This window comes from Heterocephalus glaber, unplaced genomic scaffold (assembly GCF_053883595.1).
Source record: "Heterocephalus glaber isolate CG9 unplaced genomic scaffold, H.glaber_assembly_v1.0 deba00001547, whole genome shotgun sequence".
Lineage (NCBI taxonomy): Eukaryota > Metazoa > Chordata > Mammalia > Rodentia > Bathyergidae > Heterocephalus > Heterocephalus glaber.
The window spans coordinates 10086975-10375332 of NW_028258340.1; the positions used below are offsets into that span (position 1 = coordinate 10086975).

Sequence of the window (288358 nt, forward strand, 5' to 3'; positions counted from 1 at the left end):
ACACATCACTTTGTCCTTTAGTCTGTTGGCACATCCATAAATTACAGTGCAGCTTAGGCAGAGCTCTTATGGAAAACCATATTTTTATTTGAAAAATCTTTTCTAGTGTCTTTAATTTGGGGACCACAAATCAATTAGGTTATCAGTCATCATAACACTCAATGAGCTGAAAAACAAGAACCACCTCTATATTGTGGATGTGGAAGAAGATTTGAGAACAAGCAGTAGTGAATGTGGAAATGGACTCAGTGTTTGGCAAGTACCTTATTTCCCCAGTTTATTGTCATACATTCTGTGGGACAGAATAAGGGAAAATTGGGTTTGGGTTCTATTGAAATATTTGAAAATGAGGGTGGTCCTTTGATATATTGGTTTAAATGCTTTTGGATGCATGTGACTAAGCACCCTACCAAAAGAGCTTCAACATCAAGGATAGTTCTCATTTAATTTACCAAGAAATGGGTGGTGTCAGCTTAGCTAAGTGGCTCCACACTGGCACCAGGAACCCAAGCTCCCTCCATCTTCTTGCTCTGCCTTCCCCTGGATATTTCCTAGGGATTTTGGCTTATCCCTTCGTGATCACAAAATGGCCGCCATCATTCTAGACATTGAATACAAACATTCAATGTGCAACTGAAGAAGATAGATGTCTCTGTCCACGAGAGATTCCTTATCAGAGAAGAAGCATTCCTAGAATCCTCCCTTCTTAGCTCTCATTGTCCACAGTTGAGTCATATGTTCAGGCCTTGACTGCAAGCGAGGCTGAAAAGTGAGAAGCTGGTATTTTCATTCTCTGGGATTATTCTCTGCCATCAAGAAAGGAGGAGAAAATAGCCTTTGTCTTCATAACCAACAGTGTCAGCCACACTTAAATTTAACTTTTATTGAGTTCTTAGCACATGCCCAACACTCTGTTGAGTACCTTCACATGCATTACATCATTTATCTAATTAAATTGTAATAAAGTTAGAACAATCAATAAATTATCTTTTGGAGTCTTAGAAGCCATTCGGTCATCTGTTTGTCTTTATGGCCCCAAAGCTGTTGGTTTTGGCAAAGGCAAATATTATCCAATGACAATATGACCCCTTATCCAAAAGAGGTATGTTTCAAGACCCCCAGCAGATATTTGAAACTGCAGATAGTACCAAACCCTATATATACTATGTTTTTTCATACATATATATATATATATATATGTAAAATTTATAAAGTGGGCAGAGTGGGATTAACAACAATAATTATAAAATAGAAGAACAATAATGATATACTATAATAAAAGTTATGTGAATGTGGCCTCTCAATGTGGAATTTTTTATTTAATACTTTTTGGGTCTTGCTGATTTAAACCTTAAAAAGCAAAACTGAAGTTAAGGAGGGATTATGCTAACTCTAATGATCAAGTAAGCTGAAATTCAGCATTAAAAGGAAAGACTGAAAAATGCTATTAACATGAGTTCAAACAATCTGGATTCTTGCGACCTAATTTTTTTCCCTAGAAAAGGGTTAACCTAAGAGTAGGCCTGAAAGGGCTACACTTACTATTCAGAGTAAAAGCCACAAACTAGAAAATATTAATTTCTGTCTTCTCTAATAGGGTAGAAAGCAAAATTGGCCACAGATATAAATGTACCACAAAGATGGGCCAGAATAAGAAAGGACTCCAATACTACAGTGCTCCAGCATGTTAGCTTAGGTTGACTCCATTGGCTGGACCTATTCATTTGAGTACAGTGAGAATACATTATCCTTCACCTATGCTTTGCATTGGAGTTTCTGTCAACAAGTAATCAAGTCTTTCCAGATGTTTCATTTGCTTTAACAAAGCCACTGTCATAGACAATAATGCACAGATGTTCTCTTTGAAAAGCAGATTAAAAATGTTTTTGTTAATGTTTTCAAATCATCAAATGAATTGGGAAGGATATGGATGCAAAATTGGTTTCAGGACTATCTATTTGAAACTGGATTTTTAAAAAAATTAATTAACTATAACCTCTTTGGGTAAGATTAATCAAACTTCCACAAATAAAGTAGAAAAATAAACGTTGTGGCATTTGTTGTTAAGTAAGATTCAAGTGGTGAGAAATTATGAAATTTGCTTTTTGACAAAAGGATTTTGTTTCTGTTCATTTCGTTGTATTTTCTTACCCTTTATTTCTTTTACTATACTTTGAAATCTGGTCTATTCGCTCTTGTGTTACTTTGAGTCTTTGTTTCTGAAATGATTTTTCTTTATTTGTTAATTTCCTCTTAAGATCTATAAGCTCTTCTCAGTCTTCTTGTTGGTTAGCCAGAGTGTTTCAGAGCTTTGCCATTTCTGCTGCTCTTTCATAGCTGTATAGTTCACATAATTTCTTTTAACTTGGTTTTGTACTGGTACACAATAGGTTTCATTTAGTTTTTTGTTGTAATTTTCTCCTGTGTCTTTATTATCTGTCGATATGTTATTTCACTGATTCTCTCTGTTTTTTACTTATAATATCTTTGTAAGAGGTTTGACCACAAACTTTTTCTATTGTTCATGTTTAAATGAGATGTGTTTTCCTGTACTTTTAGGATAAAGATTTTGAATGGTGAGTGAGCAAACTAGAGCTGCTGTTATGGACAGAAGGTTTGTGTATCCTCAAAATTTATACCTAGAAATTGTAACCCCCATTGTGATAATATTTGGAAGTGGGGCCTTTGGAAGGTGATTAGGACCTAAGAGTGGAGCCCTCATTAATGGAATGAGCAGCCTTAAAAAAGAGGCCCCAAGGAGCCTCCTCACCCTCTTTATACCATGTAAGGATAGAATAAAAGGAGTCAGCAGTCTGCAACCCAAAAGGGGACCCTCCCTAGAACCCAACCATTCTGGCACCCTCATCTCAAACTTCCCAGTCTCCAGATTTGTAAGCAATATATTCCTGTGTTTTATATGCCACCTGATCCATAGGACATGCCATATCAGTCAAACCAGACTAAGACAGCTGCTTTCCTACCTTCCTGCTTGAGGAATCCCTCTCCATTTTGACTGAGAAGTAGAGCTGGCCCCATAGGCTTGGAAAGTCACACAGGGTCCTTCCCTCCCTGTGTTTCATGCTCTTGCTATTGTGGTCATGATACTTTTAATACTTTTTTTTAACAAGGGTTTCTACATTTTCATTTTTCATGGTGCTCTGTAAATTATGTAACTGGCCCCACTGAGGAATATTAAAAACTTTGGCCTCTCCATGTAGCTATCCACACAGTTCTGATGTCAGCCTCCTCTAGACCTCTCCTTGACAGTATGAACCTTCCCTCCCTCTTTCCAGTGTTTTTGGCTTTTTCAATTTGGATTCCATTCATCAAACGATTGTTTTAACTAGTGCGGATCTCAGTTCTACATGGCAGTTGTTATGAGGTATTTCCGTGGTTCTTGCATGCTTAATACATCTTAGTGCCCCATGACCTCCCTGCAGTCTCCTAGTGGGTCTTCTGGACTCTGCTGCAAATGCAAACGCTGAAGATATCACTCAGGTCTGCTCACTAAGCATTCCACTCAAAGTGAGATACCCTTCTTTTGGAGTCAGTGTTTGTTGGCAATTTCTGTGTCCTGGGTCTCTAAAGATGATCAGAGTATCCCCTTTACTTTCCCTCCATTAAGCTCACACAGCTGCTAAACTCATAGGGGTCCTGCTGCTGTCAAGGTTTAACCCAGCACCCATATTTGGGATTCGTGGGTGTGCTTGTCAGTTAGTTTTGTTGAAGATGTTATCTGTGGCTCTTTTGTTATCTCTGTTAGGAAAGGACTGGGAGATATTTGCCATCTTGATCTTGCTCTAACCAGAAAGTGTTTAAGAATTTTTAGATTTGATGCATGGATTACAGAATCATTAACCATTAACTAGGTACTATATCAAATTTTTGCTTTTTAATTAACATTATTTTTAATTGAGCAATCATAACTGCATACATTTATGGGGCACAATATGACGTTTTGAAATATGTAAACAATGTGGATAGATAAACCAGATTTTCAGACTGCTTTCTATAACAGTCTGTACCCAGATACGTATTGGTCAAGAGGCTAGAATATAAAATTGGAAGAGATGCAGTGCAATTCTAATTGGCAGGGCACATGTGGTCTCATTTAAGCACTGAATAATAAAATAATATTTTAATTACACAAAACTAAAGCAGACAAGAACTGCCCAACCAACACTTAGCAAAGGCACACCATTGTTTTTAAAATAAATCGTCTATTGATAAGACAATAATATGTAATTTCCCCTCAGTATATTCAGGATTATTTATTTTTGCAGAGCAGGGCTGTGGAAGCAGGACACATATCAAGAATGTTTAGAATCACAGTCCACGCTCTTCCAACAAAGTCCTTCTTTAACCAAAGGTCACTGTCATTTATTCATCTATTCACCAGATATATCTAAAACTGCCCATTTCCCAGTAATGTTTAAGCGAAGTGACAGAAGCCCTGCTTACTGGACACTAGACAGGCAGCTGATTTTTCTCAGAAAAATCGTGATGGCTTCTCAAGCAGGGACCAGAAGAGGGAAGGCTGAGTCAGTTTAGGAGGTCAGAGAGGTTCAGTCACATGTTCTGGTTTGTCCCTGCTGTCTGCTAAAGCCACATTGGCTTCCCAGCTGAGCTAAACCATGCTCTTCTTTAAACCTTCATAAGTCTACTTTTCAGTTATGCTTTACCTCACGAATGCCATTTTATCATGTTGTTTGCTTTCATCACATACCATTTCAACTTTATGTATTATTTTAGAATTATTTTACAGTTATTTTGTTTCTTCATTGTGTATTTGTATGTATATCCCTTTTCTCTGGCTACATTATGAGCTTCTCCATGATAGAAATCATATCTTCTATTGCTTTCAATCTTTTCTAATGTCTAATGTGATATTGGGCACATAAAAGATATTCAATCAATGCTTGTTAAAGAAGAGAACAAATGAATGAGTAAATGAAGTTGTAGAACTCAATTACTGCAAACTGAAGCAGATTTGTTTTTCTTGTCATGATTTGCTACATGAAATGTGATCGGACTGGTATCACAGTCCTATGGGAGAATGGAGCTGCTGCTTGAGACTTAAATTATGCAACTGTAGTGGTTTGCTCTACAAGGTAGGTAAGGATTCTAGTGCTGATTCAAAAATGTACCGTCATGCGAATTAAATAATTAGCTCAACAACCCACAATGAGCGTAATCACTATGTACTGCAAACATGAACTAATAAAAATTAAAATTAAAAAAGAATACAGCCGGTAGAGCATATAGTGACATAAATGTGGTGGGAAGAACATAAGGGACACCTCAAATCTACATATTACACTGCCACTCACCAGTTGACCCTGGAAATCAGTGAGTGTTGCTGAATCCGTCTTATGTCTAGCAAATGGGTACACTTATACTTAGTACAGTAGACTATCCTAGGGATGTGAGGAGGAGATAACTTCTGCAAAGGGATTAGTTCAATGGCAGCATAAAGTGGGCAATCCATAAACATTACCCTTTTTCTTCTGTTTCTTTCATACCATGCAAGGATCAACAATTTTCCAAGGTTGAGAATAAAATTATACAATGTACTCAATGTTGAAGACTACTGAACATGTCCTTTTTGATAATTTAGAAACTACTTACAGATTTTATAATTTATATTCATTATATAACCAAAATATTTCACTCACTATATCTTACAATATTATTATAACTAATATAATTAATTTTCTACATCTATTCATCTATCTACATACTTACCTAAATACCTATCTATATATATATCTAGATGATTTAATAGATGTTTCTGGAATTTTAAAAAATACCAGATTGGCTACCTTTTTATTCAAACTTTTCTGTTTTTTGAGACGAGACCTCACTATGTTGCTGAGGCTGGTCTCAAACTTGTGATCCTCCTGCTTCAGCCTTCAGAGTGCTGAGATTACAGGCATGTGCCACCACTCCTGGCTTAGTATTCTACACATGTCTTTTATGTACAATTGTAGGTATTAATTATTCATGATATTCTCTCAACTCACCCTGTAATAGGTTTATAAGTCCCGACATTGTGAATCAATTGCCACTATATGCTCTGCATTGATGTCTAAAATGGGGTTCATGCCTTCAAAGGCTCTGTAGTTATGAGACAGATTGGAGACTAAATTTTCAGTTTACCATCATATAAACAAGATCTTTCTTCCCAGTTTCCAGTGATCTACAGTTAGAATGCTGTTTGGAACATGTAAAAGCTGCAACTTTTCAAAAACAAAAAAAAGGAGACCTAATTCTTAAACTGGTTATATATGCAAGACAGTTATCATACACTTAAGAATCATAGAATTTTGTACTGAGCTTCATGTAAAAAAGAACAAAAACAAAAACATCTTTCTACCAAATCAGTGGGGCACCTCAGCTTGTGATAAAGAGGTCAAACTCAGCTTATTATTTGTTTGCCATCATTCAGCAATATCAGTTCTCTTACACTGTCAAGTTCACAGAAATAAGATCACAGAAATGTTTCATAAAACAATGACTTCCTATTTCAACTATATTCTTGTACAACTGTGTACCTAATAAGAATGTTTCAATGTGTTGACAAGAAAGAATAAAGAGATACTATTAAGAACTTTATTTTCTCTACTACCTTAAATTTCATTCTTGCCACAAAAACCTCACATAGATGTCAAACTGAAATGTTTCATTCATAGCTGTGTAGAATAAAAATGTTGTTGCCAATTAACTACCCTACTAACAGCTCAATGACACAATGAAATAGCAATACAAGCATGATGAAATCACAGGTGACAATATTCCAGTGAAGAGGTAAAATAACCTTTACTGATACTCAGGTCAAATCTACTTTCTTTTTAGAAAATCCCTACTCCATCTGTCCCCCAAGATATGTGTGTGTGGTGTGGGCACACATGCACACAAACACTGAGATAGACCAATGATAGATGTAGGGGAGCACAATTATTTCTATATAGTAATTTTGCCTCATAGTGAGATACTATTTGACATTTTGGAGACATCTTTACAATCAAGAACATAGCTTTTGCATATAGTCTTAGATGTTCTTGAGAAAAATAGCCATTCACAGGGTGTTGAACTCAGTTACAGTCATATAGGATTTGATGATGGTGGTACATTAAGAGATGTTTTCTTGGCCTATTTCATTATTGTGCAAATATCATAGAATATTGCTTACACAACCTAAAATGGCTGTGATGTAACTAGGTGATATAATGTTATGATATCACCATCATATATGCATTCCATCACTGTTAAAAATGTTATTAGCTTATCCTTTAAATAAAAGCTCATTGTGTTGTGTTGTTTGAATCATTTATATCATTAAATTTTCCCCTTCAGCTATATGTTTATGAAAGAGATGTGTTAAAATTCCCTACTAATTGTAGTTTTTATTTTCTATACAGTACTATTGATTTTTGCTCTATCTGCTTTGAAGATCTGTTCTTAGATGCATACCAGTTTGTGACTGTTATACATCTGTTATATTTCTTCTTTTCTTTTTTCTTTTTTGGTACCAGGGATTGAACTCAGAACTTTGTGCTTGCAAGGCAGGCACAGTTGCACTGAGATAAATCCCTGGCCCTATTTTTTCTTTTCTTTACTATGTCATGACGTACTTGATCTCAAATAATGCTTTTCAGCCTTGAAATATATTCATTTGACACAAATACTGCTATATCTGAATTCTTTATTTTTACTAAATTTTAAAAAATTCTGAAGTAAAATGGTTTTTATAATTGTGGGTTTAATTCATATATATTATTGTGATTACTAATATTTTTATTTACTTGTACTATCTTTATTTGATATTTTCTTTGTATCATGGCTTTTCTTAGTTTTGTATTTTCATTAGTTGATCTTATTTTTTATTGCTTCTTTCATCATCTTCTGATTTAGAAATTATTATTCAATTTCTATTCCTTAAAGGCCATTCTTAAGTGCTTAACATGTACTTGATATAGAAATCAATATCTTTACCCTTCTCTTACAGAAGATAAGATCCTGGAACAAAAACTCCAAACACAGTCCTTCCATCTCTCATGTTTTTATTGTCTAGTATTTAGTCATTCCTTATTTTAACTTCCCATTATTCATCATATTTGTTATTATATTATTATTGGGGGGAGACTCTGTAGTTCAGGCTGGCCTCAAACACAGCAGTCCTCCTGCCCCAGCCTCCTGATTGCTGGGGTTACAGGTGTGTGCCACCACACCCGGCTGTTACTGTTTTTATAGTGAGTGTTTGCTTAGATTTTATTTCCATGTTAAACAAAGACTTAGCTCAGGTTACCTCCTGCATCCCATATCTTCTTTCTGAATTAGGTTTTGTTCTTTTTTAATTATTATTTATTTATTTTAGTACTAGGGGTTGAACCCAGGGCTACCATTTCCAGCCTTTTTTTCCTTTCTTTTCTGAGACAAGGTCTTGCTAAACTGCTAAGTTGCCCAGGCTGGGCTTGAACTCACAATCCTCTTGCTTCAGCCTCCCAGAGTGCTGGGATTACAGGCCTGTGCTAACATGCCCAGCTAGCTTTCTACTTATCAAAATATATCTTTTAGAGTATTTTTGAAACAAAGGTTTATGAGTAGTCAAAGTTATTATTATTTTCCTTAAAAGTCTTTGTTGTGCTGCAATCTTGAACACAAATCTAGTATTTAATTGTATTCAGGTGTTATTGTTGTGGCTGCTGCTGCACCTGTTTTCAGTCTAATTTTTATTCCTCGATCTTTTTTGTGGTTAAATTTTGCAGTTTCACTTTGGTGATTCTATATTAGGATGTATTTTTTTTTAATTTTTTGACATAGTGTGAATTGAACCAAGGGGTTCACACATACAAGGCAAACTGAGCTACATACAAGCCCACTGAGCTACAACCCCAACCCAGGATTTATTCTTATTTATTATTTCTAGAACAATGATTAATGTCTTTCTTGAATTACGGACAATACTCATCAATTATTATCTAAAATATTGTTTCTACCGCATTCTCTAATCTCTCCTTCTGGAACTCTTATTGGATGTATGTTGGATCTTCTCACTTCCATGTTTCTTAATCTCTTTGTCATATTTTCCATTTATCTTTGCTGATTTATGGGTAATTTCCTCAGGTTTCTTTCTCAAGTGTATCTGACCTAGCCACTGAGTTTTTAATTCTAATGACTATTTTTCATTTTCTTTTTTCAAATTATGTTTTTTATTCATTCTTTGGGCCCTTTAAATGTTGTTTTAAACTGTTATATTTAAATACCTTAAAAATCAAAACAACATATTCCTCCCACCCTTAAATAAGAAACAGCATTTATTAGTTTTCTTCCCAGTACTTCTTTATGCAAATGTAAAATATATATATATATATATATTTGGATTTTCTCCCTTTCTTACCTTAAGATAACTTGACATATTATATAAATGGTATTATGTCTTTCTTTTTGTGCCATAAACTCATTACCTCATAGTATTTCATTGTGTAAATATACTGTGATTGATAGTTTAACCAGTACCCTATTGCTAGGGTATTGTTTTTTTCCCAAACTTTTCTTCTTACTGCAGTGAGTAACTTGTACATGTGTTCTATTATGTGTGCTCAGGTATGTCTCCAGGATAGTCATAGAGTGGGATTGCTGGATAAAGGGATATCTGTATATGTAATTTTGATTGATATAACCCAATTTTTCCCCATAGGGCTTAGAACATTCTGTATTTCCACCACATTGCATGAGTCTCCACAATTTCACTACAGTGTGTTGTCAAACTTATATAATCATTTGAACACATTCCTTGTATAATCATTTGCGGTTTGTTTCATTGTCTCTAATTCTCAGCATCTTCGTACATATCCATAGATGTCTCCTTCATGGAGAATCATTTCTTCTTGTGCTTATAATTCCTGTAAATGAGCCTCCCTGCAGCAGAAGTGTTTTTCCTTTCTCCTTATTCTAGTTGTCCATTGCTACAAACAAATTCCCCTACAATACAGCAGCTTTCAGTGGCTATTTTATGTTGTTTATGATTTTATGGGTCAGAAATTCAGGTAAGATTTGACTAGGAAGTTCTTGCTTGAGTTCTTTCATGCTGTAACAGTGAGATGTTGCTGAGACTACAGTTAAGTGACTTACTAGGTTAAATGTCTACTGAGATAGGGCTGAGGATTTAGCACAGTGGTGCCTCGCTTGCCTCACAAGGGCAAGGTCCTGAGTTCGATCCCTGGTACCCCCCCCAAAAAAAATGTCTACTGAGATACTGAGATGGTCTCACTCACAGAGCCGGTAGTTGCTCAGCTGACACTGTAGGTGGGAGCACTTCCACTGGGATTCTCCAACACAGTAATCTCTACATGGTGATCCATGTTTACATTGATGTTTAGGGCTCCAGCATGAATATTTCAACAGATAATGTAGTAGGTTCCAGCCCTCTTAAAACCTAGCCTCAGAAATAATGTAGCACCACTTCTGCTGTATTTTGTTGGTCAAAACAGTCACAAGCCCATCTGAATATAAGTGGGAGGAGGGCACAGACTCCACTGCCCAGTAAAATATGAGAAATTTTGGCCCTACTTTCTAAACCACCATGTTTCTGATAGCCTATGTATCTTGGATTGTAGAAGGGTCCCTACAGGATAGTTCTCCATTTCCTTCAGCCGGTTAGCTCAGAAATTTTGTAGATCTGAAAAGACTTTTCATATACGGGTAAAGAAAATTCATGCTTCACACCCACTGTGGCACAAACCTGTGAACTTCATTTTCTTACAGGAAACTTAAAAAAAAATTCCATGTACAATTGTGGGCAAAGAAAACCTTCCTTGTTAAATCCTTGGATGGATCAGTAGTTTTTTAGTCTAATTTCAATGAAGGGACAGACTTCTGGAGCCCTGTCTAAATTACAACTCAGTGTCATCCATAGACCCAAGGGGATGTTTTTTGCTCTTTTATAGTCATTAATTCCAAAAACTTGGCATGAAAACTCACATCTGAGTCTGATGTTCTACCCTATCTCCACTCTAAAACCATGGGACTTGATTTTTATCCTTCTTAGTTTTGTATTTGTAGAGATTTGATTTCCTTTATTTTGAGCTAAACTATATATTTCAGTTATTATTAGGCCTAGGGGTGAAGTTCAATGGTAGAGCACTTGCATAGCACTCAATTGCCAGCCCTGCAAAAAAAGTTATTGTTAGCCAGGCAGGATGACACACACCCTTAATCCCAGCACTCTGGAAGGTGGAAACAAGAGGGTCACAAGTTCAAGTCCAGCTTGGGCAATTTAGTGACTTGGTGAGAACCTGTCTCAAAATTTAAATTAAAAAGGGTTGTGAGTGTATTTCAGAGTGAACGTCCTGGGTTCAATCCCCAGTACTGCAAAAAAAAGTTATTGTTGTTGTATTTTATTGAGTATCCCATATGTTTGTAGTGAGAAGAACATCTATAGTAACCAGTCCATAATAGTCCTAGAAGTCCTGAGTTCTCAAACAACTTTTTAGTTTTTAGAAAAGGAAGAACTAGTGAATGACTGAGTTGAAGGTAAGTTTAAGAGGTCATCAATAGTATGCAAGCATGAATGCTTTCCCTCTGCTGGCATGCTTTTCAGTAAAGGCATCTCCTTCATATTTTCTGGCCTACATCAATGGGCAGATGCCATTTCCGCCAACCCCAAATGGCAACTGAAGTATGTGCAGTCACTGCCTTTTTGCCAACCAGCATAGCTATTCTTCTTGTCATAGATTTGGCAGAATAATCAATAGGACCCAAATGACAATCAATTCCATGTGATTGCTCTTGGTTTCCCATCGATTTTGATGCTGACTCTGGCAGAATAATGAGGAAAATCTGATGCCAATCATTGCCTGTGAATGCCACTGCACATCTTTCTAAGTGACTGAACAGCATCAAAAAGATAAAGAGAGAGAGAGAGAGAGACATGCTGGCAAAAAGACAGAGAGGACAGAGCAAGCTCCCATGCTGACAGCAAAAAAAAATATGTTAACAGAGTTGTGAAAAGGAAAGTTTGAATTATGACGTTCCTGTGATCCAGAACGCCATGGAATAACCTTCTCAGGTTGGTACAGTGGAGGATAAAATTGGCCTCGGGGCCACATAACTGGAACAAGATTCCAAGTTATATTTCTCCAACAATCACGATGTTTAATGGCTTAATCTTCATGAGGAAATGTCAGCTGTAAGTCTCCAGTAGGAGGTGATATGTCTAATTAATTTTTGGCCATCAAATGTCATTTTCTTGAAGCCAAAGACCACTTTTATATTCATTCAAAAATGCCCAAACATCTTGCACCATATGAATACTCAATGAATAATTGATGGATATATATGTTGTACCTTTTATCTATGTATATTATCTTTCCAATACATAGACAGGCCTAACAAGGTATATTAGAATTCTCCAGACTTTCCCTGTTAACAATGACATCTTTGTTTGATGTATGACAGAGCCATCATGCCAAATGAAGGATCACAATAGATCCTAACGTGAAAGTAATACACAGCATGTTTCTTCTAAAGTTACTTCACCCTTGTGCCATTTAACTTTGTCAAGATTTTTTTGTAGTATTTTAAAAACTTTTATTCATATTTTTTGAAAAAGAAATATATTCACATTAGCAAAAGTTAGTGATATGCAAAGATATATATTAAGGCATTTCTGCCACCCCTGTCTCTGTCCATCTCTTTATCTCCTACTACATTTAAGTAAAAGTCACACTAGTTGTGTTTCAGTATTTCCTTGGGCAAATACAAGCAAACATGTGGAGTTATTCTAAAGTTCCCCATTTCCTACAGGAAAGGAAGCATACTATATATGGTGATCCACCATATATTCATTTAGTATACCCTAGAGTATTTTTTCCATATTGGTACTTACAGTACAGTGTCCTCATTGTATTTTAGCAGCTGCAGACTATTCCATTGCATAGATGTGGCAAAGTTTATTAAAGCAATCCCGTTTTTGTGAACAAGTGGGTTGTGTCCAGTCTTTTGATCAGACAAACAGTGCCATAGTAATGATAAACATGCATCACCTCTTACATGTGCAGATGCATCTGTAATAGCTTCAAAAGTAAACACATTTTTAATTATGATACTGTCAATTTGTCCTCAATACAGGTTATGACATTTGCATTTCTTCCTGTAATGTATGAGAATACCTGCTGCTCACAACCTAATAGGATGTGTTGTTATACATTTAGAATGTGTCAATTTGAGAGGTGAAAAATAATATTTCATTGCTATTTTTATTTATGTAAGTATGATTGGGATTGGGTATATTTTACAAGTTTTCAGAAGTCATTTTTATTAGTTTTCTGTGAATCACCTGTTTTTGTTCTTTATATATTCACCCAGTTTATTAGTCCATTTTCTGTTGCTAATAACACAGAGTGAGTAATTTACAAAGAAAAGAGGTCTATTTGGGGGTCACAGTTTTGGTTCAGGGGTGAGGGGCTTCATCTGATGATGGCCTTCCTGGAAGAGCCTGGATATGGCACAGGAAATCACATGACAAGTGACAGGGAATGTTCATATGTACCTCTTTTGGTCTCACTCCCTCTTCCTATAAAGCCGCCAGGATTCAATATGGGGGACTCTATACTAATGACCTTACCTAATCCCAATCACCTCCCAAAGGGATCGCCTCCAACCATCATAGTGGCAGTAAAATTCCACCCTCTTAATACTCCATGATGGGGATTAAATATCAATGCAAGAGGCCTTGGGAGACACAAGCCATTTCCATACCATGATACTACCCATGTTTCTTGAAATGCTACTCTGGTTTCTTTTTTATTTTTATATTTAAATCTCCAATTGATTTAGAATCTGTCCTAGTGTACAATTGTACACTTTGGGGTATGAATCTAACTTTATATTATTTCAGATCATAACTCAGAAGTTTAAAGTCCTCTTGAGCCTACTATTAGAAATGCCATTTTATCGCATTGCAGCCATTTTTATCATGTAGGTACATCATGTACCTGGAACTTTCTATTCTCTTCCACTGGTCTCATTCTTTATTCAGGCATTTTTCCAACTGCAGACATATCATCGTATGTTTTAATTTTGGTAGAGTTAGTGTCCTCATATTATCTTGGTTTTTCAGAATTTTCCTGCTACTCAGACTGGGTTTTGTAATGAGTATTTCTTATAGCTCTCTTTGTGACTGTTTAACCTTGGATGTTAAGATTCAAAAGATGAAACAGACTTCTGCATATCTTACAAGAACTTCGTTCTACAGATTATTGTTTGCTCCTTGTTTAAAAAGTGAAACTGAGATGAAATGAACTTAATATATTTAGATGAAGAGTTTTCTTGTGATTCTAAAGCTAACTTGCATTGGTGAACAGAACTCTGCACAAGCTGCTTTGGTGGATTAACTTACCTCACCAAGTAAAATAAAATAGGTGAGCCCAAAGTAGTCAGAACTCCATTTTCCCAAATGCTAGTGTAAACCAAACCAACAAGAGCTAAGCTCCTGGCTTATAGTAGAACGGCCGTAAGGGGAAAGTTGCAGAAAACAGTTGTTTGGCTCTGATGGATGAAAACTGAGAAAGACTCCATGACATTTGTTAGTGAAACCTGTACCCAGACTAGGGTAGATGTTTCACACATCCCATGCCTTACCTTAAGTTACTTTATATTCCAAATGGAAAGCAGCAAACCAAACAGCTAGGCATGGCCCAGAGGAGCCATTCCCAGAACATCGACTGAACCACAGGTAAACATCCCAGGGAAAGTACATCTGGGTAGACCTGCCTGGGGAACAACTGGCGTGTGGAGAAGTCAGGAGCAACATCTGATCAGAGAGTACACTTGAACTAAATCTTATAGGATGAGAAGGAGCGTTCTGATGGGTGAATTTGGAAAGAGCATTCCAGAGAGAGGAAACAGCATGGAGGCCTAGAGTTCTGGGGTGCTGAGAGCATACTGGGGACAGTAAGTCCTGTGATGGAGTGTAATAAGGCCCACAGGCTGGTGCCTGTATGGGCAAACAGGTCCTGTGGGGTTCTTTATGCTAGTACCTGAGCCCCAATTCTAACCCTTTTCTCTAATCGGTGCAAAATCGCCAACCACTGAGACACAGGTATTCATTATGCAGCCTGTTTGGGATCATAAACTATCTTGCTTTTACAAAGTAAAAATTTAAATAACACACATATGTCTTTCTTGCCCCAACTTCCTCTCCTCCGCAAAGACAACTGTCACAGCTTCTTATGTGTCTTTTCAGAATTTTCCCTACACAAACATGCATGTATTGTGGGACTATGTACTTTTTAAAAGGAGACTGTGCTATCTTGTTCTATAACTTGCCAGGGTTTCCCCTCCCCCCACACTTAATTACTAATCTTTGCTATAATTGCTTTTGGAAAGTCACACCATTTTTTTGGATGACTCCTTTTTAAACATTGGTATAAAGACTTTTTCTCCGCAATGCATACTAAATAAATACACTATTACGAGGGTGGGGGGATTTCAACATTACAGTTTTAGGCAAAGATGCATTTGCCAATTTACTCAAATAACAGCTTTTAGCTAGAGATTATTGTACAGAACTAATTTGATCTGTGCACCATGTTTAGATGACACCAAAATGTTTTGCTTTGCATACACAGACTAAGTGAGAGTTTTGGAGTGGTAGCATCATCCATGTCTTCAATCTGGATAATGTGTCATTTCTGTGTGATCAAAACACTCCAGGTTTAGCCTTGACTTTACCCCCAAAATGTTTTCCTATGTCATACGTTTATAGAACAGTTTTGGGGCAACATAACAGTGAGACCTCCTTAAAGAAGAAGAAAATGCTGTGAAAGCAGAATTCACCTTCCAAAGAATGATGCTTCTACCCCCTCACCATTTACGACTAAAGCTCTGCTGCTTTGGGTGAAAACAGTGGGGCTTATTCTTGTATGCTAGCAAATTGGTATTTATTACTCACACGAACTTCTTTTCGCAGATCAATTGACTTATTTTTCTATCTGCAAATGATTTTTGGGTATTTGGGGTTGGGATAGAGCACAGCACGGTTTTCCTTAGTAAGGTTAGCATAGGCAGTTTTTCATGCAACAGCTTCTCACTTAGTGACAAGGTTTCCAGAAACAAATCTGGGTCTTTAGGTGGTGATGTGAGTCTGGGTGTGTTCAACCTGTGGTTTGTGTGCTGTTTACCAGCTTTTTAAAAAGTTATAATAAAAAAGTAAAGGAATTTTGTTACATATATATTAACTATAATATATATGTATATATATTTTTAATGTAGTCCAAGATAATCCCTCTTCACTCAATGAAAGTTTGGACATCCATGGGAGAGTCTCTAAGGATATAGATCATAGAAAAGGCCACATCAGTACACCTCAAACCTGTACCACCCTGTTCATGACTTTCCAGTGTCCAGTGTACATATGTGTGCATTTACCACTGTGACTCTATCTGCTCCCCTCTTACTGGATGAGCTAGAATGTTTTTTAAAGGAAAAGAGAAAATCTACAATACGAAGTCCATCAATAGATATAGCCTTTTACACACATCTTGAAGCATTTGTGCAAAACTGTCTGTAGGAGACATTTCTAGGAGCAGAATTACGGGTCAAGGAATGTGTACATTTACAATGTGAAAGCAAATGCTGAATTATCCTTCCCAGCAAACGCACCAATTTATGCTCCCATTAACGTGGAACAAGAGTTACTACCCTCTCATCAACAGATGATAATAACAAACCCTTTCAGATGTGAAAAGCAGTGATTTGTCATTTTAAATGCATTTCTTTAAATATTACTGAGGGATAAGAATGAAGAGAAGCATTTTTCATGTTTTTATGGCCACATGCAATTCTTTCTCTTTGAAACTCCTATGTATGCCCTTTGCCCATTTCTCCATTAACTCGCTAGCCCTTCTTTTATTGAATTGTAAGACTTAAGGATTTTAAATAAAAGTGGAATACAATCACATTTTAGAAAGTTCTTTTGCTTTATAGACTCACGTTGATATTATGGTTTATCATTCACTTGGCTAATGTGCTCATATTTTGGGGATTTCTGAGAAATCTGGGCATAAGTTTCTTAGAGAATCTGGGCATAAGTTTCTTAGAGGTTCTGTGAAGGAGAAAAGCTACTATAAAAATATAAAGTTTACAGAGTCTCACAGGCTACATCTCACCAAGCATTTTATTCCCTCTCTCTCTCTTTTTGAAATTTGAGGGTTAGGCAGAAAATAACAGTAACCTGGAAATTTGACAACAAAAAGATCATAGAGGTCCGGGGGTTTGGCTCAGTGGCTCTGCCACCTGCCTTGCAGGCTCAGGGTCCTGAGTTCGATCCCTGGTACCAAAAAAAAAAAATCATAGAAATCGTACATTCTAAAAACGAAATAGAAATGTAATGTCAGTGTCTTATGAAAGTAGGAAATAAATTATATACCATCATTGTGTTAATTTCTCTAAAACAGTGCTTTGATTTCTCTCTGAAGGTCAGGAGCATTTCTTTCTTCCTCCTCTTTGAAGAATACATACTTGGTCTCTGCTTGTTGATAACGATAATCTTTTTTTCTACACTGAACTTTCCACTCACCTTAGACAGGATCTGAACTCCTCGGGTGGGCATCCATGCCCATAAAACCTGGCTTTGAGCTACCTTTCCAGTTAGTTCTGTCTATATCCTCTCATGTGAAGTAGTTATGCCACCTGCAGTTGATCCTACATTTGTCTTCCTCTTGGCCTTTTTGTCATGTTCCTTTTCCTCCGTGAATCCTCTACCCATGGCCTGTTTGGTTCTCAAGGTCAGCCAAGTCCTGCATCTCTTTGAAATCTTCTTGGCTCCCTTCCTCCCACAGAGTACTCCAGACTGCACCCTCCCCCACTGTCTTGCTCTTCCTTAGGTTTTCATTTAACCTGTGCTATGAGTGTGCTTTGTTTCCTTACTATACTATAAGGCTCTTTAGGGTGATTTTTGTGTTAGATTTTTATTAGTGTCCCCTCTTTCCTCACAGGGACTCTCATATGCTAAGTACTCAAATATTTACTACTGAATGACACGAGTAGGGCCTTTGGGTATTTCTAACCTGTAATCAGAGGTCATTCTCTGACTTTTCTACCATAAGATGCTTGCTTCATTGCCTCGTCTTTGGGACCCACATTTTCCATTCATCTCTTCAACGTTGGGGTTCTCTGAGGGTTCAGTCTTTGTCTTTTTTCTCTATCCATCCTCTTGAAAAATCTTACCCCCTTCATATATTCTGCGGCCAGTGACCTGAGAGTTCAGCCTAAAATCTCTGGAGCTATTCTTTGGCTCACTGGCATGTCTGTCACACATGTGCACCTCGATATGCCTGAGGTAAACCAAACTTAACCTATGTGAAATTGGACTATCACTTCACTCAGGCTTGTATCATGTCTGGATAATTGTAGCCTCTTCCTAATTAGTCTCTCTGACCTTCACCTCATGCCCCTCAAAACCTTCCAGAATGATCAATATCTTCTGCTCGGTGAGATAGAACTCTTGAAGACATTGGTGTAGGAAAAGACTTTATGAACAAAACCTCAGTTGCCTGTGAACTAGCACAAACAATCAACAAGTGGGATCTCTTCTTACTAAAAAGCTTCTGAACAGCAAGAGAAACCACCAACAGTGTGAAGAGACAACCCACAATGTGGGAAAAAATCTTTACCTGCTTTTCCTCAGACAAAGGTGTACTATCTCGAATCTATAAAGAACTTAAAAAGATCAGACCTCCCAAATTTAAAGACCCAATCCAAAAATGGGCATCTGAAATGAACAGACATTTCTCAGATGAAGAAGTCGAAATAGCAAATGAAAAAATGTTTGACATCACTGGTCATTTGAGAGATACAAATGAAAACAACGCTGAGATTCCACCTCACCTCAGAAAGAATGGCTGCTATCATGAAATCAACCAATAACAAACGCTGGTGGGGCTGTGGGGAAGGAGGAACCCTTGTCCACTGCTGGTGGGAGTGTAGACTGGTGCAACCACTGTGGAAGTCAATATGGAGATATCTCAAAGAATTAGGACTGGAAGTCCCATTTGAGCCAGCTATTCCTGTGCTGGGTATCTTCCCAAAAGAATTAAAAGAATCATACCACAGAGATATATGTGCTCCCGTGTTCATAGCAGCACAATTTGTAATAGCTAAAACTTGGAAGCAACCCAATTGCCCATCAACTGGAGACTGGATAAAGAAGATGTGGCTTTTTTATAAAATGGAGTACTACTCAGCTATAAAAAATGAAATATTAGAGACATTTATAGCTCAATGGATGCACATTGAGGCGATACTCTTAAGTGAAATAAATAGAACACACATGTGTAAATACCGAATAGTTTCTCTGGTGTGAGAAACTGAAAGTGTAAATAAGGACTAAAAGGTATAATAGATAATGTGAAATAGGAAGAAAAGGGCCAAGGGGAAGGGGAAGTGGGAGGGGTAGGGGAAAGGAAAGAAGGGAATGGAATTAATATGAGAAAATGAAAAAATGGAAACAAAGTCTTTGTAAATAGGGAGGGGTGGAGGGGTTGAAGGGAGGGCAGGGGAAGCGTGAAAAATAAGAACCAAGAGGGCTGGGGATTTAGCTCAGTGGTTCCACCGCCTGCTTTGCAAGCACAAGGACCCGAGTTTGATCCCCAGTACCAAAAAAAAAAAAAAAAAAGAACCATGAGAGATTATGTAAAGGTGCAAATTTCCAATGATGAATGTCATTATATTTTATACCTAAAATGTAGCAATGATTAGAATGAATAATTGATAATGTGAATTAGGAAGAAAAGGTTCAAAGGGGTAGGGGTAGTGGGAGGGGCAGGGGAAAGGAAAGAAGGGAAAGGAAAAATGATGAGAAATGGAAACAAAGTCTTTGTAAATAGGGAAGGGTGGAGGGGGTGAAGGGAGGGCTAGGAATGGGGAAAAAACAAGAACCAAGATGCATCATGTAAAGGTACAGTTCCCAATGAGAAATGTAATTGTGTTGTATACCTACAATGTACCAATAAAATAATTTTTTAAAAAATCCTCTGCTCAAATCAGCTCCCCAGCTCTTTTTTTGTCTAAAAGATGAATCTTTTATCTTCAGCCTAGCACGTAAAGTCCATAAAGCTCTGCCCTTGCTTTCTCCTCCTGCTCTGTCTCTCATAAACCCCCACTGAATACAACAGCACCACACAACTTCTGTGGTAACCCCCATACCCATGATACTATTGCTTTGCTTCTTGGCTCTAATGCTCTTCTACTTTCTCTTCATCCAGCTACCTCTACTCATCCTTTAACTCTGGATTCAAGGTCCTCTTCCCAAGAAGCAAAGGCATTTTCTGATCTCTCATTGCTCCCAATTCCTTTTCTTATTCACAACTAAGCAATCCTCTGCCCAAATCAGTATGATTTACATAGAATGTAATATTCTACTTCTTCATGGTATTTCTCCTTTTCTGTGTCTAGCTTCTCACTCAACTGCAAGCTCCATGAAACAGGGCTCCTATTTCACACCTTTTTAGTCTGATACATATTAAATGCCCAGTTTGCTGAAGAAAAAAATCATCCATTTTTGGTTCTCAGTACATAGTCAACAATTGAAGTGATATATAGATGAGATTGAGAATCTCATAATTGAGTTTCTACTGCCTATGAAGAGGTACGTTTTTGTGGGTTTATGTGGGGTAAAGTTTTCAGAAATTGGTGTGGATATCATGACATGTTATATACGTTTAACACTGAGTTCAACCTTTTGTAACTTGTCCTGGCAAGACTAACACAGTGTCACAGAGTGAGAGACGTGAATTCTAGACCTGTTACAAAATGACTGTGGTATAGGTTATATGTGGCTGGCTATGGGCAAGTCGGATTTGGTTGTATATTGTTTCTGGAATCAGGCCAAGTCGCCCAATGGTGAGAGGAACCACAAGGGTAAGCCAGAAGGAGCCAAGTGACTGTCAGGATAGAGAAGACTGTAGAACTGGAGTTGGAGAGGAACAGATGCTAAAATAGCACTGTCTGTGACTTCATGTCACTGTTACCACAGACCCTGGGCCGGTATTTCTTACAACGGTTACTTAAGCATCAGAACAGATACAAAAGAGAAAATTGGGCAACTTTATCTTGTTTCTTGGCTTTAGTAAGGAAATAAGATAAATTCAGCCTGACAATTATCAGCAGTCTACCCTATCTCAAGTCAGTGAGAAAGGGTCCTCCTGGTAACTTGGTAGCCCGCCTCTGTCAGCTTTTGCCCCCTAGTGGTCATTTGGAGTTGCTGACACTTTTAACAGGCTGTTCTGAATCTTTTTTTTTTTTTCTTTTTCACTTTTTGTTCAGGAAAGGCAAGTCTATAGTCCCTAGAAACGGAGAAAAGAGTATCTTTGTGTGTAGGCCCTTGCATTGGAATTTATGGAGTATATTTAATTTCTTTTTATAACTACTCAGTAACTACCTATTCCCGAAAGCCTAGCTTAATCTACGAAGAAATATATCAACTTTTACTTTACACAAGCTTGGCTATGCTTTAAAAAAATATTGTGGCTTCTTGATTCTGGTAGAATGATTGACACATTGATTTTATTACCTTCATCCTGTCTAGAATTATTAATAGTTCGTTGTTCCGCTTGATCTTCCTTCTCTGTTAATCTTTGTGGGATTTGTGGTTTGTAATCGTTATGTAGCCAGCATTCTCAAATAATGTAGTTTTCGTTTTACATTAATCTGAAATGGAATGTTATTGGGTAAAATACCCCTTAGGGGTACAATGAAAAGGACCCATTAATTTTCAGGGCAAGAGGGCTGATTATTCCCCTCCCCCCTTAAATCTGTACTAATTGCTAATAACTTTTTATAGAATTCAGTACATGAAGCTAATTTTGATTTCCTCTTTCCAATATACAGCATATCTAAAATGCTTGTCCAGAATAAGAAAAGGAGCTTTAGAAGGTCGGGTGCTTAATAAATATGCTTTATAATATTGCAGTTTGTAAATGAGTCAAAATTGGGAGCTCTAGAAGGAATGCTCATGTTTTTAATTAAAGGGAACTGTAATTGGGTGGCCTGAACATTTTATGATGCATACATGGAGCAATGCCTCATAGGAAACATTTTGTAACATCATTACAGAAAATAAAGGTGAGGCAGTATAGCACGTTGGTTAAGAGTACAGCACTATTGCTACTAATTCTGTAAAATCCCAGCTCCTTTGGTGTGGCCTTCTGGAAAGTTGCTTAACCTTCTTATTCCTTTAATTCATAAAATGAGGATAATGAAAGCACTACTTAATCCATATCTTTGTTGTGAAAATTAAATGAAATAATGTATATAAAGCCTTTCACATTTCTGGACATTAAGGCCAGCAATGCTAGGTGTTGTCTGATCAGGAAGGTCTAGTTTAGTTCCCAGTTGTCTTAGATTAAAGAATCCTTAAAGAATTTGGGTGGTCATTGACTGACCAATCATTGAGCCATTATCAAAGTGGGTGTTTTGAGACAAGTCTCGCTATATAGTTCATGCAGGCCTTGAACTCACTATGTAGTACAGGTTGGCCTCAAATTCACGGTGATCCTCCTACCTCAGCCTCCCAGAGTGTTGGGATTACAGGCATGCACCACCATGCCCAGCTATCCCTTTCTTCTTAATGTTCTTGCTTATGATCAGTGTAAACATTGGGGACTCTTGATGAGTATGTTCTATCCCAAGAGTGAAAGAATGAGGCACTTCCTGATACTGATTCAGAATGGTCTAGAAAACTAGGCATAAGTGAAAATTGAATTTGGAATATTCTATGGTCATTTAATTTGGGAGCTAGAGGTTCACAAAATATGTTTTTCTTTTCACCCTTTCTCCCCCTCTCCAGCTTAATGAGGTATAACTGACAATAAAATCTGTATATATTTACGGTGTACAATGTGCTGTTTTGATATCTGTATGCATCGTGAAACAATTACCACAATCAAGCTAATTACCATGTCCATCACCTCACCTAGTTACAGAACACTAAGATCTACTCTCTTAGCAAATTTTAAGTACACATTAAGTATAATTACCATGCAGTATATTAGATCTTCAGAACTTATTAATCTTATAACTGAAAATTTGTACCCTTTAACCAAAATTCCCAGCCCCTGGCTTCCACCATTCTACTCTCTGTTTCCACAAGTTTGCCTTTTTTAAGATTCTACATATTAAATGAGATTTTGCAATCAGGATTTGTCTTTTGTTGCCTAGCTTTCACTTAACATATGGTCCTCTAGTTTATCACAAATGTCAGGAATTACTTCTTTTAAAGGCTTTAATACTATTCCATCTCATCCCCCCCCCCCCAATTTTCTATATCCATTCTTCTGTTGATGAATGCTTGGGCTGTTTCCATATCTTGGCTATTATGAATAATGGGCCAGTAAGTGGGAAAGCGTAGTTATGTTTGAGATGTTGATTTCATTTCCTCTGGATATATACCTAGAAGTGGGATTGCTGGATCATATGGTAGTTATATTTCCAATGTTTTGAGGAACCTCTGTAATTTTTTCCATAATGGCTGTACTAGTTTATATTCCCACCAACAGTATACATGGGTTTCCTTTTCTTGACATCCTTGACAACAATTACCACTTGAGTTTTTTTATATTATTACCTCATACCACTCAAGTTTTATTGAAATTTAAAATATATACAGTATAGCACACCAATCTAAAGTGTAATTAATTTACACTATTCATCCATCCATTTAACTATCACTCAGGTCAAGACAAAGAAGATTCCAGAAAGCCTCCTCATGTCCCTTTCCAGTCAATACCAGCCCCTCATAATCACTACTATGACTTCTACTGACTAATCTGTTCTTGAATTTCATATTAATAGAAAAATATACTCTTTTGCTTAACATTTTGTCTATGAAACTCATCCATGTTATTATATGAAACAATTGTTTTCTATTATTGTTGTGCATTTTATTTTATGAATATATCACAGTTCATTTATCCCTTGTTCCATGGATGGATACTTGAGTTGATTCTGGTGTAGAGCTATTGTAACTAAAGTTGCTATGAAATTTTTGTAAGAGCCTTTTGGTGAATATATACTTTCAATATTTTTAGGTATATATCTAGGAAGACCATATTATAAACCATATAAGAATGCTCTCAATACTTATATTTTAACATTGTTTTTGATTGATTCTACATATGCAATTGCTTTCTAATTCCCAAAGTATTACCCTAGTTACCACTAAGCAGAAGATGCCATTCCTAGGTTCCATTTCTTCCCCAAGGAGAGTCAATTGTCCTGCAAGGCAATCAGAAATTAGGAGAGAAATTAGAAAATTGAACATTAAGTAAAGGAGGGCTCTTATACAGGCCCAAAGCTTCCTTGGAGAGTTTGAAATGGAGCCCTGGTAATTTTTCTAATGAATGGGACTGATGATGGCAGGGGATCTTCAGAGTATGCTAGGGGACAAAGCAGATTTATTGTCCTCAGGGGGAAAAAGGAAAAAGAATATTTGATTTTCTTTAGCCAAACTAGTTATAGAGAAACATTAAATTGGGAAAAGTGCAAGAGGCCATCAAAATGATTGCCTTCTGTCTCTAGAGAGAGTGCCTTGTCAAGATAGTGAGGCCTGATGACCTTTGGTCTTTGGCTTTCCTATTTGAAGATATGAAACACCTAAGGATGGTTGTACAGCTTCTGGGTCCACTTCTCTGTAGGTCCAAGCTTTGGTCATCAAGAACCAGATAGAAGATAGTACTGAATTAGGATAAATTGCCCTTGGTGTAGCCAATTAATGCTTATAATAATTTTACCATCTTAGGAAAATGTCACAAGTTGTCGTCCCGAAGGGCAACAGATGTGACTGACTGGCTGATTCTTACCTTCTTGCCTATTTAGATTGATTTTAATATGTAGTTGTTTTGAACTTTATACACTTTTACCCCCAAACCTCATGAGGCTCTCTGTGCGGGTACATTTATCCTTATTGCCTGGGAAGTTATTAATGAATGCTTCTCTTTTTCTTGTGAAACTCTTTTGGGTTCAGTGTGCTAGGCTTCTGGCTGGAGGTAGTGGGTAGGCTATGAATGGGTTTGGAAGAAGTGTGGGCACCCTTGGTCTTTCCTGATGGGAATGTACTATTTTTTAGGACCCAATTTTTGGAGACTATAGCGATAAGCATGAGGGAGTGTTGACATTAGAGTGGAAATAACTTATTCCCAGGCTTTCTGCTGAACACTCAGACTTCATCACTGTTTCAGTTGTAATCTAGAATCCAGTCTATGGCTGACAGTCCAGAAATGGCCAGGTCCCTGGAATTTTCTTTGCAATGTGGTCCAATTGCAAAATTATATCCTCAAGGCTCCTAGTAAGGCATTTACTTATCTAAGGCTCATGAAGAAAAGCTACTGGTGGCTTAGAACCTGGTATCTGAGAAGATGCTGTGCAAAGGAAATATTTTTAAAATCCTATTTTTCTCATTGACCTACTATTTCAAAGACATTGTGACTTCATTTTTGGTAGATTTTCCATTGGTAATGTTACCTAAGACTTTGCCTTTGTATTTCCTTCTACCCTTACTGACTGCAACCCATCCAAGAGAATTGCTACAGTAAGAAATCCCTGGTCAAAAATTTCTTGCAATTTAAAGTTAAAATGTGAACACAACTATAGACAGACTAGCCTTGTACCTACCTTTGAGGTAAGGTCCCTTACCTCCGGAGCATCTGTCCTGTCCTCCATCAAACTCTTCCCAATTCTTACATTCAGAATTAAGAAGTGAGTATTTGGAAGATTAATAAGCAATGTTTATTTCTAAAGATCTATATAGTTAACCTAAAACTATTTGGGGGTGATATTGTGGTAAAGTCTATTGATCATCTGAAACTTTTAGTTGATATAAAAGCAGTGGTGTTGTTCTCTTCTTGTTCCCTTTCCTACACCACTATTTCCATTCTTATGGAAGCATACTTTCCTTTTAACAGTAAAGGCATACAGACATAAGAATCAAGAAGATAAAAAAAATTGGAAAATCTTTAAACCAGTTCACCATTTTCTATATAACAAGAATCTATTGGTATACAGATTTGTTTACAAGTAATTAAAGGAAAATAAAATTTGCCGGAAAAACTGACATGCTTTTTTTTTTTTTAGTTCTTTTATTGGTACATTTTAGGTATACAATTCGTTTACATTTATCATTGGGTGTTTGTACCTGTACATGATGTATCTTGGTTCTTACTTTTTTTCCTCACTACCTGTGTGCCCTTCACCGCCTCTGCCCTTCCCTATTTACATAGATTTCATTTCCATTTTTTTTCTTTTCTCATAGTTTTTCTTTAAAATGAATAATTGATAATTTGAAATAGGAAAAAAAGGTTCAAAGATGAAGGAGTGAAGGGAGGGGAAGGGGAAAGGAAAAGAGGGAAAACTGACATTCTTAATTCAAAACATTTTCATGGACTTTCTGGGGTAAAGAGGTGGTTTTGGACTTCCTGTCTCTTGCTTATAAGAAGGCTCATGTTATGATTTAATCTAAACTGTACCTCCCAAATTCTCATTTGTTCAGAGGTGGGGCTTTAGGAAGGTGACTCGATTATGGGGGCACTATACTCATCAGTGGATTAATCCATTGATGAGTTCATAGCTGAATGTGCTGTTAGGAGGTGAGGCCTGGTTGGAGGAGGTGGGTCATTAGGTGTGTGACCCAGTCTCCTTGGGAATGAGATGCTATTATTTCAAAGGAAGTGGGTGAGTATACAATCACTTGTAATAACTTACTTCTGAGTATATCAGCTACTCCACATTTATTCACTGAGCACATGTGCAAGCAGTGAGTACTTCCATGGTGAATTTGTGTGAAATGAGACTCATATCTGAATAGGAATTACAGCTCTGCAATGTAACCACATTTGGGCATTTTCATCTGCCATGGACATTGGGTTTGGAAGATCATGACTCTTGGAAGCCTCAGTACCAACATCTATGAAATTAAAACAACATCTACCCTCTAGGGTACCAGCTTTGACTTCTTGCTTGCTATTATGAGCATTCATGCATGAACTATAACTAAAAGCTCATTGCAGCCTGCCTTTTGAGCAAGAAGATAGAACTTTACGTATACTTTCTCCTAACTATGTCTCAGTTGAAGTGGCTGTGGGACAATGAAGAATTTAATGTATTGCAATTTTAAAGGTTCAGTTTCCATTTTTAAAAATTGGAAATGCCTAATGCACATTTAATTTTTCAAACCATATTTGTGGGAAGGAGTGAGGGATGGAAGTAAGGGGTGCCTACCCCCAAAGATGTCCTCTCCCAAACATTCTGTCACCTTCTCCCCTTCCCCAAACAATCCTCTGCTGTTTTCTTTATGACTTAATGAATGCATAAGGCCATTCTATTTTCTGTCATCAGTGGCTTGAGCTATCCACGTGGCTTCTTTCCCTGGGGGAATTTCACAGATAAATTATTGCATACAATTACATAAAATAAATTTAAACTGAATAGGGCGAGTAGCAGGCAGGCTAGTCTGAGTGTTTCTACGGAGTTAATCCCTAGTGAAGAGGGAAAATCACTGCATATAAATGAGAACTCGCTGCTGTCTAAACCAGCTGATAAATGATACCATCTGCTGGAAAGGAATTCTCAATGCCCTTGACACTTGTCCCACCCACTTAGCCAAGCAGCCATTCTCCATTCTGCAGTAGCTTTTCCATGCGAGGAGGAGGTTGGGTGAGGGGGTGTCACCTTTCGACTGTGCCCGAGGGTTCTAGCTGATGGACTTGCACTATAAACTTGGTTCTCTGGGTGACCAAACAGACCACATTTTTAGGACACCAATCACATTAGGGCTCAATCTGTGGCCTAAATCAGAGTTCTCAAATTTGGCTGCACAGCAGAATCCTCTGAGGAGCTTTTAAAATGTTGAATGCCTAGCCATCCCAATGCACAAGTCATTCAAAAGTATGGCTAAGTTTGGAAACCAGTGGCCTAAATCCTATATTGGCACTCTGCAAATTTTTGTGAATATGAATCCTTGTAAAAATGCAGGTTCTGATTCAGATTCTGCGATTCTAACATTTTATGTCCTGAATCCTCTCATTAGCATCATAATCTAACTCAGTGATTTGCAAACATTTTATTTCTAAAGCTATGAAATCCTTTCTGTAAGTCCAGTCTCACAGCAAAGTCCTATATATACAAGTAGGACTGTGGTGGTTCCAAGGCTGAAGGGTCAGACTAGTCCACAAAGCTAATCAACCATGATCTCAGTATGTACATTTCTTGTTAATGTGTACATCATAAACACTGTTATGCTCTACCTGAAGTCAATTCTTCTTTAAAAGGTGATATCTATAGTTAGTAATTGAATTTCTGGAAGTTTCTTCAGGATCCCAATTTGGAGATGTTGTTTGTCTTATTTATATAACCATAAATGGCTGGTTTCTACATATACAAACAGCATGTGTGCCCATATTGGCCATCCCAAACCCTTAAGCATGTACAAATCTGACTTCAGCTTACCTTTGAGTTAACTCAGAAGAGATAATGTCAGATTGGCTGCCCAGGTTCATGAACTAATTCAAAAACACAGTGAAAGTTTAGCATTACCAGCATTGCCCATTTTCATTTTCTTTCTAAAGCCCATTATCAATCTTATTCATTTATATATTTATTATCTGCCAACTTCTATGAAGAAATAAGTTCCACAAAGTTAAGGGCCTGCTGTCTTGTCACCATCATAATACTACACTCTGAACTATGCCTGACACATAGGAAGTGTTCAATAGATATCTGCAGAATGATTACATGAAAATAGATCACCAAAAATTCCTGTTTCTTTTAATCCGAACCATATGCTCAGCATCTTTCCTGGATTTGAGTCCAAGTTGATCTCTCCATTACCACCACTGTGGTTTCCAGTCTACTTTCAGCCTTATGACTGTGTTGGCAGCCAAACTGCCATCAATAACTCCAAAGAAAAACGTGAGCCGGATTTGTGAAGATGGAAGTCACTGCTATATATATGATAATTGAAGCAATAGAGATGGATAAAATTGGCAAGAGGAGAGCAGAGAGATAACAAAGGTTCAAGCCCTCATGAATTCAATAAAGGAAATGATTTCCTGTTTTACCGTACCTCCCCAATATTCCTGTCTACCCTATGCACATACCTGTACAACCTAACTTTCACAAATTCCTTCAACTACAACACGATCTCTAGATCCTTATTATTTGGGGGAGTAGTTTGGACACAATCATTTATTAGTTTATCAATGTTCTCTTAAAAATGTAATCTTTTGTTACCGAAGAATTTACAAATAAAACAATCCTATCACTCATTTAACTACATCAACCATCATTTAGAAGTACTAGTCATCATGAAGTAAAACCAATGGAAAAAAGGCTAAAATCAAATACCAAGTAATTTTTTAATGATTTCTGTTCAGGGCTATTTTACCATGAGATGTGTGCCAGTACAGAATTGCAATAATTATTAGATTTTTTTAAAAGAGAAGATAAATATCCAGCAATTAGAAAATCTTCAAAGACAGTGAAAAAAATAGTTTTGATATATCTGAAAGCTTGCCACATTGTATTTTGCTATCAGGACTTTTAACCCCTAATTTGAGGTGATAACAAAAAAGGCTTGGCTAGTAGTGCAAGAAATGTAAAACAGCAAGATCAGTGAGAGTGAAGTATTAAATTACTTAAGAAACTAAACTTAGTTTACTTGCCATTCTCTATTGACACTGTATCTAGTGTTTTTCAGTAAGTTCTAAAAGGAAGCAAATCAAGTATAATTGTGATAAGCTGCATCTAGGATGGTAGCCAGTGATCTCAGCCTCCTAGTAGCCACAGCCTTGTGTAGTCCTCTCCCCTAGTTCATGGGCTAGGCTTATTAACTGAATTTTTTTTATATAATATTTGTTGCATGTTTTTAAATTTTTCTTTTCCTGGTACTGGGGATCAAACTCAGGAACTTGCGCTTGGCAGGCAGGCGCGGTGCCACTGAGCTACATCCCCAGCCCTTATTTACTGACTTCTAACAAATAGAATATTACAAAAGTGATGGCCTGTCACTGTTATAAAATAGTGGTTTTCATTTCACTTTTTCTTTGTTTATTCATCCTGGATCAAGCCAACTGCTAAATCATGAGGCAGTCCTGTGGAGAGGACAAAAACTATGATATTAAATCTTTATTTTGCTAAATTTTGTTAAATTGCTAAGTGATGGGGGACTTTGTAATAAAGCAATAGATATGCACTTATAGTCATAGATGATGTAGCATTAGCTTATTCACAATCAACTGGGTAATCCTGAATTACTTTGGCAGAAAGACTATTAGTTTCCACAATCTGCCATATACATGGAAGTTAATCAACACTGTTTAAAGGTGAGTACTTTATTCTTCATATATCCACAGTCCAAATCCAGTTGATCTTCAAATAATCACTTTTTAATTAAATTATATCACTCCCTGGAAACACCATATAGTAAATCAAAACTTCCATGCACATATTATCCAATACTATTTGTTGCAGAGAGCCACTAGGGCTAGGAGCCCATTTATCTGTCCTTGAATCTTTTTGTGTTTATTAGCCTATTTTAAACATGTCTTAGGTTCTGTTAGGAAACACAGGCTGCAACTTCTCCACAAGTAACAAAATCTAGTGATTCTAAGTTTAGATAAATATCCAGATAGGATCATACCAGTCTTACTCCAGATGTGTAGTGTTTTTGAGGACCACATGAAAAACTATGACGAGGGTCGGGGATTTAGCTCAGTGGTTCTGTCGCCTGCCTCGCAGGCACAAGGTCCCGAGTTCAATCCTGGGTACCAAAAAAAAAAAAAAAAAATTTTGCCAGCTATTTAGCTCAGTGGTTTCACTGCCTGCTGTGCAAGAGCAAGGACCCGAGTTCGATCCCTGGTACCAAAAAATAAATAAATAAATAAAAAAGGACATTAGAAATATTAAAAAAAACAAAACTATGACGTACCTATGAGATAAAAATAGCTATGTATCAGTTGATAAAGAGGACATGATGCAAAAATGGAAAGCCACAGAATTCCAGAAATAAAAACACAAATAGCACTCAAGGAACAACTGAGATAAACTACGAAAATATATTCACATGAGACCAGTTAAGCTTTTGGCACTCAGTTTAAGGACTAAGGGTTCATTCATTCATTATTCATAAAGTAATTTGAGAACCAAAAAAGGCTCAGTTCTTTGCCTGTCGATGCAGGAATACAAAGGCATTATTGATGTTGTCCTTGTCCTCCACAACACTATTAAAAGATCTTAGTCAACTGTGAGTGACATTACTTGTGTATGAAATAATTGAAGAACTAGAAGGCAACATAGGATACACTGCAAATAATATAGGTCCTGGAAACATGGCAAACTGAAAAAAAGAAGGAACTACATGTATTAGGCAGAGCTTTGAACACTGGATAAAAAATATGTTTATGAATTAAATATACATTGTTAAATTATATTCATAGGAGAGCACTGATTTGGATTTAGCTCCTACAGTAGGCCCAACAGATGAAACCAAACCAGAATAGAGTCACTCATGTTAGGTGCCATGTAATCAAACTGAACTTTAAAATAAAGGCTAGGTTTCTAAAAATGAAGACTTTTCTGAAACAGATTGAGATAATTTACCACATTATAGACCCCTGAGCTGAAAAGAATTGAGATGAAACCAGCAAGGAGGGGAAAAACCAAACTGGTACGCATTTAGGGAAGTCTGAACCATTAAGTCACTAACAGGATTAATTTGGGGAGATGGTAGAAATAAAATGTCAGGCAACAAAAACATAAGTGAAAGATGATTGGAATTAAAACACTCCCAAGTCTTTGTGTCATTTTGAAGGAAAGTGGGATTCTCATTAAATTTCAAATGCTGTATGTGTATTAAGAAATTAAGGTTAATCAGTAATAAACTTATAATATGTAATTACTAAAAAGGAAAAAAAAAGATGTCAGAAAGCAAGAGAAGGCAGGGAAGAAAAAATTAGAAAAGAAGTAAGTAGTGGACAGAAAAAGTAATATAGAAGAAGTAAAACCAAATACATCAGTAATAATACATAAAAGCAGTAAGCTCTTCAGTTAATACTGCCTGAGACTGGACTGAAAAAGAAAACACAGTGCAGTTATAAGCTATTTAACAGACACAGCTAAAATATTACACAGAAAGACTGAAGCAGAGGTATATAAAACCAAACCTTTGGCATATATTAATCAAAAGAAAGCTATTATAGCAACCATAATTTCAAACAGAATGAACGTTAAAGGAAAAATCATAATTGATGGTACAAAGAAACAGTTCATTAATGAGACAATGAACTTGCAAGTCCCTAACAATATAGCTTAAAAAGAAGCAGCGACAGAATCCACAATCATAATGCAGGATTTTAATGCATCATCCTCAGAAACTGATGGATTAAACAGACAAAATAGTCCTAAGAACATAAGACTGCTTTAATATTTGTAAAATTTACTATTTGAATGTATTTGCAGGCTTGTCCTAACCTTGCACCTAACAACTACAGAAGATATATACTTTAAATCACACACAAAACAAACACTTTTCACACACAGGGCACAAAGCAAGCCTCAGCAAACAAAGATTCTTATCATACAAATCAAGTTTTTTTAATAATAAAAAGCCCACAAATCCACATTTTGTGAAACTTTAAGAATTAATTTACAACTTATGTTTCAATACATAAATCCTACTGAAAAATCAGCAAATGTCTCAAACTAAAAGAAAACAAAAACTGCAAATCAAACTCAAATGTAGCTAAAGGAACAGTTAGATGGGAATGTACAGTCCTTCCTCTATGAAAACATTAGAAAAGATGGTTTAAAATATTAATGGGCTTAAGAATCTGTAAGAGAAAATCTCAAGGAAAATAGAAGGGAGTGAAAAGCAGAAATGAATGAAATAAAAAACAATAGAGAGGACCAAACTGAAAGGCTAGTTCTTTGAAAAGACACAAAATAGACAAATCTTCAGCATGAATTTAAAGAGAGAAGGGCCTGGGATTTAGCTCAGTGGTTCTGCCGCCTGCCTCGAAAGCCCAAGGTCCCGAGTTCAATTCCGGGTACTGAGAGAGAGAGAGAGAGAGAGAGAGAGGAGAGAACACCTATTAGGAATGAAAAAGGGAACAAAAATGTCATTAAGATTTCCCAAATAAGACATTACCATGACAACTTTATAAATTTGAAAGCAGAAGAAATACACAATGTTCTGAAAAATTGTTCTACTGAAAAGTAGAGCACAGAGAACAATTGCTATGGTTGACTAAGACTAAAGTTATCAGGAATAATTTTACAAAAAAGAGGGCCTTTGAAGATAGGAGGCCTTGGGGATAGGCATATCCAAAAATGCAAATGAAAGTGGTATCTCAAGGAAATAGGATAGATACGTAGCGGAAGAGAAAAAGGTAATCTGAAGCCAGATTTAAGTACAGAGATTCCTCACCACCCCCTCAACTGTATATTAGAATCATCTGGGAAGCTTCAAAAAAAAAAGCCTCACTAGCCAGATCAAACTTAACAAATCAGTCTCTGGGCTGAGCTATGATTAAAATCTGAAGTATCTATTCATTCTAACTTTTATTCAAAGGCTTGTAACACTTGGCAATTAAATGTGTGTAATGATTAAGAATTAAGCTTTCGTGTATTTTTTGCTACTTTAATATTAAAGTTCCTTAGACTATCCTAACATTTTTAATGACATGCTTCAATTATTTCCTCCTCTCAAATCTTTGTATACTTAGGAAATGTAAAGTAACCGAAAAGAAAGCACACCAAAAAGAAAAAGCAGTGCTCCTTCTAAAATCAATCAATACTATGGAATCAAACATTGCTAGGAAGAAAGGCTTTTGATATTTTAGATTCTGTGTCATTGCTTTAACCTCTTCTCAGAAGTATGGTTAATCAAGAACTGACTATCCTTCAAAATGCAAGTCATAGGTGAGGAGAAAATACTTGCAATGCACAAATCCAAGAAAGATCTTGTATCTAGAATATATAAAGAATTTCTACAAATCAATAAAGACAGCTGAATTTTAGAAAACTTATCTTACAAGAGCTTATCAAAATGGCCAATGAAAAAATGAAAGTGTTCAATATCATTACATAGTTATAACCAGAAGTCAAATTAAAACAAGATATCATAAAACACCCATAGAATTGGTAAAAGAAAACAGACCAAGAATAGCAAGTGTTGGTGAGGATATGGAACAACTAGAACACTTTTACATTGCTATGGGAATATAAATTAGTATAAATACTTAGGAAAAATATTAAGCAGTGCCTTGTAAAGCTAAACATACCTTATTTCTGAGTAATTTCACATATGTGTTGATGTCCATCAAAAAAGCATATCCCATAATGCTCACTACAGCTGTATGCATAGTAGCCCAAACCTGAAAATAATACAAATGTCCAGCAGTAGAATGGGTAAATTGTGCTCTAGTCATAGAGTAGCATCTTATGACAATGAAGATGAGACTAGGCTTATGTTCACCATGTAACTCTTGCAAACAGAAGGTCCATGAAACAGTACATGTGTGTGAGTCTGTGTATATGAAGCTCAATCACAGATGAAATAAATCTATGGTAATACAATGAAGAGACATGGCAGTTCCCAAGGGGAGGGGTGCAGGGAGTGTCTAGTCTGTGGTTGCTGACCTAAATAAAGGGGGTATGATTAAAACTTCAGGGGTGCTGAAAATTTTCTGAATCATATCTAAACTGTTGCTATACTGGCTTCCACATAAAAAATTCACGCCGTACATTTAATATTTTGTGCATGTTGCCATGTGTAAATGTTGTACTTCAATAAGAAAAATAAAGTGTTTCAATTTGTATCTTTTTACCTTCATCTGAAGGAGGAATGTATACTATACACAAGTCACTCAGAGTTGAAACATGACTATATGTTAGTTTCCAAGTAAAATCAACCTTGTTTCAAATGTTAAAGGTATGTAATGCAGAGATCTGAATTTAATTTAGAAAGTGTATAGATTTCTTACCAAACTATACCAAGACATGCATAGTTTGCAGAAAGGTGAAGCATGGGTGGGCTTCTATTTAGGATTTTACAGAAAAACCTCACTTCAACATATAATGGAAATTTTAAAATGAAACGCAGAACAATTTTGAGCTACATATATTTCCATAGATCAGCTCCCCTTGATTCTCTCAAAATGCTGACCTTTTGAAGAGGGAACATCACAAGGTTTGGGCAGTGCTCTGTCAGAAGCCTTGTAGGGTTTGCCTCATGCAGCCAGAGTTTGGGCTAATAAATGCATATACTGTAGTTAGAAAGCCATCTCTACCCTAATTACAGGTTGTTCTGCAGAAAATAGGTGGCTTTTTAGAGCCACTCATTTTGGAATAGATCAGTCTATGCTTTTACTGGGTTTTTGATGACTCATCAAGAAGGAAAAACTTGCTCTAAATCAAGTGTACAAATTAGGGCACTGGGACAACTGAATTTTTCTTTAGATTGCATTTATTCAATCCAATGTAGAAAAGAAAAAAAAGAGAAGAATATACATTTACTAGAAATGATGAAAGATGGAATAGATGCTTATTTTCTTTTTAAATGAAATCCAGACTTTAAAAGAAACTCAGCTGAAATCTTTGTATTTATTTCATGGATTTCAGAGGTCTGAAATATATGGAGGTTCTATTTCTGTAGCCAACAATGTATCCTGCTCATAATAAATGATATTGGTTTCTGAAATGCCCACAACAAAATTCTAACCCTTCGGGTTTTAGGCTACCTGCACTATTTTGTGGGGTGACAACATGTGTGGAGTTGTGTCCTTGCATAAGTTGGGCCACCTCCATTTACCTGACAAGCAAGATGGCATAGAAATATGTTTCAGAACTGTCAACAACCAAGGAACAGAAGCACAACACACCCATTTGTAATTGCTCTATTTATTAATACATATATCACAAATGTTCACGATATCAATGCATTCTTGTTGGCATGCTAGACAGAGGCATTATTTTTAAAGATCTTTTAAAAATATTTTGACTTTTGTTTCCCCTTCACACTCAGTTTTAAATTGATCTGATGAGGTCCTGGAAGTCTGTAATGTCAATGCAAGAACAAAATACAGAAAGAAGTAAAACAATACCATAGCAATTAATTGGGGAAAACAAAGATAATATCATTCCTTTCACAGGAAGCAACAGCACAGCTTTGTAACAGGATTATACAGGTTTCAACCAAGAGCCAAAGGCGCACTAAACTGTCTCTACACACCCAGGTACAGAACATTAATGAGCAAAGAGGCCACCTAATGCTCAACAACAATTTCCATCATGCGTGACACATGCTTTTTTCTCCTCGTGAACAATTACTGATGTGTCTCTTTATATGTCCTAGGCAGCCCAAAGAAGATAGGAATGCACCTTAGTAAAGAGAAAACCAAACCAAACAAGATTAAGCCAAAAGAACAGATAACTATCATCTGCTTATCTATGTTATGGTGTATGGCATTTATCGACCACAGTGAGGGGATAAAAGGCCTCTCCCACATTACATGCAGGCCCCAGGGGGCCAGTGATGGTGTGATAACCAGTCACCTACAATGAGCTGCAGTTGAACCAAGTACACTGGAGGAGCTGGCACGCACAGGGCCTCAGGGTGGGGTTCACTAAGACTAGCTGCAGGGGGACCTGGTTACACTCTGTGGCACAACAGGGCTTCACAAGATAGACACTATACATGATTCGGTCTGAAAGGTGGAGAAGAGACTGGGTAGGGGGGGTCAGTTGCACGCAAGGTTGGGGAAGTGGGAACAGGGCAGGTGTATTATGTACTGTGCTCTAACATTGTTTGGAAGTCTTTCAGAGATTGCTGTAGTTCCTTTTAAACACAGGTCTCTTCTTCCAACGTTCTTGAAAGACAGAGAGAGATTAAAACAAGTGAGTGATTCACCATTTATAAGAGCTTTAAAAAAATAAAGGTAACAAGCTGAAAGGAACATTTCCATATTTTCCACAATAGCATCCATCAAAACTCCTCCCCAGCACCATGGGAATGAGAATTTTGTATGTGGACAGGTACCACCAAGATTAGATAGTTAAAGTGGCCAGGCAGTCCCCCTGACCACTAAAGTGTAGTATGGGTACCCTAGGGAAACCCTCAAAATTAAACATTCCCCATTGATACTCACCTTCTCCTTACACCATCTCATACTGATTGGCTGTGATGAACCGGGACAGACAGCAGGCCAGCAGCATGCCAATCAACTGTTGCCAAGGAGACAAATGAAACAAAAATCTCAAGTTGCTGAACTATACCCTTTTTTCACTCTAGATTTAAATCTTTATTTCAAATTGATAACATAATAATTGCACATATTTCTGGAACATGACCTGATACTTTGACAGGAGTATAAACCTAGAGGTAATTTTTAGCAACCAAGTTACCACATGTGACTGGGGAAAGATTGCTAGAGAGGAACCACCAGATTGCAATGAGGGATCTAAGTTAGAGGAGGTCTAACTGCTGGTACAGAACCAGTTGGAAGCTCTGTAACTGGACATAAGGTTCCAGTTGTAGCTCACTCTAGCCATTTAAGAACAAGTTTTGATACTAAGTACTATTAAAATTTGTTCATATTGTGAGAGTAATAAAAAATAAGGACCTGGAATTCGTGAGATATTAACTAACAGGCCAAAATTTAACTCAAAGCCCTAAGTACATGCATTTGGAAGACTTCTCAGTACAGCATGACTTTTTAGCTGACAGAAAATAGTTCTTTCCTTGAGACAAGAATATAGACACTATTCTTGATCAGATATATTTTCCAGTGAGAAAAGAAAATCCTGGCTTGATAGGAGGGGAAAGTGGGGACTTAAATTCTCTTTGTGTCTCAACTCTGTAACTGTCTTAGTCCCAAGTGTGCCCATCTCTACCCAGGGCCCACCTCCTAATTTTTCAGGAGCTGCAGAACAACCAGTCACAGAAAACCTCCACCGTCTCAGAAGACTCTGTTCTCCATTTGTCTTTGTGCCCTGACCTGACCTGTGCCACAGGCAAATCTGATAAAAATGGTCTGGACAGGACACTATCAAGATTGCCTTAAGCATATCTTGCTCTGCTCATTAGAAACCCAAATTCCCAGACTGGAATCTGGAGGATCAACATTCTTTGGATGGGAACTCAAAAGTGCACTTGATCCTAGATGCCACTTTCCCTTAGCCAGTGTAGTTCCTTATCTTTAAGCAACTCCACAGGTTTTAATGGATCAGAAGTGGGAATCACCTTTAGAGATAACCTGGTACAGTATCACTTCACATGTGGCCCCAGGACTCAAACCATTAGGATCCCCTAGGACCTTGTTAGAAATGTACATTCTCAGGCCCCACCCTGGATTTGCTAAATCAGAAACATGTTTTAAGGAAGGGGCTCCCTGGACATCCGCCTGGCCCCTCCCCTACCCCCTTCTCAGGATTCACAGCACCCGTGGCTGCTCTGGGTGGTGCTGGGTGGGCAGCGCTGGGCCCGCCCCGCCGCATCCCTGGCTCAACTTCCTCCTGCACCGGCAGCTGGCCCAGCTGGAGGAAGCGGTGGAGAGGCCACATGAGCGCGGACCACGCCGTGTGCCCCAGCTGGCTCCGCAAGTCGTCCCGCCCCCACCCCAGGAAGCTGCAGCGCTACACCTGGTGCAAGAGCTGGTTTGTCCTCGGCCGAGGCCACATGAGTGGCAACCCTGATGTTTTGGAGTACTACCGAAACAAGCACTCCAGCAAGCCCATTCGCGCGATAGACCTCAGCGAGTGTGCAGTGTGGAAGCATGCGGGCCCTGGCTTCGTTCGGAAGGAGTTCCAGAACAATTTTGTGTTTATTGTCAAGACCACTTCCCGTACATTCAACCTGGTGGCCAAGACAGAGGAAGAAATGCAGGTGTGGGTGCACAGCATCAGTCAGGTCTGCAACCTGGGCCACCTGGAGGATGGTACAGATTCCCTGGAGAGCCTCACTCATACACCCTCCTTCCTTCAGCCGTCCCCTGCCAACTCCCTTCATACCACGTGTGCTGCCAGCTCCTCCTTGGCAAGAGATGATCCACACACTAATATCATAGCTGCTGAAGAAACCAGGAGTGAGGGCCGGGGATTTAGCTCAGTGGTTTCGCCACCTGCTGCGCAAGTGAGGACCCGAGTTCGATCCCCGGTACCAAAAAAAAAAAAAGGAAAAGAAACCAGGAGTGAGTCAGAGTTTCTCTTCCTTCCTGATTATCTGGTTCTGTCCAACTGCAAGAGTCGAAGACTGCAGCATGCCAGATGTGATAGTTGGTCAAACTCAGACTGCTCATTGGAACAGTCTTCATTTGACAATGTTTTTGTGGATGGCCTGCAGCAACTATCCTCCAGTAACTTGGTCTACCCCTCACACCATGGGAATGGATCTCAGGAGATGCCTTACATAAGACCCCAGACTGTTCGGATCAGGAATCGAGAAATCAATGAACCATCCAGAGACCACTTGTCTTCTTCATCATTGCTGGAAACGTCCTTGAATTCCACTATTCAGGCAGATAAAACCCAAGTGTCCTTGCCCTGCGGGGCAAAAGAACTAGACATGGTGTGCAACACTCCGCCCTGCCACCCTCCTAAGCCAAGCCATCTCTCTGAACGGCGCCCAGAGAAACAGCTCTCATGGAGTGAGCACAGTGGCAGCAAGAGGCCAGAATGCACCCTGGTGCCCAGGAGAATTTCTCTATCTGGTTTAGACCACATTAGGGCCTGGAAAGCTGATGTAGAAAGCCAATCCTTAAGACACCGAGACAAGCGGCTTAGTTTAAATCTGCCTTGCAGGTGCTCCCTGATGTACCCCACAGCTGTAACCAGTGCTGAAGACAGCTACATACCCATGAGCCCCCGGGCCACGGCCTCTGGTCTTGCCCCCCACTGCAGCCAGGATGATTACATCCCAATGAGCTTGGGAGGCATCTCCAGCCCACTGCCTGAACTACCTGCAGACTTGGAACCTCCCCCGGTGAATCGAGATCTCAAGCCTCAATGGAAACCACGGCCCCCTCCCCTGGACCTGAGGAACCTCTCCATCATCCAGGAGCACACATCTCTAACCAGGACCTGCACTGTGCCTTGAGGAGGAAAGCTACATTCAAATGGAGGAGTACCGGACAGCCAACTCCCTGAGCAGTGGCGGTCTTTCCTGGACAAAGAAAATCAGCCTGGATTATTTGGCCCTAGACTTCAATTCACCGTCACCAGCCCCCATTCAGCAGAAACCTCTGCTTTCGAAAGACCAAAGAGTAGACTATGTCCAAGTGGATGAGCAAAAGGCCCAGGCTCTCCAGAGCACTAAGCAGGAGTGGACAGAGGCAATCCAAAGTGTGAGAGTGCAGGATGGAGGAGAAGGCTCTCAACCCTTCAAGTCAGGAAGGTCAACGACTCAGGAACACTGGGAGCTAAGCTTTCCTTGGACAGGGAGGAGCCCTCAAGCCCAGCACACAAGCCCCTCGTAGTCATTGTATGGGCCACTTTAACCTGGAGCACAGACCGGCTGCATCATTGCAACTAAGTCCAGGCCGAGGGCTTCTGTCAGGACTACCTTTCTCCTCTTAATGATTTCCTCAACCTCCATTTATATAATCTCTGTACTCACTGTCACACTGATTTTTCACATTCACTTTTCTTTCATTGTTTCATTTTTGGCATTAATAAAAGTCTTATAAGAAGGAAAAAAAAAGAAACATGTTTTAATAAAGTCTCCAGGGGAAGGAACTCTACCTAGTCACCCTTGTCTTACAGGTGAAACACCTGCAGTCATTCCAGTTCACACTGTTTGGCAGAGTAACCCCTGCACTCTTTCTCTTGGCTCTTAATACATCAGTGAGAGGTCAGTCCTGATTCTTATCTTTTTTAAAAAATTAAAACTGTGCCGTGAAATATGCAAAGTATAAACTCTGTCAGGGAAGGAAAACTCATCACCTCATGGCACTCACCCTATCACCCACCAAGGCTTTGGCCAATGTCATTTCATGCCACAAAATACATAATATCTAGTACTTTGTACCAAGTGGCCAAAGGTATCATAGCTGTAACCTTCAGAATATTCTGTCAAATGAAAAATTAAAACCTTCCCACGAACTGGAATTATATACTTGCTAGTGTCAAAAATTAGATTCCAGCCAAAAAACAAGTATTGGAGCTACTTAACACATTCAAACATAACAAATTGTTGACTACTGCAAACCTGTGCAATATGATAATCCCAATTTTATAAATAAGAGAATAGGTTTCTCCCCCAAACTACACCAGTCATCCACCCTTTCTATCTGAGAATAGGTCCAGTTTTGTCCTGCTACATAGAAAAAGTAAACAGGTACTCTTTTTTTTTGGACCGGGGATCGAACTTGGGTCCTTGAGTTTGCAGGGCAGGCGGCGGCACCACTGAGCTAAACCCCCGGCCAGTAAACAGGCATTCTTAAAAGAACCACTAGCACCTAATAAATTAGCCCAGCAGACTGGGGGCCTTGGGTCAGATAGGGGATGGATTGGTGGGAATAGGATCTGTATTTTTGATGAGATCATTTTCCTTGCTAATTAATGGACTTAATTTTTTTTTAAAGCATAAAATGAATTCCTTTCAGGTGCTATCTGAGGCAAGAGCAAAAGTGACTTTGGAGCTTAACATTTAAATCAGCAAACCAGGTGAGGAGGAGGAAGTCAGTACTGTAATCCTGGATATGCAATAGATGCCCAACCTCATGCAAGGCCCTCAACTCTTACCTGTTCTGGAAAACAGCTCTACAATCTCCACTGAAGACTGTAACCTAGTAGGTTGCAAGTCTAGCAAAGCCCTAGGTCTGTTTACCTTGGGTAGACAAGTACTTACTACAGAGAACACCCTCTACCCTCACATAGCCAAACCAAGGTGTGATGCAGTATCACAAATTGAGTAATACCATGTTCAGGTTCAAGCCCTTGGCTTCTAGGCCATTTAGGGGGCTGGGAGAGAGGTTGGGGGGGTGCTCTGTACATATCCCTCTCTCTCTCTCTCTCTCTCTCTCTCTCTCCCTCTCTCCCTCTTTCTCTCCCCGAAGCCCACTTAAGTGAAAGAGTAGCTGCCAAAGGCACAGGAAAGAACTATCCTACCCAAACACATTCAACCTCCTGCCATAAATTTCTAGGGCAGCAGGACCTGCCCATCCAGACAAATGGGCTTTTCCCTGAGGGAGCAAAGACAAGGGAGTTGTAAGGAGAGAAGCATTAAACATGAGACCAAACCCTGCTGTCCAAACAAGGCCTCTGAGCTAGCCAAGCTAGCCAACAGGGGACAAAGTTCTTGCACAATCTATTCAAAGGCTGCGCTCAGCTTCATTTTTCTTGCACGTTATATCACCTTTAATCTCGGAGACAATAGACAGACAAGGCCAGTTTCTTCCAACAGCTGATAACATGAAGTTCACAAGAGCAGGTGAGAAAAAGGGTCAGGAGAAAGTGGAGGGCTGATGAGAGAAAGTGAAAGGGAGATAGAAAGCTCTGTCCTTTCCTACCCACTTTTATATCTACTCAGTAGAGCCTGCTCATTACAGGAGAGCCAAGGCACAATAATTTCATCAACATTAGTAGACATTTGTGAGGTTTTCTGCGACATTGGCTCTACAATTTCTGAACAAATGTACCTGAAGCTTTGTTTCTGCATCATTGGCCAGAATCAGTAGGGTTGCTTCTTCTTGAACAGGAATCTCTGAAGTGGCTACCACTATCCCAAGGAGGCCATGGATCATCTACTGGCCTGGAAACCAACTTCAGAATCCCCAAGGCTGTTGGCACTTTAAACAGCTGCACTGGTCTAGTAAAAGCCAGCCACGATCATTCCTCTTCCTGCCCCAAGATGAGCACCACAGGTCTCTAGTTTCTGTTCTGCTGGACCTGCCTGGCCACGTGAGTGAGTAGGAGTAGCTGTATACTACTGGGCTTTATATTTTCTTTCTGATCCAACAAGAATGTGGTACATTGATGAGATCTAAACTTACTGCAGAATGTTTCTGTTTGGCGGTTCTTTGGGACCAAAGCTCCTTGCTCACTGTTTCTATGTGTCAGAAAGCACACTCAACAATCCCCACATCAGGAATTTCTTTAGGGCAGCACAAAAAGATTAATGCTCATCAGGGCAGCTAGCCATTTATCTATGCATGAATTCCTTCGTAGGAATGTGTGAGAGGAGTGGAGGAGAGGCATTATGCAGCTTCTTCATGACATGGAGGAGGATCCATCTGACTTGGTTCATCTAACTAATGAAAATAAGATCCTGCTCCCCACCACTTATACACTCATGGACAGCCAGAAATGTTCTTGGAAATAAGATGCCTCATCTATGAGATCCCAGGTTCACTGAAGCACTCTTCTCCTCTTGTCTAGTGTTGGTATCATATCCCTTTATTTTTCCAGGGTAGCCAAGAGAGGAGACTTTAGCAGTATTTTTTTCCTCCAAGGGAACAGTCCTCCTCAAATGTCAAATGTAAACACAAGGTGCACCCTTGTGGTGCTCACAACCTGAGACTATACATACAAGCATTAGCAAGAGTGTGTGTGCAAGGTGTCAAGTGCATCCTGGACATTTGCATCAGTTATAAGGCTCAGGAACCTCTAATGCGTCCTCGGGCATTACAGACATGTTACTAAGTGTTATTACTGAGATTTTAGAGCAGCTAGAAGAAAGTCCAGGAGTGGTAAGTACCTTTGAAAGGTCTCTAGAGACTGAATTAGCTGCACTGTTTGTGATCCCACTGTAGTTTGCCTTGTGCTGGCCATGTTGAAGGTTTAATTCATTTCATGTGCCTCAAAAACAATGAGGCATAGTAAAAGAGAATTTTGAAATTGCAACAAGAAACATTCATATTGACTACAGAAACATGCTCTTGTGGGATGAAATGCCACACAGATTTTCACAACTGTTTAGGAGGAAAAGTGTTTCTACTTCTCTAAAGCGGAGCTCTCTGCTTTGCAAAAACACACTATTAGGCTAAGGTTCTACTCCTTGATCTAAGTGAGGGCCCCACAGTTCTGTTCAGTCTGTGAGAACTTATTAAACTGTAAATTTACAATTTATGCACTTTTCTGTATATTCCATATTTCATTATAAACAACTCTTAGGAACAAACTCTTAGAATTAAAGTACATCTGCATTATTAGCAGAAGGGACAGAGGTACAGATGGTTAGGTAAATCTTGAGAGTTTGAGATAGCCTATAGAGAAAGTAGAGCTCTGGAAACATTACTGAGACAACATTAATTAGGATTTGTTTGAAAAATAATCTGTCTTGAGTTAGAGCTTTTATTTGGTTGCTTGGTATCCATATCAATCCTTTGCAATATTATAGCAAGGATGTACCAGTTAGCTGGGGGAGCAGAGGCATGTGGAACAGTACCCTGCCTGATAAAAGTAGGCTAAATTTTAGATATAGCTTAATCTTGTTCCATCTTTATGTGTGTGGCTTTTTAAATTTACATAATGATCTCTTCCATTGTTTTTTAGAGAGTAGGTGGGGATAAAGGGCTATAAAGTTTAATACATAAAAATTGGGTTTCCACTTAAGAAACAGAATAGTCAAATCCAGAGACTAAAATAATGATCATGAGATGAAGTTTGCTAAATATGGGTTTTTTTAAAAACGAGTGGTGTCATGAATAATCTATAGGAGCTAAGACCAAAAAAGGACAGGTCAACCAGAAAAAATGTTTCTCCCAAATCCACAACAGCCATTTGATGTTTTGAATTGTTTATGCTCCAATTAAGCTGGCAACTTGTTCAGTTAACCTCCATTTGACCTACAGAAGAAGCAAGTTGTTTTTCTGGAGCTAGTCATTAGTTGAACTGTAACTGATACTCCCTTGATGGCAAAACTTCATTTAAGTTGAAAAAGGAAAATCAATAAGCAGATGACCTGAAGACTAATGAGCAAGGAGCTCTGACCCCATCCATCATCCTTCCCCAAGGCACAGGAAGTCAGGCCAAGAAGCTGGAGGTGGGGGAAAGGCCAGACCAGGCTCTGCACAATGATGTAGGTTACCTGGGAGAAGGCAATTCCAAATGCCACTCCAGCGATGATCCCCATGTTTGTCTCCATGAAACTGGTCACCAGATCATAACAACCCTGGAAACAGAGAGACAAGATTCTGGAGTTATGCCTTAGCCAGGTCAGGCTTGCTATATTTGCTTGCAACTCTCACATATCCTCCAACCTTAATTCAGCAAATATAATTGCAACTCATCCTAGGAATGTACTAGCATTCTATTTAAACGAACAGACCAAAACTAACAAAAAATACAAACATACAAAAAAGCATAGAGAGTAGTACAATGAACCTACACATGATACTTCCTTTGACCCCGTAATTAATATATGGCCAATCTTGTTTCATTTAAACCTCCTCAAAACCCATTCCATTCCCTGGCTAACTACTTTAGATTGGATAAGACCTTCATAGTTATTTTATCCCTCATTGCATTTTATATATGTATTCAGAGATAGTATGTCTTAAAGCAAATCCCAGACTTAATTTTTCAACAAATGTCTCAGTAGTAGGATTAAATTTAGCACGAAATCTGAAAGATCTATGAAGCAAACATTGTAGAGATAAGAGAAGTAGACACGAACAGATGAAAAGACATAAACTTGAACAGGAAACCGCAGCATCATAAACATAGTTACTAGCATTTTCATGATGAGTGACATCTTGGAAAAACAGAAAAATCATCGGGTTTGAGGGAGATGTTTGAATACCTGCCAACATTATGGAGGTTTTAGGTTTACTACTAAGGTGACAATTACAATTTTTTTGAAATACTGAAACCCTGTGCTCTAGAGTTAATTTTTCCAAAAATTAACTATGTGACCTTGAATAAGTCACTGCCCCTTTCTAGATGTCAGTAACTTTATACATAAAATGTGGGTTTCCATAAAGGTGGATTTCCCATTAACACATTGCAAAATCTTTACAAGTCATGATTAAAACTAACAATTATCATCAATTTCAATTTTAGTTTAAAACTGATGAAGTGAATTACCTTTCTTTTTTTTTTTTTTTTTGTACCGGGGATCAAACTTGGGTCCTTGTGCTTGCGAGGCAGGTGGCGGAACCACTGAGCTAAATCCCCAGCCCCAAGGTTTTGGAAAAGTTCGATTTTTTTTTTTTCGGGTACCGGGGATCGAACTTGGGAGCTTGCACTTGCAAGACAGGCAACGGAACCACTGAGCTAAATCCCCAGCCCTTGAATTACCTTTCTTTAAGATGAATGATCTGGTTGGAGTTCAACAGTGTTGCTAAACAAGTTTATGTTCTGATTGCTATTCTGGATTACATTTTATCAACCTGATTCAGATAGAAAACATCAAATACTATGCATCACCCAGGAAGCAAAGGCAAAAGCTGACTCTTCCTGTTAAACTCCTTTTAGGTCAAATGGTAGAAGTAGGAATGTGTGATTGTGTGAGTGTGCATAAGTGTGTATAAGTGTATGTGTGTGCGCATGCGCTTTCTAGCATTTATTTGGAATCAGCCAAATCAACCTAGAGTCTTGGACTGACTTATTCAGCTAGAAGATATGGCCTTTTTCTAGTTTTCTGATAAAGGGATTTGACTTCAATATATAAAGTCTGTTCAAATGAACATATTAATTCAATAAACAAGATAAAATGTTTCTTATTTATCAAGAAAATTACACCAAGTTGTAATAACATCTGAAGAGTAGCAATAACAAACAGCCCACTATGGCTCTCATTTTTAAAATTCAAATCTTAACCATTTAGCATTTTTCATAGCTTGTGAAAATTTTACCAATGCCATATCTTCTAAATGATATTTTATAATCATAGTTTGCAGAGAAAAGGTGCATTAGCTTAGCAGCAGTGCTCTGACACACAGTTTCAGTGCAATTCACAAACTACTCCTTAGTTATCTGATGTAAATATAGAGGGGAAGAAGGCACATTACGGTTTGAGGAGAGTTGTGAAATTTGATTCTCTCTAGTAGGAGCTTGCTGACTTCACTTTTACTAGTGAAATGGATACATCAGCCTACTTTTCCAAAGGTAATAGGAGGGAAAGGAGTTTTTGTTAGGAAGAGGTTGAAGCAGGAAGAGAATTCCCAAACGATAGCAGCTAAAATAGCATTTTGCCAAGGTGTCCATCATTATTGTATCTTCTCCCACAGTGATGGTGGGATGGAGGAATGAGGTCTAGCCACTGTTACGTCAGCTCAAAATATGGAAACACAAACCTGATACCATCCATAATGAAGCAATATTGGCCGTTTTCTTACTATGCAAAACGTTTTGACATAGACCCTCCTACCCCTAGCTTATGTATTCGATTCTATACATAAGCTGAGTGTTTTTCTAAAGTATGATTTCTACTCCATTTTCAGATTTTTTGTTTGCTTTTGGTAGTGCTGGGGATGGAACACAGGGCCTTATGCATGCCAGGCAAGCACTCTACCACCAAGTTATGTTCCTAACCTTATTTTTGGAGATTTTTGGAGCCATTTTATTTTGGATAAGACCACTCTAACCAGTGGGAGGAATCAGAAAAATGAAATAACTACATGGCATTAGTACAACGGTGGCAAACTGTTCTCTGTAAACTGACCCCTCAATGTATGGTTCTTAAATAAACAGTACTGTATCACTGGGGGCTTGTAAGAGGCCAGACCTGTGGAATCAGCACCTGTCACATCCTGGGGTTATTCATATTTAACACATTTTTAATGAATTTAAACAAGATCTCCAGATGCTTTACACTGTCATTGAAGTTTGAAGAGAATCCGTCTATAAGAAAATTTCCTATTTTTTTTACTCCAAATAAGAAAGCAAATTTATGCATCAGTAATAGGATTAAACAAAATGAGAAGATGAAAGTGAAATCAAAGTGTTTTCCATCTCTGGATTTTTTTCTCTGTTATTCACTACATGGACCCAAGGCCCATTTTCCTTGGACCCAGAGCCCATTTTCCAAGTCTTAGCATTGTTCTGCATACTGCAAGGACTGCTTTGAAGCTACATCCACAGGCCACGTTCGCTTTCAACCTTAAGTTCTGCACTGAAGAGTGATCTTATCTGCCCATAACAATCTCTCTCAATTTCCTAATATGAAAGCCTTGTTGTCAGGCATGAGATAAATCTACAGAGACCTGCTAAGTCTCCTAGGAAACGCCCAGAAACAGAACAGTTAATTTGCTCACCCTTTCAGCATGTCTAAATCAACACAGTCATCCATGGAAACCATCTGCAGTGGCAGGCTTTAACTATTAGGAGGAGAAGGCTAGTTCGAATCAGCTTCTGCAAAAGGTCTCTCCATAGCTGCTAACCGAAATAATTCTTTCTTCCCCTTGCTCTTACAAACTGGGAAGGAATGCCTATGGGGTAGGGGTACAGCCAGTGCTATCGGTCAACTGGACATGCAGACATTTCATCATCCTGCTAGCAAAACCAAAATAAAGCCTTACACCAAACAACAAATAATTGTGCTCACATCTCCCTCCTGCTCCCCCGCCATAATCTATATAATATAGGTTTCCTTGGGCTGCCAGGTAAAAGCCAATAATTATCTTTCTGGGCTATCAAGAGTGCAGGATTCAAAGCCAAAAGATCTATAGGGATGATCCCTTTATTCTAAAGTACAGGATACTATACGACTAGAGTGTGGTGGTAGTTAGGCTGTCCTGGGGAAAGAAGTGAGTGGTAGGGGTGCTGACATTTATGAACACCTACTATTACTGTTTCCACTCTATCCTCATCTCCCACCGTTTATAGACAAGATATCCATGAAATTCGGGAGAAATCATTTGTCTCAAAGTTTCATGTGGGTATTAAATGAGAATGTCTAATGAAAATCAGTAGAAAATTTCATTTTCCATTCATTTGCACTCCTCTAAAGGAGCCAGATTGGAGAGTATAAGGGCAGAGAGAGAGAGAGAGAGAGAAGTTAAACACATTTTTCAAGTATTTGAGGGGCCCAGGGAAATACAAAATAGGATTGTATGGGGAAAATGGAGCATGAGGTCAATGTATAGGTTGTCAATGAAATGAAAAAAGCTTCCTATCTTCCTCTCTAGAAATAATTGTAAGAATTATAGACACATTATAGGATGTGGTCCCAGACTTTCTTTTAGATACTAACAAAAGATCTCTCCTACAAGAACCTGCTGCATCATTTCTCATAAAAGGGACAGTGTGATATAGTGGAAGAGAAATTTCCCCACCATCGTGCTCACATTACACTGCAGTTAACATTTATCATTACAGCTAATATTTATAGTATCATTAATCTGATTTACTAGGTAGTAGGTACCTAGGTTTTAGGTAGTTTATTTGATTCAATCCTCATATCAATTCTAAGGGGCATCAACAATTAATATTCCCATTTTACAGACGAGAAAAGCAAGACTGAGATGGGTCAAATAACTTAACCAACATCACAAAACCAGCAAGTGGGTGAACCAGAATTTAAACTGGAGTTTCACTGTAGACACTGTGCTCCTGACTTCTAGATCTTTAATTTTCACAAAAGAAAAAAGAAGCTTGGAGCTAATACAACTTTTGCAAAAGTTGCTGAGTGCCGCATTTACAGATGAGGCTCAGGAACCAATATCTCACTGCCAAAGATCACTTCTTGTCTTCCATAAACTGGAATGTCCACCAAGTGGCAGGTATGTGTGGCACTGCATAAAATGTCATCCTAATGACACATACAGGTGCTCAATGGGGATGTCCATGAAAAAGAAGTCATCTTATAACTAATGAGAGGTGAAGAAAGCTTCAACGTTTGGGTTCATAAGAAAATCCTAATAGGAACAGATGTTCTCTTAATAAAACAGGAAGCTGTCAGTACTGAAGCTTACTAAACCATACTAGTAGTGAAGTAATAAGCCCAGAATGACAAAATGAGCTTCCAGCATGGCGACAATGCCTTGCAGCACTCACATTACAAATACTAACATTAAATGGGGAAATAGAGAAATCATCTCTTAACATTCTAATCTTGAGAAAATAGCATCATCTCTCTATGAATTATTCAGTAGTTGGCCGAGATCACATAGAATTTTGAAGACATCAGAAGAACAGAATTTTATCTTTATAAGAAGAGAAAATTTTTCCTACAGTTGAATAACCACAGGTAAACTCAAGAATAGATTTTTCCCTTCCCTTTGCTTCAGCAAATCATATTTTGCATATGGCATTTCTTTAAATGTTTAAGAACAAAGATAGCTTTCACATACAGTTGTATCATGTCTTTATTACTCTCTGTAAGGTGGAATACAGAATTAATGTTCTCTGTCTCTAACTACTGAAACTTCATTCCCTCATTTGCACTGTGTATTTCCTTTAGTCATCTTTTTCCCCCCTTTTATTTCTTTGGGAGTCAGGATGTTGACAGTGAGTTGAGTTGGAGTTGTTGACTTCTTTTCTTTGAACAGTGAACTCCTTAAAATAAAGGCCACCTTCCTAGTAGAAGCAGATGCTGTCTATCAACTCTGCTCTCTTCTTCCTGCCAAAGACTGGCACCCAGCCACGAAAAATTTCATGTTTAGATGGTTTATTAAGCACAAGAAAGACACCCAGAAAGAAGAAAGCCAATGTTCTCTGTCTGACACAAGCATCAGGGTTAACAGGAACCACTTGCTAAACCTTCTTAACTGTGCCTGGTAGATGCTTGCTGTGGGAGAGCAGTGTGAGACTGATCTGAGTCGCAGCTTAATCTTTTAGAAGTGAGCAGCCTCAAGTGCCTCTCCCAGGCAATCAAGGACCACAAAGGAAGACACTTGACTCCCTCCCAGACTACCCTTTCTAACCTACATATCGTGATTTCACAGAAACAACAAAGCCCTCCCAAACATTCACCAGAGACCCATCAGAGCTGGAAGGAAGCAGGTACCTTCTGGTTAACTTTGGTGGCAGCCACAGTCAGATTGTGCAGATCCTGGGGATTACAATCAGTTTCGTTCATGCAGCAACTGGGGGGAATGCCATGCTCCAGGAAGTAGGGGCTGGTGCTCCAGTTGGTGTAGTTCTGCACGCCACAGCAGCTGAGCTATTATTAACAGCAAAAAAAGAAAGAATCAAAGAGTGACAGATCAAAAACATTGTGCTCTCCTCTCTCACTGCCCTGTAACTTTTAAGAGGAACAAGCTTAGGCCAAGCTCCTCAGACAACATGTGCAGCTTCAGCATGTAAAGGTGAGCTGCAGCCCCGCTACCACTTATCCTCACTGTGGTGCCCATTTGAATTCAGAGAAGGAAGTGAGTCAAGATCCTATTGCCCTTGTCTTTCTTACCACCTCTGCAGAGGAAGCAGTGCTTCTCTGCCCTGGCTAAGTGTGACATTCACCTGTGGGAGTCGGGTGCTGTTAAAGATATACATGTACACATTAATTACATCCAGATGCTTGACGGGAAAGCTGATGCAATAATGGTTTTTAAAAGCTCTCTGTTGGATCTACACTAATAAATAAGTAGATGGTTTAGAGAAAAAAGATGCACAGAGAAGAAAAGAGAGAGATCTGGTGCTGGTAAACCACAACCCACACCTGCTTCTTTTTGTAAATAAAGTATTGAGCCACAGCCATGCATATTGTCTATGGCTGCTTTTGTGCTATGGTGGCAGAGTTAAATGGTTGTGACAGAGACTGTGAGGCCCTCATAAGCTAAAATATTTAAACGCCCTTACTGAAAAGGTTTGGCCTATACAGAACACTGAAGCAAGTAGGATGAAGATATATTTAATTGGCGAATCTCAATAAATGGTATATGGTTCCCTGTAGTGATCTTTTAACTTTCTTATGAGTTTGAAATTTTTTCAAAGTCTACCAAAAAAATACCACTTCGGAAATAAATATTAAACAATATCAACAACCAAAAAAATCCCCTAAAAAACAAGAAAAACAAAGCCACCCCCCATCTCCACCCAGGATCTTGATGGGCAGTCAGGTTTCAGGGCTAACATACATCATCCTAAGCACCTACAGGCAAGAAACCTCTCTTTTACTTCTCTCTTGTTCTCTGTAAAGCACCAGGGCCAGTGACCACTTGTATACTTGGCACATCCTCAGTTTCTTGTGGTTCCACACTCCACCTATACTACCCTGCCCCCAGACAGTGAATGCAGAGTGCCCAAGCTCTACATCTATCCTGAAGAACTGATTCCAGAGAGCCAGACTTGGGAAGCCAACTCTAAGCTAGACTGTCAAATGCTTGCTGCCTAGCCCCTTTTCAAGGGTTCAGATTTTAAGGGCAGGTGAGCTGTTCTTGGAATGCTCACAAGCCTTCCTGATGCAAGGCATCCTCAAGGGAATGATCATCCTCAACATAAATTTGCTGGAGAACAGGATCCTGGACAAGTGCCAGGAGTCAACTCTTCAAAATGGAATTGGACCAGGGCCGGGGAATTAGCTCAGTGGTGCTACGCCTGCTTCACAAGCACAAGGCCCCGAGTGTTCGATCCCTGGTACAGAAAGAAAGAAAGAAAGAAAGAAAGAAAGAAAGAAAGAAAGAAAGAAAGAAAGAAAGAAAGAAAGAAAGAAAGAAAGAAAAAGAAAAGAAAGAAAGAGAGAGAGAGAAAGGAAGGAGGGAGAGAAAATGGAACTGGACTGAGAGTTGGAGAACAAGAACCAACTGCAAATGCTACTGGCTCAATTTATTGGCTGCCTAAAAGTCTAAGCCCAGTCCTTGCATCCTCATTGCCTGCCTTGAACTTACGCTGCGCTGCACATGGTCCACAGCCCGGCTCCTCTCATCATTGCCATTGTAGTTCTGCATGGCATCCGTGTAAGTCCTCAGGAAGGTGTCCTTAATCTATAGAAGATGGGGGAGGAGGGTTGGGTGGTTTCAGTCCACTGTAGTCCAAACTGACTCAGATTCATACCGACTTCTACCCTAGAATAGCCTCTTCTAAAAGCCTCTGGATAAGTGTAGGCCAGAGGGAATGCTCTGTATTCTGAGACAAAAGAACTCAAAAATTTAACAAGAGGAATTTAAAAAACTGCTCCCCTCACTCCTAATCCTGCCCTGTTAAATGACCCCCTGAAGCGGCTAGTCAGATTCTGAAAGGGCTGTGATGGTGGACTGCCAAATTTCAGGCATAAATTCCCCAGTTATTTTTTGAAGGGAATATACTCATCTATCTTTCTGTAACTTTCTTTGCCCTTATGGAGAAGACAGGATAAGGGACTAGCCATTGGGACGACAGGAACGTTGGTTATGTCCGAAGACTGACCCCTATTCTACCAGAAAGGAGTGGGGCAAAACCAAGTTTCACTTACTTGTCTTTACTGAGGCCAAAATAAAGGAAGCTAAGGCACAAAAACTTTTCTTGTTGTTAAAAGGTTAACAAACCCATTTCTTCTTCTCTATGAACATGTTTAACCTTGGGGTAACTTTCAAGCTCTGTTCCCCTGGACACCTGACGAAGATGGTGTGTTAATAGGCAAGCTGGCTTATTCTACAGTTGAGCCCTCATGGGTGAAATGCCTCTGGATTGGGAGGATAGCAAATGACAGTAATTACCTGGGGGGAAGCTTAGGGCTAAGTGTGGTGACCTTCTTAACTAGGCGTATTCCTTGCTGAAATACTGGAAGCTATACCCATGAGACAGTTATAAGAGATAAAGAGACACTCACTACAGGGAACTTCTAATCCAAGATGGCTCCTACACTCAGCTGTGTTGTCTCACTTCACTGCACTTGCATTGTCTCTCAGGTTGGGCAGCTAACAACAGAACAGACCTTGGACCACTCTGAGGACTCATCCTGAAGAAACAAGCCTGCTACTGCTCTACAGATGTGCGGGTCTTCCTTTACTACATCTCTCTGAATAAACAGCTCTAAGTGTGACCTATTGTCACTATGTGAGCTTGGCTGTTTAGCTAAACTGAAGACCATAACTGGCCATCCTTCCCATTGTACCCCTCGGTGTTTCACAGGCAGAGGTTAGGGAGATGCAGACTTCTTGAACCCTAGGGAGCAGTAACCATTTTTACCCCCAAGCTGGGCATGGTGGCTTCCACAACTCTGGGAGGCTGAGGCAAGAGAATCTCAAGTTGAGCCCAGACTAGGCAACTTAGAGAGACTCTGTCTCAAAATTTTAAAAAGGGGGTGGGTATGTAGCTCAGTACAAAGGCCTTAGGTTCAATCCCCAGAAATAAATAAAGAAGAAAACCTCAGTATCAGAACAGCACCCAAGATGGAAGTGGGCAAAGGTTCAAGTGAGAGTTAGATTGCTCCTAGTGTTCACACGTGCTCTTGGCATGACTGTTAGGGCTGTGGAGGCCATAACTTCATTTAGTTTCATATTACTTAAGAATAATAATGAGGGTGCTATAGTTTGGATTTGAATTGTCCCCAAAGGTCTATTGTGTTGAAAGCTTGCTTCCCAGCAGATGGTGCTATAGGAGGAGACAGAACTTTAGGAGGTGGGGATCACTGTATTTGGAAGAAGTCAAATGATTGGGACCATGTCTTTGAAGGGGCTATTGGGACACGTCACATTCCTCTTTCTTTGCTTTCTGGCTGACATGAAGCAAGCAGCTTCCTCTGCCATATGGTTGCACCAAGATGTACTGTGCCACCACAGGCCTAATGCAACAGGGCCAAGCAACCATGGACAGAAACCTCTGACACCATGAGCTAAAATAAACCCTTTCTTCCTTCAAGTTGTTTATCTTAGGTATTTGTCATAGCAATGGAGAGTTGACTAACACAGAAGTTCTAATTCTAGACACAGTACTCACATGAAATGGCTTCTGGAAGTCAGCTTTGGCATTTGGGATGCCACCTCCAATAAGGGGTAAAATCAGCACAAGAGAGAAAGGAGCAGAATGTACAGCAAGTAAGCTCCTGGGGAAGTTAACTCAACCAAGCACAACAGCGTGGCCTGGGAAGGGATGATGTCAGACTTTCAAGAGCCACAGTAACACTCTACCACACTGTGTTCTCAACCTATATCTTGTTATATTTTCCCCTTCTTATACATGCTTATCTGCTTCTGTCTTTACTGCCATGTGTGGTGCACAATAATGGATTCATGAGGCAGCAAGACAATTAGTTTGGTTTAGTCTCAGAAATCTTGTTACAAAGAAACATATGCCTTGATAAAGGAGTTTTTTAAAAAGAAGTATTTAATCTATATTGCAGGTCACTGCTTTAAAATACAGTGTAGAATCATGTCATGTAATAGCTACATAGAGACAGAGAGTGAGGTTCAACAATGAAGGTTTTGAGTTTGGTGGAATTCCTGCATTTAGAATTTCACTGGACTTTCAGGCCACGTTACATAACATTTGGAAAATAACACCACCACTGGGGAGACCGGCTAGCCTCCATGCACCCTGTACACAGTTCAAGCACTTTCAAAAATCCTCCTCCAAAGACCCTTTACCTGAGCTCTCTACCCTGGATATACTCACCTCGTGGCGGAACACAAACCCTGAGATGCCAGCTACAAGCTCAGCCAGGAACACCAGTGACAGGAACATGGCATACTGAAAAGCAAGCAGACAAAAGCCAAGTCAGATGTCAGAATTAAGAAGAGACCTTTTTATCAGGTGAGCTACTTCTTGCTGGAAGGAATTAGACAAGTCCTCATACTCCTTAGACAAAGTTTAGAAAAAGTTTTAAAAGGCTCTTCTCCAGATTTACCCAGATAAGCCTCAACAAGAGGACTGAGTCTGTTGAACTTGCATTAGTGTTTGGGGGTACACGTGTTGAGGAAAGGTCATCAGAGACTACCACTGTGCCTGTCAGCTCAGTTCAACCAAGAGAAACTTGGGAGGGTCATTTACAACTAAGGTGTCCATTATAACTAACATCACAGTCTTTGAGCTAGGAAAAACAAAAACTGATCTAGAGGTCACAGAACACAGTTCTATCTTATCAGAGAGTCTTTCTTTCCACCTTCTTCATGATGGGCCATCTACATCTGCGAGTCCAACCCCCATAGCTTGTTTTGCCTCATTTCCATGGGCCACAAGTCCGTCTGTTTCTAATTTCCACTTGCTAGTGTTGGTTCTGCCTCTAAGAGATATAAGAGCACAACCTCTCTAGTACACATGAGGCGTTCACATGTGTGCGCACAGTCAAGATGGTAACCTGCTGATTCTCTGCATCCAGGCAAACTCCCCCACTTTACTTGGCCACCTCTTATATGAAACAGCTACAAAACCACCTCACTTGGAAATGTACCTCCCTATCTGGACCCAAAGACCAGATTGTGCACAGGAAGCAGCAGCTCTTCAATATGCTGGTCGTCTGTGAATACAGTATCCTCAGCAACTTCTTATGGGGCTACTCACTTCTCTACTCTGGGCACTGCATGGAATTTGTAGCCTTTCAAAAACCAAATACTGTATATGCTACACTGCTAACAAAACTTGCAGGCATCTAAAACCCTTAGTGTTTCTCATCTAACGCTGCCTGTATTTCCCAAGGTGACTGCACATATGTATGTGCACGTGCAAGTTCAGGGATATTACATGGTACTGAGGAGATATTAAGGGTTTCCATTTCTGTGACTTTGAAAAGTACATAAAAGGAAGGAGAATTGATTCCTTACCAACAAGGCATATGTCTTACAATCTGCTTCTTCTCATCTCAAAATGAAATGCAACAGTTCTGAATACTTACAATGGCCTTAAATGATGCTATAGAATTTGGATGGACTGCACATGGCCACATTACTTACCTGTAAAGTATACATATGCGCACAGAATCATAAAGTATTTTTCTTAACTACTGGCATATATATGAAAAGAAGGAAATATCATCTTAAAATATCAATTTCTTTCTAAATATTAACAAAATTCTCTACAAACAGCACAGTCACTAAAATATGAAACATGTAGTCACGGTGTCCTGTGTATACAACTTCTCTCTCTTCCAACTTCGTACAAAATGTAATTAGAAAACATACATTACTCTGGGGAGAGTCTTACATCAGGTTTAGAATCCAACAGAAAGTTGGAAAGTGGGAAGGTCACTGTCAGGAGGCAGGTAGGAGAAAGGACATTTATCTCTGTGGTCAGAATACCTCCTATGACCAACTCTTTTTCAATTTTTTTTCAGTATCAGGAATCGAACTCAGGACCTTGCGCTTGCTGGCAAGCAGAGTGCCACTGAGCTACATCCTCGGCCCTTCCTAAGACTAACTCTTAAGCAAAAGGCAGCCTCTCAGGGCCTCCATAAAGCAGAAATACTTATTGTTTGTGGTTTTGCAATTCCTGAGGTTAAATGATGATCATAAGATTCTAGACTGACAGTTAATCAAGTGACTTCTGTCTCACCAACTAGATCAGCAGTTTTTTGTGTCTGGCAGGTCTTTTGCCTCCAGGAACTTCCAGAGAGTAGTTGCTTCATCTACAGAAGGCCATAGCCAAAAGTCAATGGGAAGAGCTTGTACTGCATACAGGTGATAAGGGCTTAGAGTTTCTTTTCCAAATGAAAATATTGGGGGTAGAAACAGTTATAGGTTTGGAAAGAGATATACATGGGTTCAAATCCCAGCCATCCACACATTAGCTGTGCACTTGGGCAGCTTATCTAACCTCCTTCTATTATGTAACATGAAAATACAACCTATACTTCATGGTGGTGATAAGGAATTAAAGTAATATGCACAAAAAGCATGTGGCACATACAGGAAATAAATGATATTTTCCAAGACCAAAATCCAAAAACCTTCTCTATTCCCCAAAAGGCTCACCTGCCAGTGAACTCTTAATTAAGGGTCAGAAGAAAATGGAAGCATACTATGAAACCTCCTCCAGAATAGGCCAGAGATAATTGTTCCATCATATTCATACATGCCATTTATGATATTATACTCAGCTATGGGGAAGTTCTGCCTCAAAAGCAAATGTAGTTGGAACATGAAAATGTCTCCTCCTTTGCCCCCTTTCAGTCATAGTATTTGGAATGGAAGAAACCTTGGTGATTTACTTCAATATTATTCTTTCATAATTGGGAACAAAGGTCTGGAAAGGCTACATTCTGGCCACTAAAGACTTAAGCCAGTTAGTACTAGAACAGTGAAGTCTGATCACCAGGTCTCCTCTCTTGTTTGGAAAGATGGTCTTACAGCAATCTTTCTTTTTATCCCTTTAAAGTTAAGTCTCTCCCTGCTATTTATTGTGCCAAACAAAATTCTTAACATTAAGCATAAATAGAATTGCCTGAAGAGCTTTTTAGAAAATGTGATGCCAGAGCCATAGCAGCAGAGATTCTAGTTCAGGTGGCTGGAAGAAGGACCTGGCAAGGATGTTTCCAAAACGCTGCCCAGGTGATTTAAACATCCACCCAGAGTTGAGGACCACTGTGCTAGATAGGCCAAAAGAAACTCTGGTGCTTATGAGAAACGCTAGAACATAGACCCAGGGTGCTAGGAAAAAATGTCAGGGGACATCAGCAGAACTGTCTCAATATGCTTCCTTAGGGTTTTCCACCAACCTGGAAGAACTGGTGGAGGCCAAGGCATTAGTTTCCTGCATGATCTGTAGGACAGAAGGCAGCCAAGTCACATACCACATTGATGCGGGTGCAAACAAAGACACTGCCTGACTAACACTGTGGGACTTTAGTTCCTTTGGAGTGAATTACTGTCACGTGCAAAAGTGTTGCCAGGTGGCATTAAATGTTACTACAACTTATGGCTCAACAAGGACAGGGAATAAAGCCCCACTGGAATCTATGCTTCTCCTTTTCTAAAATAACTCATTTTAAACAAAATTTTATTTTGAGAAGAGAGATCCTTGCTAACTTTTATCTATAAAATCCTTCAACATTAATCCTCAACAATGGAGAGCATAGTGAAAAGGAAATTAGGTAACTGGTCTACCAAGAAGTTAAAAATCTAATGGCCTTTCAATCATCTACCCTCATCTTTTGAGATATACCACTGCTTTGTTTGTCCTACTAGAGGACAGACATCTAACAATAGTCCTGGTAGCTGATACGTGGCAGTGTATCAGCCCTCTGAGTGAGACGCTCTGCCCTAGCTCAGCTCCCACAGCACTGAGACAGTGCATGTGGGTTTTGTGAAGAGCATGCAAATGTATCCATGCATGGGCAGGCTCAAGAGGCAGGAAGAATTTTTCCAAGGGAACCTGGAGATGAAAGGCTACTTATACTCTGGATGATGCCTTGCCTACTAAAGCTGCATGTCACATGTTCGAGCAGATCGCCAAGCTAGAGTTCAAAACTGGGTCAGGGCAACTTGCCAGGAGAACATCAATAGCCTATTAGAACCACTGGCCAGTGCTTTGCCACCATTTACCTCAAGAAACTGAGGCTGGGTTTATTGTGCCAGGCTATCATGGGGATTGTTTACCCTACTGGGTGGATTATTGCATGGGCTAGATAAGAATCTGGGCTAAAATTAGAATCAATGAATATTAAGGTCTTATTTGTAGCCTCAAGAAGGGCTATTTCATCATCTTGTGATTTAGTCTTTTATAAAAAATGACAGAGAAAGCAGTATTATGTGGTGACCTACTCACCAGTTTCAGCATCCATGGGCTCCCACGGCATGTAGCAAAGCATCCAAACAAGCCAAAAACAACAATAGTGGTGCCAGTTCCAATGAGCACATAGGGAGCATTTGTGGAATTCTCAGCAATGAGGGAGATATAGGTGCCCAGGGTAAGTTTTCCCCAGACTCCAACAGCCAACAGGATCACTCCAGTGATCTAAAAAGGGAAAGAGAAAAGTGTGAAACCAGTGATGAGAGGTAGGAACCAACACAGAGTAATGTGGCCAAACTGGAAGAATCAAATTTCCATGAGCAAGGTGGAACCTCCTAGAGGATTCCCTGAGCAGTGGAAAATGCCAGAGATCATTAACTAAAACCATCACACAATGAAGATACTTTGATTTTGTACAATTAGATCTGCCCCTTACATAATCCCATATGCAATTATTGTGTTTAACTGCAAGTCAAGCCAACAATAAGGAACATAAAAGCTGCTTTAAAAATACATCGTAAGACAGATATGAGAGCCTTGCCTCAGCTGCCTTCTGATACTAAGTTGGGTACAACTCCAGGAACGACGGTGGCCACCCTCTTTGAAGGCATGTGGTGTATATATTTTCGAAGGACTTCCTATAGGATGTTTTAAGAACAAGGTGATTCTCTTTCACCATTAGTACCAAAATCTCTATAAAAGTAAAGTATTCCAAATATTTTTGAATCCTTATTGATGTGCTATTTTATTTACAATACTCTATTCAATATAAAACAATGGAAGAATCTCAATAGATCCTGGAATTAGTTGTAATGCAATTAGTTCAAGCCCACTGATCAGTCCAAAGAAAATCCATACAGCATGTCTAAACTCTAGAACCTGGTATCAGTCAGGTCCTTACATCAGACTTGGGGCTTCATGCTATGCCTTAGTCTTCATTCCTTGTGGGCCATAGGATTCAGCAGCTTTGGCTGCTGATGTCACAGATTGCTCTGTGTCCTAACCATCTCTCCAGCTGAAGGATATCTCCTTCAGTTCACCAACTGGTTGGGAACATTCAAATTGACAGTTTTCTAAGGCATCACTGTATGGTGCTTAAAAGAAACATGTGTTAGAGGAAGCCCTTCCCCAGTTTTGCCCCACCCAATAGCCCAACATTTGATCTCAAAGGCCATAGATCCTACTTAGACCACCCAAGTGAATACGACCTTGCCAAAGTTTTCTCTGTCAATCAACACGCTGTTCCTTAATATCTGTAAGTAAACACCATCAAAAACGTGCTGCACTACGAACCAAATGGCTAGGCCAATTGAAGATGCCTTGGCCTCTCTCCTTTATACTCTGAAAATACTTTCTGTAGTTTGGAACCATCAAACTCCACTATTAGCTTATTTCTCTGTGGAGGAAGAATGGGCTGTGTACCTTTTCCCACCTCAGGTAAGGGTGAATTCTACCTACTTGGGTGCAAAAGTCAGCAAAAAACAACAAAAGCTTGGTGATACTTTCCTGTCCCCCCCAGTCTCCGGCTCATAGAAGTATCATCACTGTGAATAACAAAATTAAATTTTAAATTAGAAAAAGTTTGAGGAATTGTGCTTTTATTAGGCAAAAGTAAACAATTGTGATATAGTCTTCAGAAGAAAGTGACACTAATATTTGGGAGAAAATATCCCAGTAGAGGGTGGCTGCCAAAAGGGATAGCCTAGGGAATTAAAGAAAACCAGGAACAGATGTTACCAAGAATTTCAAATCCTCTGCTGACACCTGGTGGCTACTAAGAAAAAAGTACCTTCCTTGAACAGCCTCTTCTGCCATACTCGTCCAGATGGAAGCATAAGATGTTTTTACCCACTAGAATTAAAATGTAAGAATTAATTCTGAAATCAGTCAGGGTAAGAATATAATGAGGGCTATGTAGAAAAGGACAGAGTTAACTCTTATTACTGAGTGTGTACCACAGTTCAGTAAATGCTTACTATTTATGAACAAAAAATACATTTCTTATCCATGGGTATTAGTGCTTATATTTTATAAAACAGAGCCTATTAAATGCCAAATACTTATAAAATCTACATCAGATAATTACTGTGAGGTCATTTAAAATGGATGCAAAGAGAAACTTTACCTGTACTTTCCACTCTAGCATTTTAAGTATAGATCTGTGAATATCACAATGTGAATGTTTTGAAAAAAATTCACTTAAGTAAGTTTAGGGTGAATAAGGCCTCATCTAGAGATTTCTGACTTCATGGGATTGCTCCCAAAGATTCAGCAACACTTCAATATGTACAGAGTATACTATGTGCTACCATTTCCGTCACTATTAAAATAATTGCTTTCATGAAAATGCACAATACTGATCAATTACAAGAGTCTGATACTCTCTTACAATTCTGTGACTAGTGATTTCATGAAGTTCAGCTAATACCATGACAAATCTTATATGCCACAGGTCAAAGTTAACACAAATTTTGATTTTTAAGTTTAACAGTATTGCATACATTTTCTCCTTTCAAAAAATAATTTACCCCAATATAACCATTGCTCTTTATATGAAGTATATATAAAGCTGTTCTTCATGTAAAGCACAAAGGCTACAATACTAATTTTTAAAAAAATGTTCATATAATGTAAATCACAGAAATATTATATTCTTGGAAAAAGATTTTTTGTGGATTTCAGTGGTACCTTTTAATGTTTGCCAGTGTATGCAAACAAACACAACACTGTAGGCATCTTACTGCATAGGAGTAAAAGCTTAATATTCTGGTCTTGAGTAAGGGAGTCAGCCTCAAAAGAACTCGTTCTCTGAATAATGTGGGGACTGGGTTATATAGATAGCTCCTTTCAACACCAGTGTGGCTAGGAATCTAGGAATAAGCCTCATAGAAAAAGCCTCCTCTAATATTGCTACTGTCACATTCAAATACTCCTGAAAGAGAAGCTCTGTGTTTGGAAGCCCTAACTCCACATATATACACATATATACACCCGTGCCCCGTTTATACACATTACACCTAGCCTTTTCACAGCTGTGTCTCCCTTGCTGTCCTTTATGCATCCCATATAGTGCCAGGAAAATTGAGCTGTTCTCTGTGCAGTTTCCAACATTTGATCATCATGATTTAATCTGAATTCCTATTCTTCTCATCACTTCCTATCTACATCCTACTCTTTTAGTACACAGTGTATCTATGCCTCCCAGCCTTGAACTTATTCTGTACTATGCCACGGTCCTATTGTGACCCATGCCTCTCCCATGCACATCCAGGACCATGTCTCTGAAGGCAGAAACTGTGAACTTTGAGCAAAGTCCATGTCCAGTACACGTCTGGTGAACGAATAAAGAGCCAACGGTGGAGTTAAAGAAGGGAAAGAAGTTTCGTGTTAGGTTTCCATCTATTATATCCTCTGAATGTCTGTGAGGAGCTCTCAGAATTGGTAAGAATGCCAATCTATCTCATTTAGCGAGCCAGTAATTTGGAGAAATAACAGTGCTAAGGACAAAGATGGAAAGATTCAATAGACAAGGGAGAAAAGGATTGGGCTGCAGTGTGCCCTTAGGCAAGTGAAGCCATATTTGGTGGTGGTAATGGTGGTGGGCTTGGGGTGGGTGTTACATGAAATGCAATAAACTAAAGGCTAAAGATCCACAAAATATAATAAAAAGGCACTTTCTCACATTTTTCCTTGTATAAAAATGCTTCTTACTAAGGATAAGAAATATAAAAAGGCAAAAGTCATTGTCATCTGTATAATTTTTTCTTGGTTCCTATCAGTCTCAAATATACATGTCCCTTTGCAAATACTGATAGGAGAGCCATCTCTCAAACATTTGGGAGTTCAGGGTAAAAGGCAACAGACAAATTCCTTTGACATCTATCTTCTAAAGCAATTTTGTATCTGAGCTCCTCAGAGACCTCAAATTCCTAAATCAACCATCATCCTAGGTTTACTTTTTTCTCCTGGCAGTTTTGTTTCTTTCCCAGAAGGATGGATTACCAAGCAGCCAAGGCTGTGGTTTAAGGAAGAGTCAGATCAGAGGTCAGCAATAAACCACAGAAGTAGTCTGGTAAAGGACCACCACTACCTCACATGCTCCCAAGTCACCACAAACCAGGAGAGCAGGGCCAGCACTCCAGCTGCAGTCACTAGGCTGAGGCTCTCCATCTCTTCCTTATTCCCATATCTCATTTCCTGTGTGTTTACACCACAACTCAAAATGTATAGCTAGCAGAGTACCACTAGCTACTACTAATTTAGGCTTGGTGATGAGGACGCGTAAAACTATAATTGTAGCATTAGAAAAGTTAGAACTAGAAAAGCTATTGTGTGATAGTACATATGACAAAATTATACTGAAAGAAAACCATGAAGAGGTTTGGCCATATGCCAAGGGGTTTCCAAAAGGCTCTGGAAGAGACTTACCAGCGTTCATTTTAATCCTAATGTGAGTACTTGAAGACCAGACAGCAGACAGAAATGATTCCCTTTATTCCTACTAGGTCATCTTGGCTAATGCTGCCAACCTTACAGTATCTTGATCCTCAAAGTAGAGCCTAGAGGGCTAAACCAGTCAAAGACATGTGACTTTCTCTCGCCCTTTTTTTGCACACAGAGCACAGATGCTCTCATTAAACTACTGCAGCTGCATTCCTGCTGACCAAGGTTGGATCTGATGGGGAAAAGTCCATACTTCCTTTCTCAAAATCCATAATACCTGATTAGTGAGCTCTGTGTTCTAAATGAACATGTGTGTCATTTTAATGATGACATGAGTTCCTATTTAGTGTGTCATACAAAAAAAGAAAAATTTAACAGGCAATAGAAAATTAAATTATAGAGGTACCTGGAAGAGACGCCCTCCTAAGAAGCTGTCTGGGATAGAAATCACTGCATCTAAAAACAACAATAGAAACACAGAAGAGATGGTGGGCAGAAATCTTAGCTAAATTGCATTTGGGATGAAATTCACAATTCAATCATCCCAGAGGTTCACAGGTCAATTCATTCTCTGAGACTACACACAGAGGTATTGTGAAATATCCTTCTCCTACTCCAGATGAGTCCATAACTCAGAGAAAAATGCATGACACAGAAACTTCATACAAATCATCAATCAATAGAATATAGATTCCTCAGATACAAGATTTTAAGAAGAAAAGTAGTCAGCGAACTATTCTTTTAGCTAATTCTTAGGTGACTATGTATGCCACGGGGACCATAAGGAAGGGCTGAGTCTTTGCACTGCACTGGGAAGGTGATTTTGTAGAGGCAGAGAAAGCAACCAGAAAGGCAAAGAAACCAGCAGCTTCCATTATGTTCTTCTGTTTAAGAAGTAACAGTGTGGATCCATTATATTCACAAATTAAATTTTTATAATGAGCTGTGCATATATTTAGTGTTTTTAAATGGACTACCAGAACTTATCAGGGTTTTTCACTAGGCTTAAGATCCTACTCCAGATGGATAACAGAAAGGGACTCAATATATAAAAGGCAGGGGAATGTTAGTTCTTTGGGCTGGGATTTAGGAGACCAGGGTTTACAGCTCTTTCACGAGCTGTGTGACTTTGAGCACACCACCTAAACTCTGTGAGCTTCATTCACAAGATGTGGAAGTGGAAAAACCTGATTTTCAGTGCCTCATCCCAGCTCTAACATTCTGATAGAACAAATCTGAATCTCAAATTGACACACTTATTCACTCTGTGATCAATTTGTAGATGTGCCTTTATGTAAAAAGCAAAAGAAAGCTTATAGGGCTCTCCTTGCGAATGGTAAACCATCAAGAGTGGGGGTGGGAAAGTCAGCTCATTTCTATACTTGAAGTTCATTCTTTTGCCAGCTTTCTGAGGTGACGTCAGGCTTCTAGTAAGAGAAGGAAGAATACCCAGAGTCATGCAGTGTTACATAGACATACAAAAATTCAGAAGCTTAATGACGTAATCAAAGCTTGCCTTTTTACATAAAGATGACTAATTATCTAAACAGTAATAAAATATGTAACTTTGAGAAGTTTCTCCCTAGGCAAGCAATTGGCCAACTCAGCCCTTTTGCTCTATCATTTTTGTGTCTGTGTGCACACATGGCTGCATGTGTGTTTAAGAAAGTTCATGTCACATGGCTGAGAGGTTAGTGGCATCCTTATAAAGGGAGAGGGAAGCTGAGAAAAGGAAGACATATGAGATCTTTTAAAATGCTAATTTGGTCAAACTGAGTTTGAAAACCAACAGGAGATCCAGAGACCATCTGGTCCAGGACCTGTTTTTTGTGGGGTTAGAAGTGACCAAAGGCCACACAGGCAGTATGTGCTGAAAGTAGTTGTAGGAATGGGGCTGGAGTTCAGGAGGGAGTCAGAGCCACTGAAGCCAGAAGTGGAAGCTGAGGGAACAATGTGTCTCAGGAAACTGAAACAGGATGATGATAAGGTTGAGAGCTAAGGCTTGAGGAAGACCATCACTAGAACACAAAAGGGTAATGCTGGAAGACAGGAAATAGTGAGGATGCACAGATCACAGTAGACAAGTCTATGAGGGTGGTCGCTGATAGAGTAAGAAGGAGACATGGGAGAAAGGGACTTTTTTCTCCTTTAAAGCCTTATGGGAAACCGAGTACCAGAACAGTTCATTAACTCTGGGGATACTCATATATGGATGCTTTTTATTTACACACCCAGGAAGGCTCACTAAGATTAAATTTGGCATTTAAATAAGTAATTCCTCAACTTATGAGCAAGTTTCATTCTGGGAAAATTGTTCATAAATTGGATTTGTTTGTAAACCAATGGTGAGTCTTATACCATACACCTGTGAAAGTTCATAACTTGAATGTCTGTAAGTTGAGGACTTACTGTATTATTACATCTTATAGCCATTTCACGGACTTCAACTTTTAGGAGCTAGGTCATGAGCCTAGAGTAATTTGTTACAAATTCTAGCTTCTCCTTAGACTTCATCAGTGACCATACGCAGGGTCTGAAATGTAGCTAGAAGCATGAGGCAGGGAGTTAAGGGTAGCTTATTCAGAGCCCTGTGGCATTGCTTTTTGATTATGAGTACTGTTGAATTCTCTCTGAAAATATTTAAGACAGGCCTTAGATTTCTAATAGAAAGTGTCTTTCTCCAACTTCAACTGTCTAAGAGCAAGTGAAACAAAGAAAGAATAATGAAACCAGATTGTAAAACTGTCTGGATATAGCCCACACCTCTAGTTTCATGGTAACCCAGATATATAAATAGGCATCATACAGGAGAATGCCTATTAAGAATTGAGGCCAGCAAAGCTACTTACCAGGAGGTTTATGTACTTAGAAATCAGGACCAGCTATAGTGGCTGAAGTGACAGAAGCTTAACATTTGGGGGATTCCCTCTATGCCACACCTCCTTCATGAACCCTTTAAATTGACCTCACTTGCATTTAAAATCTGGTGGTGCAGTTTAACATACACAGAGGCCATGTGAGTGTCAGGAGTACTAACAGTCTCAGCACCTTTGGCAAATAGCCAGCTACCACTGAAGGAACAGTTGTGGGGAGAAACTGCTTCCAGTTTCCATTCCACAGGTGATCAACACAGAAAAGATGGGTCAAATCCCACATGATAAGGAAAGATACTTCTTAAAAAGATCAGGTCAAAATAAGCTTACACATAAGAGGTACAACCATAGTAATGCATGTTGAAAGTTCATGCTGACCACATGTTTATCCTGTCCTCTATTGTTAATTGTGGATACAGCAAGACTTTTAAGAGACATGTGAAAAAGAATAAAGTTCTTTATCTTCTTTGTATCTAACAAAGCCTCAGCCACGTTCTGTGACTGATTTTTCTAAGGCATGCTCTTCAAACATTCTGTCCTAATATCTACTTCACTGAAATTACTGCTTTAAATTCGAACACCAGTCACTGTGCTGATAGTAAGTATAACATCCCTCTAGAGCCCATGGTGGAAGCTTGATAAATACAGAATGAATCTTAGCAATGAGCTATTCTTCAAATTCCACTCCCTTACACTGGCTGTGTCCTCAAGTTTTACTGGATGGGAACAAACCTAGATAAAATAAGCCTAACAATTACTCCATAAATGTGAATATAAATGCCCATCTGTGACAGAGCAGCACACGTCTCTCATAATTGTCATTGAACAGGTGTTCCAATGTTTTCAAAGGGAGAATTTAATTTGTATAGTTTCCCTATAGGATTATCATCTTTTAAATGCCAAAAATAAAACCATCATCCTAATATATACATTATATGTATACACATCAACAAGAAGATGCTGGAAAGCAAATAGTAAAGGGGTCACTGGATTCCCAGTTTTCTGACTATGTGTTAGTGATAGGGGAGGTGGTTTGGGGAATTCATGCCTCCTTATAGGTGAAACTGGAGCTGATAACATATGACTTCAAAACAGGACCTACAATTAAATGAGGAAAACCAGAAAAAGAAAGCACATACGCAATATTCTAGTACAAGATTCTTATATAAAGAGTGTAGTCAGGCTCTGCTTTTTGGTGGTACTAACTTTCTTCAGAGGCAATTTAAGGAAAAAGCCAATTTTAAAAGAACATTTCTCTCAGTGATTTAGCTGAATTTCCCTTCAACACTCATATACCCACTCTGCACACGTATGTGATACTGCCACCAAATAAGATGTGTAGTCATGCACTGCATATTGTTTTAGTCAACAATAGATCCCATATATGAAGATGGGAAATTCTAGTGAAATTCTAGCCTTCATAGTTTGCATAAGTACACTCTATGGCAGTGGTGGCGAACCTACAGCACTCGAGCTGCAGTGGGCTGCTCATTTTACTGAAAGCCCTAAAAGGTTCACCATCACTGCTCTATGGCATTCACATGATGAAAGTGCCTAATGACACTTTTCTCCAGATATATCATTGTTGTTGAATGATGGGAGACTATACAGGGAAAATTGACACATCTAATATTGATAGGACATTTTGAAAAATATCAACTTTAAGGTAACATGTTCTTGGCAAAAACAAAAAATTTAAAAAACCCAGTCATTTCTGGAAAACATAGGGGACATTCACCATCTTTACCACTACTACTCAGGGTGGGCCAACCCCCATTACTCTCATCTCTCTCTGCTTCCACTCTTGCTTTCTTGCAGTATTCTCAACACAGCAGTCAGATTGATCCTGTTGAGACCTACATCCAATAATATCACTCCTTTGCTCAAAATTCTTCCCCAACATTCTACCTCCTAGAGAAAAGGCCAACACTTTGGCCTGCAAGGCCCTAGGTGACGTCCAACCTTTGCTGGCTCTTCTAATGTGGCCTCCAGTGGCTCGCCCTTGCTTTCTCTGCTCCAGGCCTCTTACGGTCACTGCTCCTCAAACACTCCTGGCCTGCTTCAGCCTCCAGCATTCTGCACTTGCTCTTCCCTATGCAGGGCTTCCCAGATCTCTCATTTCTTTAACATTCTCTCCTCAAAAAGCCCCTCCCTGGTGGCCCTATTAAAAACTAGGACCTTGCCTTCCAGCAGAAATCCTGCTTTATTTTCTCCATTGTATACCTTCAAACACCATTTGATTTACTTGCTTTGCTTATCTCCCAAAATGAAGGCAAGCTCCATGAGAGCAGGATTTTGCCTTATTCACTGGTATATCCCTAAGGCCATGACAAACAGCTGTTCATAACAGGAATACAAGATGTCAAGCAGGTGAGCAACTTTCAGGTTCAGAGGCCATGAATTCTGTGTTCACTAGCACTGCACTGAGGAAGCCAAATACTGGGTCTGATAGTTGTGCTCATATAAATAAATGTTCTTTGGTCAGTTCACTTGTAATCTAGCACCTTCTTCCATACATTTCTGTTCTGGGTCACAAGAAGGAATGAATGGAAAGTATGGGAATGGTTCTTTCTAATCCATCATCACTAATGGAAAAGTAATTTGAAGTTCTAAGATTATATATAACTCCATGGGAGTCTCTCATTGATGGTTAGGAGCTATGAGAATGAACAGTCTTTATATCGGTAAGATTTCTCTTATTTTAAAAAACCTGTGCAACCAGAGGTCTTACTCTGCACAAGACACTACACTCCAAAACAAGTTCTCAAAGCCCTGTCACACACTGTCTTCCCATAATGTCCTCTTTACCTGTCTACAGAGGGTTCTTTCTCCCCAACTTTCTACTTCCAACTCTACGGTATAAAGAGCTCAGAAGTCAGTGTCATCTATCCTTGCATTGATTTGTGCTTGGAAAAACCCTTGAGAATTTGGCTGCTGTGATTAAAAAATAAAATCTGCAGGCATGGTTACTGTGATAAGTTAACTGTTGTGTCAACTTGAGTAAGAGACATGCTTCTGGTTGGATCAGCATAGTTCTGGGTGTGACCCAAGGGATTTACTGAAGACAGAAGACCCACACTGAGTGTGAGTAGTACCACCTGAAAGGCTTATCATCTGAATGGAATAAAAGGGGGAACGAAGAAGGAGAAAGGCTCACTTCTGTTTCTTCAGAAAAGCTCCAGTCTTCACCTTCAACTTGGACATCCATATCCTGGCTTCCAGTGCAGATTCTTCAGCCTTCCACACAGACCCTTCAGCTTTCCATCACAGACCCTTCTTCCTCCTGATTTGGACTTGCATAGGACTGTATAGAGGGTTCCAGGCCTTTGGCCTTTGACTGGATCCTTCAGATCTCCAGCAGGCAGAGAGCCCCTTTTGTACTCTTCCACACCTGACTCTGCTTGGGGCCACTGTAAGCCTACCTTGTAAATCCTTATAAACAGTATTTGCATATCTTACATTAAATCTGTTTCTTTGGTGAGCAGACTGATATGGTCACTATTTTTTTTTTTTTTTTTGGTACCAGGGATCAAACTCGGGTCCTTCCACTTTCAAGGCAGGCGGCGGAACCACTGAGCTAAATCCCCGGCCCATGATATGGTCACTATTTAAAAATGTTATCCATTATTTCCTCCTTTCAAGCAGGAAAATCTGTATGTATGGAAATATGTTCTACTCCAAGCTATAGTTTGATACTTCAAAAGCCAAGATAGGGAATAAATATTTTCATTCATATATACATATGGATGAACCAGAAATGTTAACCATCATAAGCAACAGGCAAAAACCTGTAAGAGGACCAATCTGAAAATCAGTAGTTTGGCATACAAACAAAAGTTGTAGTGCCTTGAGTACTGCTTTTCTAGTAATCATATCTAAGAAAAAATTAAGAAACTCAAGTACTCTTGTTTGGCACACCTGGCATATATATGAGGAGAACCTACTTTGAAGAGGTGGAATTATCTGACTTTCAAAGTAGCTCTGGTCAAATGTGATGGGCTGAGTCACCAGCTAAGGTATTGGGGTCAAATCTGCTCACCCTACAGACTAGTGCAGGATTCAATTGGTCATTCACCAACTAAGGGCACATAGTCCAGAAACACAGCTAATTGTGCATATGTGCGATAAATTACATTTATTGAGCAGTACTGTGCTTCTTTCTTATAAGCTTCATTTCATTTATTCTCAGTCTCTATTTTGGAGATGTAAAATTGAGGCTTTGAGAAGTCCAACTTGCTCAAAGCCACAGACCTAAGAAGTGGTACTGCCTAGAGTCAAACTGATTTCTGTCCAACCTGAAGGCAGTTTTTTCAGCCATTACAATACTCTGCCTCCTGCAAGAATGTAAGTAAATGTGGGCAGGTCCCAGGGCTGAGTTCTCTTTCACCTACTATTATCCAATCACCCATTCTCTCCCCTAGGTAGGTGAGTGTCATAAAGAGAAGCCTTGTTTTATTTATACTACCTAAGTAAGGGCCTCCTGACAATGAATTATAGGAAGCCACCATTCTGAAACATTTTCCACAGTGAGTTTTCTTAGGCAGTTTTTAATTGTCATTGCCCAGGAAAGATTAAAAAAGGAAGGGTGGGCAGTAAGACTATAGACTGACCCTGTAAGCACTGCCCTTGTCCCTACTCCTTTCCTGGTGCTTACTTGCAACTGGGCATGCTCCAACTGATGAACTGGGCTGTGTTCCAGAATATTTATACACCACTTCTTTAGAACTCAAACTCCATTTTCTTTGGGAACTAGTGTTATACACAGTGGCTGTGTTTCTAGGCCAGTCCTCAGAAGTCTATATTTAAGCTAGTATTTGAGAAAGTTACAGGGAAACAGATTTTTGGCTCAAATTTGGAAGAATTTGCTAATAATAAGCACTGCCCCAAATGGAGTGTGTTACCTTGGGAGGTGTTAACGACAGGAGATAAACAGCTTTCTGGGCATCCCCACAGAGCCTACAGAAGCAACCACAGGACAGAAGTTCTATGGAGGGGAAGCTAGCAGGAAAGGCTAGATTGCACTATTTTCAAAAGCTCTTCTCATTCCAATTATTATGCAGGAAGCCTTGTGATTTTCTTAGCCAATTATCTCCCTGGATTTTCATACATGAATGAATAAGAGCTTGAGCAAGCCAGGAACCAGGGAAATTATTTTCCCAGATTCTGAGTTTCATTTCCTTTGATCTCCAAAAGGAAATGATAGGCCACATAACTCTGTCACATGAAGAGCTACAGAAATACCTGTTCAGTGTAATGAGGTTCCAACTAAAATGAGCTATGTTTTGCACTTGAAGAAATATTTGCCCTGTTATTTTAATACCTCTATTTTCTCAAGGCAAATATACTCTGTCCCATTTCTCAGCTACAGTCAGAAATTCTGACTGATTTTAACTATCAGTGAGTCTAGTTAATGATAAATTTACAAAGCTATAGAAGTGACTTTCATACTTTTCACATATACCCAGGTTTCTGTCAAAAACCTGACATACATATTGGAACGAAAAAGAGAATGTGTCTACTAGTAATAGTTTATTGTGCCCAGAGATCTATTCCTATAAAACAATTGCATGGCTCCTTAGATAGCTGTGGGACAAATCCAACTCCAGTTTTTACCTCTGTGTAACAAACACAGCTGCCTATAGGGTGCATGTGTCATTCTCCCTGCTTATCCCTCTTGCCCTATTACTGACCATCCAGGACCTACTTGCTCTTCAAAGTGCAAAAAAAAAAATCCCCTTCCCACCCCGAAGTCTTCTCTGACATTTAAAGACAAAAAATCATTTTTTTCCAAAAGTGCTTAGGATTTTCCACAACTGTTATGAGTGACATTTTGCGTTGCATTCTAAGACCTTATGAACACCTTGTCTGCATTCTCAGTTACTTCTACCTTGAAAACAGACTGAATCCCTCCAAGGACCATGTTTTTGTTTTTGTTTTTTTGGTACCAGGGATCGAATTCAGGTCCTTGCGCTTGTGAGGCAGGCGATGGAACCACTGGGCTAAATCCCCGGCCCCCCATATTATTAACTGTATATACATATGTATGTATGTATATACAGATATCTTGTGGCACCTAGTGCTTGCTTTTCATAATGAAATATGATCAGAAAGAGTGCTTTGATCACATGCATGTAGCTTTTATCTGGGGTACATTAATTTCCACTTTGGTCTCTGAGGTTGCTAAAAAGGCATGGGATTGGGAGAGGTAGGTCATGGGGCCTGACAAGGAAAAAAGGCAGAAATACAGGACAATCGAGTGTGGTGCCAGTATTCAAAGCTGAGATGAATGGTGTAACTTTTGCTCAACCATCTACCCGACTCATTTTGCTTGTGAGATTCAATCAGATAGAATTTAACCACGTATGAGGCTTCTGGAAAGAGAAGTCATACAAGCCACCTTGAGCAAAGAGAGAGTTTCCTGAGGACCACAGCATCTGGTAGGGAAGCATTAGTGACTGGAAACTTCAGAGACAGAAGCTAGGCAAGCTACCCTTCCCCTCCTTTAGAGCAGGGCTCTAGGATCTACCTCTCTTATACCTCTGTGACTTCATCCCCTAACCAAGCAAGCTGACTTTCTCTATACAGTAACAAAAGACTCCCATTACAGCTGCCCCTCCCCAATTCAGACATCTAACAGAGACTGATGAGTAGCTTTGTCAGTAATTTCAAATTCCTGGAACAGAGAAAGTGAGGCACTCGTCACAGGTTAGGTGATTTCTCTGATGCCACAGGTTACGATGAGGCCAGGGCCATGCCCAGCTTATTAGCAAGTGCTGGGGGAAGACATACTCAGAAAAAGCCAAGAGTGGGGAATTCAATGATTAATAAGTCTGTCACCATGAGATCTAGCCATCTCTTTCCTCTTGGAATAAAGGACAGGGACTATGAAGCAGTATACGTGCTCAGCCTGAATCAATACACTCTGTAGTCTGTGCAGCACCAGAAAGTTCTAGTGGCAGGCCTGTTACCAGCTTAACCTTTTGCACAGAAGAAACCTCGGGGAAGCCCTACTTAAGTAGATAGAACGAGTTTGCAGAAGTGGGAGACCTGGCTGCCTAACCAGGGTGAGTGGGAAATAATGCAGTACAGGCAACTCCAGGAGGCCAAAACCTTCCTTGAGCTTCTCCCAAATCATGGCTCAGGTCCTCCTTGTCAAGTTTCCTCAAATAAATGAACTCATTATACTTAAATAACTGACTTGTTACCCAACTCAGAGTACTTTACAGACCATGTAAAGCAGCTCTCCTTTAAATGATCCAATGACACAGGTGGGATCCTTTGCACCTCTTCTGGCCTGCACTGAATGTCTTGACACATTTGGCTAAATAATAGTTCCCCTCAACTTGCAAACTCAGCTAACAGAGGTTGTCGCTGCTGGAGCAGAGACTCTTCCCATACGAGAATGAGGGCTGGAGGGCTTGGCTGTCTGGAGGGATGCGAACAATATAGTATACAGAGAAATGTCACACTGTGTCACAATCTGTTAACAGATTCATTTGAGAAGCAGAAAGAGCCCAAGGACAAAGCAAAAACAATTCTCCCTTGCTATCCAGGGGGATTGGTTCCAAGACCCACAATGGATACCAAACTCTGCTCAGGTTCAAGTCCCTTATATTAAAAGGCATAGTGTTTGCATATAACCCATACACATTCTCCTATATACTGTAAATCATCTCTAGATTACTTATAATACCTAACACAATGGGAATGCTGTGTAATAGCCATTTTGTACTGTTGTTCAGAGAATAATGACAAGGAAACATCTCCATGTGTTCAGTACACATGTATTTCTTTTTTCTGAATATTTTCAATCTACAGTTAGTTGAATCCACAGATGCTGAACCCAGATATGGAGGACCAAATGTGTAAAACAAACACCTTCCAAAAAGTTAGAGGACATTAATAAAAATATTTTTTGAAAACTAAATAATATAGCAAGCAAAAAGCAAGCAAATTTGGGGTTGGAGCAGGGGCCTTCCTTACCTAACAGGAACAACACAATATTGGCATCTGTTAATTAATAAATTATGTTATATGTAAATGCCTAAACTAACCTATGGTAACTGAAGTCCTAAGAGTGACTGTTATGCAGAGATGGAGAGTGAAAGCAGGAGCATAAGGGGTGGTCACAGAAAGGATCTTGATCCCGCCTGAGGGGGTATTATGAAGGAAGATTTCAAAACACAGACAAATAATGAGTGAAGAAAAGTTAATATATAATCAGTGGAAATAGCAGGAGGAAGAAAATAGTTCTTGGCTTTTATGCCACGAGTAAAATTAAAATATCCTCTAACATTTGTAAAGTACTTTACAGTTTATATTTTCATTCATAAAATTCCACTTACTCCTCATGATAACCCCACGAGGCCCACACAATCAGCATGCTCAGTTGCAAGATGAGAAAGCAAGCTCAGGGAAAATTAAATGTTGCCTCAAGTCCCGCAGTCTGTAAGGGACAAAGAAACAATAGAAACCCAATGTCCTGACTCCTGGGTCAAGTCCTTTTGACTACACCATGCTGAGGAATTTTGTAAATCAATTTTTTTTGGTTAACTGATTTAATTCATTTTATTTTGTGTATCTGACTTGAACTTATCCTGGTTCTCTGAACTATAAGCATCCCTGAATAACGAGTTTATTAGAATCATCATCATCCAAACATAAAGGAATCGGAGTTGACAATCTTCCAGAACTATGGGACTCCATTCATGCCTAACATCCAGCATTTCTAACTCTTCAGTAACCAAAACATGAGAACAAAGACTGAAAATCAAGGGATTAAAATAAAGTCTATTGAATTAATTTTGCCACAATTTTATGTCACTTTGCAGATTATAGTTCAATTTGTCTTGAAGATTCATGAATGACTATCTTGTCATTTTAGTATCGGTTGATGTTAGAAACTGAATTATTTTCTATTTCCAGGAGCACCAGCATGGTGTGCTATGTATAGTATACACTCAATAAATACTAATTTTTAAAATATATTTGGTAATTTCTAGAAAGTGAGTGTAAGAATAGAATTCTGTGCACAAAACTCAGTATCACAGACTAAAATGTATTTCAGTAACACTCCAGACAAAGTTATTATGATGATATATGTATTGACAGCATGTGCTCTCCCCCTTTAATCCAAATGTAGGAATAATTTACAGAGCTGAACTAAAGCACGCTAGCTAGCAAAACCAACCTATAGCAATGTCTATGTTAAAACAGAATAGCAAACATATTTTTATTGCCGCATTTCCTGCAGCATATAATCAGAAGAAAATTTAGGAACGACAGTGCTTTCCAAATTATGATGCATATCTTCTCCCCAGTGTATTACTCCTACTTCTCACCAATAGGTCAGATGGTTTTCAGGTTGAGTTATCAGCATTGTTCTTCCTAAGTGGAGCACTAGGAATTTAAGTGCTGATCTCAGTGAGGGACCGTGGACTGAGAAAACCTGCTCTCCTGTGGCCACCAATCTCTGGCAACAATGAAGACACAAAGATCTCAGAAGTAAAGATAAAGGCAATTAAGTTGCTTGGTTGCACCTGTACTTGCCTTTTCTCTTAAAGGTAAACTTTTTTATTTTTGTATCTGTTAGTTATTAATTAATTAATTCATTCATTTAAGGCACTGGGGATTAAACACAGGGCTTTCACACTGAGGTCCATCCCCGGCCTTTTTTATTTTTTATTTTGAGACAGGGTCTGGCTAAGTCACTAAGTTGCCAAGGCTGGACTCGAAGTTGCAATGCCTAAGCCTCCCAGAGTGTTGGGGATTACAGGTATGCATCTCATCATCCCTGGTTTAGAATTAAACACCATCCTCCCAATTCTATCACCTTAAAGTAATTTTTGAGATTCAGAATCATTCCACTCCACAAGAATGCATATAATTGCAATATATTAATCACACCTCACTAACTAGAGCTTCTTATCTTTTAGACTTATACTCCTGGTAAGAATATTATAGCTCATGTCCTCCTTTCAGATTATGTGGAAATTCAAAAGTCCTTCCAAGCAATAATGTTGTGAACACACTTTCTCCAACTCCATCCACCTTGCTCCTTCAGTTTCAGATATCACCTGGTACCTGTTTTACAAGTACCCATCCCTTCAAATCTTTCTACTTAATTCTACTGACACCTCAGGAAAAGAGTAAAAACAAACACTATCTTCACAAAACCCCACAGTTAAGCATGTTTATATTTCTGAGTCAACCTTCCAAAGAAAATATACTAGAAGGGCTCAGGTACCCCCCGCCCCCCCCACTCCAGGCACTGCACGGGCATGTGGGCTCCCATTGGAGGCCCGCCATTCCATCTGTGAGTGCGTGCAGATCCCGGGGAGCAGCTGTGTGGCCCAGACTAGGGCAGCTGCTGGTGGATCCCAGCCCGGGGTCTGCCCCGACAGCAGCACCCCCTGCCCCAGGCCAGGAGCCTTCCCAGAGAGGAGCTGCACGGGCACATGGGCTTCAGCCAGAGGCTCGCCACACCATTGGCCATAACCAGTGACCCACCTGGAGTAAAGCTGTACAGGCACACAAGCAATACCCAGAGGCTTGCCTCAATACCATTGATAAGTGCAAGGAGACCCTAGCCAAAGCCTGTGCAGACAACAGAAACTGGGGTGCACAGACCCCAACCAAAGGCCCTCCCAGACAATAGCTACATAGGGTCCCCAGTGAAAGGCACACCTAGATACCATCCCAAGTGTGCTCAGGTCCCAGCCAGAAGCCCGCCCAGACAACAGGTCAGCTCAGGGATCTAGAAGGCGACCACTCTGAACCCAGGAATTGGTGTACTGGTGAGCAGCACAGTAAAGGCTGCTCGGTGACTTGCTAAGAACTCAAGACCACTGGGTGAGCAAAAAGTTGCCTCAACAAAGACACAGCAGGCTGCATCTGTTGAAATGAGAAGATATGTAAATAAGTCCCAAAACCGGACTTCCAGATCACCTAAGGGAACCTGAAAGGTCAGCAAGATGGAACAATCTGATACTCAACCACCTCGACTTCCTTAACTGGCAACAAAAGAGGACTTGGAAAAAATGAAATCAGAAATAATTTCTCAGATAACAGTAGAGATTGTGCCCATATTAGAAGACATGATTAATAAATCTAGAGTGGACACAGATAAAAAAATAGAGGAGCTGAGGAATATGATGGAATCCCAACATAGGAAACAAATGGAATCCATAACACAGATGCAAACAGATTTCCAGGGGATTAAAAACTCCATTGAAAGTTTACGCAGCAGAACGAGCCAATGTGAAGATAGAATTTCAGATAATAGGAGATAGGATTGCAATTAGTGAACAGGAAAAGAAAAAATTCTTAAAAATAGTAAGGGACCATGAGAAATCAACCCAGCAGCTGCTAGACGATGCAAAGAAGAATAACATCAGACTGATTGGAGTCAATGAAGAAACAGGAGAGAGTGCAGATGACATAAAAAAATTGTTCACAGAAGTAATGCAGAAAACTTCCCAAATAAGAGAAAAGAATTTGACATACAGATAAGTGAGGCATATAGGACTCCAACCAGCCTTGATCAAAAAAAAATCTACATATAGGCATATAATAGTTAAGATTCCAGAAACCCAACAGAAGAACAAAATTCTACAAGCAGTTAGAGAAAAGAAACAAATCACATACAATGGAAAGCCCATCAGAATCACAGCAGACTTCTCAACACAAACCCTCAATGCAAGAAGAGCCTGGAGTGATGTATTTCAAGCCCTACAGGAAAACAACCTCTAACCCAGATTGATGTACCCTGCAAAACTATGTTTCAAAATTTTTCTTTTGTATTTACATCATTTTTTATTCCCTTAAGTTTATTGGTATATTTTAGGTATACATTATTATTCCCAATCACATTCATGATTGGGATTATGTACCTGTACATGATATATCTAGGTTCTTGTTTTTCCCCATTCCCCTTCCTTCCCTTCCACCCCTTGACCCCAACCGATTTATAAAAACTTTGTTTCCGTTTTTTCTTTTCTCATATTTTCTCCTTCCCTTCTTTCCTTTCCCCCAGCCCCCTTCCTACTTCCCCTTCTCTTTTGGACCTTTCCTTCCTACTTTACATTATTTATTATACATTTTGGTCCTCATTTACTCTTGCAGTTTCTCACACCAGAAAAACTATTTGGTATTTACATATCTGTCCTATTTATTTCACTTAAGAGTATCACCTTAGTGTGCATCCATTTAGCTATAAATGCCTCTAGTTTATCATTATTTATGGCTAAATAGTACTCCATTTTGTATTTTTTAAAAAAATATTTTCTTTATGCAGTCACCAGTTGATGGGCATTTGGATTATTTCCAAGATTAAGCTATTACAAACTGTGCTGCTATAAACATGGGTGTGCATATATCATTGTGGTATGATGCTTTTAAATCTTTTGAGAAGCTACCCAGCAGGGGAGAGGCTGAGTGAAATAGGACCTCTAATCCTAGTTCTTTAAGGAATCTCCACACTGAATTCCACAGTGGTTGCACCAGTCTACACTCCCACCAACAATGGAGAAGGGTTCCTTTCTCCCCACAACCCCACCAGCATTTGTTACTGGTTGATTTCTTGATAGCAGCCATTCTTTCTGAGGTGAGGTGGAATCTCAGGTTGTTTTCATTTGCATCTCTTGAATGACCAGTGATGTTGAACATTTTTTCATATGTTTATTTGATATTTCTACTTCTTTGTCTGAGAAATGACTGTTCATTTCAGATGCCCATTTTTGGATTGGGTCTTTAAATTTGGGAGGTCTAATTTTTTAAAGTTCTTTATATATTCTAGATAGTAGACCTTTGTCTGAGGAACAGCTGGTAAAATTTTTTTCCCACATTGTAGGTTGTTTCTTCACACTGTTGGTGGTTTCTCTTTCTGTGCAGAAGCTTTTTAATAAGATGAGATCCCAGTTAGTGATTCTTTGTGCTAGTTTCCATGTGACTGAGGTTTTATTCATAAAGTCTTTTCCTATGCCGATGTCTTCAAGAGTTCTACCTAACCTATCTTCCAGCAGGTTTAGTGTTTCTGTTTTAATATTTAGATTTTTAATCTATTTTGGTTTTAGTTTAGTGCATGGTGAGAGATAATACATCAAGTTTTAATCTTTGGCAAGTTGAAACACAATTTTTTCCTGCACCATTTATTAAAGAGGCTATCTTTCCTCCAGTGAGGGTGGTTGGCTCCTTTGTCAAAAATGAGGTGGCTGAGTATGTCTAGAATTGTTTCTGCATCTTCTAATCTGTTCCATTGATCCTCGGGTCTGTTTCTTTGCCAGTACTATGCTGTTTTTATCACAGTTGCTTTGTACTATAGTTTCAAGCTGGAGATTGTGATACCCCCTGCCTTGTCTTTGTTGCCTAGAATTGCTTTTGCTATTCTGGGTCTCTTCTGGTTCTAAATTAATTTTTAGATTGTTTTCTGTAGTTCCCAAATGCTGTTAGGATTTCAAGCAGCATTGCATTGAATCTATATAGCAGTTTTGGAAATATGTCCATTTTCACTGTATTGGTTCTTCCTACCCAGGAACAAGGGCTATCTCTCCATTTTCTGATATCCTCTGATCTCTTTTTTCAAAGTACTACAGTTTTCAAAGTAGAGGTCTTTTACTTCTTTCATTAGATTGATTCCTAGGTATTTCTTTTCTTTTTTTTTTTGGATGCTATTGTGAAAGGAATTATTCCCCCAATTTCTCTCTCAATGAGTCTGTTGTTCATGTACAAGGCTATTGATTTTTGAGTGTTGACCTTGTATGTGGCTACTCTACTGAATCCAATTATTAAGTCTAGGAGTCTTTTGGTGGAGTTTTTGGGGTCTTCTATATAGAGTATCATGTCATCTGCAAATAATGACAGTTTAATTTCTTCCTTTCCTATCCTTATTCCTTTTATTTTTCTTGTCTAATTGCTGTTGCTAATGTTTCCAGAACTATATTGAACAGGAGTGGTGATAGTGGGCATCCTTGTCTTGTTTCTGATTTTACTGTGAAAGATTTCAGTTTTTGATCATTTAGTATGATGTTGGCTGTTGGTTTTCATAGATATCTTTTATCAGGTTGAGATAAAGACCATCTATTCCAATTTTCTGTAGGGTTTTTATCATGAATTGGTATTGGATTTTGTCAAACACTTTTTCTGCATCTATTCAGATGATCATATGGTTTTTGTCCTTGGCTCTATTAGTATAGTGTATTACATTTATTGATTTGCATATATTGAACCATCCCTGCATCCCTGGCATGAATTCAACTTGGTCAGGATGTATGAATTTCTTGATGATCTTCTGCATTCTCTTTGCCAGTATGTTACTGAGGATTTTTGCATCTATGTTCATTAGGGAGATTGGCCTGTGGTTCTCTTTTTGGGTTGGGTCTTTCTCTGTTTTCAGGATCAAGGTAATGCTTGCTTCCAGGAATGAATTTGGGAGTATTGCTTCCCTTTCAATTTCTTTAAAGAGTTTGAGAAAGAGTGGCATTAACTCTTCCCTAAATTTCTTGTAGGATTCAGTAGTAAAGCCATCAGGACCTAGGCTTTTCTTTGTTGGTAAGTTTTTAATTATGTTTTCAATTTCATTGATTGATACTGGGTTGTTCAGAATTTTTATATCTTCTTGGTTCATTTGGTAATTCATATGTATCTAGGAATCTGTCCATTTCTTCTGTGTTTTCCATCTTATTGGAGTATAGATTCTCCAAGTAGGTATTGATGATCCTCTGGATTTCTGCTGGATCTGTTGTAATTTTACCCTTTGCATTCATAATTGCATGGATTTGAGGCTTTTCTTTCCTATTTTTGATAAGGTTGGCTAAGGATTTATCAATTTTATTTATTCTTTCAAAGAACCAACTCTTAGATTCATTGATTTTTTGTGTTGTTCTCTTAGTCTCCATTGCATTGATTTCTGCTCTGATCTTTATAATTTCCTCCCGTGTATGAGCTTTGGGTTTATCTTGCTCTTCTTTTTCTAGGAGCTTGAGGTTTAGCATTAGTTTGTTTATTTGAGCTCACTCTATTTTCCTAATATTCACTGCTATGAATTTCCCTCATAGGACTGCTTTCATTGTGTCCCATAGGTTCTGGTATGTTGTACTTGCATTATCATTTAACTGTAGAAACTGTCTAATTTCTTCTTTAATTTCATCTGTGACCCATTGGTTGTTCAGGAGGGTGTTATTCAACTTCCATGTATTTGTGAAGTTCTTGTGGATTCTTTTGCTATTAATCTCCAATTTTATTGTGCTATGACCTGACAATCTACAAGAGATAACTTTGATTTGTTTGCATTTACTTAAGCATGTTCTATGAGCTAGCATGTGGTCTATTTTGGAGAATGACCCATGTGCAGCTGAAAAGAATGTGTATTCTGGTTTTGTGGAGTGGAACACTCTATATTAAGTCCATTTATTCAAAAGTTTGATTGAGTTCTAGTATTTTGTTGTTGATTTTTTGTCTAGTTGATCAGTCTATTTATGATAGTGGGGTATTAAGGCCCCTGCTACTATTTTATTAGTGCTTATGTGATTTTTTTGTGTCCATTAATATTTGTTTTACATAGTTGGATGCACTAGTATTTGGTGCATATATATTTATGACTGTCATTTCTTCCTCTTGCATTGACCTCAGACCTCACACCTCCCAAATTTAAAGACCCAATCCAAAAATGGACATCTGAAATGAAGACATTTCTCAGACAAAGAAGTAGAAATTGCAAATAAACACATGAAAAAATGTTCAACATCACTGGTCATTCAAGAGATGCAAATGAAAACAATGCTGAGATTCAACTTCACCCCAGAAAGAATGGCTGCCATCATGAAATCAACCAGTAACAAATGTTAGTGGGGCTGTGGGGAAAGAGGAACCCTACTCCACTGCTGATGGGAGTGTAGACTGGTGCAACCACTGTGGAAATCAGTATGGAGATACCTCAAAGAACTAGAACTGGAAGTCCCATTTGACCCAGCTATTTCCCTGCTGGGTATTTTCCCCAAAGAATTAAAAGACTCATACCACAGTGATATATGTGCACCCATGTTCATAGCAGCAGAATTTGTGATAGCTAAAACTTGGAAACAACCCAATTGCCCATCAACTGGAGACTGGATAAAGAAAATGTGTTTTTTTAATAAAATGGAGTATTACTCCAAAGAAGGAGAAACTAGAGACATTTATAGCTAAATGGATGCACATTGAGGTGATACTCTTAAGTGAAATAAATAGGACACACATGTGTAAATACCCAATAACTTCTCTAGTTTGAGAAACTGAAAGTGTAAATAAGGACTAAAAGGTATAATAAATAATGTGAAATAGGAAGAAAAGGTGCAAAGGGGAAGGGGAAGTGGGAGAGGTAGGGGAAAAGAAAGAAGGCAATAGAATTAATATGAGAAAAAGAAAAAGTGGAAACAAAGTCTTTGTAAATAAGGAGGGATGAAGGGGTTGAAGGAAGGGCGGGGGAATGGGGAAAAAATAAGAACCAAGATGCATTATGTAAAGGTGCAAATTTCCAATGATGAATGTCATTATATTGTATACCTTAAATGTACCAATATAGTTAATAGAAAATTTACTAACTGAAGCCATAGCCACATTCTGTCTACCACAAAATCCGGCAGCCTTTTTTTAGTGAGCATGTAAGGTGAAAGATAGTATAGCAAAAGCCCTGCAGTAATACATCTATACTTTATGCCAGATGAATTTTCCCAAAGTTTTAGTATTTTTACAGTCGTCGTTAGAAAGCATGCCAACTATTATTACTAGTTAAGACCAGAGTTTTAATCTGTTTGACTAATAAATGTCTGGAGTTTGCCAGGTCAGTAACTCATTGCCAAGGAATTGACAAGTAGTACACTAACTTAATTATAAATTAGGCAGGCACCAAAAGAAAAAATACCAAACTCTTTCCAATTTCTCCTGTGCAAACCAGCTAAAGCTTATTACTTCATGGGGTGGATAAGTGGTGTAAATATAGTATGTTTAATGGTGCAGGCATTCAGGCCTGGTAAGCAGGAAATGTTAAATAAAAGCTGTGCTTTTTATTGTTATTTTATTGTTATTAATATTGTCATTGAGCGCTTCCAAATATTTCCAAAGCTATGTATGCTACCATGATGTGTACTCCCTAGCATCCTTTTATATTCTGAATTGCCTCTTGAGAAAAGTCTTTATTCTGTTAAGCATTTAGACAGTTATGAATCTAGAGGTCTGTTCTGGCTTTTAGGGAAAATAAACCTTTTTTTTTTTTTTTTTTTTGGTACCAGGGATTGAACTCAGGTCCTTGTGCTGGCGGGGCAGGCGGTGGAATCACTGAGCTAAATTCCTAGCCCAATAAACCTTTTTTTTTGGAGCCAAAGAATCCTGATCTTACTTTTTTTGCAGGCATTTCTAGCTCACTTCTCAAAAGAGCTTGCTATCATTAAATTTTAATCAGTGATAGTAGCTGTTTCATATTGAGCTCTTGGAAAAGGCATGGAGTTTGTCAGCTGCTCCACCTATAAGTTGAGCTCCTTTACCTGCAGGGTGGCTATAGGATTGCTATGGGGATTCTGGTCAAGGGGGTCAGAACTAGCTAGGCAGCAACAGACTTACAGAGCAGTGGAATTAGAAATGCCTAGAAACCAGCAAGGATTCCAAAGCTGTTCATTCCCCACCCCAACAAGCTGAGGTGATATTCCATATCACAATAGCAATGAGCAGCCTGAGTGGGCTCAAATTGGCATTGTTGGAGCATGAGTGTAAGCAAATGGGGTGACTTCCCCTGTTGGACATAGCATTAGAAATCAGCCATTATTACCAAGGCAAGAGAGGCAAGAGGCAGCAGTGGCTAGGAGAATTGGTTTAAGAACAGTCTTCCTAAGTTAGAATAATCTTTTCTACCCCTTACTAGCTGGGAGACCTTTGGCAAGTGATTTCTGTGTGCATTCCCTTATCTGCAACATGGGGACAGATCAACTCACCTGACAGGGTTGATCGAAGAATTCAATGATATAATAGGTATCAAATACTTGGACAAATATTTGGTGCATCAGAAGCACTGAAACAATGTTAGGTACTATTTTCATCATCACCTTCTCCAACCCCCACAATTTCACAAATAAGGATGAGGCCCAAAGAAGCTAAATATTTGCCTAAGATCACACAGTGAGTTAGAGGCAGTGCCAGAACTAGAATCCAAGCCATTGAGTCATCCATACAGACTCCTTCAAAATGTCACTTTTGAAGGCCCCTAAACATCTTTTATTACAGAAAGAGGTACAAGAGAGTCTCTGGGGATCACAGTTAGATTTCTCAGGACTGTTTATAGTGAGAGTATTTAACTTATTCTGAAATTCAAAATTTATTAAGGAAATGCAAAAAATATAAATCAAAAGGGACACATTAAGTAACTGGAAAACCAAACTAAGATACACTCTACATGGATTTATTTTCATAGTAGTGTGCCTTCTCGCCTTACCCAATTACTGCCTGGTCAGTCACAAGGTTGAGATAAAGATTTAACAGAACACCACCAGGATAACAGTGCTGTTGTAGTTTGAACTCAAGGTCAGAAGCACCAGCACTTCTCAGCAAAATGTTCCTCAAACCAGGTGACTCAGAAGAATTCTAGCTTATATATGACCCTGTTGAATCAAAACCTTTGTCCAGCACATAGTCTTCCGAGGTCAGTGCAGTCTGTAAAGAGGGGGGATTGGGGCTTTGGCAATTTTATCACACCTGCTAGAGCTATCCATCATACACCAAAAGCAACATTCATGCTGTCAGTGTGAGAGAAGCACAGAGCATTGGTCAGATCCCATGAACCTCAGAAAGTTACCCTGCTGGTCTTTTATAGCAAAGACATCATCCTTTCTGCCCTCCATCTCATCTCTTATTCACTGCCACCAAAGCAAAGTGGGAGGACATTCCCAACTGGCTGTACATTCTTTAACCCAGGCTGATGATCTCTTCCCTTTCAGGTCCAGTTTCCATTCCCAGAATTTTGCTTTCCTTGGTAAAACAGGAGAAAATCTAGTTTAGAGTTTATCTAAACTAAATCTCAATTCCATGTTTTAGTATTAAGGTCTTTCTGCTGAGTTTAGCAACCAACCACTTTGAAGAAACATATCCCCTCATGACCATTTTTTTTTCTGTGTTAATACTTTTATATTTGTTTCAACTGCCTCAACTATACCTTTGCTCATATTCTCCTCAGTCTGAAAAAAATCAATATTGTACTCATCCTTTAAAGCCCAAACTAGGTCACAGTTTCTCCCAGGATGTAAATTCCCTGCACTCAAATCTGATGTTGTAACAAAATCTGGCTAGCTGCAGTCCCCTCCTCAACCCACCATGCCATTTTGTGTCTCTTCTTGTGGTCTGCCTGGACATTTGAAAAACCCTTTTAAGAATCCATTGTGTACCTTTCCCTGCCCTCCACACCATCCATATTCAGCAGAGGTTCTTTCCTCTTCTGGAGTGTTATTTTAACATCACCATCGACATTCTACAAAGTATTGCCATGGACTAGGAACCTATCTGAGTATGTATCAACTTATTCATCCTTTATAGTACTCCTACCTCTCATGAGGATGCTACTGTCATGATTCCCCATTTTATACATGAGGAAACAGAGGTTCAAACTAGTTAAAGATGCTGCCCAAGAATTACATGATCAGTAAATGCCAATATTAGAATTTGAAACCAAGCAGCATCATTCTAGTCTGTGCTTTTATCTGTTACCCTCCAGCTGCCTACTCTTGTAGCTGCTGCTGTTACAGGATTACACTATATTTTAACCATTTACATGTGCACCTTTGCAATAGAGAGAGAGACTTCCTTAGGGCACAGATTGGATTTTATTGAATTTTTCAGCTTCTCAATGTTTGCTGCATTTAAAGTCAATTTCTCTGAGCACCCTAAACTACAGAAACCACTGTTTACACTCACACTCATTTATTCTTTCCTTATTTGTTCATGTTTTCAGGTATTAGTTTAAACTGGAGTTTAAACTCCTGTAAGGTTGAGACCACTTCCCACCCTCTTCCAGATCAGCTTCAGTACTCAGTACAGGGACAAGCAAAAGCATCATTGTCCCATGAATACTCACCTGGAATTTGGATGGCTCCTTCTCCTCCCATGATAGTATCGTCTGTTTTCAATATCATTTTGCTGATTTTTCCAATAAATCATGGTCCTCCTGAATCTTAAGTGCAGTCCTGAGATGCCCTAGTCATGGCTGCCAGATGTCATGGTACCTACAGGCTCAAGGCTGTTTACCCCTTAACCTAGAGAATCACTGTAGTCAGGGTTACAGAGAAACAGCAAATCTGCTCTTGCCACACAAATGCATAGAAACAGAACAATAGAAACTGTAAATGGCTTCCGGGAGAAACATAACAAATATCTACTGTCCTGAGCAGAAATCACTATTTCACACTTTGTAATGAAAAGTAAAGGGCAGCAGCAGCACGCATGAGGTGGAAGCAACAGGAAGGGGCAGCAGCTAGTGGAGAAAGCTACAAATGCTGAGATAAAATAGCAAGAGGCCTTTCAAAAAAATAAAAAACTAGAAGAAAGAGATTGAGGGGAAAAACACTTCTTTCCTTCCTGGTCCCTCTCTATCCTTTCCATTTCATTCTTCTGTGGCTGTTCATTTGCTGTGACCTTGGTTAAGACTTCTGTCTTCAACCTCCAGTTTGTATAATGAAGATTGGTATCTGCTCCCCAGGGGACCAAATGGAAAACTGCTCTGAATCTTACCACGGGACAAAATTCAGATCTTATTGCTTGTGGGAGTTTGAAGGAATACATGAAAGAAACATTTTAAAGTATCAGAAGGGTAAGGAAAAAGGGAAAGGAAAAAGAAAGGGGGAAGGGTAACAACGAGAGATCTGCCATTGGGTAGTGCCATTGGGTAGTGCCATTGGGTAGTGCTCGTCAGAGGACAGCTGCTTCCTTTCAGAGAGAGTTTTTGGATTCCTTCCCTCATTGTTAACTCTGTCAACATCACCCTGAAGGTAAAGATAAGTGGGAACTTGGGTTCAACAAGACAAGAATGAAATATTTGCCTTCATAAGGGAACTGGAATTACTAGCGTACAATTTCCTTTGTTCCTCAACAAACCACTGAAAGAAAAACCTTCACTTGAGAAAGTTCAAAGTCTCTCTTCAGAATTGCAGACTGCAGAAATACTTAGAGAAGGGGCCACACTCTGACATCAATCATGCAGCAAGCATATTTGAGACGTCCCACTGGGAGGCTGTGCCCTAGTCTTTCTGGCCAAGAGTTTGCACAAATCCTCTAGCAGAAAGACAGAGCACTGGCTTTGGCTCTTCATCTGACCGGACATAGAACCCAGCTCCCACAAACTCCTAACATGTGACCTTGGGCAATGCTTCCTGTACCTCATGTGTCAAAGGAGGATAACCTATCTCAGAAACACAGTGAGTACTGTGGACAGAGAGCTTTGGGGAAGAGGCACCCAGGTTCCAATTCAGGCATTATCAGGTACTGCAGAACTGAGCACAATCTCACTGAGATTGTTTCCATACCTGTAGAAAATGGTGATAAGATGCAACATTAGCAGTCACCTTTTTGTTCCCGTATTTTACTATTATGTCATTTATGTGTTTTGGAAGTGGGTAGGAAAGAAACCAGGAGAAGCTAGGACTGGTCTCATGTGGATCCCAGCACAGAGACTAGGGGTTCAAGAAATGACAATTTCCCTTCCAGTACAAAGAGGACACCCTTGACATTCGATCCTATCCAATTATCTTCAGACTTCTAAAATACAATGAAAATTCAAGTCTAATACCATGATATTTTAAACCTACTTCTACTCCTTCTGGTTTCCTCCCCAACACCTTTCAAACCTCATGAAGGTATATAACAGCAAAATATGGAACAGATCCACTGCAGAACACAGCTGCTTGCTTGTGTATTGATTTTGAAAAGGTCTATCCCATTCATGGATGAGGTTTCTAAAAGAAGCACTCTGGAAAATAGAATCACAACCGGAAAATAAACAATCTCCATTTAAATATTCCTATAGGCCAAAAAACATTGCTCAGAGATAAGGGAAGGGCTGAGCCTGAACCTGCCCAAATAGGTCCCACTGATGAAGACTGTGTACATCTTTACCGAACCAATGAAGAAGCAACAGAACCATCGAATGAGAACTGCACCTGAAAAACCAGTACTATATACATATGAAAATAATAACCCAATATATGGCAGAGTGTGACATGCCACAAGAGGGACAGCCATTTGCCACATGAGTACAGAGAATAGGAAATTACTCCTCACCAGGAAAAGCAAAAAGGGCTTTGTGAAAGTTAGCACTGGGACTGGGGCCTGCAAGATAGAGTGGATCTTGATGGTTGAGGGTGAGCAAGAGAGAACATTCCAGGCAGAAGGGAAAATACAATAACCAAATCAGACACTGCAAAGGGGCCATCATCCCACATGGCATGTGACTACTAGGCTCTTGTGCTGGTCTTAATGGAATCCCTTTTCCACCTCTCGGACATGTTTCTTAACTTCCAAAGAACCTATTTCCTTCTCTGTTTAAAGAAAAAAAAAGAAATGATAGCCAGCTCAGAAGATTATTAAGAGGATCTAATAATATAACATAAACTAAATAACTCAGGTCTGAACCTAACTAACCAATAACTTGGAGCTGTTACCATTCTCATTATCTTAGGGAAGACTTCTTTCTCAAGAAAAAATAAATATATCCTTGAGGAAACTTTCTAGATGTGGCTCAGAAGATCTTGCTAGAACAATTTCCTACCTATCCTGTGGGTTAAAGGCAAAGGGTGTTTTGCAGATAGCTGAACATATTTCTCCAGGCACACCAGGGAGCTTCTACCTATTAAAATATGAAAATAAAAGACACTGAAGCCTTTCCCCAGCAAGGTCCTTGCTTCTTGTCTGCTTTAAACACTCATATTCTAGGGAGAAGTAGACAATGACCAAAATGCTTACCGAGTGTCAGGCTAGAGGGCGCTGAGTTTTCTTATTAACCGAGAATTAACAGAAAACCAATTTGCCTTAAGTCATAAAAAACTTAAATCTGAGTACATCTCTTGCTTTAGAACATCCAGTGCCACCATAACTTAATCTGTCTTCGATGATTTAAGCCCTACCAGTACCCTAGTCCATATAACTGAAGAAAGTCCCACATAATTGAGGCTTTTCAGAGCAGGAACTGAGCCATCTGCAAAAATAAGCTGATGGGAGAGGGAGGTAGTTTGAAACTAAGGCAGAAGATAAGGCAGAATAAGCCCTCCACATCAGGGCTTTCAGACTTGCCCACAATCTCCAAAGGAAATGAGATTTATAATGAATCCCTGTATATACACACTTACACAACTTAACCAAGGGTTTCTCAAAACCATACTTACCCTCACTATGAAGACTCATTCTAATATTTTCTACTGCACTGCATTTCAATTTTTAAAATGTTGGTTATTACCCACTAAATCAATCTCAGGAACCCATAGTCTGGAAAAGCTTTTTGTAGGCAGCACTAGATTGTACCATAGGGGGCATGCCCTGTGTTTTTGGAGACAGAAACTCACAAAGGGTAAAGGAAGTAAGTCAATAAAATTTTAATCAAAGAAATGAGCAAAAAAAACCCAAAGGCTGTGGCATTTGTTTAGAATTGGGAAATGAGTGGGGAGGGAGGTATAGTTCCCTAAGGTACAGTTCCAGGCAGTTGCTCTTTCTCCCCCTTCACAGTTAGCCAGACATACATGCCACTTGCCACGTCCTACAATCAGGTGTGTCCAACCAGCAGCTTGTAGGCCGCTTACCCTCTTTTTTAAAATGTTGTAACAAAATTTTTCTTTTATTAATTATGACAAAAAATTTTAAAAAGGAAATTTTGTTACTTATATACATTAATTACATTATACATTTCATATGCAGCCCAAGACAATTTTTCTTCACTCAGTGCAACCTAGGCAAGTCAAAAGGACAGACATACCTGCTAGGGTATGTAACATGGTTAGGAATCCTTAACATTTCCATTCAACAGGCCAGTCATTGTTTGCTGTGTCAACTCCATTACTTGTTGAGGGGTCTACAACAGAGCCTAATATTGATACATCCTTCCGCTACAGAATAAGCAAAAAAAATTCACTCCAATGTGAAAGCACTTTCTACATTATTCAAGTGTCACAAATGTCTGTGGGAGTCCCAAGTACATCAGAGATACTTCTCCACAAGGAAGTGTCTATCAATGAGGCCTACTGTGTCGCAGGCCACCTGTGTGACAAAGCACTGCTGTCCAGGGAAAATAAACTCGCAAGAGAAAAAGCACTGAGAAAAAACTGTTGGCAGCCACCCCTGCTGCCAAACTGCTGTGAGCATGTGCATAGGGAAAGATTCCCTATCAGCAGGGGCTTGCTCTCCTGTGAGGAAAGATGGCTCTGTTCCAAGAGGCACTGGGAAGGAAAAACTGACATCAGCATCCCCAAGAAGAACTAAGCAGCACGTAAGGAAAACAAGCCCTGCTGAACTGGGCCGCCCAAAGGATCAGGTATTGAACTGAAGCAGTGACTGCCAGGACATTTCTAAGTCTAGGACCAAGGACACAAGATTATATATCTCTTAGAATAGACCAGCCTTGAGCACAGAGAACAGAAAAGAACTACGGAAGGAACCTCAGAGGAAGCAAATATTTGCCAGGGTGCACAAGGTTAAAGCAACATCAGAATAACTGTAGTCACAAGAACATACAGGTCATATGAATGTAAAACAACAGTTTTGCAACTTTACAGGAAGGAAATCTCCCCATTAGAATACCCAAAGGGTAGTTTGCAAGATACCAAAAGCATCCATAAGCTGAAATCCTACCAGGACACAGGAACTTCCATTGAATCAGTCTAAGGAAACACCTCCCAGCAAATGAGGATGCAAAGAGAGCCTGGATTATGCAGGAGTTATTTCTTAAAGCCACATACTTTACAACATCTTGGCTATTTTCCCTGTGATGTTTCTTCGGTAGGACTATAGTTTTACTAGAAAAATTATGGTGAAAATAACCCTGCCCTTCCCCTCACATTGACTCTGCTGATGGCAAGGAGCAAAGGCCTGGGTGCCTGCCCATCCCAACAGGTGCATCAGCATGGTGTCATCTTTCACTTCTGCTCAACGAGATAGCTTTGGGGCTGGAGTTTCAATATTTTTCATGATGTCCTACTCTTTGAGCTAATTCTTATTCAACCCCTCCAGGATTTGTTTGGCAGCTTCACTGATCCTAAAGGCAAGAAATGTGATTGTAACAGGGACAACTGTTTGAAATAGAGGCTCATTTGCAGTTTTAAATGCTTTTCTATGAGAGGAGAATGAATAATCATTAGTCACTCAAAATCAGATTAATGATCGTGAAAGTTTGTATGAACAAGGGGGAAAAATGGCTTCTGTTCTACTCTAAAGCTGACTGAAGTATTGGAGTGAAGACAGCAGGTATGCTTAGCTGTTCTGATAATCAAGAGCAAGAAATTTTTGTGCTATTTGGCTCAAATGTGGCCTATCTGACGCTGGGGTGTGACCTATTTTAATTTTGTTTTTCTAAAAAATCCCTAATTAGTGAGCACACACAAATTTAGGGGGACCACCAGAGTGTAATGTCAAAAATGAATAACTGGTCTAAAAATGAATAACTGAATCCTTTGCCAGAAATGGGAAGTCTGTGATGAATTTCATGGAGTGCTATTTCCACACCTGTAATCCCAGGAAGGAAGCAGGAGGATCTCAAATTCAAGCCCAGCCTGGGCAATTTAGCAAGACCCTGTCTCAAAATAAAAAATAAGAAAGGGCTGGGGATGTGTATGAAGGCCCTGGATTCAATCTCCACTACCAAAAAGGGGGGAAAAAAGATCTGTACAGAGGCCCTGGAATTCAAAATGCAGTGGCCATGTAGCCCCACAGCCTGCCTTACCTGGAAGAGCCCACAGAGCTAGTGTAACAGTGTTTTCCAAAAAAGCTTTGGGGTTCGATAGAGCTGCAGTAGAGTTCCACTGTGAAATTCAGTGTTATAGGTCTTAGGGGAAATGAAGTATTCTCTGCCTCAGTTTCCTCATCTGTTAAATGAAGATAATATATTGCCTTTTTACAAGGTTGTTCTAAGAATTAAATGAGGTTCTCTGTGGTGAACTCCTGGGCAGTGTGGGGCATTCAATAGACATTAAATATTATCATCACTGTTTAACATTATTACAGAGTTCATTTTTCCTCTTTCTGGAAAGGATTTTTCTGGGAACAAAATATCATTAATCCTCATCATCAGAGATCGGAAATGGTGTCTATTTCTTAAGAAGTATAACCAGGGACCTATATCATCTTCCTCAGGAAATGGAAATAGTACAGAAGATCCTTTATGACACCGCCTCTGCCCCCAAAAGTCTTACCAAGACTTAACAGAAGAGACATTTCACAACATTTTTCTTCCTTTAAAGGAACATTGCCCTTTTCTAGAAAATGCCTGTCCTCAAGTTAAAAGTAAGAAATTCAAACTAGATCTTGGGGTGTGTTTCCTTTCAAATTAATTGAAAACTGATTTCACTGACTGGATTAATTAGCTCTCTTTCAATCTTCAGAGTTCTAGGTAAAGGTGTAATTTATTTTTGTGGAGGAAAGTTATAAGTCATAGAAGTGCCCCCAGATAGACATCTGTATAAGGCTGCTATTAAATAAGGAGATGAAAGACAATCTGAAGCAGTGGCATTGAGTGTGTAGAGCCCAGACAACATGTACTCAAGGTGACTGCCTGGAAGGTCTCTATGCAGTTAAAACTAGGCCTATGGATTCCCCTTTGGGCCACATCCTGGTTCTCTTGTGGCCTTTGCCCTAGATAAATGTCCTAAGGTTGTGGTTCAGGATTAAGGGCTCACTTTCTACAGCTCTTGACCGATGGCTTCTTATTAGTTGTTGCACTCCAGCTGCAGTTTAGAAACATCAGATGGTTGAAGTTCAAATGTTCAGTTCTTGCACCTCCATTTTCTCATGTTCATAACAGGCTGAAAATAAGTTTTAAGAAGACCTACTGGATACTGCAGAGAGATGTGTCAGTAAATGTGAGATCCCTCATAAAGAAAAAAGGGCAAGAAGGAAAAGAAAATCTGGATTTTGAGTATTATGTCCCTAAGTACAGTAGGTGGAAGAACTGGTAATGTTGTTACCATGGTAGCTCTCTGTTGTCCATTTCTAAATCTTAGGCCATCTCAGAGAGACAGCCGTCAGCCTGATCAAAATACCTGGACGGAAATCTGCCCAGGGAAACACAAACCAGGAGAATCAAGGCTCTACCTGGGGAGAAAAAAAAAAGAGTCAAGACCCAGATACCAGGAACATTGGTTCTGTTTTAAATCAGCTGCAAGAAAGATCTACAAAATGATACGGACAAATCTTTGACAAAATCCTGCATTTATTCACATGAGCTATGGAATGACAGAGTTCTCGATAGTGTTATTTTCTAAAGCTTTATGCAGGTCTGAGGGAGCTTTTAGAGTCTCAGAGCATCTGCCAAATTTGCCTTTTCTTCTTCCCAAAATCTTCAGATTCACCAGTAGTAGCATTTGCTGCCCGGTGCTCAACTTCAAGAATCTGTCAGTTGTTCCTTAGCATTAAGAACATCTGTATAGACAAATTAGAGAAACAATTCCTTTTACAATAGCATCCAAAAAAATGAAATATCTAGGAATCAATCTAACAAAGGAAGCAAAAGATCTCTACATTGAAAACTACAGCACTCTGAAAAAAGACATGGAAGAGGATACAAGAAAATGGAAAGACATCCCTTGCTCCTGGGTAGGAAGAACCAATATAGTGAAAATGGCCATACTTCCAAAACTACTATATAGATTCAATGCAATGCCAATTGAAATTCCAACAATATACTTCACAGAACTAGAGAAAACAATCCAAAAATTCATTTGGAACCATAAGAGACCTAGAATAGCTAAAGCAATTCTAAGCAACAGAGACATGGCTGGAGGTATCACAATCCCCAACTTGAAACTATACTACAAAACTACTGTGATAAAATCAGCATGGTACTGGCAAAGGAACAGACCTGAGGATCAGTGGAATAGATTAGAAGATGCAGAAACAACTCCAGACATGCTTAGCCACCTCATCTTTGACAAGGGAGCCAACCATCATCATTGGAGGAAAGATAGCCTATTTAATAAATGGTGTTAGAAAAACTGGATTTCAACCTGCCAAAGATTAAAAGTAGACCCATACCTATCACCATGCACTAAACTAAGATCGAAGTGGATTAAAGATATAAATATTAAGACAGAAACACTAAACTTGCTGGAAGATAAGTTAGGTAGAGCTCTTGAAGACACTGGCATAGGAAAAGACTTCATGAACAAAACCTCAGCAGCACGGGAACTAGCACAAAGAATCAACAACTGGGATCGCATCTTATTAAAAAGCTTCTGCACTGCAAAAGAAACCATCAACAGAGCTAACAGATAACCTACAATATGGGAAAAAAATTTTAGGAGCTGTACCTCAGACAAAAGACTACTATCTAGAATATATAAAGAATTTAAAAAATCAGGCCCCCCAAATTCAAAGACCCAATTCAAAAATGGGCATCTGAAATGAACAGACATTTCTCAGACAAAGAAGTAAAAGCAGCAAATAAATATATGAAAAAATGTTCAACATCACTGGTCATTCGAGAGATGCAGATGAAAACAACACTGAGATTCCACCTCACTCCAGAAAGAATGGCTGCTATCAAGAAATCAACAAATAGCAAATGCTGGCGGGAGTGTGGGGAGAAAGGAACCCTTCTCCATTGTTGGTGGGAGTGCAGACTGGTGCAACCACTGTGGAAGTCAGCATGGAGATACCTCAAAGAGCTAGGACTAGAGGTCCCAGTTGACCCAGCTATTCCCCTGCTGGGTATCTTCCCCAAAGAATTAAAAGAATCATACCACCGTGATATATGTGCACCCATGTTCATAGCGGCACAGTTTGTAATAGCTAAAGCTTGGAAGCAGCCCAAGTGCCCATCAACTGGAAACTGGATAAAGAAAATGTGGTTATTTTATAAAATAGAGTACTACTCAGCCATAAAGAATGAGAAACTAGAGTCATTTATAGCTAAATGGATGCATATCGAGGCCATACTCTTAAGTGAAATAAATAGGATACACATGTGTAAATACAGAATAGTTTCTCTAGAGTGAGAAACTGATAGTGTAAACAAGGGTTAAAATGATTAAAATGAATAATTGATAATTTCAAATAGGAAAAAAGGTCCAAAGACGAAGGAGTGGAGTGGGGGAAGGGGAAAGGAAAAGAGGGAAAGGAAAAACTATGAGAAAAGAAAAAAAAATGGAAATGAAATCTATGTAAATAGGGAATGGGGGAGGGGGTGAAGGGCGCACAGGTAATGGGGAAAAAAATAAGAACCAAGATAGATCATGTACAGATACAAATGCCCAATGATAAATGGAAACAAACTGTATACCTAAAATGTACCAATAAAAGAACTAAAAAAAAAAAAAGAACATCTGTATACATATTTAATGGACAAACCAATTTGCATTAAAAGCAAGAATGACTGATTCTAAAAATTTTGGTTTATATACTTTTAAGCATCAACCACCATGAACTAGGATAACTATATTATCTTACCAGCAATCTTTTACTGAGATGAATGAACTCGTTCTGATGTGTGTAACACTCATCTCAATTTGAGAGCTTAAGTTAGTTAAAATTTTAAAGAAAATCATATTAGCAGATATGAAGAAAATGCTCATGATTAAAGTAACCAGTTAGATTTACTTGGGGAAGTAGCTAGACCACTGCCTCAATCAACCCTGTCGATATACTAACAAGCTAACACAAAGTTTGGATGTGACAATTACTTTGCTAGAAGAATTATTTAGAGGTGTCTTTAAAGATTGAATTTAATATCATCCATATAAATACACTGGTTTTCTGGTCCACTTTGTGACTATCATTTTTGTATACAGTTTCTATTATTCAACAAATTCCCATGAGGCCAAACTGAGACATTTAAGTTTGTAAGGCCTTAAACAAAATATGTGTTCAATAACTGCCTGATAGTTGAATCAATTAAGAGGATCAGCTCCTTAGTAGAAAAACTAAAATAAAATTTCTCCCTGATAAAGTTTACTGTGAGTTGTCTCTTTAAATAACCTTAAGATTTATTACATGCAAGTTAAGGAGATTTATTTTGCTTTGCTCACCAGTGTAAAACTAAGACTGAAAGGATAGCCATTTCAAGAAGACATATTTAAGAAAAATTCCTGGTAAGTAAACCCATTGCACACTGCTTCTGACTACTTGGTCGAGTAGTAGGTTCCCCACCTCAGGAGGATGGATGCTAGAAATGGTAGAAGAGACTTCTACAGTCAATGAACTGGACCACATGTCCTCTAGTCTTCTGTCACTCTATAGCCACATATCCTCCTTCAGTTTACCCTCCTACATATGATCTTTCCTACCCTTTATTGGCTAATAGTCTGGTTTATATTCTTGAGTACTAGAGAGAAAAAAAAAAGCTTCTTACTAATGGTGATGACACCACTGAATATTCAAACCTGATAATGCTCCCCCCGGCAACAGCCATTTTGTAGATATTCACACGTGTGATACTTGGTAAAGATACCTTCCTGATAGTGTAATGATGGCAAGTGATAGTCAATGAATATGTATTAAGATATTATTAAGTCATGAAATTGAACTGGACTTCACTTTGCTCCAAGATTAATTAAATGTCACAAAGGCAACCATTTCAAATCTTCTTTTCTGGCTGCCAGCAAGTAAATGGGTCAGCTCTTGAACACTGAATAGTTCAGCAGAATTAGTAATTGAAATTAACACTGGTTCTTCTGGTTAACACAATTCTCTTTGCCCCCAGTTTAAACCTGATATTTTAGTGATTGTAGTTGTTTTAGAGTATCTCATAACAAGGTTGCTTGGAAATAAAATTTTCTAAAAAGAGTTAATACGTTAGGTATGGAAGGAGAGTTTTATGCATCTCCTACAACCCTGTCTAGGGGCATTTCGCCAATTAGCATCATCATTGCTACAGACACAAAATCCAGAACAACTGTCTGGGGCAACTTCAGAGAGCAATGCTATTGAAACCTTAAGGGCATTAGCACAATTAGAAGGTGAGTATATTCCAATTAAGGCGAGTCTAATTTTAGAACCAAAGCAATGGAGAATGGCCTCTAAGTGATGCATCCTCTTCATAGTTTAATGTGGGTGTAAGACCTACAGAAATAATTGAGAAGCATATATCAGAAATGTACCATAGCTCCAAAAACCTCTGGTAGTTTTACACCTATTGAAGGCAATGTCTTGGTGTTAGTGAAGGCTTCAGCCAGAGGCATAAGTCTAGGCCACAACTAGTTTTGGTCAGGTCACCTGCCTGCAATCAGGAATAAGAGAAAAAGTGTAAAAAGGAAAAATGACTTTATTCACAATTTAGCTAAAACAGGACAGTTAGTCCAACCTCTTCAAACACACAGAAGTGATTCAACTTTTAAGAGGAATAGAACAGGAAATATGCATATGTAGATTTAGCCAGGCTGTGGGCCTGCCAGCCAGCCCAGAGGTACTGTATGTGGAAAGTTTGATTTTATTGAAACCTTCTTGGTGCTAGGGCTTGTGGGTGGTAGTTTACCTCCCAGCTGGAGAGGACTATAGGAAGCTGGAGAAATGGCTTAGCTAAGTTTAAGGGGGCTCTATTTCAAAGAGGTCAGATAAATATATTCAACTTTATGTTTAGGATAATGGATCAGGTTGTCAAGAAGCAATCGCTATTTCTTCAATTCACAGCCCCCAAATTAGAGAATAAATGAGATGTCTCAAAACAGTAGCAATTACTCCATTTTAAGCCTGGAATTCTGGATAAACATTAAATGCTTATTCAAATGGTCTTGATACAGATTCCCAAAAGGACTGTGGCAATTCCAAAACACATCCACACCAATTCTCCCTGTTGTCCTTTAAATTGTCCCCCAAACTTCCTGCCTTAAAATGCAGTAAGACCACCACCATCAGGATTTCAGGATTAAAATATTCATAACCCATATTTAAGGATTCAGAAGAAAAATATTTACTTGAAAGCTTGGCAGAATAAAAACATTAAGAAGATAAAAGCAATTCATACTGTAAGAAATTATTATACCTGTGGATAACGAAGACTTCTGGCTAAATGATCACTATCTAATATAAAGGTAAAAAAAATTATGCACTCCTCTTTGCCCTAAAGAAATGCATAAATGGGCAACATAAGGAAAAGACTAGTATTTGAGAATTATCTAATTCATGGTGCTCTATTTCTCCTCTCACACTGCACAGATGGACATGAGCTGTGCTCACTTGTTACAGATGGGGCATTTCTGCACCATTATGGTGCTACACTGCAGGGCTCTTCCCCAGGAGACTCAGAAATAGAGATCATCCGGATCTATCTGAGATCACATTAAGAAGAAAGCTCTAACATTGAAAAAAAAATGAAGGTTTTAAAAAAAGACATTGCTATGGCTTGCGTCTTGATGACCCCCCCCGCCCCCCGCCAAGCCTCATGCAGTTGTAGGTGGGGCTTTTTCTGAGGTGGGTGAATCTAGAGTGTGTGATGCTACGATTAAGAGCATGTGATTACTAAATCACTACACATAAGTGATTGGTTTGGCACCACCCTAATCCCTGGTAGTCTGAATAAGATAAAAGAAGTAGAAAGACACTGTTAAAGTCCCTTATTGCCTTTGTTACCTTGTGTGCACCATGTTGTTTCTCCTCTGAGATGCCTGTTTGTCATCCCTGCCTTGGAGCCAGCCTATTACCGACTGAAATCTCTAAAAACTGTAAGCCAAATAAACCCCTTCCCCTCTAACTTTGGGTGTCAGGTATTTTGTTTCAGCAACAAGAGAAAAGTAACTAACACAGATATGCTGGCTCCCCCAAATGGGGACATAAGCTTAATCATTACATCAGAGTAGCAGAAATGTGTATACAAAAAGTGGCATATTACATATTGTTCATCTGAATGTTTGGATTTAAAATCATACATTATATGGAGGATTTTGCTATAGCCATATCTTTACCTGGACATGCCAATGTGACATAGTCCATACCATCAATCCCAACGGGCACAACATTGAGACTAGATAAGGGAAATTCAGTCCTACCCTGGGAAAAAGAAACAAACTAAAAATAAACAAAACAAAACTTCAGATTAATAATTGCTAGGAGAGGCCCATGTATTTCCTAGACTTTAAACCTACAGCTTGTTGATTTTTCAAAAAAAACCACATTAACATAAAGATGGCTATAGAACAGAGAACACCCATTACAAATTTTCTAGCAACAACTACACATTTGGCAATAAATCAAAAACATAAATTTAACAATGCATAGCAACACTTTTTAGACTACATGAAGTAGTCTAAAAAACCATTTTGTAAACTGGTTTGTATATTTTGGATTGCAACTTGACATAAAATAAAATAAGAAATTCAAGTTATCATGTTTTGTTCTTTTCCCTTTAGCAACATTTTAAATATTGAAAATAACTCATTCATTTCAAGAATAGCTGTCAGAATCTTAAGCCTTCTGTAATAGTATAAGATGATAAACTGGAAGTCAAATTTATTCTGGCCATAAGTATATAACTATCAATTCCAGAGCCTAAAGAAGTCAATGACATTTCAATGAGCATGAACTCATTGTAGAGTTTACAGGTAAGGATCAAAAGGTAATTTATTAGTACTGAACTGAGCAGAGACCTAAAATGAAACAAGCCTTGGTGGAGGAAGTTTATGAAAATACCAAACACCTGAAAGTCTTAAGTACCCAGCAATGCTAGCCAGCCTGCAGGGGACTGGAGGCCATCCGGGCAGAGGGGCATTAGCCTGGAACAAGTGCTAATGCTCTTAGATATTTTGGCCCAGCACATCACACCTCCTGTCCTTTTAAATGAGGGGAGTGGCTGACCTGGTGAGACTTTAATTGTGTATATATATATCTACATGAATGCTTTCCCTCACAGCAGCCAGGCTGAATATCTCTGCATAACTTTGCTACTCCCAAGCTCTTCCAGGAAGAGGAGCGATGCTCCAGTTTTCCTCCCATGCTACTCAAAACGCAACTTGGTCTTGAAGTGTAATCAAGCGAACAATGTAATTATTATGGATTCAATTTAAGTATTTCAGATGTATTGTTTTGTGCCAAGTTTCATCAAGACCACTGCTAAAAAAAACCCCACAAGAACTGTGGTAGAGGAGTCTCCATACGGTTGTCACATACCTCTTAATGCCATAGATGTACACTATCCATTATAGTAACCATGAACCACAGTGGCGGCTTGAGCACTTGAAATGTGACTAGTGCAAACCGAGATGTGGTATAAATATAAAATACATAACAGACTGCAATGAGCATTAAAAATAGAGAATGCAAGATATCTTATGCGTCTTACCTGTTTCTTTTTACTGGTACTAGAAAATTTAACATATTAGGATTGTATTATGTTTCTATTGGGCAAAAGTTCTGTAGACTTTTTTGTAATGGCACTGGGGAATCAAACCCAGGGGCTCTCTACCACTAAGCTACATCCCCAGGCTTGATTTATTTATCTATGTTTTATATTGAGACAGACAGGGTCTTGTTAAGTTGAACAGCCAGGCAAAATGAAAGAAAGACCGAAATATCATGGGAGAAAACATCTGAAATACTTTGTATGATTCTTGATTATATGTATGCTACTTAGCATAATCCCAAAGATTATATAAGGCCTTAAATTTACTGGACATTAAAAAGGGTTATACAGGGAGCTGAGGATGTAGTTCACTGGTATAAAATTTGTCTTAGGATGCAGGGCCTGGGTTCTATTCCCAGCATTGCTAAAAAGAAAAAAATTTTACAAATGCAAAGCTGTTCCATGAGGCAGGTGGTCTAGAAAAACTGGATGAGCAGGAATGGGGTATATAATTTATGAAGAAAAAAGCTCTGAACACAAGTCAAGCTAATTAGAGACAAGAATCTCAGCAGAGCATGGTGGCTGGGGCAGAGAGAAGCTTAGGACTGACTCACCAGTGGAGTTGTGTGTAAGAGCCTCAGCCAGAAGAGCCATGGAAAACAACACTCAGTATCACACTAGGGCTGAGGCCTTCGTCTTATCCCTTGGGACACTGGAGTGACAGTACTACCCTGATTCTGATAAATCTTGCTCCAGGATTCAATGCCCAATGACAGATGCATTGCTGTAAAAGCAGAGACTAGGAATGAAGTCAGGCCACTCCACCACTCCCAGCCAAGAGGAAGGGGCTTCTGGGCAGCAGTTCCACCACTCCCAGCCCACAGCAAGGGGCTTCTGAGCCGCCTTCCCAACACTCCTGGCTAAGAAGAAGGGGCTTCCAGGCCAGCATCCATCCTGCCGCTCCCAGCCCAGAGGTAGGGGCTTCAGGGCCGCCATTCATCCTGCCGCTCCCAGTCCAGAGGAAGGGGCTTCTAAGCCGGTGTCCCACCACTCTCAGCTCACAGGAGGTGAGCCAGGTGGGCATCAACAGCACACCCCCCCCAGGTCAAAATGAGAAGAAATGTAAACTAGTCTCAAAACCAGACTTCCAGTTCACCTACAGCAACCCCAAGGGGAAATGAGATGGAACACTCTGATACTCAACCACCTGGATGCCCTCAACTGGCAACAAAAGAAGATCTGAAAAAATTAAATCAGAAATAATTTCTCAGATAACAGCAGAGGTTGTGCTCATAGTGCAAGACATGATTGATAAATCTAGAGAGGAGCTGAGGAACATGATGGAATCCCAACATAGGAAACAAATGGAATCCATAACACAGATGCAAACTGATTTCCAGGACATTAAAAACTCCATTGAAAGTCTACACAGAAGAATGAACCAATGTGAGGATAGAATTTCAGATATAGAAGATAAGATTGCAATTAGTGAACAGGAAAAGAAAAGTTGCTTCAAAATTGTAAGGGACCAAGAGAAATCAATCCAGCAGCTGCTAGACGATGCAAAGAAGAATAACATAAGGCTGATTGGAGTCAAGGAAGAGACAGGAGAGAGTGCAGATGACATAAAAAAAACTGTTCACAGAAGTAATGCAGAAAACTTCCCAAATAAGAGAAAAGAACTTGACATAGAGATAAGTGAGACATATAGGACTCCAACTAGCCTTGATCAAACATATCTACACATAGGCATATAACTGTTAAGATTCCAGAAACTCAACAGAAGAACAAAATTATACAAGCAGTTAGAGAAAAGAAACAAATCACATACAACGGAAAGCCCATCAGAATCACAACAGACGTCTCAACACAAACCCTCAAGGAAAGAAGGGCCTGGAGTGATATATTTCAAGCCCTAAAAGAAAACAACCTCCAACCCAGATTGATGTACCCTGCAAAACTATCTTTCAAAATTGATGGAGAAATAAGACACTTTCATGACAAAGAGCACCTTAGGAACTTCATGAATAACAAACCAGCACTCCAAAAAATTTTATTCAATATCCTAGGAAAAGACAACAAGGATCACAAGCCCAGGAAGCATAGCAGAATGAATCCATTGGGCACGACAAGAAAGGGGAGAATACAACAAAAAGAAAAAGTCATGACAATGGTAAGTCAATACATATCAGTTATAACCATCAATGTTAATGGTCTCAACTCACCAATCAAAAGAAACAGACTGGCAGAATGGGTCAAGAAGCAAGATCCAACAATATGTTGCATACAAGAAACACACTTAATTCAAAAAGAAACTCATAGACTGAAAGATAAAGGGTGGAAAACAATACTCCATGCAACAGGAACCTGAAAAAAAGCAGGAGTAGCTATCCTCTTTGCAGATCAAGTGGATTTCAAACCAACACTGATTAAGAGAGATGAAGAAGGACACTATATCCTTGTAAAGGGAACAATCCAAGAGGAAGAGATGACAATCATAAATATCTATGCACCAAACACTAGTGCACGCAACTATATAAAACAAATACTAATGGACATGAAAAGTCATATAGGCACTAATACAATAGTAGTGGGGGACCTCAGTACCCCACTGTCACAAATAGATAGATCAACTAGACAAAAAATAAATAATGAAATACTAGAAATCAATTGAACTCTTGAACAAATGAACTTGACAGATGTTTACAGTGTTCCACCCCACGAAATCAGAATACACGTTCTTTTCAGCTGCACATGGGTCGTTCTCCAAAATAGACCACATACTCACTCACAGAACATGTTTAAGTAAGTGCAAAGGAATTGAAGTTATCCCTTGTATATTATCAGAACATAGTGCGATGAAATTGGACATCAATAGCAAAACAAACTGCAAGAATTTCATAAACACATGGAAATTGAACAACACACTTCTGAATAACCAATGGATCACAGAGGAAATTAAAGAAGAAATCAGACGGTTCCTTCAATTACATGACAATGACAATACAACATATCGGAATCTATGAGACACAATGAAAGCAGTCTTACAAGGGCAATTCAGAGCAATGAATACTCATATGAGGAAAACAGAATGAGCCCAATTATACAACCTGATGCTGAACCTCAAGCTTCTAGAAAAAGAAGAGCAGGACAACCCCAAAGCTCATACAAGGGAGAAAAATATAAAAATCAGAGGAGAAATCAATGCAATGGAGACTAAGAGAACAATACAAAAAATTGACCAAGCCAAGAGTTGGTTCTTTGAAAGAATGAACAAAATTGACAAAGCCTTAGCCAACCTTATCAGAAAAAGGAAAGAAAAGGCCCAAATTCACGCAATTAGGAATGAAAAGGGTGAGATTACAACGGACCCGGAGGATCATCAATACCTACTTCCAGAACCTATATGCCAATAAGATGGAAAACACAGAAGAAATGGACAGATTCCTAGATACATATGAATTACCAAAGTTCAACGAAGAAGACCTAAAAATTCTAAACGACCCAATATCAATCAATGAAATTGAAAACCTAATTAAAAACTTATCAACTAAGAAAAGCCCAGGCCCTGATGGCTTCACTGCTGAATTCTACAAGACATTTAGAGAGGAACTACTGCCACTACTCTTTAAACTCTTTAATGAAATTGAAAGGGAAGCAATACTCCCAAATTCATTCCTGGAAGCAAGCATCACCTTGATCCCCAAAGCAGAGAAAGACCCAACCAAAAAAGAGAACTATAGGCCAATCTCACTAATGAACATAGATGCAAAAATCCTTAATAAGAAGCTGGCAAATAGAATGCAGAAGATCATCAAGAAGATCATATACCCTGACCAAATGGGATTCATCCCAGTGATGCAGGGATGGTTCAACATACTGAAATCAATCAATGTAATACACTATATCAATAGAGCCAAGGACAAAAACCATATGATCATCTCAATACATGCAGAAAAAGCATTTGACAAAATCCAACACGCATTTATGATAAAAATCCTATAAAAAACTGGAATAGATGGTCTCATTACCTCAATCTGATAAAAGCCATCTATGAAAACCCAACAGCCAATATCACACTAAATCATCAAAAACTGAAATCCTTCACACTAAAATCAGGAACAAGACAAGTATGTCCACTATCACCACTCCTGTTCAATATAGTTTTGGAAACATTAGCCACAGCAATTAGACAAGAGAAAGGAATAAAGATAGGAAATGAAGAAGTCAAACTGTCATTATTTCCAGATGACATGATACTCTATATAGAAGACACCAAGAACTCCACCAAAAGTCATAGAGTAGCTGGACACAAGGTCAATAGACAAAAATCAATAGCTTTCCTCTGTACAAACAACAGACTCACTGAGGCAGAAATAGGGCAAACAATTCCTTTCACAATAGCATCCAAAAAACTGAAATACCTAGGAATGAACCTAACAAAAGAAATCAAAGACCTCTTCTCTGAAAACTATAGCACTCTGAAAAGAGAGATTGAAGATGATATCAGAAAATGGAAAGACATCCCGTGCTCCTGGGTAGGAAGGATCAACATAGTGAAAATGGCCATACTTCCAAAACTGCTCTATAGATTCAATGCAATCCCAATTGAAATACCAGCAGCATACTTCATGGACCTTGAGAAAACAATCCAAAATTTCATTTGGAACAAGAGACCCAGAATAGCAAAAGCAATTCTAGGTAACAAAGACATGACAGGGGGTATCACAACACCTAACTTGAAACTATACTACAAAGCTACTGTGATAAAACAGCATGGTACTGGCAAAGAAACAGACCTGAGGACCTGTGCAACAGACTGGAAGATGCAGAAACAACTCCAGACACACTCAGTCATCTCATCTTCGATAAAGGAGCCAAACACCCTCACTGGAGGAAAGATAGCCTCTTTAATAAATGGTGCTGCAAAAATTGGGTTTTGACTTGTCAAAGATTAAAACTAGACTTATATCTCTCACCATGCACTAAGCTAAAATTGAAATGGATTAAAGATCTAAATATTAAAATAGTAATGATAAATCAGCTGGAACAGAGGTTAGGTAGAACTCTTGTAGACACTGGTGTAGGAAAAGATTTTATGAACAAAACTTCAGTTGCCCCTGAACTAGCAAAAACAATCAACAAGTGGTATCTCTTCTTATTAAAAAGTTTCTGCACAGCAAGAGAAACCTCCAGCAGTGTGAAGAGACAACCCACAATGTGGGAAAAAATCCTCACCTGCTTTTCCTCAGACAAAGGTCTACTATCTAGAATCTATAAAGAACTTTAAAAAATCAGACCTCTCTTGGGGCTGGGGATTTAGCTCAGTGGTTTCGCTGCCTGAGGTGCAAGCACAAGGACCCGAGTTCGAACCCCAGTACCAAAAAAAAAAAAAATCAGACCTCCGAAATTTAAAGACCCAATCCAATAATGGGCAGCTGAAATGGACAGATATTCCTCAGACAAAGAAGTAGAAATTGAAAATAAACATACGAAAAAATGTTCAACATCACTGGTCATTCAAGAGATGTAAATGAAAACAATGCTGAGGTTCTACCTCACTCCAGTAAGAATGGCTGCTATCATGAAATCAACCAATAACAAATGCTGGCGGGGCTGTGGGGAAAAAGGAACCCTGCTCCACTGCTGCTGGGAGTGTAGACTGGTGCAAGCACTGTGGAAGTCAGTATGGAGATACCTCAAAGAACTAGGACTGGAAGTCCCATTTGATCCAGATATTCCCCTGCTGGGTATCTTCTCCAAAGAATTAAAAGAATCATACCACAGTGATCTATGTGCACCCATGTTCATAGCAGCACAATTTGTAATAGCTCAAACTTGGAAGCAGCCCAAATGCCCATCAACTGGAGACTAGATCAAGAAAATGTGATTTAAATAAAATGGAGTACTACTCAGCCATAAAAAATGATAAATTAGAGACATTTATAGCTAAACGGATGCACATTGAGGTGATACTCTTAAGTGAAATAAATAGGACACATGTGTAGATAACAAATAGTTTCTCTAGTATGAGACACTGAAAGTGTAAATAAGGACTAAAAGGTATAATAGATAATGTGAAATAGGAAGAAAAGGGGCAAAGGGGAAGGGGAAGTGGGAGGGGTAGGGGAAAGGAAAGAAGGGAATGAAATTAATATGAGAAAATGAAAAAATGGAAACAAAGCCTTTGTAAATAGGGAGGGATGGAGGGGTTGAAGGGAGGGCAGGGGAAGGGGGAAAAATAAGAACCAAGAGAGATTATGTAAAGCTGCACATTTTCAATGATGAATGTCATTATATTGTATACCTAAAATGTACCAATAAAATAAAAAATTTTTAAAAATAGCAGAGACTAGGCTGGTTATAATTTTCAAGTTTCTGAAATTGTTTGCCAAGTTTCTGTAATATATTTGCATTCAAAGAAATCTGTAAACAAGTTGGCCTCCGGTCAAAATTTGAAATCTCACAGTAAGAATTCATATTATCAACTCTGGGCCAGTATTAAGCTGCATGACTGATTTCTAAAATAAATAGAAAGCAATTTCTCCTTACAGATCTCAGCTTTTAGACATACCCCATATGTCGGTTTTACAAAACAAGCCTGATTACACCCTATTGAATCCAGTTCCTTTTAATGATGATGGTGTCAAGTTCCCCCAAAACAAATAGTAAATGTAAGAATCAAGTCAATAAACTGATAGATATAAATGCCTGAAATAACTCGGCTTTCTGAATGCATCAAGGGATAATCAAGAAGGCAGAGGTGTTAAAAAACTCCTTGTTGGTTGATAGCTGAATATAAAATACATTTTGACATTTAGCTCTAATACTGACCTGAGATAAAACATAGTAGAAAAAGGTAGACAGTCCAAGCTTGCATACAGAGATTTTAATTATATTAATTAGGTCAAAATGCATGACTATCATCTGCAAGCCTCCACAAGTGGGTACTAAGCAAGCATAGGAAAGACTCTTTTCCCTGTTCAGTAAAAGAGGATTGGAGTTTTTGTTTTTGAACAGAATTGCTACCACAAGCGCTCCCAAGATGAAAAGCCCATGCCTGAAACATTCCTTCTGAAGCCATATTCATAGTCACACACGGGTCCTTACTCATAGATATAACTAAGATCACTCTGAGAGTCATTGGGACTTGCAGGACACTCCTGGGAGTCCATTTACTAATACAGATGACCATGGGGGTAGACATCGGACGAAGACTCAATGTTAATGCCAAAGGACCCATTTCTGGACATCACTTAGGAAGGAAGGAGACAGGATTGAGACCCCTGCATGAGAAAAGCCTGTCCTGGACAATAGGAAAGTTCGCCTTCAGCCAAGAGAGGTCAGAGTAGCAGCCCAATGCAAGCCACTCTGGAGCTGGGCAGGCTTCTTTCCCATATTCAAGTCCAGAAGGCTCTGAGCAGATTCTCAGAAAGAAAGAGCTGTGCAACTTCTATTGAGCCCACAGAGGATTTTGCAGAGGTTGGGTGGAGAGCACTGCCCTCTAGAGGAGGCATACGTTATTACTGGTTTAGGATCTGTATTCTGTGCCATTTTATATCACAGTATTAGTGTTTCGATATGTTTTATCGTGTCCCCCAAAGGTTCATGAGCTGGAGGCTTGGTCCCTAATGTTATGATATTGAAAAGTGCTATATCTTTAAGCGGTGGGGCCTTGTGGAAGATGATTAGGTCATGGGGATGTCAATCTCAGAAGGGATTAATGCAACTCTCACAGGACCAGGTTAGTTCTCACGAGAGCGAGTTATTATAAAAGAATGAGCCTGGTCCTTCCCTGATCTCTAGTTTCTTCTCTTATCATATCAGTTATTCTCCATGAGCTGTCTGTCTCTCCTCCCTGCACTCCTGCCATGGTGCCACCAGTCATGTTGTAAGGTTTAAGGCCCTCATCAGAGGCCAAGCAGATGGAGCTCCATGATATTGGACTTTCAGGCTCTAAAACTGTGAGCTAAATAAACCTCTTTTCTTATGAAGTTCTCAGCCTTGGGTATTTTGGTATAGCAACACAAAATGGGACTAAGGTATCTTCCCTAAGGGCAAAATCTACTCAATTTGATAGAGTCTCCGAAAAATAAAAGAAATTTTTTCAAGAGACCTATGGCTGGAGTCACTGTAGCACTGGTAGGGGTTTGAGACAACTGTATAAATTTTACTTGGTAATATGGCCCCAACATTCCTCAATGTGGGAGTTAGCTAGTTGTCAAGTGATCTGTGCTAGAAAAGAGAGATGGACAGGTACGTGCATACACATCTACCCTTAGATCTTAAATTTATCACTTACAAAATGTTTTCAAAAGCATTACCTCATTGCAATCTAACAGTCTGAAAAGAGTCAACATCTCCATTTATGTATGAGGAAACTGAAGCCAAAAGGGTAAGTGGACCACACTTTCTGAGGGGGTTCATATTGTCCATCCCTTAATCCATCAGATACCTATTACCATCAGCTTTACTTACTTGCTCTTCCCTAGACATAAACCTTTCTAGTCTATCTTCAATTTTTCTCCTTATCCACTTTCCAAACAAGTGGTAGACTGAAAAAATGGTTCCAATTTTCCACCCCTACTTACTTACATTCATGTCCTTTGCCATATAACTTTGTGACATACTCTGAGCTTAGCTATGTGACTTGCTTGGATCAACAAGATGTTGGCAAATATGACCCAAGCAGAGGTTTGAAAAGCAATTGAACAACTGTACTTGTTCTTGACCTTGACCCCAACTTTACTTTGATAATGCTATTCTCAGGCTAGTCCATGGGTCCTGGGTGGTGGATGAGATACACACAGAGCAGAGCCAAGTTTCTCCAGCCAAGGCCAGTACAGACTGGCTGACAGCTAGCTGACCACCCGACATGTTAGTAAACCCAATCGAGATAATCAGAGCCACCTAGTTAACTCCCATCTGACTCCAGAAACGTGTACAATAAACACTATTTATGCTCCCAAAGTTTGGCATTAGATTGTTGTATGGCATTAATGTGGCAAAGGATAACTAGTACATACAGCAACACCCTTTCCAAAGTCATCCTATTGTAACTCCATACCTTTGTTGGGGAATAATCACCTCTTCTCTGAATGTGCCTTTCACCTCCTAGGCCTCTCTAGCACCTAGCTCTTTCTGAAAATACTGTGTCTTCCGTGACCCTTTCTCCTTCACCCAACACACTCATTAGCATCTCTCTCATGCTCCAATGCAACTTCCAGACCATTGCCCTTTCACTCCTAAACAGCTATCCTGTTCCCTTGATGCTTGGACATTCTGGCAATACCATATATCATACTCTGTCTTTTCCTATCAATGTCATGCACCAATCCCTTTATATTTTTAAAGACTAGTGAAAGCTGGTTGATGGTTACACTCTCTATTCCATTACCTATCATCCAGGGTGACCTCTTACCCTTAGCATTTCAGTCCCCCACGTACCCCCAATGGCAATGATCTTCATTTCCATTCCACACCTGTCACCTACTCTCACGAGCACAACATAAAATCTGTCAACACTTGAAAACACTCCAGAATATTTAATTTAAAATTCAACTTTCTAACCATACCTCCCATTTTTCAACTCTCACTCTTTTAATGCCACTGTATTTATCCCTCAGTTAATTATTTATTCAAAAGCAGCCATGTGCTGGTACCATGCTAAGCACTGAAGAAATAATAGTGAGCAAGAAACAGTCTTTGTAAAGACAAATTCATGTGATTTCCATCTTGAATAAATTCTTCACACTGATGACCACTGTTGGCTTTGTATCTCTTTTCTATTGTGCACAAGGCCTTTTTGCAAAACACTGTCCCCTCAAACTACCTATCCTGCCCCATAAAGTCCCCATGGATGACTTCTGTCTTAGATATCACAAAGAAAATTGAAGTTCAACTTCTTCCATACATCTAAATTTATATGAGTCCATACTAACTTCTTCCTACTTTCCAATTGTCAGAATCAAAGATATTTTCTTTCACTTGTTCCAGACTAGGGCTTATACTCTGGATCCCTACTTGCCAAGATCTCTATGTCATTATTTTCCCCTCTCTATTTAATGCACAGTAGTTACCTTCAGGTAGAACTAGCTGTTCAAATAGATAAACCTCCAAGTCTCTCCCTGAACATATTTTTTTTTGTTCACATAGAATTACACTGTGGGTGTCTGGCAGGCATCCATCAAAAGATCATCTTCACTTGTAGCTAACAGATAGGGAAAAAATGAAGGGTTGTGCAGAAAGGCCAGCTCTGAAGCGGGCATACAATACTTCTGCTTTCATTATATCAACTAGAATCAGGTCACATGAGGGAGGCTGGGAAAAGTAGTTTACCTATGTGCCCAGAAAGATGAGGGAATGAGTTTTGATGAATCCTACTAGACTTTGCCCTAGTAGTTACACAAAGGAGCTTTGCAGTTAGACCAGGGTTCAAATCTTAGACCTGCAAAATACTGGCATGTCTCAGGGAGACACTGATATAAATCTCCTAGGCTCTACTTGGTTGGAAATGTATCTGCCCCAAGCCCTGGTAACTGGCTCTATACACGTAGCTAGTGCTCAAGAGTCCAGAAAAGTGTAATATTTAAAAGTGAGGGGCAACTGTTTGTCATTTTCAGATCTTCCACAAATGATAAAAGATGTAGCAATTCCAAGGAGGTTCTGGTCTCCTCCAGAAAACAAAAAATTAGGACAGACCTCTGTAAAGTTTCAAAGACTTAACGTAGGGAACTTCAAGAAATGCTGTTGCCTAGGCCACACTGAAAGCCCATGAAATTAGACACTCTGGGTGGAGACCCAGGTATCAGTATTCCTTAAGCACCCATGGTGATGCCAATGTAGAGCCAAGGTTGAGAACCACCATCTTAGAGGAATGGACATTCAATATTGTATTTTTGCCTTTTAATTCAAGTAAGCAAGACACATAAAAACTAAATGCACTACTTATAACCAGAGAAGATACTTGGGCCTTGATTGTTTGTCCCTTCTTCATCCTTTAGGCTCTAGGAATTATTCCCATGCAATGTTTCTTGGTTTAGGGATTACCAATAACTAAAATCTATTTCTAAGTGACCTGTGTGGTTACTGAGCACCAGTAAGACTTAACTAAGAGAATTCAAACATTTATTAGTGAAAAAGCAGAGAAGATTCTCCATTGTTAACATAAATAATTTAATAACCTAAAAATAAATACAGTAATTTTACCTTCCATAGCACCTTTCAGCATGAATCTAGTTTTAAGGGTCTCAACAGACATGCAAAGCCAGAACCAATCTGGAAGTAACATTTCCTACAGCTGGTAGGCTTGATATAACTTTATGATTCAAAGTTTTAAATAACACAATTTTGACAGCAGGGAGTTACAGCATACAAGGGAGAAAACAGAAATGGTGAACAGAAAATTATGGCTAATATATCATTTGGTTGTACCTATTGCCCAGAGCCTGCCTGGGCTATCACATTCTTATAAATGACTACAGTGGATGGCTCTGAATAATCTCCCCTTCTTGCAAAGCTCAGAGTTGATTGCTAAGCCAACAAGAATCCATGCAGCCTGGGTGTGTAAACTTGGGTCTGTTTCTTCATCCTTAAAATAAGCGCAGCGGATTCTAATAGGGGCTGTGTGTCAGTTCTAACAATGAGATACTTATTTCTCATCCTTATGACTCCATCAAAGACACTGGGGTTTCAGTAGGGAGAAGTATCTAGAACATAATTTGGGAGAGACAAGAAGTGAGGGCCTAAGGAAGGGTGCAGCTGTAGGTAGAACTGTTTTTTGTTTCGAAGAGAGATAGTTCAGACTGCGGACATAACGAATTTAAAATATCTGAGTAAAAAAGGTTGGGAACTATGAGACTGTGGATGAATGGAGTGCTCTAGAAGCTAAATGAAGTGAAACTCCCAGAATGTATGGTGACCTTTAAAATCCTCAGGGAGTGAAGATGCAGCTTTTCCTTGCTTTTTTGGGAGAATGACAGCTGAGCTCCAGGAAGGCCTTTGATCTTACCACATGGTGCCATTAGCTTTTTTCTTTATTCCACCAAAAGCAAAGTCTCTCAGAAACCAAAGGGCCTGTCAGTAATGCTTATGAATGAGAGCAAATAAAACCGACAATGATCACCCTCCATAATGTGTACAAAGTGCTACCTCATAGGGTTCTCCTGAGTTTTCTTCAACCTACTTGTGAAGTGAGGAAGGTTAGCTTCAACTGGGAAAATAAAAAAACAACCATCTACAACTTAATCAGGACTTAAAAGCCAATGATCCAGACTATAGAAAACCTGGACTAGAACATGGATCTTCTGACTTCAAATCTTTGGTTCTGTTTCCCACATCATAGGAATTATGATGTAAATGAGAAAATCAACTTCTCATCTTGAGTAGTTAGGGTGATCCTAAACACAGAAAGATAAATGCACAACTAATATTTATATACTACTTTGTAGATCACACTATTGCATGATCCACATCAGGGAAAAGAGGAAAAGAACCAAGTCTGAAGGGAACAAGTTAGGAGAACCAAAATGAATCATAGGCATGAGAACTAGGATTGATTTTCTTTGCCTCACCACGGCCATATTTTACTCTGCTGAAGGCAAATTGCCAACATGGTAATCAATTGCTCCTGTTTTCCAAGTAGGACCCAATCTTAATCGAGATACTACATACCAGTCAGAGTCCTAATCAAAGTTATAGCTTCTTTAGAGCCAAGAAATTCAGTTATTCTGAGCCTTTTAGACCAAGACAAATCAAAGTGTGCTAGATCCTATTAGTAAGCATGAACAATTTGAAATCCGTGTAAAAAATTTCAATATACTATATTATGGCCAAAGCCTGGAAATGTGAATTTATTCTTCAGACTCATTTCAGGGTTCCAGCAGTGTTCTATGTTAAATCAGTTATTTTCGGCTTTAAAAATTGGACTCAGTGTTGTAGATAAGCTATGAAAAAACCACATGGCAGATTGTAAATACAGAAGTTACCTATCTATACTGGATTAACATTCTGCATCTGCATGTGTTTCTAAAAGCAGCTTCACTGGAGAAAGTAATTACATCAGCAAATTGAAGGGGGAAGGGTCCCCATAGTCACATCAGTTTGGCTGCTGTGTTCCTGAAAGGCAAGTGACTCAGCAATTAGTTCCCCTTTTTCTGATCAGAAAGCCACAATGTTTTTAATTAGTTTGTTTTGAAAGATCAAAAAGAAACAGCATACAAAATGTGAAAGTTACACAAGGATTCATGGTGGAGAGAGTCTGCCTTCTACCCTGAGCATCCATTCTCCCTATTCCTTTCCCATGTGCCAACTACCATTATCAAGTTGTGTTCTCGGGACTGTTGAAATATTCTGATGTGGATTCCTCTGACCTTCCACTCCTTTCCTTATAGCCTTAGATCTTCTTACTGTATTCTTTGCCCTTTCCTTAGCAGTGTTTTTGTTGTGTTGTTGGTTTAAAATACATCATTCAAAAAACTCCACAAAAAGCTCTGCTCTGCCACTCTAGCCATATAACTAGCTACAAGTATAAACATCATATTCAGAGGCTCGCATTTGGCTTAACCAGGATTACCTCCTGAACTTTAAAAAGACTAGCAATGACAAAGTAAGCCAGATATAACCACCCAAGACTCCTTAAACCACTGTGTCAAATGAAGTTAAAAAAAAAAGCCAAGATTGTCCTTAAAAGTAAAAATTTCTATATGACAAGTAGGACCTTGCTTTAAAAAAAATCAGTGAAGTGGTATTTTTATTTATTTATTCATTTATTGCTTGCTTGCTTTTCAGGACCCATAGGCTGTCCCAACCTATTCAGAAAGGAAAGGATCCCTAATTCTGGCAGGATCTAAGCACATATTTACTTGGCTTCTACATGTGCCAGGGATTGTACCAAATGTTGGGAACAGTGAAAAAAACCCAAACTACATGCCCTGTCTTCATGACTCAGCAACTTCAGGACACCAAGGGACAGGGACCAGTCACAAGTTTTCCCACACTCTCTATTCCTTACCGGATCTAGTGCCAAAATACACTCAGTCCCACCTGTCCTACATCCACCTGATGGTGGGTTTCTTCACTGCTCCAAGAAGTTGTAGATTCCAAAGGTGCATTTGCTTCCTTGAAAGGTAAGACTGGAGAACAGAGAGATTGCCCAAAACTTATAAACAAGTCACTAGAGGCCAGGGCAGGCCACTGCCAGAGCTGGGGTGGGGGGATTCTGATCCCTTCATTAATTTTCTCTAGATAGAAATTGTAAGCTCATGGTGATACTCTGGTGCTTCATTTGGGATGTATAATTAAGAAACACCTGGTTCCTAATCTCAAATGCAAAAGGAAAGCAATGTCTAAATCAATGACTCTAAGAAAGGGATTTTCAAATGGCACGTGTTTAGACCAAGGCAGGATTTGCTTGACAATGCGAGGCAAGAATCAGATCTGGCCATCTCACCAACTCCTATGAGGAAGAAAATTCTTTACTTGGTGTCTATCAGGGTGAGACTCACAAAGAGGGCCTTGCTGATGGCCCGTCATCACAGATGGGTTAGAGATGCGACTGCAAGGCAGATAGAATGTCAACATGGTGTTCTTGCAGAAGTAAACCTACCCCATTCACTACCCTCCCATCTGCTTCTCCTCCATATCTCATCATTTCTGTCCTAAAAGACTGTTTCCACCCTGCTACACAGGCCAACACTCTTGACATGTCCCTAAGGACTTTCCAAATGGGCCTACACAACAATAAAGATATCACATGCATTTCTTTAGCATAGAGCATACCAGTATCTTAGAAAAATGAATGGGAGGGCCGGGGATTTAGCTCAGTGGTTTCGCAGCCTGCTGCGCAAGTGCAAGGACCCAAGTTCGATCCCCGGTACCAAAAAAAAAAAAAAGAAAAATGAATGGGAAAATGTTATCTTTAAAAAATCTGAGTAACTTACTTTTGGTTTGGATAGCTTACTGCTTTAATGACTTTTTTCTTTTTTATTTCATCTCCCCCTGTAGGTTTTTTAAATGTCTGTATTTATCACTGTCTCTAACTCCCCAAATAAAAGATAATTTGTACAATGTAGGAAACTCTCCTAATAATCCTAAAAATCTATTTGTAAATTGTATAAAATTTTGCAGTTTTACACCCATGTTAATTGCAGTATTATTCACAATAGTCAATATATGGAAACAAGCTAAGTACCTATCAATGGATAAATGGATTAAAAAGCTTAAATATTATTTAGCTTTAAAACATAGGAAATTCTGTTACTTGTGACAACATAGATAAATCTAGAGGACATCATATTAGGTGACATAAACCAGGCACAAAAAGACAAATATCTCATGATTTCGCTTATATGTGAAATCTAAAAAAGTCAAACTCAGACAAGTAGAGAGCAGTATGGTGGTTACGAGAGACGGGGAGTGAATGGCCAAAGGAAAGACATTAATCAACAGGTACAAGGTTACAGTTGGGTAAGAAGAGTAAGTTCTGGTGTTTTATTGCACAGAGCATAGTAAGTATATTTAAAATTCTACTGTATACTTCAAAATAGCTAAAAAGGAGGATTTCAAATGTCTCTCCACAAACAAATAATACATACGTGGTGACAGATATGTTAACTGGCCTGATTTGATCATCCCACAATATACATGTGTAGCAAACCTCACAGTATACCCCATAAATGCATACAATTATCATTTTGTCAATTAACAATAAAACAAAATTTCAAAACAAATGAAACCATTTATTTTTTCAGTTCAGTCTTAGTATGCTCTGTGTTGGCAACCTACGAACTCAAAAACCAAGAACATCTACCCTGTAGAAATCACAGAGCTGATCAGACCTTAAGTTTAAATTAGGAACTAAGGGTTATGAATATAAAAAGGACAATGTGCTCTGTTTGAAAACAGGCTCCTCCTACCTTTCATACAAATATTGGCCCCCTTAAGGCTTGTGTGACTAACTCTAGAAATAAGCAGCAAAGGATGATTGTGGTGAAAACGTTGAAGGCCTTTCCTGTAGTGCTCAGGGAGGGACTCAAGGCTAGGACCATGTCTTACCTGATCAACTCTGATAACACGCCCCATCTCAGGTGCCCTTTGGAATCTAAACAAGGTGAGAACATGAAGAATAGCACCTGCAAAAGAAGAGCAAAGCACACGCGCTGTGCTCTTTTAAGAAGCATCAAGGGCTCCAAGTACAGTGAGCACTGTGGGGGGTCTGTAGCACCCCAAATTCCAGCAATGCATATTTCAGTGCCACGTTCTTGGTGCCAGTGGAGGCACAAAGAGCTGCCAGACCTGCTGCTTCCTCTGCCTCGTAGTTAAACAGGAGACCTAGGACATCTTAGCACCCAACACTGGCCACTACCTTGATACTCTTACCACTGAGGCTCTTGACACCAGCAGAAAATTGCATTTCTGAGTTGTCTTAGATTTCAGAATGAGTAGTAACGTGGCATTCCCAGCAAAACGGGGAGGTCCTGAGATTACATCTCAGGGCAAAGATAAGACAGGGAGGGAATCTTAAGCGACACAGGTACCCAAAACACAAATGTGCTCCAAGCCACAGTTTTCACTGCCAGGAAGAAAAGTCATCCAGCTTTCCATATAACACAACTACCTTGTTCCACAATCTTTGCTACTCTGGGGAGTTTCCCTACCTGTCACTCTCCATTGAGACTACTAACCACACACTCATAATCCCAAACAGCCCGATCTGTGTCTCCTGAGTGTTGAAGCTCCTGGACTCAGCACCAAATCTAGGATGGGGAAATGTCTGGCCTGTGAACTGTTGAACTCGCTGCATAAGAAGGCTCTCTGGCTAGTGTGAAATGGTACCATTCTCAAGGTAGCTCTGTGACTAGGTGTATAGTTGGAGAAGCCACACTATTTGAGGGAAAGATTGGTGGGGCACTGAATCCTCCTCACCCTTTCACCCTCATTCTCAGACACAAAAGATTGCTCCTACTGGAAAGCAAATAAAAGGGGAAAATTCTCCTTCAATCATGCTGATTGGACAGTAATTTCCAAATACCCTGTAACAAAGACACCCACCCTTTGCATTATCACACAGACAGAAGACACAGTGAAAAGGAAGTCAGCTTGCTGACAGATTCTAGGGGCTTTCTGAACTTCCCTGTCCTCTGGAAATGCCCGAGCCGGGTTGGCAGTTTTGTCCAGGAAGGAGTAGCATTTGATAGAGCAAAAGGGCTGCTGGCAGTTAAAGGTCTCCAAAAAAGTAAGCGTATAATGGATTGTCAACTTAATGAGTTCTGGCTTCCCTAACATGCTTATTGTAGTCTCTGTCCTCCCGCCTGTTTACAATTCATGCATCTTGCTCTCTAAGTCTGTGTCACCCAACAGTCCTTCCCAGTGATGGCCTGATAGATTCTCCCAGTCTATATTCCTCCACTGTCCTAGGTGTCCTCCAAAAGCTTTCACATTTCACTCTTCCTCCACTGTAAACACACTTCCCTTAGTCCATATAAAATATTTTTATGATCAATACAGATTACCTCTCCCTCCATCCCTTCAGTCATTTGTTTTGACACGAGCAAACAAATAGCAAAGATGGAAGATGATGATGAGTTTTTCCCAATATCCAACCTTCCCCTCTCCCAACCACTCCCCACAATAAAGAAAATTATTTGGTCAAATGGAAGTTTTACCTTCACAAGATGAACACTGATTCCTTTAAATCAGAGGAGAGGCTTGCAGAACAGAAAGGTGTATTCCGGGAAAAAGAAGGACATACAAACAATGAATAGGATACAGTGTTCCTGCAAGTGTGGCATGAAGCCTTCCTGCTTGGCTACTGTCTTGGCATTGTTTGAAATGCACATTTCCAAGTCTAACATTGACATACAAAAGCAGTCGCTCTGGGATATTTAAAACATGTCTCAAAGATCTATGTGGATCATCTATGTGGATCACACCTCAGGTTATCAGGTTCCAAGCCCCTCCCGGTCTTTGAGCTGTTTTGTAATTTTATAAGTTATAGGTAACTGATAGAAGTAAAAATTGTCATTGTCCAGTTGTGCTAAACTTCCCTACCCTACCTGCTGCAGGGGATAAATCAGTTTTGCCTCTATTTGCAATTCAATTCCTTTACTCACTATAAATTGGTTCTTCCTGACTCGTTCCCTTTGAACTGCTTATAACATCTGCCAGGATCCCTCACATGAGTAAAATAAAATCTTTAGCACATTTTCATTTTCATCTGTATGAAAGTAATGACTTTACTGTTTTTTTCTGGTTTTGAATATTGTCTTTTACAGGGTAAAACAAGGAATCTCTATTTAAAAGGTTGATTCTTCAGCACTACAAAGTGAGACTTTGCTGGCACTCTAAAAGACAGGGTCAGCAAAAGACAGCTCTAGGGACAAACACAGCCAGGCAGGCATGGAACATAGCCTAGCATATTGTCTGTGGCTGTTTTTGGACTACCAACAGAGATACGAGAGAGATCCTGTGACTTGCAGAACCTAAAATATTGACTATCTAGCCCTTCTCACAACAATTTTGCTGACTCCTGCTCTAGGCAAATGGCTTTCAAAGATCCCTGTTCATCAAGCAAACCTTTCACAGTCACTGCAAGGTAATTGTGGCCAGGTTGGCCTTGGGTCAGCCATGCTACGGAAAGCTCAGTAAGAATACTGGCACAATACTGGTTTGGTACCAGCACTTAGTAGTGAAAGGTTAGTAGAGGCTTAGGGAAACTAAGTAGAGCAGCTCTGAGGAAAAGTATGTTTTGTGAAGAAAAGCCCACCTCCGTAAGTTGCAGAAATTTCTTTGCACATTCATTGAATATGCACTTGTGGGTAACCTATCAGCACCCACAACAGGCAATGTGTATCCCATAGATGAATGAGCCAGGAACGACTACAATCCAGCACAACTCCTGTGTGAGGTTAAGACATAGCTAGTAAGTAGAGGCTCTGGAGCCAAATCATCTGGATTAACAGCCCAGCTCCACCACTTCCTGCAATATTACCCTCCTCCCCGGCACACCAGAGTCCCTATGCCTTAGCACCATGATCACAGTCAGAGCCCCATATTACACACCAGTAATTCTAGTTGGCCTCTCATGTGTACTCTCTCTCTGAACCTTGCGATAACTACTCAGACTATGAATTATCCCTATTTAATGATGTTGAAACAGGCCCAGAGAGGTCAAAGGGCTTTTCCAAGAATGCGAGGAGGCATAATCGAAACCTAGCTCCAACTCCAAAGTCCAGTATACACTCCCTCGTCCAAGGTCTGATTTAATGATGGATTCAAAATCACCAGTCTGCATTCATAAGAGCTCCTGAATTTCTATGGGATTCAAACTTAGACTTTTTTCATAGAAGACATCTTACCTAAATACTTTTCTTCAGTAAGAATGGAAGAGACGATATCCTCATGATTAAAAAATGTCAAAAATAAATTAAAATATAAGGCCAGGTATTTTATTTCCCTCAAAATATTCAAGGCATATGTTCCCTACCATTTTCTCCCTTAGGTAAAAGGTCTAGTTAAAATTGAAATTTAATACAGTAAAGCAGTTTATAGGGTGTTCTTATAATTTTTTTTTTTTAGAACTTGAGAGAATGCCAAAAGGCCTCAAATGTATAAGCAGTTAAAATTGGTCCCATGCACATTTATTCCTTTTAAATGAAAAGGGTTCTCTCTAGAGAATAAAAATTATTTGGCTCAAAGCACTGTATTAAAATGGAACCCAAGCTCTATTCACGGATTCATAGGCAGAGGCAGATTGATATTACTTTGCACTTTTTAAAAAAAAAAACCTTACTTTCAGCTATTTGTAAGTATTGCATATTACATTTTTTTTCTAGGCACAGAGCTAGCTATAGTTATGGGAAAGAATATAAACAGGATCTTGTTCTTAACAGCTAAGCAGCCATGCATAGAAAGCTCACTGAAGCTGAAATTGCTCTAAGAATAACAGTCTCAGCTCTCAGAAAAAGAATTCATTGTTTATCAATATTTCTAATACTCATATTCAAATCCATTCAGCCCTTAAAGTCATAGGCAGCTCTTTGGTGCAGAAAGATTTTTTGATGTATAATTTAGTCTGAAAAAATTTGGTTTGACAAAGATTTGCAAAAAATAATAACAATTAATCTTTAATGACTCTAAAGCTCCCATTTATGGCTGTATTCATCTTGCAGATCAATGGCTTCATATTGTTGCAGAAAAAAAGCAAAGCTTCAATGGGAAATTGAGGTGCTGCTGCTCATGACATTGAATGGGTAATGAGTTACCTAGCCTCGTAGCTACATAGAAAATAAGTCCTTCATTACAGAACAGCCTCGCTTGTAGGACACAGGCTCTACTGGGTGGTCCAGGAAACCATGCATGCTTTGTTCTCCAAACAGACAGCACAACAGAGGCCATGAATGACCTTCAGCCACACACAAGCAAACAGGGAGGAAAGAGTCCCTGCAGCTGGGGAAAGCAGGTGCTTCTCATGATTAGCGGGTGCCACATTTGCTTTTTAAAAGCCTAAGCAAAGTTGTTCAACTCAGTACATGTCAGCAAAGTTTTCTCCTTCAAAGTCTAATTAACTCATAGACATCCTGATAAGATTCAGTCATTATTTCAAATCAGGTCCTGGTAAAAAGAAGAGCTGGACTTGTTTAAAAAAAATAACTTTCACAGGGCTTCAAAACCCAGATCTTGGACTGCATTCAGATCCCAGCACTGGCAATTTCTAGCAATGACCTTGGGGCCACTGCTTAACCTGTTTCCATTTTGTCTTCTGTAGACTAAGAATAACACCCATTCCTATTTGCATCTCTACACATGCAAAGGACTAAACAGTACCTGGCACAAAGATGTTCCATAAATGCCAGAAGCTTTGGGCTGTGAATAGTCAAAAATGTACTAAATTCAGCAAAGTAAAAAAAAAATTTTTTTTAAGTTCCAGCTTCCAGGATGGGCAAAATACATGCACATCATTTCACTCTCTTGAAACTCCACTAAGGCCACATAAAGGAACTGTTTTTTAAGACAAAACCTGGAGCACAGGGAAGGGACAACAACAACAAAGTTTTGGAAGCTGCAAAGCAGACACAGAATGGGTAACCAAGATAACATTCAAGGGGTAAAATGATCTTAGACCATCAGGGAAGGCAGCTGAAAATGGGCAGCAGGCTCCTCTGCAACAGAGCGGAAGGAGACAGACCAAGCTGTCTAAGAAGCTACTTATATCTGTCTCTCCTTTTCTTTCCACCGAGGGACTGCCCCTTCCCAATTAGGAAATCATCCAGGCCTAGGACACACAAGCAGGCCAGGAGTACTCTACTGAAAATGGGCGTTAAGTGACACTCCAAACCCTGCATGTATAGACACTCCTCAGTCCTCTTTCCCATGGAGCTCCCAGATGAACACCCAGACACAGTAGGAGGCTGGAAAGTTTCTTTAGGGCTTCTAAGTAACCCAAGGTAAAAGATCTAAAGATATCAACATTGGAGTTTCTCAATAAATGCCCAACCCAGATCACTTTATAGTGAACAAATTCAACAAGCACCACCTACCTGCTCAGAGCTTCACAGTAGCTTTCTAGTTCCTAAGCAACCAAGGATTGCAAGACAGCTGAGAAAAGCTTCTGCCAAGGAAGACAGATCAAAACAAACAAAACAGCAACACAGAGAAAATAGAGACTATATAACTAGTAGAAAAAATAAGAAAATATCATATATATATATGTATATATGTGATATTCTTTGAGAGATAAAATATTGTATCCACAAAACAAGAAAATGAGTTTTTAAAAAGAAAAAAGTAAAAAGCCAAAACCAAACTTTTTGGAATTGAAAAATATTGAAAAATTAAGAGCAACAAAGTGTTAGTAGACATATTCCCCAAATCAGGGTAAATACTAAGAGATTAAAAATAGGAAAAAAATTGCAAATCAGATAACTGCTATGGAGTTTCCAGCTTCTGGATGTTAGCTGCAAAATGGAGAATAAAAGAAATTATTCAGGAAAATTTCTCAAAACTGAAGGAACCAAGGTGTCAAAATGAAGTGCCACACAATATGTCATACAATATCCAGCACTGTAGATTAAAAACAAACCCATGCCATGGCCCATTAGCGTGACATTTCAGATCCTTGGGGACAAAGACTTTACAGGCTTGCAGAGAAAAAAGAAGTGAGGTCTTAAGTAGCCTATCATGAATCAGAGTGGCTTCACATTTCTCTAAGCCAATTGTAGAAACAGAAGACAACAGAACAATATGCTAAATTTTCTTTAGAACTCACATTTCTACTTTATTTATTTGTTTACTTATGCATGCTGGGAACTGAACCCAGAGCCTCATACAAACTAAGCACATGCTCTACCACTGAGATATATAACCCTAACCCAGATTTCTTAGAACTTGGAATCCTGTTCCCAAACTCTCACCAAGTGATGGTAGAAGAGACATTTTCTTTCCATGTACTCTTTTTCACAAAGTTACTGGATGAAGTGCTCCAACAAAACAAAGGAAGAGGAAGCCATCACACAAAAGAAAAGTTCTAACACAGGAGAAAGGGAACCGCCAGATGAGAGTGAAGGTCCCAGAATGGTCACTGTGCATCTTACTTAGGGCAGCCAGTCCAGCAATGTGACTCAACAGGGTCACACTGAGAACTGTCATCACAAGATGTTCCCTGTCATTAAATGGAAAACAATTATCTGATGAGCTGGATCCAGATTCTTCTGTTTTGCTTTTGCTGACCATGGGCCAAAGGGACTTCTGCTCTTCTCTGCTGCCTGGGGCAGCAGAGGACTCTCACTACCCTCTACTGCAGTGTTCTGCTTGACCTATTCCTAAGAGCTGGAGGCAGGTGCCAGTGAGCGGAAGAGTAGGAAATGTAGAGGGGCTGGTGCCCCTAACCACATTCCTGCTACATGCTCAGTATCCAGCCTGTTCTATGGTGTTGTCCGATATCCTGACTGAGGAGAGCCCCATTTCCCCCAATGCACTACTGTCTCTGTCCACTAACTTCCCCACAACAAGCTCAAGGAAGCTGAAGCCAGACTTCTCCCAGAGACCAAGTTCAGCTTACCTTCTCTTGCAACCTTCATCCAACAGAAGTGATTTCTCCCTTTCCTTATACATCTAGGTCTGTGCTGGATTCTCTGTTTGCAAACCTAGACAATGTGTTGTTGAGGGATACATACAATATATTAATTAGAGCACGCTAAAAAGAAAAGCAATAAAATGAATAACTCAAGTCAGGGTAGTGGTTTTCTCTAGAGGGAGGGAATATAATGCAACTGAGCAAGGGCACAGAGGGACTTTTAAGGAAATGCCATTGTCCCATTTCATAATGGGGGTGGGCACATGGATGTGTGTTTTACTATTCTTTATGGTGTACCTATATCTACTAAACATTCTTTTACATTTAGAATACAATTTTGTAATTTGAGAAACTATTTGGATCGCAAATTATGTTACAAACGGTACAGCAATCTGTACCATTTGTCACTGTTGTCCCCCAAAACAGCAGTAGACAGAGTCTGTTACCATCATCACCATCCTTTTATGTGCTCCAGGATAGCAGTCTGAGAAGATAACTTTATGGCAGAAACAAACAGAAATAGGACCCTCCGTAATTAGCTTTCATGTACAGCCATAACGAGAAATGCCCCAGTGCTCCATAGCCAGTGGGACTGCTGGGAGCTGACAGGCTTGAGGGAAACTGTAGTGTCTACTGAGAAGAGATTGCTCTTACCATTTCCCCAACATGACTTAGTCTTGTTTGAACAATCTGGCAATTGCAAAATAAATTCCCCAAACAACAGATTCTCTTTCTCAGCATGGTTCAGATGAAGCAGTAGAAATGTTTACTATTAATTACTGATTCATGTGTGGTCAATTTTCTTAAATGCTATCTATGTACGATACACTTATACTATCCCAATGAAGAGTGACTGTTCTTAAAAGGCACTCTGCTATTCAATTTGACAAGGTGTGCCACCAGAAAAAATTCTTTCCAAATTTTCACATGTCGAATATTCCCCTTCCGCAGCCAGTCAAAGGAGGAAATGAGCAATTCTGAAGATGCTGCAGCCCAAGCCTCATGCTGTTTAGTCATCTGGCTGAGACATGGTCTGCCTCCTCCGCCACCACTGATATTTTCTTACCTCTTTTCAGCTTCACCTCCAAGTTCAGATGCGGAGAATTAAAACTGAATGAGCACTGATTTAAATAAGAACATCATATTCCACTCACCCAAGTAAGAAAGTAAAACAGCTGGTTAAATTACTGCAACACAAATGGATTCACACCCTGGCTTTGCTAAAATATCGTCAGAATCAGGATCTTCAGAAGGAATCATTTTCCCAAACTTAAACTGTCTCCACTTGAAAAAAGGCTGCTACTTCTTCAAAGAGCTGATAGGAAATGAACAGGCTAACCTCTCAGAAGACCCAGTGAAGTGAACCAAGGTATGGTCTTGACACTTCTTCTCATCAGACATTTCTGATCAGTTAGGGCCATCAGCAATGTTTTTTCTCTAGTCAAAGCTTCTCAACCTTGGTTGCCATTGGAATCATCGGAGGAGCTTTAAAAGCTACTGGTGCCTGGGTCCCACTTCCTGAGAATGATATACCGGGTCGGGATGAAGCTGAGGTCAACTGAGTCTTTAAAGCTCCTCAGGCGATTCTAATGTGCAGCCAAGGGAGAGAACCATGGTCTATTGGGGAATAATGATGAGCAGTTTCTTCTTATCAAAAAAATAATATTTACTAAAAGCCGTCATTGTTGTAACAAAGTAGGCAGATGCCATATGGCACAGCTGTGAGTAAGAGCACAGGCTCTCAAATCAGCCTGCTTGGGTTTGATTACCAGCTTTGTCACTCTCTGGCTGAGGGATCTTGGGCAACTTATACACCTGCCCTGTGTCTCTGCTTCCTCATCTGTGAAATGGGCTAATATATGTGCCTATACCTCATAGGATGATGGATATTAAATTAGTTGAAATTTATACAATGCTTACAACAATGGCTATTCAAATCATGACTTTAAAATGTTTATTAAATAAACTATCAACTATGAGTTTCTGTCAAGGCCTGAAGATAAAACTTAAAAAAAAAAACATGGCAACTGTATTAACTTAAGAAATTCAGACTCAGATAAAACTTTCTTCAGGGTGCCAATTAAACATTTTGGGGATAAAAATCTCTCAAACTTTTCGCACTAGTTTTTTTTTTTTTTTTTTGGTACCAGGGATCAAACTCAGGACCTTGTGCTTGCGAGGCAGTCAGCGGAACAACTGAGCTAAATCCCTGGGGTTTTTTTACATAAGTAGAACTTTAGCTCAGGCAAGACGCATTTTTGAGATCCAAGAGGGAAATTTAACGTAACATAGCAACATTCTTTCTTGATGTGTTCACCCTTCTCTTCATCATTTTAGACACCCATGTCTTTGTTAATAACCTGGTGTGAAATCTGAGCACTGTATCTGCAGGAATTGATAAGAACAATTTCACTGCTTTATAATTCCAAGTTTTTATTTTCAAAGGTTTGTGTCACTGCCTCACTCAGACTATAAAGGAGTATTTTTTCAAAGGGTTCTCTGTGCCCTTGTAGGAAACAGAGGTCTCCAAATTTTTTTAAAAAATAAAACCCCTACATGCCAAGCACCATGCACAGTAATCCATTAATTATAAATGATATCAAAGTTGGAGATCAAAACTGAATGAAGTCTTGTACATGTGAACAGATATTTGGCTCCATGAGCTTTTCAACTACACAGATAAATATAAGACAGTATTTAAAGAAAATATTTTCATACATGCATTTCCTCAACACAGAGGAAACCCAATTGTAAACACTGTAGAGTCTCTCACACTGTCTTCCACTAATAATAGAACTGGTTCATTATCCAAGCAGTGCAAAATTGTTGCAGGAGGGTTGTGTGAAGATAAACAGTTCCAAATAATATTTGCCAGCAACACTTCAAATATATTCAGCTTGATAATGCTTTCATTCAAGAGCCAACACTTAAATTCTCTAAAGTCATGAAGTTCTTTGCTCTTAAAGATAATAGCAGAGCATTTAGAAACATGCTGATTGCCAATCAGAGAGAGTGTGTAAGCAGACCCAACTTTTCTATAGGGCAATGTGGCACTGGGCATCAGAAACATTTATGATATCCATATCCTCTAACCCAGGATTTAGCATTGAAAAAGTTCTCCTTGGGAAGTAACTAGACACTTCCATTAAAACACGCATGCAAGGAAGGTCATCACAACCTAAATTAATGGCAAAAGAGATCAGAAGTATCATAAAGCACTGGTTACCTAGTGCCTGGCGTCTTCATGCAATGGAGTCTGGGGCACAGCAACATACTAAGAGAAATGGAAACATGATCACAATGTTGTTATCAGGTTTAGTTATTCAAGAGAGCAGGACTCCATTTTTGTAGAAAATAAGGATAGGAAGCATAGAAAAAGAATTTATGTAAGGATGTACAGCAAAATATTAAAGAAAATTCATTTAAAAAGAAAAGAAATCAATAGAATGTTAAACGAAGTTATCTCTGATTAATGAGACTGGGAGAATTTTTCATTTGGGTATTCAATTATGTATGGCTGTCACCATAAAAATGAATGGCAAAGATATGAAGTAAAAATGTAAAATAAAATGTATGAGGATATATAAAATAACGGTGATGAAGGGGAGCTGATCACTTTTTAACTTTTTCGACATTTCTCAAGAGTTATCTACAACAAAATTCGGAAATTACAGCTCAGAAAGTTACCACATACCTCTTTACCCATTGAGAAATGGTCAGAAAACATAGGCAGTGCACTGAACATTTTAAAATTAAATACTGTTTTTTGAAGTTAAGTTCTGCCTATTCTGGATTCTGCTGTAGGGGTAACAGGGGGCATATTTTTGGAACTTTAAATTATCTAAGCCCTACCTGTGTGGTAAAAGCTAACAGTTCAATTACCTCATTTTGATCTCCTTAAAATGGCCTCTCAAGAATTCAACTGGAAATGTGGTTTGCAAGGAAACAAATGTATAAAGGAACTAACAGCTTAGACACTCCAGTGTACTTGACTACAACTCTTGCCCGCCCCCCCATCTCCTTCCCTTTTGCTTTATCTATCCACTTCTCCCATATTTCCTAAAGGCTGTGATCCTAGGGTTAGATGATGCCAAAAAAGCAAAAAGGTAGAGCTATGAAGCTATTGAAAACTCACTTGGTAATGTGAGTTCCAATTCAGAATTGGCTTCTCCTCTTTCCCACTGTGTTTTTCTTTTCATCAAAGCTAAAATTAGACCAGAGACCAGTCCTTCTGCACATACTAAGCATGGCATGTCCTGGTCTCTGCAGGGTCAGAAAGAGGATGAGTGCTAAAGGTGGCTGAGCAAGTTCAATAATCAATCAGTGTTCATCTTTGGTGCCATGTACATGCCTCAGATATCTGAACATGGCATCACAGAATTAAAGAACGTTAGTGCTGAAAGTGGCTTTCTAGATTTTATAGATGAATGCTACTAAAACTGTGGCAGCTGGTACAGCAGCAGCAGTACCAATTGCTTGCGTGTTTGCTAAAAATACAGATTCTCTGACCCCACCACAGGTCTGCTGAATCTGAAGTCTGGGTGCCTGCATGTTTACTATCTCTCCAGGGACCAGAAGTGAGAACAACTGCTAGAGAGTAAAAAACTGAAACACAGTGAAGATATAATTGTCTTCACCAAAGGAGAGAAAAAAAGCAGTGATTCTAACTGTGACATCTAAATAAAGCTACATTATTTTTCCCCATTTCAGGATCTGCAATAGTATACCCACAGGTCTCCAGATTATCTTTCATTCCTAGCTGTCTTTTCATTTTTACATCACTACACTTAGAGAAACTCTGACAACCAATACAGAGTAACCCAATGTAGTCTCTGGAGAATGAAGAAGCATTTAACTCAAACTCTTTTTACAAATCACGGGATTAATCAAATTCATCATACATGGGAGTTCTGAGATGTCAAATGCATGCAAATCATATCTAATAAGCTAAAGTGCAGACTTCTACATTAGCTCCAAGAAAATCACTGCAGCAAATACTAGAATAAGAACTAGACTATGTATTAACCTAAAAGAACTGCAGTGCCTTATCTTCTTTTCTCAGGCTGTCCTCCTCTACAGCAAGACCAAAATTGAAAGAGGACCTCTGAGATGTAAGCAGTTCTCTCTCTTACACAAAAAGGTGGGTTCCCCAAGATTATTTCTGAATCATGTTTTTGAAACTTGAATGTAACCTCTAAAACTATGTTATAAATTACCTTAAATATATAATCACAATATATTTACAACAAAACTGACTTTATAAAGCAATCTAACTACTTAAACATGCTGCCACTGGTTAAAAGTGTTCAAGCTCAAATTTAGGTGTATCTTCATAAAGGGGTCTCCACCACATATGGGAATCACAGTAGCAGTTTCTGGTGAGGCAGAAATAATATGGGGATAGGTATCTTGTTGCACTGTGTGGTCTTGCACTCCTGTAAGCCTAGCACTTTAAGGGGCTGAGTCAGGAGCATCACAATTTCAACCCCAGCTTGGGCAACTTAGTAACTTATCAAGAACCTTTCTCAAAATTAAAAAGATTAAAAGGGCTGGAGATGTAGCTCAGTGCAAAGACCCTGAGTTAAATCCCCAGTACTGCATATAATGTATAAGATATTGCTACATTTTTATGTTACAGTAAAGAAATTCACACTCCTTAGCTCTTGGTCCCAAATCATTCCATATTCCCCAGGCCTAGATAAATATTAATCTAACTTCTGGCCCTATGGAGTTGTCTATTCTGGACTTTTGTATAAGTAGAATCATACATTATGTGGTCTTTGTAACTGGCTTTTTCACCCAATGTTTTCAAGGCCCATCCCCGGTATAGCATAAATCAGTACTTTTTTTTTTGGTACTGGACATCGAACTCAGGACCTTGCACTTGCGAGGCAGGCACAGTACCACTGAGCTAAATCCCTGGCCCATCGGTACTTCATTTTAATCGCCACACAACATTCCATTGTTTGGACACAACACATTTTATTTATCCATTCATTAATTGATGAACACTTGGGTTGTTTCCACTTTGGAATTATAATTAGATGTCACTAGATGGAGTCTGAGCAGGTACCTCCAAAGAGAAGACAGGGACCTCAAATCATCCCTACCCACAGAGTAGGTAGTAGGTTCCCTGACTTATGTCTCTGAAAAACATTTTAACGTGCAATTAGTGAGAGGTATGAGCAGATGTATGGGGCAGAAAGAAGTACACACTCAGAAGGGAGTATGGGTACCCAAGAGAGGGGCACATTATCTGGGGCTAGGACTATTTATGTGTTTTGGGGGCTGTCCTCGAGACAGATGATCTACTATGTATATTCCTAGTGTCTGTCAGGTTATCTGTAGTGGGCTCCATTGCATGCTAACCGTTTACATATGTCTAAAGTTTAGAGATATAGTACCCAATTAATACTGTTGTTTCCTTGGGGGGTTCCTGTGGAAGTTGTAATTCTATAGTATCAAAGGTAGAATACAAGCTCAGTTGAAAAGTAGGGGCACAATGTATGGGCTTGTTGTATCTTTAATCTCTTAACAATTGTTTTGCAGTGAGTTTCCTGGAAAAGAGAGGGCACTGTAACCTTGGGAAACTTTGATTGGGCCCTGAAATTGCTGTTTTCTTAAAAGTACAATTTTTAAATTATGATTTTCCTTGTCTCCTTTCTACTTTATTTTTTGTATCCTACCTCATAGTAAGTGTTGTGTTACCTCACTGTAGTTTTTATTTACATTTTCCTAATGGATAATGTATTAAGTATTTTTCATGTGTTTATTGGCCTTGTATAACTGCTTCAGAAAAATGTCTATTCAGAAATTTTGCCTTTCTATTGGCATATCTGTCTTTGTTAGTTTTAGGAGTCTTACCCATATGTCTAGTATCAACAATTTTTCCAGTTTGTTTTTTCTTGTTTCTTCATGGTGTTGGTCATAATAAGTCTTCATTTTTATAGACTAACCTACTAATCTTTACATTTATTCACTGCATTTGGTGCCGTCTCTTCCCAAGAACAAAAGGTATTAGGTTTTATTCTTAAGACACTTTTCATAAAAATCCTTTTGCATCCTATGATTTTTCATTGGGAAAGCATATTCATTATATCAATGCAGAAATTTGGCTTTCCTTCATCCTCAGTTCTCAGACCTCATCCTGGCAGGGAGCCAGGGGATTGCTTCCATTTTACTGAAAGCATTTGGCAACTTAATGGTCCATCACCAGAGATTACATTAACATACCCACTAAGTCACACCTCCCCATCTCCAAGCCTTTGTAAAGTCTCTCCTCTCACAAAGACACTGAGAGAGGAGACTCCCACTGGTGTGACTTGCATTGGACAGTGGAACATTGGCAAATGTTATGTAAACAGAGGCACGAAGAATGCTCACTCATTACTTCTGAAAACTCTTTTACTATGATGTGAAAAAGCCTCAGTTGGTTTCAGGAAGATGGGAGAGAATGTGGCAAGCCACCCTAGTTAAGCCCAAATCCATGGCTGAGTCAGAGTGACACCATGGAAAGCACAGCTGAGCCATCCCAGTTGAGCTTTGCCCATACTACCCACTCGTAGAATTGTGAACAAATAAATGATGGTTTTCAGCTGGTCAGTTTAGGGATAAATTTTGACGCAGCAATAGCTAATCATTTCCTTACCATCATTCCCTTATAAGGCATGTCTTATAATTTAACTCCTAAAGAGTTATGCAGCCAGTATACCTTTTGACACACATACATAAAAAAATTCTTATGCAAGGTTAGAGAAAAATATGCAAGATACATATCTGTGTGAATGTAGATGTATTAAGTGGCAGATGGTTTATGCCAATTTTCATAATTACTAACTGCACTTATGTTTATTATTTCATCTAAGCTTTACAGGTTTATAAACTGAAATACTTTCAGTAAAACAAACTTTAAGATGCATTTGCAGAGTCTCTAGTCTGTGGCTTCTCCCACAACTATATTTATCCCATGGCAGGGGAATAGTTTCCACTAATGTGTCCTCAGGAATGACTTCCTTAGGCAATTTATATGATTAATAGGTAATTTTATATGATTAATAAAGTCCAAAAGTGAAGAAAGCCAGCCCATCTGTACAATAAATTTTGTATGATAGTCACACCCAGAAAGTGAAATAGCCCATCTTTTTAATTAACAACTACATTCATTCACCTCTGATGTCCATGCCCGCTTCAGAATATCATGGTCCTCCATATCCTACCCCATATTATGCACCCCCATGTTGGAGTGTTCATGTGACCATATCTTCTGCAAAGGAGAAACAGTTAGGGGACTTCTTCCTGTTCACCATGAAGGAAAATTCAGACAGCTCAATCTAATGTGTGTATAGTGCTGGCTGGCTCTTTGATGATGGTGTTTATGAGTCAATGGTTTGGCCAAAAATGGACAAATTAACCTACATTAGGAAGAAGACAGAAACAAAACCATTGCTGCACCATCTTAAAAAATCTTTGCTCTAAAAGCCATAGTTCATTCTAAGCCCTGGGTATTTGGTTTTGAAAGGGCGGTGCTGACATGAAGCCCACTGCAGTTCAGAAAGAACGCAAAGAAGCTTTCCTGCTAATTAAAAGAAAAGCATGTCATGTTTAGAGACTACTGGAAGTCTCTGACACTTGCTAACTAACTAGCCAAGAGAAAAGAGGCTTGGAAAACGTAAAAATAAAGCTAAATTATACCCTCTCCAGCCTCCTATTTATAGGTCATCAAATTCTAAGATTCCACTCTTAGCTGGGCTGGGCAGACGTGACAGAAACAACATAATATCTCTGGAAGTGACAAACAGCTGGCAGGGCTTATGAGCTTCCCTTGCAGATAGAAGAAATAGAACAAAGGGCCAAAGAGAATGGCAGCCCCAAGTGACATGCTTTTCACAAGTGAACCTTCCATTTCTGTGCTTTATTAAAAAAAGAAGAAGAAAAGAAAAGAAAGTAGGGGGTTGGGCAAAAACAAGATCAAGGGAAAATTTAAGATCCTTTGTATGCTTAGACTTTCCAGCTGGGTACACAGCTCACCCAAATATCCATCCACTCCTGCTGTTACTGAAAATACATGGAATGGCTTTTCCAGAAAAAAAAAATGACCACATATCACCAAGGAGACAGGAAGACACTTATGATATAGTTTTTTCAATGATGTGAATCTAAACAATGCTCAATCTCTTTCTCTCCCCGCCCCTTCCCCATCCACTCTGCCAAGAGGGTAACTAAAGCTCCCACTTAAAGAGAGATTTAATCACACAGAATTTTGTCTGTTCACAACTGATACTGAGAATCAACTGAAAGCTAAAGGGTCTTAAAACAAGTTCATTGTGAAGGCAGACATTCGGATATTAAACTAGAAAAGGCTGCGGCCAAAATAAATGCACATTGTCTTGCACCAACTGCTACTAGAAAGAGATTTTTCAAGGATTCTAGTTGAAAAGACGATGTAGGATTGACAAGAAATTAAACACAAGAGAGACTGCTATTGGAAGAAATGCAAAACAAAAATTTTTTTAGATGAAGGCTATCTTTTCACAAAATTGGAAGGCAAGGCATTCTTTCTGTGGTATGTGACACAGAAGAAATAGGATGCATATTTTTCTCAAACCTTGCACAGTGGCTTCTCTTTGAATAGTGCCCTTTGCTTCCTTCCTGCTGCCAAGAAAATGTAGGACAAGCTAATACAAGCATCACAAAATGGGACTCCATTAAAGCTGATTGCAATTCATCTCTACAACCCCAGGCCTGACTGACTCAAAAAAGGCTGCTCTTTGTGCAGTGTTCCCATGATTTTCTCATTTTCATTAGCCCTATGTCTTTGAATTCACCATTAATATTACATTTTATATTTGGTCATTTTGCTCCCTTTTTCCTCCTTACAAACCTAGAAAATTCCTACATATGTGCTTAACTTATTTTGAAAAGAGACTAAAGGGGTAGAGTCTCCCCTAACATTTCCAAATAGGGATTTTTTAAAAAATATGGGGCTTGGATGACAAGAATTGGTAAGTCATATTAATAAAAGTCCTTCATTCATAACTACTCATTGTGGCCTTGCTTATCTGTGTTTATTATATGAACATGCACACACAGGCACACACACAGGAGCCCATTATCCATCATGGAAACTAGAACATGGACAATAACGCCCATCTTCCTATATAGTTGTTCATCCCCATACCCTCTCCCAGCCCCTCTCATCCCAAAATAATCACTATCCAGAATTATATGATTTTTTTTTTTGGTACCAGGGATCGAACTCAGGACCTTGCACTCGCAAGGCAGGCACAGTGCCACTGAGCTAAATCCCCGGCCCTATATGTTAATCTTTGATACAATCCTGTCATGTAATCCTGAGGAACTAATTTTAATTTCTTATGTTAGTAATATTCACCCATAGTGTTGTGTATTGCAATGGTTCACTCATTCCTATTGATGTGTATTACTCAGTGTGTGACTAAGTGAAAGCAGGAATCAAAATCTAGGGTGTTAACACTAGTGTTAATATGTAGTGTTCATACTACATTTTTCACTTCTTAACAAACACATGCTATACTAAGCATAATTTGTTTGAGAATAATCAGTCATATGAAATAAGTTGCTCTCACTGCCTAATGAAGAGTAAATGATTATAAGAATAATAAAACTATAGTAATGCAAGAGATAATGTACAGTCATAGCCAAGTAGGCTATCTCCTGGTAGATGAAGAAAAGGTGTACCAAGCAGAGGGACAGATGACACCAAGGCACGTAAATGGAAGAAATATTAAATGGTCAGAAATCTCCAAGCACAGTAGCAAGGAAGTTTGGAATCAAATCTTAGAATATCTTGAACATTATCCCAAAGCAACTTTACCCGAGGGAGTCAGAGATCTCACATAGATGAATAGGGTCAGACTTACTACAGTACTAGAAAATGGATGGCATTGGAGGGTGAGCTATGGGTAAGGGCAGCTGGAACATTTGCTGGAGCCCAGGTAAAACATGATGTGAACCTGGACTGAAGCACCTGCATGGATCATAGAGCAGGATATGAACACACATTTCTGTGACATTTATGCAGCAAAGCTGACTGACAAAAAAGACACGGGCCCAACAATAAAGGAGCTTAACACACAAACTGGTGGGCTAAAAGCAACTATAATACAGTTTTCTCAAGTGCCACACCTAAACGAATACCACCTCACTCACTGGAGAAACCTCTCTGGAAGCCTCACTTCCAAGAAAGCCTCCAAATATGGAAGCATGTTTTCATAAATTACCAGATCTTGTTTTATCTGAATTGTGCTCACAGAGTGCAACTGAAATTTTCTTGTATGAGGCTAATATCACTATTGTCTGAAAAAGAGAAAATGATACCCAGTTAGAATCCTAGTCCCATTATTTTTTAAACATGGGGTTCATTCTCGTTATTTGCAGCACTTGGATTCTATAAAGTTGGCACAAACACTGAATTTACAAATAATAAACCACTGCTCCTCGGGCAAATATAGGGTCAGGTTTCTGCAAGCCTCTGGTCATTACATTTTTAAAGTTATCAATATAAAACATAGTTGTATGTGTTTCTGTTTAAATATACCTTATTATGTATGTGTATATCTGCACATGGTCAGTTCATTATCCTTAACTCACACCCAATACTACCATTACTTTGCCTAAAGGAAGCTTATCTAACACACATACTTTCTCTATAAGGCACATCATGATCTTTTAGCACTTAGGAACATTAATTCGACTTTAGAACTATGCTTGCAGGCCACTTTAAGCAGCAAAATTGCCAACACAAAGCACAAAGTAAGGGAAAATCTGGCACCGAATAAACTGGGAAAAGAATATCTATTATATTATGAAGGCTGAAACAAAAAGAGATTCTCTTGCTTCATCTTAAGCCTACAATATACACATCAGGTGATTGAGATTTTTTTCACCTCAGTGCATGTTTGCAAGTGACTGCAAAAGCATTCCAAGTATTAATCTGGGAAGATACAAATAGATTCTAGCAAGTAGGCAAATTCTCAAATATATAATCTGTGAATAATGAAGACTGACTGTATGTTCAAGAGATTCCACCCTGCCTTGAAGTTTCAAAAAATACTTAATAGATGGGCAGAACAAGTCAGGAACCATGTCAAATCTTTATCTATATGTTTTCTTCAGATGATTTCAAAAGTGGCCCTTTAGATTTCATATCAAAATGACCCTTTTTCTCATCTGCCGGAAAAACCCTAGTTTTAAATTGATTTTTAAATATGAGAAAAAAAGCTTCAGAAAATTGAGAAGTATGTTGTTTCAGAAAAAAAAAAATGAAAAGAAGCAAGATTAAATTCTAGACTTCCTGATTCCTAAAGAAATTTTCCATTTTCTATAGTAGTTCTTTCTTCTCAATTTTTGCTGTGTTCATGAATCCCCTTGGGGGTATTATAAAGAGTGCAACTCTGACTCAGGAGGCCTGAGGGTCGTGCCTTTCTACCCAGCTTTCAGATAATGCTGATGCTGTACGTGCTTTGAGTAGTGTAGATCACAAACTCTCTCAAGAAATTCATTGTTCCCTACATGAACCCATGATAATTACTTAGATTTAAAAAATAAGCACTTTAGTTTAAAGTTATATATGATTTCAAAATAACTAAAATTTCAGAATATAAATATATTACACACATAAAATAGTCTAAAATAAATGCTATTCATTTACCTGTCTAAATCTATCAGTATTGTAAGGAAAATGAAATATTGCTTTCCAATAGGACCTCAGATCTGGGAGTGTTTTTCCTCTTCTTGCAACAGACATTAGCAGAATTAAGGAAATAAGGGACCAACCACCAGAAAAGGTACTTCTTTTGTCCATCTGCCTGCAGCTGACACACAAATGGGCAAAGCACCACTTTTTACTTGCAGATAAGAGCTGAGGTTATTAGGAAGCTGTTATCTGCAGATAAAGGCATTTGCTTCCCAGTCTCTGTGCTCTAACCCCCAAATACACTCAGTAAATCAAAGACTTTGGGAAATACAGGGCAGTAGAAATGCTTATCAGGCAACTGGTCATTTTGGAAAGAAATTTGGCACCAAAGAGCATAGGAGAGGAGCAGTTTGATGTAAACACTCTAGTGGAAATTTAATTTCCAAGATATAATTCAGAAAAATGTTAGTCTCCCACAAAGATTTGCAGAGCTACAAAAATAACCAAAAAGCAGAAAAGAAGTGTGTTCATTGGTACTTCAGATGGGCAGACTTGTGAGGAAGGCAGAGGGTAAGAAAGGCCTTTGGGACACTCAACACCCATCCTTTCACATCACTGATTTCAACTTGATAGCTTGTCTTTAATAATTTAAAAATTCAAAGTTCCATTTGAGACCAAGCATAGGCTTCTCGACCACTTAAGCCAGTCTGATTTTCCAAGCTACTTGAGAGCTCTCCACAGTTGTCTTTTTACCTTGGACCAAGTTTCTTTCAACACACATGGTACCAGTTGCAATTAAGAAGAAAAAACTGTCTGCATTTGACTACATCTCACTAATGTGATGTCAGTTTCATTGTATTTTAAAATTTGACAAGATAAAGACAAAATGTACATAATTATACTTCAATGAGCAAATCTCAGCTCAAGCTAGAATTGAGAACACTTCAGAATGTAAGAGTTCTATGAAGAGATGATTAAAGAGGGGAAATGCCCAAGGGATAAAAGATTTTAGAGTATACTTAACATACCAGAAGAAATCCTCATCCATATCCTGTACAAATTTGTTTTTGCTTTGCTGAAAATCATGGGAGAAAGGGAATGCAAAGAAAACCTGCTGTTTTCTGATATAGGTGAATTCTTCAAGGAAACAGAGGGACAAAAGGGCTATTGTCCTATGAATTCCACTGTTAGGAATCTACACTAAGGAAAAACCTTCAATAAACACCCATATATGAATAAGCTTGTTCAATGAAAAATTGTTGACTGTCACAAAATATTGGAAACAACCTAAATGTCCATAAAAATGGTTACTATGATACAACATATGATGTTGCTACAAAGAAAGTAAGGAAAATCTCTAGTAAGTGAAATGAAATAATTTGCAAGATAAACTGTTAAGGGAAAAAAGAAAGTGTAGATTTTAAATGTCTTCACTACATATATATGCACAAAATGGTAATGAGTGGGTGGTGATGGATGTGTTAAATTGTGGCAATCATTAGACAGTATACATATATCAAATCTTTACATGTTATGCCTTGAATATATACAGTTTTTGTAAAACATTTTAAAATAACAAAATGTAAAAATGTATCTATAATATGTTACACTTTATGTAAGAAAGGAGATACAAGAAACCAATCATGTATCTTCTCATTTTTACCCAAAAAACCAATAAAGATAAACTAGTAATTAAAGAATTGGTTATCTCAGCAGACAAGAAGGGATAAGGTAAAAGTAATGAGAGGGTGTAGTAGGAAAGAGGGAATGACACTTCTCACTATACCCTCACTCTTCAAAGCATAGTAATCTTTAACATACAGCAAATATGAATAAGTAATAAAATCAACTAGGATATGTGTGTTTGGGTGATGGGGGCAAAATGGAATATAAACACTAAAAAAAGAACTTAATTGTAAAACAAGTGAATACCATAGCCATATTGCATGGGGTGGAGAAGGAAAGAACAAATCTGATCAACTGTGTAAAAAACTATGTGGACTGGCCACTATAAGATTAAAAGGAAATACATCCACATCTAGAACTGTATTTAATTTATTAAATGTGTTTCTAACAAGGATATGGATTAGCAGTTCTAAAACTAGTTTGTATATGCAATCATTGAAGTACAGAAATATATTTATATATTTCACCATCAGAGAAAGAAAGGTAGAATGAACTATGTGGCATTAGATTAGAATTAAAGGTGTCAGCAGGTGCTCATGGTTTTTGTAAATAAATATATAGGTGGACTGGGCCGAGGATTTAGCTCAGTGGTTCTGGCGCCTGCCTCGCAAGCTGAGGACCCGAGTTCAATCCCTGGTACCAAAAAACAAACAAACAAACAAACAAATATATATAGGTGGATGGACGGATGAGTGAGGGATGGGTGGATAGATGGATGAGTTAGAAAGGAGAGCAAGAGACAAAGGGAAGGAAGGAAAAGAGGAAGAAAACAAGACTTAGTTTGTTCATGCTGCTATAATAGAATACCTGAGGCTGGGAAACTTATAGAATAGAAATGCATTTCTAACGGTTCTGGAAACTGGGGAAGTTTAAGATCAAGGTGATCTTTGAAAAGGTAAAATACTTTTCAGCTGAAAAAATTCATTATCAGTAAATATACATCATAAAATATGTTAAAAATTAGGTGCTTCAGGAAGAAAGAACATAATATCAGATGGAAATAAGGATCTATATAAAAGAATGAAGGGTACCAGAAATAATTACATGGGTAAATATAAGATTTTTTTTCTTATTACAGGTTGACTATTTGTTATGGCTTGTATCTAGATGTCCCCTCAAAGCCGTATGCACTCATAGGTGGAGCTTTTCAGAGGTGGCTGGATCTGGGGCATATGAACATGGATTTTTGGGTATGCAATAAATGGACCAGTCCACTGACTGGGCATGGGTGACTGGATTTACTGAAGACAGAAGGCCCACCTTGGCTGTGGGTGGCACCGAATAATAGGCTTATAGCCTTGATGGAATATAAGGGAAAGGGAAGCTTGCTGCTTTCTACCTTCTGCCTGCCACACCATGAACTGTTTCTCCACTGTGATCCTCCCCACCCCCACCATGCCACCCTGCCTTGGAGCCAGCTGGCTATGAACTGAAAACTTTACAAACTGAGCTAAATCAAACCTTTTCTCTTTTAACATGTGGATTTGGGTATTCTGTCTCAGTGACAAGAAATGTAACTGAGACACTATCCCTAACTCAGATATTTTAAATCCCAAATCCTCCTATATCTGAAATTTTGAGGGCTGACATGAAACTTTAAAAGTTTTGGATTTTGGAGCATTTCCAATTTGAGGTTTTTCAGATTAGGGATATTTAACCAGTAAACTCTATGAAAATATTTCAAAATCTAAAATACTTCTGGTCCCAAGCATTTCAGATAAGAGACACTCAATCTGTATTTAAATCTCTTTAAAACAACTGACAAAAATAACAAAACATCCATAAAAGAAAAATATATAAAACAATAGAAAAAAGGCTAGGAATAGAGAAATAGATATACTATATACTATTGCAAGGTTTTTAGACTATAAGTCAGGTGGTATACTATCATTTGATGCTAGTCCTTCATAAGTTAAAGACCTATACTATGAACCCTAAAGCAACCAATAAAAGCACAAAACAAAGAGTTATAGTTAGTAATCCAACAATTGGGCTAAAATTAAATAAAAAATTCAATCAAAACTAAGATAGAAAAAGGAAATAAAAGACCTAGAACAAATAGAAAAATGGTAAGATAATTGCCTTAAACCTAACCATATCACAATTATACTAAGTGTAAATGGGCTAAATACATTTATTAAAAGACAGAGATTATCAAATTGAATTAAAAAGTAAAATTCAACTATATGTTGCCTATAAGAAATACTTTACATACATAAAGGCACAAATAGATTAAAACTAAAAGGACTGGGAAAGACAACATTAGTCAAAAGATAACTGAAGTGGCTATATTAACATTAGACAAGGTATATTTCAGACCAAGGACTATTACCAGGGGTAAAGAAGATCATAACATCACGATAAAAAGTCAATTTATCAAAAGGACACAATAATCTGAAGCATTTCAGAGTGGAGTTTAAAAATACATGAAGCAAAACTGAAAGAACTACAAAAGAATGAGAAGCAACTGATCAAAAATTAAGGGCAGCTAAAATAATACTAAGGACAAAAATTTATACATTGAATGACTGTATGAAAAAAGACTCTCAAATCAATAACTTGATTCTATCTACAGATATCAGAAAAACTAGAGAAAACTGATCCCAAAGTAAATAGAAGAAAGGAAATAAGATCAAAGCTTAAATCAATTAAATAATGACATATTAATAGAAACATTAATGACACTAAAACTTGGTTGCTAAAAAACTGATAAAATTGATAAGCCTCTAGCTAGACTGATCTGGAGAAAAGAGAAAAGATACAAATTACTAATATGAGGATTGAGAAAGTAATCTTTATAGATTCTACTGATATTGCAAACATGATTATGGAATGTTATTTAAAATTTTATGCTAATAAATTAAATGACCTAGGTAAAATGAACTAATTTCTTGAAAGACACAAACTACCACTGCTCATCTGGGAAAAAGAAGATCATATAAATTGAGCTGTAGCTAATAAAGAAGCTGAATATTATAGGTAAACCTTTACACACACACACACACACACACACACACACACGCACACTCTCACACATAAAACTTCCAAGTCCAGATGGCTTCATTGGAGAAATCTACCAAACATTTGAAAAAGAATTGATATTGATTTTGCACAATTACTTGCAGGTTATACTATAAAAAAGAAATGCCACTTTTAGAGGCCAGCATTACGTTCTTATAAAAACTAAACATACTAAAAGAAAAGTACAAAAAACAACTCTCATGATCATAGATATATAAATTCTAATTAAAATTTTAGCAAATTGAATCCCACAGTATATAAAAAGGGTAATACATCATGACCAAGTAGTTTTTCCTAGGAATGTAGTAGAGGGGAGTCAGAAAAATGTTAGAGAAAAGTAGAATCCAGACCAGAAATCCCAGCTCCAATGCCTTAAAATTATGACTGGTTAAATCTTTATAGAGAAGTAAATGGACATTAATGTCAACCTTCTCCACAGCACTAGAGCTATATATGAATTTGTCTTGTTTTATCAAACTCATAATTTATATAGCTCCTACCCATAAATTAAAAGGGGAATGAAAAATTTGGTAATCTGCAATAAAAACAATTGATTGCTAGGTTTAATTTATAAATACTCTTTAAAAAATCAAACAACACTAACAGAGAAACAGAAAAAGTAAAGACAATTCATGAAATATAAACATTTTTTGTTTCACCTTATAATTTTAAAAGTATATATAATTAACCGTTTTTTTAAATCTTGGAATTGTAATTTTTTTTAAATGTTGGCAATGGCAAGAGTCTTATATGTATTTTCTTATATAATTAACAGGGGCATATATATAAACATCTTTTTGGAGAGCTCTTCTAGCTAATTTTTAGTATTTAAAACATTCATATTTAATTTGCCTCAAGGAAGTTAGCTTAAGCAAATAATGAAATGTAAAGGCACAGATTCAAGTGCTGCTATTCATAATCTCATATCAGTGAAAAAACTATCAGCAACCTACATATGCAACAGCAGGAAAGCAGCCAAATAAATCTCATGATGGAAAAATATGTAGCTATTTAATAGGATTTCTTAAATAATTTTTAAGACATGGGGAAATTGTGATTGGATAAATCAGGATACAAATGTATTCAATGCAGCATGATTCCAAATCTGTCTCACTGCCTTTTGTGTGTGTGTGTGTATGGGGGGCGGTTAATGGGGATTGAACCAGAGCCTTCACAGTAAGCTATATCCCTATCCCTTTTGTAATTTTGAGACAGGGTCACATTAAGTCACTAAACTCTCCAAACTGGCTTCAAACTTGTGATCTTCCTGCCTCAGCCTCCCAGAATTCTGGAATTACTGGCCTGAACCACGAGGCCTGGCTTTGCTGTTTAAGTACTTTTACCATATTGTGACCTCTTAGTGGCTCAGTGCCAATCAAGTAACTAAACAACTAAAGCTTTCAGCACTACTAAATAGAAATTCTGAACTCAGAAATTCAATTCATCCTTCGAATTCTAACTTGGCCTCACCCTGAGGGTGAAATAACCAGAAATCCATTAGCTAAAGAGCCTCCATGTCATGTAAGACACTAAAAGTAGATGGCAGAAAAAGAGTAGCCAGGCAATGAAGGAAAGTAGAGGCAAGTGGGGAATTTAAATGCCTGATACTTTTGTGCACAGTCCAGCTCACTATCAGTAATAAACTGAGATCATTCTATTAGTGCTCTCTTTCAAAAAAAAAAGTTAAGCCCACTTCAAAATATCACTTCTTCTGGACAAGGGATTCACTCTTCTAACTCAAGTCCCAGTGGGTAAAGATGGCACTTAGGATAAAAGACTAAGGAAGAAGGACGGAGGACAAACATCCTCCTCTGCCAAAATACAGTCTTTTCTTAACCTTTGAAATGTTGTTTCAAAAAAGTCCTGATTTTCTCAAGTGGAAGACTATTTTTATCACTAATGTTCTAAAGTACTAAAGTTACCATGTGGGGCAAAGCAAGTAATCCCAAAATTACGTAGTGGATTTGGCAGGATTATTCCAACATGATTTCTTTCTCTAGCAGTTCTTGATTCTGGATAAGGCTAAGAGGAAAAAAAACAGCAAACATAGCATTTTAAACTTGTGGGTATAGTCTTTTTTTCTTTTCACATAGTATCATTTCAGTACAGCTGATAGCTTGCCTAAAATAAACCCACAAATAAAATCAGCAAGATTCCTATGGCTTTTCTGAGCCATGGTCTATAGTATTGAGATGTAAACACTTCTAAGTGCTTCCATACTCCAATGCAAACTTCATTTTTTTCCATCAAACAAAATTGTAACATTCTCTTTATACCCCCATGATAGGAACATAAATCAAAGAGTAAATGCTGACCGCTTTTCCATCTAATTTCTCTGTGTTTATCCTTGAGACACTTTAGCATACTTCTTATGAAACCCTGAATATTAATTTCATCTTGACTGGAAAGAGAATTAAAGGGAAAGAGAGAAAACACCTGCCAAGCAGTCACAGTCACTTACTATTTCTAAACTCATCTTAAACCATCTCCCAAGTTCCAATTTCAGCAATTAGAGGTCAAGGCAAACCTCTCACTCTATGAAGGTGGTTTAGCGATGGAAGCATGGGTTTCCATCCACTTTACCGCAGACAGGTCTAACTACTTAACAAGATTAAATTCAACCACCAAGCAGCCAGTATTCTAGAAATTATCACGTAGAAGAGAAGTATATGTTTCGCTTTTGCTTCAAACATCTAGTTTTATTTTATACCTGCAAGAACAAAAAAAAACCCTAGAAAAGGCAATAGAAACCTAGAAATTTATAGACATAAAACTCTGTACTTTATAATAGAGGCTAATATAGATTGGCTGTTTTATAATATGGAAACTATCATCTCAGCTAATCATAGTTCTAAATGTGACCCTCTAAGCAAACTAAAGCACCATCAGATGATTAAACAGAGCAAAATTCAGAATTCAGATAAAAGGTGTCATCTTTCATTAATTGCCATATATATTCTACCTATTAGTCACAAGCTATATATCAGTACCTGAATTACTTCAAGTTTCCCTTCTGTCCTAGAATATCATTTAACAAATGCATATTTGACACTACAGAGTTAAAATGTGAACATATTTTAAAAGGTTACGGTGGTGGTCACACAACTATTCATTTGTCACTGTGACCATTAATCATAATTGTCAACTTGTGGATTAAGAAACACCTAACAGATTAGTATAGTATACTTCTGGGTGTGTCTGGGTGAATTATGGAGGCGTAACCTTGGGTAACCCATCTGGTCCCTGGCCCTTCCTCCCTTGTGTTATTACCTTCCTCTGCTCTGCTCCCACATGCCCTTCAGCCATAATGTTTCTGCCTTGAAGGCAATGGACCATGAACTGAAACCTCTAAAACTGTGCGACAAATTAAACCTATCCTTTAAGTTGTGGGTGTCAGGTATTTGATCCTGTTGATGGAAAAGCTGACCAATACAGTAAAAATCAATCATATTATATATTTAAAATTGGCAAATTTTATTGCACATGTGAACATGTGTATGTATATAAAATCTCTACAACAAAACTAATTAAATAACATTAATACTACAGTATTAGAGCCCCAGGGAACATGAATGTGAAATGATAATTAACTTGTAAAACATGGTAATAACAGGGAATAGAAGAAAACAGAAAGAAAGAAAGAAAGGAAGGAAGAAAGAGAAAGAAAGAGAGGAACTTCTTTACACCAAAGCAGAATTTCTCAGTTTCAGAATTATTGGCATTTGGGCCAAATAATTCTTTGGCTACCCTGGCCACTACAGGATGTTTAACAGTATCCCTTTTTTTCTACCCATTAGACACCAGTTGTGTCTTCCTCCTTCAGTTGTGACAACCAAAAATCTTTCCAGATATCACCAAATGTCCTCTGGGGGTGAGGTGAGAACAAAACTTTCTCCAGTTGACATTCTCTGCATTAGACACTTATTTTTTAAAAATTGTGTAAATTCAGCTAAAGATCATGGTGAAAGGTGACAAGCCCAGAGAAAAGAAAGTAAGTGAAGAATGTTAGTGGCTTACAAGTCATTTGGGACACATTCAAATATAGGTAATCAATAGAGTAAATGCCTTCCTCCCTAGCTAATGAGCATGTGCAAATTTAGAAATATCTCAAGTGTTCTTTTCCAGGAGTCATCCATTAAACATATGTGTTAAATTTCATAGCCATAAATTATTGCCATTGACTAATTCTCTCAACAACTTAATAAATCGGTCATTTGTTCAAGTAGAACATGGAGGAGTTAAAGAATCAATCATATACTCTGAGGACAGAATGAAACCATGCATTAGACTTTTAATAAATGATTTTCCAAGAAATTTATTTTTTAAAATTCAAGTCCTAAGTCCAACATTTAGCTAAATTAAAAGAAAAAACTTAGTACTCCTACCTACTAATTAAACTAACAAAGTGCATATTAAATTAGATCCCATGAGGAACAGACTCAGGATAGATAATTTGACCTTTTTATTTCCTAACATATGACATACCAGGTTAAAGAAATAAACTGTTTTAAAATTCCAAATTTGGAAAAATATTCAAGGAAATAACTCCCAAAAGAAATTATACCTAAAATATTCAAAGCATTTCTGATACCAAATATTCTACAACTTCCAATTCTGCAATCTGAGGCGAAGCAACAAACATAATACTTTATTAGACATATAGATGATGGTTGAAAGAAACATGAGCAATCCATCTAGTTCAATGACAGGTCTCTGAACCACGGAGAGGATTTGAATGCAGTAGAAGAGCCCCCCTGGGCATTTTTCGGACTGTTTAAAAAAGTTCCTACACCAAGGCTTCAGATCATAGTGTTAAGCTGCAAGGTTCACAGAAACCAAGACAAAGCAGTCAGATGGATGAATGATTTAATGAAGTTACATATTTTTATATTGAATTGTATAAACTACAAACTGTTAATAAAAACACTTTTTCCTAAAAGTACAATGTATTAATAAAAAAATCTTTCAAATCAGAGGAGTTAGGGGGAGAATAAGATGTCTCATGGATCCAAGTGAGACATGGCTATAATACTGATATAAAATTGGGCAACAAACATATGAAAACATATACTTCCTCATTAATAGCCAGGAAAATGCAAATCCAAAGCACCACAATAATATTACACATCCACTAGATTGGAAAAATATCAAGTTCAACAAGAGCAAGTGTTTAGGAAAATGTGGAATGACTAGAATTCTTTCCAATGTACAACCATTTTCAAAACCAGTTTAGCAGGATCCATTAAGTTAAAAATGTGCCTATATCTTCACACACATTTGACAGGAATCATGTTCATAGGAGCATTATTCATAAAAGCAAGGATCATTCAAGTTTCAGAGAGCCACCCCAATGTTCAATGCAGAATGGAGAATTTGCTGTATAAACATAAAATGAAATAATATACAGCAATGAAAATGAACAAACACAGCCCAAGCAGCAACATGGATGGATGCCAAATGACATTAAGAGAAGTCACAAAACATAGAGTACTATTCAATTTACATAATGTTCAAAATAAATTATAAAAAAGGAAAGAACTAGGCCATTTAAACATTCATCCATAGGAAGTACAACTATAAAGAAAAGCAAGAAAGAGTTTGATCAGTAAGTTTTCATAGAGTGCCCTGTGATTTGGGAGAGGGGAAAAAGTAGGGTATAACAGAGAGGGCAACTTACATAGCTTCTGAGGGCACTGACAATTTTCTACTTCTTAACCTGGGAAGTTAAACTGTATATGAATATTTCCACCATCCTTTATGTTTCTCTCACAACATAAGGATTTCATTTGTCAAACACAAAACAAAACACGCAACTATTTAGACAGATCTAAGTCCACACCTAAATAACATTAACTGGGAAAAGCAGAACTCAGTGTGTTCAGGACAAGTATAACTCCATAGATTAAGAAAGTGCAAAAACCACAGGCTATTTGGAAGTGATGTGACAAAGTCATGCTCATTAGGTATTTTTTCTGTAGGTTCATAATTTCAATGATTTTATTGATGTCACATAACAGATTAAGTCTAGAACTGGTGGTGTTCAAAAAATCAATATACAAAAAGAATCCCAATTGACAATAGGTTTAGAATAACCACAAATCTCTGAGCTGATGTTTAATAAGCATTGTCAGAAAGCAAACAGCCAAAGTGAATCTGCGAGCCTTAAGATTATATACGTTGATATGGGTTGAATTTAGTACTGAATTTTATTAGCCATGGAAAAGTTTTGAGTGACAATTATATTTCATGATAAAATGTTTTTATTGTCATTTCAAAACAGGGTACTGTGCTTTTTTATATTAGTGGCAATCATCCTAAAAGTAAAGATAGCAACTGTTAAGTGTCAATAAGACATAAAGTCAGATCAATTTAGAAAGCGGGGAAATTTTCAAGGGAGATGAGAGAAGAAAAGAATCATTCAAGTTTCAGGAAATGGGAGAATGGCCTATCTCAGTGATGGCAAACCTATGGCATGCGTGCCAGAGCAGCAGGCTGTTTATATCACTGAAAGCTCTAAAAGGTTCATTATCACTGGCCCTATCTTAATTTCATTAACTCATCCTAATTACAATTATGTTAACAATTTAGGCTTTAAATCATAGCCATCGCTTAATTGCCCACGTTTGTACTATTCCAGATGGTCCTTTTACATTTCCACTCCACTATTTGTATATTTTCCTCAAAAACTTAGGTTCATGCTTTTCCATGCTAAAAGAATTAGTAATTAGGAGGGCAAATCTGGTGCTGTTGTGAATAGGAGGAAAGTGATAGCAATCCAAACCCTAAATTGACTTCTAAATTACCTGCTTCAGCAGAGACAGCTGGAATAATCAGGTTAAAAATTGTCATCAAATGCCAAAAAACAAACAAACAAAAAACCCCCAACACACTAAATTCTGAACCACCTAGATTCTAGATTATGAACGTCCTCATCCTTCAGGTCTTAGCTCAGATGTTACCTATTTGGAGACACCTGATATGATGTCTCTATCAAGTGGGCCCCTAAACCACTACCTCATGAACTCTTCCCTCACAGCTCTTAGCACTGCTTGAAATTATCATCGTTTTTTTTTTTTTTGTCTATTGTTCTCCCTCCCTAGCAGATCATCGTGTTCATTCTGTTCAGTTAACTCCTAGCACCTGGCATTTAACAGGCACTCAATATTCATAGTATACTCCTGGAATAGTTGCAATGAATAAATGGGGAAAGCTGACAAGGAAGCAAATAAATTATTACCATACAACGCAAGAACCATAATAGATGGCCAAAGTTCAAGGAGGCATAAAGGAAGGAGACTGACTATAGAGTGACAGGGAGAGGTTGTCACGAAAGGCAAAGCTTCCTAGAGAATGTACGAGCTGAATGAATCTTTAAGACAAAGGAGAATGACTAATCAGAGGAACTGGAGCCAGTGACCAGAATGCAAGCTAAAAACTGAGGTGGGGAGAATAGGGAAGGAGTGAGGATGGTGAAGTGATAATCAAAAAGGATCTTTTTGGTGACATAAGGATCTTTTATCAGCACACAGAAAAAATATTTGAATTTAGTTTTGTAGGTAAAGTAAAACAACCACCAGCATTTATCAAATCGTTTCATTTGGAGTAACTACTTCAACAGAACAGACAGGGTAAAATAAGGGGGAAAGGGGTAGGGAAAACAGGAAACTACTGTAATGGTCAAAGTGAGAGACACATTAACACACTATATACACGTATCACAATATTGCAATAAACTCCATAAATGTGAACCATTACAATTTTTTTTAATGCTTTGAAAAAAAGATGGTGGGAATGAGATGAGGAAAAGGGAAAAGATGCAACAGAATTGAATTCAATGGGACTTGGTGATTCACAGTACATGAGTGGGGGTGAGGCCAAGCAAGAATCTAGGGTTTATAACTTGGGCAGCTGGATACAACAGATATGTGAGAGATTTGGGGAAGCTGGGAATGGGAGAAGAAAGACAAATTCCAGTTTTTAACTGTTGCCGGGGAGTACTGGGGCCTACTTTACATGCAAAAGACATTTGGCATTTTCTGCCCAATTTAGGTTTAATTTGAAAGTAGCTTTCTCTGTCTCTCTGGCCAATGCCCCTCACCTAGAAATAGATGTTTTTCAAATACAAGTCTTCCAAACATCCTTATTAGTCAAGTCTTTACAATCATAAGGATCTGATGAAGATGGAAGTCAGAGGCCCCAAACAAAGAGAGGTTAGAAAAATATTGCCATAGATACACAGGAACACTTGATTTAAGCCAGATCTACTGAAGCTAATGGCGAAGTTAACAAACCCCAAAGTCCAAAAGACTTCTTTCTGCCACTGGATAGATCTAGGTAAGAAGAATGCTATCATAGCTGGGTGTGACTATAGATCACATATGGATCTAACTAACATAAGTTAAAGGAATAACTCATTATATTAATGAGCTATGTATTTGTAATGTATGATAAATTATTAGCGTTGCTATTGCTGGGTAGTTGGTCTTATAAGCAGAAAAAGAGGCCTATCTGTAGACCTCTTTTTTTTTTTTCTAAAATGTGATTTTAACAGCCTAAGAAAATTTCTTCTTTAGAACTAGACTTTCTTCAATGCTCTCTAATGCCTTAAATTATTCTCATCAGAGATAATATAGCTAATTCCCCTGATGTAGGCAGGAATTTTTCTTGCCATTCATAAGGGGTACAAATGATTGGTCAGGTTTTCTTCCCGGGAGCAAGCTCAGGGAGAGGAAACAGGATCACCCCAACTGACAAACCCTTACTTGGCAACTGTACCAATGAACCTTATCTGTGTGTCCATGTGTGGATTAGGTAACTGTTTATCTAGTGGCAGCTCCATAGAAAAATGCCTGATGATTCCCACTGCTTTCAGCTTTGTTTCTTTTTTTATTTTCAATATTCAATTGAACTTTAAGAGATCAACTTACATATTTTTACATCTTAATACTGGGTATTAATAAAGCAATAGTCAATATAATTACGGTTAAAATTATTCTGTCAAAAACTTAGAAATAAATGCTTGATGTTGGTATGTTTACACAACTCAATTTTTGGTGTAAGGTTATTTGTTTGCAAGAAAAAACATTTGGTTTACTTCATTAATAGGAACATCTCTTAACGCTGGGATGGACTCTTCTTGGTATTTCTTCTACTATTGATTTTTACCATAGTTGTCTGTGATTGCATGAATGGAGTTGAGTGGAGAGGTGCTCATCATGTTAATTCCAAATAAGAGTACATAACCAATTATTACAGTAATAAGGAGGTAGACAGGCAATGCAACTGCCCAGTACTTTGGAGGACAATAGGTTAAGCCTAAGGAGTGTAGCCAAGATTCAGGAATGAAAGCCCACACAAGATAAAGTATGAAGCCAAACTGAGAGCTTAAGAAAAGTACAAAGCCATAAATCGCTCTTTCTGGCAATGGCAATGGTGAATTTTCCACCATTTTCCCCGTGGCTTTGGACAGTCTTGGGTGCTGCGCAGGTCGACACGGGCCTCTTCGACCCCTCCACCACTTCAGTGTAGAGTTCTCTGCGCAAGCGTCAGCCTGGGACACGCAGTAGGGGGTTGCAGCAGAACCTAGGGGGCGGCCGATGCAAGGTGACCGCCCCCACCCAGGCACTGGCGCAGCGCGACCCTCGACCCTCGCTGGAAGCCGGGGCCCAGCGAGCGTGGGGGCGGGCGGCGTCGAGTCTCAGCTTTGTTTCTTTAGAGCAAAGAAATGAAAAAAAGAAAATCTGAAACTCCAGCAGCCTTTAATGCCTTGGCTTCTGGCTTGTTCAAAGTAGTGGGGGGCTTACTGCCACAGGAACCAAGCTCACACCCTCACCATATTCCATTGCAGCAGGATAAATAACAGTCATGCTGAAGAGAAAAAAGATGCTTATGGATTCGAACTTTTGCGAGTGAATGAGCAGGTGTCCAGTTGTTAACAAGAGGACTGTCACTGGCATTAGGGTCTCTTAGATTGTCTTCTCCATCTACTATCTGTAAAGCATTGTAATTCTCATTTGGGAGACTGAAGTTTTGAGTTAGAAGGACAGAAAACGATGTGACAAGATGGCCTTGGCCTTAGATTTCTACCAAGAAACAACGTAGGATAATTATTCTCATGGCAGTTGTAAACTCTGATTTTGGAAAACTGAGGCCTCTCGCTTATGAATGAAGCCTTGGCCAGTTTATAGGAGCCAAGGTTGGAGCCGAGAAGAATTCTGCAAAGGTTTACCATGGAAACATATGCTCCTGAACATGCAGCTCTGAGCCCAGGGCAGGTGATGAGGTCCAACTGAAACCTCACTTTAGACATGACCTGGGCCACACTCTGGATCTCAGCTGCCTCCTCTCAAAATGAGGAGCAGTAATTACTACCCAACAGGTCAATATGAGGATTAAACACAATGATGCACATGAAGTACTTAGTCCTATCCTTGACCTTTATTAAATGCACAAGACTCATACTGTGGTGGTAGCTATTAATAATAATAACAACACCACCTAATTCAAGTAACTGTATACCGTGGGTACTCCCTTGTTGCTGACAGGACTATGCATAACTCGGTTTGCTCCATATGGACAACAAAGCCCTTTTCTCTCTTCATGTAGTAATAATCCACTCTGAGAATAAACATCTAAATAAAAAATAAGAATAAATATTCTCTCCACTCAAAACCACTATTGTAAATAGGAGCCAAAAGCAGCTAGCAGGGCCTGTGTCAGCCTGGATTTCTTTCTTTCTTTTTTTTTTTCTCCAGTACTGGGGATTGAATTCAGGACCTTGCACTTGCCAGGCAGGTATGGCGCCACTGAGCTACATCCCCAGCCCTGGATTTCTTTATTCTCATTAAATATTTAAAAAGAACCAAAATATATAAAATCTGGATTGTTTTCTATTCGCTATGCTGCACTGGAGACTCCCTTACTCACATGGTAAGGAGACACGCGATACATATACACCAGTGTTCAATGAAGCACCACTGCTTAGAAACAGAAATAACTCGAGTGTTCATGGGCAGTACATGGATAAATGATACATTCACACAAAGAACAAACTAGAGTTTAGCAAACTTCTATAAAGGGCCAGATAATAAATATTTTAGGCTTTTCAGGTCATACAATGAAGAAGCTGAGAAGATGCCACCCCTAAGTATGCTGACTCATTATACTGATTATTTCACATTGCAAACATCTGAGAAGCCATAGTTACAGCAAGGTCTCTCTGACCTGCATTTTCTTCTATATTCCAGCCATCAAGATTCCTTTGGGAGGGGCTGTGTTCCCCATATCACGATGAAAAAATAACCCTTTATCACCATACTGAAAACTTTCTGCAACGGACCTGCACAAATAAACATACTGAAATAACCCTTATTATCCACAAGCTTTACATTAATGACATTATTACAATTTACTGCCTATAGTCCAAATCTCTTAGTCCTGTCACTTTTTCACACCTTTAATGGGTTTTTTTTGTTGTTGTTGTTTTTTCTTTTTGTCTAAAAAGTATAAAAGATTTCTGCTTTGGCCATATCTTTATGTCTTCGCTCTCTTGTCAAGGTCCCTAGGTTCATACAAAATAAAGTAAGCTTGTATACATTTCTCCTGTTAATCTGTCTTGTTTTGATTTGGCTCCTAGATCCAGCCAAAAATTCCACTTAAGAAGTAGAAAGGGTAGAGGTGTTCTTTAGCCTCCTCTACAATGGTCTCTGCTACAACTGCTATTTTGCTGTGAAAGCAGCCATAGACAATAATACATAAAATTTATTTACAAAAGGAAGTGGCTGGCTAGAATTGGCCCATGGGCCATAGTTTGACTACCCCTAAACACCTATCAACCTGGAAACACATCAAACAATAGTAAGCAAAAGTCCAAGTTTCTAAACAATATATACAACATGAATTACTTAGGCAGAATTTAAAATATGAAAACAACTTTATAATAATCAGAGATATGTAAATGAGTATATGCATGAAAACAAGCCCAATTGATGAACTCTGAGCTTATGACAGAGAGAAGGGGATGTTAGGGCACCAACAGTAAATTTTTCGTTATTTCTTTAAAAACTAATCACCTGAGGCCAAGATCTAATAAAGCTGTCTTAGATATACAGGTAATTATCATATTATTCTCTTGGTATTATACTTAAAATAAATCCCCCAAAATTGAATGCCCAGTAGGAATAGGCATTTCCTTTAAGAGGTAAGACTTAAAAGTCAAGTAAAATGTGTTTTTACTCCACATTAATTTAATCCAATCACTAAAATGGACTGGGTCAATGAATTGCTACATTATAAATGAGATGATGTAGTTTTTTAAAAAGGCATTCCAAATTTGAGAAATGAAAGAAAACAATATGCTATAAAATTTCCATAGCATTATTTTTGAAAAAAGAATGTTTTTCATTACAAAAGTTAATTAATTTTGTATGTTAGGGGAGCAGAGAACGTTAGAAAATAAATGCACACAGAAAAAAGTAACTCATAAATTATCTACTGCCCAACCATTAACATTTTAATATGGGTCCCTCTCCAGTATTTGTTATATGCATTTTTTTCTTTACAAAAATGGCAAACAATATACACACATGTTATCTGTATACTGTTCATTTGAACAGGTTTTTTAGAATATTCATTTTTGTACCTCTTTTCCTCTATTTTTATCTGAAAATAATTGGCATGCTACATACCCAGAGTTCACATCCAACTTCTTAAAAGACTTTGATCTGAGTTCCCAACCAAGTACATTTCTCCTCCATTTGTCATCTAGACTTACAAAAAAAAAAGCAACAGCAGCCCCCCAAGGACTCTTTGAGGCACCACTCAGAGATTAGCATGTTTTAAGTCATTTATAAAACTGTCAGGCTAGCTATCACCTTTGTATACCAGAACTTTATATATCTTTTGACAAATACAACACACAAAGCAGTTACCTGTTTGTCCTCAAAACATTTCTGAAGAATATAAAATAAGATAACTGCCAATCTCACTTCCCAAATACAGCAGTTGCTGTTAAGAAGATTAATAAGTAACTTGCTCAAATAACTTGCTCCTACCTTGTAGGAGCACCTTTATCCCTTAGACAAGACTTACTGGAAATTCAGGCTTCCATTACCACTGCTGGCCAAATGCTTTGCTACACCTATTTTCAGCAAGCAATTTAGCATTAACTGCGTTTAGAACTCTGGGCATACTGCACAGTTGAAAAGGATATCATTTACTATCTCACGTGTCTCAAGTGAATTCAGGGGCTTTTTTCAAGTTTGCCTCTCAACCCCAACCTCCTCTTGTAATTCTAATCACATCTTCCTAACTACTTCAAACATCTGTCCAATCACACTTTTTGGTTAGGCAAGGAGGTTTAAAAGAGAAGGAAAGGAGGAAATGATGAGGATAGGAATGACATCATCCATGTGGCCAAGCCTCCCCCAGAATCGAGACAAGTCACTCTCAAAGGTCAGAGGGGAAAGGCATGGGCTGCTGGAGAGCTATTCAGGAGCTTACACAGGACACTGACCCAGAGTTCATTGGTCCCACTCCAGCTCTCCAGCACTGTCATGTCTGCTACTTTCTTGTGGGTTTCTTTCTCTTTCAGCCTCTATGCCAAGCATGTGTCTCCTATCCTGAGTTCAAAAGCCTGGAAAACACCTGCTCCATTCAGGCCATACAAACCTGATCTCAGGTTCCACTGACTAGCCAACATAAAAATATACAAAAGTCTGATCCTTTCCCCAGGTCAACCAACTGTAACCACAGTGGGAGGTGAGGAGAACTAGGAAGAACAGAGATGATCAAAAGCAAAGAACTGCCCAAGGCTATTCCCAGGTCAGCAAGCTAATCTGAGAACCAGATTATCTTTTAAAAAAAAAAGCTACTCTGCCTCAAACTAAACATGTACAAAATGGAGCACTTCATATTAGTCTCAAACCAGTTCCTTCCACGGTTTGCATTTCCATGAGGGTATCACCAGTCATCCAGGTTCTTTTTTTAAAATTAATATTATTGGTACATTTAAGGTATACAATATAATGACATTCATCACTGGAAATTTGCACCTTTACATAATCCATCTTGGTTCTTATTTTTTCTCCATTCCCCTGCTCTCCCTTCAACCCCTCCACCAATCCCTATCTACAAAGACTTTGTTTCCATTTTTTCTTTTTCTCATATTAATTCCATTCCCTTCTTTCTTTTCCCCTACCCCTCCCACTTCCCCTTTCCCTTTGCACCTTTTCTTCCTATTTCACATCATCTATTATACCTTTTAGTCCTTATTTACACAATTCGTGATAGCTAAAACTTGGAAGCAACCCAATTGCCCATCAACTGGAGACTGGATAAAGAAAATAAGGGTTTTTTTTTAATAAAATGGCGTACGACTCAGCCATAAAGAATGAGAAACTAGAGACATTTATAGCTAAATGGATGCACATTGAGGCGATGCTCTTAAGTGAAATAAATAGGACACACGTGTAAATACCGAATAGTTTCTCTAGTGTGAGAAACTGAAAGTGTAAATCAACCAGGTTCTTTAAGCAAAGAACAATGGGGGTCACACTCACAGATAACCTTGCTACATTTTAAAGTAAACATCCACCATCCTCCACTTTTCATTCCCACTGTCACCCTCTGTTAGATCTTCATTCTCATCTAGTTAACCTGGTTTTCACTACTTCTTGCCTTTCCTATTCCAACTTACTACTTACAGATTAGACTTGCAAAGCACAGCTCCCAAATTACTGCTCGCTAAAAAATAAAATATGGATTAGTCCCCAACCCCACCAGCCAAAATAGGCTCCAAACCCTAAACCTTGTAGTCAACCCACAATAAGGCCATGCCTTCTTGCCGGGACCCCTGCAAACTTCTCCCTTTACTTAAACTAGACTTATTCTTGTCCCAAACACAGGTCTCTACCTAGGCCACTTCCTCCATCTGATAGCCTTCATTGTTGTTCCAGACAACCACTTGTCAAAATCCCATCATTCTCCAATTTCACTCTACCCACAGGACCTTTCTAAATTCCTCACCCAGGTGAATTCTCTCCCTTGGTTCCATGGCACTTAATTTAAACATACACTACCTTTAGCTCCATGCTATCCAAGAGAGATATATTGGCAAGCCACATATCTAACTTAAAATATCCTAATAACTACATTCAAAGTAAAAAGAAACAAGTGAATTAATCTTATTAATACAACTTACTTAAGCCAATATACCCAAAATGTTATGATTTCAACAAGTAGTCAATATAAAATGAGATATTTTACCTTTTTATACTAAATTTTAAATGTCTGGTATGTATTTTACACTTAAAAACACATCTTAGTTTGGATTATCCACATTTAAGTGCTCGAGGAGTAACCTTATTGGACAGTGAATGACTAGAACTTTCAAACTAAAAAATGTGAGGCTCGCTTCTTTCCCGCTCCTGTAGGCCCATGTTAAACTTTACACTTCAAATTTGGGAAGGAGGGGTAACTGGGGATTGAACCAAGGGCCTCTGCACTGAGGTATATCCCCAGCCCTTTTTATATTTTTTGAGAAAGGGTCTTGCCAAGTCGCTAAGTGGCACAGGCTGGGCTTGAATTTACAAGCCTCCTGTCTCAGCCTCCCAATTACAAGTGTGAGCCACCGTCTAGCCACTTCAATTCTTGGGGGTAAGGATTAGGCAGTGATGGCAAACCTTTTAGGGACAGGTGCCCAAAATTCAGCCCAAACCCCACTTATTTATCGCAAAGTGACAACACTGCACTTAAACCTGAAAACCAAGGTTTTAGTTTAGAAAAAAAAAATACTCATACATTAACATCGTTTGTCTTAAGAGAAAAACAAATAATACATGTGCTGTAGGTTCGTCACCACTGGATTAGACCTTCTTTATAGCTGTATTCTATAGAACTGTAGAACTGCAGCACAGCCCATGGGTCTAATCTGCGTAGCCATTTGCTTTTATAAATACAGTTTTATTGGGATATAGTCTTGCTCATTCATTTACACTACTGTCTACATTGTTTTCATACCACAACAGCAGAACTGAGTAGTTGCAACTGAGATGATATGGCACACAAAACCTAAAATATTTACCATCAGTTCCCTATACACAAAGGGTTTGCTGACCACTTTCTATAGCAATAATTTCCCAAGTGTGGTTAGTGGGCCACTGCCTGTCAGCAAACTACATTATCAGCCTGCTTTGAGTTGGAGCTTGAATCAGAAAGTAAATAGACATTTTGTACGAATGTTTGAATGAAAGAAGCAGTATATAAACATTCTGACACAAGCTCCTTATCTTGCCATAACGTTTAATTGACCTTATATCTTTTGCCATATAACTTTTAAATTTTTATAATCAAATATGTAAATATTTGATTTAATTGCTTCTGAGTCTCCAGTTTATTAGCCAGTTTCTCTGATTCCTATATACCATATAGGGTCTCTATATTTTCTAACATGATTTTTTAAATTTTATACTTGAACAGAAGTTTTCATATTATTTATTTATTTATTTTTGGTACTGGGGATTGAACTCGGGACCTTGTGCTTGCAAGGCAGGCAGCGGAATCACTGAGCTAAATCCCCGGCCCTAAAGTAGGATTTTTTTCATATAATTTAAATTAAGGCTCCAATTTTACTCTCTTCCATATAGATATTCAGTAGTAATGGCATAATTTAAACCTAGTCTTTTCTCACTGAAAGGAATGCTTCTTTTCATTTACTAAATAATACACACTAGAACTTTTTCTGGACTATTTAGTGCTCCACTAATCTGTTTGTCCATTTCTAAGCCAACATCATATTGATTAGTTACTTTATAGTTATTTTAGTTATGGTTGTATTAATTAATTTGCTGCATAACAACAGTACCACACATACAAAGGCTAAAACAAAAACACATTCACTATCCAACAGTTTTTGTAGGGTCAGGAATCCAGATACAGTTTAACAGAGCCTTTTGTTTTAGGGTCTCTTAAAGCTTCAATCAAAGCATGAGGTGAGACTGTGGTCTCATCAATGGTCCAAATAGGGAATAATCAATCTGCTTCCAAGATCACTTGACTGTTAGCAGCATTCAGTTGCTTGCATACTGCCATACTGAGGGCCTCAGTTTCCTCGTGGCTGTCAGTGCTCTTAGTTCCTTGCCAAGTGGCCCTCTCCATGAGGCCACTCACAGCATAGGAGCTTGATTCTTCAAAGCCAGCAAGAGACAGTCTCTTAGCAAAATAGACTTTACAGTCTTATGAAATATAATCACACACATGTATTCACATATATTTAATCACCTTTGTTGTATTCCATTGGTTTGAAGCAAGTCACAGGTCCGACTTACACTTAGAGAAGGGATCACACAAAGGCATGAACAGCACGAAGTGAGCATCATGGAGGGCCTCTTATAGTCTGTCTGCCACAATAGTATTTTCTCACAATAAGTAAGGCACATTCTTCCCTTTTCAAATTTCTCTTGATTTCTCAGGTATTGGTTCTTCAAAATAAGCAATACAATTTTATCAAGTACTACCATCTCCCCCAAAAAGTCCTGTTGGAATTGTATAGGGAAATGTATTAACCCATTTTCAGAAAATTGATATTTTTAAGAGGCATAAAGGGATTTATTAGGCAGAATTTTTAAAGTACACATATGCTCAAAAGAGAGGCACACTATAGTCTGATGCTGGAAATATTTGTGTTTCTGACATAAAAAATTGGAACTTGTGAATCTATAGGGGAAAACTGGCATTTTAATATTAAATTCCCCAATCCAAGAATACTTCATTGTCTTTTAAAATTATTTTGGTCTTATTTATGACCCTTGATAAGATTTTAGTTTTCTTCAGATAAGAGTCTTGCATTTCTTGTTAACTTTATTCAGAAGTAACAATGGTTTCTGTTGCTATTGCAAATGAAATGTTTTCCTCCTTTCTTTTTCTAAGCCTTATGTGCTGAAATAATAAAAAAATTATTTTTTGTATATTTGCCTTGTATCTAGCCATCGTATCAAATTCTCTGTTGTTTTACTAGAATCTCTGGAGTTTTTGGTATATAACAACTGCATCTGTAAAAAGCTAATTTTCTTTTTCTAATATTAAATATTTTTGTCTTATTACATTTGTTACATAAATCAAATCATACTGATGGTAAACAAAAATCCCTATCTAGTTCTGGACTCTTATATGATCTTAGTATTTTATTATTTATTTGAACAAATACTGTTAGTTTTAACATTTGTCAAATGGAAATCATCTTTCTTAAAAAAACAAGAGTGCATACTCAGTCTGTAAAGAGATAAAACACTGGCCAGGGATTTTGCTCAGTGGTTCCGCTGCCTGTCTCACACGAGCAAGGTCCTGAGTTCGATCCCCAGTACTGCAAAACAAAAAACCAAAAACTCCATTCCTTAATTTTGGAATGTGTACAGTGACTTTCTTTGAACAAGTACAGTATGTAAAAGGGGAATAAGAGTAACTTATAGTAGAGAAATATGGGAAATGATCTGAGCCAGGTGTCAAGGTCAATATCAACAGTGATAAATCATGTTGATAGTATATACTTGATATAGGGTGATGAAAATAGAACTCTACTTCTGTGGTCTTCACGTGTACTCATGAGAAACAAAATAAGACAAATCAAAACTGAGGGGCATTCTACCAAATAAATAAAATAACTAGCACTCCTCAAAACTGGTAAAGTCACCAAAAATGGGGAAACTGAAAAACTATCACATTCAAGAGGAGCCTAAGGAGAAATGACTACTAAATGTAATGTGGTAGCTTGATGGAGATTCTGGGACAGAAAAATAATACTAGAAAACTAAGGAAATACAAACAAAGTATGAACTTTCATCAATGAAAATGTATCGATATTGGTTAACTATAATGAATATATCATATTAATATGCTAATAATATAGGAAACTATGATATATGGTAACTATGCTGTCTCAATTTTTCTGTAAATTTAAAACTGTTCTAAAATTAAACATTTCTTTAAAAAATAATGGAAGTAATCAGATTCATATTTATTCATCCAAGATAGGAATATCCTTATCTCAATGACAGAATTGACCTCAGTGACCCAAACTCAATATACTGATGGTTCCTATTCAAACTTCTCGATAATAGCCATTCTTTTTAGAGTGAAATGAAATCTCAGCATTGTTTTAATTTGCAATTCTCAAATGACCAGTGATGTTGAACATTTTTTTGTATGTTTATTTGCCCTTTGTACTTCATCTGAGAAGTGTCTATTCACTTCAGATGCCAATTTTTTGATTGAGTCTTTAAATTTGGGGGGGTCTAATTATTTTTGAGTCCTTTATGTACTCTATATATTAGTCCTTTGTCTGAGGAACAGCTGGTAAAAATTTTTCCCACTCTGTGGGTTGTCTCTTCACTCTGTTGGTGGTTTCTTTTGCTATGCAAAAGATTAGTAAAATGAGATTCCAGTTGTTCATTCTTTGTAATATTTCTCGAGTAATAGGGGTTTTGTTCATAAAGTCTTTGCTATACCTAACTATTCAAGAGTTCTACCTATTCTTTCTTCCAGCAGATTTAGTGTTTCTGTTTTAATATTTAGATCTCTTATCCATTTAGATTTTCATTTAGTGCATGGTGCAAGACACGAGCCTAGTTTTAGTCTTTGGCATATGGCAAGCCAGTTTTTCCAGCACCATTCATTAAAGAGGCTTTCTTCCAGTGAAGGTGCTTGGCCCCTTTGTTAAAGATAACGTGGCTGAGTGTGTTTGGAGTTGTTTCTGATCTTCTAATGTGTTCCACTGATCCTTGGATCTGTTTTTTTTGCCAGTATCATGATGTTTCTATCATGGTAGCTTTGTAGTATGATTTCAAGTTAGGGATTGTGATGTCCCCTACCTTGCCTTCATTACCCAGAACTGCTTTTGCTATTCTAGGTCTCTTCTGGTTCCAAATAACTTTTAGGACTGTTTTCTCTAATTCTGTAAGGTATACTATTGGTATTTTAATCGAGATTGCATTAAATCTGTTTAACAATTTTGGAAGTATGGGCATTTTCACTATATTGGTTCTTCCTACCCAAGAACAAGGGATATCTTTCCATTTTCTGATATCTTCTTCGATCTCCTTTTTCAGAGTACTATAGTTTTCAATGTAAAGGTCTTTTGCTTCCTTTGTTAGATTGATTCCTAAGTATTTCATTTTTTTTATGCTATTGAGAAAGGTGTGGTTTCCCTAATTTGTCTTTCAGTGAGTTTGTTATTTGTGAACAGGAATGCTATTGATTTTTGAGTGTTGACTTTGTATCCAGCCATGTGACTGAACTTGGTTATTAAATCTAAAAGTCTTTTGTTGGAGTTTTTGGGTCTTCTATGTAGAATATGATGTCATCAGCAAATAATGATAATTTAACTTCTTCCTTTCCAACCTTACTCCTTCTATTTCTTTCTTTTGTCTAATTGCTCTGGCCAATGTTTCCAGAACTATATTGAATATGAGTGATGATAGTGGACATCCTTGTCTTGTTCCTGATTTTAGAGAGAAAACTTTCAGTTTTTGACCATTTAGTATGATATTGGCTGTTGGTTGTCATAGATGGCTTTTATCAGATTGAAATGAAGACCATCTATTCCAATTTTCTGTTGGGTTTCCTTTTATTTCTTTTTTTTAATTTTGGTACCACGAATCAAACTCAGAACCTTGTGCTTGCCAGACAGGTTTAGCACGACTGAGCTACATCCCTGGCCCTCAGATGGGTTTTTATCATGAATGGGTGTTGGACTTTGTCAAATGCTTTCTCTGCATCTATTGAGATGATCATGTGATTTTTGTCCTTGGCTCTATCGATATGGTGTATTACATTTATTGATTTGCTTATGTTGATCCATCCCTGAATCCCTGGGATGAATCCTACTTGGTTGTGGTGTATAATGTTCTTGATGTTTTGCTGCATTCTTTTTGCCAGTATCTTATTGAGGATTTTTCCATCTATGTCATTAGTAAAACTGGCCTGTAGTTCTCTTTTTTGGTTGGATCCTTCTCTGGTTTTGCTATCAGGGTAATGTTTGTTTCCAGGAATGACTTTGGGAAGACTGCTTCCCTTTCAATTTCATTAAAGAGTTTGAGGAGTAATGGCATAGATCTTCTCTAAATTTCTTTTATAATTCAGCATGACTCCATCAGTACCTGGGCTTTTCTTTGTTGATAGATTTTTAATTACATCTTCAATTTCATTGACTAATATTGGATTATTTAGAATTTTTGTATCTTCTATATCTAGCTTTGCTAATTCATATGTATCTAGGAATCTGTCCATTTCTTCTGTGTTTTCCATCTTACTTGAGTACAGGTTCTCAAAGTAGGTATTGATGATCTAGATTTCTGCAGGATCTGTTGTGATTTCACTGTTTCCATTTTTAATTGCATAGATTTGAGTCTTTTCTTTCCTTTTGTGGCTGGGCTGTGGGGAAAAAGGAACCCTTTCGCACTAAATATTGCATTATTTCTCTGGTATCAGAAACCAAAAGTGTAAATAAGGAATGTATAATAGATATTGTGAAACAGGACAAAAATCTTCAAATGGGATGGGGAACTAGTGAGTGGGGAGGAGGAAAGAAAGGAAGGGAAAAGAAAAACAAGAGAAAATCAGGAAAAATGGAAATGAAGCTTTTGTAAACAAGGAGAGGAAGAGGAGTTGAAAGGAGGGGAGAGGAATGGGAAAAAAAAGAAGAATCAAGATATATCATGTACAGGTACAAATTTCCTATGATGAATGTGATCATTATGTATATCTAAAATGTACCAATAAAATTAATTAATTTTTTAAAAACTCTTATGGAATTCCAGCTCTTTTTGCTAGCGACCTCAAAAGTGAATAATCCTTAATTTCCAGAGTGAAGAGTATTCTGAACAATTTACTAATTTAACAAATAGTGACACAGAGCCTTCAATGTGCAAGGAACTAAGAAAAAAAGCAATACTCTATATCCTAAGGAATACTGTTGCCAAAACACGTATGTGTCACAATCTAGTGTACTAAGTACTTCAATGTCACTTGACTGTTAACATCTGACTGAGGTAAGTGCAGATATCCTAAATTCTGAAGATGAAACTGAGGATAAGAGAGACTATGTGACTTTCCTAAGGATACACAGCAAATATCCAAGCTAAGCCTTCCATAGGTCTAATTTCAAATCCCCTACAATAGAAGGCAACAGACTATCAATGTGTGATACAGTTCAGAATATGAGATAGAAATTAGGAGAAGTCTTTAAAAGCTTGCTCAGAAATATAACTTGAACCCAAGTAGACACGGGCATGCAGAAGTGATGTTTAGGAGGAGTTTCTACTCAGCCTCATTCTATTAAGCTTGGTGGAAACTGTTCCTTTTCAACCCAAAGGAGTCAACCTTTGCAAGGTCCTAGGCAATCCCTGGAAATCAGTAAACTCTCGATTACTGTTCGTGGAATGTTTATAACAATGAATTTACCCAGGAGTTCTACAAATCATCATGATGATACTTGGAAACAGAAGTGAGGTACAGAAGCAATTTCATTTCACCAAGATGTTAGAATTGGCAGCTTCAGATAACAAAAGTCTCTACACTCCTAGAATAGAGAGGAAAGATTAATTATTCAATAGCCATGGTAAGTAGTAACTACTTTTCAAACGATTTGATCAATGGCAATTCACCTCATTCCAATCAATGACAACTCAACTCATTTCTGGGAACATACTTCCAGAAGCAAACTACAATGACAGCCTCATACAATTCAAGGTCAAGCAAACAACAGCAGGCACACTGCAGTGAACATGCTTCAGAGAGTCCATGAAGAACAACCTCACCCAAATACCCAAGGTCAAGTCAACCACTCACATCCCTGTAACCAAAACAACCTCCAAATACCACCACGCTTCCTGAAAAATATCAATGATTGGCTTATTTATAGACTGTGTTTAACTAACACAACTCTTTCTTCTTACCTTAGCAAGTAATAAATTCAGTTTTTTGTTTTACATATGAGATAATGGCCTTATCTTTTGACAGAAGGCAAACTAGGACTCTTCCTAACTTCTCAGAGCAAATGTGAGCAAAATAGGCTCTCCATAAGGAATGCAAACTCCAAACTCCAAGAGTACACTGGGAGATGTTGCCAGGGACCAGTTCAGTGGGTACACAAAATATAAAACTGGCTATATTTGCTTTGTAGAATGCTTATTTAAAACCAGTTTTATGGTACCACATGTCACATCAGAGGACAGCATTCATTAGGTAAGAATTAATTGATATGAATTAATTCATAACAAATGGCAATCATAGACCACAGAGCCACATCCCAGGAATCAGAATCACTTTGTAGATAGCTTTATAAAAATTCACATACTCAGGCCCCTCTCCACATCAATTAGAATTGAAACCCCATGAGACAGGATTATTTCTTTTAAACACATTCACAATGGGGCCATACGTGCCTTCTTGTCCCATCTTGGTTCAAGACACCTGATGGCGCAGTCATGCATGTACCACCTGTGGTTCAAGCCAGTGGGAACGTGTTAAAAGGCCCTTAGTGATTCAGACAAGCATTTTTTTCTAGTCAAAAATGAGTAGCACGGTCTAGGAGTGGCAAGGCCATCTTAGTTTACAGAGAGACACTAAAGACCTGGCCCCACCTCTTAGGCAAGGAAGACCAAATCAATAGGCCAATACTACACACTCCCTAGCTACCTCCAGATCCAGGAGACTCACGATGAATAAGGCCTGATGTTATTTACTGAATTCTCTCTGGATCAGTGGTTCTCAATTCTCCTTGCACAGCTGAACAATCTGGGAGCTTATTCTAAAAATATCAATGCTGGCAGATAAATTGAATCAGTATGTTTTAGGATAGGATCTCTAAATATATTTTTAGAGCAACTTGGACAATTCTGATGGATAAAAGGGTTAAGAATCACTCATCTAGATTGTTCAACTAGTATACTTGTGCCTTACCCCATCATCCTCTGGTACCTGAAATTTCTCCTAAAAGAGATGATGATGGGAAAAAAGCCCAGCATACCTTGCAGAAAGCACTAAAGAAAAAATTTCACAGTAGAATGTCGATCTTTAGTTCTATCACTAAACTATTTAAAATGCTTACATGTTCAATTCACCAAAGCATCAAATGGGAAAACAAAATAAATGAAAAACCTTTCCTATCTTCCATCCCTACATCATTTTCTTGATGAATACTAGGGCATTATATAAAAGAGGACAAAAATGTTCAACCAAGAATGAAAAGCATTTTGTCACCTCAAGGGAGATAACAGCCAAAGGAAGAAATTTAAGAGCAGCAATTCAAGGATTGGCTTGCCATCACAAAGAGATAACTCAAATCAGAAGCTGCTGTAATATGACCAAAGGAAAAAAAAACAGATAAGAATATATTTTTAAAGTATTCTTCAAATTGGTTTAGCAGTGCATTAGTCATCTATGTCAAGGGTTTGGCATCTTTAAACAAAGAAACATACTTACAGATGACTTCTAATTCTCAGAACCTTCTGAGTTACTTACTTAAAGCAGTACATAATTCTGAACAGTTGATGAATCATCATAATGTAGCTCATGGTAATGTCAAGTCAAGAATTCTAGCTATGATTAAAATGGAGAAAAGCATTTCATCCTATTTAGACAAAAATTCAGCTAGTATGAAGCAACTACTAAATGGAAAAGGCATAATGTTCCTTAAATGTTATAAAGGGGAGTGCATGTATTCTAACCACATATTGCATATGGGAAGGAAAGTCGATTAAGTGAGATAAGATTCCAGATTATAATATATAAATCCCATAAGAAACAGGAAATGTTCTCATCGTATTTACAGAAAAACAACAAAGTAATAATCAGTTTAATATCAAGTCCCCCACCTCTCCTCTCCAACACACAAACCATCCTGTAAACTCTGTTCTTCCACAATTCATACAACAAGATCTGAATTAGGTCAGAAGACACATTGGAACTTTACCTGGTAGGAAGAAATGAAAAGGACAGAAAAAGCAACAGCGACCTTCAGAGCTTCATTCACATTTGTACAGTCCCTTGATGACCAGATGACCTTATATAGGATGTCCCTTAGCAAGCCTGTTCCAACCTAGAATACTTCCCTTCTTGACATCTAAATGCTTTTTAAAATTTTTTAAATGATACCAATATTTATTAGAGTAGCCCAGCTATTGCCATTTTAGATGATCTATGCAGTCACTCAAAATCAACTGCTTATTTAATTAATACCATGTAATACAGAGATACAGATACAAAAGACTTCCAGTTAAAGATGATGGATTGAACACATCCATTTGCCTTGGCTATCTTCCAAAACGCCACAGAAATGACACTAAAAGGATATTTTTAAACCCACAATAATAAAGAAAATGAAAGAAGAGACAACTACAATGAAATCTTTGAAGGTAAGCAAATGTCAAAGCTTATGGCAGCGGTGAGAAAAGCCCAGAATAAGTTATTTGCACCCAACACCCTCAAAAGATTCAGGAGATACCAAGCTCCATGTACCCCTAGAACTAGGGATGAAAGAGAACTAAAGATAAGGAGGATCCAGTAAAAACTTTTTTGAGGAGAAATTAGCTCCTCTCTAACTTCTTGTCTCTGGCTTCTCTCCCATTCTCCCATGTGTTCAGATATTTATTCTTTGGAAGGTGAAAAGAAAGTCTCTGAATTGTGAACACAAGCATGGTGCATGCAGATTCTATGAAGAGAATAGGAACTTAGAAAATACTTATATACTGTTGGTGAGATTTCCATATTTCTACCTTCTTTATTCAGAAGAAATTAAAAGATTCTTCTGTAGGACATCTGATTAAACCAAGAGAAAAGACCCAAAGATACTGACCTTGGCTACAAAACTCAACTGCTTGGCCAAACTGTCCAATTTATAATTAGCAAACATGGGAGTGGGCTCATGCTCATAACTTCCAGTAAGACTTTTAATGATTCCTCTTAAAAATGTACAAAAAAATGAATAAAACAAGAGCAGAAACTTGAGATAAGAGTGTAACATGCAAATAAATAAATGGTGCAGTTTGGAGAAAACTATAAAGGAAAAAACCAAACTTTTTAAAAGTCCCTAATATTGTCAAAGTGAATCTAAAGCAATAATACACTCATGAAATAAGAACAGGATGCTAGAAAAAAAGAATATTCAGACCTCGAAATGGAGCTCCTGGAAATTAACATCTAAAAGAAAAAAAATGATGCAATAGCAATAAGATAAAGTGGAAGAGATCAACCTGATTGTAGAGCAAAAAGACAAAAATGCAGAAAATACAAAGGAAAAGAAATTAAAGGGTCAGAGTAGGAGGTCTAACATTCAATAGAATAGAGAAAGAAAAGGTAAAGAAGTTTTTTAAAATCAAGGAAATTTCTCCAAAGGCAAGGACCTGAATTTCCATATTGAAATAGTACACAGGAAAAAGATAAAAACAGACACACACCAAGGAATATTTTGGGAAATTTCACAGCACTAAAAATAAGAGATCCAAAACCTCTCTGTGGAGAAAAGCAGGATTCAAGAAGAATTAGAATAACATCTTATTTCTCAATACTAATAGAAGAGCAGGAAGACTTGTAGGGGGCATAGCAAAATTTTGAGGATAAATGACTTCCAAACCACAATTCTTATTCAGTCAAACTAACAAATTAAAGGTAAGAGTAAAATAAGATTTTCACACCTCTCATATAGCTTTTTCTAGAAAGTTTTCTCCATCAAAATAAAAGAAAGAGAAAGAATATCTGGACACTAATTATTCAATGCAGAAGGAGATAGGATCCACCAGCATGATGGTAAGGATAATTATAATGATGCTGACTGTCATTTCAAAGATCCAGAGAGTACTAGTTCAGGTTGAAGGGCAGAATACACTGGGAAAAAATGTCTCTAAGATTAAGAAACTCATAGGATTTATGAAGTGCTTGAACATACTGAATAAAGATAATCTTTGAGAAGAGTATATGAATAAATTAATAGTGAATATAGGAAACTAATAAGCAAATGATAAAATAAGACAATTCCTAACTGCAAGAAAAACAAAAGGCCATGCAAGTAATTTTTAAACTGCTTTTTTAAAATGTCACGAGGACTAAATCCTCATCTTCCATTGTGGCAAGGCAATATATAACACCCAAAACTGAAAAGTTCAGAAGTAGCAGAAGTATGCAGGTAAATGCCAACAGCTGCAGCTATAAACTGGTAAACATGTTAGTAAATACTTAATATCTGCCATATAATGGACACCCAATTAATATTTGTTCAATTGCATTGATGTGCAAAAGAATCTAAAATTCAGTATGTGCTTCAAACACTCTGTAAGATTTTAAGATTTTTCCCCCTCTACTTAACCCAGATACCTAATATTTCTGGATGACAAAAGTAAAAAAATCATTTTGAGTATTATTTTTAAAATTTTTCCCCAAAAGATAAATGATGCTTCTAAAAAAATCAGATATTTTAACATGAGAATGTCACAGCACTATTGATAAACTAATAACATCTTTAGATAATAAAACCAAAGCCAATAGACACTGGAACAAAGCAAAGGAGCTTCTCTTCACAATATTATTTAGTAGATTTAGATGTAGTAAATTTAAATCTTAGATTAGAAGTCAGTTGAGTCTTTAAAATACACCAAAATGTATAGATCAAATTAGAGTTTACCTGGTTAAGTAACATATTTGTAGTTTTCTTCCTTGTTCTTGAATTGTATTTGTCATGAAAGAGGGATGCTTTGTTTTATATAGGGCAAGACAGATATTTTTGTTCAAATTTAACAAATGAAATTACAATTAAAATTTCAGATAACTAAATGTCTGGAAAACTAAATCACAAAAATATAATGATTGAAATATTATTAGAATAAGCAAGTTCTCCTAAATTCTTCTACTCCATCCTTCTATACATTAATGAGAGGAGCACATTTAAATCACCACAGGTTGACTGAAAATAACACTGTTTTATAAAAGCTTCCTCCTCTTTTTTGCATTCTGGCTGTCTTAGTCACTCTTCTCCTCACTGGGACAAAATAATTAACACTCCCAATTTAAGAGAAGAGAGGTTTATTTTGGTTCATATTTTGTAGAGGCTTCAGTTTATAGTTGGCTGGCTCCAAGGCAGGATGGCATGACACAGGGGCATCTGGGAGGAACAGCTGCTCTTGGCATGGCAGCAGGGAAACAGCATAACAAGGGAGGAGCAGGGAAGGGAGATAAACCCTTCCAGTCCATGCCCCCAGAGACCTGCTGCCTCTTCCAACCAGAACCCACTTCTTACTTGGACAAGGGCAGAGGAGAACTCTGGGATAAAAAATTTCACACATTCCCGCTTTTTATCAGGCAGCAAGCAAGAACTGACTCCACTATAAATACTACCACATGGAGGAATACTGGACCCGCTTGCTTGCTTTTTTCTGTTTCTTTTTGTATGTGCGAAGGGGGCATATGTGTTTATGAGTGCTACTTACTGCTTTTGCTTCTATAGTCTCTTATCATGTCACATTATGTTCTTCCACACTAAGAGTTGTTTCATAGGTTTATTAAACTTGAGTTTCTGTTAGTTCATTAATTGGATTCAATCTCCCTGTGCTTTCTTTCCATTTCCATTTATATTCCCTATCTCTTCTTTCCTTCCCCTCTCACATCCTCTTAAATCTCTTTTTCCAGCCCTCTTTTTCTTATAAATAAATATTATCAGTAAAACCTATTTTTCCTTTTTCTTACTCTTTTAGTATGTGTGTAGAAGGGGCATATATGTATATGTAACTGTGAACAAATATTGTTTTTGTTTCTATAGTGTCTTGCCTTGTCTTAACATGTTCTTCCCAACCAAGTGTTGTTTCTTGGCCTTCTAACTTTGTATTTTTGCTTGTTTAGTAATTGGATTCAACTACTCAATATCTTCTCTCATGTTCCATTTATACAGTATTCCCTTTCCTAGTCTTCTTTCTTTCCTTCCTCCTCACACCCTCTCAAGCTTTCCATCTGCCCCTCTTCTTTCCTGGTATATAAATATCATCACTACAACCTATTTTTCTTTCTCCTCTTTCTGCTTTTCTAAATTACTTTTCTCCTTTTTTTCTTCTTTTCTCTTTTTTTCTTAGCCATCCTACATTATTACTACTCTTTTATCTTCGTGAGTTAAACAGTAGAGAACATTTTAAACAAGTTTCAAATTATATGTTGGTATATGATTGGTTCTTTGGATACTGATATTACTATTAGTTGTTCTCCCCTCACAGTGCAGCGCTACAGAATGAATCTGGTGCTCTGAACAGTTGAGATTGCTTTCATGCCAAGTCACACTCAAAACAAAGGGCACAAACAGGGAGAAACCCACTTACTAAAGAGATTTCTACCCAAAATGATCTACAAACCTCAACACAAAAATATAAGATTCATGAGAAAACATGGCAAAAAGATGCCTCCAAAAATGCATTAACTCCCCAAAACCTGATCCCAACGATACTGAAGTAGATGAAATGAGAAAAAGAAATTTTAAAACTGATAAATAAAATGATCAGTGAGATCAAAGAAGAGATAAATAAGGAGCTGAAGAAATCAATTACCAAAATGGTTGGTGAGATCATAGAAGATACAATCAGCAGCTGAATAAATTAAGGAAGACAATGTGGGACATAAAAGATCACTTCAGTAAAGAGATAAAGATTTTGAAAAAGAGCCAAGCAGAAATCCTGGAAATTAAAACTCAGTAGGTCAAATAAAATACTCAATTGGAAGTCTTGGCAATAGGCAAGATAAATCAGAAGAAAGGACATCAGGACTTGAAGATAAGGTGGACATAATAGAACACTCAGTCAGTATGTAATAATGAAAAAAGAACAAGAAACAATGAAAAGATAATCCAAGAGGTCCTAGACAATCCTAAGAGAACAAACTTAAGAATCACTGGCCATGAGAAGGGTGTTGACTAACAAATGTATGGCATAAAAATCCACTCACTGAAATTATTGCCGAAAACTTCCTAAATATGAGGAATGAGATGGGTACTCAGGTAAAGGAGGCATTTAGAACCCCAAATAAGCATGAACAGAAAAGTGCCTCTCCATGACATATCAAAGTCAAATTGTCAAAAATTAAGAGCTGTTAGAGAGAAATGTTAAATTGCTTATGAGGACAAACTCATTAGAATAACAGTGGAGGGGCCTGGGATTTAGCTCAGTGGTTCCGCTGCCTGCCTCCTTGCAAGCACAAGGTCCCGAGTTTAATCCCCAGTATCAAAAAAAAAAAAAAAAAAAAAAAAAAAGAATAACAGTGGATATCTCAACACAAACTTCAAAGGCCAAGGCTTGGAATGAAGTTTTTAAAGCCATGAAATAAAATAATTGCCAGCGTAGGTTACTGTACCTTGCAAGGCTATCTTTCAAAATTAAAGGCAAAATAAAGATCTTCCATGATAAGGATAAAGAAATTCATGACCACCAATCCAGCACTACAGAAAATAGTCAAGGGAGTACTAAGCAGAGACAATCCAGCGAATGATGTGGCCAAGGGAAAGAAAAAAATCTCACTGGGAGAGTAGTTAAATGAATGAGAAATAGAAATAAATTCTATGCTGGAAAAACAATGCAAAGACAAGATTTAGAACATACTCTCCAATAACAACACTTAATGTAAATGGTCTTAACTCGCCAATTAAGACATACAGATTCACAGACTAGATCACAAAAAATCCATCTATATATTGCTTACAAGAGACACATTTCTTCTGCAAAGGCATACACAGACTGAAAGAAAAAGTTTTAAAAGCGATATTCCCAGGCAGCCAGATCCTGAAAGCAAGCAAAAGTACTATATTTTTATCCAAAAAGTTGACCTCAAACCAAATCTAGTCAGAAGAGACAAAGAAGTCTACTACATATTGATAACGGCAATAATACACTAAGGAGAGATAACAATTGTAAACTGTAATTGTTTTAATATATACACCAAACATCGGTGTACCAAATTTCATAAAACACACACTACTTGACATAAAAGGACAGATATATACAAATACATTCCTAATGGGAGACTTCAATACCTCATTGTCAGAAATAGGTCAACCAGATCAAAAACCCAACAATGAAACACCAGAGTTAATCTACAGTATAGAATGGATTTAACAGAAATCTACCCAGTGTTTCATCCAAAAACAACAAAACATTGTTTCAGCAGCCCATGGAACTTTCTCCAAAATAGACTCTATCAACTAAGAAAAGTCTGGGGTTTGATGAATTTAATGTTAAATTTTACCACATCTTTAGAGAAGAACCAACACCAATGCTCCTCAAGCATTTCTATTGACTAGAAAAGGAAGAAAAGCTATCAAACTCATTCTATAAAGCCAAAAATACTCTGATACCAAAACCAGAGGACTTAACAACAACATCAACAACAAAACCTACAGACCAATATCCTTGATGAACATAGCTACCAAAAAAAAATCTCAATAAAATTCTTGCAGAGAATTCAATAACTCATTAAAAAGAGTGAACCATCGCCACCTGCTGCACAAGCGCAAGGACCCGAATTCGATCACCGGTACCAAAAAAAAAAAAAAAAAGAGTGAACCATGACCAAGCTGATTTCATCCCAGGGATGCAAGGATGGTTCAACATATGTAAATCAATAAATGTAATACACCACATAACTAGAATTAAGGACAAAACAAATCACATTATCATCTCAATGGGTACAGTAGAGCCTTTTACAAAACCCAACATCCCTTCATAATAAAACCCTGATAAAAATAGGTATAGAGGGATCTTATCTCAAACTACGAAAGCCATATATGACAGACCCATAGCCAACATTATACTGAAATGGGGAAAAACTGAGAGCACTTCCTCTAAAATTAGGAATGAGACAAGGGTATCCACTATTACCACTCCCATTCAATGTAGTTCTCAAAACTTTAGCCAGAGCAATCAGGCAAAAGAAAAAATATAAGGGTATGAATAGAAAAGAAAGAACTTAAATTATCCCTATCTGCCAATGATACGATGTTTTCCATAAAAGCCCCCAAAAATTCCATCAGAAGACTTTCAGATCTGATAAACAAATTCGCCAACATAGTAGGATTCAAAATAGCATTCCTGTAAACCAAAAAATGAAAATAATTCTATCACAATAGAAAAATAATCTCATTCACAATAGCTTCAAAAAAATTAAATACCTAGGAATTGAACTTACCAAGGAAGTTGAAGATCTCTATAATGGAATCCAGAAAGAAGAAAGAAATTGAAGAGGACAGTAGAAAATAAAAAGGTATCCTTTGTTCTTGAATTAGAAGAACTAATATTGTAAAAATGGCAATATTACCAAAAGCCATTTATAGATTTAAACAATTCCTATTAAAATATTAACAGCACTCGTCACAGAAATAGAAAAATAATTCTAAAATTCATATGGAATGAGAAGAGCCCTAGAACAGCCAAAGCAATCCTGAACAAAAAGAGCAAAGTCCAAAGACATTACAATCCAGATTCCAAGCTACACTACAAAGTCATAATAACAAAACAAAGTCATAATAACAAAAACAACACAGTACCAGCACAAAAACACACTTGTAGGCCAAAAGAATTGAACAGAAGATGCAAAAACTGCTCCATGCACCCACCTCCATCTGCATTTTGACAAAAGAGCCAAAACCACGTTGGAGAAAAGACAGCCTCTTTTAACAAATGGTGTTGTGAAAACTGGATATGCACCTGCAGAAGACTGAAACTAGTTCCCTATCTCTCATCCTGTACTAAATCAAATAAAATAGATCAAAGACCTAGATATAAAAACAAAAAATTTTAAACTACTGGAAGATAACATAGGAGAAACACTTGAGGCCAGGCACAGGCCAAGACTTCCTGAATAGAACTCCGATTGCATAGGAAATAATATCAAGAATCAACAAATGGGATTTCATCAAATTAAAGAGCTTCTGCACAGCAAAGGAAACAACCAACAGAGTGATGAGACAACCTACAGAATGGCAGAAAATTTTTGCTAGCTACTCTTCTGATAGAGGACAGATATCTAGAATATAAATAAGTTTTTAAAAGTTACCCCCCAATAAATGACCCAATCAAAAAATGGGCAATTGAACTGAGTAACACTTCTCCAAAGAAGTTCAAATGACCAACATCTTTGGCCATTAGGGAAATATAAATCAAAACTAGCTTGAGCTTCTATTTTATCCCAGTAAGAATGCTATCAAGAACCCAGAAGATAATGAATGTTGGTAAAGGTACGGGGGTGGGAATGCAAACTAGTGCAGCCACAATGAAAAACAGTGTGGTGATTCCTCAAAAAACTAAAAATAGAAATTCCCCTTGACCCAGCTATTCCTCTTCTGGATATCTGCCCCAAAGAATTAAAGACATCATACTATAGTGGTACATGCATACCCCATGTTTGTAACAGCATAATTCACAATAGACAAATTCTGGAAACAGCCTAGATGCCCATCAACAAATAAATGGATAAAGAAAATGTGGTGTATATACACAATGGAATATTAGCTGTAAAGAAGAATGAAATCATATCGTTTATAAGAAAATAAATAGAACTGGAGGCCATCATGTTAAGTGAAATAAGCCAAACTCAGAAAGTTAAATATCACTTGTTTCTTCTTGTATGAGAAACTTGACTATAAATTAATGAATGAATAAAGGAGAAATGGGAAGAAACTAGAAGACAGAGTTTTGGAACTAGAAAAGTGGGCCTGGGACCAGGAGAAAGAAGGAAGATGGAAATTGATCAAGATGTGTTCTATGCATGTATCAATTCCCAAAAATGAACATTAATTTTCTGCATTACAAATACGTCCTAATTTTAAAAATACTGAGCAAAGCAAAAAAAAATATCCCCACATTGAGATGAGTTGAAATAAATAACTGAACCCAGGGACAGTCAATAAAATTTCATTATGTATTCATTCATTCATTCATTCATTCATTATTTCCTCAGTAAGCCTACTCTATGCCAGGCACTATTTACTAGTTGTTAAAGCACAGGATAATTTACACCTAGGTTGTTTTTTCCTCTTTTTCTCTAAACCTGAAAATGAAACATGTAAGTCATGAAAAATAAAACATACGTTCACTTAGATTATGATGATGTTATGTAATTGGAAAACAAATCATTCTATCCATTTGAATACAATTATATAGTCACTTACCTTTCGTTTTCAAATGAAGAATTATGGTACCCTATACAGAATGTTTTCCTTCTTTTTTTAACTGTGTTGAGCATGTTCTGATATGATGGTTCTGAATGATAGTAAATGTATTAATTTTGTCATAAGGCTCCATTTTTCTTCATAGGACTTACTACTACATAAGTCCAACATGGCAGAGGTGCTGGTATGGTGACACTTTGAGCCAGATACTTCTTTATTGCAAGGGGTTGTCCTGTACATCCTGTAGGACGGTTAGCAGCATCTGTGACTTCTACCTACTAGATGCCTATACCACCTTCCCCAGCGGTGACCATTTTTGGTCAATGTCTTCAGACATTGACAAATATGGAGCTTTTGACTTTGCAGAGAACCACCATGTTAGAGAAACACCTCAAAGAGGAGAATGCTTGTAGGGAGAAGAAGAGGCCAGTTAAAACTATCTTCCTTTCATAATTATAGACTTCTCATTTAGTACATGCCAAAGTACATCACTTTCCTGATGCTACTGGCTTATAAAATCAAATGTCTTCTAGTCCTAAACCTAAATTGAAAAGTCCAATTAAAACAACTCACAATGAATATTAAGGAAATAATTCTGCCTAATCTTTCCTCTACCTTCCACTTAAAAGAATACCAAAGTGATTTTTTAATTAATTCCTTATAATTTCAGTGGTTTTGACAGATATTTGCATACTTACCAAGTACCGGACATAGTTCTAGTTGCTGAAGAAAAAAATAATGTATAAATTGCATTTGCTGAACTGAGAAATCACCCTTTTTTTTTTTCTGGAGATATTGGAAATTAAACTCAGGGCTTTTGCGCTAAGCTACATCCCCAGCCTTATTTCTGTTCTTCATTTTGAGACAGAGTCTCACTAAGTTGCCCAGGCTGGGCTCAAACTTGTGATCTTCTTGGCTCAGTCTCCCAGAGTACCAGGATTACAAGCACGTGCCCCATACCCTGAGAGAAATCTCTCTTATAAACACTTTTCAACAGGTAAATTTTTGTGACCTTGGACTTGGAAAATGACTTATAAATATGACACCAAAACCATGAGTAACAAAAGAAAAATAAGTTAACTGGAGTTTATTAAAATAAAAAACTTTTGTACTTATTATAAAAAATACCTATAGAATAGAAAACATTTGCAAATCATATTTCCAATAAGGGATTGTATCCAGATTATATAAAGGACTCTCATAGCTTAATAATAAAAAGACAAATAACCAAAATAAAAACAGTCAAAGGATATGAATAGATATTTCTTCAAGGAAAATATAACAATAATCAATAGCCATGTAAAAAGATGCTCAACCTCAATATTGGTCAGGGAAATTCAAATCAGAACCACAATGAGCTATGACTTCATACCTACTAGCATGGCTACAGGTCAAAAGTCAGACAATAACAAATGTTAGCAAGAATATGGAGAAACTAGAGCCCTCGCTGTTGGAGGGAATATAAAATGGTATAGTTGCTCTGAAAGACAGGCTAGCAGTTTTTCAATTAAACAGTTACTATGTGACTCAGCAATTCCACTTTCAGGTATATACCCAAGAGAAATGAAAACATATGTTCAGAGAAAACTGGTACATGAATGTTTTATAGCACTATTATTCATAAAAGCCAAAAAGTCCAGTTAACCTAAATATCTACCAATGGACAAATGGACAAATACAATGTAGTGCATCTATACAATGGAATATGATCAGCTATAAAAAAAAGAATGGATTACTAATACATGCTACAACATGGATGAAATTTCAAAGCATTATGCTAAGTGAAAGAAACTAATCATAAAAGGAGAAATATTGTATGGCTCCATTCATATGAAATGTCCAGAATTAGAAAATCTATAGAGACAGAAAATAGATTTCTGATTGCTTAGAGCTGGCAGGGGGTGAGGGGACAAGGGAAAGGGGACAAAACAAGGTTTCTTTTTGAGGGGATGAAATGTTTTTAAATTGACTGCAGTGACGGTTTGTAAAGTCTCTGTGAATATACCAAAGTATACTGAATATGTTAAAATATATTTATATTTTCATACACTGTATACTTTAAATGGGTGACTGTTATGCATGTGAATTATTTTTCAATAAAGCTGCTTTTTTATAAAAAAAAAAAGTGTCTCTGGGGGAAAAAAAAGAGTCTCATGGTTAAAAAAAAAAAAGCATTTGGACCTTGACTTATTAACAAAAATGACCTGCTTAAAATACTCTCTCATCTGTAGATATTCTTTTGAGTGTTAGGTAGGAAATGATCATTTAAACTATTGAAACTATTTAACTATTTAAACTATTGAAAATGCTCCAGGTAAATACTGAAGACTATGAAAATTTTAAAAGTTAAAAAAATTAAAATTCCAGCATCCAGAAATTTCCAGAGGGCATAAAAATAGTGATTGTTTAAGATGTATTACGGAGCATTAAGTAATTAGATTCATGTTGTGGGAAGGCATAGGTAGAAGCAAGGAGAGTTAAAGAGCTCATATGAAAAGCCTAAGCCTGGAAGATCCCCTTCATCAGCAGCCTACAGAGATGCTGAGAAAACATCCTTCCTTCAGGTATACTGTAAACCTTATTTTTCAGGAACCTAAAAATAACCCCCATATGATTTACTCCAGTAACAAATACCAAGTCGATAATAAAGATCCAAACAAAAACAGATTTAGGGAAATACAGAAAAGGCTGCACCGGTTCCCAGGAACTGCTACTGGGAAGTTTCGAAAATCAGCATGCGTTATTGCTTTTTCTAGGCAAACATGAGATGATAAGATTGATCCGTGCTTGCATAGCTCCCAATTCCACTACTGCGATGTTACAACCTGTGTGGTTTTTAGTCCAAATAGTCAGTTTCTGTGTTTGTTTTATGCAATACAGTCAATCTATCCTGTCTCATTGCAGAGCTCTTGGTATGCCTGGTTCCCAGAGTCCCCAGTATCCCAGACCTACAGAATCACCAATGTCAGTGACAAGGATATGCCCACAGGCATTAGGAATTTTTTTAAATCCTTAATAAATCTCAGCTCTTGCCTTTGCCCTTGCAGATAGCCACCAAGCCATATGTGGATACCTCACACAGCACTGTGCTCCACTTTCAAAGCAAAATTAGAGCTAATATGGGGGCGGGGGGCAAGAAGAAAAACAACCAAAGGCGAGACTGGATTTTCCTACAGAGCCTCAGGTTTCAAAATGACTGCCTTGGAAGCTGAAATGACCCAGATTAGGGGGTGGGGGTATGTATTTATTCCTCTGAGGGGTGGCTGTGGCTTGGAGTGGGGATGGGGAACTGGGGAAGGGGAGTCTACCTGGAAAGAACCGGGAATGGTCTTAAGGTACCACCCACCTCTACAAGTGAATCACTGCAGTGTCAGCCCTGCACTGATTTCACGAATTGCCAAACAGGATGAGGTAAGGCACAAGCCTGGAGCCCCCTCCTCTCCCTCCTCCCCCTCCTCCTCCCCTCCCTCAGCCTCCCGCGCCAAGGGCTCAGCGCTCTGAGAGGTGCACCATAGCCCCCCGCGGCCCTGGCTAAGGGGCTGACGTCACCCTTCTGCATTGAGCTTCAAGGACTGGTAGCAGCACCAGTTTGGTGGGGAAACAGAGTTGGGGCGCCAACGCTGCCAAGCGGCTGATTTGGGGGAGTCCTCCCCCGGGGCGCTGCGGATTGAGTTCACGCAGTGAATAGTGACTGGATGCGAATGTACAAGTGAAGGGAGTGGAAAAGGGGTCGTAAGACCCACCTCCTGGGTAGCCGCAAAAGCTCAAAGATGTCCCTGCCTTATGTAAGACCCTCTCCCCTCCATGCGCCTCCACGCGGTGGCGGTGTCTGCCCCCCCCCCATTTAGAGCGCCCGAGGAACTCTGATCGCCCTTGCCTAAGCAGGCAGAGGGCTTTCGGCGCCTCTCTCCTGCATGCAGCTCCAAAGTGTCGAGGATAACTGGAAACCTGGCATCAAACCCCGCACTCCAGCGTCCGCTCCTAGCCCGCCACAGGTTAGCTCCAAGAGGCACCGCGAACAGGCTGGTAAGGTAGGGCAGAAAGAGAAGTCCAGAAAGGAAAAAAGAGAAATAAACCCATAACTTTCCCCAGGGGCTGCTGACCCTATCCCGCGAGCTTAAAAAAGAAATCAATGCACAAAAAAAATTTTTTTGAAAGGTCATCAACCTGCAGTCACCACCACCCCGCAGCCCACTGCAGCCTGCGCCAGGCAGTCCAGGGTCCGAGCAGCTCGGACCTGCATCCTGCCTTCCTGCAGCCCCGGAGCCAGCACCTCGCGCCGCTCTCCTTAAAGAGGGGGCCAAGATTTTAATTTTGGTTTGGGTCTCCCCCACTCTTCCTTTCTAAGAGCATCACCCCACCGACTGGTAGACTGCGGCCCGGCCACTGGCCAGCCGTGGGCACTTACCCAGAAGACGAAGGAGTAGATGATGAGGAGGGTTTTGAGACAGGTTATCACAGGTTTGGTCTCCATTCTCCTCGATGCCATACTACAGAGCTTCGGCGGCGGCGGCGGCGGCAAGCGGCGGGCGGGCGCGAGGGAGGGGGGAGGAGGCGGGGCGGAGAGGGGCGGGGGCGCGGGCCGCGAGAGGCCCCGTGCGCGCGCAGGCGAGACTATGCGCGTGCGTGAGCGCGCGCCCCGCGGGGACTCCCGTTGAAGGAGCGGGCTCAGGAGCCACTGCGCATGCTGGGAAAGCCGCCAGCTTGCAATCCCGCGCAGGCTCAGACCCCCTGCTGAGTTGAGGGGTGGTCAGGGACCTGGAACGTCTAGAGGCGGTGTCAGAGGTCAGGAAACCGCTCACAGATCGCCTGTGCGTTTAGGTTTCTGCTTTGCAGAGATGTCTGCACATGGCTATGTGAAGTTTAGGGGTGTCCCCAGAATCAGTCACATATCTGCTTGTGGACGCTCAGCGGGCCTTCTCTAAGTAAAAATAGCCGTAGTCATGTCCTTGCCAGGGACTATTGAGACGGCTGGAAGAATGGTCAGGGACGCGAGAGCTCAGCCAGAGACCCCCAACTCCTCGTCACCACAGGTATCCACAGGCTCGCCAGTAGCTCCACTTTTTAGATTTCTTCACATTTGGAAATGATGAAGCCAAATGACAAGGAGTTTCTGCGTCATTCTTCCTGCATACAAAATGTTTAACATATAACAAAAAATGCAATGTGCCCAAAAATCATTTGCCCCACCTAGCGAGTACGGACCATCTCATACCTATGAAGAGCTGCATCAAGGGAGTCAAAAACATAATGTTTGAAACAACTTGAAAAGTTCTTCCAAAAGTTGAATATAGAGTGACTATAAGAATTCCACTCCTAGGCATCTACCCAAGAGAAACTAAAACACATGTCCACATGAAAACTGGTACATGAATGTTTATGGCACAATTATTTGTAATAATGACAAGGTAGCATTAACTCAAATGTGCATCAACTGACAAATGGATGGTATATTTGTAGAATGGAAAAGTATTCATCCACTGAAAGGAATGAGGTACTACTGATATATGCTACAACACAGATGAAATTTGAAAATATGCTTAGTAAAATAAGCAGGACACAAAAGAGCACATATTAAATGATTCATTTATAGAAGACACCCAGAATAGAGGAATCCATAGAGAAAAAAAAAAGTAGATGAGTGGTGGCAGGGGAACAGGAATGAGAAGTGACTATTGGTGTGTAAAAAGGTTGCCTTTTGGAGTGATAAGAATTTTTAGAATTAGATAATGGTGATGGTTGCACATTGTTTTGACTATACTAAAGACCATTTAATTGCATCCTTTAAAAGAATGACTTTTTTTGTGTGTGGTACCAGGGATTGAACTCAGGACCTTGAGCTTACCAGGCAGGCATGGCACCACTGAGCTAAATCCTTGGCCCCTAAAAGAATGACTTCTATTGCATGTGAATTATATATCACAATAAAAATAATCTTCACTCCAATCGGGATTTCCTATGGCTGCTTTGTAAAGAAACTCTGAATATAGATTCTGTGGGCGATTTCGTTTGATTCCTGAGAGAATCTATAGTCAAAACAGCAACACTATCACAGGCTCAGCTGTGAATGATGTTAAATCTACCTTTTGTGAAAGAGGGAAAAATAGACTCAAGACAGCTTGGCAAAAGCTTTCCAAGATCAGTTTTTGGAAGAGTAATTATTACCTCCAATGAATTAGATGTGGTTCCAGAGCAGTGAGTCATTGTACAAGTAAAACAAATATGAGGAAGAGGACCTCATAAGAAATAAGGAACGGTATGTGGGCACAGGGGAGTAGAGAGCAATATGGGTGTGGGAAAAAGAAGAATGGGGCAGAGTGAGGGAGGTGTGTTTTACACAGGGAGATGCTATAAGGTGACCTTCAATGCTGGTTGCTTATTTGCATCATCTGAAGAGCTTAAAAAAAAAAACTATAAAGCTCTGTGCCCAATCCCAGCTATTGTGTCATTTGGTAAGGCCTCAGCCTTTTTCTTTTTTCTGAGACAAGGTCTCACTATGTTGCAGTTAACCAGGCTGGGCTCAACCCTGCAATCCTCCTGCCTCAGTTTCCAAGAATTCTGGTATTACAGGCCTGCACCACCACACCTGGCTTCAGCAGTTTTTAAAGCTCTTCAGGTGGCTCTAATATAAAAAGTTGAGGCCATCACCCTACTGTGATGAACTTAAGCCCAAGTTCTTAAAGGAACTTTCTCCTTCACTTTTACAGTTCCCAGGCTGATTCCTACTGCTGCAGCAGCAGGAAAGGATTCTTAAGACTTCAATCCTAGTCCATACCCTTAGCCTCAAAAGGTCTTGGTCATGTATAATTATTCTGTAAAGTGGTCAGAAATCCCAATGTCCATCCCAACGGGAACATTGCTAAGCATCATCGATTAATTTGATGAGTTAATACAGGATATTCACAGGTGACACACATCAGTTTAAATTAACTCAGCAATTCACAATTATTCTGGAGCTTTTTTGGAGTATTTAATTATGTCTTGATTCTCAAAAACTTGGATTATTCATGCAAAAATAAATCATTAAATCTAAAGATATATAAATATTTATTAATAATTAATAGGTAAATTGAAATACCTCAAAACTAAATCTTTGCTACTCAAATTGTTGCTGTGATGTAGGATGGCAACTCATCCCAGTTTGCCAAGAACTGAGGGACTTGTCTGTATCCAGGATTTGCACTGCTGAACTTGAAAAGTTTGGGTGAACCAGAAATGTTTTTCACCCTGTCCCTAAACTAGCAGTAATGGCATCCAGGGGAGAGCTTGTTGAAAATGTTTAAAGTCAGGCCCCATTCCAAGTCCATGTTAACAAGATCCCCAGGGTGTGGGGAACAAGGAAAGGGGACGTTACTAGAACCTCTGCAGTAAGTCCTAGTCTCCTGTCTCCTGCGAGCCACGGCAGCACAAGGCGAATTACAGGAAAGGTAGAAAAATGAGACTGAGAAGAAGCTGAACTTTGGGTCTGATCAGTGCTGCTCTGAGCAGCATAGAGGAAAGCCATACATTGGGAGAAACAAATGTAACAAATGACTTGCAGAGAGTTCGGTACATCGGTGTAAACAAGATGTAACAATCCAAGACAATGAGGAACTGAGTAGATGAAGATTTTGTTCCTCCCAGGATGTCTTCAGCTGGTGTAATCTTGTCCTGGAGAATCACAGCATCATGGGATCATTGAGGTCTCAGTTATGACCGGAGGCCAAAATGGAATTAAGTCTCAGAATTCCATAGCTGGGCTGTAGGCAGGAGAACTAGGCTAACCAAATGATTTTACCCTAAAATGATATAGCACTGCTCCCGACACCAGGGGAATGCAGATGCACAGTGATGTCTATCAGGAAGTCACTGACAGGGATTGTGTCCCCCCAAAAGGTATATTGGAGTCCTTAGCCCAGCACCTCTGAAAGTGATCTTACTTAGAAATAATGTTGTGGAATATAATTATTTAAGTTAAGATGAGGTTAAACTGTACTAGGGTGGGCCCTTAGTCAAATAGGATGATAAAGTGAAGGGAGAGTCACACAGGGGAAAGGTCATGTGGCAACAGAAAAGGAGATCAGAGCAATGCAACTGCAAGCCAGAGAACACCAAGGATTGGTGTTCACCTCCAGAAGCTAGGAAGAGGTGAGGAAAGAGTCAACTCAGAGTCTTAGAGGAAGCATAGCTCTATTGCCACTTTGATTTCATACTCCTCACCTCCACAATTGTGAGAGAATAAATTTCTACAGTTTTAATGTGCCTGGTCTGTGGTATTTTGTCACAGCAGCCACAGAAAATGAACACATGCCTTAGATTTGCTGATGTATAGTTCAACAAAATGTTACTACAGCTATCACCCAGCAGTTCCACTCCCAGGTACAGTATACACTCACAAGCTTTGTAAACAGGCATTTACACAAAAACTTGCATGAGAATGTTTACATCAGTACTATTCACAATAGACAAAAAAAGTAGAGACAACCTAAATAAATGTCCATTGGGTGGCAGATGGATAAACAAAGTGTTGTGGGTTCATACAATGAAATTTTATTTAGCTATAAGAAGCAATACAGTGGAACTGAAAGAAAGCTGCTGAACAAATGAGTTGTGCAGAGTAGTGACTCAGTAGTGATTGTTGATTGCTTGAATAAAGTTGTGATATTTGAAATGGGTCTTGAAATATGAATAGGATAATAATGGTGATCTTTGAGGATTGGAGAAGATACTCATTACAGGCTAGAAACAATGTGAACAAAGGTAGTGGCTTGAACAAAAGCAGAAAGGTTACTCAGAAAAGTGGCAAGGCACACTAGAGGGCCTGTGGAGGAAAGAAGGCAGGAATATCAGCTGGGCCACAATGAAAGAGGGCCATGCTCAGGCCAAGGTCAGGTCAGACTCTCTAGCACTGACAGTAGGAGCAGTGGAGAGTCTCTCATTGGTGGAGTAACATGACCTATGTTTTGGGAAAATAATTTGGGAAGCAGTGTGAAGGATGAGAAGTTACCAAAGGAAGAGACCAGAGACAGGAAAAGAGTTGAGAGTTCATTGCAATAGTCTGATTGAAAGTTGATGAATACCTGGGCTCCATCCCCCAGAGATTCTGACTGAATTGGTCTGGGGGAGTGGATCAGAATATTTTAAAAGCTTTCCAGTTGCTCCAGTTGGGATTAAAACCCCTCAGACAGATAAAAATAAACTGTTCTGACAAAGAATTCTTCAAGACTGAGCAGATGTAAGGAAATATGACTGACTTCTAGTCTGCATAAATTTGGAGTATATCTTTTAAAACACACAACTATGACATAGCATATATCATAACAATGGACTAGCCTACAGTCGTCAAGCAGTATGTATATAAAAAAAGTTTTAGTCTTAAAAGGAAATTGTTGGATTAATATTAAGAAAAAGGTCAACAACATAAGCATATATGTATAATATGATCTTATCTATGTAAGGACATGTAGAAAAGAGATTAGAAGAAAATGTGTATAAAATTTTCAATGGCACTTCTGTGACATAAGGTTGTATGTGATTTTCTTTTCTTTTTTTATATTTATTCTATTCCCCAAATTTTCTAAATGGTAATATATTACATTTATAACCACAAAAATGTTTTATAAAGGAAGTCCTCTACCCAATTGATTAAATATTAAAGTTAAGGGGAAACCTTGAACTATTTGAAAACATGCTTATATGAAATTTGTGAATATGTTAATATACATAGAGTTCTATGTTTATGAATATATCTATGTGTTTCTAGGGCTTCTGAGTACCCAGGATGACTTTTCCTCTGGGATTTAGAAATGTCTCCCAGACTGAGGCTGCTAAGAATAAGTTTGCCGAAGGTCCTGAGGAAAAAACAGTCAACAAAATTGGGAGGGAACCAAGCTCAACAAACCTGGTTCAAGGAGACTTGATGTTATGGCTTGTATCTAGATGTCCCCCCAAAGCCTCATGTGCTTATAGGTGGGGCTTTTCTGAGATAGCTGAACTAGATCTAGATGTGATAAATGGCTGAACTGGATTTAGGGTGTGTGAATATGAATTAAGGGTATGTGATAACTAAATTACTCCACTGATTTATTTAGTATAGTTATAGATGTGAATAATGGGAAGCCTCAGCCTGGGTGTGAGTGGCACCGACCAATCGGCTTGTAGCCTGGATGGGATAAAAGGGAAAGAGAGGCTCATTGCTGCTGCTGCTGCTGCTGCTGCTGCTTTTTGCCTGCCTTGCCGCAGACTGTTTCTCCTCTGCCATGCTGTCCTGCCTTGGAGCCAGGTGACTATGGACTAAAATCTCTACAAACTGTGAGCTAAAACAAACCTCTCCTTTAGGTTGTGGGTGACAGGTATTTTGTCCCAGCAATGAGAAAAGTAACTAAGACACTTGGTAAGCAGCAGAGGGTTAGGCATGTTCAGATGCCAGCTTGATGTAGACATGAAATGAAAGATGCAGGCCCTTACTTTTCCTCCATAGGCTTCCTCTGAGTCTTGGAGGTCAAAGAACTGATTTTTAATGGCTACATTAGAAAAACTTCATAAAGATATATGGAGCACAACAAGTTATGAAGCCAATATAGCCCGCTTAACAAAAAATAGTAGAGACAAAGGGTACTGTTCTCATTTTAGCAGAATGACAGTTGAACGGCTCAGAACATAGGGTGGAAACCTTAGAGATACAACTTCCTCAAAACGGAACATGCTGAAAAGAAGGAAAAGGTCAGTGCCACTTAATAACAGGACGGTGTTTGTGAGACTGATAATGGGAGTACTACTGATAGCTAGGAAGACTGGGCTCTAAATGCAAGTGTCACTTCCTTTCACTCTGGGGACTTCCCAAATATGTTGGAAAGAATTTAAGAGGGGTTGAAATTCTTCAATTTTATTTTTGTTCTTTATCCAATAATTCATTTTTCTATTAATTAACCCTGCAAAAATAAATACATTTACAAAATATATCTGTAACAAGGATCTAGAGGCTGGACCTGCAGATGCCCAGTGGATAACTAAAAGCAGGATAAAGGGTGGCATCTCTGCCTTCATCTGTCTCCTTTATTACTCCTGAATTTCTCTAGCCTATTGCATTCCTTTGCAAGACTGAAAACACCAAGAGTAACTAAAAGAATTTTTAGAATTTTCAAGGACATCCAATTGCTAGCTTTTACAGTGTCCAATTCCAGATCATTTTGAGCAATGCCCCAAAGTCTCTAGTCATTGTCCTAAACGCACAGTCATCTCGAATTCCAGGAAAAACAGAGCCCTGAAGACCACCCCATGATAAGGTTATCCCCCAGGTGAAAACAATTACCCATGATGAACAAAAGCTGCCCCTCTAAGCAAGAAATCATCTCATCACGGGAACTGAATTGCCTCCTCAAGTAATAATGGCTCCCAGGATGTTGCAGAACTACTCCAGAGATACTGATCAACCAAACCATGACTTGACCAGGATTACCTATTCTGGCAGTTATGCAAACCCTCAACTTTTGGGTTTGTATCTCTTTTTATAAAACCCCAAAGCTTCTGGTAGCCCCTCAAAAATGGATCTTGAACCTCTCTGTGCTTCCCAGCATGGTTCATGCTGATTAAAACTCCTTTCCTCTTTATCAGTGCTGATTGCCATGATTGATATTATGGGATGAATGGCTAAACCTGGTCTTTGGAATCCTTGGAGCCTGAGTCTTTTCCCCAAAAGTCTGCTAACACATCTCTAAGAATACTAATTGCATAATTCGTTACTAAAGTGGTTAATTTGTAAACAATCCAAGCATTCATCAATAGTGATTTACCCTTTATTCATTCATACTACAAAAAGATCAGACACCTACTATTTGCCTGACATTTTTCTATACTCTGTATTCATTCATCCTACAAAATTATTGGATAACTACTATTTGCCTAACATTTTTCTCAGCACTGGAGATAAAGCTGTGAGCGAAATAAACAAGATCCCTGTCCTCAAGTAGTTTGCACTGTACTGAGGAAGACAATGAAAAATTTTAGCATACACATACTATAGAATTCTATCATACATTGTTTAAATACTAGATAGATTTAACTAAATTAAGTTAATTTAACTAAAATTAATTTAACTAAATTAAATTAAAACAAAAGGTTCATCAAGATGAAATACATCGTGCATATTGTTTACATATTTACAGAAGAGAATTATAATCTTTCTGTGATTGTAATCACTAAATTTATTAAAGTCTATATTGGAAAAAATTCAATAAACTTACATGGTATTGGGAAGGAATTTCACCTTGAAATACCTTCATTTGATTATTTTACAGGCAATTTTATATTTATAATACAAATTATTGTTTACATGTTGTTGATAGAGGCTAAACACTAGAAATTCTTCTTGAAAAATTGTTACCAAGGCTTGATATTTATAGTATGGCTGCTGGGACATGGAGAAGTGCAAGTAAAATGTTTTGTATTTACAAATATAAAAATTATAGTTATGATTTAAGAATAATCCCTGAAGATCGCAAACAAATGAGAATATAGTGGGAAGACAATAGTTTGGAAGTAAACTGTGTAACTACAGCTCCATATGGACAGCACCCTAGTGTCCTTCCCGTCAGAACGAACACAATTCATGGAGGGATGGAGCAGAGATAGTTAGAATTGCTCTGTTTCATATGTTATCTATGTCTTGCTGAGCTCAAGGAGGATATGTTCATTTTTAAAATACCTTTCTTAGAAACTAAATATCATTGTTTATTTGGAAGCAGTCTCAGCAATACCTTCCCTTTCTACATTTATATTGTGTTTCAAAAGAAACAACTTAAATATCCAGCAATAGAGGATTAGTTTCTAAAATGATATTATTTTACAGTAAATTTTTACTTAGCTCTCAGCTTTACTTTCAATGTTATCCGTACCACAGTGATCTAGAAGACTACAAAGTAGATTTTGCAAATTTCCTTCTCAACAGTCTTTGTGTTAGATTTCCCAGTGGAAAGTACTGGTGGGGAGACTATAATGTGGGAAAAGGAAGAGCTTTTTTCCTATCTCTGGGGAATCCCTTCAAGAGCAGGAGCTGAACTCCAGGCAAGGATTTGTTCTCAACAATAGTTTTAACAGAGTCAATAGTCAATAGTCAGTGTTAATAGTTTTAACAGTGTCAGTAAGGCTTTGGCCTCCTGGGTTCCTACTTAGTGATAGCACAGCTTACAGATCTCCATCAAATGCAGGCCTGTGAGCTTCAGCCCAGGAGTAGTAGAGCTTTCTGAGGTCTAGGTAACGCACACTGTGGCCGTGCAAAACTGGCCAGAATTCTTTTTTCTATGCCCTTTTCTATTGTGATGTTATGTCTCTTCCCTTAAAAAGTGGAGTCTATTTCTTCGTTCTTTGAATCTGATCTGGTCTTCCTCCTTACTTTGAATAGCAGAATGCACTGAAAGTGTCACTGTGATGGTGAGAAACTTAGGTCTCCAGAGAATGCACAGCCTTCTGCTCACTGTCTTGAAACCCTGTGACTTTTGTGAGAATAAGCCTAGACTAGCTTGCCAGACCATGAGAAACCATGTGCGTTAGTGTTGCCACGTCTCTTCTCCCAGCTGATGTCTCAGATATGTAAGGGAGCTAAGCCAAGATCAACAAAGCCAACCTAAAACCAACCACAGATACATGAGGAAGCTTGACAGAGCCCAGAGAACTATTCAGATGAGCTTAGCCAGAATTGTTTCCTAAATAAACTTACTAGTTGTAAGTAAGTTGTTACACCCCCAGTAAGTTTAGGGTGGTTTGCTACAAAGCAATAATTAACACACACCCTTTTCCTTTTTTTCTGAATTTTATCTATCTTTGTGGCAAACTACCTAGCATTAAGTCCTTTTTTTTATTAGTACATGTTTGCAGTACATAAGGACTACACTTATCATAGGGAGCTAGCTGTACATGTACATAACATATCTTAATTCTTTTTTCATCCCTTACCCTTCCCATTCCTCCCTGCTCCTTCCAACTCTTCATCCCCTTCCCATTTGCAAAAGCTCTATTTTCATTATTTTCCTTCAATTCCTTTTTTCCAATCTCCTTCCCCTCCCCTTCTTCCCCCCTCTGTCTCTTACTCCTCTTTCTATTTGAAAATGACCTCCATATTTCCTATTATCTATATTTTATTTTGCTTTTTATTTATATTTTGGGTTTATCATATAAGAGAAACCATGCAATATTTAAGCTTGTGTATCTGATTTTTGAATTAAATATGTAGTGATTTTGGCTTGCCTAAATGGATACTCACAAATTCTGTGTTCATAGAATGGAATTCTATGTATCCATCAAGTTAATGTCAAAGTAGAATATTTTTGAAGTAAGAAAATCCCTATATTATGTTTATTAATGGAAAAATGACATTATAAAGAATAATTGTAATCATACACCCTTGATCCTGGCATCACACGCTCCAGATGCAGGCACCTCCAAAAAGCCCTACCTATGACTCCATGAGGCTTTGGAAGGACATATAGCCGCTCAGGACAGACCTTTTCAGGATTCCCACAGGAATAACTATAAGCCGATAGTGGGATACATTGATGCCCAGTTTTAAGCCTACCTGCAAGAAGAACTGAAGATCAAACGTTCTCTCTTCAACTATCATGGCACAAGGATTCATGCCTGCCTTTATTTCATCACCTCTACTGGACACTCACTAAAGTCCTTGGACTTGGTCACCATGAAAAAGCTGGACAGTAAAGTGAACATCATTTCAATAATTGCGAAAGCGGACACAATTGCCAAGAACAAACTGCACAAATTCAAGAGTAAGATCATGAGTGAACTTGTCAGCAGTGGGGTCCAAATATATCAGTTTCCTACAGATGAGGAAACAGTGGCCGAGATTAATGCGACAATGAGTATGCATCTCCCATTTGCAGTGGTTGGCAGCACTGAAGAGGTGAAGATCTGCAACAAGATGTCAAAAGCCAGGCAGTACCCCTGGGGTATTGTGCAAGTGGAGAATGAAAGCCACTGCGATTTTGTGAAGCTGCAGGAGATGCTGATTCGAGTGAACACGGAGGACCTGCGGGAGCAGAGGCACACCCGCCATTACAAATTGTACCAGTGCTGTAAGCTGGAGGAGATGGGGTTCAAGGACACTGACCCTGACAGCAAGCCCTTCAGTCTTTAGGAGACATATGAAGCTAAAAGGAATGAATTGCTGGGGGAACTGCAGAAGAAAGAAGAGGAAATGAGACAAATGTTCATTATGAGTCTGAAAGAGAAAGAGGCTGAATTTAGAGGCAGAGAAAGAGCTTCATGAGAAATTTGACCCAAAAGCAGACAGAACCAGAAGAGAAGAAAGTGGAAGACAAGAAGAAGGAGCTGGAGGAGGAGGTGAACAACTTCCAGAAGAGGAAAGCAGCAGCTCAGCTACTACAGTCCCAGGCCCAGCAAACCAAGAAAGACAAGGACGAGAAAAACGCAAGCTTCACATGAAGTCTGGCAAGCCAAGGATGTTCCTGCATTTGCCTGCTTTTGCAGTAATAGTATATTCTGCCATCTGTATCCTTTGGTTTTATTTTGTTGTTTAGCCTTCCCCAAACACCAGCAATTCTTAACTCATTTTGCTGAATGTCATTGGGTGGTAGAAAATGATAAAACAAGGGAATAACAGCCAAAAAAAAAAAAAAGAATAATGTATTGGTCAGCTTTGCCATTGCTAGGACAAAATGCCTGACACAACTAAAAGGAAGAGAGGTTCAGTTTGGCTTATGATTTCAGAGGTCTCAGTGCATGGTGGGTTGCCTTCACAGCATGAACATCATGGCAGAAGGGCATGGTGGAGCAAAGCTGCTCACTTCATGGTGGTCAGGATGCAGGGCACTGGAGAAGAGCATCAGAAGGGAAAGAACTGGGGATTAGACATAGTCCCCAAGGTCACGTCTACATGTCTTACCCAGACACACCCAGAGTGTGCTTTACTAATCCCTTAAGCATCTCTCAAGCTAATTAAATTGACAAGATTAATCGTTACAAGTACATATAGCATAATGTCAATTTGTGTCTATGTACATAATAAATTTATATACACATAATTTGGAGATATGTGTATACACACAAATACAAATAATTATTGCCTCATGATTCAATAACTCATTTTGTAATTTTTTCTCTACATTTTTCACATTTACTATTTATTTATTTATTTATTTATTTTGGAGTACTAAGGATCGAACTCAGGACCTTGCGCTTGCCAGGCAGGCATGGTGCCACTGAGCTAAATCCCAGGCCCACTAAATTTTTTTTAAATCATGTCTTTATTTTATAATTAGAAAAGTTTTATTTTGAAGTGTTAATTTTCAGGACATCTAGATATTTGGTTTTGGGGAGCCATGGTACCCTCTACACTCTCTTTTTAGCAACATATTCAAAATGACTTTTTCAAAAAAAAAATGGCACTATAAGAAGATTACATTATCCCTAACAGTATTCCTAGTTAGGTTGTAGACACTCTTGTCCTATAATTCATGATCGTGCAAATACCATCTGAAGTGAGACTTAAATCACTTATTTCTTTTCTGCCCTCTTTCTAGACTTCATATAAGCTTGTCACATAGCACTACCTGAAACATCCTGCTGATATGTACCCCCCATATGTATGCAGCTGTAGATAATTCATTCTGAAAATATATGAATCTTTGATTACTGAGAATCTTTTATTAAAAGGGGAAAAAAGGATGTTATACTTTTACACAGACTCCAATTCCTGTGATAAATACCATATTTTTATCACATGAAAGGTATAATTGATGGAGGCTTGGTTCAGAAGAATTCGGCCAAAAAGATGATAGTTCCAGCTATCCATGTTCTGCACACAGATTTTTGCAACTATTAGTCACTTATATCATGTTTATTGACCATATTTTTGAAATTAAAAGGTGTACTAATGATCATTGATTTTAGTACTAATGTTTTCCTTCTCTCTCTCATTCTCTCTCCCTCTCTCCCTCTCTCTCCCTCTGTCTCTTTCCTTCTTGATAGCAGGGATTGAACCCACGGTCTTGCACTGAGCTATATCCCCAGTCCTTTTTAAAATTTTTATTTTGAGACAGGGTCTCCATAAGTCACTAAGTTTCCCAGGCTGGGCTTGAACTTCTGGTCCTCCCCTCTCAGCCTCTGAGAGTGCTGAGATTGCAGGTATGTGCCATCACACCTGGCCTAATTATTTTCTACATAACGTAGGTGTGTTTATTAGAGAATTATCTTTGATTGCACTTTAAGAAACCAACACATTAAAAATAAATATGTTAAAATTCTTTCTATCTAGGGCCAGAAATTTAGCTCAGTGGTTTTGCTGCCTGCTGTGCAAGTGCAAGGACCCAAGTTCGATCCCCAGAACCAAAAAAAAAAATTATTTCTATCTAGTTGCAGTGAAGTGTACTCTAAACATTAAAACATATAGATGTTTTGGGACATAGGCCAGATCTTATTGAAATACATAAGTGACTACCTTTAAGATGAGGACTAGACCAGTGTGGCTGAAGTGGAGCAAAACATAGAGCTAATTATCAGTAAGTTAACTGCTGAATTCAGTCAGTGTTGATGTACATGACTCTGGCCCTAAACTTCTTGCTAGAATTATCCTCATCTGTGATCTGGTAGCTTGCAATAATTGGTATATACCATCATTATAACTGGAAACATGTACTCATCAACTTTTGGCAGAAAGATTTTAACCCTAACAACTTCATATAGGAGCCTGCACTGTTTTATTAAAAAATATTTTTATGGGTATGTGTTTGTAGTACCTAATGATTACATTCCTTACGGGGAGTTGGTACGTCACATAACATATCTTAATTCCTTTTTATATTCCAGCCCCTACTCCTTCCTCCTCATTCTCTCTATTTCTTGGTCCCCTTCCCTTTTGCAAAAGATCTATCTTCCTGGGGCTGGGGATGTAGCTCAGTGGCACTGCACCTGCCTGGCAAGTGCAAGGTCCTGAGTTCGATCCCTAGCACCAAAAAAAAAAAAAAAAGGATCTATCTCCCTATTTCCTATTATCTATACTTTATTTGACTATTTATATTGTGGATTTCTCCTATAAGAGAAATCATGTGATATTTAAGCTTGTACATCTGTTTTATTTCACTTAACATTATGGTCTAAAGATGTATCTATTTTCCCATGAATGACTCACATTTATCCTTCTTTACGGCAGAGTAGTACTCCATTGTGTATAAAAACCACATTTTCTTCATTCGTCCTTTGATGGAATTATAGGCTGCTTCCCAGATTTAGCTATTATGAGTTGTGCTGCTATAAACACGAGTATGCATGTGTCATTATAATAGGATGCCCTTAACTCTTTTGGGAAGATATCTAGAATGAAAATTTCCACAGCCTGTGCTGATGAAGGGTCCATGGAGTGAGAACACAGTGAGGGATGAAGAAAAACACAGTGAGGGATGAAGAAAAACAAAGACAAAGAGATACAAAAGATACGAAGCTGAGGCCAGGTGGATCCTCACTCCTGATGGGAGGAAACGTCTGGCTGGTAACCGAAGTGCGTTTATTTATAGTGTAGTGATAAGGGAAGTTCAGGGGGAGGTAAAACGGAGTGCCTGTTACTGAAACAGGGAGAGCCACTAGGGTCTGTAGGACATCATGCTTGATGGTTTTGTGGCGAATGGGCAGGGAGGAAAACACCTCCTCTTCTTGGCCAGGCCTTGCTTCACCATGCCATCTTGTCGCCTGTTCTCCATGAGGCCCAGCCTCGTCCGCGGGAGGAAGTGAACAAGATGCATTTACCTCGTTCCACTCGGGCCCGTGCCTCATCCGCCGGGAGGAGGAGAGTTAGACCTGGCCATAGTGATCTACAGCGCCGTGCTCCCAGCAGGATATAGCTGGGTTGTGGCGCCTGTACTTTTGACAATAGGTTTTGCAGTCAAACTACCTGGGTTTCTGGTGTTCTCTGGCACTTCCCATTTTTCACATCCCTAAAATGGAGATATCAATAGTGCCTACTGTAGTGTCCTCACATGAGATAGTGTATGTGTGAAGTGTTTAGAACTATTCTGGCATTGTAGATGTTCAACAACATTAGCCACTCTTATAACAACACCTCCTAATTCCTGAAGTTTAAATCTAAAAGGAACTTTAAAGGTGATTAAGTTCAATGTTTTCAACAACAAGTAATAATCTGTTGGCCGATTATGGCATCAGTTTAAGGGCTCTCAAAATTTAATAAAGCAAATAATAATAAACTAGAAAATATCAGAGTATCTTATGTGGTAATAATATGAATTGTTGCATGAAACATTACTTTTAGGGGATAGCAGATATGATTGCTGCTCTGCCTGCACCATCTCAAGTCTCTTCTGCAGATTATTCTCCACCACACCCCAGCATCTTTTTGCTTCTCTCCTTGAGGATTTTCCCTCCACTTCTTTAGACAACTACCCTTCAGCTATTGCTGCCACATTAGCTTAATGTGCTATATTATTAATCTGTTACTGCATAACAAATTCTTCAAATATTTAGTTCCTTAAAACGATGAACGTTAATTATCTCACAGTTTCTGAGGGTTAGGAATCCAGGAGCAACTTAGCAGGGTCCTCTGGCTCAGCGTCTCTCATGACTTTAAGCTGTCAGCCAGGACTATGGCTATCTCAAGGCTTGACTGTGGCTGGAGGATCTGCTTTCAAACTCAAATGGCAATTGGCATGCTTTGATTCCTTATCATGAGAATCCATGTCAAAAGCCTCTTCATAAGACTGCTCATAAAATGGGACCTTACTTCTCCCCAAAGCCAGTGATACAAAAAAGAGAAAATCCAAGATAGATGCTATAGTCTTTTATATCTTATTCTCAGAAGTGACAAGCTATCACTTCTGTTGGATTTTGTTGTTCATGCAAACTAACAATGCCACAGTATAGGAAGGAACTACACAGAAATGTGAATACCATAAAACAAGAATGTTTGGGGTCTACATTTCAGGACCAGCCACCAAGGTACCAAGAACTGAAATGCCTAGGTGGTTACATCCTGCTGGGATGGCAAATAACCAGTGATTTGTGATGAAGTATTGAAAGCCAGCTTTCTTGTCTTAAAGTGGGTCAAATTCTGTGAAATATTTTATGCTGCAGATCTCCTTGTTGAGTCATGCTGATGCTGGGACTTCACCTGAAACCTCACCCACTGTTGATTTCTAATACGTCCCTACTGTTTCCTCAACTCTCACACCAATTTTTTCTGGAAGCATATCTTTGATAAATCGCTTGCAGTCAAATCCTTGTAATATTAAGATCTACATCTGGAAAACCCAGTCTAGGGCAACATATGATGGTGGTGGTGGTGATTGTGTGTGTACTGAGTCAATATAAAATTTCTCTTACTCTAAATCATGGTCATAACATTGAATTTAAGGAAGCCTGATGTTTATCAGTTCTTTCATTTTACTATTGAGTAAAGTGTGGCCCTGACAAATGAAATGATTAACCAAAGATCATCAAACGCTCATTTGTTGGATGAACTCTTGCTTTTATTTTCTCTTCTTATGCTAAGCCTCTGGTTATAAAGTCATTTACATTACATTAACTCCAGCTCTGGCTCTTGACAGTTGTGTAACTTAAGTCAATTCAGTCCCTCTGGGCCTTAGTCCCCTCATCTGTAACATGGGGTTAATAACTGCTGAGTAGAAAGAAAATGTTGGACAGGAGTAAAGTCAAATTCCTGCTCCACCATTCGATGGCATTTTCCCCAAATTTTTATTGTGGTAAAATGCACATAACATAAAATTTACTATCTTAAGCATGTTGAAGTGTTCAGTGGCATTAAGTATATTAATAATTGGTATGCAGTCATCAGTATCATCTTTCTCCAGCATTCTTGTTATCTTCTCAAATAGACAACATGATCTCCACTATTTTCCCTTCCCCACATCCCCTAGCAACTGCCATTCTACTTTCTTTCTCTGTAATTTAGCATTTACTGACTTTGACATCAATGCCTGGTATATACAAACAATAAAAATGTGAGTTATTGTTCTTATTGTTATAATACTACACCTAAAGAGGATTCCAAATTCTGTTTATGTAAGGTTACATGTCAAAACATTATGAATTTTTGATCAACATAATGGCATTATTTAACATTGAAATATGTTAATCATATAACAAAGCCTGTTTTCCTCTGGAAAAGTGTATCAATTTTCCCTTATGAAAAAAGTTATATGGGAAATATTTTTCAATGAGGAGTTTTATATTTTAAGTTATATGCCAAAGCATAAAAAGATAAATTATAAATGTTTGAGGATTTATAGGTTTTGTATCCCACACACGGCTAACACTGTTGACAACAGGTCAAATATGATAATCTTTAGCCTCAAGGGTCCTTTACTCTTTGAGTAAATACATAAAATGATTTTATAGTATTATTAACATGAGCATATTTGTCCATGTAAACTTACCATGACTGCTCAGCTCTGATGGGCCAAATATTTCAAATTTTTAAGAAGTAATAGGTAAAAGGAAATATGTCATGGAAACGGAGATTTTAATAGAAACCAGAAGAAAGGATGTTTCAAAATGTAATAATTTAAGCCCTATGTTTTTTGAAAAGCCTATTTGTACATGAGTTAACCTGTCTGCAGATTGAAAGGATGAATTTTCCTAGATAGGGAAACAATAAAGACTGATTCTAACCAAGGGACTAAAAACTAGGAATTTTTTTTTGGTTGGTTGGTTTTTATTCATTTGCTTGTTTTTAGTGAAAAATAAAAACCCTGAGTACAATGAAAACTATGGCCTCTCTGTAAAGAAGCAAGTACTTGTATGCATTTCCAGTAGAAAATAGTACATCTCCTGTGAAAGACAATATTCACCAAAATTACACCTGCAGTTTGAACTCAGGAACACTATTGGCCATGTACACATGCACACATATACATGTGTAAGAATATGTGCATCCATATGTTCATTGCAGCTTTCTTTGGTAATAGTAAAAGTTTGGAAGCCACCAAATTTCCATCAATTGCAGATTGGTTTAAGAAATTATGATACAGCCACATAATGAGATGTTATGCAACCATGAAAAAATAGAGGATGCTTTTTAATGTTCCAACATGCTACAAAGTCTAAAATATATTATTACTATTATTTTTTTTTTTGGTACGGGGGATCGAACTTGGGGCCTTGCGCTTGCAAGGCAGGTGGCGGAAACACTGAGCTAAATCCCTGGCCCTAAATTATATTATTAAGTAAAAATATTAAGGTGCCATACAGTACACATGCTAAATTTTGTAAAAAATATATATTGTATGAATATTATTTTCAAACACTGGCAGGATAAACAAACAAGCAAAAATATGCTCATCCTCTCAAAACTAGAGTCAAAGGGCCGGAGATTTAGCTCAGTGGTTCCACTGCCTGCCTCGCAAGTGCAAGGTCCCAAGTTCGATCCCTGGTACCAAAAAAAGAAAAAAAACTAGAGACAAAAATAATAAAATTTACATATTCAGTCCTCTGGTTTGTATAATGCAATATACTAATAATTGAAAAAAAAAAGTTTCCCAAAGCCTGTTGCTAGGTTCTCTCATCTGTTGACATTTAAACTAGATGTGATGAAAGCTAGTATGTAAATGTAAATGAGTCACATTGACATCTATGTGTGGCAGTGCCAAATTTGAATCATCATTTAAATGCCTTATTAAGGATATGAATTCCCTTGATTATGGTACCATTAAAAAATCAAGTTCTTAAAACAAGCAATGTCGGGAATAAAGGTGACAGGCACTGAATAGGAACTGCTAAGTGGAAAGATACTGACCGGGAGGGGCAGGCATAGGGAGATCCAGTAGAACCTATTTGATAGACAAAGATTCAATAGTTGTGAATACTGAAAAATAGAAAAATTTCATTGTGATGCTTGTAAAAGATTTCCAAATATCACCCACTCCTTATTCCTTATAGACACAGCATTATCTATACAATTTATTTAGCTAGGAGAGAAATACCTGGTAGAACATAGCCATCTGTCATCCCATAGGAATCTCTAGAAGTATGTGCTGCCATGAGAAATGCAGGAAATACAGAATACAGAAATATAGAAAGCCTGTCCATCAGATTGAGTAAACCTTGCTCTATTATCATGGATAGTTCAAAGAAAGCATGAGGATGGTGCAAATGATTGCCAGGTATCGGGCCACATTCTGTCCCAGTTATGAATCTTCTAGCTTGTGTATTATTTTTCCTGACAACCCTACAAACAGTAAAGGGCGCTAACATAACTGTGGATTAGGCCCATGAGGGCTAGAGAAAGAAAGTGACTATCGGGCCCATGTGAAGGGAAAAACTTAAAACAATGGCAGACCCTTTGCTCATCCCCTGAAGAGAAATGTGGAAAGGCTGAGAATAAAAGAGCAGAACAGGATTGAATCCTCATGGGCAGGGTTCTAACTCCATCCTACCATTGGCGCCTGGGAAAACTCAAGCACTTTTGCCCCACTGTCCGTGAAGGGAAAAGGGCATCTCGCTTCCAATGGAGATCCTTCTCACTTTGCTGTCAGGCAGGGTTGACATCAGCCATATTTGCCTTCAAAGATAGGCAGGTAGCAAAGATAGGCAGACTCCCAAACCCAACTGGACCACATGAAGCTGATTGGCCACCTTAAAGCCAATCAGATATCTTCAAGGTAGACGATGTGCTAAGGATTGAAAAACATTACTTCTGCTCCATCCTCTTTGCAAGTACTGCATATACTTTCCAGTCAGTGCCTCACTCTGGCAAGTAAATGTATTTGGAATTTGCTATTTTTCTCCACTATTGAGCAATCCACTGGAAATAGAGACAAAACAATTTTCATTCTTATAACCTCAATACATTTTTTTCTCTTTGCTAGAATACGTGGAATTGAGCTTCTCAGTAGCAACTCTCATAAAATTATCCTACATATCTTGCCTCTTAGGTTATTGGTTTTCTCAGTTAGTAAACCACAAATGAGCAGTGATCCTCATCTCTGTATTCCTTGCCACACCTAGGAAGGCGTTCATTTAACTGATGCTCAATAAATGCCTGCTGAATTGAACCACTTGCTCCATTTAACATTGATGAAATAAGCCAGTAACAGATAAAAAGTTAAAATGATTCACATATCAGTTGTAAATTAAAATCCAGAATTTCTACCTTCCTTTTGAAATCAGAGATGCTTATTTCAAAGGAAATGCTTCAGTTTATCATTCCAGAAAGTACATTCTTATGTTTTGATTTCAATCTCCTAAATAGTCAAGGCAAAACAATTTTCAATGTTATTGGAATTTGAACCAGTGGTAGATGGTATTAAATGTATTGATTTGGTTTTTCATCATCATGTTTATTTTTTTCTAATTTCAAACTTTTTATCATTTAAGCTGAGCTTTTTCAAATTTTATTTTTATTAGTACATGTTTGAGGTACATAATGATTATGAAACAGCAGCATTTCTCATGATCATATTTAGTTATCTTTATTTTTCTTCTGATATAAACAGGTAATCAAGATGTAATTTTTAAAGCTTTCTAAAATATATTATCTGTAGCTATTGGAAAACTGCAATTGTCCTTTCAATTTCAAACCTTACAAACAAACTTCTACCAATGCACACCTTTGCACTGATTCCAATTTTCTTCAAATTTGGTACATTCTATGAACAAAATCAAATAATTAGTGGTAATTATACTATTGAAAGCACAAAATTTATTTTCCCACTTCAGAGAACATTTACAGACCAGGAGAAAATATTTTCAAATTGTATATCTGGTAAAAGAACATATCCAGAATAAAAACTGTTTTAACTGAATAATAAGACAAATAACCCAATTAAAAATGAAAAAAGGCCGAAGGTATTAGTGGTAGAACATATGTTTAGAACACAGAAGGCCCTGAGCTGGATCCTCAGCACCAAAAACAAACAAAACAAAATGAGGAAAATAGTTGGATAGATATTTTACCAAAGAAAACATACAGTCTATAGATGACAATAATGCACAGTATATTTTTAAAAAACTAGAGGAAAGGATTTTAAATGTTTTCACCTTAAGGAAATGATAGATATTTGAGGAAATGTATGTTTATCATAATTTAAACATTACACAATCCATGCACACATCAAAACATCACATGCGATGAGGCATGGTGGCACATTCCTATAATCCCAGCACTCTAGGAGGCTGAGGCAAGAGGATTGCAAGTTCTGGCACAGCCTGGGCAATTTAGCGACTCAAAAAGACTGTCTCAACATTTTAAAAAAGAAAAAAAAATACATAAAAAGAGCTGATGAGGTAGCTCAGTGAGAAGGCCCTGGCTTCAAACTCCAGGACTGCAAAAATAAAACAAAAACAAACAAAAAAACAAACCTAAAATCACTTAAATATGTATAATTGTTATGCTTTTATGTATTTTAAATTAAATAAATTTAATTTAAAAATAAGAAATACAAATGGCTAGTAAATACATGACGAGATAATACCACTAGTCATTAAGAAAATGCAAATAGAAAAAAAAAATGAAAAGATGTGAGTTCACACAAACAAGAATGGCTACAATAAAAAAGGCAGACCTTAGCTGGGCATGGTGGCGCACACCTGTAATCTGAGCATTTAGGAGGTTGAGGCAGGAGGATTGGAAGTTTGAGTCCCACCTGTGCAACTGAACTTAATGAGACCCTGTCTCAAAATAAAAAACTGAAAAATAGGCTGAGGATGTAGCTCAGTGTTGGAGTGCCCTTGAATTTGATCTCCATTAGTACTGCAAAAAAACCCAGATATTAGTAAGTGTTAGTGAAGATGTGGATAAATAATATCCTCATACACTGATGATGAGTGCATAAAATGGTACAGCAACTTTGGAAAAAGTTTGGCAGTATCTTTAAAAAGTAAACATGAATTTACCACACAACTCAGAAATTCTACTCCTATGTATCTACCCAAGAAAAATAAAAACAATGTTCATGGAAAGACTTGTATACAAATGTTCATAGCCCTATTATTTGTAATAGTCAAAACCCAGAAGCAATTAAAATGTTCATGATATAAAGGATGGATAAATAAATTATGGAATATCCAAAACAAGGAAATTTTATTCAGAAATTAAAAGGGACAAATACTAATAATAATACATACTCTAACATGGATGAACCTCAAAAGCATTTTGCTAAGAAGCCAAATGCAGAAGACTACATATTGTATGACTCTATCAATATGAAATGTCCAGACTAGGCAAATCTATAAAGATAGAAATTTGGTAGTGTTTTCCTTGGGCTGGGAGTAAAAATGGGGATTGACTGAAAATGGCCATGAAGAGTCTTACTGGAGTGATGGCAATATACTAAAATTGGATTTGGATGATGGTTGTAAACTATTAATTTACTTAAAAGCATTTAATTGCACACATAAAATGAATGAATTTTATGTATATAAATTAGATCTCAATAAAACTGTTAAAATTTTAGGCCATAGGTATTCTTTTGTATTTTCATGCTTGATTTTCAAATTTAAATTCAAACATGTATTTGTACATCTTTTTAAATCAACAAATATGTGCTAATTGAAGAAAATTCAGAAAATATATACAAAAAAATCCTTCTACAAACTCCATTTTCTAAAGTAAATTTGATCAATATTTTTGCAGGAGGCATCCATTATAGTACTTATATTCATGGCTGCCCATTAGCTTTGGATAGTCTTTAGCTGGGGAATGCAGGTTTTCAAACCTGTGTGAAAATTCTTGATTCCTCCCATCAAAAGATGAGATCTAATTCCTGTTCCTCTAACTGGAGGAGTTACCTCAGTGACTAGAAAGTAGCAGAAATGATGCTGTGTGGTTTGTGAACTTAGGTTGGAAAAGACTGTATGTATCACTCCTACATACCACTCTTCTTTGGTATGCTCATCTTTGAAATCTAGTCACCTTATTTTTTAAAAGCCCAAGGTAGGTGGTGTCAATGCTGGCTACCCAAGTATTACCAGAATGACAATTTGGAAAGACTAAGCTGAGTATATTGTTTAAAGAGATATTTCACAGCCTCACAGTCTCAGATAGAGAGAACAAGGCCTTATGCTACATTGAGAGTTAGGAGTTTGGTTTATGGTGGGTCTTTAACTATAGGTGCTTGACTAGGATTGAATAAGCATTTTAGGTTTGGTGGACACTACATGGACAGCATTTTGACGCATGCGCCTCAAAGAACCTCAAGATGTAAACTCTTACAGTGAAGCATGATGGGACTTAGAGGCAGTTCCTGATAAGAACAACAATTTTACTTGCAACTTTTATATTCCTGCAGAACAGTCTACTGGAATACTAAAATTATACTAATAAAGCAATTGAATGTTAAAGTCTGGTTAATGTGGAAGGAAAGCTATGTAGGGGTAAAGAGTTCGGTTCTTTATGGAGAAGATGCATGTAGCTATTTTGGTTAATGGCTTCAGCACAAGTCTCAGCCTAAAAGCTATCAACAATCAGCAGACATGTGAAAGACTAAGATTTTAGATGATTCTAGCTCCCAGTTTAGACTGAATGAAACAATTAACTGTCCTCTGAGATCCTTGCCCAGATTTCACATTTGTGAGCAAAAGAAATGTTATTGCTTATAGCCACTAAATTTTGGGATGGTGGCTTATACACCAATATATAATCCAACAAACAAACCCACATTTCTGACTCCAACTTTCCAAAATAGGAGTAAAAACTCAAGTGCACAGCCCTACTTGCAGCTACTATGCAGAGATGTGTCCTAGACCCTGTCGAGGAGATGTACCCATCTGAGACTATGGCTTCAAATCTGCAGTGCTTTCATTTCATCTGAAGATGTGTCTAGGGCCTAGTCATGACAATGATAGCAGCTTCCTGATGGCTGCAAAGTTGAGTCTCTACCACTGATCTGGCACAAAGGTAGTGTCATTTGGGGCTTCCTCCAGTGATTAGTAGCAGTAGTTCATCAAGTGTGTTTTGCAGTATGGTTTCAGGTTCTCCTTCTGGAAGTTTTAGCTTCAAGCCAAATTCTCTAGCCCTCTGAGCAATAATGAAAACTATTTCTGAATGTTTTTTATTTGGCCTTTATTTGCAACTTTATTGGCACAAAAGAATAGGGAGAACACAAGGCAGTGTAGCTGATCCTGTCAGGTTCATGTACCATTTCAAATGTTCATCTAATTGTCCAAAGATGTACAATACTGAATCTGCACATGCAGTTTGCTTTACAATGCTCACAAAATACAATGCTCACAATCTAGGCAGTCTTTAAAACATATAAATACAAAGGAAAGGAAATAATTCATTGAAAACTGCATCAAATGAAGGGCATTTTAAATAGAAGTTTATGTTGTTCTTGATAATAACACATGTCCAGTGAAAACCAAAAGCTGGAAAAGCAGTTATACTTCCTACTTATGTGGACAGTTACAGCAATCATTTTCTGCAATGACTTTCATATTTTCAGTTTATCATGAACTACTATAAATTTATTAGAAGATGTAGCCAAAGTCACAAAAGAAGATGTAGGGAGAATATTCCTTTTTAGGAGATTAATCCCTCCAGAACCAGAACCAGCAAGGGAAATAAACATTCTGTTGATTCTAGGTGAAAAAAAAATGAATGTAGTCAATTTCAACTCATGCTGAGCTGACTTAATCTTTTTATTGACTTGTTTGTGTTATTCTTCTAAATCAGGTGTGTTTAATTCTTCTTCTAATTCATCTGGCTCTTCCCTGGTAAAAAGATTTTCATCAACAGGAACAGCTCCTAGGGCCCCATTTTCCTGTTACTCCATGTCATTGTCCTTTTCCAAGGGACTTCATACACCCCTTTCAGCCCTCCAGAAGCTTCACTTAGTTTTTTTCATCTTTATGTGAAGCATATTGCTGAACCTTTCCAAGACGGGCTACAGTCGTACCTGTCTCATCTATATCACTTGGGATGTACAGACTTAAATCTATGTCGTTTATGCTCATGGAATCATCAGCCTCATCACCACCTATTCCCTGAGTGTAGCTCGTATCATCTACTTCTTCATTGTCATCATTGACCAGTTCAGTTCAAGATAGAATTCAAACACCTTGAGACCACTGATCACTAGTGCCTTCCTTGCTTTGAAGTCAACTTTCCTTCTTTCCATATCTTGTTCAAGTTTATCAATCTTTTCTTGTCTTTTCCTTTTCTTCCATGCAAGAAAAGATTCTAGTGATTTTGGTAACATTTGGACCTAGGGCAGAACAGTCTCTTTCAATTAAATCATCTAATGAAATTTCATCTTCTTTCTCTTCTCTCTGTTTATCTTTTTTAACACAAATCCAGGAGGAAGTACATGACAATACTTAGAATTATCACCCTCTCCAGGGCATACCCCAAACCATACTTGTTATTTTCAGTAGCTTTGAGGAAATGTTTGCGGGCTATTTGAGTTTTTGGTTTTTTCTTTTCTGCTTCACCATGCTTCTTGTTTACTACTTCTTAAAGCCTTTTCTCATCCCAATTATCCACTATATCCTTTTCAAGTTCAAGTATCTCTTGCAATAATAGAAACATTTCATTTTTCACATTTTCTCTCCAAAGTCAGGTCATGAGTGAACTTGGACTTAGCTCCTTAAGTACATGTCCTTGCTTGAAGAAGGCACACACCACAGATTTGGGATCAGTACCTTTACTTATTCTTTGAGCAGGAACTACTAGTTTCAACAGCTCGTTTAGGTCCTATAAATTTTTCTTCTTGTCATCTTTCTTCACTTTCTTTTCAGCTTCACTTTGTACTACCTGACATAGATTTTGTCAACTAAATTTAACTTGGTGAGTGACAGTCTTGATAAACTTCTGTTGCTTCGCTCCTTTTTCATTTTTTAGACTGAAAGTTTTGTCTTCAATAGTCTTCTTTTTCTGCTCCACCTTTTTGCTGCCCCTGGCCTGAGCCTGTTTCTTGGGGGACCTTGCAGAGAGAGGTGGCACCGGCCAGACTTAAGGATAGATGGATTCCATGGGGAAATTTGGCATCTTCGCAGAAGGAGGAAGATGGGACCACTGTCGCCATCATAGCACACAGAAAGTAAGTCCCATTTCTGAATGTCTTTTCTCCTTAATAACCAACTTGATGGAGAAATTGGTGCCAGAAGTTGTTGGAAGCAACAGATCCTCAGAAAAATAGGGGAGAATATCAGACTGATCATCTCTTCCAATTGTTGTTGATGTTTAGTGCTGAAACAGTCCAGGACATGCATCAGTTAAACAAACAGCTAATTAAACGATTATCTGTGCTTCTAAGAAATAACATGCTTGCTTTTGGCAAGTCTCTAGGGAACTGGTGGTAGTTGTCATAGAATAATATGAAAGGCTTAAGGAATTGAAAATTTGCAGTATAAGCTAGTTCCTTCTAGCTGAACATGACAGCTTAAAGAAAAGGGCAACCTCAGACTCTTAGTATCTTGTGTGAAGATAATAACAATATTTTTGGAATTTCTATGGTTTTATTCAAAGAATTTCATCACTTTCAGCCACTGGGCTGAGATAGTTGAAAACAAAACTCAAATTTTGGTTCTTAAGATGCTGCATAAAACATTGGTTTACCACATTTTGTACATAAAAGTTATATTTGGATTAGGAGAGAGTGGGTTTCCAAGAATTGGGTTGGGGACATATTGTAGGACTCAGATAACGCAGTACCCCAGTCCCCATAAAAATTATCCTGAATTCTTAGCCCACTACTTCTGATTATTGCCACATCTGAGCTAGAATCATGTCATAGCAGAGGCCAGTTGGCAAATTGCAAATTCACTAATGTATATTGTCAAGAATCAGAATAGGTTTAGTGGGTGCTATATCAAGGAAAGCAGAACAAAATACCAGATCAGGATGAGTTCATTGTTTAGAAACCACTTGCCAGGAGAATCTGTTTTCATTGTGCTACCTTAAGATACTTGGACTGGCCCTAGTTGTTTGTTCAGTTGGACTCAAGAAGGGGGCAAACATAAAAGGAAGTTGAGATGTTGAAAGTTTCTTGGTACAATATAGTGAAGGAATTTAAAGATTTAGGAAGATAGAAATCTTGTAATGAGTTTATTATCCATTATCTATTAACTGTTTCAGCTCACATGCTTTGGTGGACTTCCACTTCATACTTAAAGCTTCCTCCATAATATCCTCTAGCAGTGTTTAAAATATACAGGCAGGGAACCAAGTTCTCACTTTAATTCTAATTACATCTAAAATTGATTAGCAATGACTCATTTCCTGACAATTCAGATATAAAGCAATTAGCACACACTTTCCAATGACAGAATGCAGGGCACTCAATGACTCAGTGGTGCGTGGTTCACCAATGATGAGAGACAGCTAATGCCCACTGGCGTAGGAAGCTGGCAAGAGAAGTATTCAACAGTGCTTTGTCCCTGCTGGACACTTGGAGTATCAACCAATTCGTCTATGTATTAAGCCACAGCCTCAGATTGCATAGAATTGGCATGTCCTAATATGTAGGATCAGTGGGAAGTTTTAAATTAGGTTGGTGATTCTCAGTGAGGTGGGGAGCAATTTTGCCCACCTGAGGACATCTGGCAATGTCTATAGACATTTTTGGTTGTTTCAAGTGAAAGGGTGAAACTGGCATCTGGTGGTAAACACCCCACAAAGCACAGGGCAAAGAATTTTCCATCCCAAAATAATCAGTAGTGCCAAGGATTAGGTGTGTATAAAATATGTACTGAAAATAGAGTCTGACAGCCCTGCTATGTTACATATAGAACAGGGATCAGCAAACATTTTCTTTAAAGCCACATAGTAACTATTTCAGTCTGTATGGGTCATTCGATTTCTATTGGAATGATAGACAATGCTTATAAGTAAAAGAAAGTGTTTGTGTTCCAATGAAGCTGCATTTACAAAAGCTGTCAGGAGTTTGCCAACCCTAAATAAGGATATTAGCTTCAATGGCCTTGCTATCTTTTATTGTATGATGCTAATCATAAAGATTTTGTTGTTTGGTAATTCTTTTATTTTACAGTAAACTCTTTCAGTTATGATGAGATAAAAAGTGAAGTACATGATTATTCATGACAAACTACTAACTTTACATTTCTCTGGAAAGTTGATTATGCATATGTAACTAGTGCAAAATTTTTTGAGACATTTACCATCTACCTTGGGAGCCAAACTAATACAGTGGACCCTCAAGTTATGACCGCCCTGATATCCGAACAACTTCAGTTAATTAGGTTAATGGAAGATTCATCTGACTTTTGTTATCTATAGCGTGTACCCAGGTAAACATCCAGATCTCAGCTGTACTGACTTACAACCAACTTGAATTAGAACCAGCTCACCAAACCAATCGAGTTCATAAGTCATGGGTTCACTGTATAATTGACTGACTATATAAAATCAGAAGTAAATCTGTGAAAGGTGCATAAATATATATTTTGAAACTTAGTAGTTCATTTAAGAAACTTAGGCCTGAAGACAACAGCTTAACATATACATCTACAGAGAGTGTATTTGCACCTCTCAGTAGTACATGTCTTTTAATTTAGTACAAATCTTTATTTTGAAAAATTAATGCCACATATTTTATTCCAAGTTTTCATGTGCATATATTACAAGTGAGCTGATAGATGTTATTGTGTTTGATCCAGTGAAAAAAATTTCACAAAGAATAAGTGAGATCAGTTTTACATCAGTGATATTGCATTCGTCAAATAAAAAAGATCTGTTAATTCCAGTGATGGGTCAATTTTACTGTCACCCAACTCATGGCATCAATATAAAGTTTTTAGAAGTTTACTCGGTCAAAGGAAAAAATAGCATATTACTACTAATTCTATTGAAAATTCAGCTAAAATGTTCAACATTGAAGGTACAGTTGTTTTGTGATATGAAAATAATTTTTGTGATTCATAGCATCATGGCAAAACAAGGGTATTTTTAATTTGTTTTTTATTAAAGGAAAATGTCAACAGAGTAGAAGTGCAATTGGAATTGGTTAACATGCACAAAAATCAAAAACTGAGGCTGAAATTGCTATATTATTTCAATCAAAATAGAAAAAGCAGTTGTCAAAATTTACAAAGACTTTTTGTCACCAGACAGGGTCCAAGAAAGTCTGCCAAAGAGCAAATAGTGACCTCAACACTCAGAAAGAATAGATGCCTTCAAAAGAGAGACACTGTGGTCTGGAGATGAAGGTTTTTAGGTGGTCTTGCGGGTATCCTTAAGGTGGATGATCTAGTATGTGTGATCGTACTGTTTCAGCCTACCCATTTGGTGGACTAGGTTAGAATGCAAATATTTGCCTGTGTTTGAGGTTTAGAGCTATGCTGCCCACTTAATGGTGTTGCTTTCTTGAGGATGGAGATCTGGGAGAGGAAAGGCACAGGCTCAATATAAAGTGAATAACAGGAGTCTCCAGTTTACTGGCTCAGTATATCTTTAAAACATTTTGAAATTTTTGGAGCAAGTTTCCTAGAAGGGAAAAAGCCATTGTAACCTTGGGTAACTTTTCTTTCTGAAGCTGTGGTTTATCTCAAATGTACAATTTATTCAAATATGATTTTCTTTGTCACCTTTCTGCCCATCTTTTGTTGTTGTTGTTGTTGTTAGTGGTTGTGGTGGTTTTGGTTTGGGTTTTTTGAGACAAGATCTTGCTAAATTGTTCAGGCTGGCCTTGAACTCACTATGTAGCCCAGACTGCTCAAACTCCTGGCACTCCTTCTGCCTCAGCCTCCTGAGTGCTGGGATTACAGACATGAGTAACCACTCCTGGCACCCTTTCTACCTATCTTTATTTATTTTATTCTATCTCATTTACACACACACATACATACACAAAGATTAACTGAGTTAAAAAATCTTTTGTGATAAGGTTGATACTGGATAAAAGAAAATATTTTGGCACAACAGTGTATGGTTTCACTCAAGCTGAGGAAAAATGTGTAGAGGAGTGTGAATTTTTTTAAAATAAACTTTAATACATTACAATTTCCCAAATTGTATGTTGGCCTTCTTGTTCTCCAGAAGTCTATAACCAAGGTAATAGTTCTATATAAGTAAAATATTTATTATGGCAACATTTATATGAACTAAAACTTCAATTTAAGTTTCTGTGTATCTGAGTATTCCAGTGACTACTGTGCATATCTTTCCAGTACAGTTGCTTTCCTGTTATTTATGCGAGAAGTCATCCTAATCTTTTAACTTTCATACGTGAAAAAACATACAACAAAATCATGGTCATATAGGGCCGGGGATTTAGCTCAGTGGTTTCGCTGCCTGCTGCGCAAGCGCAAGGACCCAAGTTCGATCCCTGGTACCAAAAAAAAAAAAGAAAAAAAAATCATGGTCTTATATATTTGCTCTAGGCTTCTTGTTCACTTCCACAAAAAGCACTGGGACTATTAAGAAATACAATGAGAGACAGAACAGGTCACTAATGAGGAAATAAACTGATAGCCCTTCTCTGATGCTTGGAGATGTTTTTGAGATGAATTTAATAACAAGACCACTGAAAAGGTCATTGTACTCCAAATACAAAGTCTCCTGAGAACCTGATAAAGAGGAAAATAGGGTGTTTTCTAGCCCCCTACTACTCTATCCTGTGTTCTCTCTAGTAGAAATTTGTTGTTTTTTACCCGCGAGTATCTGCTATCACTTCCCAAGAGTATTCCAATTTTATTTGGGGGGCATAGCTCTCCCTCACTAGGGTGGACTTGAGGTAAAGAGATACGAGGTTTCTGCCTCACTCTTTGGAAGCCAGAGGCATTCAATTCTTCCTTGTTTTGCCTCTTATGAGAGCCGGGGTGGAGAAGTTGACCTGAGGTTGCCTAATCTGATGCTTTAGCATCTTGACCTGAAGAAATAATGGGAGGACAGCCACTAAGTAGTTATTTCTTGCTTTAAGTTGGCGGCTATGGATGCTGTGGCCCAGGCCTATAGTTACACTTTGGTTTCTACAGACTCCTAAGCCTGATTTTCCAAATTTATGTTTTCAGTTAAGCAAAGCTTTCTTTTCATTTATTTGCAAACAGGGAACCATAAGTAATATAATCTCTTTTAGCAATGCTTTCTCCTAGTCCCTCGCAAGTACATTACCCTATAGCTTGCCCATCTTGCTTATCTTTGAGAAAGTTAATTCTTACTGTAAATCATTTACGCTAAAGTGGCAAGAACACCAAGCCAGAAGTGTTCTTGCCAGTTGTTCTTTGCTAACACAGCTATTATTTGAGTACATTGTTATTTGAGTCCATATACTAACATTCACAGATCTTATTGTACAGTTTGAGAAAATTTTAATTAATACACATGCATCTATTAGCCAGTTTGGGGTATAGAATATTTCCATCTCCCTGCGCTATCCCAGAACTTATTCTCTTTCTAGCCAACTCTACCCACAAGGGTAACCAGTTTTTGGTTTTTTTTCCTTTTTACTTCTTTTAAATTTTTTTTTTCCTTAAATTCTTTTATTGGTACATTTGAGGTATACAATACATTTACATTTATCATTGGGTACTTGTACCTGTACATGATATATCTTGGTTCTTATTTTTTTCCCATTACCTGTGTGCCCTTCACCCCCTCCACCCAGTTTTTAAATTACCAGTTTTAAAACTAAACTGTGCTTGTTCTTAAACTTTTTATAAATGGAAACATACTGTACTTACTTTTTTGTATAAAGCTTCTTCCACTCAACCTAATGTTTCTGAGATTAACCTACATTGGTAGATGGATCCTAAAAAATACTTTTTTTTTTTTGCTCATTCATTGTATGAATATACCTCAAAATTTTCTACTTAGTCATTTTTTTTTGTTGTTGCTGGACTTTTGGAATGTTTTCAGTTAATAGTCTGAATAAAATTGCTCTAAATAGTCTTGTACAAGTCTTTTTATGAATATATGCATTCATTTCTTTTTGGTTCATATATACTTAGAAGTGGAATTGCTAAGTCAGGAGGAAAGAATATATTAAATTTTATTAGAAACAATAAATATACACAATTTTACATTTATATCAGCAATGTATGAGAATTGCACTTGTTCCATACCTTTCAATGTATGAGAATTACAGTTGTTCCATACCTTTACCCACACTTGGTGTTTTTGATATTGGTGAATACATAGTTTTATCTAACCATGTTTTTTGGGGGGGGTACCGGGGATCAAACTCAGGACCTTGTGCTTGTGAGGCAGGTGCCAGAACCACTGAGGTAAATCCCCAGTCATAACCATGGTTTTAATTTGTATTTTCCTAATGACCAATGATATTGAACACATTTTCATGTTTATTAGCAATTTGGATTTTTCTTTTGTGCAGTGCTCATTTGGGTTTTGGTTCAGTTTTTGTTACTCTTGGTTGACTTTGAAAGTATTCTGGCACCACCCTTCACCAACCACACAATCTGCATTCTGTACATAGGTCAGAGATCATAACCACCTGACACCCAATATTTACCCAAAGCTAAGCTGAGAGGAGTCATATTTATAAGGATTGTCTTGCATTAGATGTTCTTGGCTACTCTTCCGGGCCATAGGTTTCAAAGTGCCAGTGGTAGACTAACTCTGGATTGCAAAATGTTTTGTTCAGTTATTTAAACTGATGTGGTTGCTCATATATTAAAAATTGAGAGATAACTCATAAAATTCTTACTTTATGGCTGCCCTTTAAAAATTGGAAAGTCTGGGTCAGAGATTTAGCTCAGTGGCACTGCACCTGCCTCACCAAACACAAGGTCCTGAGTTCAATCCCCGGTACAAAAGAAATCTGGCAATACTGGGCCTATGCTTCCCTCTTGGCAATATTGACCAAAGCTGATTAGTAGCTGCCTTCTTAGACTGAGTGTGTACTTTCCAGTTTAGCACAGCCCCAACCCATATTCTCTATTGTCTTATTCCCAGTCTGTTTCACTCATAGAACCTATGTAGCTTCTGTGGAATGGAGGAACTTCCACTCTGATCTCAGAACCAGGCTGGGATTCTCTGAACAGCTGTTGTACTGTTACTTATGAGTAATGTGAATTAGAGGACTTACCACATCTCCCTCTTGACTCTATAAATTCACAGCCAAATCTGCAAGTCAATTCCAAGAGACTTTACATATTTTATGTATTTAAACTTATTACAGTTTTAATCTTTTTCGTATCTTTATCTTTCTTTCTCTTGGATTCTCCATTTGCTTAAAATACATTGTGGAAAACAGATTTGAATCTTTTGGGGGGAACAAAGCAGTGTATTTTGCTTCTGAATATCTATTAGGAATAATTTCTAATAAAGCAAAGCTAGCCATTAGCTGTAGATCCCAAATAACTCATTCTCTTCCTTATTTCATGGAGGATAGTCAAGGGGGAAGAGGTGGTGTTACAAAAAGAGAGAGGTCCCACCACCATTCCACATGTGTGAGAAGTTTTTCAGCAGGCTTGAGGTCTAGAGGCTCTGAATACAGTAAGATCACTGTAGAAAAGAACAGAGTTCATACACATATGGTCAAAGCCTATTATAAAAATATTATTTTATCACTACACATCTATCAGAATGGCTAAAGTGAAAATAGTGAAAACACTAAAAATATTGATAATGAAGAGAAACTGGATCACTCATAATTGTTGATGTAATGTAAAATGGTACAGTCACTGTGGAAATGAGTTGACAGTTTCTTATGAAACTGAGCATGTATTTTCCTTAGAGCCCAGCAGTTTCACTCTTGGGCATTTATCTCAGAGAGATAAAAACTTATGCTCACACAAAAAGCTGCATATGAATTATTATTCAAATATCTCTAAACTGGAAATAATCCAGATGCTCTTTAGTGACTTAATAACTATGGTACATATATACCATGAAATAATACTTAGCTATAAAAAGAAATGCACCACCAGTATACACAACTTGGATGTAGCTCCAAGGAATTATGCTGATTAAAAGAGGATAATCTCAAAAGTTTACATACTGTATGATCTCGTTGATATAACATTCTTGAAATGACAAAAATCATAGAGAGAAGAACAGATAAATGGTTTCCAGGGTTTGAGGGATGCAACTGGTAGGAGGGAGGTGGCTGTGGCTAAAAAGTTGCATAAATGGTTCTTCGTTATGCAGCTGTCTGTCTCGACTGTAGTGGTGGTCACATAAAACTACACTTGTGACGAAATTGCATAGGACACACACATACACATACATATGACGTGTGTACAACTGATAAAACCTGAGTGAGATTAGTGGATTTTATCAATATCAGCTTCTTGATATAGTTAAGCAAAGCTATTAAACCAAGGTGTTACTATTAAGGGAAACTAAGTAAAGAGTATATGGTATCTCTCTGTATCACTTCTTACAATTGAATGCAAGTCTACAATTACTAAGAAAATGCCATTATTTACACAAAGGTATTAATTAAAACTTTAGCTCCAAGCCAATGGCTCCAATATTAAAGCAAAAAAGAGCTAAGTAATTATTTATTCTTTAATAAAATAATACATATTCGCCATTATATACTTAATTGATCTGGCAAAATGGCTGTTTGTTACTATGGCTCTGTCACAGATTGCTCCCAAAACTTGGAGGCTTAAAATAATAGTGACAATATTAATTTAGCTCACAGAATTGTGATTTGCACAAGACTCTGTGAGATGGCTTATCTCTCTGCTCTGCTTAGCATCAATTTGATGAGGATGGGGCTAAAATTGAACACTGGGAGGAAGAATCAGCCGAAAACTCATTCACTTTTATGTTTAGTAATTGACACTGGCTGGATGATACTAAAATATTAGCTGGAAATATCAACTAGAACATCTACATGTGACCTTTCCCATGGGATGGGTTTCCTTATAACATGCAGACTGAGTCAATGATAATAGTTTCCAGAAAGATAAAGAACATAGTAGAAATTAATAATCTTTATGACCTAGCTACAGAAGTCATGCAGTATTACTTCTGCTATAGTCCCAGTCCTATCCAGATTTAAGGGAAGTGAACATAGAGCACATCACTTGATACAAGAGCATTGACCTCACAATGTAAGATGAATGTGTGAAAGGGATATATCATTGTGACCATCCTCAGAATACAGTTTAGTACAGAGCCTGATGCAGAGTAAATGCTAAATGCACATTTTTAATGAAGGAAAGGAGAAAGGGCAATTAACCAAGTATGTGCCTTCTTGCCTCTACTTGCACCTTCCTGGGAACTCTTCTGCCCTACTGAGCAAAGACCTTCAGTCCCACTTTTTGAGAGTTTGATTCTCAGAAATGCGTTAACATTTTTCTCCTTTCCCTAAAGTATAGTAACTGCTGCAGTGGCTTTGTGTCAATTTATCAAAGTCAAACTGTTTCTGATTAAGATGGACCACAAGAGAGATTCTTAGGTAAGATTTACAGAGTGTTAGAGAACAACAGACATTTTGGAGCTTATTCACATTTTCGCTGAGCTTCTAACTTACCTAGTTGTAGAAAGGAGTGAGAAAACCCTTGGAATTTAACGGTTACATCTTCCTCTGGATCCTCTGGTCTCTAACGGCTTGTGCTTGTGCTTCTGGGTTAGGTATCTGGGTTTAGTTCTGTGATAAAGGCTCCCTGGTTTCCACAGGACAAGTATACTGCTAACTTCAGAGACAACAAGAACTCACAGCAGTATTACTCCATCCTTGTCTTCAGCTCCTGCTTGTGAGTTCCAACTCATTCTTTCTTTGTCTCATTTCACGTTCGTCTTCTTTTCCTCCGCTGCCTTTCCCTGAGGTCTTTAATCTCCAGCATCCAAAACAAAGACAACAACCTTACAAAGACTGCTTTACTAGCTTCCACAATTGTGTAAAGTCAAAACCCTGTGTTGTGTATATGTGTGTGTGTGTGTGTGCATGCAGTGGTTTGATTTCTCTTTTTTAAAAAATTACTATATTGGTACATTTTAGATTTACATAATGATAACATTCATCATAAGGAATTTGTACCTGTACATGATATATCTTCATTCTTCTGTTTTCCCCATCCCCCTCCCCATCTTCAACCCTACTTCCCCTTCTTAATTCCAAAACCTTGTTTTCCATTTTTTCCTTCTATTTTCTTTCTTTTGACTTCTCTCTTTTTTTTAACTAGGTAAATATTTATTTGATGTGTTTAAGTAAATCACTTTCACTATTCGTACATGAGTAAATGAAAATATTTCCTCAAATCTAATACAGCGCTCCCTTTCTTGAAGCAGCTTTATTTAGTTAAAAAAAGATGTTTATATCTTTAAAACTTTTTGCTGAAAAATTTTTGAGTTTACTTTGATAGATGTTTTGAAAATCCAGAATGTTCTTTTTCTGAGGTGAATTTTTCTTTCTTTTTTTTTTGTATTAAATTCTTTTATTGGTACATTGTAGGTATACAACACAATTACATTTCTCATTGGGAATTGTACCTTTACATAATGCATCTTGGTTCTTATTTTTCCCCCATTCCTAGCCCTCTCTTCACCCCCTCCACCCTTTCCTATTTACAAAGACTTTATTTCCATTTTTTCCATTTCTCATCATTTTTCCTTTCCCTTCTTTCCTTTCCCCTGCTCCTCCCACTACCCCTACCCCTTTGGACCTTTTCTTCCTATTTTGCATTATCCATTATTCGTTCTAATCATTGGTACATTTTAGGTAAACAATATAATGACATTCATCATTGGAAATTTGCACCTTTCCATAGTCTCTCTTGGTTCTTATTTTTCACCCTTGCCCAGCCCTCCCTTCAACCCCTCCATTCCTCCCTATTTACAAAGATTTTGGTCCTATTTTTCCATTTTCTCATATTAATCCCATTCCCTTCTATCCTTTCCCCTAGCCCTCCCACTTCCTTCCCCTTTGCCCCTTTTCTTCCTATTTCACATGCTGGCAGGGCTGTGGGGAAAGAGGAACCCTGCTCCACCGCTGGTGGGAGTGTAGACTGGTGCAACCACTGTGGAAATCAGTATGGAGATACCTCAAAGAACTAGGACTGGAAGTCCCATTTGACCATGCTATTCCACTGCTGGGGATCTTCCCCAAAGAATTAAAAGAATCATACCACAGTGATATATGTGTGCCCATGTTCATAGCAGCACAGTTTGTGGTAGCTAAAACTTGGAAACAGCCCAAATGCCCATCACCTGGAGACTGGATAAAGAAAATGTGGGGTTTTTTTTTTTATAAAATAGAGTACTACTCAGCCATAAAAAATGAGAAATTAGAGACATTTATAGCTAAGTGGATGCACATTGAGGCGATAGTCTTAAGTGAAATAAATAGGACACACATGTATAAATACCGAATAGTTTCTCTGGTGTGAGAAACTGAAAGTGTAAATAAAGTCTTTTGACTTCTCTTAATTGAACCTTATATGATACAGAATTTGACATCAAAAGTCCCCAGTTCATGCAGTTAGGTTCCTATGAATTAATTTTTAAATATCTGTATTGATGTTTAATTCATATCCATAATGATTAATGTTTTCTTCCATCCAATATTTAACAAATATTTTACTGAGTCTATCCTTTATCTCTATCAATGTAGTCTTATTTCCAATAAAGTCTTTTTCTTTAAAGGAGGGACTCTGATTTAACTTTTGATATTTTTTAAAGACCTGTTGAATAAATACATAAGAAAATAAATTTTGGTGAGAACCTAAACCCCATTTTCTCACAGCAGAAGAGGAATATAAGTATTTGAAGCTTTGTAGGAATAATCTTGCTTTATGTGGGGAATCTGAAAGGCAGATGGAATGTTTCAATTTCAAGCTGTGGGAGAGATGTTTTGGTTTTGGGCAGGGGAGGGGGAGGAACATTTCTGTATATCCTATTGTTTACTTTTCACGTAAGCTATGTTTCATGTAGTACCTCCTGAGGAGCTAGAAAGAGAAAAACAGAATGTGAGAACAAAGAACCCACCCCCCCACACACACATATTTCAGTGGTTGGGTACTGATTATTGCTCCAAGGAAGAGGGAATTGTGCTGATTAGGTAATTTGTCCAAAGTGATCTCCATCAAATCATCCTGTGATAGTCTTCCTGACAAGGGCTACTTAGCTGCTTTTAAACTGCATAAATCACAATTTGAAAATCTGTTGCACAGAGGGACACATTAGTGTGACTCATTTTTTCCTTGAAGACGGATAAGCAGCAGCTCATGCATTTTTAGAGAGCTCACAGATGCTGTGTAGATGCATCTATTTTGCAATTTAAATATTTCATTTTTATGACTGATATTAAAAGCCTGCAGCACTCTCATGCCACTGGATGTGTGAGACCTTTCGACTTTGGTTGATTACGTGAATGTTTCAAGTATCTAGAAGCCATTTTCATGATACCTAAAGTCTTGAAGATTTAAAACACATCATTTTGCCAGACTCTGAATCTTCACACATCAAAGCATACAAATGAAGTAAAAAAGTATAGCTAAGCTTTATCTAAATTAGACCAAGGCACTCTCTAGACACAACTGCTACACAACCAGGACACGGTGGGATGGCTGATTTTAATATATTGAACTACTCCCATATTGGTTGGTCAGAAGATACTGCTCTGAGCTCCAAAAGTCACCTCAACTGCCACCACGACATTCTCTGCCCCTCCCCCAGGACTCCACACACCACTCCTTGAACCAGCAAATGAAAAGCTATTGCCTATCACGTCTGGCTGCCTTCAGGACACTGGCCTAGTACTTGGATTGGTCTTTAGTTTGGTTCTTGTGCTAGTGTAACTACTAAATATTTTTAATATGTGTCTTGTACACACATGTGGTGGAGAGGTGGCATCATGGAAGTTAGAATATTTAAGTTGTAGTCCTTATTTAGCTTCTCTGGGCTTTGGTTCGCCCTATTAATAAAATGAGGATTTGAATAAGATTATATAGATGGTCCTTTGAGATCTATTCTGGGATTCTATCATTTAGAAATATCTGACTATTTTCCATTTTCATCTGGTAATTTGGGTTTGTGCAGAAGGAAAAGAATGGCTAAAAGGAATTGGATAACAAATTCCAAAAAACTGGCCAAGCAGTGGGACTTGTCAAGAAAAAATGCAGCAAGAACAAAACAGAACATTGTATAAAATCTTTGTACAACCATGCTAAGGAAACCATTTTCAGTTATGATTCTGAAACCTCTCAAAAAATTCATATTCAAGGGCCGGGGATTTAGCTCAGTGGTGCCACTGCCTGCCTTGCGAGCACAAGGTCCTGAGTTCGATCCCCGGTACCAAAAAAAAAAAAATTAATATTCAAGATGGAAAGTGCCCAAAGAAGGGAAGCTAAAATGACTGGGAAAAATATGGGACCTCTTTCTTTGTGTGTTTTTGTGTGTATGTGTGTGTTTTGTTTTGGGGGTTTTCTTTGGTACCAGGGATCGAACTCAGGACCTTGCACTTGCGAGGCAGGCAGTGGAACCACTGAGCTAAATCCCTAGCCCGGGACCTCTTTCTTTGAAGGTGGATGAAAAGATTTATCATTCTTCTGTTTGGAAAGGTAAGGATGCATAGGCCATAGAGTCAAAGTCTATATACATTTTTGAACGACATAAAAAGATGAATACCGACTTATCTGTCAACCCTTTATAATCCCATACCTGGAAATCAGCTCTTAAAGACTGAAAGGACTAAATTTAGAGCTCTCTCCCCTTTGCACCCCTGGTGAGGGTGTGAAGGTGGAGTGTTGAGCTTATGAAACTTGTAACTCCCAAGAAATATTATGAACTACCTACAGTGATTCAAATAAGGTAGACATTATTTCATGGTGACAAATCTATCAAATCTATAACAGTGATGTTCAGGGAACATCAGGGAAGGTAATGCTAACCACTTCTAACCCAGTGCAGCCACTGTCCAGGGCAGAAGTTAGTCCAAAATGACACCTAGGTGTGCCTTCATAAGGGCAATTTGTTTTTCTATTTTTCCTTTGTTGTCTTCTTATTATCTTATGATAGCAGTGAAGTTATTTCCCAAAAGAAATTTCATACAGTTCGGAAGACTATGAAATGGAAAGTAAAAAATTTTCCTCTGCCAACATCTCTTGCCTCTGAGATAACAACAGAAAAAAGTGCCTATCCATTTCTCTTTGTAAAAAATATGTGCATGATTTCATATATATATATATATATATACATTCAATTTACTTAATAAAATATCTTGGATACCTCTACATAATCAGGACACGTAAACATTTCTTTTAGTGGCTATATTATATTCTATTGTGTGAATACGCCATAATTTATTTAACCTACTAATGAATATTTAGGATGTTTCCAGCATTTGCTATATTTGCGATGTTACAATAAATATTCTTATCTCTTGTTTACAACTTGTACCTTGGTTCACGTGTTGGTTGGGGTATTTGTATACAATAACTTTCTGGAAAAAAATGCTACTTTAAATTGTATCATATGATACATTTTAGTAAAATGACTTAATTTGTCCTCTGATTTATGCTCTGTTATGAGAGTTTCACTTTCCCTGCAGTGTCACAATGTGGCAATTTTTATGCATCTTCTCCTGGCTAGACAGAAAAGTATTCAGTTAAGTATATTACTACTCTCCAAAAAGCACAGATGTTATGAGGATGGCAAAGTGACATAAATAAGCTTGGGAACTTGGAGAAATGCCATATAACAATATCTCTGTTAGCCAAATGGATAAAATCATGAAGTTTTATGATGAATTTCATTTCCATGTTCTCAAACAGGGAATTTGATCTGAATCTTATTTAAAATTTTTATATTATTATGCATTTCATTAGAAGAGAGTATACCTTAGAATATATAAAGCATGAACACCTGTGTGGAATCCTCTTCATGGAAATTAGAGGCTGCCTTGGGTAATTGTAGTTTTCATTTCTGTTGACCTGATCATTATGTAGACCACAGTCTCCCCTTGCTTTGTGTACTCCTCTGTCTACCTGTATGCATTAAAGTAAAAATGATGAATAAAGCTTATTTCTTTTAATTTTGTGACCATTTTAAAGGAATTACAACAAATATTCGAAAGCTAAGGGATTATGGTGTTATATATCTCAGGATTACCAGGAAACTGGGTCTTATATCCAAAGAATAAATACCTTCTTGGGAACATTCTGGCATTTAAAAGCAGATGGGGATATATTTGATGGATTGAGCCTGGAGAGAGACGTACGTGAGATGAAAGTGTGTTGGGGAGTAGGGTGGTGGATCACGTGCTTCTGAAATATACCTGCTGTCCCTGGTTATGCAATTTGGTAAAAGAATGCCAGAGCTTGGCAGCTAACAGATGACAAGAAATAGGTCTCCTCTCTCCTTTGCTCCAGGCTGCAGCATATGGTACCAGACTGTCACAGGCAGGAAGATAACCTGGGTGTCCAATGCCTGAGGCAGTTCTCTCTTTGCTCTACCCTAGATGCATCCTACTACACCACAGAAGCATAGGAATACAGGACTTTATGTATCTGATCAAGATGAAGGTGTTTTTCATCCCGGAATGTAGAATCTAAACTAGAAATTTCAGTAGGCTTAAAGATCTGGGTATTGGTTATCTTCTCCCTGGCACTTTTGTTTTTATTGCCATGACTACACTTCCGACATTATGTGACTGCCAGGGGCATTCACTGGCTTCACATTGCTTTGTCATTTGAACACTATATAGCATTTTTAAAGCCCTGGTAGTCAGGGAGATTTGTTTGTAGAACCTAATTCCCATACTAAATAAATAAATAAATAAATAAATGCTTCCTCTTTTGCAAGGCTGCCAACTTGTTTTCTTCAAGGGCCAATTATGTCACTGCCAGATAATCTCCCTGTATTTGAATTTTAAAATGCAGCCCTCAAGAGGGTTAAGCTCAAAAAGAACCAGTGATAACTTACTTTGCTGGACTCAAGCTCAATTTAAAATTTGCATCTTAATAAAAAGAATTTCTTTCTGTCTCCTTTGGGTTGAAAGAGAGAATAATGATGAAAGGGAGTTAAGACTTACCTTTGTAATTAGGAAGTCTCAATGGATTAGACTTGCTAATAGAAACCCAATTAAAACACATTTTTGAAGGATTCTATTAGAACTTGTAAATATCCCATTGCTGGTTCTGGACTGTCAACTTTTTTGTTCTTTTACGTTTACAATTATATTTTTGTTATATGTTGCATACTAACTAGAACTAGAAGCAATCAGTCTGATTAATCAGTTCTTCCATAATGCACAACTCCTTAGTGCTTTAGAGTTTGAAATGGCTTCATAATTTCTTGCAGTCCACATATCATGGACTCTCTTTCAACAAAAAGCCCATTATTACTAGGACAATCTACGTGGCTTCATTTATGTCTGAAGATCAGAAAATGCTGTACTTTGTAAATTCACAGCCTCACTGCCAACAGGCAGGCACCTACCAGGTTGAGAGGGTACAGCCATCTGGAATAGTGGAGAACAGGGTGAGGAAAGCTTTTTTCAATTTGCAGAGAAAGCAATTACCACATAAAATGAGCAAAATGGGACCCAAAATGAATGCCCTATCTACCCACCTGCTGTTCTTGATCTAGAAATAATTCAGTCCTTTGGTTATTTGCAGGGAGCTTTGGGAAGGAAACACATTTCATAAATCCCCATGGCTACAGATATTACTGCAATGGTTATCATCACACACAAAACCCCTGGATTCCTGTGGACTGTTACATGGGTTGGCTGACTCTGAGTCACTGGCACTGCTGCTGTGAAGAACCTTGATGTCCTCACTGCTGATAAACCCAGCATGAGGGTTTTAGAGTGATAGGACCGAGAAGATGAAATGGCTGCCCTGGGCTCATTGCAGGTATTATTAACCCTCTCGGTTTTACCTCAAGTGCAAGTCAGGAGATCTGAATGATAAAGGTAATTCCATGAGTCCAAGAATATACTACAAAGAGCCTTTTATTAAATCTACTCTTAAGATTCTGGCACTTTTGGGGAGAGTCTTCATGATGCCAACACAACAAATGCCCAATTCAGCAATTAATCAGCTAAGCTGATTGTCTTAGTTTTTCCCCCAGGAAGCAGACCTCAAGATAAACAGCAAAATGCAAGAAACTTGTATGGGATGTGATTCTAGAGAATACTGTTAGGTGAATAGAGAAGTGAGGCAGGATAGAGAAGGAGAACAATAAGGGGTGAGCTTTCCAGCAATGTGCCACTGTGGAATCCTAAGAGAAACTTCAAGAGACAATGTAGAAAGGGGTTTGGCAAACTACAAACTATGGGCCAAATCCAATGTGGTTTTGTTTAGCATGGTAGCTAATGTATTAGTCATCTTTCCATCACTATAATGAAATCTCAGAGGCAATTAACTTATAAAGAAAAGAGTTATATTTTGGTGGATGGTTTTGGAATCCATGATCCAGTTACCCATTGCCTTGGGCCTCTGATGAGGCTTCACATTATGGCAGGGGCACATAGTGACATAAATCACTCACCTCCTGAGCCAGGAAGCAAAGTGGAAGAGGACAGGGGCTAAGGTTTCACAATCCATCTGGGAGACACCCTCACAATTATCTAATGACCTCCCCCAGGGACTCACTTAAAGGTTGCACCACTTCCCGATAACACCACCTGGGGACCAAACCTTTAACACATAGATCTTTGGGGGACAGCCAACATTCAAGGTATAGCAAATAAAAAATGATTTTTCATGATTTTAATGGTTTAAAAATCCAAAAATATAATTGCATCCCTTGGGTGGCTGAGGCAGAGGGATCACCACAAGTTTGAGGCCAGCCAGGGCTCCATAGCGAGTTCAAGTCCAGCCTAAACTACATAGAAAGACTCTGCCTAATAAATAAATAAATTCTGTAGTATAGTAAAATAATATCTTAGCAAGACCTTATCTCAAAATAAAAATTTTAGAAGGGCTGGAAGAATGCAGCTGAGAGGTAGAACACTTTGGTGGCGTGCTTGAGGCCCAGGGTTCAATCCCCAGTACTACAAAAACTATGCAAAATTTATATTCCATGAATGAAGTTTTATTGGAACACAGCCATACTCATTCATTTATGAATTATTTATGACTACTTCCACTGTACAACTGCAGAGTTGAGTAACTGCAGCAGAGCCTAAACTATTTTCTATCTATCCCTTTACAGAAATAGTTTACTGACCATGTTGTAGAAAATGTGTCTCAGAGTTAACCAATCTAAGAAGCTTGAGTATACTTATCCACCACTCCCATCTTGAGCAAGGACTGCTCAAGGAGCCTTTCATCTCCCAGCACTTACAGCCTGCCCTGTCATAAATAGAAAATACCCTAGTATTGTGAAATTCATTTCTTAATTCCAAAAGACATAATTACATAGGTTCCCTAATTACATATGAAAACATATTAGTTTGTAAATTCTCACTTTTCTAAATTCCTGAGAAAGCTCAGTTGTATTCTGGACTCAAGTAGACAAAATGAAATAAATATTCCTGCCTATTTTTAAGTTGTGGATTAAAATAAGCAATATATCAAGTTACATAAAAGAATATTTGGTTCAAAATATGTTGCCATGAAGTACTGTTTCTTACTTGACAATAATCCAGGTTAATAAGTTAGTGGAGCTCAGAAAATTTTTCTTCCACATAGTTTCACCAAGTAGATAGTGAGATATTTTTAGGATGATATCAAAACTGATATTTATATTTAACAGCATTATACTAGTAAGTAACTGAAATTGATGGAGCATAAAAAGCAGAAGCCTTGTCAAAATAATTGTAAAGCAAAATAAACATTCACCAAAGACAAATTCATTCTAGTAACAGACTATAGACACTGCTCATTCTCAGCACTTTTAAAATAAAGCCTAAATTTAGCCAATCTCTTACAGCCTTACACCCTAATTTACATAGGTGATCAAACTCCACCAAACTTTCTCTGAAAGTGAAAATGTCAGCACTGCTTAAAATCCAAAATGAGCCATTCAGAAAATATTAAATTGAAAACAAAATCATTTTCTCATTTAGAAACTATTTCAAGATATTCTCTGATCACAACCTAAGCATAGTTGTTTCAATAAAATTGTTAAAGGTTCTTGAGTTCTAGGTGTTATTTCCCAACCTACTAGCATATTGTTAAAAAGGAAAAACGTTTATCTGTCCAAACTGAAATTCACAGATCTTGCACGCAACTACACTTTAATGATCCTGTGCACAGCCTTCTTTCATACTATACCTACTAGAAAACACCCAGATTAAATATTGCCAAATTTTATCATGCCTGCATAAACTTCCCCTGCTAATCTGAAGGTTAACCTTCCTGTTTTGGGATTCTCTTACAGACATACATGGTTCTTATGCCAGACTATCACAATTTTCCTGGTCTTAAGAGGATGGTGGTTGTTGATTGTAGAATAAGAAAGAATTAATCTTATCTCTGTGGGCCTCCTTTTGTTTTTCTGGTTTGTTATGTTGTTCCTAGGGCAAAAGGCACTTTTCCTCCACTATTTAAAGTGGTTCCAATAATTTCACTCATTCATTCAACTATTTATTCATTTGATAAAGCTTTGACTTCCAGCAATATGACAGACATTATCCCCTAATTTCACCTTCAGCTCACCCCTGACTACCACACAGACACACACACACACACACACACACCTTCAATTTGTCTCAGGTAATGTAGATAAAATATTGAAGAATGTGTGCATTGTACCAGTTTCTTTTGTGTTATCACAGCCACCACCAGAATCATACAGTATCTCTTCACATCTTTAAATGGTGAAGCAAGGGTGCTGATAGTGACTCCAAGCTTGAGACATTCTGGGTTGAATCCCCTGAAAGAAGAGCTCTTCAGAAAACCAATGTGATTTTACCAGAAAGAATTACATTGTAGACCAAAAAAGCCATTGGGCAACTAAATAGGTCTAGCTATCAAAAGAAATAAAAGAAGAAGAAATAAAAGTTATTAAACATTAATGGATCAGAGTTCCAACTAAGGTATAGACAGTGTAGATTTGTGGTTAATGATATGTCTTTGAAAATGGATGATGATTGAAGTTTAGCTCTATGCCTGTAAAATGAGTTTTGCAATCAATATCATCAAAGAAATATTATTATGTCCTCCATTAAGCTAGGCAGCATAGTATGTGACCATAAGAATATCAACTCTGTTTCCTCTCTTTTAAATCATACCCAAATGCTTTCCTTAGGGTTCCAACCTTAGACTGATAGATTTGCAAAAATGATTTATCTATTATCTGTGTACCAGTATTATGTCTTTTCCTCTTCTATGGAGTCTCTGTCATAAATGGCTACTAGCTTCTTATTTCCATGTTCTTGGAAGGAATCCATTATATTGTCCACCAAGTTCCATTAATATTTGTGAAATCATATGTGTCTCTGATATTAAAATATTAGATTACATTTTAAATCATAATTCACTATCAACATTCCTTAGGTTTTTATATAGCAAGAGTGGCAAGCACACTCTAATTCCCCTTCCCGGGTAGGCTCGGCATTGCTAACCAGCCCAGTCCTCTGAATGCAGCTTTAGAATATTTCTCAACACATAGTTCAGGAAATCTTTATCAAGATAAAGGCTATTGAAGTCTATTTGACATTCTTGGTATATTAGGCTATTATTCCTATTCTTAGGGGTTAATATCAAGAAAATTACTTTCGAGAAAGATTTGAGCCAGTTTTTAATTTGGAAGGGATGAAGAGAAAGAAAGAGAAGAGCGAACAGAGCATTACTCATATAAAGCAATGTTTTTCCAAGGAAAATGCTTATCGGATTTAATTTCCATTCAGGCAGATGGATTTTAACATTTAAACAGAATTGCTTGGGTTTGAAGAGACCTCTCATGGGTCATTTAGCACATATCTCTGCACTACCACAAGATAGATCTCATTATTTTTCTTAAATTCTGTCTTAAAAATCAATGGTGTCTACTGAGTCTTTAAAGAGTGATTTTATTATCTCCTCTGGTAGCATGTGTCATAATTTCTATATTCTATTTCTACATAACTTTATAACTTCTGCATTCTAATAGCTACAGAGTCTTCCTTAATATTTATTTAAAATTTCCTCATAGCTTCAGAAGTCCATTGTTGCATCCTCTATACGCACTCTGCCTGTAACCTTTTAAGCTAATCCAGTAGGCAGTCATAGCTGGCAGCACCTGAAGTAGAAACAAGAGTAATGGGTGTCATAGAACATAAATCCCTTGGACTTAACAGGTGTTTCTGACTGGTTCCTATTTTGAACTACATCTACCCTAACTTCAAACATTTGGAGGATGGTTGACAAACATGCCTCTGGCTCTCTTGATTTAATACTTGTTACTTTGGATCTTGGCTTTTCTCACTTGCTTGCTCCTCCATTTCTTTGTATGAAAATTTGCTTCGGCCAGGAATGTCTGCAGTGCTGCATTCTATTGTTCAACTGCAACATCTGCATAGGGAAGTTAAGACAAATTGATTTAGATCCTTATTTAGAATGTTAACAGTAATGCATGATTATATCTACACTGTACACTGTGCATGCTCAGCTCTATTAATTCGGGTCCTTTTCACATATAGATACAGTGGAAAGTTTTCTTTGTGCTCTAATTTGAATGAATAGCCTCTCTAATAAAAAGTATTTTCCCTATTCAGTGAAAATACTGGAGATTTGATCTTTTCTCTCACTCACAAATCAAGTCAAGTTCTTTTAAAATTCTGAGCAAGCCAAGATCTTTTAAAATGATGATGGCCTGGAATCATTAGGTCAAAACTCTTTACTACTAGTTAGATATTTTTTCAGCCCAATTTCCTCTCAAATAGGATGAGAGATGGTGAAAAGAAAGAAAAAACAACCAAAATGAGTGATAGAAAAGTACCAAAGGAAAGTTTTGCCTACTTCCTCGTATGTTCATGGGCTAGTCTGAAGTCCATTCTTACACTCACAAAAGTAAGACTTTCTCATTGTGTTTCCTTAAGGTTAGGTTCTGAATCAATTTTCCTCCAATTTATCAAGTGTTTTTTATTCATTAATCTAGCCTTTTGCTGCCTGAGACTTCAAAGATTACCTTCATGCTATTTTATTACCAGGGCCTAGGAGGCTATTCTTCTTTTTCATTTTTCCACAAATTTCAGCTTCTCCTCAAGGTCAAGATCATTACATACCCTCCATGAAACATTATCTGAGACCTCAAGTCTTACTATTTATTTACCAAAATTACTCTAAAGTTTAAAAATGAAGAGGAATGGAGCTATGTTCATTGAATACACACTATGTGCCAGACACTATGCTATGTACATCTCATTCGGTACATCATCTTCACATTCAAAACAACCATATCAGGTAGGTATTACTACCATTATGAAATTAAAATGGAAAAACAAGATCTATTCTTTTGCAAGAAACACGGATTTGCCTGGTAACTGCCCTATACCTAACAGCTATTGTTAGAAGGACATTATGCCTTAAGGTAAGGCATTAGATTAGAACAGCCTGGAAGATTCTAATTCCAAACTTGTGAACATTTCACAAAAGCCATGCAGCTAGTGCCAAGCAGCATTTTAGTGTCTGGATGCCCAGAAAGTCTATGGGTAAGATGAGGTAAAACTTTCCTTCGGAAAATGTAAATAAAAGATTCATTGAGCAATTATTGGTGACAAGTAGTTTCAATTTAGCAATATGCCACTTTACTGGTATCTATTTTTTAATGTATTGATCCAGCTTTTCTTTTATCAGTGTTTTCATGATATATCTCTTTCCATCTTTTTAACTTATTTTTTTCCATTAAGTTTATTGGTACATTTTAGGTATACAATACAGTTACATTCATCATTGGGATCTTGTACCTTTACATGATGTATCTTGATTGTTATTTTTTCCCCATTCCCCAGTCCTCCCTTCACCCCCTTCAACCTTCCCTATTTACAGAGACTTTGTTTCCATTATTTCCTTTTCTCATATTTTTTCCTTTCCCTTCTTTCCTTTCCCCTACCCCCTCCCACTTCCCATACCCCTTTAGACCTTTTCTTCCTATTTCACATTATCAATTACACATTTTGATCCTTATTTGCACTTTTAGTTTCTCACAGCAGAGAAACTATTCAGTATTTACATGTGTGTCTTATTTATTTCACTAAAGAGTACGGCCTCAATGTGCATCTACTTAGCTATAAATGTCTCTAGTTTCTCATTCTTTTTTTTTTTTTTTTGTACCGGGGATCAAACTCGGGACCTTGCCCTTGCAAGGCAGGCACTGGAACCACTGAGCTAAATCCCTGGCTCTCTATTTTCTCATTCTTTATGGCTGAGTAGTACTCCATTTTATTAAAAAACCACATCTTCTTTATCCAGTCTCCAGTTGATGGGCATTTGGGCTGTTTCAAAGCTTTAGCTATTACAAACTGTGCTGCTATGGACATGGGTGCACATATATCACTGTGGTATGATTCTTTTAATTCTTTGGGGAAGATGTCTAGCAGGGGAATAGCTGGGTCAAATGGGACTTCCAGTCCTAGTTCTTTGAGGTATCTCCATACTGATTTCCACAGTGGTTGCACCAGTCTGCACTCCTACCAACAGTGGAGGACTTCTCATAGAGCTCCCTTGTCTGTGTCCTAGTACCTACTTCTAGATTTTGAGTTTCCTTTAGTCTTCTTTAGGGATAACATAGGATAAATAAATTATAAACTCAGCACCAGTTTAGTAGTACTTCTGATTCTGGCTTTTCTTCTTCCCCAGTCTGCCTGCTACTGATTACATTTTGGAGTTCTCAAATAGCTGCCCTATGCAATCTATCCAGGTTTTATAGCTGCATTGAATGAGAGAAACAGGGTAGAGTTGCACCATTTTATTTGGAACTAGAAGCTCCTACCTATTATATATCTTGCTACAAATACATCTCTGTGTTTGTCACAGTTTTTATTTTTACATTTTTTCCCCTAGAAAAAGACTTCTCAATTGCTAAATAACAATATTAACTTAGGTAGAGTAATCTAGAAGCAGAGACTGAAAACATGGGTTCTTCTTTCAATTGTATTTATTTTAGGTGTACAAATGATCTTTGCATATATACATATACAGAGTGAAAGAGCTACTACAGTCAAGAAAGTTAATGTATCCATCATCTCACAGCTACTTCTTTTGTGTGGTAAAAGTATCTAAAATCTACACTTTAAGCAAATTTCCAATGCATAATATTAAATATAGTCCTCATTTACTACATTAGGTCTCTATATTTATTCATCCTATATAAACGTAACTTTGTACCCTTTGACCTACATCTCCCAATTCCCTACTCTCCTCCCCCTTCACTTAGTAACCCATTTTACTCTGTTTGTAGATACTCAATTATTTTTCTTCTTAGATTCCACATGTAAGTGAGATCACATAACATTTGTCTTTTCTGTTCCTGGCTTATTTCACATAACACAATGTCCTCCAACTTCATCCATGTTGTCACAAATGATAAAGTTTCCTTCTGTGTTAAGGCTGAATAATATCTCATTGTTTGTATACACCATGATTTCTTTATCCATTCATCCACTGATGGACATTTAAGTTGACTCCATATCTTGGCGGCTATGAATAATCATGCATTGAACATAGACATGTGGATATCTCTTCAAGGTACTTATTTCATCTCCTTTGGCATATGAACATAAAAGCAATTTTTGGGTCACATGGTAGGTTATTCTTAAATTGTTAGAGGAACTCACATACTGTTTTCCCATAGTGGCTGTACTAATTGGCATTCCTACAATGTACAAGGCTTCACTTTTCTTCACATCCTCACAAATACATAATACCTCTTGAAATGTTTTTAGGAGAAACCTATAGGGAAGGAGATGAAGGAAACAAGAAAGAAGCTAAGCAAAGATACGGTTTCAACAGAAGGCTAGTGTCAGCTTAATCAACAGGGAACAAGGGTAGCACCAAAGAGTTTTCTCCCTTGAGGCAAAGAGCTGGCCTTCCTTCTGCTCCTACAGGTTGAATATGTATCCTTTGAAATGCTTGGGACTGAAAGTCTTTCATTTTTGAGAGTTTTTTAATTTGGGGATATTGTTATAGACTTAACTTGTTGAGCATCCTTAATCTAAAAATCTGAAATACTTCAAAATCCAAAACTTTTCTAGCATCATTTGGGCATTCTAAAACTTCATATTTCAGAGTATTTATGTTTTCAGATTTTTTGATTAGGGATGCTCAACCAGTCACTGGTTGTGTTGGTAGGAGCATAACCTACAAGGCATCTCTGGGTTAAATAGCCCCTATTAGCTGAGAGCAATACTCCAGGGAAGAGTGCAGCTGTGAGCTGTTACATCCAGCACTCAGTTGCTAAATATAAAATAAATAATGCTAGTCCTGGCTCTGGGTAAACTAGAGTAAGCAGCTGGGGGATGGGTGCACCAGACTGGTAAATGGGCTCTGGGTGTGGCATCAACATCGTAATTATAATGATTAATCACACATTTCAGGGGTGATAATCACGGCTGCCATTTCCTTCCAAAACACAGGGAACTACTAACCAGTTGTGGTATTGTAGGAACCATGCCTACACAGAAATAATCAGCCTCTAGGGCAATGGTTCTTAACAAGTAGTGTGGTAAGAATCACTTGGGGAGCTTATTAAGGATGCAGATTTCAATCCCAATCCACAGATTCTTATTCAGTAGATCTGCTACTGGAGCAACATTTTTTACAAGGATCTTCATGATTCACTTTGAAATTATATGAGTGGTCATACAATACAACCTACTTCAATTATAACAAACATTACTCTATTTTACTTGCATTCCCCCAACTAAATCGGAAGATCTTATGGGCAGAGATTAAAATGCAGTAGTACCCTTCATAGTGATGTTCACAACCATAAAGTGTTTTATTTAAGCCCTTATTAACTCACTTATACCAGTGATCTAAGTAACTACATTGTAGGGGGCTTGAAATGAGGTGATTGTAAATATCTGGGGCACAGAAGCAAAATCTGAAAACATGAGCCATAGGATTTGCAGAATTCTAGGAGGCAGCTAGTCCCATCAGCAATAAATCATAGCTTTTAAAAACTAATCTTCAGATAGTCCAGGGGTATCTGAAGCTTACTGATGCAAAATACCTATCTCTGCCAAATCCTGGTACTACAAATAAAAATGTATGATTGGGATGGGCCTGGGAGAGAAGCATCTGTTTTTATAACTGTGATTGTCCATAGAGTTTGGCATCAGCATCAATCATATCTTTCACCATAAAGGACAGAATATTGATCAGTACCTATGTCGGCCTAATAATATCAGCTCTACTTCAACTACCTAGACAGAGTGTAAGATCAAAAATGGAACAGTGTTTCCAAAGGTACATAATAAAACAAAAACTAATAGAAAAAACCAAAAGACTATCAAGAGTTCCTTTCATTCCTTTGTAAGGATTAAGTTGCATACTGTGACATCTTCTTGCCTAGGAAGATCTACTTTATTAGATAAAGTATCTTCCCACAGAAAATCTGAAAAAAAAAGCAATTATGCTCTGCTGCATTTTTCTATGATGTTATTACCTTATCAAACAGTGCTGCACACTTAAATAGGGCAGCTATTTTATCTATTCCTGAAGATCAAATGGAAATTATGAGATTCATCCTGTTGTAGTTTTGGAAGCTGACATGTAAGGGAGCATGTTAAGATTTTATGGGACATTATAAGTACGGAAATTTTAATGATTGTTCAGATCAAAATGCCATTCATGATCATAACAAATACATGGCTCCAAATTTCCTATTTCCAAAGGGAGTATCATTGAAGCTAACCTTTGCCCAAGGGCAAGTTTAGAAATATATCAATCTTTACAAAAACGTGCCAAGCACCTAGTTGTTTATATTCACTTAATGACTGACTCTTTGTCTGCTTCTGACATATAGTTAAATGACCTTGTTGTTTGCTAATAAATCCTCCTAGGACTCAGGAGGTCAAACTAAAGAAGCAGTGTTTGGCAACTCATGATCATGTCTTTCTTCCTTGAGGAAAGAGAAGCCCTGAGCTGTGAACAGTGAACAGTGGGAAAGATGAGCAGTGGGAAAGAACTGATTAATTGGCATTATTTTTTCTGGCTTCATTTACATGCTTCTGTAAGCAGGCAGGCTAGACTAGTCATGCCTCTGAGAAGAGGTAAAAAATGACTGAGGATGAGTTAATGAAGCAGCCAGGGAGCTGTAATCCTGGGAGGCCATTTTTGTCTCCTGGGTTTAGTAGTTTGTAGAGGAATACAGAGACCAGGCAATGTGTATAAGTGGATTGAACTAGACCAGTGATGCCAAACCTTTTAGAGCTTTCAATGATACAAACAGCCCACTGCAGCACGCATGCTGTAGGCTCGCCACCACTGGACTAGACCATGTATTGTAGGACAGTCTTTCTGGGAAGATGCCTGAGATAGAGCATAGGAGATGGGATGTTTATTAGAGTGCATGCTTGGGATAAAGATCTGGGGAAAAGAGGGGAAGGAAGCAGGACCAGCCAGAGGCAGAAGCCAAGTTGTGATGCAGGCCTAGTAACAGCCTCAGCAGATGCCCAAAGGGGAATGCTGGAGCTAAAATGGCCCTTTAGAATTGTCTCCAAAAGGGCCGAAGTGAATTGAAGTTTATATTCCTGCCTCAATATATCAGTAGATATGGGTGACCTCAGAGGCTCAGCAAGGTAACCATCTCTTGGTTACAGTTGTTCTCTGCAGCTAAGGCAAGCCCTGAAGGGACTGAGAATGGAGGGCTATAACTACAAGTACTCCTGGCAGCTGCGATGACAAGAATTTCATTGAATAGGAATATGGACAGTGCCGAGTAATCAGCACACCCAGTTGAATTTGGGCTGTGGCTCATCTGAGTAATTATACAAGGTAATGAGAACCCAAAACTACAGGTAAGCTGTCACAAGCAAGTCATGCCACCTGCATTTGGTTGTATCTGCCTCTGAAAATCATTTTGTTTCACAATCAAATAGGGAAGGGCAGGCTGGGCGTGGTAGTGCGTGACTATAATCCTAGCACTTGGGAGGCTGAGGCAGGAGGACTGCTGTGAGTTGAGCCCAACCTAAACTACATAGCGAGACCCTGTCTCAAAAAACAAAACAAGACAAAAATAAAAAACAAAGAGACCAAAAAAAAACAAAAATGGAAGGGTAGATGTGAAGACTTCTAGACCTGACCCTAGACCTGTTGATAGAGGTGGAGGCAAAGCTAGAGTTGAGCATGGAGGTGATCCAGACTAGGGCTATGTATAGGGTATCAGAATGGTGGCTGGTATATATCACTGACCTGGGACAAATTACTTAATCTCTCTGTTCCCCAGTTTCTTCATCATTAAAAGAGGAAGGACAATAACAACACCTACCTTTGGTAGAATGCATTGATATCATTCAGTTACCAAAAGCAATGCCTGGCACAGTCAAAGAACTGTATAACTGTCAACTATGTGAATAAGTCAGTATAACTCAAAGCCTATACTCTAGACTGCTACACTGGCAGGATTATGATTCTTGAGATGTTCCTGGAGAGAGACATAGGCAGTTTAAGTGATAGGAAATAGCTAAGATGTTAGGTAAGTAATCATTCACTCACTCACAAATATTTATTGAGCATATCTCTGTGGTAGGCAGTTTTCTAGATAGTAGAGATAATGCAATGAGCAAAACATTCAAAGTCCCACCTATTGCAGAGGTTATGTTCTAGTGAGGAGACAGACAGTAAACAAAATAATTGATAAACGTATGAAAATGAAAGGTAGTGATAAGTGAAGGAAATGAAAGCATGGCAAGGGCTCAGGGAGCCTTGATGGTGGGGCTATGGGAAAGGGTGAGTGTGTTATTTTAGAAAGAGAGGTGAGGAAAGTCGTGACTAGGTGACACTTGGACAGAAACCTGAATGAAGTGAGGAAGAATTCAGGCAGCAATTGAGGAAACAAGCCCAGGTAGAGAAAATAAGAAAAGCAGAGAGGGTCCTTTAGAGTGGTTCCAAGTTGGGGGTGAGAGATGTCCTCCAAAAGAGCAAAGATCTTGGCCCAGGCAAGTTTCTGCAGTGGAGGCAATCTCCAAAAGGGGCTGACCACTGAGGGTGGCCTTCCAGCAGCAGCACTCCCAGCAGCTGGGTAAATAAGTACTTCATTTCAGAAGGCTGATGTGGGTGGCATTCCCCCACTCCCAGTACCCTGTGCCTGCCTCATTTGCTTGTTGTACTACCCTTGCCTTACTTTTAGAGAAACTGATCTTTGCCACCAAAAAGTATATGTAGAACATTCTGAAAAATTCATTAATGTTGTGCAAAAATACAAAGATTGAAATGTTACTTTGGGTTTAAGTAGCTAGAAAGACTGTGTAAATATTGGAACACTGATTCCTGAATAGCACAGGGGAAAAGAGCAAAAGACTAAATCTGAAAGTTCTTTGGAAGGAAATACTTGGCAGATGGGTGATTTTAAAATGTGATACCATGAATTCTTCTGCAACTTGATAACACATCAGCACTACCCACACGTTCTAGAAACCATGTGAATGAAGAAGGCTGTCATTAAAGTTGGAAATTGCTTTGTGATTGTGGCTATGGTTTGTTCTTAGGCCAGGTTCAAATTTCCCAGTTTTTGAATCTCAACCAATAATAATTGTTGTTACTGTGTTTGGGAGATGGTTACTAGAGATTGTGGGACAAAATATAGAATTCTCTGCCTTTTAAGGCATCTTAATCATGATTTTGGCAGCATAGGAGCCTTTAACATAGTAAACTGAGCAGCCATAGCAAAAAAATAAGCTACTGTTTGATCCAGAGAGGGAGCTTTCAGCTGGTGTTTGTTGACCTGAGCTCAGGGAAATAAGATGACAGATTGGACAAGAAGCACACCATGGAATTTATGCCCTTCATGGACTGTCAAACATTAATTTAATTTAATTTTAATCATTACCATCTGGTATGTATATAGCAAGGCCCAAATAGATATTTCCTCATCTTGAACTGAACTGGTACACAGAGCTGTGTTTTCGATAGCAGTCATGTCCATACACCCCACGGAGGGGGCCGGAACACCATGGAAGGGGAGATCTGTACTAATGCCAGGCATGCAGCCATCAGCAGCACCAAAAGTTGTAAATGGGACCTGTTATTACTGCTGGCCCCATCATGGGCCAGTAACCCCTTCTCCAGCCCTAGTCATGGAGGCAGAAATGCTAAGTCATGTCTTTGTATTCCTGGACACTGAGAAAAGGGGATGTTGTAGGGGTGAAATGAGACATGTGACTCTGTGACTCAAGCCTCTCGATCAGCTAAAGTGACTAGTTCTTTAGCTAATTATTAAGCACTGACAATGGGGATAAGGATTGGGATCAAATGATCTTTAAGGTTCTCTTGCCCTGAGAAGCTGCAGTTCTTTGTGTGGATTATGGTGACAGACCCAGTAGGAAACATGGAAGAAATATAAAATAGCATCCCTGCCCTAGAAATCAACTCAGTCCCAAGAGGTAGTCTCCTTTCTTCCTAGCCATGAGATAACCTCAGGTTATTAGCAGCCAGTGAGGGGTAGAATGGTGACAAGTGAATTTTAAAGGGAATGAGGAGGGGATTGGAGGACGAAGCCCTTTATTTTACTTTTATTTTTTTGGTACCGGGGATCAAACTCGGGTCCCTGCGCTTGCAAGGCAGGTGGTGGAACCAGTAAGCTAAATCCCCAGCCCAGGAAGCCCTTTATGTTCCCAATTTTTAATTTCTCCATTGCAAGGTAGCTTGGCGCTTACAAGGCTGGAGGATGTCATTCAGCAAGCCAGCTCTGGCTTTAGGAGACAAACACTAAGCCTGTTCATTGCTTTGTGGGCAAAGATAATATGACCTACTTGAGAGAGGAAAGCAACTTTTCCTCTTTCTCTTGAAAATAGAAATAGATCCTTTTCTTCTTCTGATTTTCCTGCAGTAATTTTATATATATGCTTATTGCCAAAACTTTCAGACAATATGAAAAATTAAAAAGTAATAAATTGGTGAATCACAGATATAGACCACTAACATCATTTTAGTGTGGTGTATATATATATATATATATATATGTTTTATACATACACATTTACAAAAATGGGATCATGTTATAGATAAAGAAGAGCAAAATTTCCTTCTGGGTGATTTTCTTCTCGAGTTGATATCAGCATGACTAGAAGGAATACTCAGGGGCTTCAAGAGGAGAAAGAAATGTTAGCATTGCAGAATTTGCCATCTCAAATTTTAAGGCTCAGTGTCCTTTCCAGCTCGAGCTGTGTCTGTCCAACCCACCTCTTGGCAAGCACCAAGGACAGACTTGCCAGCCCTTCTGAAATATGAGGCCACCTCTATTCAGAATGTGAATCTTGTTTCTTTCTATGAAACATTACATTTTTCTCTTTTGAAAGGAGCATAAAGCACTTTCCTCAGAGGGCAAGGGGCACATGCTGCATGGAAAATCATTTGCAAGAGTTAACATGGAGAATGGTGAAGAAAGAGAAAATCATTTTCTGCCCTTCTTTCGTAACTATAAGAAGTCTAAACCATATTTTAAATTTTTTCTTTATGTTAACAGGGAAGATTATTCCATATAGAACTTGTTTTGGTTCATGTGTAACAATATAAAAAGACAGGATGTACAAGTGTATTTTGCCCTAGGTAAGCATGTAACTTTAGCTATCTGCTGAAATCCAACCCCAAGCTCTGAAAAATGACCAGAAAGTGCACACCCCTGGAGCCAGGCCATAAGAGGAACAGTGGAGGAAACCAGGCTTATTTCAGGGGCAAAGGGAAGTCTTGTATCAGTGGGAAAATGGGCTTGATTTAATTTATAGACTTCCGGAAGTTAGAGCCAGAATGAAAGGATCAAATGTATTGTGAGTTACAGACCTGATATTTGACCTTTGAGAGGACAGAGAAGGAAAAGGAGCACAGGCAGTAATATTTATTGAGCACTTCTATATAATTAGAAATTGTGCTGAATTCCTTATGGTAGCTTTTTCTTCAAAGTAGTCTTAAAAGGTAATTAATATACTGCTTTTTATTAGTGCATATTATATAGACTAGTGGATTTAATTTTGACATATTCATATATGCATATAATATACTTCCATCATTACCTCCTTATTTTTCTCATCAATTTCCTTCCTCTTCTCTAATAGCCTCCTTTCTACTTTCATGTCATCTCTCTTTCTGTTTTTCCCCTAGATTCCTCATATGAGAGAAAGCATGTGATATTTGACTGAGTCTGGCTTTTTTCACTTAACATGATGGTCTCTGGTTTCTCCAATTTCCCTGCAAATGGCATAATTTCATTCTTTTTTATGGCTGAATAATATTCCATTGTGTATATACACCACATTTGTATACATTTGTTCATTTATCTGTTGTTGAGTACTTAGACTGTTATAGCTATGGGAAGTAAGGCACACAGAGGCTAAGTATCTTGCCCGAGGTTATACAGCCATTCAGTCGCAGAACCAGGTTTAGACTCAGACTTGCTTGGCTCCTAAATGGCTGTGTTCCCCCTATATTACACACTCTAAAAATGAAATGAGTGGCCCTCGTGAGCTATATGTTCTTAGGAACTAGGGTGTATTCAAGCAAAGACTAGATGGTTATTTGTTTGGGATGTTCTTAAGTGGATTTGTGCACTGATACAGAGCCAAAACACCTGGTTTCTAAGAATCCTCCCATCTGTATGTTCAAACAAGGTCTCTCTATCTAAAACCTTTCACTCTTGTCTCATAGGACACCTACTGTGTTCATCACTAAAATTACTTTTCTGGCTAAGGTGTCATCCTTAGAAAAAAGAACTGAAGCTATATTCTCAAAAATGTTTTCTTAAAGGACCATATCTGGCAGATATTGTTGGTACTCTACTCATATCATGTAAGCATTCACCAGTCCCATACATGCCAGTGGGTCCCACCACAAGCACCGCCATAATCATCTACCCAGCAAAATGGTCTCTGATTGTAATGATCTACAAGCACCAGAAAGTTAACATCCAAATATTCCAGCTTCCATGTTCTTGTTTGGGATAACTCTGAAGTGAATCTCACACAGTCTCCCAGAGTTCCCCGTAGAAATAGGTACTAGTTTCCACGGGGGTAACCTGCCTTTTAACACATTCTTTATTGTTTTTTCTCCTTTCCATGTCTCATTTTCCTTCATCTCTACTGGTGCTTCCAGGGATCACTTCCCAAAGGAACTAGCTGCTCTCAAGTCCTTGTCATGGGTCTACTATTTTTGAGAAAACCCACACTAAAACACCAACATATCATAGGGACTCTAAACTTTGACATTATGACATTGTGGGCTGCAGAATTATTTGGTACTTTCCTGTCCAGTGTAGGTTGTTCACCAGGCTCTATGGCCTCTGCCAACTAGATACTAGTATTGCCCTTTCACCAGATGCAACAGCCAGATATCATCACATGTATTTTGGGGAGCAAAATAAACCCCAGTGGAGAACCACTGCTTGTTTGAGGTGCTGAGGGAAGTGTGTATCTGTGTGGGTAGAATTTGGTGAGGCAGACTTATAGGGGTGAGTGGGATTATCATTGAGCTCAAGTTTAGTGGAGGGTACAGATCGGGTGTGGAGGAGAGTGTGTGTGTGTGTGTGTGTGTGTGTGTGTGTGTGTGTGTGTTTGAGGAGAGGAAAATGATGAACCAACTCTCATTTTGTAACTGTGCCTGGTGTCAGGCAGTTTCTTGCCCAAAATAGATAAACAGCTCAGAACTAAACTCTGTACCTCTCACAATTCCTTTTAGAAAAATGACAAGTATGCAGAGACCATTTTGCTGTTTGTATGACATCAGTTTTCAGGTGAGTTCAGTTTGGATGACAGGCCTTTAAGCAGCCATTTCACAGCCTGTCAGTTTCTGGGTTGCTAAGGATGTTTTGATTTTTAAGTACTTGTGTGGAGCTATTAAAAAATCAATATGCAGTTCCAATATGGGGAATGCTGTCAATCAGAGTAGACGGTCAGATAAAAGTTGAAAATGTCTTCTTAGCCAGAGATTTGGGCCTGATTTTGGCTGGTATATATGTGCAAATGAGATCCCTGAAAAGAGTGACAGATTTTCAGGGGTGGTAAAAGAGCTCCTTAGCTAGATGATAAAGGAATTTGCAGATGTTTGAGAATGCTCCTTAATCTCTGTCTTCCTTGTATTCCTCTGTATTGCTACAAAGGGGAATAAATATAGGTTAATACTTATGATGAAGTCTTTATTTTTATTAATTAGATTCCTGGTAAAAGGGTTCTGATTGTAGTTGCTCATTACCTCTGAATTCTGATACCCCTCAAGGTCAAGTACTGTAGCAAGCTGGTACGGGATACTCTACATGCCCTCTCTGAATCACCTTGGATTGCTTCCACCAGTTTGATGTGCTCATCACCCAGAATCAGTGTACAGTACTTTTCTGCTAATGACTAGCACTTATGATTTTTCTTGGTCTAATAGAGTTGCTTTACCTATACATAGACCCTGGGAGTTTCTATCACCCAAGGGAAGCCCACAGCCAATGGGCAGAGAAAAGCTTACTTTCCTTGCATCATGTTGAATGAACTCTTAAGTGTAATTTACATGCTGAAGCTTCACTTTGGAAGCAGGACAAAGCTGCAGCTTATCATAAAATTGGAAACTTGCTTCTTGGCTTCCTTTTATTGTGTGCCCTGCTTTCTCTTTTGGTATCCCATGGAAGCACTTCTGCAATAAAACATTTTCACAGGAATCCTCACATTCCTGTTTGTTCCTAAGGAATCTGACCCAAGGCATAAGCATTCCAAGGTCTACCTACATTGGAGTTGAAGGGGAGGTGAATTCTAACACTCAATGGCATGTTCCAGACTCTAACTCTCACAAGATAGAGGCACTCATTAGATGTTTCTTGCTATAATAGATGATGGTCTTAGACTGAAGAACTGAGAGAATAAATAGAGCTCTGACATCTGTACACTGTCTCCACAGCTAGTAGGGTCACAGAGGACCTCTGGAGGTGTCCTGGAAGCCTGTTTAATTAAGGGAAGGAAGAGAAGCTGGCCTTATTCATGTTTTAGTGACTTGGATCTTGGACACCCAAACCTGTGCCTCTGTGCTTTCATGCTTAAAAGCCATAGAGGATAGTGATTCAACAGAATAGGTCCGCATATTAGAATCTGCATCTGATACTGCGGCTTAAGAGGATCTCCACAATTTTATTGCAAGATGGATTGATATGGCATCAACTATCAAGTTCTTTCTATTTGTTTGGCAGTGCTTTCTCATGCATTATGTAATTTAATCTTTAAAGCATACTTGTAAGATACTAATATCCTCATTTTACAGGCCAGAAAGCCAAAGCTTAAAGAGGTTATGCTATCTGTATTAGGTCACATCCGTGGTAAGTGGCAAAGTGGGATTTGAGCCCACCTTGGTCTGATTCTGACAACTGTGTGCTTAACCACCCACCAGGGTGTGGCTCTAACACTGGTTCTCTTTGCCCTAAAGTGATGAAGGACAGGTTTGTCAACATTTTCACAAGGCAAGAAACTATTTCATCTGGGAAGTTTTATACAGACATTTTTCTTTTCCAAGATGAACAAGTAAATGTATCAGAAATTGAAATATATTAAATGAGCCTGACATACTGTGATACAGATAATATTTTATACAATGAAGTTTTCTCTAAGCTTAGCATTTCCTTATAACAAGGCCAATATGATGATTAATGGTTTATGCACAAGGTAGAAAATGAACCTTTCTTTAGTACTTTCGAGAGAATTTCATCCACTAGAGTTTTTCTTCTATTGGGTACTTGCTAGGGTAGTTATTAGGTTTGAATATTTTGTTCTTCCTCCTCTCTGCCACCAGCCTCTTTTTGTTTTACCTTAGATATGAGGCCAAGAAGGCTGAAGAACTCTTGTTTTGTCCAGTTCCCTCTATGATTAAAAAATGTGGTTATTCCTGAATTCGAGCAGTTTTTCGCAAACCTCAAGTGCAATATGAGAGCAGTTTTGGATGACAACCTTCCATGAAATAAAAAAACAATATATCCTACAGAATATATGTTTATATTTCAGCTTAAACAGTGAAAAGAGACTACAAATTTCTTTCTTTAAAATTTAAGATGTCAGTTTTCAGCAACAGAAAAAATTAATTTGAAAGTAGATGCAAAAGAATTGATTTTCACTTTCATTTAGAACTAGGTCCAAAGTTTAGAGCAAAACTCTCTTCTCTACGGTTCAAATCTAGTTTATCATAAATAGAACATACTTTCTTGTTTGAGAGAATACATGTGAAAGTATTTTAATTGTGAAACAGCCCCAGGTAAATGCTACCTAGGAAAACAAAATGCTAAGTATTGAATCACAAATTTGCAAGGGACCCTTTGAGAACACCTTGACCCGCCCCCATCTTCCAATGAGGAACAGCTAATTCATCATTTATGAGTGTTCTATTTTGATAGGATTTATATACCTACATTTTTTTTTTACCTTTTGGGCCTGTTCACAAGACACCAGTACCTAACAAAATACCTGGCACATTCAGTATTTCATAGAGCTTCCTAAAATGAATGAATATATCAAAAAATAAAAAAATACAAAGCAATGAATAGAAAATTTATGATTGGGCTTCTTACTGGTATGGTTAGTTAATAAAATTGAAACACGTTATACCCAAGTTCAATGTTTTTGCAACTCATTTCACATTCTGTAGTGTGGATTTTGTCCTCAATGAATAAGGTGACCATGTAATATACATTCCAAACAAAGATCCTTTTGAAAAAACAAGGGATGTTATTAATAATTACACCAGGACAACAGGACTGCTCTGGGCAATCTGGCGTTAATGGCTGTTCCTTAAAACAACAAGGGACTAGGAATAGGGGAAGAAATATCTGTAGAATGGGCTCTAAATTACAAAGCAAAGGAGTTTTAAATCAAATGAAGATTTAGAAGGATGTCAACATTAATCCCTTTAACAGTCTTACCTCATCTGGAATTATGGTTTTAAAAATGGGCCAGATGACAAAGACTCCTTTTCAATAATTTAGAAAGAAGAATTAAACTCTTAATCAAACACTAGGTTTAGAGGGGCCAGGGATTTAGTTCAGTGGTTCTGGCGCCTGCCTCGCAAGCACAAGGTCCCGAATTTGATCCCCGGTAGCAAAACAACAAAAAACCAGGTTTGGAGATAATATGTCCCAGTCCTGCAATCTCACTGACCTATCAGAAACAGCTTGCCCCACCCCCTTGCCTCGCACCATCCTCTAACCCCGCCTACCCACTTACAACTTCCGGAACTATATGATCAACTCCCCACTGCTTCCGGGTCCAACTAACTAGTCGGTTTGCCATTAGCGCCAGCCATCTTGCTCGCCTGCCATGAACGCCCACGGCACCCAGAATTACTTTACCCAGGTGGAGGCTGCCTTGGATTGCCTTATCGACATGCATCTACAAGCCTGCCACATCTACAGCTCTGTAGGCTTCTATTTCGTAGATGGCCTTGGGGGTCAGAAAGACGTGGGCTACTTCTTCCACGAGTTGGCTGAGAAGAAGTCCGAGGGCGCCCACCATCTCCTGATGCGAACCCACCTCAGAAGGTGCTTCCTCCGCCAGTGTAGGCAGCGAGTGCCCCAAGCTGAGTGGTCCAGCAGTCTGCATGCCATAGAAACTGCTCTGGCCCTGGAGAAGAACATAAACCAGGCCCTTTTGGATCTTAATGCCTTGGGTTGGGCCCACGCAGATCACCATCTCTGCGAATTTCTGGTGTACCACTTCTTAGAGGAGGAGGTGAAAATCATCCAGAAGATGGATGACTGCCTGACCAATCTCCACCGGCTGGCCAGCCCGGAGGCCGTCCTGAGTGAGTCTTTCGGTAAACTCAGCCTCAAGCGCAACTAGAAGCTTTCGGAGCCCAGCCCCCTTGGAAGAGCTTTTTTGTGTTTTCCTGACATCAGGATTTCTGCTTGAACCCCTCCTTCGCCGCTTTTCACCACCCAGAAGCACCTACCCAAGCTGTTCTAAATGGAAATTAAAAAGTTCTTTTCGTAGAAATAAACTAGGCAGAGAGAAGGAAACTGTATTCTGAATAGCATGAAGAATTTCCAGTCTGTCTTCAGACTTTCTAATTAAACTGTTCTCTACTTTTTTAAGTCACCTTTGTGCTTTGAAGATCTGGTAAGCTATATTTTCTCTGTCAAGAAAGGGGAACAGGGCCAGGGATTTAGCTCAGTGATGCCTCCGCCTGCCTCACAAGCCCAAGGCCCCAAGTTCGATCCCCGGTAACAAAAAAAAAAAAAAAGAAAGGGGAACACGGCTATTCATAAATACTGCATACAATTTTCATGGTTTTGTAATTTGTATGAAGTCATTCAGGGTACTAGATTAAACTCTAAAAAGTGTCCTTGATTTTGCCTACCAGAGCAGAGAGCTAATGAACTGGATTATGTCATATCGTATCCCATAACCTTTAAAGTCATAGTAAAATTATTTTACTTGGTTTTCAGGTTGATGGAATCCTATTTACCTCTTCGGAGAGCACCATGAGAAGAAGAAGCCCTGTGAAATTCATCTTTGCATCTCCTGTTAGCTTGCTGCTAAGAACTCTTGACTATTACATCATTCACTGACATCTTTATGAAGCCTCTCAAGAGAAATTTTGGTCTGGTCTTACTGTTAGAAATAACAGTGCTTCCTTCACTTGAGTAATTGGTTTGTTTTTGTTTTATGGGCACTAAATGGTGTAACTAAGTTTCCTTTTCTGACTGCCTGCCAGAAAGCTTACATTTAAATTTGTAGTTAATCTAGAGTAAATGAGTAGGATTGCATAAGCATTTTTGTATAAGCTTCATTCCTGATTCGCCTGTTACAAATTTCTTGACCTATGTTATGGATTCTTTTAAGCCACTTGAAACTTTTTCTGGAAAAGTCTGTTTATAAATAGATGGTAAATAAACTTACAAAATGCAGATTAAAATCATTTTGCAGTTTATTTTGGAGAAAAGGGAAGATAACTTTAAGGAAGCACTGAGAAAAAGTGATTAGAATAGAGGTAGGTCAAAGGGGGGTTAAATTCCAGGAGCCCAGAGAGAAGCAGGAAAATGTGACATATTATATAACATGTGTTTCCTCCAATAGCAACATTAGAGGTGTGTATTGTTTTCCTTGAACTTTGGAAAGCTGGAATTTTAAGTTTTGTTTTTTGGGGTTTTTTTTGGTACTGGGGATCGAACTCAGGACCTTGTGCTTGTGAGGCAGGGGACAGAACCAATGAGTTTTAAATTTTTCTCAAACCACAGACATAGAAAACAACATTTTTCTACAGTTCTTTTCCCTCCAGAAGTAGGAAGACCAAACACATACCGTCACTTCTTTTGTACTGGAAAGGTCAGAGTAGGAAAAATATTTTTCAGCGATCAAGACAGCTGTTTTGCTTAGTTAAGGAAAAAACCTTATCTTCCTGTTTTCATGCAGTCTTTTGATAACAAAAAATAATATACTGGAAATGTTCTTTCTATAGAAAGGAGATTTTCCCATTTGCTGCTAGTTGACAGTACAAGATACATAGAGGCAGCTAACAGTTGTCTTCAGATTTGGATTAAAAACTCATACATCTGGGCCAGGGATTTAGCTCAGTGGTTTCGCCGCCTGCTGCATACATGCAAGGACCAGAGTTCCATCCCTGGCACCAAAGAAAAAAAAATAACAAAAAAACGCATACATCTGTACTTAAAGCACATAGCACCCAAATATAAACACAAATCTGAAGGATAAAAAATCACCTAATTACTGTAAGAGCAATTGAAAGACTGTATCTTGAGGTAAATTATTTGGGAAAAAGAATGAGGAAATTGTTTCCAAATAATGGCAATATTTGTCAAACCATTAAAACCTCCCATGGGCCAGGGATGTAGCTTAATGGTGCCGCGCCTGGCTGGCAAGCGCAAGGTCCTGAGTTTGATCCCTGGTTCCACAAAAAACAAAACAAAACAAAACACCTCCCAAATAGGCTAAAATGTTCTTTGGTCATCAAATAATGCTTGAAAAAAACAGCAATTTTCTGAGCAGAGAATAAATGAATCAAGGACATGATAAAATATTAGTTTGACTATTAGAAATGACTTAAAGTTCTTGGCAAATACATTTGTGGGAAAATGAGGATTTTGTGACATTAAATGTCTAGAGAGTAAGTTGGAAGCAAGTCCCATGATGATTTCCTCTGTGAGAAACACTGTATGTGTTTTTACACAGAGGATTATAACATGATTCTTGCAGGCTCTGATAAAATTCCTTAGACTAGCCTTGAAGGCCCTTCCTGACATACCATATCTAGTTTGCCTTTTAAATTGAATTTTCTATTTTCCTTTTTTTTTTTTTTTGGTACCTGAGAACAAGCTCAGGACCTTGTCCTTGCAAGGCAGGTGTGGTGCCACTGAGCTATCCTATTGTTTTTAGGGGTTTTAGAGATGTTAGGGGTACCAATTGTTTATCCTTCCTTTCATTCAAGTTCTAAGCAATTCAAACAGACAGAAAGGTAAGATTGCTTTGCTAATGATAAAACTAAATTGGAGAATGAGTGAGGTCTTTGGACTGCTTCACCTTGAGTTAAACCACCTTATTTCAGGAAAAGAAGCCAGGATGGAGAGAGCACAGACCAGGCTAGGCTAGTCAGAGGGAAGTTCAGCTTTTTCTGCTAACCCCATGACGTCTCGGGGGCAAGCTGGTGGACCAAAAGAACTGGGAAAGACATGGCAGACCCAATTGCCTTATCATTGCAATGACCCTGTGTCCTGGCCAGTGTGCCCCAATAAACATCAAGCTATCAGAGTTCTCCACATTTACCTCCATATGCCACTCTCAGGAACTACAGTGGGTTTCCTCTTTCATAGAAGGGCAAGACCTAGGAGATAAAGGTCTCTAAATGACTGCAGGAGCCCTCTGTCATAGCCAGCTGCCATCAATACTTGTAATGCTCATGAGGTTCCCATCACCTGGAAAGCCTTCCACAACCCCCTTATCAAATCAAACATTGTCCATATTTCAGCCAAGTTCAAACGCACCTTTTGTGAAATTTTCCCTGACTAACTCAACTCAGTCATCTGGCATACATCTATCTTCTCTTAGTCATCTTATGGGATCCACTAGACTAGGCAAATTGAAAGCCAGAAGGCAGCACAGTGGTTGAGCAATGGGCTGTGGGCAAGAGTACCTGCATTTAAATCCTGACTCCAGGCCATACCAAGGTTGTGAGTCACGCAGAACACGCCCAATCAGCCCGCAGCAATCCACTGGACACCCCACCCCCCTCTGGCCTCTTCTCTGTACAGCCACCTGGTTCCACACTACAAAGACACAGATAACACCAGACCACCAGACCACTGTACTGGGTAAGTTGGAGTCATCTTCACCTCCCACCAGGACCGGGACTATCTTCAGGGGAAGGGCAGCTGGAACCTGCAATACAACTCTGCAGAGTTCAACCCTACAGGAGGACAGGGAGCTCAACTTGGGACTTGCAGCCAAAAATCTGCCTGAATCTCATGGGTCTGCAACTAGCTTGCTGAGACTCATTGAGTTATATCTGCACACTGCTATCCACGTTGTCTATTGTGACAGCAGAGACATACCCTGAAAGAGGCCCTTCATCTTCATTGTTATTTTTTATTCCCAAAATTAGTATTATTAGTTTGTTTTTTTCTCTTTTCTTTTGCTCCTCTTATCTTTTTTTCCTACTCTTTGCAAGTATTTGTTTTTCTCTCCTTTTTTTCTTTTCTTTTCTTCTTTCTTTTCTCTTTCCTTTCTCTCTCTCTTACACTCACTCTCTTGCTCTTCCACATTGTTCATCTTCCCTTTTTGTCCCTGTTTTGGTCCTCATTTGGAGTTCTTCTTTATTTTCCTATTATTCTCTTTTTCCTTCTCACCTGTGTCCTCTGGCCACACTGCTAACCTTCCCCCATCCTTCTTCCCATCTGTCCTTCCCTCCCCAACCCCTTCTAACTCCCCATCCCAAAGGGTAAAATTGTTATATTGAAGAGTTTATTCACTATATGTTGGGTTGGTCCTTGATCTTGATTTAATTCATACAGCTAAAGGTGATAGATTAATAACTACTACAAAATGTCATTTTCAAAGATGTACTTGATGCAATGGTGTTGCTGATTGTATCACTTGGGCTAAGGTGTTGGTATTGATCTAGTCAATGAACCTTCCTAGTATAAGGAGAATGAGATAGCCTTAGAGTCATTAGAGACTCAAAACTTAAAGACCAGCTATATCTGGAAGACACCTCTGAGAAGCAATCATTCCATAAGGGTTCTAATTACAAGCAACAAAGATACCTATAATAAGCAATTTCAAACTATCAACCCAGGAGTTAAACCAAGGACAGTACCAAAAACAAAAATGAGAAGACATTTAAGCAAGGCACAAACTCAGACTTCCACCCCACCAAGAGTAAATCCTGGGGGAAATGAGATGGAAAAATCCCATAACCAACCACCTGGATACCCTGAACTGATAGCACAGGAAGTAACAAAACAGATGAACGAGGCTCTAGAAAAATTCAAAGCAGAAATAATCTCCCAGATATCTACAGAGATGGTGAGCAGAGTGAAAGACATGATTAGAGGCTCTAGAACAGAAACAGATAAAAAAATAGATGAGCTCAGAAACATGCTGGAAGCCATGAAAAACCAGCATAAGAAAGAAATGGAAACCATGATCACTCAACGTAAGAAAGAAATGAAATCCATGAAACAGATTCTAACAGATATTCAGGAGATCAAAAACTCCATTGAAGGGCCAGGGATTTAGCTCAGTGGTTCTGGCGCCTGCCTCACAAGCGCAAGGTCCCGGGTTCGAACCCTGGTACCAAAAAAAAAAACTCCATTGAAAGTATCCACAGCAGATTAAGGGAATCTGAAGATAGACTATCAGATATAGAAGACAGGATGGCAGTTGGCGGTTAGAGACCATGAAAATAGATATTTCTTAAAAATGGTAAGGGACCATGAGAAATCAATCCAACAACTGCTAGACAATGCAAAGAAGAATAACATAAGACTGATAGGAGTCCATGAAAAAACAGGAGAAAGCACAATTGACATAAAAAACTGTTCACAGAAGTAATAGTGGAAAACTTCTCAGACAGAGGTAGAGAATTGGACATACAGATAAATGAGGCACATAGAACTCCAACTAGCTGTGATCAAAAAAAATCTACATCTAGACATATAATAGTCAAGATCCCAGAAACCCAACAGAAAAACAAACTCCTACAAGCAGTTAGAGAAAAGAAACAAATCACCTACAAAGGAAAGCCCATCAGAATCACAGCAGACTTCTCAACACAAACCCTCAAATCAAGGAGAGACTGGAGTGAAGTATTTCAAGCCCTAAAAGAAAATAACTTCCAAGCTAGACTGTTGTATCCTGCAAAATTATCTTTCAGAATCGATGGGGAAATTAGATACTTCCACAACAAAGAACACCTGAGAAATTTCATGAACACCAAACCAGCACTACAAGCAATTCTTAACAATGTCCTAGAAAAAAGCAATGAAGGCCACAACTCCATGAGCCCCAACAGAGGGAAGCCACCAGGCAAGGTAAGACACTAACGGGAAAGGGGGAAAAAAGAAATAAAAAGAGCCAACAAAAGTAAAACAGCATGACAAGGATAAATCAATATCTTATCAATTATAACCCTCAATGTTAATGGCCTCAATTCATGAATCAAAAGAAATAGACTGGCAGAATGGATTAAAAAGGAAAATGCAACAATATGCTGTATACAAGAAACACACCTAACTCAAAAAGAAACTCATAGACTGAAAGTAAAAGGATGGAAAACAGTTCTCCACGCCACAGGAACCCAGAAGAAAGCAGGGGTAGCAATCTTATTTGCAGACAAAGTAGATTTCAAACCAAAACTAATTAAGAGAATCAAAGATGGTCACTACATCCTTGTGAAGGGAACAATCCAAGAGGAAGAGATGACAATCCTAAATACTTATGGACCAAATACGAATGCCCCCAACTATACAAAACAAATATTTTTTTTGTTTTTCCTCTTTTTGGGGGGGGGCTACCGGGGATTGAACTCGGGTCCTTGCACTTGTGCAGCAGGCGCTGAAACCACTGAGCTAAATCCCCAGCCCCCCCAAAAATATTAATGGACATGAAAAACCAAATAAACACTAACACAAGTGTAGTGGGGGACCTCAATACCCCACTATCACAAATAGACAGATCATCTAGACAAAAAGTTAACAAGGAAATTCTAGAACTGAGCCAAGCTATTGAACAAATGGACTTAATAGATGTTTACAGAGTGTTCCACCCCACAAAATCAGAATACACATTCTTTTCGGCTGCACATGGGTCATTCTCCACAATTGACCACATGCTAGCTCATAGGACATGTCTAAGTAAATGTAAAGAATTGAAGTTACCCCCATAGATTATCAGACCATAGTGCAATAAAATTGGAGATCAATTACATAAGAAACTGCAAAACCCCAACAAACACATGGAAACTGAATAACACCCTCTTGAACAACCAATGGGTCACAGAAGTAATTAAAGAAGAAATTAAACAGTTTCTACAAATAAATGAAAATGCCAGTACAACATATAGGAATCTATGGGACACAATGAAAGCAGTTTTACACAAGAAATTCATAGCAGTGAATGCCCATATTAGGAAAACAGAGAAAACTCAGATAAATAACCTAATGCAGAACCTCAAGCTCCTAGAAAAAGAAGAGAATAACGAATCCAAAGCTCGTACAAGAGAGGAAATTATAAAGATCAGGGCAGAAATCAATGCAACGGAGACTAAGAGAACAATACAAAAAATCAATGAATCAAAGAGTTGGATTTTTGAAAGAATAAATAAAATCAATAAACCTTTAGCCAACCTTATCAAAAAAAGGAAAGAAAAGGCACAAATACATGCAGTTAAGAATGAAAAAGGTGAAGTCACAACAGATCCAACAGAAATCCAGAAGATCATCAATACCTATTTCAAGAACCTCTACTCCAATAAAATGTAAAACACAGAAGAAATGGGCAGATTCCTAGATACATATGAATTGCCAAAGTTAAATGAAGAAGATATAGAAATTCTAAACACTCCAATTACAATGAGTGAAAGTGAAAATGTAATAAAAAATTTACCAACAAAGAAAAGCCCAGGTCCGGATGGGTTCACTGCTGAATTTTACAGGACATTTAAAGAACTAAAGTCATTACTCTTTAAACTCATCAAGGAAATTGAAAGGGAAGCAATACTTCCAAATTCATTCCTGGAAGCAAGTGTTACTTTGATTCCAAAACCAGGGAAAGACCCAACCCAAAAAAGAAAACTACAGGCCAATCTCTCTAATGAACATAGATGCAAAAATCCTCAACAAGATACTGGCAAACAGAATACAGAGGGTCATCAAGAAGATCATACACCCTGACCAAGTCGGATTTATCCCAGGGATGCAAGAATGGTTCAACATTTGTAAATCAATAAATGTAATACACTGTATTAACAGAGTCAAGGACAAAAACCATGTGATCATCTCAATAGATGCAGAAAAAGCATTCGACAAAATCCAGCACCCATTCATGATAAAAACCCTACAGAAAATTGGAATAGAAGGTCTTTATCTTAACGGGAGTAAGGCTATCTATGAAAAACCAATAGCCAACATCATACTAATTGGTCAAAAATTGAAAACTTTCACGCTAAAATCAGGAACAAGACAAGGATACCCACTATCACCACTCCTGTTCAACAGAGTTCTGGAAACATTAGCTCCAGGAATTAGAAAAGAGAAAGAAATAAAAGGAATAAAGATAGGAAAAGAAGAAGTTAAACTGTCATTATTTGCTGATGATATGATACTTTACATAGAAGACCCAAAAAACTCCGCCAGAAGACTTCTAGACTTAATTGACAGCTTCAGTAGAGTAGCTGGATACAAGGTCAACACTCAAAAAGCAACAGCCTTCTTGTACACAAATAACAGACTCACTGAGAGAGAAATTAGGGAAACAATTCCTTTTACAATAGCATCCAAAAAAATGAAATATCTAGGAATCAATCTAACAAAGGAAACAAAAGATCTCTACATTGAAAACTACAGCACTCTGAAAAAAGACATGGAAGAGGATACAAGAAAATGGAAAGACATCTCTTGCTCCTGGGTAGGAAGAACCAATATAGTGAAAATGGCCATACTTCCAAAACTACTATACAGATTCAATGTGATGCCAATTGAAATTCCAACAATATACTTCACAGAACTAGAGAAAACAATCCAAAAATTCATTTGGAACCAGAAGAGACCTAGAATAGCTAAAGCAATTCTAAGCAACAGAGACATGGCTGGGGGTATCACAATCCCCAACTTGAAACTATATTACAAAGCTACTGTGATAAAATCAGCATGGTACTGGCAAAGGAACAGACCTGAGGATCAGTGGAATACATTAGAAGATGCAGAAACAACTCCAGACATGCTCAGCCACCTCATCTTTGACAAAGGAGCCAACCACCATCATTGGAGGAAAGATAGCCTATTTAATAAATGGTGTTGGAAAAACTGGATTTCAACCTGCCAAAGATTAAAAGTAGACCCATACCTATCACCATGCACTAAACTAAGATCGAAGTGGATTAAAGATATAAATATTAAGACAGAAACACTAAACTTGCTGGAAGATAAGTTAGGTAGAGCTCTTGAAGACACTGGCATAGGAAAAGACTTCATGAACAAAACCTCAGCAGCACGGGAACTAGCAGAAAGAATCAACAACTGGGATCTCATCTTATTAAAAAGCTTCTGCATTGCAAAAGAAACCACCAACAGAGCTAACCGACAACCTACAACATGGGAAAAAAATTTTAGGAGCTGTACCTCAGACAGAGGTCTAGTATCTAGAATATATAAAGAATTGAAAAAAATCAGACCCCCCAAATTCAAAGACCCAATTCAAAAATGGGCATCTGAAATGAACAGACATTTCTCAGACAAAGAAGTAAAAGCAGCAAACAAATATATGTAAAAATGTTCAACATCACTGGTCATTTGAGAGATGCAGATGAAAACAACCCTGAGATTCCACCTCACCCCAGAAAGAATGGCTGCTATCAAGAAATCAACAAATAACAAATGCTGGCGGGGTTGTGGGGAGAAAGGAGCCCTTCTCCATTGTTGGTGGGAGTACAGACTGGTGCAACCACTGTGGAAGTCAGTATGGAGATACCTCAAAGAACTCGGACTAGAGGTCCCAGTTGACCCAGCTATTCCCCTGCTGGGTATCTTCCCCAAAGAATTAAAAGAATCATACCACCGTGATATATGTGCACCCATGTTCATAGCGGCACAGTTTGTAATAGCTAAAGCTTGGAAGCAGCCCAAGTGCCTATCAACTGGAAACTGGATAAAGAAAATGTGGGTTTTTTTTTTATAAAATAGAGTACTTCTCAGCCATAAAGAACGAGAAACTAGAGTCATTTATAGCTAAATGGATGCATATTGAGGCCATACTCTTAAGTGAAATAAATAGGACACACGTGTAAATACCGAATAGTTTCTCCTGAGTGGGAAACTGATAGTGTAAACAAGGGTTAAAATGATTAAAATGAATAATTGATAATTTGAAATAGGAAAAAAGGACCAAAGACGAAGGAGTGAAGGGAGGGGAAGAGGAAAGGAAAAGAGGGAAAGGAAAAACTCTGAGAAAAGAAAAAAAAATGGAAATGAAATCTATGTAAATAGGGAATGGGGGAGGGGGTGAAGGGTGCACAGGTAATGGGGAAAAAATAAGAACCAAAATATATCAATGTACAGGTACAAACACCCAATGATAAATGTAAATGAATTGTATACCTAAAATGTACCAATAAAAGAACTAAAAAAAAAGCCAAAGAATTGATGAATGTCTATAAAGGATACACAGTACTTCTCATACTATTTGCAAGTGTTCTGAAAGTTTGAAATTATATCTAAGTACAAGTTGTTCCCCAAAACTCAATGTTCAGCTAATTTACACCCAATTGGACTCAGGCACTCATAGCTATACTCTGTCTTTATCTGGAAACTGCTATGTCACTTCTCACTGCTAGAGGTGGAAATTCTATCAGAGAAGAAGGTATTTTTTCTTTCTTAAGATAGTGATTATTTGCTACCTCTGCTAGACTGTGATCTCTTTAAAGATGAGGATTTGCTTTATTCATCTTTATAATTCTTTCATCTAGCATAGTGCCTAACTTAGACTAAGTGCTCAAAAATAATATGTTGTGTGAATATTAGAATGGTTTTTTAAGTGACAATTTGGATTTAGATTCCCTGTCATAGGGCTTCATAAACAATTTAAATACAGTACCAGAAAATTCCAAATGTTTCTTTTCTTTATATGATATAAATTATATACTTTTAAATTTGTTATCCAATCAGCCCAGGGTTCTTTTGCTAACTTCAAGATAAAAATCACAAAAAGGCAAACAATTCCAACCAAATGAGACTTTATTGGGGTGTTATAGTTTATATCTAAATGTTCCCCTAAAGCCTCATACGCTCCTAGTTGGGGCTTTTGGGAGGTGATTGGATCATGGGGAAGTATTACTCATCAGTGGATTAATCCTGAATGGCTGAATGTGATGTTGGGAGGTGAAGCCTAGTGGGAGGAGATGGATCACTGGGTGTGTGGCCTAGGGCCAGGGATTTAGCTCAGCAGCACTGCGCCTGCCTTGCAAGTGCAAGGTCCAGAGTTCAATCCCCAGTACCAGAAAAAAAATAATAGGGTGTGTGGCCTGGAAGGGTCTATCAACCTCCTCATCCCTGATCTCTCTCTCTCTCTCTCTCTCTCTCTCTCTCTCTCTCTCTCTCTCTCTCTCTCTCTCTCTCTGCCTCACCACTGTGCCATAAGCAAGCCTCCTCTGCCATGTCCCTCTGCCATGTCCCTCTGCCACACTGCCCTACCTTGGAGCCAGTGGACTATAGACCGAAACCTTTATAAACTGTGTGTCAAAATAAACCTTTCCTCCTTCAGCTGTGAGTATTGAGTATTGTATCTCAGTGACAAGAAAGTAACTAAGAAATGAGGCTTATGCTCAAATACAAGGGAGACAGCACAGAATTTATGGGGGGAAAGCAATACAAATATAAGCTGTGGCCCATCCATTCTAACTTTACATTCCTGTTGGTAAAATAAGACACATAAAAGAAACAATCATAGAACATCACAAGCAGCATAGAATTATAGCTCTCATATTCTCTTGGTCTATGCTAGAAATATTATTGCTTGTAAATAATTCTCTTACAAGTCTTTGCTAGAGTGCACTCTCTGGCCACAGGAGCATGTTTGTCCTGCAAGTGTGGAATGCTCAAAATGCCGTGTCAACTTCCACCCATTCCCTCATAGTGACCTTTAACCAATGAGGGGTAGAAATTAGTGGATAAATATCTCAACTTTCAGCAAGATAATTCTCAGGCACAATATCACAGGATTCCCAGTGAGATTGAGTCCCGTTTGGCTGCATCAGTAACTCTTCATTTACACACATCTGTTAGTTTTCTTTCTGTCCTTTGTCATGCTTCTGGAGATCACATTCCCTCCCTTCTCCAATAAAGGACTTGTTCTCAAATCCTTGCTTAAGCTCTTCAGTCTCTATGAGTTCTAAGAACTTCTGGAAGAGCCTATTCTTTTCTCTTTTTGTCCTCCAACCAGCGTGCCTCAACCTCCTGCACCCCCCCAACCTTTGCCCTATATATTGCTCATTATTTTGTCTTTAGGTAGCTAACAATCTACCCTTAAAGTGTTATGCCACAAGGAAGATTCATCCAGAAAATCACCTACTCCCATGCAAAGGTGCTGCTATTAGTCTAGTCTCAGCTAGGTGAGTGAAACGGCTGTCTTTCAACTTTTAGATAAATTTGTTACATTTTGGAGTACTAAAAACATTGCTAGTCCCTGGAGCTTCCTAAACATAAATACAGCGGGGCTCAGAAAGCACATTTTTTCCAGCCAGTGGTCACTTGAAGTTCTCTGAGTCTTGGCTACAAATTTGTTCATCTAAACATCCAGGTTGTGGATCTGCTGACACTGGAGAACATTGGAGCCTACTTTGCTGAAGTAAATATTAGTGAGCCGGATATCTATTCTTGAGTCAGCTTACATTCCAATTATTGTTAGCTGCTTACATCAGTAAACTTGTATTTAGCTTGACACCTGTTGCAAAGAGGATCACGTTTCTGTATGTCTGTAATAACAATTTAAATCTCTAGGAGCCTGCAAAATGTGACATTGAATCTATTCTTATTGCAATATTGACTGGAATAATCTTCTTAGCATGGTGGGATAGAGTAGGAAATAAAACCAAAAAAAAAAGTGAGTGAAATGTTATACCATTTTAATATTTGGCCAAATCCAGTAAAAATGCTGGGGGTATATATTTAAAACTACAATTTAGAAAGTTAGGTTATAAAATCAACCTATAAAAATCAATAATGGGAGTAGTGGTTAAATTGACACATATAAACCTTTATCAAACATATGTATGAACTATACACTTAAAATCTGAATGTTTTTATGTAAGTTATACCTTAATAAGGCTTTTAAAAATTAATAAATTCCATATATATGACAAGTTAGAAAATATAATGAAAAGAAAGACCCCATTTTAAAACAGCAAAGAATAAACAAAATAAACAAAAAAAACCAATGCCTAGGAAAAAACTTATTATCAAAATGTCCAAAACCTATATGACAAAAACTAAAACACACTTCTGAAACACAAAAATACACATGAGCAAATAAAAAGACATACTATTGTCAAAAATTACAATTTAGTTCAAGGATCTTAATTGACTTTATTTTCTGTTCTAAAATTGGACAGCACTCCACTGCATCAAGTACTATAAGGGTTCCAGTGGGCTGAAGAGAGAAGATTCCTTTTATAGGCAGAGAAAGGTTAAAGAAAGCACAAACAAACAAAAAAGCCAAAACGTAGATGAGTCATTTCAAAGTTACATCCTGTCTAAGGTGAGGACTCACAGACAAAACAATAGAAAAAATAACTGGTTAACATCGGATTACTTCAGGCTCCTTTGGTAAGGATTAAAGGATTAAGGGATATACAGATTAAAGCAGAGGGAATTTTACTGTCATGCGGATTTGGCCTGTTTAGGAAATTTGGCTCTCTATCATTCTGCTTTCTCCAAAAGTCAGATAACAACTTAGTTTTGGTTTGATGATGTGGAACTTTTTAGGGTGGGTGGCTTCATTTTGATTTTTAATCTAGTCTGTTGGGCCCCAGTCCAAGAGCTTAGTCCAAAACAATTGTCTCTGTAATTTTTGCTTTACACCATGTTATAGGTTAATAAAATTCATTATCATTAAGGTGTTAATTCTTCCCAAGTTAACTTATGTTTGCACACTGACTGAATAATAGCATTAAAGTTATTCTTAGTTTTTATTTTTATTTTTAAATTTTTATTTGCCTCATAATAATTGAATACTTATTGGTTATAGTGTGTTAATTTTTGATATGATAAAGGGGTTATAATTCTATTAAAATAATTTTATCTATGAGAGATAAATTTTGACGACTTTATAAATAAAATTATTATCTGGGATTTGCTAGGGAAAAAGCAACGGTAGAGAGAAGAGGGAAACAGAAAGAGTATAAGTGAATCCAGATGGCCATGTGTTTAAAGTGGATGAGGATGCAAGGGGCTCATTATACTGCTTTCCTTAGTTTCTCATATTTTAAATTTTTATATTAAAGACTTAAAAGGTTGTTTTTAAATAAATCATATTTACATGCATCATTATAATTTTTGTTACTTCCCAACTTCAAAATATAAATCCATAAGTCAACTATTTTGCAATGGGACAACAGAAAAGATATCTTGAAGGGATCCCACCCACCGTGTGCTCAAAGACTTTTGTTTGAGAAGAGATGGAGAGAGGGCTGCTCCCACAGAGCCATCTAGGGAATTATTGGCCCTGGATTCTTTTCCCCCTGTTCAGCCATTTAAGTATACAGAGGCTGCTGCCTCTGTGGTTTGTGTGGCTTCTGGTACAGCAGCAGACGTTGTCCTCATCGACATGATGGTTTATTAGAAGGCTTGCAGAATGCAAGAGTTGTGAGGTCATGTAAGTTTCCACCAAGATTTCATAGGAAAGCTTTGGAGACCAGCAGTGTGTGGCATGGTCAGAGTGTCTGCAAGCAGACCCTGAAAGAACAATGCATAGCAAAGCTGTAAGAGTGAGGCCAAATTGGAGTGAACAGTCCCAGGAAGTTAGAGATGCAGAAACGTGGAAGATCTACAAAAAGGAAGAGCCAGCTCAAAAGAGTGCCCAGGTAGGCTGTAGCTAGGAATTGTGAAGGCATGGGGTTCCCAAGGGCTTTGGAGCTCACATCATACCATCAAGTGTCCAGATGCTGGACATGAAGCTAAATGATTTAATATCTTCCCTGCTGTGTTCTGGTCTTGCTTTGGCCTCATCCCTCCTTCCTATATCCCTGTTCTTCCCTTTAGGAATGGGAGTGTTTGCCCTGAGCCTTTGTATTTTGTAAGTGTGTAATTGCTTTTTTATTTTTATAGTCTTACAATAGAATCTCAGAGGAGACTTCAGACATGAAGTTTTAAGCAATACTGGAGCTGTGGAGATAGTGACGACTCTTAGAGATGGACTGAATGCATTTTGCACTACAAGATAGACGTGAGCCTCCAGGGCCAGGGGTGAAGTGTTATGGTTTAGATCTTAAAGGTTCCTCAAAAGCTCATGTGTTCAAGGCTTGGTCCCTAGATGATGGCACTATTGGGCGGTGGTAGAAACATTAGGAGGTGGACCTACCTGGAGGAAGTAGTCCAGTGGGAGCATGTCTTGTAAGTGTACCTTGGGACCTTGGCCCCTTCCTCTTTTTTCTCTTTGCTTCCTGGCCACCATGCACTGAGCAGGTTTTGCTGCATGCACTCCTTATCATAATGTTGATTCTCACCATAGACCCAAAGCGTGAAGCCAAACAGTCATGGATTGAAACTTCTGAAACCATGAGCCAAAATAAATCTTTCCTCCTTTTAAGTTGATTTTCTCAAGTGTTTTGTCACAGTGATGAAAAGCTAATACAAATGGCTAAATCTAGCAATTAACATATGCATGCCTCACACACATATCATTATTGTGGTAAGAACAGTTAACATCTGTGATCTTAGCAAATTTTAATAATATAATACATTATTCCACACCTGTAATCACAGCTCTTTGGGAGGCTAATGCAGGAGGATCACAATTTCAAGTCCAGCCTGGATAACTTAGTAATTTAGCAAGGCCTAGTTTTAAAATAAAAAATAAAAAGAAGAGGAGATGTAGCTCAGTGTTAAGTGGTCATTGTCTTAGGTTCAATTCCAAGAGGTGGGCGGGGAGAAATGTAGTTGTTAACTACATTTGCCATGATTTACAATAAATCTCTTGAACTTATTCCTTCTGTTTAACTGAAAATTTTTATCCTTTGACCAATATTTCTCCAACTTATTGCCCCAGCTTGTGATAAAGATCATTCTACTCTCTGCTTCTACTAATTCAACCTTTTTAGATTCCACATATAATTAATATCGTGTAGTATTTGCCTTTCACTTAACATAATGTTCTCTGGGTTCATCTGTGTTGTTGTAAATGACAGGATTTCCTTTCTTTTAAAGACTAAATAGTATTCCATTATGTGTACATACTACATTTCCTTTCTCCATTCATTTGTTGATTTAAGTATTTCCATAACTTGGCTATATTTTTTCTTTTGTCTTTTTTATAATAGCCATTCTAAATGGTTTTAATGTGATTTTCTTGATGATTAGTGGTGTTGAGAAATTTTTGCATATAACGGTTGGCCATTTGTATGTTTTCTTTTGAGAAACATTTATTCATGGTCTTTGTCCATTTTTAGTCAGACTACTTTCCTGCTCTTGAGTTTTTTATATATTTTGTTTATTAACTTCTTTGGAGCTCTGAAAATGATATCCTCAAGTGTAACATTTTGACACCCTGAGCTGAAGAAATGGTCTCTCCCAAGAATAGGGAGGCATTCTTTTCCAAAGTTCCCTTAGCTAAACAAAAATATTTCTGCCAAAAGAAATGCAATTCTCTTAAACTCTTTCCTTAGGAATCACATCAAATAACCAGGAAAGATTAACCATTAGAGAAGAAAGGAGATTTGATGTCATTACCATATTTAGACAAGTTTTTCATGTATTCTTTTGAGGGAAGCTCCCAGAGATCACCTGGGAGACTGCATAGTGAGATATTCCTTATTTTCAGTAAGTTCTGTCCTTCATTTCCTAAATCTTGTTGCTATCTCCTCCATTTCCCTATCCCACGTGAAGAAGGGTATAGAAGTATCTGAACCTCATTGAATTGTTGGAAAATCAATCTGCTATGATTTATCTTATGCTTATACACATTCAGTAGATCTGTATACCTTTTTTTGCCTATTAATCTTTCTCTTGTGAATTCATTTCAGTGAACCTTTATGGGAGGTTGGGAATCTTTCTCTTTACCCTAAAACCACCTCATCAGATGTAAGGTTTGCAAATATATTCTTATTCCATAGATTGTCTCTTCACCCTCCTTATTGTTTCCTTTGTTATGCAGAACATTTTTTATGATTTTTAGTTTGTGTCATCCCATTTGTCTATTTTATTTTTGTTCCCTGTGATGTTGGAGTCATAGCCAAAAAGTTGTCGCCCACATCAATGTCACAGTTTTTCACTTGTTTTCTTCTAGGAGTTTTATAGTTTCAGGTGTTAGGCTTAAGTATTTCATCCATTTTTATCTTATTTTATTTTTGTATATGATATGAGGTAGCAGACTAATTTTATTCTTTTGCATGTGGCTTACTTATTTATTGAAGAAGCTGTCCTTTCACTATTGTGTGTTCTTGGCAATTGTGTCAAAATCAATATAACTAAAAAGATGAAAGACCTGTACTGCATCAGTCAGATTTTTGTTGTTGGGACAAAATATCTGACACCTACAACTTAAATATAGAGAAGTTTAATTTTATTCATGGTTTTAGAGTTTTAGTCCATGGTTAGCTGGCACCAAGGCAGAAATGGCATGGTAGAAGGGTATGGTGTAGGAAAGTTGCTTGCCACATAGCAGTCAGGAAGCAGAAAGAATGAAAAAAGGGGGGGCCAGGGAGCTGAATACATCCTTCCAGGTCATGCCACCAGTGACCCTCCTCCAATCAGGCCCCACTTCTTAACAACATATTCAGATATGAACTTATCACTGGATGAATCCACTGATGAGTATAGCACCCTATGATCCAATCACCTTCCAAAAGCCTCACCTCCGAATACATGAGACTTTGGAGGGACATTTTAGATTTAAATAATAACATGTACACTGAAAACTAGAAGACACTGATGAAAAAAGTTGAAGATACAAATAAATGGAAAGATATCTCTTGTTCATGGGTTGGAAGAATTGACATTGGTAAAATTTCTATATTACCCAAAACAATGTATAGATTCGATGCAATTGCTATCAAGATTCCAAGTATATTTTTCGTAGAAATAGAATAAACAATCTCCAGATTTGTATGGTATTACAAAGAGCCCAGTATAGCCAAAGCAATCTGAGAAAAAAGAACAGAGCGGAGGCATCATACTACCTGACTTCAAAATGTATTACAAAGCTATAGTAATCAAAATAGCTTACTACTGGTATAACAGACACATAGATCAATGAAATGGAACAGAGAGCCCAGAAATACAGCCAGTGACTCTTAATTAGAATGGACATCAGAACCATCAAGAATTGTTTATTTTCTCTTATTCCCTAGATCTGGGTGTGGCCCTGTCCTTTGTAGCTTTTAAAAGCTCCCCAAGTGATTCTAACAATAGCTGATTAAACCAGTGTTCTATAACAAGCAGCAAAATGCAAACTTGAGCTTCCTTGGATGCTATCTAAACCGTGGAGTTTGGATTAGATTACCTCTTGCTATAAAAATTGAAAATGGTAAATCCCAGATCTCCAGGGTTTAAAATGTGACTTATGATATAATTAACTTGTCCCTTTATATTCAAATGATTCTATCAATCAATAAGGTACTAGAAAATTTAAATGTACTCCTAGTTCATATTTTTAGCAGCTTCTGTCTTCCAAATTCATGCCTCTATGTCCATCCCCAGCCTATCAGTTCAAATATATCATTTGAGTAAAATTAGTAAAATCTTTCTAATGTCTGTCACTCTTTAGTTGAAGAAATAGAATTTATGGCACTAAATTCAAGCTCTGCCAGTAGGATATTTATAGCTGTCAAGGAAAAAAATTAAGAAAACAGCTTTTCATTGACCTCTTCAATCAAAAAGCAAATGTCAATGGGAGCTAAACACTTTGAGAGTTAATTGTTGCTAGGGTGACCAACCATTCTGGTTTACCAAGGACTGAGCTGTTTTCCAGGGACACAGGACTTTCAGTGCTAAAATGAGGACAGTTTCAGACAAAGCAGTAAACTTGGCCACTCCAGTTGTTGCCATCTACTGTTCGACATGTACAGTGAAGGTGTGGATGCTTCTCTGTGGATAAAAAGACATTGTTTATCTACCTTTATCTTCTGGCTTTTTCCCCTTCTATTATAGTGGTTGACCATAGATCGATGTCATCATCCTATTATTAATAGCTTTTCTTGACAACTCAAAGGGTTGTTTCAGGATGGTGGGATAGTTGGAGGGTTGCATCTCTAATTTTACTTTTATCATCTCTGAATTTTGGCACCCCAAATCTGGCACCCCAAGGCAATAAGTGGAATAAAGAGTTAGAGAAAGCATCCTTAGCTGATTTTCATTTACATGGCAACTGTGCTTCATCTGGGTGAGTACGCAGGCACAGAGAGAGGCACACATTGTGAAATATGCAGTTTACTGGAAGACACTGAACACAGCTTTCCTTATGGTTGAGCAATAAGCCAGCTGGTTTCCTATTTGTACTGTCCCTTACTGATTGATTAATTGATTGAAATGAGCAGTAAACCAAATGCTCATTTTGAATGCATTAAAATAATTTCTTCATGCAATCCTCATTTATAATTTATTTGTCTACTCAGTTCTAAAGGTATCAAGTACCACTAGAAAGTTAATGCTTTTCAAATGGTTTATTGCCACCATCCTAGCTAAATTTATTGAACTGCAAAATCAGAAATGATAGATTATGACTTACTATTTCTACTAATAAGTCACTGAGCTGAAACTTTCAAGGATTACACATAGCACAAGTCTTACTCCTTCTCTATTTTCCAGGCATCATGTTTTTTAAAATACCATACATTTATTATCTTTGGGTTTCTGTGGGTTAGGAGTCCAGGCACAGCTTATTGAACCCTTCCTTTCAGAGTCTCTTTTGGGCTCCAGCCAACATGTTGATTACAACCATCATCTTATCTTGAAGCTCCACTGTGGAAAGATTCACTTCCAAGCTCACTCATTTGATTGTTGGCAGAATTCAGGGTCTCAGCTCCTCATTGGCTCTTGATTAGAGGGTGCGCTCAGTTCTCTATCACGTGGACCTCCCAAGCATGAAAGCTTGCTTCATCAAAGCCAGCGAGATGATCTCCCAGAAAGATAAAAGTCACAGTCTTCTGTAACCAATCAAGGAAGATCTCTTTTACCACAATCTGTTTCTTAGAAGCAAATCACTAGGTCCAGCTCACATTCATGGGGAGGGAATTTTATATAAGTGTTTATACCAGGAGACAGGGATCATTAAGGATCACGTTAGAAATCTTCCATTCACATTGCAGTTTCAGAAGGAGCATAGAAAAGTGGTTGACTGAATTGCCCCAGACTATTTGGATTTCTAGCATTACCATCTGTTAGCTTTTCAGCCTTGAAAAATCTTAGCCTCTTTAAACTCCAGTTTCCTCATCTGTTAAATGAATATAATAATGGTACTTTAGTTCTCAGGGTGATTAAAGGGTTAAATTAAATGAAGTTATTTACGTGCATATTTAGCATGGTGCCTGGCATATGACAAGTATAGTGTCCCAGCCACAGACCCTGAGAGACAGGTAGATGGATTAGGGAGTACAGAAAGAGAACATGCAAGCAAGGGTGGGATCTTAGCAGGAATCCTACAAAGGTGTCACTTCAACCTGATCCATACAAGGAAAATTTTCAGTGTGAGTTAGGCCTCCAAGCTGCATCATGTTTTTGTCAGGCATCTGTGCTTTTATACTCCCTCATTGTTATTGACTAACAGCCACTATAGGATAGAGTAGGACAAAGGAAACTTCCAGCATTAACCCTCTGGGCCCATGGGCAAAGCAGCTCCAGTAACTTGAAGGCAGCCTTCTCAAAAAGAACTCAAAAGAGGTACTGGTCTGGAAATTCAAAGAACACTGAAATTGGCAGAAGGAGGACACACTAGAGTAAAATGGTAAAAAGGGATTTAAAGCAGTCTGGGTGGAACATTGACATTGTCTACTATACAACCATTCATCACTTAACAAGAAGGGTATGTTCTGACAAATGGGTCCTTAGCTGATTTAATTGTTGTGTGAATGTTGTAAAGTATACTTACTCAAATCTAGGTGGTATAGCCTACTACTCACTTAGGACATAGTAACCACAGTAGTATAGCCTACTATAGTCTATTGCTACAGCCTACACTTAGACCATATGGTAAATATGCAATCACTAACACCATAATGATATTTTTGTCAATGATGAACTGTGTACACAACTGTGGTCCCATAAGGTTATGAGAGCTGAAAAATTCCTATTGCCCACAAATGTCATAGTTGTCACGATATTGTAATGTAATGTATAAACAAAATACTACTTTAGGAAACTAATTTGGCTTTGTTGAATATGATGAGATGGAAAAATAGAAGGAAAAGAAAGAGGAATTAGAAGCTTATTTAAAAAGAAAATACAAGAGATTGTGAGAATTTTGAATAGAGCAGTAGTAATAAGAATGGCAGATTCAAACATTGGAAAGGCAGAGAGCTTACGGATGTGGCAATTGATTAGATATAGGGAGAAGCAAATATAGGCATTGAGCCTTTGAGAAAAAATACCATTTGTAGGAGAACATAATGAATTTATCACTGGACCTGTTACATTTGAGATGTTTGTTGTGAATATATGAATGAGGAAAGAAGAAAATAGGGAGCTCAAGGAAATGAGGACTTGAAGAAATAACTGCCTTAAGAGATGTAGGTTTGGTAGATGAAACCATGGATATTGATGAACTCGTTGAAGTCCACAACAAAAAATAGGTACCAAGGACAGAGTCATAGAAAGTCTCTAGTATGAAGAAGAGGAATAAAATCAAAGCAGAAATCAGAGAAGGGGTATCCAGAAATAGAACATCAAAGTCAGGAATCGACTGGGTTGAGGAGAACATCAGAATATGTAGGGAAGAAAAGATGGCGAGAGGTAGAGAGAAATATGGAGAAGACAACAATGACATTGACAATTACCAGGTCATCTCTGATACTGGTGAGTGGTTTCAGTAGAGTGATAGAAATCCACATTTCAAGGGGATAAGTGATGAAAAGATAATAAAAATTTCCTTCAAGAAGTTTGAGTGCAATTAGTTTGATAGCTTGTGGGAAGCAGGATATAATTATTTTTAATACAAGATTGACCTAAATATCTAGGGAAGGTGAAAGGCTAGTAAAACAAGAGTTACCAAAAAATCTAAATTGATGGAACCAGATCTAAAGTGTCAACAGATGAGAATGAGGTCAAGAATGTCTGGATTCTTCCTGTCCTTTCATACTCCAATCAAGTAAGTAAACCCATTCATGACAGCTTCCTGTAGTTGATGTTATTATTAGGCCCCTACTCTTCCCTTTAAGCTTAGAAACTGTCAAATTATGACTCAGTGTATCTAGTAAAGTGCCTAATTTCAGATGAAGTTTGTCATTTGAGAAAGTAATACACAAAAGATGACTATATCAGGATAAAAAATAGCGGATGCCTGACTAACAGTGAGAGCTCACAAATCCACCCACATACTCATCATTATGGCAGGGAATAATAACCCTAAAACAAAATGCAATTTACAGACCTCATTTTTGGTTTTTATGTGAACTAAAGTTTACATCAGCACACAGTAAAATAACCGGCAGTTGGATTTCATGTGCTCCATCACTCTTCAGCCCTTTAAAGGTAAAGATTTGGGGACAAGTTTATTGGTGAAAGGCTCTAAATAGAACCAGAAATGAAAGAAACTTAAAACTAGTCACTACATGTATTATTTCCATGTTCAATATGTTTTTATTATTTTTTATGTTTTTCTCTCATACCAGGAGAAGGAATTTGGAGTTATGAAGTTGGCCTTGGAATGAAAAAAGTAAAGCTATGTTTATGACATCATTAATATTTTCTCAGAGTATTGCCCTGGATTACAAATATGAAATTAAGACTCTTAGATCCAGCATGACCTCATCTTCTGAATGAAGTGGCAATGGCTGCTCTCTTCTCTTGTTAAAGGTTTTGTAGTAGTGGTAGAGAAGTCTGAAAGCAGGTCCTTGCTACACTGTGTAGCTACCTTCCTGCTGCTACGTTCACATATGTCATGCTAAACAAACTGAGAATTTAGCCATATGGTTATGTATATGGTGGTTACTTTTCACAAAATCTGTAACCCACATGAAAAAAAAAATCTAAGGACCAAACAATGGAACAGAAAAAGAAATCATAGATATAAATCAAGATAATATTACTGAAATACAAAGAGCCTTGAATTTGCAGATGGAAATGGCATACCCAACACAAACTAGTACTGAATGAGCATGCCGGTTATTAATCTCACAGTTCCAAATCCACATTTTAATATTCCATTTAGTGATGCTGAGGACAGGACCATCCAAATTACATATTTCATCATCTAGCTGGCTCCTTATCAACAGGGGGAAGTAGAATGATGTCAGAAAAGAAGAGGAGGGACCATCCTTTTTCCTGTTTGCATAATACTCCCATCAGGATTCTCTCAACATAGTCTCTGGATCCTTGTTATGGCTTGTGTCTTGATGTCCACCCAAAGCCTCAGCAGTTGTAGGTGGAGTTTTTCCTGGAATTGATTCATGACACAATGCTAGGATCCATCAAGGGTGTGAGTGCTACCCATCCTAAGTAATCTGGATTTTTTTAAAAAGGGGAAATGGAGCCGGGGATTTAGCTCAGTGATTCCGGCACCTGCCTTGCAAGTGCAAGGTCCCGAGTTTGATCCCTGGTGCCAAAAAATTAAAAAAAAAAAAAAGAGAGAAGAAAGATGCTATTGAGAGCCGCTTCCTTGCTCCCTTGTTGCTTTGCTACTGTTTCTCCGCCCAGGACTGTTGCCCCTCTGTCATGTGCTGCCCTGACTTGGAGCAAGCCTATTATGGACTGAAACCTCTACAAATTGTGAGCTAAGTAAACCTTTCCCCCTTTAACTTTGGGTGTAAGGTATTTTATCTTATCAACAAGAAAAGTAACTAAGACAATCCTATTGCCAATTTTTTTTTTGGCCATTCTCATAACTGAATGATTTTGTTTCTACAGCAGTAATGGCAGCAGCAAGGAATATACACTCTTCAGAGGTCTGAAGTTTAGCTCTACTGGGCCTCTTCAAGTTCCAGAAATGGTGCCACCAGCCTTGCAGCATCCCTTACTCTAAGGTTAGAGTCTCCAGCTTCTAAGTTCTGATTATCGCTTCCCTTTGTTTCCTCAGTCTTGGATGTGCTATTTGTTTCCTGCAGGTTTTATCTCTGAGTTCCCTCAAAGTTCCCCTTTTGTTCTTTTAGCCCCCTCATGTCTGTGCAGTTTTAGTTACCTGTATTAAATCTTCTGTGTTAAAATACCTAATGTGGTGTCTGTTTTTCGGCTAGACATTGACTGATAGAATGTGCGAGACCAAAACTTATCATAGAAATTTTTCTAGATTTTGAAAATAAAGAGTGTGTCTTGGGGGCATTAAAATATGAAGTCACCCATAAAGAGCATAGTAATGACTATAAAATTATAAGGGAAAAAGAGTCCTAACATTGTTATAACCAGTTAAACCAGTTCAAGTGCAAAGCCAACAAGATAAGTATTTTCAGATATATAAGAATTCAGGGAAATATGTTCTGTTGAAATATTTTTGATGAAATTAAAATAAGAAATTTTCCCAAACAAAAGATGTGTGAAGACTCAATGGTAAACAAACCAACAATAGGCTTGACTTCACCAAAATATATGTCTAATACTAAAGTAAGATGGTAGACTGTAGATGTTGTAAAATCTGGTAATAGGGCAATGAAATTACTAACAAAACTCGGGAGATAAAGGAGATACACCTTCTACCAGATTACTGCATATTTGTAGAAGTTTAATTGACTGTTACACATTTTACTGTTTTTAAATTCAGAAAACTTGCTAAACTCTCTTCCTAACTCTAATAAAGTGTATATTCTTTCAGATTTCCTATACAGATAATTGCATCATCTAGCCATAATGACAGCTTTCATTTCCTTTTTAAATTCTTACTTTTTTCCTTTTGTTTTAATTGCACTGGCTATTATGTTCAATACAATGTTGGAAAATAGTGATAGTAAGTTCCCTTGCTATCTTTTCTGGTTTAAAGGTAATCCTTTCACTTTGCCATCATTAAGTGTGATAATTTCTATTGCATTTACAGATATCCTTTATCAGATTAGATAAGTTCCTTTTTATTTCTAGTTTGTTGAATGTTATGTTCCTAAGTGGTGTCTTACTTTGTTTTCTGCTGCTATAACAGAATACTACAGACTGGGTAATTTATAAAGAAAAGAAATGTATTTCTCACAGTTCTGGAGGCTGGGAAGCCCAATATCGGAATGATTCTCAGTCCAAAATCTGGTAAAGGCATTCTGCCCGCATTGTAGTTTAGAGGGGGGCATCACATGGAGAAAAAGCACTCAACAAAGAATACTCAATTTTATTTGGTCTTTCAAAGAACCAGCTTTTTGATTTTTTGACTTTTTTTTAGTCTCCATTTCATTCATTTCTGCTCTCATCTTTATAATTTCCCTCCTTAATTTTGTTTTGGGGCTGACTTATTGTAGCTTCTCAAGTATCTTAGGAATTCTCATAAGGTTATTTATTTGGGTTTGCTCTGTTTTCCTATGTGAGCATTGATTGTGATGAATTCTCCTCTTAGAATTGCTTTCATAGTGTCCTGGAGATTTCATTGAGTTGTACAATCACTGTCATTAACTTCCAGACATTTTAAATTTTTTCTGTGAACCACTGGTAGTTTAGGAGTATGTTGTTACTTTTATAGGAGTTTTTACCTTTTCCAAACTTTCTTCAGTTGTTGATTTCCATTTCATTGCACAGTGGTCAGGTAGTATGCTTGGGGTAATTTCAATTCTTTTATATTTACTTAAGTTGGTTTTGTGGACTAGTATATGATCTATTTTGGAAAGAGAATCATATGCTGCTGAAAAGAACATATACTCTGTTGTAGAGGGATGGAATATGCTGTATATATCTATTAAGTCCATATGTTCAAGAGTGTGATTCAGCTCTGATAGTTCCTTATTGTTTTTTTTTGTTGATCTATCTCTTTGCAAAAGTGGGCTGTTAAAAGTCCCTACTATGATTGGTTAGTGTTTATTTGATCTTTTAATTTCAGTAGTTTTTGTTTTATGAAGATAGGTGCTTCAGTATTCAGTTCATATACATTTATCAATGTTATCTTTTCTTGTTGGATTGTTCCTTTAATTAGTATGTAGTGACTTTCTTTGTCTCTTCTAACAAGTTTTAGCTTGAAGTTTACCATGTCTGATATTACTTGCATACCAATGTTCATAGCTGCACAATTTGTAAAAGTTAAATCCTGGAAGCAGCTTGTATATCCATCAAGAGACAATTGGATAAAGAAAATGTGGTATGTGTATATAATGGAGTACTACTCAGCTATAAAGAATGACAAATTGGAGACATTTGTAAGAAAATGGATGCACCTGGAAAATATAATGTTGAGTGAAATAAACCAGACACACAAGTTTAAATATTGTATGATATCTCCCACTTGTGGGAGGCAATGTATAAACAAAGACAGTGATAAAGGATGGATAGAAAGAGACAAGGGGATGGATCTCTTGCAATAGGGAAGTGGTCCAAGGGAACAAGGGCAAGGGATGAAGAGGAGGGGAAGAAGAAATAAGAATAAACATGTGCCATGTACAGGAACCTAATAACCCCAATTAATGTAAACACTATATGCTATAACATGAGCTAAAACAAATAATATACACAAGAATGAAAAATGGGACAGGGGAACTGGGGAAGGAGGGAGGGAGGGAAGGGAAGGGGATTTGAAAAAAAAAAGAAATATTCTGTAATATGTACATGTAACCATTCCCCAAGATGACTGTAAACTACATGAACTGCAAACATGTACAAATAAAAATTTAAATGATGTTCACTATAAAAAGAAAGAAAGAAAGAAAGAAAGAAAGAAAGAAAGAAAGAAAGAAAGAAAGAAAGAAAGAAAAACTCAAAAGAGACCAAGCAAGTGGAAGCAAGGGAAATTGCATTTTTTTTTTTTTTTGGTACCAGGGATCGAACTTGGGACCTTGCTCTTGCAAGGCAGGTGGCAGAACCACTGAGCTAAATCCCTGGCAAGAGAAGTTGCTTTTAAGGCAAAGCCACTCCAGTGATAACTAACTCAATCCTGGAGATAACAGCATTATTCTACTCATAGGGACAGAGCCCTCAAGGGCTAATAACCTCCTCAAAATTCCACCTCCTAATCCTGTCAAAATGGCAATTAAATTTTAACAAGAATTTTGAGAGAACATTCAAACCATAGCAAGTAGATATGATCATCATTGTCACTCATTTTCAGCATCCTTGTGGTTTTTCAACTTTAAATTATCAATGTAGTGAACTACATTGATCTATTTCCTAATATGAAATCAATCTTGCATTCCTGGAGTAAACTAAACATGGTCATTGTTTTGTTTTTAAAATCTTTTTGTTTTTCTTAGTTTAGTTTGTGTTTTCATGGTGATCTTTTTACCTTGCTAGATTCAGTTTGGTAATATAGTATTTGGAGCTCCTGCGTTTATATTCATCCATGTGAAGAGCCCATAATTTTCCCTTTCTTGATTGGTTATTGAATCAAGGTTGGGCTTAAATGTGCCTTTTCTTTCATTGCTTACCATATTCCTCATCATATAATAAACTTTTTAAAGTTTTCTTTATTTGATTGAAAAAATGTGTTTTCTTCAGTTTTAGAATTAAGTATTCTATGTATGTCCATTGGGCCAACTTTGATTATCATGTTTTAAAATTACATCTTACTGATTTTCCTGCTTATCAATGCCTGAGACAGGTTTGTTAAATTTTTCCCATAAAGGTAGTTGACTGGTTCATTTCTTGTATTCGTATTTCTTACAATTCTTATATAAATATAATATTCTTATTTTGACATTCAAATTTAGAAATTTAAAATTTCCTTAATAATATAAAATATGGTGGAAAATAAAATTCTTTGCCTTCTTCTTGAACAACAAAAGGACTTCCCTTGAACAACAAAAGCACTCTCTCTGATGACCACCCTTCATGCTTATATGGTTATCCAATATTTTAGTTCTATCTTATTTCTAACCTTAAAAATTAGACATTGCTATCCATATATTCTCATTTTATTGCTTTATGTACTCAGTTTGGATCTTATTCATTATCATTTCTTCTTACATTTCAGACCTTAGATCTGAGATTTTTCTCTTGCTTGAATGTCAATCCTTTAGAATTTACTTTAATGGAGGTGGGGTGTAGCTCAGTGGTACAGTGCTTGCCTAGCATGCATGAAGCCCTGAGTTCACATAGCTTTGAACTACAAACAAACAAAAACCCCTGCAAATAAAAAAATTATAAGATGAAATATTTTACTTTAATAACGATCTATCAATAAAGAACTTCTTGGTGCTATGACACAAGGGGAGAAGAAAGACACAGAGACAGAGTTAAAGAGACAGGTATGGGAGCCAGGATGTCCAGTGCTGAAGCAAGCAAAGGCCCTGGCCAGCTGAAGCCATTGATATTTATTGGTGACATCACAGTTAGGTCAGAGTAAAGGGGCTATGTGTAGTTGCGAGGGATATGTTGTTGATGCAGGCAAAGCTTGTAAAGGGACAAAGCATTCTTGAATTAGAAACAGAAAAATATAGGTTGTAGTTGGCAAATAACATTTCCTTTTATTAAAGAAGGTTTTAATTCTGCGAACGGAATTTGGGTAAGAGTCACTCCGACCTCAGCACATAGGCTTAGCCAGACTCACTTCTATAAACAAGCCAACTGTGGGGTTAACTCTTTACAGTCTCAACTGCTTATAGCCTTTTTGGGCATAATCAATGGGGTGGTCACTCACACTTTGTGGGTTCAATTATGGCTATTATTTAACAGCCTTTCTTTTGTAAATGAGTATTAGTCTTCTGTTTCCTATTGGTTTCAATATTTTCTTTATCTTTACTAATTTGTAGTTTCATCAAGGTATATCAAGATGTAGCTATCAAGATGCAGATTTCTCTTTATCCTGTTTGAGATTCACTAGGGTTTTATTATGAAAGTTGATGTCTGACAGTAATTTTGGAAAATTCTCACCCATATCCATTGCCACTTTGAATAGTTTTTTTTGTTTTTGTTTTTGTTTTTATGGCTCTGGACATGAAACACAAGGCCTCCCACATGCTAAGTAGAACATGCTAAGTGCATGCTCTATCACTGAGCTACATTCTCACCCCCTCCTTCATTCTTTTAATCTTTTCTTTTATAGGTTTTATGGCCTCTTTCTGGATTACATTCCATATCACTTCTTTAGCTCTCTAGCTAGCAACACATTCCTCTGATGCCTGAACCTCTTTCTTCTCACACTACAGCAGGACTAGAGATCCCAGTTGAACCTTTCCTCTGTTCATGTAGTTTCCATCTGATGTCCCTCTCAGGAAACAGAAATTTAAGTAGAATTTGTTCCTGGCACCCTCTCTGCTTGGTAGTCCTCCACTCTACCATCTCCTCCCAATTCTTGTTTCCTTCCTCTAATAGTATAGGAACTATTCAGCAAGTTATCTGGCCAAGGAGGCATCCAATGTAAGCAAAATTCCAGTCTCCTTTCTACTAGACATCCATAATTTTATGAATGATTCTCTTGAAATCCCTGTTTTGCCTTTGAAAAAAGGGAACACCTCCTTCCCAACCCAGTCAGAGAAAGGGTGTTGGTAATGGTGAATGCTCAAAACACCTCACTTTACAGATACTAATGAGCTGTGCCCGCCTCCCCATGTCCATTATATTGACTAGGAGAGGCCTGTGACAGGATCTTTTTTTTTGTTAATCTCCAGTTCATATTCCTTGCTGGAGAATGGCTGTTCTTAACTCTAGATGGTGTTTTGAACTTAGATTTAGAGTATTAATTAGTTTTTCATCATCAGGTTTAAGTATTAACTAATTCCAGAAAAACAGGAAAATTCCACTCAACATCTGGTTACACATTATTTTTTCAGATAGGTTGCTCAGCTACTGAGATAGTCTACTGTTACTGTCAGTTGAGTTTCCAGCTCTACTCTCTAATGTATTGTGTTTAATTCAAATAACTAAATGAGTATATGTTTAGAACAATCACTAAATCTTTCTGAGCTCTTAGTTCTGATATAGCAATTTATCTTCTAATTTTCAAAATTATATTCATTGTAAAGGATAGTTTGTCAAACACTCTAGGAAATCTACACTGTAGGGAATCTGCATAGCTTAATACACTCTAGCCTCATCTTGAATATTCTCCAAAACAACAACAAAAAACAAAAACATCAACTTCTGGTTAGCTTTCCAAATTAAAGTGAATACAAGCACAATCTATTGATTGTCTGGGATCAACACACACACTGGCATCATCCATTAACAACTCTAATTAGGGGAGCCATCAATTAAAGTAAAGCAGGCCTTGGGCTGAGAATAGACATGACAGGAAACAGTCCCGATCTGCTAATTATCTAATCATTAATGGACATTAGTGAGTTAAAGGACATGACTCTGAAAACACTAACATTTTTTAAAATGGCATATGCTTACATAAAACAAGTTAAATAAGAGGGAAAAGTATAAGAAGAACATAAAAATATCCACAAATCCTCTCATTGAGACATAGACACTACTGATATTTTGGCAAACATCCTTATAGACAAATATGTCATGTCCTTTTAAAAGAACCACACTTTCTTGTAGTTTTGAGTATTCCATACATTACTATTTCAGATACTTTTCAATATTCACTCTTCATAGGCTTTCATTTTATGGATGATAATGATGACCCATCTGGTTTCTATTTATAGATACTCACCTGAAGATGGTTGACCTGCAGACTAGAATTTGAAGTGGTTATGGAGGGCTGGGGATTAGGTTAATCGTTCTGCCGCCTGCCTCGCAAACACAAGGACCTGAGTTCGATCCCCGGTACCAAAAAAATAAATAAATAAAAATAAAGTGGTTATGGAGCCTATTGAGAAGCATCTGAAAGATAAAAGGGTTGCCCATAATTTTAGAGAAATCCCCCAACTCTGATAAGGAAGACAATATTTATTTTTTTGTTTTTAATATGAGCTTTACTGAAATATATTTCTTATACCGTGAAATTCACCATTATAATGTGCACCATCCAGTAGTTTTTAATATATTTAGAAAGTCGTTCTTTGATCATCCTATTTAATGGCAGAACAGTTTCTTCACCCTCAAAAGAAACCTGGCAGACATTAATAGGCACTATTCCTTTCCCTTGGCCCCAGCCACCACTAATCTACTTTCTCATTGTGTAGGTTGGCCTATTCTGAACACTTCATATAAATGGAATTAGACAATACATGGCAATATTTTTGTCTGGCATCTCTCACTTACATAACATTTTTAAACTTCAATGAAGACTATATTTAAAATCATGACATCATGACATTAGCAAGTTAGTTTTGCCTTGTTGATCCCATGCTGCTTTTCAGTCAGTGATAAGCTCATTTTGATTTTCTCCTTTGTTGGATTTTCTTTTCAATTGTCTTTATGATGTCTCCTATAACTGCTAAGCAGGACTGCCACCTAGCTTCAGTTGCCTAAGCTTTCAGAATGTCAGAACTTGCATCAGATAATGAGCAGCCAAGTTGAAGGTCCCTTCAAATGCCTTTATCATGTATCAATTGAAGTGCCTTTATCCCAGAGCAAAGGAGCTCTTCATTTGACCCATTAATGTGCAAGCTTTGTTACATTATCATTGCATGCAATGGACATTTCAGAGAAAAAAAATAGAACAATTTCTTTTTTGTGAGAAATGAAGATAACAAAAATGAGCAGGAGCTCTGGCCACTCAGAGAATGGAGCAAAGGGGAATACATGTGGTCCTTGGTCAAGGGTGAAGGGCAGGGACATCCACTTTCCCCAAGAAGATCTCAAGTCTCACACATTACTCACAATACCGGTTGTCTTGTAACAGAAACAATTACTTGATGACTGTCAGAATCAATAGTTCTCAGCCCTGGTTGCACATTAGAATTTTGTGGGAAGCTTTTAAACAGTGTCAATGAGTAGGCCCCACCTCCAAAGACACTGACTTGTTTCAAGATGCTTCACAGGCATTGGTGTTTCCACGTTTCTTAGTGATTCTAATGAACACCCAGTTTCAAATCACTGATTGAAATGAATAGAATGGAAAGAAAGCCTCATTATACCTACAATTTAGAACATGCAAGATGTCAGTTTAAGCAGATGCTCAAACTTTGGGGAAGGAGAAATAGGAAAAAGTTAGGAAATTTCCCCATTTTGTTCTTTTGTGCTTTAGTGCTATTTCCATACAGCTAGGATGACCATGTAGTTTATTGTCCAAATCAGGACAACGCTGAGAGTGAAAGAGGGAGATATTAGCAACTATGCTAGGACAACAGCTGTTAACTGTTAACAATCCAGCCAACTAGGGACTCTGCTTAGAGCTAAGGTTTGCCTCTCCTCTTGGTCTCAGTAACAGCTCAAACTTAACCTATGTTGTTGATGTTTTAATTTTTGCTTGTTGGAATTTTTTAAAGACATGTGCCTTCATCATATCAAATTGTGGCAATCAGTTTTGGAAAGTTATTTTTTGAGGGTTTAAAAATACATTTCCACAGCATTCTTATTTCATTTCTCCACCATTATTCTCCTGCAAGAAAGAAAGTGGAACCAATATTATTACCTTTAAAAACAATTTTTAAATCCTTGAGTATTTTCTAGGACCTTCAGCCAAAGTTTAATGAAAGGAAGTTAAAAACTATTAGCTCTAATTAAGGTTTTAGTTTTTGTGTGGGTCTTACACACAAACTGGGTCCATTTCCCATTAACAAGGATAATTAAATGTTAACTGGACTTAAGACATTTATGAATGCACAGTCTTAATTAATTACTTTTATTGATTAGCTTTGTTCTTCTGGCTAAATGAAATGTCTGTGAAAGCTTCAGTTAAAGTGGGAAGAAACCATTGGGGAGGAGATAAGTTTCCTTGTATATTCACTCCATCCCACCCCTCTACCCTCACCCCTTTCAAAATAAAGGTGCAGGAAAAGAATAAGAGACAAACTTTGGGTATTGGAAATCTATACTGTTCCTAGTTTTAGTCTTAGCTTTCTGCTACAATGCAAAATACCACTGTACTTCCATAAGTTTCCAACTTCATTGAAGAAGGCTAATACAGTCTACCATTTGCCTGTCATTCAGGGATGATAATATGAACCAAAGATGATAATTATGACATACCTTGATTTCTACTAATGGGAATTTACATAAATTTCAAGTATTTCTGGTTTGTATAATAAAATTATCACTAATTTAAAAAACAGGCCCAGAGGAAAAAATAGGAGACAGAAGTTTAGTTGTTGAGTTAAAGAATAGAGTATGTTAGCAAGAATCTCATTCTCTACATTTTCTGTTACTTACAAAGCCAAGGTGACAGGTCTGCAGGGGATTTTTCCCCCAAATTTCCTTCTTTTATAATCACTTGCCCGTCAACTAGTCAATGGATAAGTTTCATCAACACATAACTGAATCTCAAAAACAGTACAGTGAGGGAAAGAAGCCAGGAACAAATAACCACATACTCCACAATTCCATTTAAATGACATTTTAGAAAAGACAAATCTAATGCACAGTAGCAGAAAGTAGGTCGGGTGTTGCCTGGGGCTGGAAGTGAGAAAGATTGAGCAGAGTAGGGTGCAGCAGGGAGTGTTTAGGGGTTTTGGAAATGTTTTACATCTATTTTATTTTTTTATTTTGGGGGGACCGGGGATTGAACTCGGGACCTTGGGCTTGCAAGGCAGGTGGCGGAACCACTGAGCTAAATCCCCGGCCCTAATGTTTTACATCTAAATTACCAAGGTGCTTACACAGTTTGAAAAATTGGTCAAAACTAATCAAAATGCACACCTAAAATAGGTGCATTTTGGTGTACATAAACTATAGTATATATCAGTGTAGTTGGTTTAAATGTTTCATTTTCTTAGGACAAACAAGTTTGTTTTTAGCACTGATACAAGTGGAGGAATATGAAATAGTACATTGAAATAGTTCTATCCAATATACATATAGCTCTGTTGGTCTACTTTTATCTCTTAGACTTTATTATATCTGCTGCTAGAAGTGTAAGTTGTAGATGTGAATTATCTGCTTCTATGTCTATTCATAGCTTTATTTTTGTTTTCTGAGTCATTTAGTTTTCCTTCACCTCATTTTTAATTTTTGCTATTTTTATGTTGACATATACAAGTTATATGAAATCTTTTCTGTACAAGAGTATACATTTTTTAAATAATGAAAATAAACTTACTTGAGTTTTCTTTTAGTATAGCCAAAAGAGAAGTGTACTTTTACCTCACTATGCTTATACATACAGTATCATGCACAGACACATATAAAAAACTATTCATAGATCTATTGCAAACTGTTAATAGATTTAGAAATCCAGTGAAGTTCGTGGACTTGAGAGGACATCTCGTAACTGTGATAGGTTCAATAAATTAAATGTTCATTGTGTTCGATGAGTCTTCTAAAATAGAAACTTGGCTAAACAGGACTAAGAGTGGACACCCTGTAGTTAAAAAACCTGGCAAAATATAATTCTAGACAATGCATTGGTGGGGTTGGGGATTTAGCTCAGTAGCACAGTGCCTGCCTTGCAAGTGCAAGGTCCTGAGTTCAATACCCAGTACTCCCCCCCAAAAAAGACAATCCATTGGCAAAGTACAGTGTGGATTTACATGTTGCTTAACATGTTATCAACCTAAGGAAAGAAATCAAATTACTCTACTCTGAAAACTATAGCACTCTGAAAAAAGAGATTGAAGATCATATCACAAAAATGGAAAGACATCCCTTGCTCCTGAGTAGGAAGAACCAATATAGGGAAAAGGCCATACTTCCAAAACTGCTATATAGATTCAATAAAATCCCAATTGAAATTCCAACAGCATACTTCACAGACCTTGAGAAAACAATCCAAAAATTAATTTGGAACAAGAAGAGACCTAGAATTGCAAAAGCAATTCTAGGCAACAAAGACAATACTGCAAAGCTACTGTGATAAAAACATCATGGTACTGGCAAAGAAACAGACCCCGAGGATCAGTGGAACCAATTAGAAGGTGCAAAAACAACTCCAGACACACTCAGCCACCTCATCTTGACAAAGGAGCCAAACACCCTCGCTGGAGGAAAGATAGCCTCTTTAATAAGTGGTGCTGGAAAAACTGGGTTTCAACTTGCCAAAGATTAAAACTAGACCTATATCTCTCACCATGCACTAAATAAAAATCAAAATGGATTAAAGGTCTGAATATTAAAACAGAAACACTAATTTTAAATATTAAGAAAATAAATGAAATAAGGAAAAACTCCCTGCCCTCTGTGATGTTCAGTTCTTACAGCTCCTTATATTACAGACAGTGAAGTTAGGTAGAAATTAATACACAGTCAGAGTGGAATTGGGCCCTCCAGGAAATCAGCATGGAAGATGAGACACACAAAGAGTGTGGCTGGGGTTGAATCTGAAGAGATCCAGGCCTCAAGACAGAGACACAATAGCCAGGCCTATGAGCCTCCCTAGAGATTATCAGCACCTTGAGTTATATTGTAATTAGTACCACCTGATCCAGTGGGCCCAGCTAGGCATCAGATACATAGGTGGGTGACTAGAACATCTGGACCCATCCCTTCCTAATAATGCCTTTGTTCTTTCCATATACCCTTGCTATGTGACTTATTTCCCTCTTGGATCAATATTAGCTAAGTGACTCTACTTGTAATCCTATAGGTTGATTGTAGTTTGACCCATGTTGTGATTTTGCTATATTAAATATCACTGACAAAGAGCCTCAGTGCCCACCCACTCATGACCCATCCTAGAAATCCAGGAGCTGTTCTTCTTCTCTTTATTTACAATAAAATTTTCCTAACTTCCTTGGTTCTCCACTTCATTCCTTGATGTTGTGAGACCAGGAACTCAGCACATCTGATATCTAACAGGTTGGGAGTTATTTTTCCTATATTACCTAGGTCCTCCTATGAATCAAAACATAGAAACCAGGGGTAAAGGCTTAAGAGGTAAAATCCTCTGTGGTGGTAAACTTGCCACAGGTTTAAAATACTTGATAGTCTGAAGTAAGTAATTTTGTTCTATTTCTTCCCTGGTTTCTCATTTAGGATTGCTTAGCGGCACCTCTGGCCTCTGTGTGATTATCTTATACTTGTACAAGCTCTAAGGATAGCCACCAGGGATAGAATTGTTTGCTCTCATTAGCTGGAAAAACAAAGCTCTGTTTATTCCTCTCGCTAGTGTCAGAGGAACCCTGGTTTAATTCCAGCACAGGTCTGGGTGTTGATTTCACACGAAGGGATTACATTGGGCATCTGTGAAATTTCAAAAGTAGCCTCATAGGAGCCATCTGACTCAATAGTGTGTGACTAGGGAAAACTGGGTGTACATAATACACTATAATTTTCTTTTAACATGTGATTAGCAAATTGTTGTGAAGTTAAATCAAGTAAATAAAATACCAGTAATGCCTTTTCATTTATCCAAAACATGAGTGTTCATTTGGAAATCATGCCTGATGATATTTCCTTTGTACAATGTTGACCTCTCATCAGTGTGGAATGGGTAGTCACTCAGTGAAGCAGATGCTGTCAGTGTTTCTGCTCGTAACACCTCCACTCCCTTTACCGGTTTTAGGCTTCCTAGTTCCCTGTAGGCTTGTATTTCCAACAGCCATCATCTATATCTCTTAGTTGGAAGACCATCTTGAGGCAGCTACAGCTTGATTTTCCTCGAGATATAAAGAGCAGGAAGTGCCTGGCAATCTCTGTCCCCTGGGAGCAACCCTTAACCAGTCAGTATCTGACAGTGAAGCAAATAAACTTTTCAGTTCCCTTTCACTAGCTGGAGATAATTCTGAAGTGCATTTCATAGTCTGCTTAATTCCCTTATGGATTCACACAGAGCAATACTCCTTGGGACTTTGTTTCCCTTCCTTGTTCCATTTCTCCATTATCATACTGCTTTTCTGTGGAAACAAGTCCTCATTCGCTTTCACATGAATCCTTGTCTTAAAATCTGCCCCTTGGGAACTTAACCTAAAAACACTCATGTTACATAATTTGAAGAGCGTTTCAATCTCTCCTCTTTCAAAGAAACAGACTGTTTGTACAAATAGACATGCAAATGACCTTCAAGCATATGCGAAGAAGTTCTACAATAATCATGATATGAGAAGTGTAAATTAAAGCTACACTGAGATAACATTCTAGAGCAAAAACTTTCAAGGTTTGACAATATGCTCCATTGGTGAGGGTGAGGGGAAACAGCCACTCCTGTACAGAGCCCTTGGTAGTGTGATTTTTTTTTTTTTTTTTTTGCACCGGGGATCAAACTCAGGACCTTGTGCTTATGAGGCAGACAGCAGCACCACTGAACTAAATCCCCAGCCTTAGTGTGATTATTTTGAAAAAGAATTTGTAACATCTTTCAAAAATTACATATGCTTTTAAACCTTGACCAAGTAATCTCACTTCTAGACATCTAGAAAAATTACAAGATGTCATTCACCACGTATTTCATTTCACCACTATTTGTAATAGCAAAAGTTCAATAGGAGACTACTTGAATAAACTGTGGTACATCTAAACAATGAAAAACTAGTTTGTGTTAAAAAGGACGAAGATCTCTACATGCTACTATAGAGTATTATCTAGGATATATTGTGAAAAGCAAGGGAAAAAAAGCAAGGTGAAGTAAAATGTGTATAGCCGCTACTTTTGCTATAAGAAAGATCTTGGGAGATATACACACATTTGTTTTTCTCTTCAATAAGAAAAAATAGAAGGAAACAAAAAATTAATGAAGATTATTACTACAGGAAGAGGGAGGAAATATGGGGAAGGTAGAGTGATGGAAGCTAAAACTCTCTGAAACCAATTTATTCTATAATTTTGACTTTGGAATTATAGAAAAATTTTACACAAAAACCAAAGTTACATTACAATAAAAAGCAAAATAATTTATAAAAGGTATAGTCACAGAAAAATTATTTCACGTGACTTTAAAATGCATACTTTCTACATATTTTTACATTCTAAAGACCAAATAACCTCAAATAAGCCTTACATTGCACCCAATAGTTATATTTTTAATAGTGAGGCAGAAAAACAGGGTATGGTTAAAACTGTCTGGGAAAGGCGGCATGAGGAAATCCTCAGACACATGCTCATAACCTTTCCCAAAGCCTTGAACATGGACTTCTTGTGAGAACTTGAGTAATTTTTTAATAGGGCGACCTAGATGTGATTTCAGATTTGGGAATATGAAAAGGGACAGTCACCATTAAGCACTCGCTATTATGTCTCTTCAGGTAGCCCACCCTATGCTGTAGGGTGTTTTTTTTCTCTCTCCCTTTTTCTTAGTTTTGTTTGGCCCAAACTCAGTCTACAGAATTTGTTTTTTCCTGCCTTTAATAAATGTGAAACTTTGCCAGCATTTATTCTTGTTTTCTTCAATTCTTTATTTAGGACAGAAAGAACCTAGAAATCACCTCTAGAAGGTGACTCGAGCACCCCAAAGCCTGGGAACAATAGTAATGTTAATTCTGAGGCTAGGATATGTAAAATAGGAAAAATGAAAAGCCATGTTAATGTCATTAGGAATAAATGTTTTCAATAAAAAAGAGATATACATATGGAATCAAATAAATTAAAAACACTAATCTTAAATTTGCCTGGGAACTATCAGTATAAACTGATGACTTGTTCTTAACTTTCTAAAAATATACGTATTTCCTAATTCTGTTCACTGACAAACTATAGTAAGGAAAACCCAGTAGGAATGAGAATCCCTAATGCCCCAATTATGGCCTCTAAACAGCAATTGTCATTAAAAAAGGAACTGGGTTCCTCAGAGAAATGGTTGGTTCCATGTCAGGAGCAGGACATGTATAAAAGGAATCTTAGACATCACTGTTCCATAAAGCAAGGAAGCTATCGAAGCCCGTGGGGGTCAGAGTTAAAATGTGATCACATGAAGAGAATATTGTAGAAAATATTGTAGAAAATAGTTAACTTGGGAGTGAGACAGCTAGCTAGGGGAAGAGCCTAAGATACAATTAGAAAATCCGCCATACTCATGGAAATTTAAGAATAATGAGCTAGGATTTTGGACCAAGAATGAACTTCCTCAGCCAACATGGAATGCAGCTCCTTCCTCCTAAAGGAAGATGCAGCCACCCCCTACTAAGCTTCTGAGTTTTAAAGAATTTAAAATTCAATGAGCTTTCTCAGGTAACCTGGAATGCAGCTCACTGAATTCTGAGGAAATTATAATGCCAAATAACCAGTTTATTTCCAAGATCCCCAGTGTACTGTAAACATTTTGTGAAAGAACTGGGTTAGAGAGCCTGAGTTCCAATTGGTCCTTTTTTTACCTTCAAAAAGGCCACTTGTGATAGGTGACCACCAAACGATGAAGCAATTCCTGTGCCCTGCTTACCTATAAGTGACTCTAGATTGAGGGGCCACACAGGAACCCACTTGGGACCCCTCCTGGAAATCCAGGAGCTGTTCTTCCTCTTCTCATTTCCAATAAAAACTCTCCTGACCCCCTCTTTGGTTCTCAATTTTATTCTTCAGTGTTTGTTGAACCCCAAGCCCAGGATAAATGGTAACAATACTGTTGGTGAAAGATGGTAAGGCAGGAAAATAGGGTGTGGCAGACTGGCTGGGGAAGTAAAGCATAACCTGTTTGTCACAAAAGCCCATGAACAGTTTCCAAAGCCTTGCAAGTGGACTTTTCGTGAGGACTCGAGCAGTTATTGATAGTACAGCCTAGGCCTGATGACACCCTGAGGAATGAGTGATACAAAAAAGGACAGTGGACATTGAGCTCTTTGATACTGTGTTCTGCTGTAGCCTACTCTCTCCCATAGAGTGTACTTCTTTTCCTGCTTTTGCTTGACCCAAATTTATTCTGCAAAGCCTGTTTCCTTTCCTATCTTTAATAAATGTAGTACCTTATTACCATTTGTGTTTGTATTGACTAATTCCTTGTTCAGGACAGAAAGAACCTAGAAACTACCTCTAGAAGGAGACTCCAGTATTCCAAAACCTAATAACAATGGGATAATTTGAGCATCAAAAGAAATAATGAAGCACACAAAATATATAAGTATCTGTGAGTTTACAATATTATTTTAAAAAGGGGGGCTTCTTTGCAAGTTACTAGAATGTCAATTCTACCTAGAATATTTCTTATATAAGCTCTATTTTTAGAGTAACCACAGAGTTGATGTACAGCATTTATAGCAGCAATTATAAGCTGTCAGAATCATTAAGTGGATGTAAATGGGAACCTTTATAATGGGAATGAGAGAATCAGACAACACCTGAACCCAATATCATCAATCAAGTCAGAGAAGGAAACAATATGGCACAGCCAAATAAGATAATTGAGGATAGTTTAATAAAAGGACTGCTTACCAAGGTATAGGCATGGCTCAGGAAAACTAAAACTGAAATATCTCAATATTCTTATGAGTAGGATGTCTTTAACCCTAGGCCTAAAAGGAGTAAAAGAAGAGAAAAGTTACTGCAGACTAGAGCGAAAACTGTAGCTGTAAGAGAAGGCCTCCCATTGAGAGCTGTGGCCTTCTGTAGAGAAATGTAACCACTGCCAGGGTTACATTGAATGGATGCAACCAGGGAAATAAGTGCTTGAACTTTACTCTCTCCCTATTTAATGATTCATAGATTTCTGCGATTGGGCAAATACAGGTCAGGGGACAAACAAGTCTGTTGATATAACCTGTAAATGTTAGTTTCTGGGGCAGGGAGCAGGATGGAGAAGAGTGGAGAGTAGAAATAAAGAGGAAACATATCTGTCATGCAAAATACTTTTAGCATCAGTTTGTCTATTTAATGGGCCTGAACAAAAGATCAAACTTTACAAGGATTCTTCCAGTGGTCAGAATATCTCAATTCTTCCCTCATATTGAAAACCAATATGAAGGTCTGGGGAGGAGTAGTTCAGTGGTTCCAATTGTCAGGAAAGGAAGAAGAAGAGGGCAGGGAGGAGGGGGGGTGGGAGGAATGTGAATCAATATGAAGGAAAGTAATGTTGCAATCAATTCCTTCATCAGGATGAAAGCGGCAGTGATCCTATTTGTTCATGGATTCACCAGGGAGCAAACTAAAACACCTATGGTGAGATTAAGAATTTGGTTAAAATTCTAAACTCTTGGGACTCCAAAGGAAGATAAAACCAGTGACAAATCCAATCTGTTAGGTCCCTTGCAACTCCTTTAAGTAGATTTTGAATATTAATCCTCTTCAACAAAATCTTGCCCCTAATCCAAATGTCCCTTCTTGTTTGACTAATTATTTCAAAGCTCCTATCCATGGAAAGATCAAACAATTTTTGTCACCCCATAACTACAGTGATCACAATACACAGTCAATCCCCATGAGTCACAGACATCATATTTGTGAATTTGCCTACTCACTAGAATTTCTTTGTAATAATAAAATCAATACTCATGATGATTTTTCTCTCTCACGGACATGTGCAGTGTGGCAAAAGATCTGAGTTACACAACATGCTGTTCCTAGCAGAAATTAAACACAGTGAAGGTGACATTCTCCCTTTTTGTTTTAGCTGTAATGCTGTAAAGAAGGTTCTTTTTGAATCTTAAATGCCGTGTTTTCCTAATTTTATGCTTTTAATAATTAATTTTGCTGTTTGAAATGGCCCTGAGTACTGTTTCGTGTTCCTAAGTGCAAAAGGTTGTGATGTATATTACAGAGAAAATGTGTATGTAAATAAACTTCATTTTTAGGCAGGAGTTATACTGCTGTTGGCCATGTTAGTCAATCAACAATGTATATTAAATAAGGTGCTTTTAAACCAAAACACATAAAAGTAGACAATGCTTTGACTAGTTGATGAAACTGTAATTAGAGGCTTACAAGAACCTAACTTTTATCTCCCCTAGGACTAATGGTTCAGAATTTACTAATACAGTTTGCAGCGACTTTGTAGAACATGATTATGTATAACAAGAATAGACTGTATTATATAAAAGAAAATACTTCTGGAAGTGAAAGATGTAATAACTGGACAACAGGAGTAAACCAAAACTACATTAAAACTAGGGTGTTGTAGGTCCTATTAGCTTGCAGAAATGACTGTGTATATCTCCTCCCAGTTCCACATTAATTGATGCCACATTAATAGCTTGAAATTGGTCATTGTGGGAGTTTATTCCATGGAAATTGGCTAATCTTGAAAATAAGATCATTTCTCCCCTTGGAGAGCCAATTGTAAAACATTTACCAACATACTTTACTATAATTCTTCTTTTTGTTAATTTTTGCTGCAAACTACTTCACCAATTGAGGAGTCTTTCCACAGGTCATTTATTATCCTATACACTTCCTCTAAATGACAATTAATTTCTGCTTCTAGCTAATTTCTTTTCTTGATACTTCTTAAGTGGAATGGACTAGAACACTCCAAATATACCAAATATAACAGTGACAAAATTTGATGAATTATCTAGATGTCACCAAATTTGTTGAAGTAAAGTGTATTTGTCAGTTTTTTGCTGCTGGCACAAAATGCCTGACACACACAGTTTAAAGGAGGAAATAATTTATTTGGCTCACGGTTTCAAAAGTTTCAGTCCATGGTTGGCCATTTAATGGCAGAGGGAGATGGCCTAGGAAAGCTGTTCTTCTCATGGTGGCCAGAAGCAGCAAGCAGGGGAAGAGCCTGAAAAGAAAAGGGTAAGGGCCAAAGAAAGTCCTAAAATCACACACCCCTAATCCCCACAGTCACACTCAGAATTTTGCTTTTTTTTTTTTGGTACCGGGGATCGAACTCAGATCCTTGCGCTTGTGAGGCAGGTGCTGGAACCACTGAACTAAATCCCCAGCCCTGGATTTTGCTTTATTAATTCCCTAGGTATCTGTCAAGCCAATCAAGTTTACAATCAAGATTCACCATCACAAACAAGAATCACAAGGAAGCAGTCTTCAATCCCGTCAGTGGCCTGCAGCACTGGAGGAGAGTGACAAGAAGTGTGTGGCAATCCCTCAGCCTGCCGTGTTTGCCTGCTGATGTCCACATGCCTGCCATCAAGGCATGATAACTCCTTCTTCATTCCATCTTCAATTTCTCACACATCTAAATCTAACTGGAATTCTGAGGACAAAAGAAATCTGGGAAGAATGGTTTCCAGGCATTCAGTCCCTGTGGTATCAAGGAGAACTTAGAAGGTGGAAATGGTACTGAATAGCAGCAAACCCTCTGTGACCTGGATGATGAATAACTCTGATATTAGTATATATCAGTGTAAAATTCAATAAATGTTTCCTATATTCCAGGCATTGTGCTAGAGCAGTAATTTTCAAATTTTGGGTGAAAAACTATAGTTGGTTGTAACATAAATTTAATAAGTATGTTCAACATGGTGGGGGGGAACTGGGGGTTGAATCTAAGGCCGTTGCACCGAGCTACATCTGAGCCCTTTTTTATTTTTTATTTTTCATTGTTATTTTTTATTTTTTTGGTACCAGGGATCGAACTTAGGACCTTGGGCTTGTGAGGCAGGTGCCAGAACCACTGGGCTAAATCCCCAGCCCTGAGTCCTTTTCTATTTTTATTTTTAAATCTTGAGACAGGGTCTTGCTAAGTTGATAAGTTGATGAAGCTGATCTCAGACTTGTAGTCCTCCTGCCCCAGCCTTCCTGAGGGCTGGGATTACAGGAATGTGCCACTATTCCTGCCTCAATATTATTTCATATATAAAATGGAACAAAACAAAAAGGAATAGAAATATCAGTATGAGTAAATGCTATAAAATTTTTATCTCAGATGTATGTATCCACTTATTTGCAAATAAAATACATTTCTTACTGTCAGTTATAGTCAAAGTTTAAAAAAACATTGATTTAGAGTAGTGATTAGCAAACTTTTTCTGTGAAGGACCAGATAGTCAATATGCTGGTCTGTGAAAGCTATAGGATCTGTGTTGGAACTATTGAACTCTGCTTCTAGGGTGAAGGCAGCATAGATAATAAATGAAGGAGCATGGCTGTGTTCCAATAAAAGTCTATAAACAACAAGTAGATGACAAGGAGGATGTGACTCACAAACCATAGTCTGCCAACTCCTAATTTAGAGCAGTGTTTCTCAAACTATCTGTGATAAAACACCAGTTTTTTGTATTTGTTTCTTCTTAATTAATTGCAAGTCAGACCAATACATGGTCCTGCCCAGGACGTATATAGTTCAAACTATATGCGATTCATCTAAGCAAGATCAACAGCACTCAAACTAACCTATGCTTTTCTCAACAAGATGAATACAATCATCATGGACTATGACAGCATGGTAATATTAAATTTCTATAAAATATTTAATTACATATAGTTTGTATAGTTAGCTCAGTGAACACTGGTAACAAAGAATTCAAGGACCAGGTCCCATCTATAAATCATGTTTTAAGAAGCACTGCTTTAGAGAACACAAAGAAATAGAAGATACTGCCATTGTGTTCAAGAGCTTTATGAGCTAATGGAGATGTACTTCTTAACAAATAGCGAGGGTATAAGGTACAATACAATATGTACTCTAATACAAAAAAAGGAACTCATAGCACATAAATACATTTTCTGCAAACCTCAACTACCTGTCTGGAATGGCACATTACATTTATAAAATTCCAAAGAATATTTTTAATGCATATCATTATTAAAATCTTTTCTTTGATAATAAAAAGAAATATATATTTTTTTCGGGATTTTTCTATCTTTTTTGCTTTCAAAGATGCTCTGTGAAATTTAAAAAGTGAAACCCTCTCATAGACCTCATTATGAACAATTTGTGGTGAATGAAGACTTGGAAAGCATCCAACTCAATTACTGCCAGAGCTGTGGCTGACCAAGAAGAGTCAGAGGTTATTACTATTTCCATATCAAATCACTTTCTTCTCTCTCCAATGGGAGCCATTATTCTTTATATGCTAGTACCAAAAGCCATTTAGGAAATATTTTTAGATT

The 288358-nt window shown here is 38.1% G+C and overlaps 1 protein-coding gene, 1 long non-coding RNA gene and 5 pseudogenes across 5 annotated transcripts; 3 read left to right on the forward strand and 4 right to left on the reverse strand.

Moving 5' to 3' along the window:
• Positions 1-24127: 24127 nt before the first annotated feature.
• LOC147824343 (uncharacterized) lies at positions 24128-34325 on the reverse strand. Its single transcript, XR_015442436.1, has 2 exons — positions 28501-34325; positions 24128-24276 (listed from the first exon to the last, which is right to left on the reverse strand). It is a non-coding gene; the product is annotated as an uncharacterized LOC147824343 (long non-coding RNA).
• Positions 34326-35933: 1608 nt separating this feature from the next.
• On the reverse strand, positions 35934-180412 carry Tspan7 (tetraspanin 7). Of its 2 annotated transcripts, XM_087189854.1 has the most exons (11): positions 180329-180412; positions 127590-127637; positions 124349-124433; positions 64355-64404; positions 59542-59730; positions 55459-55533; positions 52755-52850; positions 50936-51091; positions 45074-45157; positions 37197-37272; positions 35934-36917 (listed from the first exon to the last, which is right to left on the reverse strand). In XM_087189854.1, the coding sequence occupies exons 3-10, from the start codon at positions 124365-124367 to the stop codon at positions 37204-37206; spliced, it is 738 nt and encodes a 245-aa protein (XP_087045980.1). In that variant the 5' UTR covers positions 124368-124433; positions 127590-127637; positions 180329-180412; the 3' UTR covers positions 35934-36917; positions 37197-37203. The 2 variants fall into 2 exon arrangements, with proteins under 2 accessions (XP_087045980.1, XP_004850083.1); XM_004850026.3 differs by lacking the exons at positions 64355-64404; positions 124349-124433; positions 127590-127637.
• Positions 38604-40520, forward strand: LOC110350290 (GRB2-associated-binding protein 3 pseudogene; annotated as a pseudogene).
• Positions 127644-180412, reverse strand: LOC147824344 (phosphatidylinositol N-acetylglucosaminyltransferase subunit P pseudogene; annotated as a pseudogene). Its single transcript, XR_015442435.1, has 2 exons — positions 180329-180412; positions 127644-179943 (listed from the first exon to the last, which is right to left on the reverse strand). The product of XR_015442435.1 is annotated as a phosphatidylinositol N-acetylglucosaminyltransferase subunit P pseudogene (transcript).
• Positions 180413-190327: 9915 nt separating this feature from the next.
• LOC101709510 (septin-11 pseudogene) lies at positions 190328-191514 on the forward strand (annotated as a pseudogene).
• Positions 191515-204545: 13031 nt separating this feature from the next.
• On the reverse strand, positions 204546-213529 carry LOC101709850 (zinc finger CCCH domain-containing protein 15-like; annotated as a pseudogene).
• A 29551-nt stretch (positions 213530-243080) lies between these two features.
• On the forward strand, positions 243081-244881 carry LOC101710208 (ferritin light chain pseudogene; annotated as a pseudogene). Its single transcript, XR_015442463.1, has 2 exons — positions 243081-243914; positions 244244-244881. The product of XR_015442463.1 is annotated as a ferritin light chain pseudogene (transcript).
• Positions 244882-288358: the final 43477 nt, after the last annotated feature.

Coding starts and splice junctions, on each gene's coding strand:
- Tspan7 (XM_004850026.3), bottom strand. CDS start 180,409: ATGGCATCGAGGAGAATGGAGACCAAACCTGTGATAACCTGTCTCAAA. Junction 59,731..180,328: donor TCTACTCCTTCGTCTTCTGG/GTAAGTGCCCAC, acceptor TTCCCTTTTTAG/ATCACTGGAGTGATCCTGTT. Junction 45,158..50,935: donor CCACCAAAGTTAACCAGAAG/GTACCTGCTTCC, acceptor CTCTGTTTCCAG/GGTTGTTATGATCTGGTGAC.